General features: G+C 41.9%; 14 protein-coding genes, 11 non-coding genes and 1 pseudogene across 33 annotated transcripts; 17 read left to right on the top strand and 9 right to left on the bottom strand.

The window, feature by feature from the left end:
• Positions 1-14,443: 14,443 nt before the first annotated feature.
• On the bottom strand, positions 14,444-15,577 carry htr1b (5-hydroxytryptamine (serotonin) receptor 1B). The gene has a single exon (XM_041954273.1). The coding sequence runs from the start codon at positions 15,575-15,577 to the stop codon at positions 14,444-14,446; it is 1,134 nt and encodes a 377-aa protein (XP_041810207.1).
• Positions 15,578-27,172: 11,595 nt separating this feature from the next.
• Positions 27,173-34,733, top strand: LOC121618960 (snake venom 5'-nucleotidase-like). Its single transcript, XM_041954617.1, has 9 exons — positions 27,173-27,535; positions 27,651-27,873; positions 28,132-28,320; positions 28,528-28,725; positions 29,173-29,327; positions 29,583-29,691; positions 29,793-29,942; positions 30,503-30,703; positions 31,984-34,733. Exons 1-9 carry the CDS (start codon positions 27,191-27,193, stop codon positions 32,139-32,141), a joined length of 1,728 nt encoding a protein of 575 aa, XP_041810551.1. The 5' UTR covers positions 27,173-27,190; the 3' UTR covers positions 32,142-34,733.
• Positions 34,275-52,340, bottom strand: LOC121618959 (sorting nexin-14-like). 5 transcript variants are annotated; one of them, XM_041954611.1, is made up of 31 exons: positions 52,073-52,340; positions 51,723-51,905; positions 51,483-51,603; positions 51,087-51,160; positions 50,540-50,618; positions 50,394-50,437; positions 50,208-50,295; positions 50,039-50,123; positions 49,789-49,945; positions 49,514-49,589; positions 49,262-49,306; positions 49,047-49,127; positions 48,739-48,853; positions 48,214-48,369; positions 47,594-47,718; positions 46,900-46,958; positions 46,343-46,369; positions 45,082-45,228; positions 44,262-44,394; positions 42,835-43,021; positions 41,373-41,456; positions 40,977-41,077; positions 39,151-39,262; positions 38,944-38,984; positions 38,582-38,701; positions 37,502-37,625; positions 36,963-37,127; positions 36,709-36,804; positions 36,464-36,555; positions 35,343-35,399; positions 34,275-34,563 (listed from the first exon to the last, which is right to left on the bottom strand). In XM_041954611.1, exons 2-31 carry the CDS (start codon positions 51,857-51,859, stop codon positions 34,522-34,524), a joined length of 2,970 nt encoding a protein of 989 aa, XP_041810545.1. In that variant the 5' UTR covers positions 51,860-51,905; positions 52,073-52,340; the 3' UTR covers positions 34,275-34,521. The 5 variants fall into 5 exon arrangements, with proteins under 5 accessions (XP_041810545.1, XP_041810547.1, XP_041810549.1 ...); XM_041954613.1 differs by having other exon boundaries at positions 34,275-34,560; XM_041954615.1 differs by lacking the exon at positions 45,082-45,228.
• Positions 52,341-53,578: 1,238 nt separating this feature from the next.
• On the bottom strand, positions 53,579-62,265 carry LOC121618177 (heterogeneous nuclear ribonucleoprotein Q-like). Of its 2 annotated transcripts, XM_041953516.1 has the most exons (12): positions 62,136-62,265; positions 60,188-60,347; positions 59,100-59,218; positions 58,693-58,800; positions 58,309-58,422; positions 57,818-57,994; positions 57,430-57,565; positions 56,674-56,879; positions 56,404-56,553; positions 56,171-56,292; positions 55,734-56,059; positions 53,579-55,090 (listed from the first exon to the last, which is right to left on the bottom strand). In XM_041953516.1, exons 2-12 carry the CDS (start codon positions 60,333-60,335, stop codon positions 55,062-55,064), a joined length of 1,635 nt encoding a protein of 544 aa, XP_041809450.1. In that variant the 5' UTR covers positions 60,336-60,347; positions 62,136-62,265; the 3' UTR covers positions 53,579-55,061. The 2 variants fall into 2 exon arrangements, with proteins under 2 accessions (XP_041809450.1, XP_041809451.1); XM_041953517.1 differs by lacking the exon at positions 60,188-60,347 and having other exon boundaries at positions 62,136-62,247.
• A 4,952-nt stretch (positions 62,266-67,217) lies between these two features.
• cga (glycoprotein hormones, alpha polypeptide) lies at positions 67,218-69,180 on the top strand. Its single transcript, XM_041953323.1, has 4 exons — positions 67,218-67,244; positions 67,333-67,444; positions 67,701-67,885; positions 69,106-69,180. Exons 1-4 carry the CDS (start codon positions 67,218-67,220, stop codon positions 69,178-69,180), a joined length of 399 nt encoding a protein of 132 aa, XP_041809257.1.
• A 3,885-nt stretch (positions 69,181-73,065) lies between these two features.
• On the top strand, positions 73,066-85,689 carry znf292a (zinc finger protein 292a). The gene is made up of 8 exons (XM_041954408.1): positions 73,066-73,248; positions 75,249-75,403; positions 76,238-76,316; positions 76,664-76,799; positions 76,965-77,167; positions 78,097-78,233; positions 78,876-79,017; positions 79,161-85,689. The coding sequence occupies exons 1-8, from the start codon at positions 73,099-73,101 to the stop codon at positions 85,296-85,298; spliced, it is 7,140 nt and encodes a 2,379-aa protein (XP_041810342.1). The 5' UTR covers positions 73,066-73,098; the 3' UTR covers positions 85,299-85,689.
• A 2,373-nt stretch (positions 85,690-88,062) lies between these two features.
• Positions 88,063-94,672, top strand: orc3 (origin recognition complex, subunit 3). 2 transcript variants are annotated; one of them, XM_041953228.1, is made up of 20 exons: positions 88,063-88,203; positions 88,368-88,419; positions 88,527-88,624; positions 89,283-89,421; positions 89,569-89,673; positions 89,761-89,924; positions 90,017-90,156; positions 90,413-90,572; positions 91,316-91,429; positions 91,532-91,665; positions 91,790-91,853; positions 91,952-92,068; positions 92,166-92,245; positions 92,614-92,747; positions 92,944-93,035; positions 93,155-93,252; positions 93,351-93,492; positions 93,664-93,780; positions 94,004-94,083; positions 94,209-94,672. In XM_041953228.1, the coding sequence occupies exons 1-20, from the start codon at positions 88,180-88,182 to the stop codon at positions 94,312-94,314; spliced, it is 2,160 nt and encodes a 719-aa protein (XP_041809162.1). In that variant the 5' UTR covers positions 88,063-88,179; the 3' UTR covers positions 94,315-94,672. The 2 variants fall into 2 exon arrangements, with proteins under 2 accessions (XP_041809162.1, XP_041809161.1); XM_041953227.1 differs by having other exon boundaries at positions 92,941-93,035.
• Positions 94,673-94,858: 186 nt separating this feature from the next.
• Positions 94,859-97,649, bottom strand: LOC121617998 (akirin-2-like). Its single transcript, XM_041953230.1, has 6 exons — positions 97,505-97,649; positions 96,990-97,169; positions 96,631-96,774; positions 96,346-96,495; positions 95,643-95,714; positions 94,859-95,486 (listed from the first exon to the last, which is right to left on the bottom strand). The coding sequence occupies exons 2-6, from the start codon at positions 97,165-97,167 to the stop codon at positions 95,476-95,478; spliced, it is 555 nt and encodes a 184-aa protein (XP_041809164.1). The 5' UTR covers positions 97,168-97,169; positions 97,505-97,649; the 3' UTR covers positions 94,859-95,475.
• A 1,554-nt stretch (positions 97,650-99,203) lies between these two features.
• On the bottom strand, positions 99,204-100,736 carry LOC121618861 (cannabinoid receptor type 1B). Its single transcript, XM_041954490.1, has one exon. It carries the CDS (start codon positions 100,734-100,736, stop codon positions 99,306-99,308), a length of 1,431 nt encoding a protein of 476 aa, XP_041810424.1. The 3' UTR covers positions 99,204-99,305.
• A 26,851-nt stretch (positions 100,737-127,587) lies between these two features.
• Positions 127,588-132,468, top strand: LOC121618725 (peptidase M20 domain-containing protein 2-like). Its single transcript, XM_041954291.1, has 7 exons — positions 127,588-128,023; positions 128,907-129,055; positions 129,179-129,321; positions 130,540-130,694; positions 131,031-131,157; positions 131,298-131,405; positions 131,575-132,468. Exons 1-7 carry the CDS (start codon positions 127,619-127,621, stop codon positions 131,712-131,714), a joined length of 1,227 nt encoding a protein of 408 aa, XP_041810225.1. The 5' UTR covers positions 127,588-127,618; the 3' UTR covers positions 131,715-132,468.
• Positions 132,469-135,254: 2,786 nt separating this feature from the next.
• On the bottom strand, positions 135,255-148,180 carry LOC121618334 (annotated as a pseudogene).
• Positions 148,181-151,173: 2,993 nt separating this feature from the next.
• On the top strand, positions 151,174-175,495 carry tonsl (tonsoku-like, DNA repair protein). Its single transcript, XM_041953967.1, has 28 exons — positions 151,174-151,421; positions 151,524-151,619; positions 151,934-152,076; positions 152,176-152,359; positions 152,464-152,593; positions 152,703-152,874; positions 153,018-153,132; positions 153,245-153,396; positions 153,531-153,683; positions 153,867-153,992; positions 154,116-154,314; positions 154,426-154,481; positions 154,584-154,673; positions 168,029-168,101; positions 168,192-168,355; positions 168,994-169,117; positions 169,214-169,455; positions 169,601-170,084; positions 170,168-170,370; positions 170,962-171,068; positions 171,172-171,328; positions 171,424-171,502; positions 171,590-171,897; positions 172,857-173,028; positions 173,231-173,406; positions 173,520-173,593; positions 174,018-174,151; positions 174,713-175,495. The coding sequence occupies exons 1-28, from the start codon at positions 151,397-151,399 to the stop codon at positions 174,910-174,912; spliced, it is 4,338 nt and encodes a 1,445-aa protein (XP_041809901.1). The 5' UTR covers positions 151,174-151,396; the 3' UTR covers positions 174,913-175,495.
• trnam-cau lies at positions 155,264-155,336 on the top strand. Its single transcript has one exon. It is a non-coding gene; the product is annotated as a tRNA-Met (tRNA).
• trnam-cau lies at positions 158,522-158,594 on the top strand. Its single transcript has one exon. It is a non-coding gene; the product is annotated as a tRNA-Met (tRNA).
• trnam-cau lies at positions 159,290-159,362 on the top strand. Its single transcript has one exon. It is a non-coding gene; the product is annotated as a tRNA-Met (tRNA).
• On the top strand, positions 160,751-160,823 carry trnam-cau. The gene has a single exon. It is a non-coding gene; the product is annotated as a tRNA-Met (tRNA).
• trnam-cau lies at positions 161,519-161,591 on the top strand. The gene has a single exon. It is a non-coding gene; the product is annotated as a tRNA-Met (tRNA).
• On the top strand, positions 162,914-162,986 carry trnam-cau. Its single transcript has one exon. It is a non-coding gene; the product is annotated as a tRNA-Met (tRNA).
• On the top strand, positions 163,703-163,775 carry trnam-cau. Its single transcript has one exon. It is a non-coding gene; the product is annotated as a tRNA-Met (tRNA).
• Positions 164,224-164,296, top strand: trnam-cau. The gene has a single exon. It is a non-coding gene; the product is annotated as a tRNA-Met (tRNA).
• trnam-cau lies at positions 165,286-165,358 on the top strand. Its single transcript has one exon. It is a non-coding gene; the product is annotated as a tRNA-Met (tRNA).
• trnam-cau lies at positions 165,807-165,879 on the top strand. The gene has a single exon. It is a non-coding gene; the product is annotated as a tRNA-Met (tRNA).
• Positions 166,869-166,941, top strand: trnam-cau. The gene has a single exon. It is a non-coding gene; the product is annotated as a tRNA-Met (tRNA).
• A 2,799-nt stretch (positions 175,496-178,294) lies between the features above and the next one.
• On the bottom strand, positions 178,295-181,741 carry LOC121618656 (antimicrobial peptide NK-lysin). 2 transcript variants are annotated; one of them, XM_041954191.1, is made up of 7 exons: positions 181,603-181,741; positions 181,439-181,527; positions 180,139-180,319; positions 179,967-180,052; positions 179,362-179,439; positions 179,131-179,285; positions 178,295-178,601 (listed from the first exon to the last, which is right to left on the bottom strand). In XM_041954191.1, exons 3-7 carry the CDS (start codon positions 180,185-180,187, stop codon positions 178,526-178,528), a joined length of 444 nt encoding a protein of 147 aa, XP_041810125.1. In that variant the 5' UTR covers positions 180,188-180,319; positions 181,439-181,527; positions 181,603-181,741; the 3' UTR covers positions 178,295-178,525. The 2 variants fall into 2 exon arrangements, with proteins under 2 accessions (XP_041810125.1, XP_041810124.1); XM_041954190.1 differs by having other exon boundaries at positions 181,439-181,668.
• A 4,200-nt stretch (positions 181,742-185,941) lies between these two features.
• Positions 185,942-218,187, bottom strand: stac (SH3 and cysteine rich domain). 2 transcript variants are annotated; one of them, XM_041954244.1, is made up of 13 exons: positions 218,074-218,187; positions 216,779-216,811; positions 214,726-215,059; positions 205,103-205,236; positions 199,397-199,478; positions 199,079-199,185; positions 198,148-198,229; positions 197,132-197,199; positions 194,273-194,374; positions 193,707-193,804; positions 189,884-189,935; positions 189,062-189,199; positions 185,942-186,882 (listed from the first exon to the last, which is right to left on the bottom strand). In XM_041954244.1, exons 1-13 carry the CDS (start codon positions 218,185-218,187, stop codon positions 186,784-186,786), a joined length of 1,443 nt encoding a protein of 480 aa, XP_041810178.1. In that variant the 3' UTR covers positions 185,942-186,783. The 2 variants fall into 2 exon arrangements, with proteins under 2 accessions (XP_041810178.1, XP_041810179.1); XM_041954245.1 differs by lacking the exon at positions 216,779-216,811.
• Positions 218,188-232,107: 13,920 nt separating this feature from the next.
• On the bottom strand, positions 232,108-238,528 carry mtfr1l (mitochondrial fission regulator 1-like). The gene is made up of 8 exons (XM_041953928.1): positions 238,419-238,528; positions 237,366-237,529; positions 237,101-237,208; positions 236,846-236,955; positions 236,189-236,400; positions 234,861-235,251; positions 234,220-234,381; positions 232,108-234,045 (listed from the first exon to the last, which is right to left on the bottom strand). Exons 2-7 carry the CDS (start codon positions 237,378-237,380, stop codon positions 234,264-234,266), a joined length of 954 nt encoding a protein of 317 aa, XP_041809862.1. The 5' UTR covers positions 237,381-237,529; positions 238,419-238,528; the 3' UTR covers positions 232,108-234,045; positions 234,220-234,263.
• Positions 238,529-238,884: the final 356 nt, after the last annotated feature.

Below are 238,884 nucleotides of genomic sequence, written 5' to 3'. Positions count from 1 at the left end.
TCTTGTATCTGAGTCTTGTAGATTAATAATGTATTTTAAGTTTCACTGTATATTCATGAGTCACTTTGCTGTTTCTCCCAAGACAAACAAATCTCTGTCAGTCTCAACCAGGATTTTATTCAGACAAGCTTGACCTTCTCTCACTGGCTGATGACTTGAATCATTGTCCAATTAGAGGGGTCAGTTTAAATTATACAACACAGGGAAAGTGGTACTTGCCATCTGTCGGAAGGGGTTATTTCATTAGGGACGAAGCCGAGGTGTCTCTGGCTGGCAGGATCTGGCACAGCAAAAGACACCTTTGCTGTTACATCGATCTTCTGTTGCTATTACAGTGTGTACGTGTGCTTGTGAATGTGAATGTCTGTATGTGTGTATGATGTATTGCTGCCATTACACCGTCAAACACTTGTCTGAGCAAACACTCCAGCAACAGAAGAGCCACAGAAAGGTCATCAGATTAGCTGCAATGTCTGATTGTCACCAGATGACTGGTTGAAACAACCACAGTTATCACCGTTTATTGAATCAGATGCGTAAATAAAAAAGCGATAACTACTTTATAATAGTATTCTGCAAATAGATCAACATAAATCTAAGATTCCCTGCAAAGCCATGTAGTACATTTATTGGTCTCTTTCACCATATAGAAATTTAATTGAATATAAACATAATTAATAATAAATTAATTTTCGATAATATAGCATGTAAAATTGCCATATAGAGACAGACAACTCAACAGATTATGGAGCGATGTATCAAGGAAAAGCTAGCTGGGGAGATAGCCACAGCTACTGCTAGTTTTGGCTAACGTTAAAGATAAAAACAAAATCTACTCTCCTATTTTTTCTTATCTGTGATTGAAAAGATTCATTTTGATGAAGAAATATCTTGGTAATTATCCAAATGAGGAAGTAGGACTAGCTAAATCAAGACACGATGGAAAAAAACACAAGCCAAACTCTTGCTAACAGTAGCTAGCTAGCAAAGTAGAAGTAACTGCCACCTTACCTTTTTAGTCTAGTGAAATTCATGCAGGTTGGTGTGGTTAATGGTCTACAACCCTTAAATCACATGTGTGAATAGATTGAATAGCTTATTGATTTTACTGTATTGTAAATATTATTAGTAGACAGGCATACAAAACAAAGCTAGGCCACAATCCTTACAACTAAGCTAGCTTATATAGAGTGTAGTATCCACATTTAGGTGTTACTGTATGTAGGTTCAATGGTTGTTAAATAGGTTTCTAAACCCAAACTTTAAGCATTTTATCTCCATTTTACTGCTTGTGCTGTGTTCTGTAGAGCAGTGAAGCACAATAAAACCTGAAAAGATTTCCGTCCAACATACAAAAACCTGTTTGATTCATTTCCAGTGAGGTTTCGGCTTGTAACCTTCCTTTTTACAGCTGAGAAAGACGAGTGCCTCAGGGCTACAGTCTAATATTAGTCATGTTTGTCGTAATGCTCCTCTTTGGGAAAATCTACTCTGGGCTTATTATCAGTGTGATCCACTCTACTAAACCTGCAGCAGTTAAAGTGCCATTGGCAGTGTGAAGTCTTAGTACCTGTGCCAGCATCAACTCTGTGACCTGGTACCAGGGTTCATATGTGAGCTTGTTCTTAGTCTCCTAATCTGTAATGAAGACCTGTGCATACGTGTAGTAGCCTTGAGAAGCTGAACTTGTCACACTCACAGACACGTATTAAGTGCTGCATGGACATGTGAATGCTGAAGGTCAGTTCTGGCGAAATTTACTCATGGGTAATTATCGAGACGTGCAGTATGTGCACTGGCAGTAACATATCTGAGATGAGGAGGCTGAGACGCTCTTTTGTTCTGCATTCAAGGGCTCAAAAGAGTGGAAATTAAATTAATGAGTTTGAGGCCTGTAGGACAAATTTCTACTATCTTGACCTGTCCTCAAGGAAGGCCAAGGTCAAGCAGAAGAGGAGGATTGCAGGGACAGAATGATTTGCTCAAGGAAACTTCACAAGAGCAGATGTTTTTTGGCCTCTGTGTATTTTTTTCTGGTTATTTGGTTTAGTGACCTGGGGGGAGTTTAGATTTTACAATCTAATACTTTTACTGCATTTTACAGGCTAATTACTGTAGGCCTATGTTTAAACGCATATGCCTGAATTTGACTACTGTTGGGCAAACATAAAAAAATAAATAAAGGACCAGTCGGGGTATTAATATCAATATAATGCTTAAAGCTAGACTAGGTAGCGTATTTTAGAAACGTTTTCTCTTGCATTTTTTGAAATCCCCTTTACATCCCAACAGCAACCAATAAATCAAATGCTCTGTCAAAAATTGGAATAAAAATCTAAACTTAATCATTTTATATTATTCTTGGTTTTAAACAATGTAAAAACACCAAAAACATGTTTTTGCATGTGTATTGAACATTTTATTTGTATTGAACTTTGTTTTCAGTATCAAATTCAGAATTGGATTTATTGGCCAAGTATGTGTGCACATACCAGGAATTAGACTCCAGTTTTGTACGCTGATGACCAGTTCAACATACAGAAGTCTCACAATGCTTGGGTCTTGCTGTTAATGCCAAAGTGAGATGTTTCTGGAACACATACGTTATAGGATCATCCAATTATTTCATCTTGTATTCATTAAAAAAACAGGAGCCGGCTCATAGAGGGGACTTGTTCACGAATGACACATCTCTCATGGACTTATCCTCCAGCAGTACTCAGACAGTGCATGGTCATTTGTTTTAGAAGAGTGACATTGAAAGGAGGCATGAATGGGCAAGATGGGATTTTTCGATTTTATAAATATATATAGCGTATAAAATCTTACATTACATGATGCATATAAAGTTACGTTTCCGGGTTTGAATCGGGAAGTATTCGATCAAAGAATAAATAAATAAGCCTTTGAAACTCATTACTTATCGACACTGGGGTCTAATTTCAGACAGTACTCAAAAAGTGAATGATGAATCGGGGTAATTCATGACCTCAGTACTTCTAAAATCCTGGCTACAGTCCAGCTCACACTAAGAGATTCATACTAGATATCCAGTGTTAAAGTGTATTACAGGGGGTTTAACTGCTTCCCATCCATGACGCTGTTCACCAGTGTGTCCCAGTTTGCAGACGGCAGCATGTTGAACTGTCCTGGTTGGAGGCAAACCTACAACAAAGGCAGTGAGGAGGAAATTCTGATACACAAATAACTTCTTTAGAAATAACTTATTTTATTTCTCAAGCTACTTTTGCCTAAAACTCATAATTCCATTTGACTTGACTTGCCTTGTTAAAGGACATACTTTAAGAAAATGTGGAAATAACCTATTTCTGTTGAATAAATGAATTGAGAAGTTTTCGGCGGATGGATTATGTTGTCAGGAACTGAGAGCAGTGCATTTCAGTGTTTCCTTCCCTCAGTACAGTAGATTTCTTCTGAAAATCTGGTGGTTAATGATGCACACATGAGTGTGTCTGTGTGTGTGCAATATGAAATCCATCAGTCCTGTTTTTCTTATGATAGAGAGCATTTAGAATGTAAAATGTCTTTTTCCCACCCTCAGGCAGCCACAAGCTTCCGTTTATTTTGCTGAGGTGTTAAAAACCATCTGTTTGAGACTTGAAACATGCTAAAGTTTCAAGAGAATATTTTCTCAGTGTTACATTACTGTTGGGAAAGCAATGCAACGTCGGCTTTTCAAGACAGTCTGCACTTAAGACAGCGATTGCATGACTTGAAATGTGTGGAATGCTGACATGACGGTGATAGTGATGGATTAGCAAGTGTGTAACTTTGAAGTCTGATTCTCATAATATACATAAATTAATGGAAGCCAAGTATTCTCCAGGATGTGTAAAACACACCATGCTTTGAGTTGGACAACGATCAAAAGTAACATTAGAATATTTATTTTGCCATAAACATGCTAAAAGCTGCCCTTTAAATTACTGCCTGACTCAGTTAATAGTCACTTCCCTCATAAAATGGGCTCTAAATGCTCAGATTTAAATGGAAAGTGGCTGAAAATGACTCTGGATGGAGGAAGTCACAGTGTAAATTATGAGCGCAGTATATTCTGTCCTGCTGGGAGCTAACAACCTCAAACTGTGACAGCTATGAGAGTCCTGCCATTCACCACACTTTTTCTTCCATAGTTTGTTCACAGTTCCACACAGAGTTGTATGTACAGAAGCATAGAATAGAATAGAATCGTATAGAATAGAATAGGGTGTCTTTATAAACTAGTGGTCTACCATGCCAACCTTTGGAAGTGCAATGTCAAACTTGCCAACTTGAAATCAACACCCACTGATTTACAAGTTGGAAAACAACATACATACAAAGACATTTCTCCAGTAGTGATCTCCACAAAACCTAACGGAGCTGGTCTTTGGTGCATTAAGCTCTATTAAATGGAGGACATGTTGTCATTAAAACTCACATGTAAGCAAACTGAAGTTTTGCTGTTTGTTGCTCAGGCCCATAGACTGTATAATAAATAGTGGACAGAGGTGCCATGATTTCACCTGATGGATTGTGGACATTTTGAAGCCTTGAGTTTGGCATTGTGGTTTTTTGAAGCCACAAGAGGCCATATTTGGACCAGATGGCGGAGCTGCCATAGACACACATTGCTCTGCTCTATCGTGATTGGATCTGACTGCGAACCTGAGGACATGCCGTTATAGTGACTTGTCAATCACATGGCAGCCATCCTAAAGCACAACCTGCTTTATTGCCTGTTTTGCTCTAAATGAGACCACATTTTGCAAAATGAACTTCCTGCTGTATTGAAAAAGACCTGGCCATGATCAGAAGGCACTGATCATGATGAGAGCAGAGGTCAGATTCGTTCAGAGAGTGCAGATGATGGTAAATTAGCAATGCTAACGTTCGAAGCTGTGGCAATTATTAGAGTTCAAAAGGGCAAACAGTTGAAGTTATCTTTATTATGCAACAAAACTGCAAAGATGAGTATAAACCAGTCACATTTGTCATCCATCACATGACAGCGAGTGGACTTTTAAGATGAAATAAGGAGTGGGTTGTTCATGTTGTTTCAATCAGCAGGAGAGGAATAACAGAAATCCTGGACACTACTAACATTACATCTGATAAGACACAAAGTTTTGTTTTGACGACTTGTAACATAACGTTAACTTGTGTGGAATCAGTACAGATCTGGTCAGGGTCTCCCAACGGGGTTCAGGTGTGATATTTTTTGGTTCGGGTTCGGGTCCCAGCTTTGAAATAATCAACGGATCTGGTTTGCTTCCAGGTAGTACATTTCTTTTTGATTTCAGTTGCAAATATTTACAGCTGTGAAGGTGTCTCATACAATATCAGCTTTACAAAACCTATTCAAAACAACAGGGAAGACCGAACCTCCACACACCCAGAAGATAAGAGCTAGTACGACAATGTTGCAAGGACTAATCATATTCAAGGGAGACACTTCAATCACACGGGTACAAAATATCAATCATTAATTAAATTAAAAATTCATAGGACAGTGATGACATCAAGTCGTCCATCATCTCTCTCCTGAAAAGAAAATTATTGAGTCATCTGCATATCACACATGTGACAGAATATCATATTGAGCTAGCTTTAAGATCAGTTTTAAATTACCTACTAAGAATGTCACATGCAATGTGAGCTTAAAAAGGCTCACGGCTTTGTGAGGAATTATATCCAAAGAGCTCCACAGTTGACAGGTGGAAGTCGAGAGATTAATCGCTCATGTCTTTGTTCTCCGTAACAAGTGGCAGTGTAGATGCCCAGGAGGGTTTCCTCCAGCTGTCCGAGCTGAAGAGGAGTTAAAAGGATGCGTTCCCATGCCGGTAGGAAGAAGATGGAACCATGACTCCTGTGAAATGGAGCCTTTTTATCATGTTCCCTATGGACGAGTTTCATTTTATGTAGCAGGAAGGGAATGAAGTAGCAGGATGTAGAGTGATAGTGGGTGGGTGGGAAGGAGGCACTGGAAGGCGGGTGAAATAAAGAAAGTAAAGGGGAAGGGGAAGACACAAGAGGGAGGGAGGATGAGGAGGAAAACAGTAAAGTGATGGAGGCAGAGAAACGGCGCTGTATGGCCGGGGAACAAAGGGGAAAAAGAGTGAGAAGCGGAGAAGGAGGTCAGGTCAATTGACAGCCCCAGCAGTGATGCACTTCTGTCCCGGTGTATTAATCCACACCTGCTTTACAGCCCAGCAGCACGACAGAGGCAGCAGCATGACTAAATCCACTGCAGAACACAAACCTGTCAAAACTGCATCAGCCTCAGACCGGCATGTGCTTTACTGTGGTGTGGCGTTTGGTTTTTGACAAGCTCGATCACAGCGACCACGAAAAGCCGAAAATATCATGGTTATGTGAGCTCTTGTTCATGTGTGCTTCTGCCTGTTTGTGTGTTTACGTTGAGATTAAGTGGATCAGACATTTTTAATCATGTCCGTGTGGCTTTGCTGAGAGCAGAGAGCTCTCGCTTTGCCTGAAGATGCTCAGCTTTCTCACAGCACATGATTTCTGAATAGTTAAATGGCCTCATTCATGGATATTTTCAGATCAGTAAGAAAACACGGGTACGTGTCAAAGTACAAAAGTAAGGGTGCCCTATATCCTAACCTCTGGCTTGGTCAATGACCAGAACCACTCAATGAGGCGTTACTGAAGGAGAAACATGCTAACCTCCAACTTTTCTCACTTCTCATTGGCCTATGTGTTCCACCTTCCTTTAAAATCAGGAACCTACTTCCAGCCATAGCCAGAAAATGTTATGAAGGAGCGCCAGGGTTGGCCTGTTAAGATTCCAGTGAGGCTGGTAACACGTTATCACATTTGTGTCCCCGTAATCAAACAAAACTTCTTAAATACCAAACACAAAATAAGAATTTTGACAGAGAATGAAACTCACTGCAGCAACATGGGACTGATGCTCAAACTTTACTTTTTTCTTTCTTTGACTTGACTTGCCTTGTTAAAGGACATACTTTAAGAAAATGTGGAAATAAACTATTTCTGTTGAATAAATGAATTGAGAAGTTTTCGGCGGATGGATTATGTTGTCAGGAACTGAGAGCAGGAACTGAGTCAATTTTCTCTTTCTTTCTGTGTGCTTTTATCTCAAATTCTTATTTTAGTTTGATGTACACAACTTTTGTTTGGTTGTATGGATACAAATCGGATTACATCACTCTAATCAGGGAGGCGCGTCTAAAATGATCAAGACGGATGAACGTGTAGATGAGGGGAATTTGACCTGGATAAGCAGCTGCAGACGGATGGATGGATGGATGGATGGATGGATGCACTGATGGATGGATGGCTGGATGGATGGTTGGATGGGCAGTTGATAAATAAAAAAAATGGCATTTTATCCACACTCACCTAAGACACTGAGATTGTGATTTTTATCTATTACAGTGGAGAACACTTGGAGGTGGTGGTACAGTTGCTGGGTGTGTGGTGGGGGTGCTTGAACTCCACTTTAACGGGCCCGTGAGTCCATGCAGCTGCACTTGCCTCAGTAGACATAATATTTTCCATATGATCTCACGCTGACAAATATACAGTAATTCACGCTTCATTTAATGATTTCCCTAGAGTCAGTTCTATTTTTATGGCAGTAAACCAATTAATTCATATGATTTGATTGAGGGCTAAAGAAATAGAACGTACCAGTCAGAAAAGGTTTGTCAGACTGTTGTGTTGAAAAGCTTGATCTATTCTTCAGGCTAATTTGGTGAACTGGATCAGAATAAACTAATTTAACAACAATTATACAGTTAAATAATATACACTTCAATATATTTAAATGCGTTTAATTGTAGATTAAAAGTAGCAGCGGCTGTCTAAGCTAGGCTAATTATTTTTGTTAGCAGAACTATTTTAGCTGGTTTTAGCTGCTGCCTTGTTTATGTCCGATAAAAAACTAAATCACCAAGATGGTAGTTAACCAAAATTGATATATTTCAGTTTCAGGAAACAGTTAAGTAAGGTGTAAAGTGAGAAATTTAGCTTTTGTCAGTGCTAGCTGCAGCTATCTCTATCTAGCTAGCTTTAAATGGATTTAGCTCTGTCGCTTTGGCTAAATGACAAGTTTGGTGTTTAGCTGTGTCATTTTGGCTTTGCAGGACAGTACAGATGATTTCTGCCACAGTTGGTGGAGAATTGGCCAAACAATTTCTGAAAATTCTTCCATAACGTCTTATCTCATATGTTAATTTGCATGTCAGCAGGCGATGGACATGGAGACTGTGTAGATTGCAGATGTAGATCTACCTGAAGGGGATGCTTGGCCCCCTTCCATCCAGGAGACTGTGTGACGACTCTATAGCTTTCTGTCCCAACCTGTCCTGTGAGGGAAGCTGAGGAAGAAACTCAAAGGTTTAAGGTTAAGGTAAAACCCTGAGTTAAAGTGCATGACAGGAGCAGGAAGCTCATTTTAAAGCGAGGTCAGGGCAGAGGGAGGGGGTCGGCCTGCGTGAGGAGAAAGTTGCTTATTAGAGTGACAAGAAGCTCGGGGGTTTGCAGACGAGGAAGAGGGGCTGAATTAGGTGGTGTCAGGCAAATTTCATGCTAATAGCTTGTGTGACATTTTGTGTTGTTATTGCTTGTGAAAATGGGAAATTACAAACATGCTAGTCAAGTTTCCATCTCGATGCACCTTCTTATGCTTAATGTGAAAAGGTTAATAGACAATATGTAAATCATCCCCGAGGTGATGGAAAACCCTCATTTATATTCTCCAAGGCTCCTGATGAAACAGAAATCCATCTATGTGTGATGTTTTTAGAAATTAATATATTGCTCTACTATTGCGGAAATTGTACCTCTTACAAAATGGCCCATTGGTAGAGGCGAATAGTTTTAACACGAAAAACTATTTGTGTGACTGTTATCGCCAGGAACTGTGATCACTTAGAAAACTCCTTTTATACCAGACTAATGTATCACCGGATGCAAATATGTTTGAGACTCAGTGCTGGAGAAGGGGAAGGAGAGAAAAACAGAGAAATAAAATGACCTCTTGTGATGAACTGCCATCTTCTCTGCTGTAACAGTCTCTGCCTTTTAACAAGGACTGAATAAAGTTTAGTGTGCTTGACCTCTGAGCAGAGGCAACTCGAGTTCGGCATGCCAGACAGGAACAAGACAATGGACTCCCACCAACTCTTTCTGAAATACTTTTCTCTCTTACTTGAAAGAGAGTCTTTGAAAGTCTCGTAATGGAGAGATTACTATTTACTATCTTCACCTGTTATGCTACATGAGAGTGGTGCCAGTTTTCTCATCTGGGAAAAAAGAGACTGAATACGCGTATTTCTCAAAATGTTGAACTGTTCCTTTAATATATCTTAATTAAAAGCATTCAGTATATGCATTTTGATATCAAACAATTAAATACATATTACACTAGAAGTCCCCTGGAGTATATGCACATGTGTATTGCATCCAGAGTAATAAAGATACAGTATTATACAACACGTTTGGCACAATCTGTCTCAGGATCTCCACCATCACAAAAATAGGATTTCTGATACTTCATGCTAAAATCGAACCACTCTTAACTGCCGCCAAGTAAAAAGCTTGCATCTCCAGAATGCCACCTTATTAGAAAATAGTGTAAAACTCAGTTGATAGCTTTTAATGGTGTTCATGGGGGTCAATGGGGATCGTTTAATCTGTCGCCACGTGGTTAAACACGAAAACGACACCGCAATCAGAGTTATGAGGTTTTTGCATGACCACATGCAGGTAAACAGAGGATACCCTTCTTACACCCGTGCCCATTACCAGTGATGCATATATAGTATAAGTGGATGGATTACAACCTCAGCAGTATGCACACCTCCCGTGCCACCGCTATAACTGCCTAATTTGGTGATGCATTGCTTGTCGGGCCAGAGTTGATGTTAAGTGTGATAGATTCCCCAAACTCCACGAGTGGCGGTCTCCCACATGTGTAAATACAGCCAGTCGATCACTGTAGGGTCAGATTTTTCTCCTCAGTTAGGATGATTTTGTAGCTAAAGGCGGCCCAACGCAGTGCCGTCTTGTTTTGTCTGCAGGAAAACCCCGTCTTATGATGCAGAACGGCAGAGGAACATACTATTAAACATACATGTAGGTGAGCTGGAGGAGAAGCTAATGCAAAGTGCTGTGAGCCTTTAAACTAACCCACTTTTGTTGAAAGGCACAGAGACTGCTTGTGGCAATGGATCTGCTGTGAAGCACGGAAAGAACACGGATGACTGAAGGCTGTGATTGAACACACACACACACACACACACACACACACACATCCACAGCAACACACAGTGTTAAACCTTCATCCACACATGAGCTGAGGCGCGTTGAGTGTTTGCGGGTGCAAATAAGGCAGCGAACTGCTCCACTCTTGACTCTGCTGTCCAATTTTTAGCTCCTTATCTCTTGTTATCGCTGGTATTGATCACAGTGGAGTATGCAAAACTTTATGCAAGCGGAAGAATCGCAAAAAACATTTGAAAATAGGTATAAATTATGAAAATCCACATTGTGGCGCATCAGCCAGTGTGCTGCATATAAGAGGATTTCTTAAACAAAGGTAACTGCTGCGGTCAGAGTGAGTATCGTCGAAAACTAACCTGCCTCTAATTGTTTTTCACCCTCCATCTTTTAACCAATTAGATGACCTGCTGACTCGCTTTCTTCTTGTCAAGGTCAATTGTTGTCACCTTAGTAAGGTAATTTATTAATACCAGATGCGCCCTCGTGCCTCCATCTTCCAGGTGATGAATGCTGCGAACCTTCTTCAACCAGAAAGGGTGAAACAATAAACCTGTTTACCCAAAGTCCATTCGGCGAAAGAATATTTTATAGGTTCATTATCCATGTGTTCAGCCTCACTAGTTGTTTGCGACGTCAGCAACGTCCTTCACTCCACGGCAGACCCGTGGCAAAGCAGTAATGCAACACATTCAGCGAACAGAAAACAAAGCGGTTGTATAATTTATGTATTTGTTTGCACAACGCAATCATCCCGTGTCAACAAAATGATAGCGTGTGCTGTTCTGCAGCCGGAGGTACGGCAGCGTTTCCTACATGAGCCGTGCGATGCTTCTTTGGATACATAAACCCTGTTTGTTAAACATCAACAGTCTCTCTGCATGAAATGTTCATCTGGCCCATTATGGATTGGCTCTATATGATCATCTGCATGCACTGTGTGACATCTCCAGCACGATCTATACTGGGAATGTTCAGGCTACCAAAATCTGAAAAGGGGACTCCACTGATTTCACACATCAGGGTCTGTTCAGGGAAGAACTGCTGCACATCTGAAAAAAAGACGTTTGTCTTGCCTCAAGTGATGTCACATGAGTCGTCACTGGTTGGGTCTGAAGGCTGCAAGTTTGAAAATGGAGGAAATCTGAGTGTGTGGATGTAGAAAGAAGTGAATTTACCAAACCTCTGCAGCCTGCTCCTCTCTCCTTGAGACAAACAGCTTGAGGACACATTAGCCGCTACTAGCATGAGACCCCAAAAACTCTATTGCATTGTGGGTAATGTAGGCAACAGAAGGAAGAAGACTGTCTCATTCTGCTGTTTCAATTTTGACCTTTTCAAACTCGATTGTGACTCTGACCCTGTTACAGAAGTGTAAAGTTTAACCAGTAGAGTACATCTACCCAATGTTCAGACCTACAAAGTCTTTGTCTGGCAAGCATCCATCCAAAAACAGGCTCATTGTCAGACAGAAATTAACAGCTCCACCTGCCACTAAAGGTGGGGTGAGTGTTCTGGAGAAAGGTCGCTGATATGGCCACCTCTTCTTCCTCACACGGCGATGACAGGTGAGCATGAGCCTGATGTACCGTCTGTCTCACCTTTCTCCAGATGACTGACCCCACCTTGAAGACATCACATGACACCACCCATTACCGCCAAGCAATTTACGATATCATATCCTAAAGAAACGTTCGTGATACAAATTTCGTTTAACATTTTTCCCTTTTTGCAATACACATTTGGCAACCTCCCCTTCATAGCAATCATAAATGGTTTATAATACATTATAATATAGCTATAGGCAGCTATAAGTGTTTATTAATGTTTTTGGCAGAAACTTTAACTCCCCCCTGAGCATTTTATTCTTTTTTTTTTTTAATTATAGCGACCAAAAAATGTGAAAATGTAAAAAACTGTGTATTACATGTAGCCTGTGTGGACTGCAGTCAGCTCTTCAGCACATGATGTGTTGTGAGCCTGTTTTTCATTCAGATGGATGTTTGTAGGTCAAAACATTAAATTACGATTTTGGCAGCTTGAAAATTTTTCCCTTTGTTCCCTGTTTTTGCTTGTTTTGTCCTGCACCTTGATGTGAACACTATTCACCTTCTTTGAATGGAAAAAAATGAAAAAATGAAATGAAAAAATTATCACCTTCTCACGAAGGTCAACCGCAGCTATAAATTATCTTTTCGGCCTCAGGCGACGGTAGCTTGAAGTGTTTTGCATGTTCAAATCAAACGCCACATTTAATCATTATGTTGTTGTTGATACGCTTTATGGTGGATGTTCTGCAAGGAGTGTGAACCTGTCACTCACTTCAGAAGTTTCTTTGTGTAGGTCCAGCAGCCCTGAGGGAGGATATATGTATATATGTATGTATATGTATATGTCTTTCAACTGTAACTGCCAGAGAAAATCCTGGAAATGCTGTGCTTTGATTGCGTGTCTGCCCAGGTGCACTCATCTTTCATGCATGATGAGCCATATGAAAATACACATTTGGAAAGCCAAAGGGGGTGTGTGTGCATGTGTGTGTGCGCGTGTGTGTGTTTGCATGTGTGCTGATAACATTAGTGGCCTTTTTGTGTGTGTGAAGTACACTGTAAGAGCGTCGCCAACTGCCAGCCTCATGACTTATTGAACTGTGACAGCCGTTGACTGCACAGATCATGTCCTGCTCTGCCTGCAGGAAGGCAGCGGAGAGACTGGAAGGGCAGGAAGAGTTCAAGCCAGCCACAACAGAACCTCATCCTGTCGTTGGAAACGTCAGGACGAGCTGGACTGCTTGTCTGGATTGATCCATACTGCTTAATGCTCTGCCACGTCTGTGAGTGCCTCAGGAGGTTGCTGGATTTCTTTTAGACATCATCGTGATACTCTGGGCCCATTAACGCGATCTCTCGTTAGATTTCAAGGTAACACCGAACAACAGTGATAAAACATGTTGTTGCCTGTCAGAGGAGCTGTGCTGCTCTCATCATGTCAGAGAAAATGTTAATTTACTTCTGATTTGGAGGAAATTTTGACAGTTATCTTGATTTGAAACTGCATTGAAACTCTGACTCACAGAACAATTGTGCCCAACAAATATTTAAAAGCCTTTATTGCACCGCATCTCTGAATGGGAACAGATAAACTCCTAGAACATCGTTCCTTTATTTCACATTATGCTGACAAGCCCTCAGTTATTTTTACAGCTCTGCAGGCCAGACTCTGCTCTTCAAGCCATAACCGTTTCACACATGAACATCACATACTGTAGATACAGATTTAATGTAGCAGCAAACAGACCCACTGCACACAGTAAAAATAAGGTGGTGTTTGTTCTGCAAAATTGAGCTTATGATCAGCTTTCAGCTCTGCTGGGTAAATATCAGCTACAGTTTCTTTGTTTGACACTGATATGAATCTTTTCCTTTTTTTCAGCAGCATGAGTGCGCCTTTCTAAATAAAAAAAAAAGATAACCACACAGGGTAGCAGCAAGCAGTCCATGGCTGTGATAAAAATATATATACCACTGTTTCATTTCTCAGAATAGATAGAGGTCCTGACGATCTGTGAGTTTTAAAAATAAAACCAATGTATTTGTACACATACAGCCGGAAGCAGAAAGGAGCCTGGGTGTAGCCGTATTTAGAGATTTTTGACTGATCGTGTCAGATGTGCGTGATCGCTTCTGCTTACTCACATTAATGGGTCACTCGCCGCATGGGAACAACACGCTGCGCATTACTTTAGTGTACTGTACCACCCAAAAACGGCTCCATGCAGAACACTAACAAGCCATCGCTCAATTTCTGCGACAGCAAGCAGATTTGCCCATCGAGAGGAGCTGAGGTGGTTTTGGGTGGTGCGTAAAGTTGCTGTTCTCCACCATCTTCTCTTATGTTCAGTATCAAATCTCGGTTCTTGTGTGAGGATTTTTTGCTTTGCAGTGGTCTGAGCTCTGAATCCAGGGGAAATTATGTGGAGCAATTTCACTCCAGGTTATAAAAGCTGGAATTTTTAAATCTTCATTACGCACCGAATGAATGGAGATGGGTGTTTTTGCTTATGCATGCACAACTTAAAATGTCCGTATTTGACGGTATTCTTACTGTTCGAAATCGATATCCGAAAATAAATACATAAATAAATCTCATTGGAGACTGAAGCGACATTCGTTCACGACCTGCAGCATCTGAAGCGCAGAAGTTTATGGAAAGCTTTCTTGAAGTCCTCGTTGGACATCGTGTAAATGATCGGGTTGATGAGGGAGTTCAGGTATCCCAACCAGGTGAAAAAGTCAAATAACTCGGGGTTAAAACACGTGTCGCATGTGGCCACCAGCAGTGTGTAAATGAAAAACGGCAGCCAGCAAACGATGTACGCGCCGAGGATTATCCCCAAAGTCTTGGTGGCTTTTCTCTCTCTGGCTGCTGAAATGCGCTTCTTCTCCAGAAGCGCGTCCGACACCGTCACTTTCACCTGGTTCTCGCTTGTTGAGGAGCCGGTGTCGCTGGACGGAGTGTCGTGCCTCCCGTACTGCAGGGAGGACGTGGAAGCCACGGATCCAGGGGAGTTGGTGACCAGGTGCGCCGAGGTGAGCCTCTTCCCCACCTTCTTGGGGGACTGCTTCAGGATCCGTTTCCGAGCCTCGACGTATATCCGTCCGTAGAGGACAATAAGCAGCAGGGTGGGGATGTAGAAAGCCCCAAAGGTGGAGTAGATGGTGTAGAAAATATGATCCGTGTTGACGCTGCAGCTGGTCATCTCCTCCGCCTTCACCTGCCTCCAGAAGAGAGGCGGCAGGGAGATGGAGATGGCGATGACCCAGGCTGTGGCCACCATGCCGGCCGCGCGTCCCGGCGTGCGCTTTTTGGAGTACTCCACCGCGTCCGTGATGGCCCAGTACCTATCCAAAGCGATTACGCACAGGTGGAGGATGGACGCCGTGCAGCACGTTATGTCCGAGGAGAGCCAGATGTCGCACACGATCTGCCCCAGCGTCCAGGTGTGGATGACGGTGTACAGGACGCAGATGGGCATCACCAGGATGGACACCAGCAGATCAGTGATGGCCAGAGAGGCGATCAGAAAGTTGGCAGGAGTTTGTAGTTTCTTGGACTGGGAGATTGTTGCGATGACGAACGCGTTGGACAAAGTGGTGGCGAGCGTGATGACAGAGAGGATCACCGCCAGACTGATCTGATAGACGAGACTCTCTGCGCTGACATCCCCGGTGGAGGACTCCGCGATCAGGCTGTCGTTTGTGGCGTTCACCGGCTGAGTTAGCTCGACTTGACCGGAGCGCTCCATAACTTTCACTCACTTCTTGTCATATTTCATGTCACCCTCTGAGATGTCTGACGTTTAAGGCGCCCCCTCTCTTGGTGAGCGTCGACTTATCCGTGCCATGCGGTCAGATAAATGGCACAATAAGTCTGAAATATAAAAAAATAATTATTTACTCCCTCATTTTCTACTCTTAAATTTAACAAGCAGATGCCAAATTGTGGAAGATCCATTCCCCGCTGATCAAACTTTCCAGTTCTGTAGCCTTAAAATAAAACTTCTCAGCTGTTGTGCACAACATATAAGCGAGAAAAAGGCTGGTGTGTAAATGATGCGCAGCGCGGCCTGAAGTCCCAACATCTGTAAGGATGTCACAGATAATCCGCATGTAGGGCAGAAGTTCTCCAGAGCCGCGTCTCCTCAGGCCCCCTGTGGCTGAATGGTAGAGCCCACCCAAACTCTCACATTTATACAGACTCTGACATCAAACAAGCACCACTGATCACAGTCTTGTTTCTTCTCCCTCTCTCTCTTTCTATGAAGAGTGGATCTGCTGGGTCATAGTGCCCAGTGTTTCCCATTTGTCACATACACACCTTAAAGGTCCTGATTTGAATTGGAAAAATGCCTTCTTTTATATCACAGAATGCAAAATCTTACTGTGTCACCTGTCTATTCTCTTTACTTTAAGTCCCCCTGTCCAGCATTTGTAAGCAGAATATGCACTTAAAAAAAAATAGTTTACACTATAATGTAGTCGTATGCAGCACCAAGGACATTTTAGGTGTTTATTAATGTACAGCATTTGCCAACACTTATAACTTGTCCAATGAGGCAATATTCATAATCTGTTTATGCTGCAGCCTCCACCTATGAATGCTAACAGTTACAGCTGTTGGCAAATGCATTAATAGACACTTATATATGTGCTTACGATTGAGTGTTATAATCAATTTTATTGCATGTTTATATGCAGCTTAGGAACGCCACATGAAAGGACTGAAAGCCTTGCCCTATTTTTCCAGAAGCTCACACAGTTTTTACGGTCGTACGCCTCAGTTTTCCGCAAATTCACGTCAGAACAACACAGCTTTCCGAGACATTTCACATGAATAGATATTGGATGTATCTCATTTTTGTCCCTTCAGCACAAACCTGATTCTGTGTTATCTTGCCATAAAGAATGAACTGTCATCATTGTTTGGTCTGGTCCAAAGCTGCGTTTACGTGAATTAAGTCATTAATAAAGGGTGAAATGTTTCTCAGTTTCAATAAGACAACAGCAAATGTCATTGATAAAGGGTTCTTACAATAATCTAAGTCTGCAGCTGACAATGTCAGTAAGTTGTTATTTATAAGAAATGGTTGTGGTGCACATGCTCTGCACCACTTTTCCAGAAGATGCATGATGCACTAAAAAGCCAAGCAGATGAATATAAACACCAGCAACAACCTGGCAACCCAAAAGTTGTTATTAATAATGGTTAATACCTGCACTGTGAAGCATCTGTAAATTATTAATAAAGCTGTTCGGTACACTTATAAACCCTGTACAATGTGTGGATTGTTATAAAGTGGTACCACTCTACCTCACACCTTAACATCATAGCACTGGAGTTCACACGCGTCGGATCCTGTCAGTCCTGGCACGTCTGATGTGTGAAAACGGCTGTCGCTGATATTGACTTTGGGTCAGTGGCGGTTCCACACGAGGCTGTGAATCTGTCTCTCATTCAGTGTTTGATGCCAGCTCGCAAGTTCACACACGGCCTTCACCGAGGCTGCAATGGGCCAATAATCTCCTCAAGTGCCACGATGATATTTGTGAAATGAATTTTCAGTCTGGTCAGGAAATATATGAATCATGCAATCAGACTCTCAATTCCCCCCAGACACACACACACACACACACACACACACACACACACACACACACACACACACAGTGTCTCAAGAAGCTGCACTAATCATATCTCCTCTCTCTCCTCCCTTTACTTCTCATCATTTCCTCATCAGAAACTGTTAATTGAACTTTACTTGTCGCTCAAATTATGCTCAGTATTCTTCTGCCTCACACTTTGTTGCCCGTGGTAACATCTGAAATTTATAACTTTGAAGTTTTAGAGAACACCTTTTTCCTCACGAGCCGTGGGCTTGAACCTCTCAGCTGTAAAACACCATCTCACTTTGGTCCTTATGTTCGTGATTCAAACACAACTTTAAACACAGACAGTGGTGATGTGTTAATGCAACAGAGGTGTTGTCATTGGGAGACAACGACATGTGCTTAAACTACACATCAGATTTCAAAGAATATTTATGACCACATTCCGCTATATATATGTCATATTTTATCCTATGTTTATATTTTACATTTTACTCTAGTGTATTTTACTTTTTATATATTCAGTTGAGCTACTTTAACTTCTTTTGTTATTTATTGTGTTCATTTTTCTGTATATTCCTCTCTGCTTTATATTTCCCTTGGCTTATGTATTCCTGCCTGCTAGTGTTAATACATGTATTTACTTATGTATCACTGTCCCCATGCGATGTCTGGATAACCTGCTGGTGCTAAACCACCATCCATCCATCCTGATTATTTTTAAGTCTTTGATGCTTCTACAACAACTCAGTCCAAATGTTCTTCTTTTGAAAGCTTTTACCCCAAAAAGCTGATGAATTTCAGTAGTTTTTACACACATTCTTGACCTTTCAACAACTCCTGCTGGATCAGCACCACGGACAGCTCCTACCTTTTTTTCTTACCTGTTTTCTGAACGTAATACCTCTTCTCCCACATGCACTCATGTAAGTACTGTACATTTGAGTCTTTGATTTGGAAAACTTCTATTGTTTTGGTTTTCTATTGATCTAAAAGAGCAAATCTGTTTTGTTGACTATCTGCAGAGACTTTCCAGAACAGCAGCTGATCAAATTTCCAAAACAAACAATGCAAAGTAATGTAATGTATTTTCAGCTGCATGAGACACTTTGGTGTTTGCAGGCTGTATAATAAGTCTTTCTGAGGCTTCTGCTGGAAACATCCTTTTGGACGAAACACATAATTCTTGCATTGCAAAGTTGAGGTCATTTGCATAATGTTTATATAGCGGTGGCTCACATCATGGCCCAGTCATATGTCATAGCCACGTGAGTCTTGTGTGGATGTATTTGAACATACAGAATGTATATTACAAACAGGTCACGGTCATCTCATGGTGATAGATTGAACATCTACACATTATGAAGATATTTTAAGATGATGGACAAGGTGAGGTTTTCTGTGAGGTGAGTGTAGATGTCTGCATGAGTCTGCTCTAATCACACCCCCACTTGCTTTTATACGAGATGATAGAGGTGATATTTTTCTAATGTAAAGATACGGAAACATGAACATGAACTGAAAATAACAAGCCACCGCTGGTTGTTGAAGTGTTGCACTTTGAGACAGTTGCTCATACTGAGGTCATAAGTTATAGGTCACCAACCCAGGACACCAAAACAAAAGTTATTGATTAAACATATTGTAACTTATATTTTCAACATTAACATCTGGATGTTTTTTTAAAGCCCTCTACACACTATCAGGAAGTTGATTATAAAAGTAGTAACATTAAATACTGGAGAAATACTGGATTTATCCCTATGAAATGTATAAAGTGTTTTTAAAGATAATGTTAAAAGAAATGTTGTAATGTTGTAAAGTGTCACGATTGATGTGCAGAGGAGCACAGAGGAAGGACTGAACACAGACGTCTGAGGCGGAGCTGACGCAGCTCAAAAGTCAAAACACAAAAGGCTTTTGGAAGTGAGGCAGGCAAGGGTCAGAAACACCAGCCATCAGTCCAACTGTCCAATACAGGCAAACAAATCCAGAAGGAGCAGGTCCAGAGTCCAGTAAAGAAAGAAAATGTCAAACTGCAGGTCAGGCAGGCAGAAACAGGTTTCAGAGAACAGGTCACCGTTAAAACTGAAAGGCCAGAAAGCAACAAGAGAAAGCGCATGAGAACTGGTGAGTGTTGTAGGGCTGATGAGGGAATGTGGTGCAGGTGAGGAGATGGGCAGGGCTGATGAGAAGTGGAAACAGGTGTGTGGGTGGATGGGAGGGGCTTCCTGGGGAAGATCATTTTCATTTTATGCTTGCAGTTGTACATAAAAGAAAATACATTTAGAAGATGAGAAAACCTTTCACATCTAAATGAGCAAGCAATATCACGTTACTCAAACACTGAAATATTCCATAAGGCATACATACAGTAAATACCTTTGAAAATTACATTAGCAATGTGCCTTGTCTCCAATTCCAGGTAACAGCTTTTGTTGTTAATTTATTCTGTCTGTGCAGACAAAACTTGGTGATAACATACATTTTCCTCCAGTTGGACATCCCAAAATGCATGTTGCTAAAGTCACTGCATGTCCTCAGTGACTTCTATGACTGATATTTCACCTTGAATTCCCCTGCAGACTGTGACAGACAAGTCATTCCTCTGTATCTGAGCTCAGCAGAGTGTCATCAGACTGAAGCAGAACAGGCCCTCCTGTGAGCTCACGATCGCACCCCTTGACTGGCCGTGACTGTCTGCCGCTGCTAATGCACGAGCACTGGGCACAACACAGCCACCATTACCACCATTTACACAAAAGCACACACTCCTTTCTGTTTTCACACCCTCTCTTTCACTCACAAACATGCAGAAACACATAACAGCGGGCTGAGGTGAGTCCATTCTGCTCCAGAGTCAGTTTTCCGGTGCTGTGGGCCATGGTTACAAACACTGATGCCTTGTCAACATTTAAATCTCTGAAAATGCCCTCCAAAAAAATTCCATCCACACAAGCATTGTTTTAAAAGTTTGAAAACCGAAAAACACAATTGAACTGCTGTCATGAGCTTGCCAAACCAACAGGCGCTGATATAACCCTGGCCCTAAAGCCACGTTAACCAGTCAGAAGCCAGAAAGAGAAGTAGACTACGTGCAACTAAAGATCCAACCAGGCCTCGTCCAAAACCACATAGGCAACATAGGCGGCGAGGTCTGTGACCTTCAAAACGCATTCTGAGGTCTCTGTTCCTCGATAAGATTGGAAGAATAACTGTCCATTTCTGTTTAAACATGTAAAAAGTCCTGTTTTTGCTCAATTTTCAGTTACCGGAAGCTGTTTCTTTGTGGACGAAAGACCAAAATGCACAGAAAAAGCCGCATTTTGAAAAATACCCACGTGTGTGTGGACTAGGCACAAGAGATGCGGTGAAAGTTGCACGCTGGAGTTGAAAGAGTGCGGCTAAATTAGAGGAAAACACAACACTTACTTCAAATAGCATGAAATGCTCCATCTAATTATGCTAACCTATAATGGTAATTTGTTTTGTTTTTCGGATATTTCTGTGTGAAAAGGCTTCAGTGTGAGTGACCCAGTTCAGCAGTCGCAGCAGCAGCAGCAGCAGCAGAGGGCGATTTCTGTGACTCTGTTATCTCCCTCATCTCTAAACACATTGCAGCGCAGCACAGTCGCCAGTTTCATCCAATCTCACACGGGCCCTGAAAGTCCTATTTTTAGTCAGATAATAAGGTATCCAGCAGGCCTTCAAGTCGGTACATTATACCACATACAAGCACAGGAGGATGTGGATTTTTCTTTTTATAGCCTCTTTCTTCACTATGTGAGGAATGGTGCATGAATATAAAATAAATCATTAGGGTTAGTATTTTTGTGTCTTGCAGTGAGATCTTCCTTTCACACAAAGTTCTATGAGTAACATAAATTAGAAATGATGATGATGATTTTGTTAGCTCACTTGCATTTTAATTCCCCCTCTTGAGCTGATTTCAATGATTAATTATTAATCAAAACAATAAGTTAGTTGTGTCTGCACAGTTTTTGTCTGAAACGCTGGATGTCTGGTCTGGCAGGCCATGTGGATTCTGACATGTGTTCAGATGTGTTTTCAGAAACGCAGTTGAGTTGAAACCTGAATAGGTTGTGAAGTAAACAGATCGAGTTCTCGCCAAGAGGATTTCACAGGAGAATTAAAAGCGGAATATCAGCTGTAGTAGGTTTACAGCACAAGTTCTCACTGTAGAGCTGAGGGATGATAGACGGATGATAATTCTCATCAAAAATGGATTAAAGCTGTTTTAACGTGGCAGTAACAAATCACAAAGGTGAGTTACATTAGCAAGAATTCAGAGCAAATGCTGTTAAACTTTCTCTCACTGAAGTTCACTTTCAACACATTTTTTGGGGTGACCTTTTAGTTATTGTGGTCATCTATTTCTATCCGTGATAACTGACAGCTGTAGAGACTGAGAGCAAATAGGGCAACCCCAAATCAGGGCAGATCCCTTGTTGTTATGAGATTAAAACCCTCCCTCTCCACCCACCCAGAACTCCTTCTTATCCAAGTGTTCGTGAGACGAGACGCGGGAGAAACGGCCGAGCCGAGCAGCTGGGTCACCCGTGTGTGGAACCTGGATGCTCAAAGTATCTCATGTGTACATCTGTGTAGGAAGTTTCAACAGGGAGGGCAGGCTGGGTTCGTTTGTGCAGCATCAGTTTCATGTCTGCCATAGTGAGAGCTGACATGCGCCTGAAGGCTGTTTTCTTCTCCGCTGCACTGACGTCATGTCAAACATCCCTCTGCTGGTCTCTTCCATTTGGTTTGAGGTTACTTACAATAAAAGAAAGAGCTAAACATGCTTCCTTATACAATATTTACAAATTGGAGAATCATCCAAAACATATCACCAACTATAGAATATAATATATTATTATAGATTAAACCACCCTTCAGTACAAACTAGCTCCAGCTCAATCAGCTACGTTCAAAGGGGAAGTGCACTAATTCTATACAGTCACTTTATAAGTCTCGGGGAGTACTGCTGCAAATGTGAAAAAAGTTGCATAAAGCCTTTTTTTGTGTGAAATCTTTGCCTTGAGTGATGTCACTTGAGTCTTTATCGGCTGGATCTGAAGACTACCAGTTTGAAATGACAAAAATCTGGGGGTGTGGGGTTAGCTCAAGGGCACATCAGCCACGACTAGCATAACGCACCCGAATCTTGAACTGAAAAATATTGCTTGCAACCTGCCTGCCCTGCTGGTTGACTGACAAGAAAAGATGATGCTTTCAGGACATTAAACAAAATCGGTGCCATTAGGGTAAGGGGATAAACTGGGGCATAAAGTAACAGTATACCCACTTCACCACTGGTCGTATGACTACTATTACTTACAGTACAGGATCTGAATTCTTCCTCCACCACTGTGTTTAATCTGAAGGCTGCATTAAAGTACAATGAAAGGATCAAATATAGGACAGGATGTTGAGCTGCAGAACCCGTCCCCCTGCAGTATGCCCCAGCCTCGTCTGATGGCATATGGTGCCTCTGCTCCGCCAGTCAGCTCTCGAAGGCCTCCGGCTAAAAATGTATCAGGAGTGATATGGGCTTCTATTTACAACTGGAGGTTTTTTGGGTTCTAACTTTCCAAATCTGAAGCTCATATGAAGGAGCTGGTGTCACCATGCAGGGGACTGAAACACTTCTTGGAGGTCCTTGTGCCCCATTTTTGGGGAGACCCTCACTCTGAATATCGTGTCAATTAGTAAAAGGGCTGCTCACTTGCGGAGTATTTCAGCACACAGCTATAAGGAAGGAGAGGAGGGGGAGTGAATACTGAATGCAGAGTATAGGGCAGACTTTTACTCCCTGGAGGGAAACATGTGACAGGAAATGAGCTAAGTGGTGATGATGAGTGCTGATTGATAGCTGGCCCTGTGTCACTGCGGTCACATTCATTCTGGCTTGAGTGGAAATGGCCGGCTCCATTTAGAGACTGAACGGTCAGATGGGAAATCGGCTGCGGGCAGTCACGAGTCTTATCAGCACTTTTGAGAGCTGGAACTGGTCCACACTTTGGGGAGTAAAAAGCAAGCGTGGAACTGATTTATTAAGCCGAGGCAATGATGCTGCAGCGATACCATTGTGTCAGTCACTGGGATTTTGTTGCATAATGCATATCATTCTCTGTCTAAATATTCACAGCATGCAACAACAGCATCACAGATGGCCTCATTCTAACAATTAAAGGGAGATTACCCAGCGGTATAGATTGCAAACATTGTAATTGACATGCTGCTCTGAGGTATGAGGAAAAGACGAGGACTTTATTATGTGAGATGAGGCTTGATTTACCGCCTCCTGGAGGTATAAGCTGCCTGATTCTGCGTGAACGTGTTTGCTTACATACTGTATGTGTGAGGTCGTGTGCTGAAAGAGTGAGAGGAGGCGACCGGCCTAATCTTTTGTGGGCAGACAAGTGATGATAGCACACATCAGCGCTGGTGGAGTGTGAATAGGAGAGGTTATCGAGCAGGCACAGGGTTGATGTTAGAGAACAAGCATCACTGACATTCATCACCCTGTCAGCAATGTCTGAAAATCAAGGCTGTGGATAATCCTGGAGAAACGTAATACCGCTATATGTGTAAATGTTAGAAATGTAGTCGCAGCTGCTGCTTCATTTCAAGAACTGCGCGCAAGAGAGCACAAGAACAGATGATTTATTGCGCAAACACGGCCCACATGGACTCGCTCCCATCAAGGGTAGCAGAGAGTTAGCCCACTTTAACACAGCTGCATTTGCTCAAAGTTTCTTCTTCTTCTTGACATAAAAGATTATGTTATCACAGCAAGCGTCTGTACAAGAAAGTGCTTTTAGCCCCCCAACGGAGCGCTAAACAGGAGGAAGCAGAGGACAAGGGGATTCAGTGTTCCTCAAAGGCTGCAGAAACCCAGTATCACTGTGCGACGAGTGTTTACGCTTTAGCCTCACAAGTACAACGCCATCTGTCTAACTGTGTCAACTCCCGTGTCACACTGCACCAGATGCAACCTTTAGCAGTTTTGTGGGCATTTATGCACCGAACACTGCGAGCTGTAGCATGTCAAGACTACCCACTTAGTGAGCCGCTGGCGTCCTGACGGTGGCTCAGAGATTCCTGTCTGTGCTCACATGAAACACTGTAAAGGTGATCCAGTGTGCTGTTTGATCCAGTTGATCCACTTAGTGGTGGAAAGTAACTGAGTACACTGACTCAAATACAACTTTGAGGCACTTGTACTTTATTTGTATACTTCCATTTTATGTTAAACTGCTTTGCAGATTCAGATAATTTGTACAAAATAGATTCAACGTGTAAACTATGATGTATTGTCATAGATTAACATACCTGGTAATATATAAAATAGTCAAGATAAAGTATTTCAAGTAATGCTTCACTTTTGGTACTCTGACTTTAACTTGTAACATAGTTTTTCTACATTGTGGTATTGCTATTTTTACTTAAGTAATCTCATGAGTAATGCTCCACAAGCATGCACAATATTTGAAAAGCTGCTAGTGGTTATAAACCAAGAGACGATGTGGCAGCAAAAAGGCTGGGATACATAGACACAGCAAACATGGATATTCAATGAAATCTATAGAATATGCAGCGAAGCACAGACATACACACACAAGCACAAATATTATGATAAAAACACATGGGATAAGATTGCTCAAGAAATAGTTTAAATGCTAAAAAAAAAAAAACATCAGGCAGCACCAGGAAGTATGCATGGTTTGATTGCCCAAAGGGAGATGTCAGAGTTCAGCTGGCCTCACTTAGAAAGCTTGTCCTTCTCCTATTGGCCTGAGGGGAGCCACTTTCCTGGAATGCGTGTGAGGGATTTTATTGGCCATGTGTTTGTATATGGTGACCTGAACTGGAGGCCCATGATCTTGGAAGATCTTGTGTTTTTCTGGATGGGAAAAGACTGGTTCCAGCAGATCACTTACAAAACAATAACACTCTCTGAGCTATTGTGTTGCTAAAAAACAAAAGTACGTTAGAAAAAGTCAACAGCAACGTCTCTTTCCAGAAACCGTGGCCTGATTACTCAATATAGCCACAGGCGTCATTGTGAGCAGCTCCACGTAGGAACTATTTTCTAGTAACTTTTCAAAATCATGGCATAAACATACAGAACTAAAATAAGCAAGACCAAAAAATACAAAATAAGGCGTTATTTATTAAGACTTAAAAAACTCTAATCCTCTTCAGCAGGACTGTGTATATGTGGTTTGATCAGATGTGACTGACTGTGATCAAACAATCCTCCAACTGTCATCAGATTTTCATCTCATCTGCAGCCTCTCACCTAACGCTGGAGGATGCAGTTCATCATTGCTGCAAAGGCCAATGCGATTAATGAATGAATTAAAGCACAAACCTCTGTGCAGTGATGCATCCCACTTCCGATCATGCTCAGGTGTTTCTATCATTGAGTTGTTTTCAGTTATTATTGTGTTCTTTCATGCTTGTGTCGAGTCTATTGATGTCGGCTTCCCTCCCTGATGGCTGAGATCTGTCTCTTTTTGTTTCTCACGCTGTAATATAACACACAAGATGAAATTAAACAATTGGTAAAATGCGACAGAAAACATTTGTTTACAAGGGAAAATTTTTGTTAAACTGCTTTGTTTGTTTTTCTGCAGGCTGCCGCAAAGTCTTCAAAGGATAATCTCACCTATTTTTTCAAAGGAAGAGTTCTTCAGTGACAATAAATCCTTGTTGTTCTGTATTTGCCATTATTGAATTAGTGGCCTATAGTGGTTATACATCTTTTAAACACAGTATTTGATCTCATGAGGAACACATGTTTGAGAGTCACATGCTTCTCTTTGGCTGACCTTTGATTAACCTTTAGTGTTTGTTCTTTAGTTCTGGTCTCTCCACTAAGGGGTGCTGCTGGCTGAGGAGCACTGTACTCGCAGAACTGATCAGTGCAGCGCCTCTTTATACAGACTGTAGAGTGTGGTGATTCATTCATTCATTAAAAAGGGGAAACTTTCCTGCCTGAGAGTAAAAGTCTAAATTATGACCTGCTAAATTAGAATTATCAAATACTAAATCAAAGTTCATGTTTTGACTTTTAAAATTTTAAATTCTAAGGTCTCAGTCAGTGTTATTCTTTAAAGGACCAGTGTGTAAGATTTAGGCAGAGTGCGGTAGAAATAGAAAATATCACTCATAAGCATGTTTTCATTAGTGTATAATCACCTGAATATAAGAATCGTTGTGTTTTACCATAAAATTAGCTCTTTATATTCACACTGAGATGTCTGGTTCGTTCACTTTTCAACTGCTACTAAGACAAAAGTGTGACAATTTTGACTTAGTAAGTCAACATTCTGACTCCCACTGTTTAAAGGAGGAAGAAGCCTTCATAAAGTTCAGTTATGAGCCATAAAAGGACGCTTAATTTTCTAGTGGCTTGGCCAGCAGGCTCAATTATGATCCCATTAACACATTAAGATTGAAATCAGGGTAGAACATTGATTTTAAAACGGATATTTAACATAATAAGTACATTTAGAAACATGTATTTACAATTTACAAACTCATCAGTTACAGCTAATATGAAATCTTTAGAAAAACTTTTAGTCTATTTCTCTAATTTTACAGGAGGAAATCATCCCACACAGCATCCTGCTCTGCGCTTTACCACATCCTACAGGGAAAGCCCACGCCTTCTTCATGCGCTATACATTCTCCGTCTTCGGTGCGCTTTTACGCACAGCAACAGGATGAGCGTCTGGACGCGTCGGTGCGTTCTCTCCACCTCACTCTGCCTCTTTCTGCTTTTAAACTGCCCGGGCACAGTGTCGACTTTCGAGGTGACCCTGCTTCACACCAACGACAACCATGCGCGGATCGAGGAGACGAGCGAGGACTCGGGGAAGTGCCCAGCAAGGGGTCCTTGCTTCGCGGGGGTCGCCAGGAGGTTCACGAAGGTGACGGAGATCAGGAAAAAGGAGAGGAACGTGTTGTTTCTGGATGCTGGAGACCAGTTTCAGGGAACTATCTGGTTCAACTACTACAAAGGCGCAGAAGCAGCGCACTTCATGAACAAACTCGGCTATGATGTTATGGTAAATACTCTTTTCATTGTGATTTTCTGAAAATGAAAAAAAACAAGAGAAATTTTAAATGTTGAAATTACTGGAGTTCATCAGCTAATGAAGACCATAATCTTTTGTATTTAAGGCTTTGGGAAACCATGAGTTTGACAATGGGGTGGAGGGTCTGATCCAGCCCTTCCTAAAGAATGTAAATTGCTCTGTGGTGAGTGCCAACATACATCCAGACCAGACCCTGGCTGCAAAACTCAGTGGCTACTACCAGCCCTACAAAGTCTTAAACGTGGGCTCAGAGAAAGTGGCGGTGGTGGGCTTCACCACTGCGGAGACCCCCTTCTTATCCATGCCAGGTAAAAGCATAACCACTTGTTTGATTGATGAAGGTTTTAATCGCAGCATGCTAATAATACCTTAGCGTAAAATACTCTCTAGAGGTTTTTCCAGTGTGGTTCTTCCGTCTGTTTTCTGATGCACTAAAGAGGTTTCACTTACTTTCACATCTTACTCATCTTGTCAGCTGATCGTGATCTGGTTTTATTCATGAGTGCTTTGGCTACTGGAAATTTTGCGACAAAGTGAAATAACCAGTTTCTCCCCCGGTGTGTTAGGCCAACACCTAAAGTTTGAGGACGAGGTGGAGGCACTTCAGGTTCAGGTTGATAAACTGGAAACCTTGGGCTACAATAAGATCATCGCCCTGGGTCACTCTGGCTTTGACATGGATCAACACATTGCCAAGAGTGTGAGAGGGGTTGACGTCGTCATCGGAGGACACACCAACACATTCCTCTACACTGGTATTTTATATTTCATTCCATTCAGATCTATCCAAGAGGCTGAGGTTTACAAATGCCCGACCGTCTTTGTATCTTTTAGCTGAACTGAACTAAATTCTCAGATAGCAGTAAGTTCAAAACCTGCAAGAGCAAAGCCACCTTTTACCTTCACTTTAACAGGAAGTGAGAAACAACACTCTACAAACCTCAAAATGTCGTTCTCTGCAGGAAACCCCCCATCCACTGAAGTGCCGGCAGGCCCCTACCCTTTTATGGTGAGGTCTAACGACGGGAGAAATGTGCCGGTGGTCCAGGCGTTTGCCTTTGGGAAATACCTTGGATATCTGAAAGTGACCTTTGATGGAGCTGGAAATGTGATAAAAGCTGTTGGAAACCCAATCCTGATGGACAGCAGCATACCTCAAGGTGGGCTGCAGTGACGATCTGAATGTCAGCAATTACACATGACCCATGTTTGACTTTACAGCTGTTGTTTAATTGGTCGAAAGGTTGAAACAATTATTTGAACCAAATGAGATTTTCTCATGTGGAAATGACTTGATGAATCGCTGCATCTCTCATCGTTTAATCCTAATTAGTGTACATCTTGGAATAATGTTGGTAATAACTGTTTTCACAGCTGTTCAGTCAAATGATGTTGAAAAGAAATGTTTGGATCGCTACTTGGAGATTATTCATAAAAAGATCTAAATCTGGATTACTTTTGATTATGGTCGAAACTGTTTATGGAATACAGGCTCTGTTTAAATTATAGCAACACTAAAAACACAAGATAACACAAGAGTTCATTCAAAGTACAAGACGCCTGTCTCCTTTCTTTACATAAGCTCTGCTCTTGTGTAACTCTCTCAGACCCAGATGTCCTTGCTGACATCGAGAAGTGGAAGAAAAACTTGGCTCAGTACTCCTCGCAGTATGTCGGACAAACCTTGGTCTACCTCAACGGGACGTTTGAAGAGTGTCGGTTCCGGGAGTGCAACCTGGGAAACCTGATCTGTGATGCGATGGTAATAATAGCAGTCAGCATTTGGTTCGTTCATTCACTCAGTTTCATTTCATGTTTGTTACATATGAACCCCAACTGTAATGTAATCCAGATCTCGCCTGTGCATGTTCTCTTTTATGTGGGTATTTGTGGAATTCAAAGGGGTTTGGAGGAGTTTGACATAAGTACCACTAACCGCCTCTATATGTTGTACACAGTGTAAACAATTCCTTTCAAGAAGTAGAGCTTGACTGCTTTTTCCTTTTCACATTGCCAGATTTATCACAATTTAAAGTCTTCCAGCGAGCTGCGCTGGAATCACGTGGGCATTTGCATGCTGAATAGCGGGGCCATACGGACAGCTATAGACGAGCGTTACAAAAATGGTACTTTGGTGGTGTTTCTCCAGAATGACTGAGTGCTTCATCACAGAAGTAGTTGTAACTTCTTATTTTATAATGTATTGGTATTTGCCTTTACTTTGAAGGTTCTATAACTATGGAGGAGATCCTCACCGTCTTACCATTTGGAGGAACCTTCGACTTGGTCCAGATAAAAGGATCAACAGTGAAAAAGGCATTTGAACACTCCATTCACAGATATGGAAGCATGTCCGGAGAATTTCTTCAGGTCTCAGGTTCGTCCGCTGGGCCCTGCGCTCCTCCACCAGCACTGTTTCATCCAGGGTCTCCTAGAATAATATGAGCTATTCTCTTCCAGGTTTGGTATTTAAGGAATAATTCAGCACTACGGTAAATCTGCGGCAACTCACAAGGCAAACTTTCAATTTCCATGTAGGACTTCACAGCTGTGAGACCTAATAGACAGATTATAGGACAACATGAAAAGGATATTCTGTGTGACTTCATACTCAAAATGCATCACGTTTTGAAAGTCTGTATTAAGTCTAGTTGGCCTAATTTTAAAATAGCCCATACCCACCCCTCAGTGCAGCTGCAGCTGAGACGGTCAAGAAACTTTAGCCACTGGTAAGCTAATTTCATTAGCTTTGGACAGAGCCAGGCTAGCTGTTTCTCCCTGTCTCCAGTCTCTTTCCAGGCCAAGCTGCTGCCTGAAAGCCATCAGAGCATCAACAAGAATTCATATTTCCCAAAATGTCACATTGTCCCTGTTTGTGTTTGACTTGTTACTCACTGAAGCAAACTTGACATTTCCTCATTTTCGGTCGGCATTCAGGCATTCACGTCGAGTACGACCTCTCCAAACCCGTGAACCAGCGTGTGGCGTCTGTGTCCGTGCTCTGCACGGAGTGCCGCGTGCCCCGGTACAAACCGTTAGCCCTGGACAGGAAGTACACTGTGGCCATGCCTTCATACATGGTGGCCGGAGGTGATGGCTTCACCATGATTAAGGAGGAACTGCTGAAGCATAACACAGGTGGGCAGCAGAGGCGTTCACTGTGTGAGATAAGGAGCTTTTACGTGTGTCAGGCTGGGACTCGATAGAGGACTCAGATGCAGAGATTTCACAGCACTCAAGTTTATTAGCACGAAGACCAGCTCTCTTCAATGAGTGACAAACAGGCTATGGAATTAATCTGATTTCGTTTCTCAGGAAGTGAGTAGCAGAAATTACTCACTAAATAAAGCAAAGAAATAAGAACCAAAAAAATGCTCCTAATGAAGAATGAAACTCAAAAGGCTATCAAACACAAAACACTCCAAAAGGGAGGAATTTAGACTGGAGAACTAGAAAACTTAAATACACTTGGATTAAACAAAAGAGGATCTACAACAGACTATAGGACAATGGCTATGAAACAAAACAAGTGGCCAGCCTGCTCAAAAGCTCACTCAGGTTTAATGTCTCAAACTCCTCTTTCAGTATCCTGTGAAACATCTTGAAAACCTATAGAACGTAAGCTTTAGGGCATTCAGTCGTTCGCAACTGGACCTCGTCTCTTTGTCTTGGAAGATGTTTCGCCTCTCATCCGAGCAGGCTTCATCAGTTCATGCGCACCAGACTAGATAGGACAGCTCTAGTCCAATGAAATGGTGTTAGGTTCAAGTATTTATCCTCTGAGTGAGGCCAACCCCCAAAACCAAGGATGGTATCACTCTATTGTGAGGCAAACGATCCCCCATTAAGGCGGGGTAGAACGTAAGCCGTCAGCCCTCTTTCACCTCTGATTTTACACTATTTTACTGCAATAAGATGGTTTTCTGTCCCAGATTCCACAAACCTCATGTCACATTCAAATGTCCATGCGAAAAGAGCGTCAGTTTCAAAAATAGGCCAGCGTACAGAAGAAAGAGAGGAAGCCGCACTGCACAAAACATCATGAAAGCCAGGATGTTTCCTTGGGAGGAGTGCCAAACTTGAAAGGTGTTGCACCCAGACAATTGAGATAATGGTCAATCAGCATGCTGTAATTTAGCATTAGTGACGGTCCTAGGGACGAGTCCCTGTCCGTTCATTTAAGAGGCTCACCTAAACACTAAATATTCGAAGTATACTTTCTGGACTCTTGAGGAATTTGTTTGAACTGAGTTATCTGAAGCAGATGCATCGTTTTAACATGGCTCTGCAGCTGTGTCTGATGCTCACGCAGCTTCTTTCACTGTAAAAATTGAGCATGGGCAGCCAGGAAATGTACTTTAACTTGGGAAAACACCAACCAAATACTAACCAGGCTGTCATTTTTCCACCTCTTGCAGGTGATATGGACATTTCTGTTTTATCCAAATACATCTCGGACATGAGGCGTGTGTACCCCGCGGTGGAAGGCCGGATCACGTTCAGGAGCTCGGCGGTCTTTGCAGCCCACAGCCTTGGTTTGTTGCTGCTGGGTTTATGTCTGTCCCTGACCCTCTGATTGTCTCTGTACGCTCTGGGAAACTGTGATAAACTCAAGGGTAAATACCTCTGGGACTTTCCGTCTCGCTGCCTGCAAGGATATCTAGAAGACAACAGGATTGCAGGTTCAGCCTCAGGGTAGATTCGATATCCAGGCAGGAACTAACTTCATCCCAGAGGTCGGTTGATTTTAAGGATGAGAGACGACACAAGTGCTGAATTGTATAATTTTACCCTCAAGTTTGCAAGATGAACAATTCAAATATGAAAACACAAAATATGTATTAGGTATTATGTTATGGACCTAAAGGTACATGTAAGTCATTTTTAGAGTGATTGTGTAATTTTTTTTCTTGTAAATCTGAAGGAACTGAAGAAGCGCCATGTTGCGAATGTCTCTAATCCAAGGCAGTGTTTCACTAAGTCACATGGAAGAGTCTGAAGACTGCAAGACAGCATCCGACTTCAGAGTATTCATGCAGCTGATTGTCTTTGTTTTGTTGAACTGCAGTTTGCTCAAGCCCATTTCCTTTAAAGCTTCTTCAGATAAAGAGCAAAGGACAAAGCTATTTGCATACGTTCATCAAGTGCATCACGTTTCAGACACAGATTTATTGGTGCAGCAGTGTGTCATAGATCTGATGTGTAAAAACTTTTTTTGTTTGTTCTTATTAATTTTTGCTTTTGTTGGCATATTTGTCCACACAGAGAAAAGCACCCACAGCTGATCGAGTATAACACTTTTGAGATAAAAGATCTTACAGCAGTTCTGCTTTTGTTATCACATCTGCTATCTGCCTTTGTTTACTCTGTAGCTGTCTTCATAGAGTACTCCTACGAGCCTCTTAGAATAAATTAAAAGTGAAAGTCACAGAAACCATTACTTTCTTTAACAGACTGAAAAATAAATATCAGATCATCAACATGAGGCATGAATTGTGACATTGTGACACACCTTTCTTTAGCATAGAACCAATAATCCTGCAGTTATTGATTATTTCCATTATTCATTTAATCTTAGTTGACACATAGGCATGCTTTTTAAATGATGTTTTTTGATTGTTTCAATTAAAAATTTAGAAAAGTCCCTCAGGAATATTTCAGTTGGAGGAGTCCTGTAGGAACGATGCAAGTACTGTGCAGGACAATTATTTTATTTTTCTACCTCTTAAATTACCAAGCCTGGGGTGATATCATCAAATTAAACTGTCACATATCCCATTTATTTACAAAGACACAACACAAATCAAAGCAAAAAAAAAATTCCAAAATTAAGAGTAACCACCAAATGTTTGGTGTGATTACTTATGAAAGAAACAAATAATAGGTTAATAATATGTTAGTAGCTAGCTATTAACTGTTATTCACAAATGTTTTTGAACTGCATTTTGCAGTTACTCCTAAATGTTAAGTTTATACCATGACCACCTGCAACAAAGTGTCAATGATACCAAGTCTTTCATTTAGTTATACAACTCATTTTTGAACTTGTTTGTTCATTTTACATGAAAAATATCACCTTCACCATAGATTTCCTCCCGGTTAGCCACAGCCAGGTGTTCTTGCAAATTGAAAATACTGATTAAAAAAAAAATGATTGCTCTAAATCAGTTTGGTTTGGACGTCTGCATTCTCATAAATATCAAACAAGTCTGAGATTACATTCTCCCATAATGTAACCATGACAACCTCAAAGCTCTTTAGCTAAACCACTGAAACGTGTTCTCAGAAGTGTTTGGTTACCATAAACTGACACCAGCCAGCAAATCGGAATAGAGTATTCTCAGAGGTTAGATTGATAGGTTACGAAACAATTAGATCAACTTTATTAATCCCTGGATGGGGAAATTTGGTAAGCACTACATGTGCTGGATGCTTTTCTTCCTTCCTTTCAAATAAAAATAATAATCAGAAACAGTTACTGGAACAGTTTTTCCATTATGATTGTGTAAAACTGGTTCCATTTTTCAAAGGCTTTAATATGAGGTGACAGTTTTACAGCAGCTGAGGTGCTCACATCTGTGGCAACAACACAGTGTGCTCAGCAGAATCACAGTGTGAAAAAGTCATTTCATTTCAACTTTTACTACAGCTGCAATTGACTGCAGCTGTCAAAGAGATGCACTCTTTTACAGTTTGCTTTTATAATTAAGAATAATTACACAAGGATCACTGTTTTATAGTTTATTTATATAATTTATTTTACAAAGTAAATGACACATGCAGCAGGAGAAGCCGTGGGTTTGCCCCTCCTGCCGTGGCAGGTATCTGATACTGTACCTGTGACTACATGGGTTAGTTAGTTTCAGGTAATGGGACCAACAAACAACCCCGCAGTAGTGAAGGTTTGGTGAAATGCCTTGTCAGCATGTCAGCTCATGTTCATCGAACTGTTCATTTTACATCCATGGAGCCATCACAGAGGTCTCCTTCTGTACCTGCTGAGGAAACAAATACAGGTTCTGTGGTGGATGTAATTGTGTTATGTTATGTAATTATTCACATTTGATTCACGATTTAAGTACAAAACAATGCATGTTAACATTACTGCTAAAGTGATCTGTGAAAATCTTAATAAATCTGATAAAAATATTTATACTGTACATTAAAAAAGTGCTGCATACATCTTGAACGATCTTAATGAGAACCCTCCGCTCTTTCTTTATGCTACACTTAAAATCCCATGCATCTATCTATGGAACCACAAACAATTTGAACTGCCTGTTAGGCAAGCTTTCATTTCTTGCTGATTTGCAGTTAAACAGCTGAACCAGCTGTAAACCATTCTGTCTGGAAGAAAAAAAACTCACTACAGCTACTCTGGAAAAACAATATGCAGAAATACTTTTCACACAGTATTCAAGAAGGCATCGCTACAGCCAAAATCTTTCTCTGACCACTGAAATGTTGAATTAGGATATTACATAACATAAAACACAACATGAAGTTCTCTACAGGATCATTACAGGCACATTTCACAGCGTATATTACAAATGATTACCTGCAGTGATTAAATCAATCAGTGCTTTTTAACATTATTATGTATTTTCCGAAAGAAAGTACAGTGATTTAAAGATTTAGCCTCATCATATAGTATGAGGTTTCACTCGTTAATTAATACCAGGTGTAATAATAATGACCCCCACACACAGACACACACACACACCATGATTCTGCAAAGGATAAACCGGTATAGAAACTAAGGCTAGCATCTGTTTACCTTGTTTAGCTCCGGGAAAAGTTCTTGAATGGCGATGTCCAACAGCACATACGTCAGCTGAGAGGAGGGATGAGATGAAAAGCATTAAGGCCAGTGACCTTTAAATACAAACAGCAAACACATTTTCAAACAATCTCCAGACGCTGAGTTGCAGGGGACTTTGACATTGCAATCACACAACACAAATGATGCTGGATTACGGTGTGCCACGTGCCACGTTAAACTGTGTACCTACACCACACTCAGGGTGAGTGAGGCTCAAGTTCACTTTCATTAGTTCATTACCTGTCACATCTTCTCTCAGGTCATTTTTTTGTCTCGATGAGATGCATGTTCCAGCAGATAAGCACAGACATGCTAAGAAAATGAGGAAAGCTCTCTAAATGTTGTGTGTGTGTGTGTGTGTGTGTGTGTGTGTGTGTGTGTGTAACCACATTTACACCTGCTATTAAAATTGGATCTGTATCCATTTCTTATCCGAATAATAAACGTTCTGATCTCGCCTTTGTGCTTCGACCTGGTATTTCCAATTCATTCTTGTTCTCCTCACTGAAATCGAGCTCTGTCCTCTAGAGCAAAACCTCCAGACTCCCTTTAAAAAAAAAATCTAAGAATTTTATGAGTTGTTGAAACATTACAAACTTTGTGAAATGACGTCTATTTCTAATTCTTACTTGCTTGACCCCCCCTGTAAATTCAGCAAATGTAAAACAACAAGATATTGCTTTCTTTGTAAAACACTTGTCAGTTTGCTCCAGTGTGTTGCAGTAACGGTGAGTACGCTTCTCTGTGACTAAATAAATGATATGCCTTGTTAACAGCAGATCAGCTGCAACACACACCACCGCACACGCAGTTATTTTTTACAGTGTTTCACTCACTTCCCACTGGCACTGCTTTTATTTTTCACACAGTTCTGTTGAATAATGCATCTTGTGGCACTTTCATGGAACAGAAAAGATGTATAATCAGTAATTAGAGGTGTGCCTCTTTCAGCCTTCTTGCTTCCTAGCTGTCTGAATTCCAACAACAGCCTATATTTTTGTTAGCTAAAGCAAACATCTGTGCTATTATTGCACTTTAATACCAGGTGTAAATGGTGTGTGCGTGTGTGGCTGTACCTGTTTGTTGAGAACTGGCTGTTGTAGTCCATCGAAGAGGAGACGCACTCCTTCATACTTGGCCTCTTCTCCGATACATTTCCCCAAGAAATCTAAAGACAAATGGTTTGTGAATTTTCCTGCCGACACATGAAACGGACCACTTGTCTTCACGTCTGCGCATTTGTCTCGTGGAAAAGTGGACATGTCGGCAGCGAGGTGGCGCGTAAACTGCAAAACACTAGCTGGAGGAAGTGAATGAATACCTGGAATATAGGTCATCATCTCCTCAAATGTCTTCTTCGCCCTCCTCTGCTTGTCTTGAGCCGAGCGGGGCAGACTGCTCTCGCAGAAAACTGTGTCTGGAAGGGCAAAGATTAAGTACATCAGCTCACCTACTTAAATCAGCCCGTCTAACTGAACAGTCCAACATTTTGGGAAACGCGCTTCTCTTTTTTTCTGTGACTTGGATGAAAACATAAACAGCGCTCTCTTTATCTCTGAACTAAGGGCATCGTACCTCTGAGCAGGGTGATAAGTGAGACTAGCCGGTGCTCCTGGACCACCTGGTTCAGTTTGTACTGAAGATAGTAATCGGTGTAGGCTTCCAGCGTGTTTTTGAACAGGATCCTGCCAGTCATTAGCAGGTGGTGCAGCCAGTCAGGAATGTGGAAGATGACTCGGCCTGACACCATGAAGAAGGAGAGAATGACAAAGAAAAAGAAAATGTGTGAGTAAATAACAGGCAGGAGCCCAGGGGTGTACTTGTCATGGTGGTGAGTCACGAGGGAACACCAACCTCTGCTTCTACTAGTATAATTCTGCAGCAATGCCTTGTTGCTGCATTGTCTTTAATACCTTCTATGTTCTGAAATACAATAATCATCATGCAGATGTCCCTCAAAGTTACTGGTGTTAGTATAGCTGCTGTTCATATCGTAATCTAAGATGTTATCATTTTTCAAACTGAGAAAATCTGTTGGAAATGTTATATATATATATATGTATATATATACATTGTTGTGATGAACATATTGCAATAAAGGAGATCAAACTTACCCACATACATTAAGTAGTCATACACCCCTTCAACAGTGATCATTTCCATGAAGTAATTCTGATTGTGTCTCTTCTCGCTCATCTCTGATCGGTTGGCGTTGTTTTTGAAGAGGTCATTGAAGAGCTGGGAGAAGAGGATTTATAACCAGTTTTAAGTATGAAGCCCATTTAAGAGCACAAATGTACAAACAGTCTGATCAGCCGCACATGAGAGCATCAAACTGATCCTTAAACCAGACGTCCCATTCTTTCCAAGTCTGTTTGGGCGAAACAAAGTGGGAACAATATCACTACTGCAAAAAAAGCCATTTTAAACAGTATGACAGAAGGTTGATTGTGTTCATCCCTGCATTTCGAGGCGACGGCACATTTGTTACAGGACTATAGTCAAGCAGGTATTAATACTTATGACCACACATGGGTTACATTGTATTTAAACAGGTCAAGGCTTGTAAAAAAGAATGATCTTGCCAATTCAGCCTCTGGCAAGTTGTCAAGTTAAATGCTCAAAGCCCCTTTTGGACAACAAGGGGGAAAACAATATCACAACATGTCAGAGCAGATAAGAATTTTGTGAACTATTTAAAAAAAAGATCTCACATAGTGTAAAAGTGTAAATAAGATCGAACGCCATGTGCATTCAGCTCAAGTGGCAAGAAAATTAAAACAAGCACTGGCTTTTGAAATGTCTCTCTTTACTTCTTTAAAGTCTGGTTAAACTTCTTTTTATTTAAAGACAGTTGAACCTATAGAGTACATTTCAAAGCAACTGAAATTATCATAACAACACAGAAACATAATAACAGTGTAAACAGTTCCTGCAATGATGTCTTGGCAGAGGCAAACCATGACTTAGCTCTGAAAGCTGTCTCTAAATCATTCCACTGCAAATCTCAGTTGGATTGAGGGTTTTTGTCCAGAAAGCGATAAAATGGCAACCCACCAGTGTAAACAACTATTAAACTAAACTTGAGCGTCAGGGAGGACTCCAACTGTGCTCCTTTGAGTACAAAGGATAACGTCCCTGGGGCTTAGTCTTGCAGGAAGAGACTAAAAAGACTTTTTTTAAAGATCCCCAACCTTTTTATCGTTTTCCGAGGTGGGGCTCAGGATGGTGAGTTCAGGGCGGCTGGGTTTGGGTTTGGGAGATTCACAGGAGTTGAAGAAGGACTGGATGAAAGGCTCCAGGTGCTGCCCTTTCTGAAAGCACAAGACACAAGTTACAATGACAGTATGATTTCTCTAACAGGTGTATTTGTCTTATGTGAACTTGTGTAATGGACTGCTGTGGGTCGAGGAAACACACAAGCTGACAGTTGTGTGAAGCTGAGCGATGTGACGGGAAACATTTGGATTGTAGAACGGTGAGATAGAGAGAAATGGAGCATTCCCAGACCACACACAAACACTCGCACACACCCCACTAGGAGTGCATTTCTTACCTCTTTTATCAGCTTGCTGGGAACTGACTTAATGATTTTCCCTGTGAAACATAAATACTTTATCTCAGTGATGTATTATTCTGTCACATTTTGCCTCTGAAACACGAGCCAAGGTCAGGCTGCCCAAACATTTTCACAGTGTGTTTGACATGTTCTGCTGTTCAAACACAATCCATCACACTGCTCTTTGTCACAGTCATACTGTACCCAGATTCACGTCAGGTAACATCTTGTCCAGGAACTGAGACTCCATGCTATGAGGGGACAGGAAGTCGGCGAGGAGCTGACTGTTACTTAGTTCCGGATGCTGCAGAAGTTTCTGCAAAGAAAGCAAATGTGAATTTGTTTTGTGTTCTTCTGTAACGGAACATTACTCAGAGAACCTTAAACCAAAGCTGGGACTATAAATACATCAGACCTGGGCTGATCTGAGTGAGGCCAGCAGAGTGACACACAGGAAGTCGGTCAATTAAAGGACCACTGTGTAGGATGTAGTAACATCTAGTGGTGAGGTTGCAGTTTGCCACCAACTGAACACCCCTCAGTCTTTCCGAGCACCTTTGTAGAAGTTCAGGGAATGTAAGAAAGGAAAAGGTCCTCTCTACAGCCAGTGTTTGGTTTGTCCACTCTGGGCTGCTGTGGAATCATGGCGGGCTCAGTGGAAGAGCCACTCCCTGTGTAGATATAAAGAGCTAATTCTAGGGTAATGAAAATACAACAATAAATAATTAATCTATTTTACACTAATTAAAAGAGAATTATGAATATTAAATTCCATTTCTGCCAACTGATCCAGCTATATTCTCCACACTGGTCCTTTAAGGGAACTTGGGAGCCATGTAGCATTTTGCAACAACAATACAATACAATACAATATAATAGGTGTTGGTTTTTGGCCAACAATTAACTTTCAGTTTTGGTCCTTCAAGGGGAAAAGTCAGACCAGCCCTGTATGAGGCATTAGAAGCAAGTACTGTTTATTACTCGGGTTGCTATGTGGAAACATTCAATCACAGATGTTTTACTCATTGACACAGCCTCTAGTTTTTCAATAACAATACCTGTGGTTTTATATGTTTTATAGTCTAGAAAACAGAGTTTATATTATTGCTGACCGTTTTGTACAAAACATCAGGTCAGACTTTAATCATGCAAGACTTTGGTTTATGACCAAATTGCTACAAAATTGAGTCCCATTAACCTCAGCAATTGCAAATCTTAGCATGCTAACACACATGTTAGCATTTTACTCAAAGCACCACTGTGCTACTGAAGTGCAGCCTCACAGAGCTGCTGGCACAGCTGTCCACTCTGTGGAAAAGCACTTTCAAACTGGGACCACATAAAATCTTTCCAACACATCTGGTTTTTGTGAGTGAGTTGCTGATAACTCTATGAATTCACAAGCAAGGTTGCAAGAAATAAATCTCAGCAGACGAACAATGTGCAGGTCCTAATCACAACTGCAGAGTCTGAAGTGTGTTTTGAAAAGTTGCAGCTGCTCTCGCAACAGCCAAATAAGACAGAGAGGTCATTTCTTCTCTATCTGAAACAGTGTTTTAACCTGTTGATGGTCCTGACATACAGTACCCTACGTTCTTCACAATTCTTTAACAATCACTTTAAAAGGTCATTTTCTGAAACTGGACGTGCTGTGTTCCTGGAACAAATGCTCAACAACTGAAACCAGATTAAACAGTTTTAGTTTAATCTTGATGTCTGGACACTTGAGTGCTGCCTGTTCAGCCAGATGGAAAGATTTCGGATCGGAGGACTGTGTGTATGTATGGGTGTGAATACAGTGAGTGTGTGTGTGTGTGTAAGAGTGTCCATATGAGTCCACTTTCATTGTACAGAGATTGAGTTTACAGCTGTGTGTTTGAATAATCTTCAGCTCTCTGCAAAATTACATAATCAGAGGTTTCATGTTGCCATATCCTGGCTCCTTTTGAGACCCATCAAAGTATACTCTGCCTCTGTCTGATAAAATCCAGAGGCCAAGACTTGAATGGCCTATCTTCTCAGACATCTACCTGTAGATACTCCTGAAACTCCTCCCGCTTTGATGTGAGGAACTCGTAATTCTTGGGACCAATGATTCTTTTTGAAGGCAACTGCGCGTCTGGGAATGAGCCTACAGAGGGTGAAAGATTTCACAGAAGGGATCACTGAGAAAATGATTCAAAGAACAAGCTTTCACTTATTTTGACAGAAAAATAACTGTATTGTAGTTTCCAAAAAGAATCCCTGACTGATGCAATGTGGCCATTTCTTTGACTCCTAATATGAAGGTCTACTTGGAAGTAATGTTTTGTGGATCCTCTGGAATCTATAAGAACATTTTTGGTGGGTAATTCCTTCCTGACAACAGTGAATGAAAAACAGCTCACAGGCCTGCAAACAAGAGCGATAATCTGCAGAAACCTTACCATGAAATTCAGTGAGCTTTGATTCAAGGACATAGAACTCCAGATATCTTCTGTACACAGACCAGTGTTCAGTCTCATGTCCCACTACAGACAAACACAAACAGGGAAAACATGCAGGAAGTTTGATAACTTATAATAACATAGATCTGCTCTCAGTTAGCATCACTGCCATCCGAGGGAACTATGAATGCTGGAAGCTCCAACATGATGTCAGAGGTAACTGTTTCAGGTTCAGCCTCGATGACCCTCAGCCTCATGTTACATAACTGTCAGTAAGCTGCAGACACAATGCTCATATCAGACAACTTTTAAACAAAAAGGTAGAAAGAGTAAAAAAATAACAAGTTGTGTTGTTTTCAGTGACTTCCTGAGTCTTGTCATCGCTGCGAGGCAAATGCAGGAGTCTTTAGGGAGTTACTGCACCTGGCCAAGAAATAGTCTGACATATAACCCCACAATAAACACACAACTTGTCATTTTTACACTTCATACTTTGTACAGATTAAACATGACACAAGTTAATTCATGGAGGAGCAGGTAGGTCTGTCCAAAAGTAACCAGTCCAGCTGTTTCAACCTGTGCCCAGTCTTTGTGCTAAGCTAAGTTAACTTGGTGCCTGTTTTACCTCTTTTCTTACTACAAAGTTACCAGAAAGTTGGTGGTTTGTTTGGCAGACTGCTGAGAGTCAAATCTGATCAAACAGCCCATACAGTCCTGATCAATTTCTGTTTATAAAGACGGACAACATGAGAGCTCCTCAAAAGCGAGGCTAAAACATCTTGATTGCCCCCTGGTGGCTGGCTGCAGTATAGGTCATAAACCCTGCCCCCCTCAATGTAAACGGATGGGAAAATGGCCAAACTAAAAAAATCAAAGCACATATCAAACACATTTGTCCCAAAAATGGTTTCTGTCTTTTTAGGTAGTTCTTATTACACTTGTGTATGTTCAATTTGTTGCTGTATGATTTTCTGATAAGTTTTGGTTTTTATTAGTTATTAGTTATTTTACGCTACAAAAAGTTGGTGTGATGTCCTGACTGACAGCTCGTCCCAACCCATGAGTTGGGCTGGTGTATGGATGGGAGCGATACAGGTGGCGTTGCTTGTATCTGGGATATTTTGGCTTCATTTTTGTACAGAAGGAGGAAGTGAAGACAACCATCTTTATGTACTGACAACGGGGTCCTGATAAGGCAGATTAGCTGAGCTAAGTCTTTTCCCAAACTTTACTTTCGACTGGCACTTATTTACACATATATTTTTAATGTTACTGAGAAATACTTAAAATCTGACACCAAGTTTTCAGGAGCTTTTAACATTTCTGTGAACAAGAGTAATATCACACATCATTGGTCAAAGTTTTACTGTGAATGCAAAATTATATCCTACAGAAAAAAAGCAGAATGACCTCTCTCAGATGACAATAATTGAGACAGAAGGACGCGTCAGCTGAGTCTTACCTGCCTTCCGGTCGTTGCGCTCCACATCGATACAGAACACAGGAATCCTCTCCCTCTTCACATCGTCGTCATAGAAATCAATGTAAGGGATCGTGATGTTCCAGGCTGAGAGGTTTCGGGGGGTGCTGGGGGTGGAGGCTGCCTCCATGGGAGAGTCATCCTCCAGCACCATCATGGCTTCCTCCACCTTGAATGGGATAAAACGAGAGAGGTTAAGGTCAAGTTAAGTAAATGTCTTCAGAAGAAATAGGTCGTGGTCAAAGACAATTAAAATGCAAACCACTGCGTACAATCTTAAGATTTTTTGACTGTTTTTTGTACCAGGCCGTAAACGTGTTTCTTTCTGCTGTAAAGTTGGCCATTCTAATATGAGGGTCTATGGGGATTGACTCGCTTTTGGAGCCAGTTCTGCATTAGCTTCATATTTCAGCCCCTAAGGTTGTTGATTGAGCAAAACATTAAATATATTGTCTTTGTCCTGTTTCCAATTGAGTATATGTTAAAATCCCATTCTGTTCTGTGAACTTCTTTAGAATCAGGGTTGCACACTGTCCACCTATCAAACTTACTATGAAGGAAAAGTCTTGGCTAGGATGGCCAGCATGATCTGTTTAAATTAAGTACAGGAAGGGGAATTAAATGAATGCTTCGAGACACTCAGCTAACAGGTCATGTTTTACTGCACTAGCTGGAAGCTAGTCATCATATCTATACTTATACCTTACATATACAGTGTGTATATTTTCCTATGTAAAGTGTTTGTAAAGTAATCCTAAAGTAGGCATTTTCTGTAAAAAATAATTAGTCATGAGGTCAGAATTGTAATGACTAAACGCATTGGTTACAGCACTCTCAATCAAAGCAGAGGTTTGTTCATCTCAGAGTCTCACGTGTGTTTTCGAAGGGAAACCCTCAAGGAAACAACGATGAACAAAACACAGGGAGGCGGTGGGAACTTTAAAGTTCAGCTGGTTCCTCAGAACAGCACTATCTCGTTATGGAATCATGTGAACTTCTTAGGAAGCCAGACAGCAGTGATCCAAGATCGAAACCATCCAAACGGAAAACTCTGGAGTTAACACGTGGGAGGCAGATCTGGTGAAGGGACTGGCTTTCTTTAATTTACTCACCATCGCCCCCAAGTGGCATCTACAGTGACAGTGTAGAGGAGTGCTCCAGTTAGAATTTTACTTTGCGCAGCAGCTTAATTTGTTCAGAGAGAACCAAAACATAGATTTTGCAATTACTTTCTCTAATTCTGAAGAATTGCATTAAAGTTCACATGCAGCATGAATCAGACTGTAGAATGAGGACCACACTGACTATTTTTGTGTTTAAATCTAGAAAAGACTGCTCTGTTAGCATCACATCAAACACGATAAATCATCTAAAAATGAGTGTTTGGAACAGTTTTAGATCAGCCCCACCATGTCGTCTTCTCCCTCCACCAGCCCATAGGATGGCAGCATGGCTCCCTCCATGGTTGTACTCTTGAACACTCCTTTGATCTTGCTGCCAATGCGGCTGATCCCAAAGGACTCGCCCCTCTTTGACGTGTTCCTGAAGGCCAGACAGGGAGATTTTCAAACAATGCGCGATGGAGGAGATGCGCATGGCTTCAGCAAAGCGCATGCAGCCTGAGAGAAGGAGCACAGACAGAACCATAGAGGAGGGGAGGGGAAGCAGCGGACTGAGCACCGGTATCATGACAGTACAATGGGGAGAAAAAGCTAAGGTAGCCAAACCCACATCACAGCCATCTCACAACGAAATGCCTGGGTTCTTGTTCAAAGGCCAAAAGCAAACACAGCACGCAGCAGTGAGCAGTGATTTCATGAACAGATGTCTAGTTTAAAGGGGATCTCAAATTTAAATTATTGCAAAAATGTTGTATAATCAGTTACCAGCCAACCAGAGCAGGCACAAAACATCAAGGGTGCTCTGTGTGAGTGCCTGCTAGATTAAGTGAAACACAGAGCGATGCATAAGTGACACAGAGCGACATACCCAATACAGGAGAAACTGAACATTGAAAAGTCACTGCATTGTCAGAAACAACAAACGAGTCTTTAGCCTAAACCACACAACAAACTCAGAGGAAGGACACATGGAAAATAAAAACAGGATCCCATGCATCGGTCCCACCATGCAGGCGTCTGGTTGGGACTGGGGTCACGTAGGGGAGAAAAGTGGACAGCATGACATCACACTGAGCGACCTGTGGCACACGGATGGACCCTGACTTACTTGGGTGATGAGTGGCGGTGGGATAGCGAGCCGTATGGGAAGGTTGTGAACGTGGACTGGGCATGGAGGGAGTTAAAAGATGCAGGTGAAGAGCTGCCAGAGGCGGTGAACAGTGAGGATGGGGACTCGGGGCTCCAGTCCCAGGAACTATAAGCAGAACAGGGTCGCGTCCCCATGGGCAAGAGGAGGGAGAGGGCCGTGGATCATACCAGGGCAGGCAGAATGGTGGTTACAGAATCAGAGTGGACATACAGTCACAGATGCAGCACGGTGGTAGCATTACACAGATGGAGTAAAGGGCGGACAGACGGGCAGAGTGGAAGGGGGGTTACTGGATTGCAGACACGGAGGGAGCTGAGGCTCGTAGTTGGTCAGTGTTTACGAAATGGAGTGCCAGTAAGAGCCATTATCTGCTATCTCTTCTGTCTCCTCTGAGGGACATAAATGAATTACGCTGCTTTGAAACTGCTTTGATTGTTTTCTTAACCAGAAACTGAAACAAAGTCCTTCCTGAAGTTCCCCTGACTCCTGGCTTGTGCACGGCTGAGCCTTTCCAGGATTTTCCTTTCATGCCCAATCATGATACTATCACCTGTTACCAATCAACCTGTGGAATGATCCAAACAGGACAGCAGTCTTTCAGTCTCTCCCTAAAAGACTTTCCCAGTCTTTTGTTACTCCTGTCCCAACTTGTTTTCATTCAGAATAAGCAGATATTTACAAAACTTGATGAAGTAGATGAGGTCAAACATTTAATATATTGTCTTTGTACTGTTTTCACTTGAGTATATGTTAAAAAAGGTTAGCAAACTACCACATTTGGTTTTATTTACGTTTTACCCAGCGCCCCAGCTTTTTTGAAAACGGTCGTAAGATTTTATATTGCACATGTTTGGCAGCACGATTCTTGATTAGCTCGACTACCATATGATTAATGATGACTCATGCTATGATTAACACAATTAGCTGATTAAGGTCACTTTACTCTCATTTGCATTTACAGCACAGGCACCAAACAAAACATGTATTTAGGGGTGAAATTAGATTAGCGGCAAAATTCTATATTATTATCACATTATCAGCTAGTGCTCTTTGAACAGAAGCCCTGATTGCTGCGGGCTCAGAGCACAGTGAATTTGTTATGAAAAGGCAGCACTTGTTCCTCTGTCGACCAGTCAGGATGTGTTGTTTGTATCTTGCGTGCAGCAGCACTGCTCAGCCAGCCACTGGTTTGATCAGCACACTGATGCCTTATACTCACCGAATGTCATCCAAACTGAGGCTATTTCTGGAACAATATGCACAAGGAGTTAGTGGCAGGGCCCCGTGGCCACATACACACCACACCCCGTGACAGAAACATGACAGTCACTGCGCTTACTTCACTTCTAAATTAAGTTTCATTATACTGCAAAGTAAAACCTCCTGTTTTTATTGCGAATTAACTGCCTTTTATAAACTGTTTTAATGCAAAACATAAAGTGAAATCATATCTGTATTTGATGTAGCTGGCACATACTATATTCTGCCGTTTTACTGCACTCCCTAATGGGATACAGTGGGTTGTGAACATTAAAAATGCATAATTATCATTGAAATTCAGAAGGATTAAGGGAACTTGGGTTGCATGTGAGTGCAGACACAGCAATCAATTTTCTGACTACAAAAATATTCACTCTGTGTTTTACTTGCTTTCTATGTCTAGATGATCAAAAGTCAGTCAAATGCTTACTGATAAATCAAGATACGAGTAAACTTTATGGGTCAAGCCCTGATTTTGTTGCACACAAACACAACAACTGGTAAAGTGAAACCTACCTGCTCATCCTGGAATTCCTGGCAGGGGACTCGGCCCCTCTCAGAAGCTGGCGGAAGTACTGAAGAATGACATGGAAAGAGCAAATAAAGGTGTGTAAATTTCAGGTCCATCAAACACAGCATGTGTACATTCTGGCCAAGTATAAAAGCGACAGCGTAGAAACATATCACTGCATCTATCGAGCCTCTTTACGCCTTCATAATAATCATGACTGCACTGTTTATTGCGGAGCAGGAACAGGGGTGGCAACAAAACATCAAATAATATCATTATTTTCCAGACACACTATTCATGCAGGGCAGTGGCCTGCTGTGGACAATGGCCGAGCACTGGTCCACCCAGCTGCATTCAATGAAACGGCCTCTGAGGGGTGAAATTCGGCTTGGCAGCTTGGCATAATGCCAGCGTCGGCTCATTGGCCAGTTGCGCGTCTGGTATTGATGACACGGCCGATAGTGGTTGGTGCCTGAGAGATCGGAAGAGGATAGCGTAAGGGAGTCAATAAATTCCAATCCGTCTCTAATTCCAGCATTTGGCAGATATGGTTTTGCTGTAGACGATTGTGTTTAGAAATCAGAGCATGGCAGACAGATATGAAAGAGGTGATTCAAAAATGAAGCTGAGTCTCAGGCATGTGCCGTCAGGCTGGGTGACAGTGAATTGAGTGATGTATTTCACAGTGTTGATGCTAACCTCATCACTGTGACAAAACATGGGGGTGAAAACATTCTCCAGGAGGGACAGGACGTGCTCATATGCTTCAAACAAACACCTCATGGTCTGCAGTTTCACCACCTCTGGATACGGCCCCTCTGCAACTGGGAAGTTAAACAAGAACCACATACATGTTAATAGCAAACAAATACAATGCAACCACGACTCCAAAAAACCTGGGCGGCTGTGGAAAACATAAATAAAAGCAGAATGCAATCATTTTGAAAGGAAACTTCATACAATAACGTGTTAACAAAGTGGTGAGCCTTCCTCCATCCTCGAATGTGAGCGACTGAGCCTTTCCAGGATGCTCCTTTCATACCCAATCTTGATACTATCACCTGTGTTTACCTGTGGTTTTTTTTGGAGCGTTCCACAACTTTCCCAGTCTTTTGTTGCTCCTGTCCCAACTTGTTAGACGCATGTTGATGCATCAAATTCAGAATAAGCAGATATTTAAAAATCAATGAAGGTCATGAGGTCAAACATTAAATCTGTTGTCTTTGTGTTATCACATTCTGTTTTATTTCTGTTTTACTCAGCGTCCTTCTTTGAGAAATTATAATTCCAGTGAGTCTGGGAAGATCCCTGTCACATACTGTTGCGTATTTCTTCCACTATAAAAGGGTCGAAGCGGATCTTGTCAACGCTCTCGTCCAAACAGTAGGTCTCATAGATCTTCTTCACCTCCTCATGAAGCATCATCTTCTCTGAGTCAGACAGCTCTGGGCGCAGTATCCGATCGTTGAATTCCTCTGCGAAGTTAAAAGAGTCAGACATCTCAGTCTCACTGTGTCAGGACCTTTATGAATGCATCACTGTGGTGTCCATGAGTGTCAAGATAATGGACTTTATCTAAAGTGAGTTTGCTTATGATTTCAGACTGACTGTGTGTGGCTCAGAGAAGGGCTAGAGTAGGGGTGCTTCTGTTGAATTTCTCCGCAATAGAGTAAATGGTTAGCATTACAGCTACTACAAATTAAAAGTAATTAAACCAAAAAATGAGAACTAGTATACATAATATACCTAAGCTGTAAAACTTATTTTGAAGAGCATTTCGTACTTTAATTTTACAATTAAATTTTTCATGCAAGCCAAAGCAGTATCTTTTTCGAAGAGCTTACCGACTGCAAGGCAGAACTGGAGCACGTGGACAGCCCCTTCTTGCTTCAGGAAGTTCATGAAGCGGAAGAGCAGGTCTTGCTGTTCTCTGATTTCCTTCAACTCCAGCTTCAGCACCTGATGAGAGAGAGAGAGCACGCAGAGAAAGACGGAACAGGAATCACAGTTTACAAAGGTAGTCATCTATAAACAAAATCAGTGATATGTTCTCACTTCTTGTTAAGCTCAGTGACGCCTGACATAGAGGGATAAAACAATGAGCCTGCATATTGTGATTACAGGATATACATGATGCTATTACAACACTTACAGAGGGCTTTTTGTTGCGAGTATCAGAGTACTTTTGCAGAAAAGGAACCAACATTGAAGTGGGCTCTGTGGCTTCTTCAGGCTGAAGGGACAAAATCAGACAGAAGACATGTTAATCTTATTTACCCATGAATTACATACACTCTGCAGTAGTATGTTTAAACACACAGAATATAAGTGGAACTGCCTGTGCACATCAGTTCAACACATACTTACAGGGGAGTTGTCGATGAATATCAAAAGCAAATGATTCACAGTGTCCTGAAATAAAAAAAAACAGCAGGCAGTGAGCTCACAAGACTCGTGTACAACATACTTTTGATGTTCTGGAAAAGACACATCTTTGTCTTCAATATGCATGATTGACAGGCTTACTGAATACGAATCAAATACAGTCTCAGACTGTATCAGCAGAAGGTTTCAATGCTTTGCATTCAGAAAATTGGCCCTTAAAGTGTCTACACTCACAGGATCAGCCAAGTAGTCCATTGAAGGAAGGAAGACAGAACCAGCCAAGACTTCTCTTATCAGGAGAGTAAGAGATCTGAGAGGAGCGAAGAGATAAGGCAGCAGGAAATAAGAGAATGAGAGAGTAAAGCGTGATCCTTATCTACTTCTTCTGTATAGTGTCAACGCTGTTAGACTTTGTCCTTGGGGGACACTGATGCTGTGATGGTTTGTGACAGACTTTGACAAATCTATAAAGGCACTGCAGAGCCTTTGATGAAGAAGAACTGGCCTACCTGCAGTCTGTGGCCTTGGGGGGCAGGATGTAGGGAAAGAGCATCTCAGTCAGCTTCCTGAGGTAGAGGAGCTCATCTCTGCGACTGCGAAGGGCGACATGGAGGTCAGGACCGTATTCCTCCAGGGCAGCTTGTTGAAGATACTCTGTGTTCTTTACTACAGAGGAGAGCAAGAGAGCAGAGTGGTGTGTTACTTTGCTGACATTTTAGGATGAACACACAGAAAAGACTGAAAAGTGCATGATGATACCTTTCTGTCTTGCTTTGCTAATTATTTCAATGTGCTTCATGGAAACTTTAAGAAGTTTCCGTGTGATGAGTGATGCCACATCCACCTGAGAGAGAGAGAAAAAAAAATTAACAAATGTTCAGTCAGTCAGCATCCCGAGACTTTAACTCCACACAGTCCAATTTGTCACCTTCTGGGTTCGACGGACCAACACAGCTGCAAAGAAGCGCAAAGTCACCCTCAGCTCGTCCACAAAAGCCTCATCATCTGTGATGTCTCTGAAAAGAAATACTGCACAGTCACATCTGTCACTATAACACATTATACTGCCTCATTCTACATCATATGAGCAAGAAATACAGGAAAAATGGCTCACCTATACCAAGGATACACAAAATTTTCCAGAACCAGCTCCAGAATCTTGGGGAAAAAAAATAAAACAGAACTGCATTATGAGATAACTTGCTCCATTCATTTCATAATATTCTTTTAGAAAATATGTTTAATCCATGCATGTATTACCTCTGAAAGGGAAGCGTCCACCTTGGATGGAACTTTCAGTTCAAGCCATGGTTGATAGTTTTCCAGTAACAAAGTCGGTCTATCATTAAGTTGCAAAAAACAAAACAAAATTCACACTATTACACCTAAAGGAAGGCGTTACAATTCCTTCTGTCCACCAGAGGGCAGTAGATCTTCCATGACTCAGTGATAAACAACAGTATAGGATTAAGCACATTTAATGCATGTTGACAAACCAAACGCAATAAGATTAAGGCAGATTAATGTGAGGAGTCTCTTTGATTAATCCAGACATCTCTTTTTCCAGTTTATCTTATTTTGATTTTTGTCTTTTACTGACACAAGTAAACCCAGGATATGCAGTCACATGGTAATAAATACAGTCACAGGGAATATTCAGGTCTATGGCTTGCCCTCTTGTGTCTGTGGGCATTAAGCGTTAATCTTAAATCAATATAAAAATAAAATAAATATTTTTGACTCATATGATAAGGTCACAAAACAGCCACTTCCTACCACTGCATCACAACATAAACAGGTATCTCACCTGTGCCTTTTGCATTTGATTTTTCCACAAACGGCACAGCTGTGGCCCAGTGGAAACAGCTCCTGTTGGTACGACTGCAAGACAAAGTTAACATGCTGTACAGGCATCCTGCCCATCATTCTCTGCAGCTGCGAAACAGCCAGTAATTTATGTTCAATTTATCTGTCATGTCATGAGCTGGGAAACGCTGAATATCAGGATAACATCACAAGTGTGAACATGCTCACATCAGCAGAGATTTAGTTTCTTCAGAAATGACAAAATATGTTACGCAAACTAATCAGAAGACACACAAAGATGTTGTTAAACGTTATGAGCAAGGCACAGAGTCACAACTACTGTGAATTTTTTTAGGATCAGACAGTAGTATTCAGTAATACCTGTTCTCTGACCTACCTTGGTCTTTGGTTTGATGGAGACAAATATGTTGGGAAGCAGAGACTCGGGCCCCAGAGAGCAGTAGAAAGTGACGACCCCAGCCAGGAAGGACCAAAACACCATTATAATGTGTATATATCTGTCAAAACAGAGGACGCACACTGCTATTAGCTGAGTAAAAACATTTAGCATGTAAGGGGACGAGATGAGGGTGTCGGGGTTGCCACATATGAAGTAGCACTGATGCATTGTACTCACCTGTTTAACAGCACAGTGGACAGCAGCAGGACCAGCAGCAGAAAGCAGAAGACTGGATACTGTCGGCCCAGCTCTCTGAACCGGTCGAGCTTCATCCTGCGTCTTATTTTCTGCAGACAAGCCCTGATGCATCCCATCTTCGTCGCTTCGGGAGCCTGTCCGCATGTAGCCTATTGCATATTACTGCAAAATAAAGAAGACACCATGGAACGGCTGTCTAAAAATAAATAAGGGCGTGTAGCAGCGACACATGACAGCGTCACCTGAAAATCGTGTCATTTTATGCTGCTTCTCTGCATCGCAAACCAAGCAGGTTGCGGCGATTTCTGTTTAGCCACTCCGGCACTTACTGTAAGTGAACGGTGGTTGTTATGGGCCATTTTTTCACTGTAGTCCAGCAGCGACACCATCATGAAATTTGCTGAATGATGATACGCAGGCTGCCTTGTTTGTAGGATCAGGGCAGGAGATGCGAGGTGCCGTACGCAGCTGTAAACCACGGCAGGATTAGAGGTAATTACGCGGCATCATCTGCGTCTAGAAACTCTGTAGAAACTGCTCGGCTAATGGCTGCGGTGCTCCAGCTGTCAGTTGTGCCCGCTGAGGGGCGACGGTTGCTGCCCGGTTGTCAGCGCTGGAGACGCGTGATGTCACCTCCGCTGCGCTCACAGCGGCGGCTCGGGACATTAACACACTGGCTGGTAGTTGACAGTCAAAGAAGTAGCTATATCAGCTACATTCGCCCTCAAATAAATAATAAATTACACGAGGTGTCCCGGTTTGAGAGACAGCGGCGAGGTGTGGCGAGGAGTGGCGCTCCTCCGCCATTACTATTCTCCTGAATAACGGAGCAGTTGTGTTAATTGTAGTTCATTAGTGTTAATATTACTTTATAGTTAATGACTTACCGCGTTAATTTACTCAGCAAAACTACACACGGAAACTGAATATCGGTTTTACATTTTTTGGCTGGCTAACGTAGACAGAATCTTATTGTTAGCATAACCGCTAATTAATTAGTTCCGCTGTAGTAGCCGCCGCAGATTGAACTGGAACTGATGAGTAACGGCTGAGCGGGACTGTTGGAGTCGGCCAGCTAACGCCACAGTAACACTTATTTACAAATCAGCTCAGCCTTAAACGTGACTATAGACCTGTTGTGATTAAGACAAACGTTACACTCATTGTCTGGTCGGGAGTGTACTTTGGCCAGCTGGAAATTAATAGTGAAGGAAATCAACGGCCCGTGTTGCTCTCCGTTCCCTGGACGGTTGGAGATCAATACATTTGATGGCCCAAACGGTACTATTTTACAACCACACTTCCTGGCTCAAGTTAAAGTGAAAGCTCGATTCACCAACGATACATTTGTGTCCCCAGTTTTTTTAAAAACACAATTTTACCTGTCATGACAGGAAAAGCACAGGTGGAATAGTGATACTCCTTATAGTTTTCAGTTTTCAAGCTCCAGTATTTTGCATTATGGCTCACTTGCAATTGTTAATGATGTACTCACTTCCATGTTTTTCCTCTTTCATCCATTACAATTTAGAAATTTAAGAATAAACTGCATACTGGTGTTTGTTAAAACCTGCATTACTTTATATTTTATGTATGTATTGTATGTCCTATGCCCCTTTTCTTCCACCTACTTCACAGCTTGATCCTCAAAGTGTGTCATTTTAACCAATGAGCTGCACATTTTAAACTAATTTCTCAACATCAGACAGAGAAGTTTGAGAAAGACATCCACAGGTACAAGAGCACTTTCAAAAGCACAGGCCTGTTGCTAAACTGAATCAAACACCAGGCAAGTTGCATCTTATTAAGATTTTATCCAAAGAGTAAGACACAGATAGAAATCAAAAACTTTATTACAAAAATAAGTTACACTCACCTCCATTTTACAGTATAAAACAATTTATTTGCAGGAATGCAAAAAACGTTGTTGGCCACCAACAATAGTTTAAAACTGCTAACATCTTTTTTTCAAAAGGTGGTTGTTATGATTTTATTGAGGGAGTTAACTGTATAGAAAACTGGGATTGAAGAGCAGTTTCCTCTTTGCTAGACCCGGAAATAGAAATCATTCGCTGCAGTATCCCTTCTACCACTATGTGACTATGACCCTCACCAAATCGTGGCAGCTAACATTAGGCACACATGCTCACTGGCTGGGCAATATGGCAATTCACTCATCCATCAAGATTAACTCGAAAGATCTCTTACATAGTCGCTGTCTGTGGGAGCTGGGAAGGGATCATTCAAGATTAACATGATTTTATTTGATGACGGGTTGGCTTACGTCGTTTTACATTATTCTGATGTTGTTTGAAAATGTACTGTATCAATATAAAAAACTGGAATAATACAGTGGCACAAAAAGGGACGCTGCAGGGCATTATTTATGTTTTTCATTTTTTTTAATCAAAGGCAGTTGGATGCCTGTGATGTTGAAGCCTTTACAAAAGTAACATTTTATCCGAAAAACTATACAACCAGTAACTACATACTCTGAAGAAGCAAGGCGGCTAATTCAGTTCAAAATAGGATAAAAGCAGGGCTTGTTCAGACTCATCATATGAGATTGTTTTGCATGCCCAGTTTGACTGTTTGCAGTGTCAGAGCTGCAGCTGAAATGACTATATTACATTAAGTACATCGTTTTTGTACTGCAGCTCTTGTGCATATTTTGTATGAAAACAAGCCCTGCTTTCATCAATATAGTTTCCCTATTTACAGTACAGGCCGGGTAGTTTAGTCCTCTGTACTGAGGTAGTCAACCAACCCTTTAAAGACAAGTTCTGAAAAGAACCACTTTCCTGGAATGCCTGACTTATCCATGCCAGGTGGGTACACCCTAAAAACCTGCAAATGTTCTCTGTCAAACATCCAGATCAAACGATTAAGATTAACATGGATATTCCGACAATAAAAATTGCGATTAGCACAAAAATATACAATAGCATCAAGCTCCTTTGAGCCACTTCAAACCTAAGAACTTAAAAAGTGCAAATTCTTCAATAATTATTTAAAAAATGGCATGTTCAGGGACAGGGAAGGGGTAGATTGTAAGGGCAATACATAAAGCCCTGCATATCAGGGCTGGGTACAAGGGCTCGGGGCAAAGAGGCTGTGGCGAGTATTCAGAATCCTCCGGTCATCTTTTTAAGGTGGCAGTTTCAGAAATAAATGAAAACAAAAAATGGGGAGAGGGGAGATGCTTCTTCTGTAAGGCTGGAATATCATTGGACCTTTTTGTCGTGCTCTTTTTTTCTTTACGTCCATTGCAGCTTACGGTGTAACCCCACACATCAAGTCAGTATCCACTGTGACAGGTCAGGACCGCCCTCGGCCCCGTTTCCCTGCTGGACAATTGAAAGGAGAGATTAATTTAGTACAGAATTTTGCAGGGAAAACAACCCGGACCCCTATGGTGCACACATTCCCATCAATCTGCACAGCGACAAACTTGATTAAATGGTATGAAATTTAGATTGAAGACCGTTTTGCCTCTACGGTGAGACTCAGCCGGCCTCCTTAAAAATACGGTATGCTGTGAATGACCTTTGTCTGCTGGTAAACAAGCTGTGCGCTCTGAAAGATGACACCTGTCAGGGGTTTGTTATGAAGCCAATAAGCAGGTGTCATTTGTTTTGTGCAGCCCTTATAATTATTCCCAACAACTAACTACAGCTGCTTTCATCTGCAAATCTACTATAACGCTTACATTCACGTCATTCCTCTGAGCGGTGTGCTTTGATAATTGGACCACAACATATGCCAAGACCGAGACAGAGCCACGTAGAAATGTTTTTCTGTGATTTCTACACTTCTTTAAAAAAAAAAACATTGACTTAAAATGAACTGAGCCACGTAGCAAGTTCTTTTGACACTAGTGAGCAGTAATGATGTAGAACATAAAAACAAAGCTTCATTAGTCACCACAGTGTGACTCATTTGATTTTACCCAATTTAAAACTAACAATATCACACAAACTGTTCATTTACCTCTGCTTGTTCCAGGGCCTCCTCGTTGGGAGAAGCCCAATCGGCCCCTCGGTGTAATGGACCCACGGCCCCTGGTCTGACTGGCACCGCCACGGATCCCTCCCCTCCCTCCTCGTCCTCTCCCAGACCCCTGGAAGTCATCGTAGCCAAAGTATGGGTCGTCGTAGCCACCCCGATAGTTGTGGTAGTCATATCCGTAGTAATCGTAATAGTCTTCATAGCCGTAATAGTCAGGAGGGTAAGAATAACCTCCCCGGCTGCCTCGGCCTCTGCCTCTCGTGGGTGGTGGCATGTGGGGAGGTCCGTAATAATAGTATTCATCATACCTGAAGGAGGATACACAGACTCAACATTAACATGGCATCCTGCCATTTATTAAAATTTAAACCTGATAACAGCATAGCTAAAAGTTCATACGTTGCATTGTTCTCTCTTACATTTGTGTTTTAGCGGCTTGTCTCTGGGCTTTGCGCTCTTTCCTCTTCTGGTCAGGGGGCTTGGCAAAGACGATTTCAATGTGCTCTCCCTCGAGGTCTTTGCCATTGAGATCAGCTAAAGCCTGAAAAATATATCAGGATTATAAAATTCTGTTTTCACTGCAAGTACAACAACTTGAGGTTGATGATGTATATCTTGTATGTCTGTGCGGTGATGTTTTGTTTGTTTATACCTTCACAGCACCATCTCTTTCCTCAAAGTGGATGAAGGCATAGTCTTTCAGTTTCTTCACCCGCTCCAGCTTGCCAAACTGACTGAAGGCCTTTTCAAGTATCTCCTCTGTGACAGTGCTTGCTAAGTTCCTCACAAACAGCACCTTGACCTGGTAATGGAAACAAAAGGTTCAAGGTTCTTGCAGAAAGAAGAACAAATACAACTGCAGGTGAGTGCCATGACGAAAACATGTTTTGGTCTGACATACACCTCTGGCCTTGTGCCTTACCTTGGCCATGACCTCTGGGTCTGGGTCCTCGATGGGATCAGCCCACTCCACAGTGACCACATTTCCCCACACCTTCACCTTGCCGCTCATCAGCCGGCGGCGGGCTTGAGCTGCCGTCTTGTGGTCCTCATACTCCAGAAAGCAAAAGCCCCGATTCTTCTTCTTGTCGTCTGGCTGGTGGTACAATATGACATCATTTAGACCCTCTGTAAAGACAGGACACGGGGGAGAGGTCGAGAAAAAACAGCAAGTGATTAACTGGTTTTATTCAACAGAAATCATCAATAACGACAGTTATTGACAGTGACATAAAATCTGCCTTTAGAAACAGCGACAATCACGATACAATAATTTAAGATAAAGAATTCTACAATTTAAAGGCTTGATTTAAAAATAGAAACAATTCATTTCAGCAGCAAGTAGCTGTAAACTTTACATTGATTTTCTTTTTCCCCGTCACTCATGAGACACCTAACCCCTGATGTCAAAAAACTGAGTTTATTACATTTAGTGTCCAGTCAGATCTTAGCGGTAAACCATCATAGTAACATGAGTCACTCCAGTATAGTAATGAGGTCATCATTTGGACACAAGCAGGAAATGCTTGTCAAAGCTTCACCCACTGATTCTTTCATAACAAATCTTTGCAGAGTTAAATCTCATCAACATTTTCTAACAGGCAAAAAGTATTAAAATGCAGGAATGAACGACAGAATATCATATGGAATGAAACAAGAAAGGATGGTGCTGACTCACCTGTGACTTTTGCAAATTCTTCAACAATCTGCTCTTTTGTTTTACTCTTGGGGATGGAGCCAACAAACAGTCTATTATTGGCCACAGAGATGCATACACCGATGTGTTTACCTGGTCGAATTTCATTGTTGTTGCACTGTGAAAAGATGGAGGGTAGTGTAAGTAAGAAAACCAAAAAAAAAAAAGACAGCAGAATCAACACAATAGAGTGTATGGCAGCTAGTTAAGATTACTGTCTCCTTAATAAGCAATGTTTAACAAATCTTAAGAAGATTGTACACTACATGAGCTTGTTTAGTTATCTTGCCTAAATCCTACTGTTGTTTTAACTAAAACTTCCATCAGAGCCTCTTTCTTTCTGATCATGCATGCAGTGGAGTAGGCATACCAATTTGACAGCCTGCTGTGCAGCTTCTTTAGTGCAGAAAGTGACAAAGGCATAGCCTCTGTTCAGGCCACTGAGAGGATCCATCATCAGGCGCAAGTCCCAGATGGGGCCAGCTTTCTCAAACAGCGGAACCAGCTCATCCTCAAAAAGGTCTCTGGGAATTTTACCTACAAATATCTGCCAGGTTGAGAGGAAAGGGAAATATGGTGCATGAGAGCAACTCTTCAATTTGACAAGTAAGATAAAGACAAGGGATTGATGGCATTTCAGCAAAAAAAGTGTCCAGTCAGCTCTTAGCGGTAAACTATCAGTGTAACCATGGTTACTACAGAGGATAATAAGTGTTTCATCATTTGGACACCATATGAAAACCTAAATGCACCTGGCCCAAAACTTGCAACTAACCCACCAACCACAAACAGAAAGTAAACTAAGGTGCATCATTGTTGCATTAGTATGCTTAATGAATGGTACAACTTAAAGTTTTGTACCTCTGTACCGATGGTTGGCTGTGCCCCTGAGTGGGCTGACTCTGGTGGGGGACCTCCATACTTCCTCTGGCCTGTTGTCACATCAAGTGTGTAGCCAGTCCTCTCCAGCAAAGCCTGATTATAAGAGCATGGAGAAGAAATAAGGATGTTGTTAAACAGCCATGAATTAAATAAATCAAAGTCTTCTTACAGAAAAGCACATTAAAACCATGTAAGAAAAAGACGGCATTTCTTATTTGAATGTGTCTTGTTGTCAAACGGCATTCTGGCTATAGAGATGAACTATATATTTACAATCAAAAGCACTGGTTCAGTGCTCACACATGTTGTCCTAAGCATTCAATCTGGTACAACTCCATTTTTAAACATAAAATTAGTTCTCACTTTGATTTTGGCTTCATCTGGTCCTTTATTGGTGTCTGACACTTTGGTCCCTTGTTTCTCTCTCTGTCTGTACGTCTTCATCACGCCACAAAGAAAGGCACTTTTGTTCTGAAAGAAAAAAGTTTTTGAGTACTATCGAACAATCATTAAACATGTCAATGTCATTGGGACAACATCTGATTCCTGGCCCTGCGAAAAAGAAAAAGCTGTTACACAAGACAGAGAGAACATGTCTTGAAGGTAAGATCAATGATAGCTAAAAGCGATTGCGCCACCACCAACCCAAATACATAATGACATTATATATTACACTACGCGGAAGACAATCATCCACTTTGTATGAAGGCATCAGAAATGTACAGTCCATGTTTTATCTAAACAATACACCAACAGTGCCACACTCATACCTGAACATGTGAGAGGTCACTGTCCTTAAATTGTAAAAGGACTTGCAGAGCACCTTCCTCGTTGAACTCTTTCAGAGCCTCAATTGCTCGATCATCTAAGTCACTGTGTGACACCAAACCTGGAGGATGGAGAGAGAGAAATGATAAGCTACTAATAAGAAAGACAGAGAAGGTTTTCATGACTACTCAAACACAGAAACTAAAGGTCAGAAAGGACTTAAGAGATGCATATACATGCGAGTCACTCTGCATAACAAACAACTTTTAAACTATAAAATGGAAAAATTATGATAGCTACAATTAGGAGTGAGGGGCGGGAGCAGTCCAATCTAATGGAGCTGTATTCAGTAGTCAGGCTGCACTTTACGCCACAACCAGCACGTTTTTGCAGAACTAATCACAACAGATGTGACAGTGCAACTCGATATGCCAGTGCCCCTCTATATTGTGGCTGGGAGTTTCTAATGAGCCGGTCTGCATTCTCCTCTATGGAGGGGCCATCACCTGTCCCAGGCAGCCACACACTAGACAGCTGCTGCCATTGTTTCTTTCTGCCTCGGCCCCATCTGGCTGAAAAAGCCAGACCAGTACTTTTCGAGATCTGACCGACCAAACAAGTCCTAAAATGACCCCTATACTTTGTCACTGCAGCTCACCCCACACAAACTTGTAATGATCTGACCAAAGCAACAGACACTTGAGCTGTAGCTGACATCATACTTACACCTATTCATCCCGCCACAATTATTTCAGGGGATGCAGAAACGTCATAGAAATGAATGGAGAGACTGGACAGGCTCACCAAGACACTCCCAGGGAGAGGACTATTCATTCGCCCTGACACCAGTGATCATGCAACCATGTTGGGAATGCAAATGCTGCAATCATTTACACATTTTCACACTAGTAATGTGTAATTTAATATTTTGTAGCACTGCAGTACCCATTTTGGTAGGAAACCACAAAAAGTTGCTTCAGGATCCCAATTCCCCCATTCAAAAAGGTGATAAAAAAACAATACATGCAAGAAATTGTTAAACATAGAAAATTGCATATTTGAATATGCAAGTATATTCATTGTGCCTTACCTGCTATGTAAATTTCATCTAGTTTTTCAGCAACTTTCTGTGGTAAACCAGCTTCTAATAAAGTCTGGAAGTGCTCAGAATGGGTAACTGCAGCAGAGGTGTCCATTGGTTCTTCTGGACCATTTCCATTAATATGTTCTGTGGCCATGTCTCCAGAAATCTGTGTAAATGCAATGAGCCAAATTAATCCTGGGTCAAGGGCAAGACTTGGGATGTGTTCAGGAGAGTGCAAAGTCTCAGACTTGTCAAGAAAATCATTAAAAAAAGACAATAAATAGTGTGACCATTTATAATCTTGGCTATAGTGAAACTTTAATATTAAGCATGAATTATAATAAAAAGGGCAATTTGCCATGTTCAAAACAAGTTATCATGGTTATGTGGTCCATCACAGTCTGGAGACTTTTAACTATCCCAAGTTAACACTTGCAGCTCTCAGCTTGCATGACGTAGAAGCCCAGAAACCTGTATATAGGCAGTTGACAGATGTTTCAACATTGCGCTCAAGACAGACAATGCACACACCAAATTCCCCACAGAAATCATTTGAATGACATACTGTAAAACAGTGAAAACAACAGGGTTTGTGTCCATGTGGCAATATTTTCCATTCTGGTTTGTTCTGGGCTAAGAAGTTTGTGCAAATGGGGCCAAGTTCACTTGCTAACGCCTGTATCACAGCCCTCTTGGTCGCCGCTGGTGCAGAAGCCTGTTCTGCTTTGGTCTCTAAATTACATGTTAGCTTACCTTCTCACTGCTGACTTCAGCACAGGCTAGATAGCTGATACACGTGTTCCATCAGAGAGTGAGCCCTGGTTTCCGGTGGCTGACCAAGTATGCACCCTTTAGCATTTAGTCTCTTGACACTTTGACAGCACATATTGTGACACTAACGTAAATACCCTCACTATCACGTTAACTACTAACCTACCAATAACTTCCCATGTGTTTGTATCGAAAGAAACTGAGGCATGAACTTGTGCAAAGCAGCAATCTACTGTTAGTTCACATTACTGAATCCGGCAACGCTAGCAAAACGTGGATGGTAATCTGCTTTGGCCTAACGTTAACTTCGCTGTCGTTACCCTAAATATATCCTGCAACCATTCTCTTGTAATGTCTGCAAATCAATTTCATATCGGTAAGCACGTGCTTTCTCTGTTATAACATTTCTGCACCGTTAAAAGTAACCGTAAACCCCTCGTGCAAAACAACATTGAATTTCAAATCTGTATACTAGCATTAACAAATCTCTGGGAATAGATTGTTTTTATCCAATGTTAACGTTAATGATAACGTTAGATTTAGCGGGGAGGGACTGACTCGCACACGTTGAGGCTAGCTAGCTAGCGGGCTAGTTTGCACAGCTAATGTTAACGTTACGGCAATCGAGCTAACTAGAGACCTTCATCAGGACAATAACATAACGCTTTAGTGTGCACTTTCTACGAATGCATCTGCATTTCATATTTTACTGGGCAGTAAGCATGTCAGTAAGTACAATAGTATCACAGGATCGAAAATTCTTACCAAGATAAGTGGCTTTTGCCAGCTAGCTGCTCTTAGCATACGATGACAATGAGCATGTCAATTCCATGATCTGTCAAAATAGGCTAGCTTAAGCTAGCATGCTAATTCGAACGGAATTTAAGTGAGGCCATTGTTACAACGTCATTTGTCGGTACGGACTTCACCGGTTGCCTAAGTATGGCTTTGAAATGTAATTAGATATAACGAGGCCTTGAAAGCTAGAGGTTTAGCCTGCTAGATGCGTGGTTTGTCAACGTGCCGCCATATAGGAAGAGTCCATTTTCAAAAAGCCGGTCTGGAGAACTCGCTCCCAACCACCACCAGTTTCCACATTGTTTGAAACAGCACCACACGATTCAGAGTTTTTAGCAATCAATTAAGCAACAATCACGTGACCAATTAATAGCATTCGCCCTACCTGCCGCTGGATCACCAACGTGTATGGTGTTGATTATTTAGGAAGATAAATGTGATATTTAAAAGACAGAAAAAGTGTAAAACTCCCGGCACTGATCCGGCTTCAGTCATTCACTCTTGATGATGTAAAATGGCTGCCACGTTCACGCCTCGAGTTTTGTCTCGTCGATGGGGTTTCTTGGACAGCCCTGCACGGGCTTGCCTTGTATGCATTTTACAGAGGAGCAGCAGGTCATCCACAGCATCCATCAGAATTACTACAATTTCACGACAACAGCACCATTTATTCTAGGATAAAAGTGTGAGATAACGGAACAATTAGAAGTGTAGTAAGAGAAACAAAACGTTGAGAATAAAAGCAAGAAATGATATTGAAAGCAAAAGTAAATACTGGAATAAAACAAAGAATTACAGCAATGAAATTAATCAATTAGCCTATCATTAATAATTTAGCCTACTAATAATATACTACTACTAATAATGATAATACTAAAATATATCTTCAATGTGGTCTGTATTCTCAGACAAAATGTTATCAAATACCAGTCAACATATATTTAAATAAAAAAACTCCATAACTGTAGGTGGGACCTTGCCAGTCCAGTACTGGTAGTGTATACCCCACTACAGTATGGAGTGAGTGCTTGACTGGAAGTGGTGAGGTAGATACCACTTTCCACCACACGGTGTCACCCTGCTCATAGATTTCACACTCATCTACATGAACAAAAGAACATGTCAGAGTGTGTGTGTATGGAACACAGTAGGATTATTTCTTTGATACAACAGATACAAGGTGAGGGGCAACAATAAGTTCTTTGATTATGTAATTCAAAATTACATAACAGTTTTTACTGATTTTGCACATGTGAAGTTCTGCATCATCATCATTGGTCGGAAAAAAGTTGTATTTTGCCATCATGCATGCGTCACAAATTGATCAGAATAAAAGAAATGTTGCTTGTGTCTATTGTTGCAGAAAATCAAAGTTTGTAAACGTTTTTGTGTGTTTGTTTTCCCCAGTATCACACTGTGGGCTGACAGTGAATGTCGGTTGCAAAACTACAGATCCAACTTGCTGTTTTCCTAAGTTTCAGTTTCTGGGTTCACATATTTGGGCAGTTCAACTGATATATGAGTTAATTTAAAGTTAAGTTTTGAGTTACTATTAGTAATTGTTACTTGGAAATTACTTTTTGTACTAAAATACTTCGCAGGGACAATACAATGCAGATTATGAATTTGGGATTGGGTTATCTGCTATCTTCATCACAACCAGGGTGAATTATGGGCCTAATGTTTGGCTCATGGCTGCAATAATAAAACTTTAGCAGGTAACTGACTCCAACAGCCCCCACAGGTACAAAGTGTTAACAGCTGGATGATGACTGGTGGACGAGCTGGTGGAATAACTTACACAGCTGTTTGGGAATGGAGCTACAGAATGATTTCCTGGCACATTTTCTCAATCAGTAACACGGCTTCATGTACAGACAGAAACTAAGGTGTGCTGCAAGTTGTTTCACAAAGAAATGCAACTTGCTTAACAAATGCAAACATTTTGAATGACACAAGACAAAAAAGAACAATGGCAACTGCTCATAATACCTATTTCTGATTTATGGGAGCACAGTACATTTATTTCTCATGCCTCTGAAGACTCCTCCTCACCTTTGACATAACTCGGCAGATATTCTAGTACAAAACAATTGGTTTGATATGTTTTGCATTAAGCTGTAAAACTAATAGGCAGCAGACTGTAGAAGAGGTCCTCTGTGAGTTTTCAGGTATATTAACCAAAACTCTCTCTGCAAAATATGTGACCCTGAAGTGCTGGAACTATAAAAGAAGCCTTGTTTTACCATAAAAAGTCAAGTGAAGATCCAGTTTCTGAAGTCAGTGTTATATTAACTGAGAAGCAGCTCCTTCCGATAGAAATAACTGAAAAGGGGAAATGTATCATTGGTTTTGATTCTAAATTGGAAACTAAGTATCTAAAATAACAGCAGCACTGTTCCTTGTTCCAAAAGGCCAAAAACTTTATTTGAGGAGATGATGATCGCCCAGACTAAATGCAGTATTACATAGACAACATTTTACAGTGTTGTGTTTTTGTTGATTTTTAAGTATCAATACAACGATCTTCAATTTTCATTCTTACGAAAAAAATATGACTGTTTGTCTGCCACTGACGGTGCCTGCTTTGTTTTATATATAATAAAAACTACATAAACTAAAACTTACATAAACTACAGTATGAAACAGTGTGATGTCCAGCAGCGCCACTATTTTGGAGCTTCACTACGAACTCTTGACTGAGAGGGCTATAATTGTTCCTGTATTACGGATCTCTCATGCCACCGTGTGGAGAGAGTGTCTCTGTGTACTCATCAAGCAAAGCAAAATAATCTGGCTCCTTAACAATTTAGCAAACCCTCTTTTCATCACTTGCAGTCTTTTGTGTTCCGTTTTGCTATTCTTGTACTGATGTCTCTGATACAAGAGAATAAGAGGGTATGAGATAATATAATCCTTTATTGATCCTCCAGATGGGAACTATGGGTGTTACAGCAGCAAAAGGACAGAATACGTACAGATAAATAGAGACACTGGAAGAAAATAGATAATTAAAGGTGTTAAAATAAGAATAAATATAAACAGTTTGACCCAAAATGCAAAACTACAGGCAACAGCAGGATGCACACAGCACCCACGAGTACTGCACTTCAATCAATAGTGCAATACCTTCTCAAGCAAAGTGACATGTGATCAGTGGCAGCAAAGTCAGCAAAGTGTAGAACATGCAAGAGTAATATGACACTGTCAGCTTTAACATTGTACACCAGAATATCATATAATATACGATTTTGTAATTAAACTCGGAGTTGTCTGTATTAAAACCTTTGTACTGTATCATGTACTACATAATGCAATAAACAACATATTGTATAGGTTATTTAATGTATCTGTCAATTAATATTAGAGTGCAAAGGCCAAGCATGCATGGCATCATCAGCCAAGAAAAGTACAGATATCAGCTAATTACTTGTTGTCTGGTGTCACTGACTTGTTGATGGTTGCCTTGGTGATGGCGTCCAGGGCACCTTGGCTTTGAGCTGTGCAGAGGCTGCCTGAGAACAGACATGACCTGCTAACCTTAGTACATCTCCTGTGCTCGTATGTCAATGAACCGCTGCTGCGCTTTAAATGTACAACAGCTATCTCAAATATCTCACAATAGCTCATCTCCAGTATTTTAAACATACTCACCCGGCTCAGGTACAGCAGCGCACTCATCGGTACGCTCCGCCCTGGTTTCAAGCAGATATTTAAGACACTGCTGCAAAGAGCCAAGTCTGGTGTTATATAAGAGTCCCAGACAAATGAGCACAATATGATTAAAAAGATTTGAGATCGTCAGAGATGTGGTGTTTCTCTTTTTTATCAGAATATGTTTTTATGCTTAGAAATACAGGAAGAATGAGACATTTTGTTTGATACAGCACACAATGCAACAGCCATTGATATCAGTCTTATCAGCATGAATCACATTTATGAGTTTAGAGTTTTGGGAAGAATGATAAAAATGCAATGATACGAGCCAAAAAAAACTGTCTGTGATTGGAACATCTCATCTTCCACACTTTGATTTACGAGTCTTAGGCCGAGGATTTATCACCAGCACAACCAAGGACACAGGACGTGGGTCCTTAAGTAAACACACAGATGAAATACAAAATAAATTCATATTCATCCTTGACATTTTGGATGTTGGAGGTGGACAGATGGATGCTCCTTAACAACTATCAGGTATCTTTCCATTTATTCACAATTTCTTTCATCCATCAATTCCTCCGGTTATGAAGGAGCCTGAAATATATATACATCAATATAAAGTGTCAAATTCTGGGCAAAGAAATTAGTACACTAAAAAAAATCATTTCTCTACTATGTATATTATTTATATGTATGATGATGATGATTAAATAGATAACATGGCATATGGCAGCATTTCAGTATAGAGTTAAAAAAATCACTGGTTTGATACACAGCACCAATATGCATTACAAGACTGTAATTCTATTAAGATATGTACAATAACCAGCATGAAACTTCATCATGATTTCTTTATGATTAGTGAGCAGATTCTTCTCCTCAGTTGAGTTGTTGTTGTTGTTGTTTAGTCTGTGAAATATCAAACAATTGAGAAACAGCGACTTCAGATGTCTTCTTTTGTCCGACTGAGAGCCCCAAACCCAACAATATAAATTAATTTACATTTGACTGAATTTGACAAAGAAAAAAAACAAATTCATCAATTATTGAAATATGTGTCTATCAACAAATCAATTAACTGACATATTTTCAGCTCTAGACTGATGTAACGATTTTAATGTGGGATTGTTTTCTATTGGGAAACTTAAGGAAGTTGTCACATCTTTAATTTCCTTACTGTGTGTCAGCCACTCACACTGGTCTCCAGTGTCTGGAGAGCAATAAAAATATTATTTCTACACATTTTATTAGATTGCACATTTTGCACATTTTTTGTGGGGAAATACATGTCATTGTCATGAGAAAACATGTAAAGTCTGTAAATGTAAATGTAGATTTACATTTACATGTCACAGCAAGTTTGTGGCTCCCAGAGTGAGGACACTGCGTCATTATTCAAGAACACATTCAGGCCACACACACAGCCTGCAAATGGTCTTTCTGCAGCAAAGCAGAATGTCCAAGAAAAGCCCAAACTATAGACCCTTCCATTGCTGTGACATGACAAATAATAACAACCCCCAGTTACTAAGTAACAAAAACCCAGGGATTAAATGTATCATCCATAGTCAGGATGGAAGGATAATGGAAGTATGTTTTGACTTTCCTCTGCTTGTTCTTATCATTTTGTGCTTTAAAGGGATTATGAGAAAGGTTGCAGAGTGGCCAGTGATTCAGTGAGATCATTGATAAGGTTGGTAGGTTTCACTTAATCCAGGAAGTCGTCACAGACGGAGGGACGCGGGTATAAATCGACCCGGGGTGAAGCTGAATTCCTCAATACACAGCCATCCTGCACCGAGGTACGATGAAGGGGCAACTTCCTCTCAACATGGTAACACTCTGCCTCTCTCTCTGGCTTACTTGTGCTTTGATTGAGCAGATTTTTGATTGACCGTCTTCATTTGTCTCTGTTTGATCAGGTAACTGCTGCAACCACGATGAGCTCAGTGAAATCAGCTGGACTGTCTCTTCTTCTGTTGTCTTTTCTTCTACACGTAGCCGATTCTTACCCCAACATTGACTTATCAAACAGTAAGACCTGCTTAGAAAACAAGCACGACTCTGTGAAGTGCTCTCCTCCCAAATCTTACCTCTTACTGTAATTAATTAATTGTTGAAATTAATTAATGAGATGTCAATGTAATGTGAGGTTTTCCTTCAATAAATATCTCCAAAAAGATTGTACACTGTGCCTTTAAGCTCAGCTCTCAAATGTTACTGTATCACAAACTAGCCATGATCGATGGGTTTTTATTCTGGCTTTAAAGGCTGTATCATCTTTCTGCAGTGGGCTGCGAGGAGTGCACGCTGAGAAAGAACACTGTTTTCTCCAGGGACCGCCCGATCTATCAGTGCATGGGCTGCTGCTTCTCCAGAGCGTACCCAACACCTCTCAAGGCCATGAAGACGATGACGATCCCGAAGAACATCACCTCGGAGGCAACGTGCTGTGTCGCTAAGCACAGCTACGAGGTACAGGAGCAGACCAAATACCCGTCAGGCAGCCCTTTCTTTAAATGCTGTGAATCTTTGGTAAACACTGTAGAGGTTACAGCAAGATTGAAATGAGAGGATGTCCTGATAATCTCAAGATGCACATCCCCGGTTTAAATCTAGCTGGGCTCTCTTGTTGCATCCCCTTCTCTCTCTCACAGTGTGCCCCATCTGTCACTACTACTGCTAACATTAAAGGATGAAAAGGGGAAAAAAGATGGTGTCATTCTCGGATGCACAGCCGGCTCCTTTGGGCTGAACTGTGGATGGTTCTGCTTAAACCACAGTTGCCCACCGACAGTAGAGGTAGTCGGGTGGTGTTGAAAGCACTGGAGAAGCAAGAAAACTTGACACTTGCAGTGCTGCGGGTAGATGCGGGTCAGCTGGTAAGGGGTCGAAGAGTTACCTGACCATGGGCTGCAGCTGCTCCAGCACAAGTCCCTCCAGGGTCTCCAGGGTTAAAGCCACTGGTCTGTAGTCCTTGGGGCCACTGGGAGACAGCGTCTTTGGCACAGGAATAAGGCACTTCCAAATCAGAGTGACCCTCAAACATAGTGAGCTGTAAAGCACACTGTAGAGGTTACAGGTGGGGGCTGGAGGCATCTGTTTGGAGAGAGCAGTTCATCTGGGAAGCAGAGGAGGGGTGATTGGGACTCTCACAGGAGGATGGGGGCAGTGGAGTAGGTGGTGGTTGGAGGCAGACAACAGATGACTCAAGGGGGGTTGAGCAGGGGCAAACGTCTCTAATCTATTGAAGAGCAGATTAAGTTTGTTGGCCTCATGCAAGCTGCCTTCAGATCCTCCGTTGCCAGTGGGTCTGAAAGCAGTGACGGTCTTCATGCCACTCCAGACCTCTCCTGCGTTCTTCTGCTCTAAGAGCCCTCTTCCTATCGTTCAGAAAAGCCTTTATGTCCTTTGTTGCGCATGGCGTGTTATGTGAATAACACAAATAACATAGACGGGGACAGTTCAGTCCACACAGAACTTGATCCAGTCTGTGATGCACACCACATCAATGTCCTCTCCATGCAGCACAGAGTCTCTCACCTGAAAACAGCCAGAGGCTCATAGCAGAGTCCTTAATACAGTGACCCAGGTTCCAATCCAGCCTGGGCCCTTTGCTGCATGTCATCCCCTCTCTCCCCCACTCTTCTCCTTCAGACGTCCCTATTTAACAAAGGCCTCTGTTTCTCTTGCAGACAGAGGTGGCTGGGATAAGGGTGAGAAACCACACAGACTGCCACTGCAGCACCTGCTATTTTCATAAAATATGATGGACGGGAACTGGAGACCATTCTGCACCACTCAGCTTGGCAACAAGTAGTTTCTTTTAATATGCACAAGCTCTTCTCTGTTTTAAAATGCACGTTCTGATGTTGCTAGATAATATTTTTGTAGCGATTTAGCATCTGTGATGTGTAAGTAGCCTACATTTTTGCATTTATAGACGTATATGATTAATTGTAGATTGAAAAGCAATTAAAATGTGAATCCTGACACAGCATTTTCATGAATGTGTCTTACACTGAAATGCATGGGATTGTGGTGTGGTGTGTGTTGGGAGAAACGTTTTGGGTGTGTTGGTAAGTTGCTTTGGACAAAATTTGATGTGTCTGTTAATGTAATGTAAAGAGTAACATCAGTGAAAATTGACTTTGAGGTCGATTACTAGCTTTTGCCATTAAAAAAAGGACTTAAGTCAAGTTGCCAATAACTGAAGTGACATTGAAGCCGACATCAGGGAGAAGTCATGAAAGTGCTCAAAAAGGAAGAATTATGGTCATTTTATCCTCTACAACTCCATGACATTTGAGCAAACTCCTTCCACTGATGAAGATTGTGTGATATGATCAAAAACTTATTTCTTATTAAATGCTTATGAAATGTCCATTTCTAGTGTGTGTAGATTGTGATGTGAGGTAAACCCATCCCTTCATTTATTGAAATGAATTTAGTCTCACTCTTGACGATAATATAAAACTTCCAGAAGTCTACATATACTGTAACACACATCATACTGCAGTAAGTACGATACAGTAACCAGTAAGCTCGTCATTCAAATCTAAAATGGCAGCTTTTAGCTAACTATCAAAATGCTGTTTGCTAAAAATGAACTAACTTGTGTGTAGCTGCAGTGGTTGTGTATTAGCCAGCATTGCTCACCTTTTTTCCACTTTACCTTCTGGCTGTAGGCAGTCAGGCATGAGCTGCAGGCCTGATCAGAAGTGCTGAATTCCCAGTAGGTTTACTGAAATGGAAAAATCATCCCCAGTAAGCAGCACTGTATGTCCCTGCGACGTCTGCACAGGACCACGACATCTACACTTTGCCTCGCTCAACTTCGAAGCGTCTTCTGTTTAACGTCTGAACGTGTGTGACTTAGTTGACAGTTCATGTAATCTATTGTCTAATTATTGTGTAATAAGTTAGAAATATGTGTAATTGTGGCTAAAATTCAGAGTCCACAAATACTAAAACCTCCTGCGAGCGGTTCACTCACCACTGCACTTATAATGCGGTTGATTTCAGGCTTTTTGCAGGTGAGGAAACTTGAACTGTCATAAAGTACCCTTCTGCCATCTAGTGAATCCTCCTTTTTGTTTCTGTGCTTCACAGTTCACTGGTGAAGTAAGCAGTTAAGTTAACACAATCCTGAAAAGTGAGAGGATGCCTGAGGGAAGGAGTGTGCTGCTCTCGATATCCAAGAACAGGGGAGATGCGCAGAGCTGTAGTAACTACAGAGGGATGACACTGGTCAGCCACAGCATGAAGTTGAAGAGTAGTGGTGGCTAGGTTAAGAGAAGAGGTGATGATGAGTGAGCAGCAGTATAGTTTCACGGCAGGAAAAAGCACTTCAGATGAAACGTTTGCTTTGAGAATTTTGATGGAGAAGTACGGAGTTGCATTGTCTTCGTGGATCTGGAGAACGTATTTGACAGGGTGCTGTGAGAGGAGCAGAGTAGTATGTAAGGCCAGTGTGACAGTGGTAAGGTGTGCGGGTGGAGTGACAGATGGGTGCAAGGTGAAGGTGGGATTACATCAAGGATCAGCTCCGAGCCCTTTCTCGTTTGCAACGGTGATGGACAGCTTGACGGACAGGATCAGGCAGGAGTCTCCGCCGACTATGATGTTTGCGGATGACATTGTGATCTGTGGCGAGAGCAGAGAGCAGGTTGAGGGGAGCCTGGAGGGAAGTGGAACGAAAATCTGCAGGAGCGGAATACATGTGCGCGGATGAGAAGGAGGACAGCGGAACGGGGAGGATGCAAAGTGGTAGAGGTGGCAAAGGTGGGTGAGGTTAAACACTTGGGGTCAACTGTTCAAAGTAACGGGAAGTGCGGATGAGAGAGTGCAGGCAGGGTGGAGGGGTGGAGAAGAGTGGAGGTAGCAAGGTTGAAGATGCTAAGGGAGTGAGGATAGGCTGGATTAGGAATCAGTAAACTAAAGGGACAGCTCAGGTCAGGCAGTGTGGAGACAAAGCAATGATTGAGATGGTTTGGACATGTGCAGAGGAGGAGCGATGGGTATGTTGGGAGAAGGATGGTGAAGATGAAGCTGCCAGGCAAAAGAGGAAGGCCAAAGAGTAGGTTGGCGTGACAGAGGAAGATGCCGAGGACAGAAGGAGATGGAAACAGATGATCTGCCGTGGCGACAGACTAACACTAGCAGCTGGGCGGAGGAGTTTGCAGTTTACATTCTGGTTTCTGTTAGTTCGAAGGTGTTCAGAAGTGCAGACATTTCAATTCCTCACGCTGCTAAAAAGAGCACTTGATCTCACCTGTCTGCTGCTGCCGTAGATCGATTTGACTCTCTATATACACTCTTGTTTCTTCCTCCTCGTCTGTTCCTTTTGCAGAGGTTTTGGCATTAGGCTGAGAAACAACACAGATTGCCAGCGCAGCACCTGCTATTCGCACAGCAGAGGACAGATGGGAACGGGAGACCATTATGCAGCACTCAGCTCGGCAGCAAATTGGTTCTTTTAATATGCTCAAGCTTTTCAATTAAAACGTGCACCCAGATGCTGAATTTCATGAATGTGTCTTACACTGAAATGCATGGGAATGTGGCGTGTGTGTGTGTGTGTGTGTGTGTCTTGGTAAGTTGCTTTGGACAAATGTGTCTGTAAATGTAATGGAAGGAATAATAGCATAAGTGAAAACTGACTTTGAGGTTGATTAGTGGCCCGCGACATTAAAAAAAACAGATGCTCCAATCAGAACTGGCAGCCGAAATATATGTCAAGAAGCCAACAAACAGCTGAAATGAATCTGAAGCTGATGTCAGAGAGAAGTAATTAAAGGGCTCAAAGAAAGACAGAATTATGGTAATTTCTAACCTCTATAAGTCCACGATCAAACGCCTTCTGCTGATGAAGATGGTGTGATATGATCAAGAACTCCAGAATGGATGCAGAACTTAAAGCATTTTGAAATAAATGCCCGTTTCCTGTCCATTTCGTAAGAGTGCAGATTGTGGAGAAATGTGGGGTAAACTCATTAATTTATGGAAATTAGTATTAATATATAATCTAAAGCTTCAAGAAGTCAACATATAATGTAGCAAATGTCGCAGCTTCACGCTGATGTTTTTTACCCTCTTCATAATCTTTAAACACGATGGTTTTACACCACTTAGGCCCACAGAGTAACATGCTTACTTACATGATGCCTTTCAGGTCTGGTGATTAATCAGCTGTTAGTGAACATCTGCCCTGCTGTGTTGTCCCTGAGACCCACTGAATCAGGGATGTTGTTGGCGCTGACCCTGGCTGCACTCCGCTGGAAGAAGAAAGACAAGAATAACTTGCCTTGGCCGTGCTGGGGGTTGACTAAAACCTGAGTGAAAATACCAGATTTTGCTTCATGTTGGAGGTTGTTTGTCTGCTCTGCGCCTGGAGGTCATAGCTAACCTGCAGCATCTGTGCATGGCTGCTACAGCGTGCTGTGTTCAGGGGAGATCCAGTCATCCTGAGACCGGCTCATGAGCAAACATCCCACGTCCAGCCTCAGTGCAGAGTGTGATTTTATGTCACTGTAAGGTCATGGATGCTTTGTTGACATCGGGGGTATGTGTATGTGGGGCACACTGTGTGCTCTCCCTCCCCCTCTCCTCTCCCACCCCCCTCCTGCGTGCGTGTGCGAGCCTGGCAGCGTAACATCTGTGCGTACGCGGTCGTGATTGTTGTGAAGATGGCGGAGGGGGAGACAGAGAAGGAATATGACACACGGAAAGCTATCGAGGAGCTCCGAGAGCGGTTCCAGGGTTTGACCACAGCTTTGAAAGAGAGCTCGCAGTCTTCGTTGGAAGCCTCCCTGCATTTCTGCCAGGAGTTTTGCCAGGTTAGCCCGCTCTCCTGCTGCTCATCCCGGGCAGCCTGCAGCCCCTCTGGCTTCCTGGCCGAGGATGCGCGTCTACGTTTGCTACAACAATGTAGCTAAGGAGCTAGCTGCTTAGCTAGCTGCCTGGCGTTTCAAGATGGGGAAAAAAACTCCTCCGTGCTTTTCAGCCATCCTCTCAATGATGTTTGTCCGTGGCTTTAACTTATTTGCCAAGTCTGACAATCCACGCGGCGAGAGGTCACGCCAATGTGCGCGCACTGTGCACGTATTGCTCGTATTTTCCAGGCCAGATAGCTATTAGCAGATGGATGTTGCTAGCTGTTATGCAGGGTCCCCCTGTCCTGTGCAGTGGTCATGCTGTGCAAAAAATGGATAGCTACGTTAGCGAGATTTTACAGGGCGATTGCATTGATGTGCACTGAATGAGATGATCGTAACCAACGTAGAAAATATCATTCAGATGCTATAAGGCTGCGTGTCCGCGCTTGTTGAGTTTTAGCTTGGTGTAAAAAGGGGTTACTTTTGTGGAGCTCTTTTTATCGTACGGAAAGATCAATGATTTTTCCAAGGTGCTAGCCCAGGCCTTGTGCACTAATTAATGCAGCTAACCACATCAGCGTGGATGTTTATTACAGCCTTATAGCGAGCCCCAGCGAATGATGCTAACCTGATGTCAACGTTATTACGAACGATGTGCCCGCAGCTGGCAGAGACCGATATTTAAAAAGGGAAAGTGTGGCAGTGGTCACTGACTCCATTACACATCCTCCTCATTAATTTGCCCTGACCACGTAAATATCACGAGAGGTCTCCGCTCACCTGATTGCCCTGATGCTGCACGGATTACTGCCGTTGCAGCAAATTAGTGCGAGATTGTTAGTTTTGCGTGTATAAGACATTAGCCCGCAGGAAGGAGCTGAAAAGTTATTAGAGGAAAAAGGGGACGAGCCTCGGACGGCATGCCGTGGCTGTGTGCAGTGAAGACATGATGGAGATCCATCAAGTAATAGTACAAATGTAGGAATAAAAATGCCATTCAGGGTGATATTGATCTGCAGGAATATTGTGAATGTGTGTGTGTGTGTGTGTGTTTGGAAGAAATGGATGGACTTTTCAGAGATGAAGGTGAGGCGTTTCTTGAGCTGAGCGAAAAGGAGAAAAAAAGAGGGAGGATTAAAAAAAAGGCGTTTTTGCGGAGCTACACAGAACTTTGGTGCTTTGTTTGGTTTCCACATTTCGCCTGAATTTTGTCAGCCAGTAAATGTTGATCAATTTTATTTTTGGCATCCTTGGTAGTTTGTGAGAGTATGAGTTTTTTTTTTCTTAATCTAAAGGTTAGCTGCAGCCCTTTTCCAACCAAAGTGAACCACAAAGCTTAAAGATCGAATATTTACACTGATCCTAAAGCTTTGCACAAAGGAATGAGATCTTTATTTAATCACATTTTCACAGTCAGCCTCCATCATTAGAAAGCCTAAATTTTGTCTTTTACTCCCAAGGCGAGCATTTGCTTTGCTTGTATTATTGATAAAAGTGGCTTCACTAGGCATACTCTGGCAATATATAATTGCACATATACATCTGTTTTGGTACACTGAGCTAAAGAGAGTATAAATTGGTCTTTAACTAGAACACAAATAGTTTACAAATAAGGAAAAGTGGAAAAAGTCAAACCAGAGATTACTTTTATTATTGATTAAGCTGTTAGTTAGTTTTGAGTCTCCAAATTGGTCCAAAAACCCAAAGAAATTCAGTTTGCAATGATATAAAATAGAGAAGAGCAAATTGCTCACATTTGAGAAGCTACAAACTGATAATCTTTTGCATTTTTGCAGCTTGAGGAAAGACTTCAGGACTAAAGATATTTACATTTATGCATACAAATTTAGGTTTTTATTTTTTTCCACAGCAGCCAGTCATCCTTTAGCATCAGCTTCAACTTTTTCATTTAAAAAACACACTGTGTGTTTATTCTAGTTGTGGTCGGTTTATGTCTCCAGGTGCTCGTGGAACATGCTGGACGTTGGAAAACTGACGAGGATCCGCTGCCTTTGCTGGAGGTCTACACTGTGGCCATCCTCAGCTTTGCTAAGGCCGTCTCTTGTCTCTCCTCCGAATGTGAAAACGTGCCACTCCTACTTGAAAAGTTAGCACTGTGAGTAGAACCTCTGACACAACTGTATTATTTTTCTTATTTGTTCAGACAGCCTCTTTATTGTGAATTGACCTGTAGTAACATTACACTTTAACGACAGCAATGAAATGCTCAAATTGGGAAAAGCATCTTCAGTAAGTATCAGCTTTCCTGAGTTAGTGTCTAAGTCAAAGATGTGCACATGACATCAGACCAAACATGAGTTTGCTTGCAGTTCCACTGGTGTAGTTTACTCTTTGGCCAACAGAGATATCACATGAAACATGCACAATATTTGACAATAAGAATAAAACAAAACACATCCAAATCCCAAAGGAAATTTAGATATGGAAAGTTTGCAAACAGTATTCAGGAGCTATTCAGCTATTTGTACAATGTGCACTTGAAGTAGTTGTGGAGGCCTCGAGGCTGTAATACTGAATAGAAATGCAGGCTACCTCTTGGGGAGCTTCAACATATTTGGGATGAGCTATGGAGTGTAATTTGCACTAGGGGGTACAGTGCATACACAAAATGAAGAGAATCAGAGGCGCCAGGTGTTGGTGTCAAGGATGTAACTTAATTATCAACCACAGTTACGGATCTGACCATTTTGAGCTTTTTTTTTATTACATATGACAAACAACTGACTATTTAATAACACCTACACTTAACTCCTGTATTGATCCATGTAACTTAAGTGTCCCTGCTGCTGATTTACACCCCTATCACGCTGACGTTCCAACGCCACACTTTATGAATAGCTACCCGTGTGTGGTTACCCTTAATTTGTGAAGTGTGTGCACATCCTTGACCTAAATGTGGCTTAAACAAATGGCTGTGCTGGATTTGCAGGAGCTGTGCGGAGCTGCTGCTCTTACTGCCCCAGCATGTCCCTGGTGCCTTATGGGAGGAGTTTCAGTCCTCCATGAAGGTCAGTATCCCCACGGCTGTTAGGACACGTTCTCTGAGGCTTATTTTTGCAGTGATAAGCAATGAAAAGTTGTTTGGTAATTAGAATGCATTCAGTTTAGCTCATCGTCGAAAAGTAGTAAAAGCAAATTGACCGAGTGTTTTGATCTGTTGGTTCTCCTCACAAGAAGAACATTTTAGGAAATGTTCAGTTCAGTGCTGCTTTTGAGGAAATGTAAACAGTTGACACAGATTCACTGAAGTTACTTTGTTAGAACAATTTCGACTCTCGACTGTCTAACATTTTAAGTATGATTCAGCAAGGTTTTTACTCATTTATTTACTACATATTTATTCGTCTTGTTGCAGTTGGCACACAGCCTTTTGCAAGAAAGTGGGAGCACACAGCTTTGCCTGCTCTCAGTTCTGGCGCAGCAGGATGGCGTCTGGTCCAACACCACACTAAGCAGCATCCTGTCCAATCAAATCCCTCAGACTGAGCAAGGTTAGTTCTCACTTGTTGAAGACGCACCATGGTAACTTATACAGTTGTAATTGCGTGAAATACTATTTGTTCAGTGTGTGTATTGCAGTTGGCTGAATTTCTCTCCTGCAGTTTCTTACCTTTTCGTGTCTGTCTTCTGTTTTTTTTTTACTATTCGTTTCTTAGTCCATGCGTATCTGGAGTTGGAAGGTCCCACACTTCTGAACATGAGGATAAAGCACCTAATCAAAATGGACAGCGTTGATAAAGCTGCTGTCCTTGCAAAGATATGCTCAGAGTATCCGGGATATGAAGGAAAAGGAAACTTCAAACAAACCTATTTGCTTTGCATCTGCATGACAAAAAGCCAGGAGCAGCTAATGGAAGAGGTTAGAAATGACACGCAAGTCATTGATTGATTGATTCCTTTATTTCGAACATGTAAAAAAACAAAGAAAGACAGAGCAAACAGACAAAAAGTGATAATAATAAAGAAGAAAAAAAATGTCACCTTCTTCAGTGCATGCTGATCTCAGATTACATGAGCGAAAGGGAGTAGGAAGAAGTGTAAACTTATTAAACCCTACCCCTAAAGTTCTATTACATTTTTATCAAAAAAAAACAAAAAACAAAAAAAAACTCATGACTGAAACATTATGATTCATCCTCAACTTGTACATGATCCATATATTCAGCAATTACGATAAATAACTTGCACAATATGCAGACATTGACAGTTTCATTATGTATAGAAAAATAGTGTTGTGATTCACAGAACATACCCAATTACCTATTAGTCATTACTATATCTCGCGAGAATCAATTCTTTATACCTTTTTTTAAACTTTGTTTTATCTCTACACACAATTTGTTCCATAATTTTATTCCACAGATAGTAACACAAAAACGTTTCAATGTAGTGCACACTTTAAGAATCTTTAAATTTAACTCACCCCTTAATTTATAACATCCCTCTCTATCACAAAACCGTTTCTGAACATTACCTGGCAGTTAGTTATTCCTTGCTTTATATATTGAACATGTCTTATGTGAGGCTTTCCAGCAAATTTTGTCATCAATTGTCACTCCGAGAATTTAATTTAAAACTTTAACAAGTACTCTGCAAAGTTCTCATACGTCTTTGCGTAACATACCCAAAACGAATTGACTATTGAACTGAAAATCTAACAATATTTTAATAATGAACAACGTTTTAATGATAAAATGTCCAAACAGTGATGTCAAATGTGACAGATAGGTATTTGAGTTCATTTAAATTGACCATTTCACTGATTGTTTCTCTCTTGTTCCTCAATAGATTGCATCAATAGACTGTAAAGATGCTCTTGAAATGATCTGCAACTTGGAGTCAGATGGAGATGAGAAAGGAGCTCTCTGCTTATGTTCTGCCTTTCTCAAGCGACAGCTTCTCCAAGGAGATGTTTACTGTGCCTGGTGCGTGTTGCTGTTTCTTTCAGATAAATACTCTTACAACACTTAAAGAGTAACCCTCAGGAATACAGTGGTCATGGAACAAATTTATTAAGCAGTGGACTTTTAGCCTACCTGAAGCAACGTCTGTAATAAACATGCTCAAAGATATCATCAGTGCTGTGCAGTATTGCAGATGCTGATGCGTGTGTTTTTGAAAGTCTCTAATAGCGTAATACTTGAGGGACGATAGGCCTACTGTGAATGAATGAGTAAGAATATAAATGAGTTACTCTCTTTAATCCATGACTGCTTTGCAAAAGCAACAGTCTAGTTAAAACTGTGCAAGCACACTTTTAGATTTGTGGTTATCTGTAATCCTAATATATGTACTTTTTAATTTCAAGTAAGGCTGCAGAAGTCAACTAGGTTATTGATTTGTCATCTATTTTAAGAATAGATTAATCATTTATGTACTTTTTCAAACAAAAATGCCAAACATGTTATGGTTTCATGATGTCATGTGGAAGAATCACCTGCTTTTTCTTGTCTCATAGTAATATATTTATTTATATTTTTGGGTTTTGTCACTATGACGTGATATCACCATGGGATCTGGGGGATTGTGATGGTAATGAAAATACTTGTGTTTGTGATGTTTTCCAGGGAACTCACACTGTTCTGGAGTAAGCTACTCATGCGTTTAGAGTCGTCAGCTGATGCATTTCTTGGACACAGCAAAGAGATGGCTCTTCTCTGTAGGAGCGTCTGTCATATTCTGTTTCTAATCAAAGTAATCCAAAATGAGGTAAGAAAAATAGTCTGCAGATTTGTAGCTGATGGAATTAACAATTTGACCATTCGCACCAACAATGACTCAGGATGCTGCATCTGTTAAGGGGACCTAAAAATCAAATCCTTGGCATTGATGTTGCTTTTTTATTTCTGCAGGTTGGAGAGGTGGGGCTTCCGGTGTGCGTGGAAATGTGCATTCAAGCTCTGAAAATGACCTCCAGTGACCATAAGGATAGCAAGTCTACCATTTGCAAGACTATTTCCTGCCTCTTACCAACTGATCTAGAGGTGAAGCGTGCATGCCAGCTGACCGAGTTCCTCCTACAGCCTACCATTGACTCGTATTATGCTGTGGAATCACTGTACAACGAACCTGACCAAAAGCCTGAGGAGGATGGGAGTTTACCAGTGCCCAATTCTTTACGCTGCGAGTTACTGCTGGCCTTGAAGACACAGTGGCCTTTTGATCCAGAGTTCTGGGACTGGAAAACACTGAAACGCAACTGCTTGGCACTGATGGGCGAGGAGGCAGCTATTGTGTCATCTATTGACACACTCAATGACACAGACGAACAAGAGGTGGAAAGTGCACTTGGCAAACTCCCCGAATACAGAGACCTGGAGGATTTTCTGTTAACCACTACAAATGAACTCAATGAAATCACGGATGAAAGAGAAAAAAACAGAGAGGCTAAAAAACTTCGGGAGCAGGGTTTTGTGTCTGCTCGGTTCAGAAATTGGCGAGCCTACATGCAGTATTGTGTTTTGTGTGACAAGGAGTTCCTGGGGCACAGGATTGTTCGCCACGCGCAGAAGCATTTCAAAGATGGAGTGTATCTTTGTCCAATTTGTGCTGACAGTTTTGAAAGTAGGGAGGTTTTAGAGCCACATGTAGCATCACATGTCAAGCAATCTTGCAAAGAGAGACTAGCTGCAATGAAAGCTGCAAGGAAGGTAACCAAACCACCTCAGTCCCCTAAAAGTCCATTAAAAATTTCAAAAGTTGCTGCCAAGATGAGCATTAGTCCTGTTAAGGTTGACTCTCAAATTGGCGACCAATTGGCATCTCCTGTTAAGATAGAACAAACTACGTCTGACACACACATTAGTCAAGACTGTTTCTGTCCTGTGAAAAACTGTTCCAAGGCTTTTAAGTTTTTCCGTAACCTCATGGCTCATGTCAGATCTCACAAGGACGACGAAGAGGCCATGAGGTTTTTGGAGATACAAAAACAGAAGGTGGTGTGCCAGTATTGCAGACGGCAGTTTGTTAATGTCAGACATCTTAATGATCATTTGCAGATGCACTGTGGCAGCAAACCATACATCTGCATACAGCTGGATTGCAAGGCCAACTTTAACTCCAATTCTGAGCTCCTCATGCATAGAAAAACACACCCTGAATTTAAGGCCCAATGCATGTTCCCTAACTGTGGCAAAGTTTTCAGTGAGGCCTACCTGTTGTATGATCACGAGGCTCAGCATTACCTCACCTACACCTGCCAAACGGATAACTGTGGCAAAATATTCTACTCACAGTCTCAATTCTTGTCTCACCAAGAGAATCATAGTACAAATGATACAGTAAACAGTTTGCCCATCACAAATCAAAACCCTCCTGTTACTCCAAAAGAGCAACCACCAGTCGAGAGCACCCCAAGCCTTGAAAGGATTAACACAGATGCATATATGAAGGAGGCGTCTAATGCAAACGCATCACCATGCGCATTACCAGAGGTTGCTAAAGAAATTGCTCCTGTGAGAGTCAAACACTCGATTGAAAGCATGCTGAATTCTGCGGCAGGTCATGATCATGAAATAGAAGAACCAGAGAAATGCTACACTCCTCTGACAAACCCCACTCCAGCACCAGCTGATATGAAACCAGCACCTGAGGCTCCTCATGTACCCCCAAATGTGGCTGAGCAAGGTGAGATCCCACCAGTATATCCTGTACCCAGTGCTGCAAATCCTGTGTCACAACAGGCAGAGGGGATTAATAATGTCCAAGTCAACCAAGTTCCAAAAGTGATTCCACAAATAATTTCTCCAAGTCAAATCAAAACAGAAATTCCATCTTCGATGCAAGGATATCCTTCCAGCACGCCTGCAGTAACTGCTGGCAATGACGAGAACCTGCATTGCTGCCCATATAATGACTGTACAAGGGCATACAGTACAAACAAAAGTCTGTCTAGGCATGTGAAGAAGCAACACCCTGAAATATTTGAGGACTGGAAATTGGCAAAGAAATATAACAAAGTGGCCAAAATTACAGCAAAAAAGGCACCAAGTGGGCCAGCTTTACCTTATCAGCCTCAGAACCAGGGGAACAGACCTTCAAATCAGCCAGGAATACTATGCAACAAACTTGGGATGCAGCAAATGGATTACCCAACGGGATGTTCAACCTCACCTGCCCAGTGTTATCCTGGATCAATGGAGCCCGTACCCATCACTCCAATGGTAAACCCCACAGTGTATCCTACATGGGGAAGCCAAAATAATCTCAGTGGGATGATGCAGTCAGACATGTCCCAGTCATGGTCTTCACCTCCCATGAATAACTGCTATCCAGATGCCTTCAACATGAATGAGTACCCTTCTCGGAGCTATCCTCAGTGGCAGGCAGACCCTTATCAAACCACAGCGTCTCTCCCAGCTGATAGAGATAATTCAATGGCAGCTATGCATGGTCCAACTACGTCACAAGCTCCTTCAGATTCAAGTTTGATGTCCCAGTATGTGTCCAGTTCTCTGATGCTTGACAATGGAGGGCAAATACATAATGGAGGGCATCAGTATGGACTAATTAATCCGGAGGGCAGTGGAGACAGCATAGATGTGAGAAAAAGCAGTGCAAGTATGACAAGCCAGTTGGATAATGGAAACAGTATCTCAACAATTGACAGCCTCCCTGAAGGAAGTTATCACACTCCATATGCTCAGAGTGAAAACCCCTGCCATACTCAAAGCTCATCAGTTGATATCCCCATGAAATGTCTGAGCCCAGAGGAACAAATTGCATTAAAGGCTACAAATGAAATCATTAAAACAGAGAATATCTCCACTCCTGGTTATGAACCGATGGACAACTCCGTGGATGGCATGCTCAGTCCACACAGTGTCACTCAAACAGATTTCCTTTATGAAGAGGACTGTGCTAATGCTGACTGTGAGGCTAACCCTTCAGATGAAAAGCCTGGTGACCCTGACATACAGAAAGCAAGACGCAGCAGGTTGAGCAAGCGAACCAAATGGCCAGCCATCATAAAGGATGGCAAGGTCATCTGCAGGAGATGCTTCAGAGAGTTCACAAGCACCAAGTCTCTCGGGGGTCATTTGTCTAAACGCTCACAGTGCAGGCCTGTAGATGAAATCGACTTAACGGCTGATCTGCCAACATCTTTTCTCGATTTTCTCAATGACCCCCATGTCCCAGACACTAACGGAGCAATATACAACATGTCAAATGGTGATTTCTCACAGGAATCTTGTAGCTTGACCACTTTGACTTCACCCATGGTGTTGAAACAAGAGCCCCAGAATACAAATATAACGGACTATTCAAACTCCTTGTCCGTTTCCCCTGAAACCCAGCAAGACAAGACAGTAGAGCTGGCTAATCCAGCCCTCGCTGTACCTTATCAAGAGGATCACTTGATGGAAATTTCACATGCCTTTCAAAGGCTGGATTTGATTGAGGCTGCACAAGAGAAGATGCGGAGTGCTCTGTCATTGGAGCAAAATGTCAGTCATTGTGAAACAGCCCCTGACACTGAAAAAAGTAAAGTGCTGAGCAAAAGTGATGACAGGCCCCCTGAAAAGGTACCCAAACCTTTTAAATGTGACCAGGATGACTGTGAGTACTCATTCATGACAAAGGAGGCATTATTCAGACACTTGAGTAAGATGCACGATTACACTTATGAAATGATAGAAGAACTAAAACGAACCCCATCCAAGCTGTCTCCTTATCCTTGTCAGATTTGCCCCAAAACATTTACAAGAACAACAGGTTTGAGAATTCACTATGAAAAAGTCCATCGATTGTCTAAGGCAGAAATGCAGAAGCTAAGGATCAGTGCTCGAAACAGGCGTGTATTTAGGCTTGACAAAGATGACGCGTCGATTAGCCGTGCAGCCACTGATGCCAATAACAGTCGCACGATGCAGTCTGCGGTCGTATTACCTGCTATAAAGCAAGAACCGCTTGACATTGCAATTGTACCTCAAACAGACAATGAGAACAATCCAGAAGTTTCTCAGATCACCTCACCAGGAGATGCAGTTCCACAGGGCTTCACTCCTGAGGTATCAACTGTTACACAACTACCATCACCTCACAGTTATTTGACTGATAGGTCGTTTGGTGAGGCAGCACCATCAGCTCATGAAGAAGCCCCAGAGCAACCCAACGTGGCTGCTGTAAACAAGAGTCCGGATGTGAAACTGAAATCCAAAAATAAAAAAACAGAAACACAAGAGAAACTGAGTCCGATTGGCAGAGCAAAGGATGTGCAAGGACGACCAGATGCATCATTAAGCAAAGAAAAAGAGCCAAAGTCCAGTCCTCCGACCGCATCTGCTTCATCCTCCCCAGAGAAACCGAGCAGCTCTAAAAACACGCCGACGAAGGATGAACCCCAGAGGAAAGACAAAACTCAGAAAAGGTTGAGCCTCAAAATGTGTGACACAGACAATGCCTACAGTCCCTATAGACCATATCGCTGTGTTCATGAAGGATGCACTGCAGCATTCACCATCCAGCACAATTTGATTCTCCATTACAGGGCCATGCATCAGGCATCCCTGCCCCCCAGCAAACCTGAAGCTGAGACTGAAAAAACGAGTGTGACAAATGGACAGGAGACCAATCAAAGCATAGGAAAAGATAATGAAGTCAGGTGTCAAGTGAAAAACTGTTCAAGGGTGTTCATGGGAATCACTAGGTTAGTGCAGCATTACCTCTTACTCCACAAGTTTACCCGTGACAAAGCCACCGCCATGATGTCCAGCATGACCATAGGGACTTTCAACTGTGACCGGCAGGAGTGCGCTCTCCCCTTCAACTCTGTGGAAAAGTACATCGAGCACATAAAGAATTTCCACAAGGAAATCGCCATCTCTGAAAGTGGCTCAGTTGATCCAACTTTCAAGTGCGAGTATGAGGCATGTGATCGGGTTTACACTACGAAATCGAACCTCCTCCGTCATCTGATAAAAAAGCACGATTATGTTTATGACCCTAAAACAAGTGACGGGAGAAGGACTAAATCAGTAGGGCTCTTCCCAGGTGTTAACAACGGGAAAGAGAATGTGGAAAGCAAATTCAAAGTGAAGAAGAAAAACACTAAAAAGAAAGAGGGAAAGTCCATTGAACACTGGACTAGTTTTGGAAAGCCTACACTAAAAACCCACGAGGAGGCATCAGCCATGTGCACCAAGAAGTCCGCCCTTCAGTACCCATGCATGATAATAGGCTGTGACGCAGTGGAGAGGGCTGAAAGAAGTATATTTAAGCATTACACCACTCATGGCCTCACAGAAAGATACATTGAAGACCAGAGGAGCCAGTTCATTTTCTGTAAAAAGTACTCACGTGCCAGATTTAAGGATTCAAACAAATCAGAGGGCGCATCAAGCTCTTCTTCTGAGGAGACGGAGCCAGAAGACAGCGAAAAGCCCAGTGACCAGAAAACAGATGAGCTGGTGGATAGAATAGGCCAAGAAGACAGCAAGCTGTCCAACGACGATAGTGCAGAATCTCAAGCTTCCACTGGGACTGAAGGAGGAACTAAAAGAGGCCGCCCCAGAAAACCTGCACAACCTACACCAGCTTGTCCAGAGAGGATGCAGACCCTGAGGAATCGTTCGACTTTTAACAGTTCAAGAGAGAACTCAAATCCGGGTACCCCTACAGCCCAAGAACAACGTGATGACGGGGTTACTCCAGGGTCTTTCAAGCCTTTAGGCCTTGAGGACTCTTTTCTTAAATTCTTGGAAACCTCAGAGTCAACAAACTCTTCCAAACGCAAATTAAATGACAAATCTAGTGCTGAACTGCCGTCCAAAAGACAACAAACTCAAAAACAGAAATCTGCAATGAAAAGTAAAATAACTGGCTGTGAAAATCTTGTAGACTTCAGAAACCCCCTTAATCTCAAATCAGTGAGCAATGTCAAGATTGTAATGGATAAAACATTTTCAGATGGTGCTGATCTTTTGCTAAAGCAGCTGCAAGACATGAGGCCCATAGTCATAATAAAAAAGTGGCTTTATAGCGGATCATAGCCCGATATTTTGTTTTCAACTCGATCTCACTCAGGATTTGAGAAGTTATGCTGCAGAATGGTTTGTTATTGCATCAGATTTCCAACTGATAACAGTCATGGTCACAGTTAACGATGAAATGGCCTATTTTGTACTTAATGAAAAAATGTCTTGGATGATTTTAAGTATGTATGTTAGTTATAATAACCAGGTAATCTATAGGGCATAGATTTTAGAAACATGTTTGTATTTATGCTTAGTACTGAAGATGTTTTTTTTTTTTTTTTGCTAAATGGAGACTTTTAAAGAAAAACAATGTTTTTATATATCCCTATGGGATTTCAAGTTCTGTTTGTATTTATTTCATCCTTTTTCAACACTAGTAGACCTATCTGTAATATTTACATGTCTTCCACAAAGTGTTCAATAAAATGTTACTGGTTCTTTTTATAAAGTATTGTCTGTTGATCTTTTTTTGTTGCAGTGTTTTTTTTCTGATATCTTAAGAGTTTATTTCACAGTAAAGTTATATACATTGTCCTACTGTGACATGATACAATTACAAATAAATGACAGACACATCAATTTGTGAATGGAAAATACATTCATAATGGCCACCTTATCACCATGCCATCGCTAAATTCCTGTCAAAATATTACAGCAAGATTACCTAAATTTATCTACTTGGCTGCTGAGTTTCCAACACACCAATTACACATTTACAGTACTAACTCTGCATGAAAATAAAACACTTTTGTGTAACTTCATGCAGCAGACAGTAAATCGTAGAAAGTCCAGGCCATGTCCCTGTGTTTGTGAGACCTATACTGTAATATTCATTAACACTGAAGAGATAAAGCTTGATATTAAAAACACCATTTAAATAACTACAGTACATGCAAATTAAACATTACATACTGAAGTAAAGGTTCAAAGTTTAGGGTGACCAGATCCCAATTTGCCACATGTGGGACAGGGACTACATCTGAGTGGGACAATGTGGGACACCAAGATGTCGTGGTTGTCTTCAATAATTAATTTTTAAAAATCTACCTGTATTCTGCTCAAGTATATGATATTTTATTTTAATGCAACTTTCCCAGGTTCATGTAAGATAACAACAAAACCTTAGCTCAACTCCAAACACCACAACATGAAAGTGTTTGTTCTGAACAATACTGAACCACCTATTTCAAGTACAAGATGTAGGCTACTGAAGCAGGCTCCATTTGCCTATAGGCTCAACAAATCAAATCCAACAATCTGAAAAAAAAAAATGCTGTAAGGAGCTTACCTCACTCATGCAGTTCAGAATAACAGACTAATCAGACCTACACCAAATGCATTTTAAATTATGTATTGACCTGTTATTTACCATGCAATGCCACATTGTGGTACTGGAGGCACAAAAAGATATAAAAGATAAACACCACACAATTAAAGTGTGTTCTAATAGAACAATACCGAAGCACATATTCAAGTAAGATGTACTGTATGCTACCGAAGTAGGCTCCATTCGCCTATAGCCTCTACAAATCAAATCAAACAATCTGAACAAAAACAATGGTGCAGAAGGAGCTCACCTCACGCATTCAGTTCACAAACAGTCATAGACTAATTAGGCATACACAAAAAATGCATTTTAAATTATCTGTATTAACCTGTTATTTACTGAACAATGCCACCTTGTGGTGATAAGGTACCACAAGGTAAAAGATTTGGCCCTACATAAAACAATAGATAAATAAATAAAATCTGATATACATATATAGACGCTCGTTAGTTCAGCTGCTGTCACCTTATATGTGTTGAAGTCTTGTTTGGGCTTCAGCAGGAACGTATTCATGGAGTGGGAACTGTTCTTTTGAGCCACACGTTTTTTGTAAGTCTCGGACTGTTGGTGTCGTCTCACATCATGTTCACCTCCATGTGAAACGGAAAACTTGCTCTGGCAAACAGCACCAAAAAACTTTGGTGCAGTCACCCTGCACTGGTCTTACCCAGGAGGAATAAATGGTTTGTAGCTGCATTTCCTTTTTTACGAGTCGTGCCTTCATCTTTTTCCTCCATGTCTCCTGCTACATGCCGAAGCGATGCTGTTGCGCCGGGCGCGCGCACCTGCGTCTAGCTTGATTGACAGCCCACCCCGCCCCCTGATGAACGCTCTCCCGCCTCCCGACCACATTGATAAACGCCAGATTATAGCCTACGGTGAGACTGCATTTCAAAAATCAAGTGCTACTGTCAATAAATGCGGGACATTATCTCAATTTGCGGGACGTGTTAAAAGTATTTAAAATGCGGGACTGTCCCGATCTGGTCACCCTAGTTCAAAGTGAATAAACTTCCGTTATTCATTAGTACCTCTGTATCAGAACGTATTTGAACTCGTTAGTATTGGAGAGCGTCATCCTTAAATGCTTGACATCTAGAAATATGAATATTAAAACACCGCAACAGGAAACTGATTCGGGCATGAAGGGAGGCCACAACGGGGAAAAGCAGTGATGTTCAAGATCAAATGTTCAAAAAAATACCCCCACAGTTGGAGCTGGAGAGAAGAACAATGTAACTAAACTTAATTTAGGCTTAAAACGTTACCATTTTGACTTTTTAAGTTTGGTTAACAGTCAATGCTTTTTGTCATAGCCAGTATCTTAAAACAAAGATTCTGAACGTCCCTTTTTAAAACTTAAACCAAGCTATGAACACACCCGCGTGATCGTTCACGAGCTGTGAACACAACCTTTTCCGTAAACGTCACACTGGCGGGAAACGGCAGTCACTTCGTAAGCACAGTGGAAATAACATTTTAAACGAGTGTCTTACATTTAAACAGACGCAAGTCAGTGACTGAACTGTCCGAAATATAAAATTGTCGTTAGTTGCAGCTAATGCTGAGATGTCTACTTCATCTGTGTCAAAGGTATGTTAATACTCTGCCGTTATGTGGTACTTTTAACGGTATGCTTCATAAAATTCATGAAACTACATTGGAAGTCTTCAAACAACATGGCCACCTCGGCTCTAGTGTTCGTATTTACAGTTAAGTGCCACTGTTTGTAACTTGTCGTTCCGTTAATATTGCAGGGCTGCTTTGTTTTTAAGCCTAGTTCTAAGAGGAAAAAGACCCTCAGTTTGGGTGAGTTATGTTAACGTTTATAGGAGAGTGTCCTTACTTAGCCAATGAGCTGTCAGATGACTCTAGATCTTCCGAGTTATGCTCACCTTGATGGATTTTCTCCACAGAGGATCATTTCACCCATGGCTGTGAAGGATCTGAGAACAGTGAAACGCGATTTAAACTTTGTAAAGATCTGTGGGACAAAATTAAAACAGATACAGAGGTAAGAACAGGTGTTCAACATGTTATCTTTCTGTCAATATGCTGGTGTCATGATTTGGTACATTTGTAAACATTATAAGCATTAAACTCAATATATCTGAAATGGTTTGGAGCTTTGAAAGGCACATTAGTACAATATCACAAAAACATCCAGATGTGACAAATACAAAACCATGTGTAGGACTGTTTGATTTAGGGCTGTAACTCACCATTGTTTTCATTGTTGATTAATCTGTCGCTTATTTTCTCCATTAATTGACTAGTTTTTTGTCGCCTGTCATCACTGTTTCCTAAAACCCAAGATGATGTCCTGAAATGTCTTGTTTTGTCTATAACTAAAAAGATATTCAGTGTACTGTCACAGAGGAGTAAGGACATCACATTCAAATGTAACATGCTGGAATTGCAATTTTGCCTAAATTAGTCAAACCAATGAATTGAATATCAATATAGTTGACAACTAACTGATTAATCGATTAACTGTTGCAGCTGTAGTTTGATTTGTCATTCAGTTGGGGAAAAAATATTTAAAAATGTGATTTTTGCTACACTCCTTTGAAAGCACTTTATAGTCAGGTCCCAGCAAACATATCCTTAAAATATTAGCCCAAAACAGGGATTTGAATTAAATATATATATATATTGTGCTGGCTGTAAAGGTTTTACAGGATGAACTCAACAGGAAAATCCTGGACAGCTTGCTGGACTTCACGAGGAAGTGCTCCTCCACCCGACAACACAGTGACTGGGCTTCACAGATGAGGGCCAGTGAGATTCCCACAGCTGCTCTTGTCCTTGGTATGTTTGTAGCACTTGCTGATTGGCTGTCCGAATCACAGCCAGTTTCAAATATAGTATATCATATGATATATATATCAGTCTTGTGGTATGCCTGTGAGGGTTTCTTGAGGCCTAATCTGACATAGTGTCATGCATTCTCCATAGGTGTGAATGTCCCAGACCATGACATGACCTTCCAGAGCCTGTCTGACCTGCTCCAGAACTCTGTCACTCCCCATGTGGCCTCTGTACAGGCCAAAGAGTGCGGAGGTGTGGGACTCCTTACATTGCCTTTTTGAACACTTGTCTCTTTGTATCTTTATATAGATCTCTATACTGTCTACTTTATCATTTCAGCTTTGAAGCACTTGATGAAGAGGGTCCTGGAGAGGTTGATGGACACTGTTGTGACTGTGGATGATGAGGAAGAGGAGGAGGCTGAGCAGACCAGTACGCAGCTTCACAAGAGTGTGCACTGCTCTCTCAGTACACTCTGTGATTGGTACAATACAAAAACAAAGGTGGGACCATAAAACATAGTTAGTGTACAAGATTTAACATTTGCAGGAGTTTGATCACCCAAAAGCACTTTTATTTTTCTTCTGTATTTCAGAAATCCAACACTGGCACTCCTGGAAAAAAGCGTTCTTCTCCTGGCAGAGATGATCTGCAGCAGCCTCCTGTTGTAATTATCTTCAAAGATTTGGAGGCTTTCAACCCAAGAGTTCTTCAGGACTTCATACTTATCTGCAGGTTACTAGAAACTCTGAGTTGAACAATTTAACTCTTTAATTGTAATTGTATTATCAGCCTCCTCCTGTTTATGGAATTACAATAAAATCATAATTTGTAAGGATCTGAACAAGTCTGCTATTGTCACCACCTTCACTGAGAAACATTTAATCCATCACCTTGTTAAGAATATTTGGTCTAAACAGCTAAATTCGGACAGTTTAGTAAGTTCAGATGTTTAAACAGTATCTCTGTGTATATTTCCTCTGTTCCACAGCCGGTATATTGAACGTCTTCCACTGATGTTCATCTTTGGTATTGCCACATCACCCAGCACCATCCAACACATGCTGCCCCACTCTGTGTCCTCCCTGCTGTGTATAGAGCTCTTCCAGTCCCTGTCCTGCACACAGCACCTGGCCACAGTCATAGACAAGGTAGTTTCACTCTCATGCATAGTACACACCTCATTGTCAATCTTCTATACAACTTTGTCGTGTTAAAATATTGGTGGTACTCATGCGAACACTGCATTGTAACTTACGGGGTATTGCACTGCATTTAATCATGAAGATGCTGTAATAAGTAAAGCTGTTTCAATACAGATTTTAAATAAAGTTTTTCTTACTTCTGCCTTTTTGAAAATGAGTTCTTTAACGTTTTTACTCCATGAAGCACAAAACCTACATCTATGCTGCTGTTTTTCATTATTTTGATTTTATTAGGTGGTTAAACAGCTAAATTCAAAACAATGCAGCCTGTATAGAATGTGCTGAAATGAATTCTAGTGTGTATTATTGATCATGGAAGCTTATGTTTTGCAGTATGTCACCTGTAAACATGTGAGTGACAGATTTACCTATCCAGGTAAATTCAGGCGATAAACAGAATAACAGAATCACTTGTACCATGTAATGTAACCAGTAACAGTAACCCTTATTAACTTTGTGAAGCTGATCCTTGTACGGCATGGGTTCAACACTGTTGAGACTGAAATTTGTAGTGTTTATTGAAATTTAATTGCAATTTTTTCGGAATGTGTGTAAATTTTTCACTTTTTGTATATACAGATAAAAAATGATGATGAGAAACATTATTTTTCGTTTACTCGGCTATTCTATTGTTTGTAAATGCAATCCCAAGAAGTTAATTGTATTTTTTGTGTTGCCTGTGTTCCCAGCTGATCCTGACACCTCAGTTCCCTTTTAAGCTCAACGGCAAAGTGATGCAGGTGCTCATCAGCATCTTCCTCTACCACGATTTCTCAGTGAGAAACTTCATCAAGGGCGTTCAGGTACAGCACAGCCTCTGAACACTTTGTCCGCGATGTGTCTCTTTGTCTGTAGATCTTGTTCAGATATGTGGTAAACAAACGCTCCTCTTTATCTTGCTGCAGCTGGCCCTGCTGGAGCACTTTCACTCTCAGCCTCTCAGTGTTCTGTGCTGTAAGAAGAAGGAGGCTCTGCTTAATGTGATGCAGCTCAGCCACAGCGACTTAGAGGGCATCAGGCATCTGCCGTCCTTCAAAAGGTTCACACACAATTAAAGTTAAATCACTTTGCAGACAAAACAGGTTTGTTTTGTTGTGATGTCCTGTTACCTTTTAGATGTAAAAGCGAGTCTTTAAATCCAGCCTAACCTGTGTTTTTCACAGGTATGTGGAGAAGCAGGAACCTCAGGAACAAATGAATCTGTTGACGGATGACACTCGTTTAAAGGTGCATTCTTTGTTTTTATCTCGACACCTGAGGCTTTAGCCAATAATGAATGCAAATACCTGAGCAGAATCCAATTCTTCAAGTTGTTTTTTCTGTAGACTGTGTGTCAGAAGCTGATAAACGACCTTCGCAAATACCACAAGAACTATTATCCGGTCCTGAGGTGTGTCCACACTCTGACCTCGTCTTTACCTCGGTACCCCCTCGGAAAACAGGCAAGAAATGACTGCTTTGAAACTGTACAAAATATGCTTTCTTTTAGCGTTGAAGCAGTTTTTTCAGGCTGTTTTCACCAGACAATCTGTGTTTCAGGTCAGAGAGCTCCATTTGATATGTCTGGAGAAGAATGTATGGGAGAATGAGGATTACCAGACAGCCATGAAGCTCCTCAAGTAAGTCTGGATATGTAACCTGTGTGTCAGCAAGAGGGACCAACAAATGGATGACATCATCTGTCTTAAAATATCTGAATGTTACTCTTCCAAGTATGTACTTGAGTCAACTTTACTTACACATTTTACCACCAGATGGCAACATATCCAGGGATATTAAGAGGACTGTTGCTCCTCCTGGTGGACAAATATCCAATAATACTCAGTAAAATAGTATTGTGCCTTTGTGTTTTGACACTGGGCTTTTATTATGCAGAAGCTCCCCTGAACAGACCAGACTTTAGTCCAACACCAACCCTGTTTGAAAATAGCCACTTGGGGTGCCACTGTACAAATTCAGTAACAAAGCTCCTGTGGTTTCCCTCCAGGATGCTGGCTAAAGACGAGCTGATCGCTTTGCTGCAGCGGTGTGTTGAGATTCTGCAGCCTGTCAAGTCAAAGAAGATGAAAGCTGCTCTTGTCCAGCTGAAAGACCTGCTCACCAAATTCAAGCAGTTGGACAGTAAGTAGTGAAAATGTAGGTAGAGCACCCACATAACATTATTCTCGGTTTGTACGTCCTTTCCCACATTTTGCCCGGGGACAGTCTCTTTTCTAAAATAACTATTGCTATAGGTGGAATAAGCAGTAGAAATGTCATGCATATGCATCACTACTTGAAATTCTTGTCTTGTTCTTGTTCTTGTTCTTGACAGCAGTAGTTGCTGAAACTCCCCCCTGTGTGGAAGACTGCATCACCTCTCCAGTGAAGGATCTTCAAAAGAAAACAGATCTGTTCCACCTTCAGAAGGTTCTCATGGTTTCATGAAGAGTGTTATCCTCACAGCATTTTCTGTGCAGAGACTCTCCTCTCTGATATGTTGTAATACTTTGATTCAGACATTGTCATGTTATTGTCATGTCTTATAGACACTGCTGGAGATGAACGAGTCTAGAAGAGCCAAGAAACTGAGTCCGTTTGAGGTTCTCCGAAATGAAGCTCTAGAGTTTATCGACAGCTTAGTGAAGTAAAACATCTTCTTGCTCTGCTGAAAATGTGCTGCAATGCTAAATGACTTGAATATGGGAGAAATTCTTGTTGGGCTAACAGCTCTCTCCCACCCAGGAGCCACCTGTCTCCCCCTGAGGCTCAGACACTCAATGAAGTTTGCTACTACAGTTCCTCTGCCACAGTGAGACGCCACCTCAACGCAACACCTCGCACTTCCATCCAGGCTGCACTCAGCAGTCCCTACTATTATCTCCAGGTACAATCTGCCTAATATCATCACCTGTGTATCCTTCTTCACACGAGGAGAAACTGAGAGCTGAAAGTATAGAAATATAGTGTGTATATGTTAAACCTTTGGAAAAATATGCGAGACATTGAAAAAGCTTGTAAGCGTGCAAAGACCTCTTCCCTCTGACTCTTCTTGTAGAATGAGAGCCTGAAGACTGAGGATGGCACCGTGTCTAATGCTGCTCCTGATATCTGCATCGTGTACAAACTCCATCTGGAGTGCGGCAGGCTGATTAACCTTTACGACTGGCTCGAAGTGAGTTAATATACTGTACGAGTTTGATATTTGGCTAATGGTGTAAAGCGCCTTTGAACTTTTCCCTACAAACTTTGATGGTAGGAGTCTGTTGTTGTCATTCTCTCGTGCAGGCTTTATTGATTCTGAGGATCAGTGTATCACATTATTGATCTGAAAATCAAATATTGGCTCAGACTGGACTGGATACTGACATGAATGAAAACCTGTGTTTGTTTTTCAGGCCTACGCCACAGTGGTTTCTGCTGCTGAGGGTAACAATCCTGATTCTGACAGTTTTGGCAAAGTGGAGGACGTCAAACAGTATCCTTCTGCAACTTTGTCTACCAACGTGTTTTTCCCATAACGCTCTTCCATCTTTTTAAGACTTGCTTTATGTTGTGATGAGTCCACAATCATGAAACGTTGTTCCTCAGCTTGCTCTCTAGTGCCCGTTTCATCCAAGCCGTGTCAGAACTCGAATTTCTGGGCTTCATCAAGTCCACCAAGCAGAAGACTGACCACGTGGCTCGACTCACCTGGGGAGGCTGCTGACCAGTCAGAAAGAAAACACGCACACACACGTATTTACATACATCTGTGGCTGCTGTCTTCCTACATGTAAACTCTTATCAAGTTTCTCTTGGATTTATATTGTACTGTATTTTTCCCTCTAATAAACTACAGGTGAGCAGTGTCTGATAATCATGTTTATTTTTAGTCATAAGTGTGTAAAAACATTAAACCTCAATCATGTCAAGTGTATCTGTAGTGACAAGATCTGTGGTTGAGCCAATATGTTTCTCTACTGAAGGCACAGCTTAAATACAGATGCATAGTAAAGATAATTGAAAGACAAACCAATACTCATGTTTTGTTTTCTTTAATAAAATGCAAAGATTACAGCAGTGGTCAAGCTTTGCAAGACTCATCGTTGACTTCTGGTTTTGGGCAAGAACTATCTTTAGGGAAAAGCCTGTGATCGCAGTCAGGACTTCCTGGTGAAATTTACTTCACTATTTTAAAAATATTTGCTTACATGAACAATATCAGTTCATTTAACATACATGTACCATAGAAACGCACCAAAACAATTCTCAACTCTTAAAAGATTTTTTATTGTTTTGTCCAATAAGTACATTGGTTTCAAAGTGATACCAGCAAAACAAAAGTCAAAATAAATAAAACACTGGAAGGGAGAACCAAAAAAAAAAAAAATCAAATTAGCACACTTTATGCTCAATTTTAAAAAATGAACAGAGGACAAACGGCAAACATTCTCTCTGTTCCACTGTTTTTTCCCCACTTTCCTCTCAGATTGACCAGCAAACCTTCAGTAAAACTCTGCGCTGCTTTATCATATTTACATGTACAAAGAAAACAAGTGACAAAGCCTGGAATGCTGGGACTCGTTACAAAAGTGAGATAACTGTAGATACACGTACAGCAGGAGGAACATAGGCCACTGGTAGAGATAGGGTCCATTAATTTACATTAGGAAGCACCTAGTTGCTTACAACAGAGTGGTAACAACTGACAACAGCTCCATATAAACCTTTGCCCAAAGACAGAAATATGGCACAGTAAGAAAAGTTCCATTTAAACTAGCTAAACTGAATCTCTTACAATGATGAGCTTTTTTTTTTTCTTTCTTGAGATATCGCATGATAGCTTGCAGCAAGAGAAGGCCGTCTTGCAAAGATTTCTGTGCCACACTCAGGAAACATCTGGAGAGGAGGGAGATGAAACAAAATACAGAAACCAGACTTGTTACTTTAAACTTCAAAGGCAGAGCTCAAACTAAGATCCAAGACTTTCTCACATACAGAACGCCAGAGAGACAGGAATGTGGACATAATTTAGGATGAAATGAAAGCACTCACAGCTTGCAGGTTGCTCCCCGAATCGTCGCATTAACTGATCGTGTGTGAACTTCACAAAGGTGTCATATTGTTCTGGAACACACAGGACAGGAAATCTCAGTTACTCTTGATGTACAACTTAATGTCAAGCCTGTAGGACAATGTGCATTATTGGCATTAGTCATCTGTCATTCCCCCAGAGACGTGACTTTTAACTGTGATACAGATCACACACACTTCTGACAAATTTTACTGATATTATTTACTGGAGTCAATCCATTCCCATATTTAAATCTGGCTCTGGGAGGTAAAAACCAGCACCCGTTCAGCACAGCTCATAAGAACAGGTTCTCCAACTGAACTAGTTCACACCAAACAATCATATGAATGCATATTAGTGCTGGAAAAATTAAGCTCCATCAATTCATTACACAAGAAAAACACCAAACATTGGCCTCCTACAGCATTGCAATTCATAGGATTTTGCTTGCTTGCAATTAAATGACAACTGTTCATTTTGGCCAAACAAAAACAAAACTTTTGTAGAGCTGGGATGATAAGTCAATTTATCAATTGCAAGAAAAACTGGGAAATTCTGCTAATCAGCTATCAGTGAGAATTTGCTGCTGCTGTTGTGAATATCTTTCGGTTTTGGCCTGTGAAATGATTTGTGTTGTTCTGAGGCAATACAAAAAAAAAAAATTCTTGCTCCGTGTGTACCGACCTGCCAGTTTTGAAGTCATGGTCTCCTCGTATTCCTCCCGCACCTTCTCTTCCCTTTCTTTCAGCAGGCGTTCACAGATCATTCCAACTTGTCTGAGGGTGAATAATGGCTGTTCTCTTCTGCTGGGAGAAACGCCTCCAGAGGACGTTCCTGTACAAATCATTAAAAAAAAAGGAACAAAAATCAAGGACTCGTGTTATATGTGGTATTACTGATGCTGCCTGAAAACGTGCCACAGTAATTCTGGAGCAGTCTCTCCTGTAGGCAGCGTGTTCCTCAACCAACCTGGCATGCTGGAAACATTCATAGTAGACGACTGGGATGGGGACTCTGGGGAATAGCAGCACTCTGACTGTTGGTAGCCTCCATCTAGATGCTTCCTCTTTTGAATGCGTTTGTACTCCTGTTTGATGCTGTTGAGGATTTGTTCTAGTGGGACAAAAGAAAGCAACAAAAAAAGACAAAGAGTTCCATTAGTTAAGACAAAAACAGCTGCCATGTTAGGAGTCCACAACTTAACTTTCTCACAGAGAAGCATGTTTGTTTTCTGGTGTATTGTAGTGTGGTTCAACGTGTTGCTAATGCATCCCAAGCCCCTTGCTGGCCCCAAAGCAGGCCAACTTAGCCAACATAAGTAACATTACCTGCACTAAGTGTGGATGAAGATTCGCCGAATGGCGAGGGCTCCATGCTAAGATACTTCCTAGGGGATGAGGATGAGGTCGATGGTGACACGGGGACGCATCTTCGTCTTTTAGGGGACGTAGGACTCATCAGCGGATCGAAATCCATGGTCCTCTTCAGGGTGGCTCCACACGCCATGACTTCAGTTTGTTAAAGGGGGGGGGGGGGGCAAAATACCGAAACAAGACAATAATGAAGCCAGTAATAATTTATTTCAGATAACTGCTAACAATGGCTATTCTTTAACAAGACTTGCTAATTACAGTATGAATTGTTTCGATGAGACGAGTCTACTTCGCATAGGAGTACAGGCTGAGCTTACTGCGCAGCTGAGGCTTTAAATATTTGCTAGCAAGCTAACGTTAGCTGGGCTTGCTAGCTAATAATCAAAAAGAAAACAAAGCTAACGTTAGCTTTGGCTACCGTTGGTAGAACAGTGCGCTCTGGTCTACACTTGAATAAAGCTGTTTCTTACCTTTTGGAGGGGATGTTGGAACGTACGACTTAGTTAAACACTCGTGTTGTTCTAAAAGTTGCTTCCCAAAAGTTGAAGTGACGATCCGCCGGCTGCGGGCCAACTGTCTGCTCTTTAGGGGAGCTAGCTAACGCAACTTAGCTGCTTGTTTTTGATATGAGGCTGTCGGCTTCTCCGGCTCCTGACGTCATATGTGAATTACGCTGCAATGCATTCTGGGTTATGTAGTGAAGCTCCTAAACGAGAAAAGAAAGGTTGATGTCGTCCTAATTTGAATCTAAAGCTTTGAATCAATCATACATTACCTTTAAAAATTTTATTTGTTTACAATATAGCCTTATTATACTATTCGATGAACTAAAACTCAATTCATCAGTCTGATCACTCCATAAGAAATAATAGACAATAGAAGGATGATGTCTCTTTTATATCCACAGGAGGGCAGTGTTACACAAAAAAATAGACCTGAACAGTTGATGTCACTTCGAGGTCATAAGGTAATTAAAGCAGTAACAAATGCATTTTTGTATATTTATGTGTATCTATATGGATGTTTATTTCTAACATTTTTTTTGTTATGAAAAATATTTTCATCAAAGTCCTTAAAAGTCCTCACGTTAAACAGTTAAAAAATTCATCTGGTTGAACCGCTCATTATTCATGTCCACATAAAGACCAACAGCCTGGGTCTAGGGTCACAGGAAGACTTAGCTTCAGGCTAACAAGCCAAAAAAGGTTAAGCCCATGGCTGCAAACAGTCACACACACTCACACTTTTTTCTTTTTTTTTTTTTTTTGAAAGAAAATATCTCATATATAGTAAATTAGCCTGTTGACGGAATGGTTTTAGCTGGGATTTCATTGTTTTGTTTAAAAAAAACCCAGATATGTTGACAAAATTATGATAAAAATAGACATATTTTATATATTTATTGAATTCTTGTCCTTGCTTACACACTGTTATGGGACACAATGGCACAATGGATGCTTCACAAGCGTAGCTTCTCACAAAATGCTTTAACTGTTTCATAAGCACGTGTGTGGTAAACAGCTATATTACATTTCCGAATAACTTTAGTCCAAAGGTTTTTGATTTGACCAAAAAAAGTTCATATTTGCAAAGTACATGTTTAAAAAATAAAACAATAAATAAGTACAATAACATTAAAATGTCAAATTTCACGCTATCATGGTCTTACAAAAGTATCAATAGTTGATTTCAAATCACTACTTTGATGCAAATTTTACAAGCAGTGTGATGCCATTCAAAACTGACATGTTGCATGAAGGTAGACACAGTTTCACCTTGTATTACTGCCACAATATTGCTATGATATCATGTGAAAATAGAAAGACCAAAGGGAACGCCATATTTTTCTTCCCTAAAACTGAAATCTGTAACTTTATGCACATTCAAACAGCAAAGATGACAGAGCAGAGTGTTGCGTTTGTAGCAGTTGTTGCAGAAAAATATGCCCTGAGCCAACTGGATCTCGCCAATGTGGCTGTTATTTACTGAATGAAATGAGATCAAAGTGGCATCTTCAACGAGACTTGTGCAACCTTACAAACCTTTTCACAAGAAGAGAGTAAAGAAACATGTTCATCATGGCATTCCGCCATGGATATAACAATATATAAATATTACAGATTTCAGCTTCAAAGCAACAAAAACTTGTTTTTCAGTCCTGTATCTGGGTCATTTTTTTGGCACATGTCACAGTAACAGAGCAGTGCACAAGGAGGACTATTTTACAATATCTGCACGTCACAGCTGGACCACAGCAGGGCAGCTTGTCTCTTAGACCGGCTCTGCAGTAGAAGTCTCAGTCACCCCAGAAACGGTAACCTGGGCTACCTTTACTCGAGTCTTTCCACAGGCGGCTCCATCTTTCCCCGCCCCGCCCGCTGTGCATCTCACACTCCTGCTGTTCCAGTCACTCTCAGCGCTGTTGTCCAGAGGCTGCGTTCCTCCCCGGCACATATGGCAGATGTTGACGAAGGCCCTGCGCAGGTCCTTGCTCCTCATGGCGTAGATCACAGGGTTCACGGTGGAGTTGAGCAGGCAGAGCATGCTGCAAAAGGCAAACACAGTCTTTATGAAGTCGTTAACCTTCCCAAATAGGTCGTAAACCATGATGGCTAGAAGTGGGCCCCAGCAGATGATGAGGGCCACCAGGATCAGAACCAGGGTTTTAGCCAGACGGAGGTCCATCCGTGCCTGCTCGGGCCTCACTGTCTGAACTTTAGTCCCCTCCGCGGTGTAGACAATCACACTCCTTTGGGAGCTGCGGCTCAGCATGCGGACAGCATGGTGGTGGGACTTCCAGAGGATGAACATGTAGGCGTAGATGATGAACAGGACCAAGATAGTCGTCATGCCGATCCAGAACATCAGGTACTTCTGGTCGATTAGAGGGAAAATGTCCGAGCAGACAGAGTTGAGACGTTTGCAGTTCCACCCAAGCAGCGGCAGCAGCGAGAAGACGATGGAGATGGTCCACATCACACTGAAGGCGATGACCGCTTTGGTCTTTGTGACGATGCGTTTGTACGCCAGGGGCCTGTGGATGGAGATGTAGCGGTCGATCGCAGTGAGAAACAGACTGCCAACAGAGGCAGTGAAGGAGGCGATGACCCCGGCCAGCTTGAAGAGGAAAATATTGGGGCTGTCCTTCCTATGGAGGACATGGAAATCCAGGAAGCTGTACACAAAAATGATGCTGCCTATGAGATCAGCCACAGCCAGGCTCCCTATGAAGTGGTAGGAAGGCCGAGACCGAAGCGTCTGGGAGTGCAGGATCACACACAGCACCATGAGGTTCTCCAGCACTGTAAACGTACCCAGGGTGAGCGCCAAGATGGCGATCGCAAGCTGCTGACCTGGAGTGAGGATCATGAAACACTCCATGTTGTCCACAAGGTCCTCCCCGCACTGTGCTGCCCCTCCGCCCCCCACAGACGTGCCATTACTCAGCAGAAGGTCTGATACGTTGGTGGGGAAAACGGGAGCGAGGCCACTGTAGATGGCCTCTTTATTTCCAGGGACGAGTCCGGGGAAGGCGTGACTAACGGAGGCAGAGTGAGGTTTCTCAAAGTGGAATCTGCTCTTGATTAGAGTCGAATCGACGGAGGGGTCGTCGTAGCTGGCGTCGTTGGAGCCGAGATACTGCACACCTGTCGTTAAGGTGCTCATTGTGGTGCCCGCTATCCTGTGCAAAGCCAACTTCATGGCTGGTTTGTGGCTGTGTGGATGCTCGGTGCAGAGGGTGTGTGGTGTAACAGCATTAGACCCATGCAAAAGGACACCTATGAAGAAAAAAAATATTTTTTTTTCATTAAGAAAAGCACTAAATATATCTTGTTACATTTAATTATTAAAATATCTAAATGCATGAAGCAGCATCGATATTTATTAATGATTAATATGGCGGAAAATGAATTTGTTGCTGGGAGATATGGGGGAATCTGTGTATCAGCCAGCTGACTCCAGAGCAGATGCATCCCAGACAATAGTGGGAAACTGAACAGTTGATGACAAACCTGTCCAGCCTCAGGGGAAATCATTGCATTAAGTATGTAGGACAGCCCAGCTTTCTTATTAATTAAAGGAGGTCATTAAGCATTAAGCTGCTTTTACTCTGTAATCATTGGATTAATTAGCCATCAAGGGAGGGACTAGATAAAGAGTGCACATAACTGTCCAATGAACCATTTAACATTTTTGATGTCAGTAATGATGATGTCAGTTATTAACAGTCAAGTTTACGTGAAGATTTTTGAATAAGACATTACTGAAGGAAAAAAACAGCAACAATTAAACATGACATGACCCCTTGTGCATGAGATTAGTTTGAGAGAACAAAAGCAGTCTGGATCAAAGCTGTGGTCGTACACTTGGAAAAAATAACACCCCAAGAACAAATTAACGGAAATAAAATAGCACAGAAATCCAAAATTATCACGAGGAAAAATGATTTAATATAATAAAAGCTTTAAAAAAAAAACAACCAAAACCTACCTTGATTTTCTCAGAGCAAACATTTCACTTTGATCCATGCTGGGGACAAAAAAAAAAAAAAATCAGCTGAACTGGGAGTAAACCAGTCTGTTGTTGTTGTCTTCACTCTCACCAACAGTTAAAGCAACTCCACAGAGGAGCCGGAAGCCGTTGTGAAATGCTTGATGTTGTTTTGTTGATTTGCCGTGGGACCGGTGGTGCGTTCACGCTCCGTGTACTGTCAGTGTCAGAGCCAGTACAGCCGGACCCGCAGCCGCCGAGGAGCGTTTGCGGCGCGGGCGGTTATAAGGCTGCCTTTGTGCGCCTGCTGGTCACGTGGTCTGAGGTGTTGGAGCGCAGTCGGAAGCGCATCCCTGAGCAGCATCCACACCTATTTCTACAGACAGACGACGCATGAGAAGCAGGCTGGCTTCACTTCTGTAACTGTTTAAGGACACCCCCCCCCCCTCTTTAAATGTTTTTTATTTTATTTTTTTTGCTTGTCTTCTGACTTGATTAAAAACCAGCGTGTAGAAAAAGCATTGAAATGGTGACCCTTAAATTTTCCACTAACTGGGCAATTATCATAAATCACTGTTTTTATACCAAATAAGGAAATATTTCAAGGTTCAGCTTCAACATAGAACTGCACAACGCTCCCCTCCACACCACACACACACACACACACACACACACACACACATATCAGATTAGAATTAAAAACAATAAATAGAGGCAATGCAATTAAATAAAGTGCAAAGGTAGCAATAATGGAAGGAATAAAAAGGAAAATTGAATTATATTAACAAGGAAGTGTACAGTATGCTATCTTACACAGTCACTATTGTTTTGGGAAATAGATGTCTAATTTCATTTAATTTATTTATAAGGCCAACTCGCATTAATTAACATTTATGTATGCAGTCCTTTGGTGAGATGTTCTATAGACAACGAAGTGACAGATTATGAAATGCAGTTTAGACGTCTTATGGACAAACTGTTATGGTGTTGCACTGTCATCACCCATCACAGATATGGAGCGTTTGAAAATTCATTGTATTTAACCATGTGTTGCAGCTGGGATATCTGATACCCCAGACAGTATTAATATCAGTGTTTTGTAGTGGTTAAAATCATGTTCAGAAGTGGTTAGAAAATTTACTCAGGTACTGTTCTGAAGTATAATTATGAGGTACTTGTGTTCTACTGGATAATTTCAATTGTATGCTGCTTTATACTTCTACTCCATTACATCTCAGAGGGAGATATTGCACTTCCTGCTCCATAACATCTATGTGATAGCTATAGAAGAATTTACGACTCACATGATAAGTGAGTTCATTATACATTAAGCCAAGAGCATATTTAAAATGAGCTCTAATTTGACAAGCTACAACATCAACAACCTGCTTACATATTAATGCACCAGTAATAATCTAGTAATATGAAATGTGTGATAATACCACTGTGAACAGGGACATTCTGCATCATCAGTACTTTTACTTTTGATATCTAAAGAGTCTTTTGTTGCTAAAAGTTCTATTTAAAATTTTGCATGCATGACTTTTACTTGTAACACAGTAGGTATTCATAATATTGCTAATTATACTGAAGCGAAATATGTGGATTCTTCCTCCACCGCTGTTTTTCAAATTAATGTTACCTCATGCTGACAGTGTAACTAAAACAGACACCATACAGTGTCATTTTAGTGCAAATTTTAAAGTGACAGTGCTGCTGGAAGTCCATTCTGAATATCCTCCACTATTTATCTATTTATTTACTGCAGTTGGGGGTCACATGCACACACTATTTAGAGTCCCTTTCCTGTCCTGCGCAGCTGCGCAATTATTTCCACTATGCACTCCCAGCAGAGCTATCTCCCAAATTACATGTATCTTGTTGTGGAAAATACATGACATTTGGCGATGCAACATCATGAGAAAACAATGAAAGGCACTGCACATGATGCCAGTGCCTCCAGTTTTGGCAGAACAGAAGAGGCTGAGGAGTCATCCAACTAATTACTGAACACTTGTTATGCTGCGCTTGAAGCAGATTCAAGCAACCATTGATCACTTGTGGTAGAAGAGTACATCCAATATGTACATTTTATGAATAGTTTACTCACACAGTGTAAGTGAAATCTTATGACTGCGGATTGTGTAATCCTTCTATAATTAATTCAGATGTACATAAAGTGACATTGCTCTTTGATGTTTCCCTTTTGATCAGGATAAAGTTTTACTGTGACTTTGGCATCTATCATCTCTCAAAGCAGGGGGCAGAGTAATCCACAATCCATCATAGTAATTATCATCAATATTTCAGTGTCATTCTCACCAAAGCATCAGTGAGAGAGACAAAGCTGTCTGCCATGACAAAAGGCTTCTATACCACTGTGACAGCGACTCGTCAATTTTTCTAAATCCTCTTCCACCATGTGGGCCATGCAGTTATGGGAGGCTGCTGCTATTGTTTCACGTCCATCTGCCTTTGGTGGTGAACATTTCAAGTGATTCACAGTGATTGATTCTTAGCAGGATTCCTCACGAAAAAGCACCATAATGCATCTCATTTACTTTCGATCCTTCTCCGTTTACAGTCAGTTGCTATATGAGTGGCCGCCTGCATTATGAAATCATTGCTTTCAGTCCACGCAGGCTTCATATGCTCCAAAATAGACACATTTGAGCAGTGCACAGAAGAAATGTGTGATTTCTGTAAGCTGTGATGCAGATACAAGACTATTCTGAGGGAAATGTTACTTGTTTAGTGAAATCAGAGAGGAAGAAACACTTTAGTGGTTACACACAGAGCACGCTGTAAGAGGAGACTCTAAAGCCGGCTGTCTGCCTCTGATGTGTTTGTGTCGAGAGGTTGGAAGATGGGAGAGAGTGGGGAGGGAAGGAGGGAGGGCGGGTGAGGAGGAAAAGATGCATAAATAGGGAAGGGGAGGAGGTTGTGGCTGAACACTGACGGCTCTTAACAGTTTCCTAATCTGCCACTTCTATATTCTGTTCCTCCCCAGCTGGAGACACTTCATGTTGTGGCCAAGGTGGCACGGCAGAATGAGACGGAGCTCAGTTCAGATCTGCTCAGCAACGAGAAAAAGCCCAAACACACTGTTCGCTAAATTTATCCAGTATCGTTTCGTGTGTTTCTCCAATCTCGTGCGCAGGAGGGTGACGCGCATCCTCGCCGATCATCAGCCATCAGCCGCCTGCATCCTCATCAAACAATTAGATGCAGCAACCTGCCTTCATTAAGCAAATCAGGAGGTGTTTGTTGATGCGTTTTCCAGAGACTTTTAATTGAGCAAACATCTCAAACATCTCAAACATCTCCAGGAAACAGCACCAGAGAGATAAACAGGCAGAAGTGAAGTGCGGAAGTTCCCCATCACATTTTTGTCCCGCCTCACATTTTCAGGACAGATCTTCCTCGCAGCGAGTAACAGCACAGCAGAGAGGATGAAAAAGTTGTGACTTGGAGCCTTCTGTGACTGAATTTCTTCCTGGATGAAAAAAAAAGAGATCAACTTTCTCTCCACCAAAAAACACCAGCTCAAAAAGACGTGATTCATTTCTTTCAGCTGACCAAATAAATAAAATTATAGTGCACGAATTTCTGTAGCAGAAACGGTGGCTTCTGCTGCAGAACCGACAGAATAACAGCATAATGGTCAGTGGGTAGAGTCCCCTTCATGCACCATTTAGTCATATAAAGACCTTTTTTATCTCAGCAGAACACAGTGGTAATCACAAAGACTTAGCGGGTGGTTCAGTGAATGCTCACTTGTGCAAACACTATGCAAATGAACGCTACAGGCACAGATGAATTACTCAGGCAGCAGCGCAGAGCTTCAGATCACAGCTCAGCTGAGCTGCTTCTCTTGGTGTTTGTCCTCGTGGTTTTCAGGTGATTCTGTGCCTGCAGCAGGAGCCCTGCGGCCTCAGAGGAAACCGCAACCCAGAACAGCCATGATCTGGAGTGGCCTTGGCTGATTCAGAGCCAGATCGTTATTCATTTGCCCTGCACCCAGCTGCAGACCTGCAGAGACTGACGAGAACCCAGAATGGTCCTGACTGCCATGAGACCAGCAGTCTCCTGTAATCACATGGCCCTTTTCTGTCAGGAAGAGGAGCAGCTGTGAAATTCTGTTTATTTTTAGCTGTTCACCTCCTCTTATACATGTCATGTTCGGTGTAGTGTAAAGTAAGTCGTGTAAAAAGTATTTAAACCTGCATTAGCTGATGTTTTGGCCACTTGGGGGCTTCGGAAACAAGATGTGGACACAGCATTGACATATTTTAAAGTTTTAAGTTGATATAATGAGTTTAGCATTAGCTTTCTTTGGAGTCATGTTTCTGGCCACTTGATGCATGTTCTCCTTTTAGTCCGGCCTCCGCAAACACCTGAGGGAAATCTTGTCATAGTCTGGCTTTATATCCCTTCCTCCTGCTGCAATCCCACCTTCCCCAGGCCCCTTAGCTGCTATTCTCCACCACCAGATTCCCTCAGACTTTTCTGGTCGCTCTCCAGATCCACTCCTGTCTGCCCTGCGGCTCTTCAATCAGCTCATTCCCCTCACCTGAGTTTTCTTCTCACCTGCACCTCGTTCCCTCAGCAGCCTCTTGTTTCATGTACCAGCCCAGATCCTTTTGATTCCACGTCAGACTGTTGTAGTTGACCAAATCTGTACCTGTTTGCCTGCCTGTCTGGACTTTTCCCTGTCTCATCCCTGCCCTGGACTAAAAACAACTGCTGTTTGGACTGTTTGGACCTGCCACCCATTGCCTTTGAGCTTTTCTGTCTTCCCTTTTGATGCACACTCCCTGCCTTCCTCTATAATCTGCATTTGGTTCCTTCCCCTGCTGCCTCGTACACACCACCCATGTCAAACGTCTGGCTCTGGCTCCTAAATGCTCCACTATGTTCACCTGCTGGTCGCTAGCTGTGCCTGTCAGCCAGTTGTAGCTGGACAGGCTTTCAGAGCTGAAAACAGCTGCAGCTGAATGAGGTACTTTAAACTGACATCAGTGACCAATCCAGCAATGATAAAACAATATGAATCCATTAGATAAAGATTTATTGCTCAAAAATTGGAATATAGCTGAAGTTACACAGCAGCATACTTCATTTTTAGAGAAGTGTGGAGTCTTACAACCTCAAAAATGTAGTAATTATAATAAATCTAATCAGAAATAAATACAGCACTTGAGTAAACGTATGTTGTGACGTTTCACCACTGCGGTTTGTAAAAGTGTCACAGTTTGAGCTTGATTCCTGCAAAGTTTTTCCATGGAAACATTTCATACCCACCACTGCACTTATCCATCCGCATTCTGCTCACTGCATCATGTTTATTTACCCATTACCGGCAAATGCATCGAGCAAACAAATTCAGAGTGCTCTCACATCCCGGAAGACTTTGTTTCATCGCAGAAGACCTCTGTGTCTCAGCTTTTAGCTTAATCACCAGATGAAGAGACTCCATCACAAATGAGTTGACATTAAAGAACAAACAGCTGAAACATTTTCTTGTCTGTCTTGCCCACAGAGTTATAACATTAGTAGCCGCACTTTGCATTTGTTTTAACTCCTCTCGCTGCTTTCAGCCCCCTGAGAGGAATTAAAATTCACCATGAAGTCACAAAAAATGCTGCAACATATGCCTCTGCACTGGTGCAAGATGCATTTGCTTGCAGGACAAACAAACTAATTCCAGTCTAGCACATAGTGTCCATTAGCCTAAATGCATTTGTGGTGAGCAGCAAAGAGTGGGTTGATGCAGCTCGACTTTGTCTTTCTTGATGGATGTTTTGCCATCAATTGCACATGAATCATTACTACTGACTGATGTTGGATGTGTGTGAACTCACCAGCGTTAAGAGAACAAAACCAAAATTGATTAATTGAATGAAAAAAGGCTTCATCTGATGCTGATAAGCTTTTAATAGTTGGTTTTTATACAGTATTTTGGTATTGGTGCCTTCCCACTTTTGTGCATAAAAATGTCTGGCAAACAGATATTTAGACTTACTGAGCAAAACTTTATTGTAATGCATCTATTAAATGTAACGTATCTATGAATATTTCATTCAAGCACTGTCCTCTGGGTAATACAGCGAGCCACTGGGGGTTGAAAAAAGTCTGAGGGTTACGATGCCAATATCGCATATACTGTATGCCATGGCCTTCTTAATGAAAGGTTGAGGTCAAAGATGAACATGTGGCAGATGACATTTCAACTCCCACTGGTTTGTTTAAATGACATTTCAACTGCTGTCATACTCCGAAACCAGGCTACTGTAATGTGGAGCACTGGGTCTGTGTACAATGTGTGAATAATGTGAGCTTTAAACCAGAATAAGACTCTGTAAATACATCACAGGAGTAAAGTGTAATGTGCACATTGTTCCTTTATTTCCTAAAAGATTTCTGAGAAATGTCTTGAAAGTTTCATGGATTAATATTGAGGAAAAACTGCTGATTTAGGTTTAATTGTGTGGATTTTAAAAGTTGTTGATTTCCAGAGAAAAGACCTGCTCATTTACAACCAACAACAATATGTATTCATCATCATTTACAAACTAAAAACTTGAGTCTCCGTACAGTGTATGTTGAATTTCATCCTTGGCTGCTCAACATTCAGCTGACCTTAAAGGATAACTTTCGTTTTTTACAACCTGGACCTTATTTGTAGCATTAAATATGCCCATTTACTCACCCAGACAACTTTGGTGGCATTTGGGGTCGTTTTGAAGAAATTAGCCCCAGAGGAGCGCGCGTATATCCGTATGATACAAGTACTCGGGGCACCCATGCGCAGCCTCTATATAACACATGATCTGTGGCGAAACTCGTTCATATTCCAATATTTTGTTCTGATATGCTGGTGCTATTCCCCTCTGAGCCCGTGGTGGCATGTTATCAACATCCGGCGTCTCTAGACAACTACCTCTGACGTGGATGATGTCATTGTCGAACGCCGGGCACTGCGAGCAGCCGGCCACTGCGAGCAGCCGGCCACAACACAGCTAACTCTGCGACGGTCGGCTACGAATACGCAAATACGAATTATAGCTGTGCCAAACTACAGCTAAACTGGCCGACCGCCGGCTCAGAGGGGAATAGCACCAGCATATCATAACAACACAGGTTGTAAAAAACGAAAGTTATCCTTTAAAGACTGTAGCTTGTGCTAGCTTAGCATTTCAGTGTAAGAAGTAGCTTTGAGTACTTTGCCAGGTGTGGAAGATCCAGTCCTGAAACTTCACAGGTAAGGGCACCTGAAGTAGGAGGCGAGGAAGTAGGGAAGGGACCATCAGCACCCCACTTCACACCCCTGGCCCACATTTGTATTAAGTCTCGGATCACTGTATCCCAGTTTCGCTCATTCCCGTCTTCTCGAAGAGCTGAGGTGGAACCACAGACCATGTTGTTATGGATCACACCAGCTGTGATGCCAAATCGGTGTCTATGCTGCAATGGACCACATGACATGCGAGACGTGAGTTTGGCAACACGGGTGAACTGTGCCAGATTTATTATATATGCCAAACCATCGTCGCATGATCAACTTTAACATGTTAGCATTTACATATATGTGTGCTTTGTTTTAACATTTCCTCGTTTGATAAGAGGAACGTCCAACGGCAGTTCATCTGTTCTGCAAGACGGCCTCGAGTTTGTTGCGTCTTTATTGCAGCATCGCATCAAATGTGACATCAAAAGGCAATTTTTCATGTTCGCACATCCTGGTGTATTCGAGGGTCAACACTTGGACGTGAGCTGACAGCGATCACAGTGTGATATCTGTATCAGCGCGCAAAGACGGATTCGATAAGAATCCTTGTCAGGTAAAGCTCATGTCTGCTCCTCCTACAGCTATCACAGCCATCTGGGCTGGAAAATAGATTGATGGCTACAGAGCATAAACAGCCCTGCTGGCAGCCAGCCATCGCGCTGAACTTGGCGAATGGAGATGAGTCCTTCACTTTATACCTAAACCCCCCCCACCCACCCCTCGCTTCTTATCACCTCACAGCTTGTGGCCTGATTGACTTCAGGCCTACACGTATGTGGACTAAACTTCAAATCATCTGAGGATATGAGACAGCACTATATTACACAACCAGTGTCAGTATATGAAATAAAGTAAAGGAACTACTCCTGGGTTGTTTGCGGTGACTTTTGTCAAGTCTTCACATGTAATTTAAATAGAATAAATATTTTTCAAACTGCCTGAAAATCTCAGTTTTTCCACTGATTTGTTTTCCACCGCTCTGCTTGTATTACTTTAAGTAATAACACTGAAGCCCTGCAGCAAATTAAGACAATTATCAGTCTCATGTCTGACTTGCAAGCTGAGCGGGCTGAAAGAGCTGCCCACAAAAAGCTGTCTTTCTTAGCATTTCAGGTGCATCACCATGGAGACGCCGCCGCACCACAACTGCACAAGGTCACCTGGTTTATACTATTGTGCTTCGGTGTGTGCTCCTGTGCGTTTCACTCTGCAGAGTATTGGAGACGGCACAAAAGAAGTGCTCCACAGTTGGTTGGATGATAGTGGATTTGAAAGGCAGTGGATGAGAGTGTCGTGATCAGTCTCTGTTATTATTTGGGCCTATCACCATGCCAGGATTGTCGTCGTCCTTCAAGATAGATTGCTTTTTCTTTGCTTAGTAATAGTGCGCGCCGGCACACGCCCTCCACTACCTCCCCTTAACGCTGCACAGCAGTACTGAAAATCATTTCTCATCAACATGGCAGCCGTCAGTAACGATTGATCATTATACGTTTTTTGAGCATAAAGAGGTTCACCTCCTATATCTTGAATTATTTATTTGCAACATGTTATTGTATTTCTGTCAGTGGCTCCTTTCTTGGCTCTCAAGAGCTTGAATTCTTTTTTTTTTTTTTTTGGGATTCATCACAGCAACAGATTAAATTATCGTGCTTGCTGTTCAAGGTCAAGCAGACCCACTGCTTTAAGAGCTTGCTCGCATTGAAATTTATCCTAGTATGCCAGTATAAACATCTCTGAACAAGATCAGATCAAAACCTAGTATATGGCTGTGTTGTATGTTTCGGGCTGGCCCCTGCTTTTCGGCAAAATGGTCATAAATCTAGAGATAAGAGGATAATTCTGGTGATATTCTTTTTGTTTTTGTCAAGAACTGGTCATGAACATAGACTTTGATTTTTTAAAAAGCTGTTGTGAATCTATATTCTTAAGCTGACATGGCTCAGATGATTTTGTGTAATGTGAACGGGGTCGCTCATGGTGACGAACCCACAGGGAACTCAGCTCTGTTTTGATTCACTCTCACCATTATAATAGTGCCATTTTTAGCTGCAGCTAAACAACGTATTTCCTGTTTCGAGGGTCTTGTTGCGGCTATTGATTGGTGGTTACAATAGCCAATAGCATTGAATGTGCATTACACCGCCCCCTGCCATGCAGCTAACTTTAGCGGTCCTACTAGCAAGTTTGATGACAATTAATATACAATTTTGAGGTGGTTTTCTTGCCAGGTTTGGCTCCTGGCAGCCAGGGTCAGCTAACAAGAGCACTAGCAGTACTACTAACCCAGCTAACAGCAGCTACACTTAGCAGCAGTTAGCAGTTCTAGCAGTTAGCAGTTACTTGGCCAACAAGTAAAGCTATTTGTCCAGAGATGAAGACATCAGAGGGGACATCAAAAAATATTTGGGGCCACCACCCCCCAAGTGGCCACAGAAACTTTGGAAACAGGGTAAATTGCGTACTCGGTGGGGACTAGTTTTAACAGACTGGTGCTCTAGTGAGTATTTCTGAGTATTTATGGCTTCAGGAGGTGTATGTATCATCCAATTAAACTAAACTGTAGCACCCATGTCGACCAACAATGGAGCTTTATTAGCATATGAGGAACAAGCTAAATCACAGACAGTTCTTGCTTGTAGGATGAATTCATTGTTGGTCTTTTCATGGTATCACACATGTAAAATATCACATTGCTTATCCTCTAATTTTTGTTGGAAATCACAACACAAAGCCATTTTTGTGTGTTTATTGTATCTGCAGGTTATCCGGTTTGCTTTAGCCTCTTTTCAGAATACGAGTAATGTTTGGAGACATGTTTTATCAGTTTCAGTTTAACACAGTTTTGGGTTCACACGGGTTCAACCCCCATCAGTCTCTCTCAAATAATGTTCATGGATGAGGTTAGAGGTCACGACCACCAGAGTCAAGAGTTCATTGTTAAGTTGCGATTGATTAATGACGTGTCACGCAGCGACACCTGTTCCTACAGCGAAATCAGCGTTTTATCCGTTTTATCTTCTGACGATCTCCAAACTCAGATTCACCGAATGCGAGGCTTTCTGTGCAAATCACAGCTTGTTTCGCCAAGTGTGTGTTTCTGTGTGTTAATGTGTGAGCGAGTTAGTGTTCGGAGGTCTGTGGCATCAGAGAAGGTGTCTAAATTACTGCTTTGATGTACGAGCTCTGGGAGCTGGGGACAGACAGCCAAATATTACATTATGAAAGGCGGCAGGTTTCGGCTATAATCATTAGAAAATGGCATTCATGTGAACTCTTAATGCTTGCTATAAACACATTGGAAATGATTTTTTTTTTCATCTTTTCACTTTAACACTGTTCACAAAATGAAGGTTAAAGTGTGTCTTTCATTTTCATAGATAGAGAGACAAAACAATTTTATCTGCAAAAAAGCTTCAAAAGTTTCCTGTCCTGGTGATGTTTTTATTGTTTTTTATTTGTGTGCTTGTGTGGCTTTGCATGATGCTCCTACTAACATCATAAGTGCCTCTCTTTGTAAGAAATTTGAATTTTAGTCATTCCCACAGAGCTTTTTTGTGTGTGTTTATAGAAATCAAACCCAAATGGATGGCAACAGTAGGGATGTTGGTAAGATAAATAGAGGATAAGAAATGGTGTGGCAGGAGGTTGGTCCTATAAGCAGAATAAAAGGTAGAGTTTGAAAACATCACCATTTTCTCTTTTGTTTTGGAAGCTGTTTTACCTGGAAGCTGAAAGCAAACAAAGAAAGCGAGACCTGAAAATGCAAAAATGCGGGTAATTGTCAGAAAAACAAGACAAAACAAGCAACACAAGGCGGCTTCTTCCATACCGTACTACAAAGAATGTAATTTTTCTCTCCTACAAGTTGTGACAAGTTTATCCTGAAGGTGTTGCCAGACTGTGGGATCATTAAAATCAAAAGGTTTCATCTCGTTGTCAGCCTGAATGTGTTCTGTAAATTTAGTATGTATCTGTTATTTAGTATGAGATGAGATGCACATGTTTTACTAAGGGTGGCACTAGAGGAAATGTAATGCAGTGTCAGCCATGTCAATGGTTCATCCATGGGGACCATGAACGTTCTTGGTTAATTTCATGGCGATTTGTCCTCCATAGGTTGATATTTCTTGTGTCTAAACTTTGGCCTGTTTGTAGCACTAAAGAGGAAAAGTTAGAAGGCCTAAACATCATTAAGAGTCAAACTTTAGGAAGCACAAGTGTTCAGAAGTTGTGGGCGATGTTGTGTCCTGAACCAAAATGCTGAACCAGCTGACTAACTGGAACCTCAAGGCCATTTGATTCGGCCCACAAGGCAATTAATAAAGACAAAAAAACACTACTTTTTTCAAACATAAAGATAATAACACAAAATAGTAGACTAACATGTTCTTCCCAGTGGTCCCTGAATGCAACAGGCATGTAGCAGCTGGAGATATGGTGCAGATATGGAGTGTCGTGCATCCAAGTAAAATGGACAAACGATTATTTTTCTGTTGATTTTTTTTAAAAGGTAAGCCAGGGTGCCTGAGTTGGCTTGTGGGGACGAGCGATGAAAAAGGCTAATCTCAAGTTATTACAGCTACAAACATGCTAAACTGGATGAGCTGTGAGGACAAATGCGCTTGGATGAAGTTAACGCTCTTTAGGGAGTTTGCTTTGGCCAACAAGCAGCTTTCACAAGACCACGTCTTCTAACAGAGACAGTTTTATGCAGGTGCATGCATGAAAGTTTTGTGGCGGGCGAGCTAGTAGCCAAGAAGCTGAAACCTCATTCAGAAGGAGAATTTGTGAAGGAGAGCCTTGTTGCTGCTGTGGACCTGCGAGCACCGGACAAAGTAAAATTGTTGTCAGTTTGCCTGGAATAATTCAAAGAGATGAAGAAAAACCTGACGTGTGATAGCAAGTGTCTGTGTGATGTGGCCTTTATGGTGGACATCACCGATTACCTCACAGAGCTGAACCTCAAGCTCCAGCAGCTTCTCAGCTCTCTGCTTTCAAATGTGAAATCAATTGAAGTGAAATTAATGCTGCGGCAAGTGTAGCTGAAAAGAGGAAACACTGCATGTTCCTGCTCTGCAGGAACAAAAGATGACATCTGAATATGCTGCTGAGTGTGAAAACTCCTTCAGAGGTTTCAGGACATGAAAAGTAAACAAGAGGAACTGAACACATTTGCTGTTTAATGTGGAACCAGCTGATGTGCCTGTAGCATGAAATCATTCAAAGCAATGAGCTACTGCTGTGAGCAGATCCTTTCAAAACTGACTCTTGCAACTCAGCTCTGGTTAAGACTGACTGACCGAGACCTAGAGAGCAGCTACGAGTAGCATCATCATCATCATCATCATCATCACTACCATCTGACATCAGACCCCTCGCCCAAACGAAGTAGTTCCAGCCATTGCAATTTAGAGGTTAGAGTGATATATGTCTTCAATAATTTAGTATGGCCCTCAAAGGATGTTATAAAATCTGAAATAGTCCTTGATAGGAAACAGGTTCTCTGCCCCTGCTGAAGGCCTTTCTGCTCAGAGTATAACATCAGATTTTCTTTTATTTACTGGGTACAAATGCAAATTTGGATTTTAAAATCTGATGGTGGCTGTTGTCACCAAATATATTAGGATTCACCGTCTGAGGTCCATGAGTTTCCACGTACATTTCATTGAAATCTGGCCACTAGTTTTGTTGCAGAAATATACCCTCAAAGTGGGGCCACACTAAAATTTGTGTAGCCACTAAAATAAGTGCAAATCACTGCTGACATTCACGACTATCCATGCCAGGTTTTACGTGAATCTGACCAATAGTTGCTGAGATATTTGCTGTGCAACAAAGTGCTACACAGATGGCTGTATGAAGCATGCAAGGCTTCTGTAAATAATAGACAATTAACACAATAACACAAACAGCAATGACTCAAATACTGATCGTCTACAGTACACACACACACACACACACACACACACACACTCACACAAAACATGCATCACAACACAGATGATGGCTTTGCAATAAAAATACTATTAGACCAAAGCAGACATAGATAAAACAGAATGTAAGAGAAAGGCCCAACATCATGACCACTCACGATCAAACAGATACGGAGCTGAGGGTCTTCACTGGACACATTTGGTGCTTTTCTTAAATCAAGCTGTTATTCTGCCTTTTTTTTTTTTTTTTTTTGAGAAATAATCAGTGACTACCCAAAACCAGGAAACATTTTTTCACAACAGACTCCACATCTGACACTGCTGCTTCCCATTTTAATCAGGCTGTGAACGGCGTCCTGTGGAGAGTAACTCTGTCTTCACATCCTGTATGATGATTGTCTGATTGTTTAAGGCTGAGTCTGTGATGGTGGCTGTTGAGTGAGTCTCCGTGTAACGTACAGCTGCAGTAACTTGTATTTAAATCATTATCTTATTCCTCTTTATTACTGTTAAACATTAATTGGGACTGAGAGATGAAATTATCTGACCGTGTACAATTCCATGCTGTGTTGGGACTGTGTTGTCCCTGTGATTCTAGCAAGAGTCTAAATCTATACATTCAATTTATCAATTATATATGGGCATCTGAATAAGTTATCTTATTGATTCATACGGTTTGAATACACAACATGCTGTGGAATAATAATTTAATTTATATCTATGTTGAGACACTATTTCACGCAGACATATATAGGAAAATAGGAAATTCTTCTGAGAACCATTAGCTTCTTGTGACAAAACCTAATTAGGCAAAAGTAATTTCATGACCGCACATTATCTCACTTAAGCTTTTTCACATGTGCAAAGATTTAATATCTAGGCAGCATGGCAGGAGCAGGATGTATGATAAATTAGGCTTAAGCCACAGATGTTATCCTCCTTGAAACATCTCCTGTCAAACTGGCAGAGGGTCAAAAACAAAGCAGTAAGTCCAAAGACAAACAAAATCCAAAGAAACGGGGGGGCAGAGTCCATAAATCCAAACAGTCCAATCCAGGGAAGCCTAAGGAGGGACAGGTGAAAGAAATCTAACAATCAGGTGGGAGGGCGGGAAAACACAGGAAGTAAATAGAAGATGCCACATGAGGTAAACTTTCAACATAAAACAGGAAATAACTAAACTAACACTCGAAACCATGACATCCAGAGGGTTTATGAATTACTAATTATTGCCCACAATGTGAAAATTCGCCTTCAGTTTAACCATAGGCCATACCATAAAAACATACACAAAAACATGCACATACACAATAAAAATGCAGAATTTCTTGCACATTTCAGAGGAAGGCATGCATCAGAACTGTCTTTGTTAACAGTTTGACTTTTTAGGAAATATGCTTAATTACTTTCTGATGGAAAGTTGGATGAGAAGATTGATACCGTCTCATGTTTGTAAAGTATGAAGCTACAGCCGGTTAGCTCACCTTATCATAAAGGCAGGAAACTGGGAGAGACAGCCAGCTAGTCTCCGTGCTAAGCTAAGCTAGCATCTTATATTTACTGCGCGTGCATGAGCGTCTATCAACCCTCTTTTGCAACTGTTGGCAAGAGAGCAAAAAAGCGTATTTACCAAGGCTGAAGCATTCCTGTAGCCCAGCGTTGAATGTAAGTTCTGCCAGAAAGGATTCTTTGAAAACATGAATATGCTTTAAGCGTCAGAAGAGGGCATGCATCAAAGCTGGCTTCATTTAACCCCACAACACACCGCTGTGTCTGTTGTCATACAATAAATGCAGTTGTGTCAGCTGGGGTTTCATTTTTTTTTAATTCTCGAGTATCATTCATGCACAACAGGTCACATGCGTCTGAAAGGAATATTAAGTGTGTTCATTATTCGGGAGTAGCTCTGAATCCGAGAGAGCCGTGGCAATCACATTAGCAGATAAACGCAGAGGACAAGGAAGACGCCTACGAGTTCCCGTGGGAGAGCTTCCAATTAACACTCAAGCTTTCTCCCTGACATGTTGGCTGGCTCAAGAATGTGAAGACATGGAGAGACAGAAAGGCAGCGCGCTCAGGCACACACACACACACACACACACACACACACACACACACACAATAGGAATGCACTATTTTTTTAAGTTGAAATGTATGGACTCATTATGGGATTTAGGTGCAAAATTAACACACCGGGACTCTGTGAATTTAATCTTTTCTTTGGAATAAACACAGACTATTTACGTGGTCTGATTAAGGTTCTCTCTCTCTCTCTTTCTCTCTTTAGTCTCTCCATCTAAGACTGAGATATCTGAGCAACTGTTGGATGGATTGCCATGAAAGTTTGTACAAACGTTCATGGTGCTCAAAGGATACATCTTAATTACCTGCTTGACCCTAGCGTTTTCCTAGAGCTCCACCACAAGGCTGACATCTGTGGTTCTAAGTGACAACTGTTTGGAGGATAGCTATTAAACATGTTCAACACATTAATGAGCCCCTCAGGAGGAATTGTTATAACTGTTTTGATCCCTTAGCTCGTCCTCTAGCGCCACCATCAGGTTATAATTTCAGCTTCACTTTGCTTTCTGACCAAATGCCTGCAACACCAAAGCCGTCAGATGTTCTTTGTGTTTCATGCTTATTAGCAAACGTTAGTATGCTAACACTCAACTAAAGAGGTCAACATTACCTGCTAAATAAGTAATGTTAGCATGGTCATGAGCATGTTAGCATGCTGACGTTAGCATTAGCTCAACCGCTGTGCTTTGAGCAGCCTCACAGAGCCGCGAGCTGTAGACAGTTAGACATGAATTAAGCCTGAATACTAATAAAGATGTTTTTTGTAATTTAGACCATTATTATGGATAAGTGTGACATATTATATAGATATATGTATGTCTATATGTGTATATATGTATACACATACAGTATATATGTATTTGTATCTTTCACAGAAAAAAGCATGATAAATTGTACTTTCAGTCCTTTTGTACCTGCAGTCTTGTTTTTTCTCTTGAAAAACTGCGTAGTGAGGCTCTTCTCTATCTGTCTGTGTCTAACAGCAGCTCCGCTTGCGTTCTGCTTCCTAACCCGACTGTAGGCAGGTCCACTATTCTGACGCAGCACTTTCCCTGCTGCCCCTTTGAAAGAGCTGAAAAAAACTGACATTTCTCCTGTGTTGTCTCTGGCCTTTTCACTGTAAGAGAGAAACGTTGATCCCTGTTTGATCTCTCCGTCATGCCTGCAGACTTTTGGCCCCACAGTTGCCTGGCATCACCAGAGTCTATGTTTTATTTAAACGCTTTCTGCTCGTGGCAATTATCGGAGCTGGGGATCCTCTGAAGAGGAGAGAGGGAGACGTCTCTTCCCTCCTGTGGAGCAGAAAACTGAAAATAATCCTGCCCCTCAGGAACTCACAGACTAAATTGTGGAGACTACAAATTAAGCTTACAGTGTACAAAGGAGACCTTCAACCTCTCGAATGCAGTACACGAGGGTCGTAGGAAAACCAGGCTAAGCTGTTGGTCACTGTGCCAACTGTCTCTGGGCTTAGCAATGGTTTTTAACAAGTCTCCTCCTTGGACGTGCTGCCTTTTCAGCTCCAGCTTCCTGATGTAAAACATGAAATTAAAACTTTCATATACATTTATCAGCTTCATCATCACTGGTGAACATGGGGTGGAATACATGTGAGTGCTTTTCTTACCAAAGCTGCCTTTTGTGATCATGCACTGATTTATTTGCAGTTATTCTAAAAGACCATCCAGCACAGCAACGCACTGAGATAACATTTTCGAGTCCACACTTCAGCTCCACTTTGCACACACTGTGCTGATTGCGGCTCTTCTGTGGTTCGAGGGACAACTTGTACACTTCCCACTGTTCAACACGCTGCCCACAAAGGCTGATGTTATTGAGGCAGACAGCAGCCTTTTCAGCGCTGTCAAACAAAGAAAGGGCACCGCTACGGCAGTGCTGCCTCTGAAGCGGCGAGGGCAGCTGTGTGGACACGCTATAAAATATTTGACCCCACCTGAAGAAAGGAAAAATGTGCTCTGTTCAAACAGAAACCAGGTTTTTGGATTTCGGTGAGACGGCTTACCTCACTGCTGTGATGTTTTTGCACTGTGTGGATGGTGCGATGGCGTCTCCTTCCCCAGTGGCTTTCCCTGCCAATACAGACTATCAGGTTCTGCTTCTGTGCATTAGCAACAAATTACTTCATGTCTGTTGTAACTGGAGCTGAGAAAATGTGCCACTATCTGTGTGCCAGAGGATTTCTTACAAGGGTGTCAAAAGCAGAAAATGTAAAAGCTTTTATTAGCTTAAAATGACTTGAAGCAGCAATAAACTGTTTCATTTTAATATGAGGCCTGACAGTGTAAAAAAAAAGTCACTTTTTAGGGGTTTCCATTACTTAGAGACCAGGATGAAGCTGCGTTCAATCATAAAAACAAGAACAAATGTTGCACAGTGTAATCCCTCCCCCACTCCACCCCCTGAAGATGCAGGATGACTTGATAAACTGAGGTGTTAATGTATTCCAGCTTGGAGAACGCCGAGGCACACTGTGTGCACTGATGTGACATTAATGACAGAAACGGGACTGTCAAGTTGCACATTCACCCACACATGCACACTCACATTTCTGAGGCCCGCGGGTGACATTTTCCAACTACCAAAGCAGCTTGCTGTGTGTTATTGAAACGCTGCTGGCTGGGTTTCTGGGGGGGGGTCTCCTCTAAGGGTGCATTTTGTTTGATGGCGATGCTGACAGGACAGAGCAAGCACGGCTGACACATTGTCAGTTTCCTTCAGTCAGCTGGAACCTCATGTTTAAGAATTAGGCTCATCGACAACTTGTCAGGGCTCATCTGTGTCTGTTGGAAAGAAAACGAAATGGTAGTTAATACGGAAGCCCAAAAAAACAAGAAAAAATAGATGCAAACTTGTTCCTTAAAAAACTTAAAAGTTCGTGTGTCAGAATTTTGACTTACTAAGTCAAACTCGTGAGGCAGAAAGTCAAAACTGTGATATAACATGATACAGTTTGTCTGCCAATCATATATTGGCAGAACGGAAATCAACAGATGGGAACTGTAAAAAGAAAAATACATTCAAAGTTCTGCAACACAGCAGCATGTTTTGGAAAATGGTTTGGCTGTGATCAAGGATGGAGGGGAACACATTTTCTGCAGAGGGTTTTGGGGTCGTCCGCCATGAAATTTGGAGCGTCGAACACATCATTTCCTGCATTCTGGTGATTTTTTATGCACCAATTTGTGCCTTTTCTGCAAGTAATGGTGGAAATGTGTTTATTTATGTAAAGGGATTCCAAAAATGCAGGTGCCAGGTGGCGATTGAAAACATGATGGAATATAAAGCAGTAAAAGTAGAGCTTTTTAGCATTTTTTTTTTTTGCACTGGTAGATATGGGCTTCCATGGGCTGAGTCTGGAGCAAAGGCACAAACACATTACTAAGGACCACAGTCTAGCTGTGACCACACGAACACACACCCAAGCAAAGTCTGTTGTTTGTTTCATCTCCAATTTCAGAGACATGCTGTCATCAGGAGCCCATCAATTCATCATAACTGTGAAGCCAGCCTTCCTTTGGGGCACCCTGCTGCTGCGATGTCTGCTTGCATACATCATAAGTCATGCATCACTCCGTCTCGGTGTGACAACCAGTGGCTCAAGCTAAAATATCCATGCTGCTTGAAATATTGACTAAAATGCATGTGTCATGTGCTCGTATCAAACCAAACAGAGCTTTTATATGTGGATGCAATCACATATCACTTTTGTTTGACCCCCTCCAATGAAAAACAAACGTGTTGGAAAGTTTATTTCTCGCATGTTTTATCCGTTGACTGTGTCCAAACAGACCTGCAGTGTTAATGCTAATGCGAGAAAACTTTAGCCTGCTAAGCTACATGATGATTCATGTCAGATGCTAGCAGGACATTTTATATGGCTTCAACAAAGAAAGTTACGGCAAACGTTCCAGTTTGTCAGACGGTTACAACTGAATTAGATGATGGTGATGTTCATTACAATAATTCTGAGAGAAAACTTCACGACTTTGGGTTCTTCATTTTCTGAATTCGTTTCCAGGTCGTATGCGTATGGTTGATTTACTGCTGTATTACCAGCTGTCATTGTGTAGTGTACAGTTGAAGCTTCAGGCGAGCTGCAGAGGGGTAGGTGGAGATAGAGGCGTGGACTATTTAAATCTGTGCATACTAAAACAAAAAGGTTCAGTCACATTTAAGCCATTTAAGTTTTTTTTCATGGAAAACCCTTTTAAATATGCACCTTTGATGAACAGAGATGAGATTTTAGAGGTCAAATCAATACCAGGAAATGAACTTTAAACCACTGTTCATTTTTAAAAATCCCAATTTCTTTGTGGAAGCAGAACACAAGGCCAAAAACATGTAATAATGGGAAATTAAACACATGCTCGCAGGGCAAATCCCCGAATAAGACAATGAAGTGACACATGGCTGCCTCCCTTCGATGTCACTTAATTGGTGCACAATGGAGAGTGTCAGCGTCACCGGCGGGGCGTAAAGTAAGCTGACAGACAGGCCGTGTCAGGAGGCAGTCTTAGTGTCAGCTTGCTGAGTCCTGTTCAACATGTCTCCTCCTGTGACTGACAACCGCCCCCAATTAACCTACAACTCAAATACAGACAGAAAACACATACATGTACACCTGCTCTCTCTCTCTCTCTCTCTCTCTCTCTCACACACACACACACACACACACACACACACACACACACACTTGCTGTGTGTGACAGCTGTGGAGCTTTGTATTTATTCATTCAGCGCTAATTGACCTTGTTTTTACGGGGCCAGATCCCAGTTGAAGGGAAAGCATTGTTTGCTTGCCACATGTGTACAATCATCCAAGTAGCCACAGGCAATAAGTAGAAAAGAAATAAATAAAATACCCTCCAGTCTGGCTAAATATGCTACCGTTCTCTTTTTTACAGTCACCAACACTTCATAAAATACAATTTTTGAGATCACATTTCTACAATGTCATTAAAGTCATTCCAACCTCATCCACGTGTTTCGCGAAGTTTCTCTTCAAACACCTCTCTTACTTTAGTGGTTTTTACAGCAACCATTGTTTTTGATCTGGCCAACCCTAGATTCATGTTAGTCCTCTTGTTTACAATTATTAACAGTTATTATTACTGTTTTTTTTTCCAAACCTGCTTCTAAGTGACCAATTACAATTATTCAATACTTAATACTTGAAAACCTAGTCAACATAGTAAACATATTAGCGTAGCATCAACATAGTCTTATCATTGTGATAATACTGGCATGTGTTGTAGCAATGGTTTCCATATTCGATTTTTTTCTCTTTTTTTGCGCCAATGTGTGATTTATCATACACCTATTACCTTCCAATATTGCTTTTTCTGTCCTCATACATAATGGTATTCTACTGTGACATATACATATTTATTACTGTGCAATAGCATTAATGCTGTAGTCACTTTATCCACCATGTGCAATCTGTGTAAAGTGAAATGAAATTCTACAGCATCTTTGGCAGTATATTTTTATGGGAACTTTTCTTATAGTTCTTTGCGGCAATATACTTTTTTTTTTTTTTACATATTTAAAATGTACATTTATATATAGTGAGCTTTCATTTTGTATTTCTGTATTTCTGTTGCTATTTTTTGCCATTACCTGCTGCCTGTAATACCTGAATTTTCCCAGGTGGGGATTAATAAATCTTATCTTGTCTTATCGTATTTCATGCTGACAACATGTGCTTCAAAGTACAGCTGTGTGTATGCACATCGCCACTAGCATAGCTCTAGACTCTTAGTCCTGTAAAATAAAATAAATACATTGTATGTCCCTCTTAGCCAGGATAATCCACAGACCTGGTTGACCACGTGCAAAAACTGAAATGCCTTTGAAGGGCTCCTCAGTTACCATTTACCGAACAGCAGGTTGGCTAGCTGCTTACTGGTATGTCTATAGGGTGAAATATGTGATGTGATCAGTCACCAGTAAAAATGTTGCTGGAAGTGACTGGATCTCAAAAAACCTGAGATTAGAATCTTTACAAATGACACGCTGTGTGATTTTGAGCACCAGCGGACCCACACTGGAACAGAACATTGGTTCTTCTCCCTCTCCTCCTGGGGCTCAGCGGTCCACCTCTGCTGGCATAGTGTATATGTCAGTTGCAGCTCCTCACAGTGTTTCTGAAGGAGGTTCTTCTGCTCCAGCTCCTTCTCCAGCTCACACTGAAGGGTCTCAGTCTGCTGTCTCACTGTGGTGAGATCAGCTTCATATCTTTGGCTCATCTTCTGGTGTGAAACCTTGGTCCTGACCAGGTTGTCTTGGAGAAGCCTGTTCTTGTCTCTCTCCTCTTGGAGTTTGGCTGCTGACCTCTGCTGGCTGAGAGTATACGCCACGTGCAGCTCCTCACAGTGTAAGACTCCTCTGCTCGAGCTCCTTCTCAAGCTCACACTGAAGGGTCTCAGCCTGCTGTCTGACACTGTTGTCAGTGTTCACACTCAGGCTGACCTCTTGGTGTGAAGCCCTGATTCTCTCCAGTTCTTCTCAGAGAGCCTGGTTCTTCTTCTTCTCCACCTGAAGCTCAGCTGCTAATTTCTCCTCTTGACTATGTGAGCCACCTGCAGCTCCTCATAATCTACTTGGAGGTCTCGCTTCTTCTTCCTCTTGGCAGTTTCTCTCGCCTGAGTGGCAATCTTTGCGTGTCAGGAGTTTCTGGGTTGCTGTACTTTATCCGCCTCTCCAGCTCTTTGTTTCTTTTCCCCTGTTGATGTACATTTCTTTCAGGGTTTTCTGTCTCTGCCACTCACTTGCGGTCCTGTCTAGCTCTTTGGTAAGAGCCGTTGTCGCACTTGCCTCGCTGGAACTGTTGGCCATCTCTGCGTCCAACTGCTGATTGAATTTGGGAATATCTTCGAGATGACGGCGGCGCCCCCTCTCTGGGCCCTGCCTGCGCCCGCCGCTCTCTCCTCGCCTCTTTGTCTCCTGCTCGCCATCAGTCTCAAATTAATGCTGTTGTGTGTAGTTGAAGTTTGCCTCTGATGAACAGATGTTGTCTGTATCAGTGTATCATCCCAGTAATATAATTACAATTGACATTTCATGTAAGGCGTTACCAGATGATATCAAGAGTTGAGCTGCTAAAAACAATGTCGTCCCGTTTATAACATTCAGCGGAGGGGACAAGAACCCGAAGACTTTGTTCAATGAAGCAGGAGCGAAGAAACGTAGCAGACACCTCACTCATAGTTAAAACTATAAACCAGCACAAAGGTGACACACACGTTACAAACACGACTGTCCAAACACTTATGTGATCCGACTAGTTTGCAAAATTTAGATGAATGAGTTTAGAAGACGACACTTGTAAATGCGCTGTGTGATAAATTTGAGCGGTGTTTATTTGTCGATAGACGAGCGGCTGCTCAGGAATTCCTAACAGTCATAGACTAAAGGGGCAATCTAGTTAAAATATGGAGCATTTTCCGTACATTACTTTTCATTTGTTTGGAGAGGATAAAACACTTGATGTGTGGCTGGAGAATGGCATGTCCCCAGCAAAAAAGACAAGAAAAGTAAAGGACAACGCTGGATCGCCGGAGGAGTGACATTAAGGCACAAGCGACTTGAGGACAGAGAGATTGACCAGATTGAAAGATTGAAATACACCAAGAAAAACACAGCACATTTGACATGATTAGGCTGAATAACTGTAAAGAAATAAGTTATCCTGCCTGCCAGCCTGCGCACAGTGAGAGACAGGCCAGCAAGCTATTGCTGTTCCTCCATAGGAACCTGCTCACTATACATCATCCCTTACTTATTCAATGCATTTCATTGTGCATCAACGTCGCGTTTGTGCATGCATTGTAGACAAAATAGATTTGAAGTGTAAAGAAATGAACCAGGACATGTGTTTGATCACCAAACTAGAAATATGTTTGCATTAAATGAATTTACTGTGTTCATGTTCATGAAACGATTCATTCTTGTTTGTTGTACATGAATAAAAAAAAAATCTGATGAATTAACTTCAATCATGTCACTCCCATGAGAATGAGGTCTCTCCGGATAATTGTCAAGGTTTTCTTCCTAAAAGCTTTTTCCTATTCACTCTCTGAACTGTTCAAGGTAAAACATGAAACGCAGCAGAATACTGATTTCTTTTCACTGCAGATGTAATGAATGCTGAACCCTGTGCAAGAGGAGCCTTTTACCAAAGCGTGTCACTCTGGGTCCCTCTTGTGTGCAGACAGACAGATCGGTGAAGGCTTTTAGTCCCAGCTTCCATTTACTGTCATTCAGTACAGATCAACACAAAAGCCTGAAAGAAGCCATGGGATTCATCTTGTCAAGGCACATCACAGTGGAGAAGCATCATTCTGATATATGCATGTGACTAACATGCAAAAACGTGCGTTAGTTTGTGTGGGATTATGTTTCTGGAGCTTTGTGACGTTATGAACAAACACCCACATATTGTTCCAGATTGTAATTGAGCAGCAGCTAATATTTAAATGCAGTTAGATGGAAGCTGTGTTAAATGCTGCTTGTTCAAACAGAGAAAGAGAAAACGAAGAGTGCGATTCTGGCCAACAGATGGCGATGCAGCTTCAAAGAGGCTCATTTAGAGTCTAACAGGAGGTTATTTCTGCATATATTTTCACAATATGGCATTAACGAGGAGGCAAGCAGTGTTGCATGAATATTTATGAAAGCACAGGCCAACATATTTTCTGTATAAGTCACAAAATGTAAAGAAAAATATTGCTTTGATATTGATATTGATATTGCTTATCAGCCAGTAAAAGATTAGAGCAGCCATCAGAGTGATCTTCAGAAGAGAAGGTCATTTTGTAATGCTTATTCCATTTATTACCCAAAGGAGGGTTCAGATGGATTGAATGAATATTTGGTTGCTTACAAGTCAAGGAACTCCCTTTCAAAATGGAAGCAAAAGAAATACCACATATTCAGGGTTGTTGTAAGACTTTCATTTTCTACACTTTAAACCGTTTTTATGGCTTCAACAAGAACAACGTGGGGTACATTAACACATAACTTACACATTTTTTTGTGCGCTTTCTCACATTTTAAGAAGAATGAAAGGAGCCGTAGCCAAACAGGGCTACAAATTCACCAAACATTACACGATTCATCATGGCTAAGTGTGTTCCTCAAGTAATTCCTTGTACAGTGGTGAAATGTGTGTGTGTCCTGCAGAGGACGTGAGTTTGGGAATGAGGTGTGAACGTGGTAACTGCGGCTGCTGAGACCACCGAATGCTGAGCAACACATTCAAAGCTGTGACGCTGTAAACTCCCCTTAAAACTCCTGTGGATTACAGGTCACATGCACTCAGATTATTAGTTTGCTACAACAACTATGCAGCCTTGCTATAATGTTCGGTCTGTTGTTGAGCTTTCCCTCGCTGATATAAATGAGGTGGACAAAATAATAGAAACACCTGTCAGAATAACACAATACATTTCAACAACAACAACACGAACCTTCATGGTGTTAGTACATTTAGTGAAGTACTCTACTGGGATCTAAGTTTGTGGTACTTGCTCTTTAGTTTAGTATTTCTATTCTATGCAACTTTATACTTCTGCTCCACTACATCTCAGAAGCAAATATTGCACTTTTTATTCCACTACATTTGTCTGATAGCTTTAGTTACCTTTCAGGTTACAATTTTTCATACCCTTCCTGTTGAGTGAAAACCATGTATCTCCACAGGGTGTGAATTTAAGTTTTCCTGATAAACTGAAGTGTTCCTTCATGGGCTGAGAAAATTCTCCTGGGTCTCAAGCTAAATATGCTATTTAAATACACTCTTTTATGCATTCTATGTAATGTATTTTTCCACTTTATTTTATTACTATTATTCAGTGGTTTTATTTTCCATCTTTTGTCATGTATTTTCTTTATTTTCATCCTTATTCTATAATATTTTTACCGTTTTTACCAAGTGGATTTTATTCTCCATCTTATTTTGCATTAATTTTCTACCCCTGTTTTTATGTTCATTTTATGTCTTTTTTTTACGTGAAGCACTTGGTGCATGTGATTTCTTCGTTGTGAAGCACTTTGTTACACACTGAAAGGTGCTATACAAATAAAGTTTATTATGATGATTATCATATTACTATTATTATCTTAGATTAGCTGGAAAATGCATTATCATGAAGCTGAAAACAGGGCTGAGTCACCTTTTTAGAGATTTTTGGCTCTCACAGGACAGCGACGCCACAAACATATGATGAGCTTACAGATTATAACGCATTTCTGGAATTTAAACTACCCAACAGTATATGAAGTAGTTCAAATTAATGCAAACAACTACAGCACTAAAATACAAACATATTAGAACAGAAATATCATATATAAAAGGAAAACAATGACAAGGACCATTTTAATGCACAATGAGCACTTTACATTTGATACTTTAAGCATTTTGTTCATGATATTGACAAACTTTTACAAAAGGAAGGTTTTGAATGCAGTATTTTCACAGTGTGGTGTTAGTACTTTGACATATTTAAGTAAAGAATCTCAGTACTTCTTCCACCACTGTGTGTAGGTAGGATTTATTCCAGGACTGTAGTATTAGACTGCATTACTTTCAGTTAAGTGTGGGAAGTTTTACTGCCCACTGACATCAGAACTTGGCAGCACAACGGTAAAACTACTTCCGGCTAAAAGCGGCGGCTCCGCCCACTTCCTGCGTGTTCTGATTGGTTGAAATTTGACAACAATATGACTGATATGACTCTCAGTAGATCCTGGCACAGCAACACATGCCCATGGATTTAGGACAGCAGATGAAAGACGCCCTCCAGCGGCGTATAGACGCGCGTAAAGACGAGCTGCACAGTTTGAGTCGGGACATCTGGAGCCGACCAGAACTCGCCGGAAACGAAACGTTCGCGCACAACCGGCTGGTCCGCTTCTTCTCTGAGGACCGGACATGGACGGTCCAGAGTCACTACAAACTGCCGACCGCGTTCCGGGCCACCTGGGGTCCGGTCGGTGGCGGGGAGGGGGATCCGGGGCTGAACGTGGCCTTCCTGTGCGAGTACGACGCGCTCCCAGGTATTGGGCACGCGTGCGGCCACAACCTGATCGCTGAGGTGGGCGCTGCCGCCGCCGTGGGGCTCAAAGCTGCGTTAGAAAACCAGACTGACCTCCCTGTCCCAGTGAAGGTAACAGGGGCCTGTCGGCTTACTGATTTACTCATGAACAAGTTAACAATCACGAGTTAATAATCACTCAATCAACTCATAAAAATCTCCATAAATCCTTCAGCCAGCTCCTCTGATGACTCTGACCCCTTTTCAAAACATGTCAGTCAGTTTCTTCAATTGTTTCTTTATAGCCTAGAAAATCAGAGAAACTAATGTTACTATATTTATATATACTTTCATGTATTATTGTCAAAGTAATGTCACAATCCCAGAATTTTAAACTCTAGAATCAGAATCAGCTTTTTTGGACAGGTATGTGTGCACATACAAGCAATCGGACTCTAGTTTAAACACTGCACTCAATGCACTTGGATAGAAAAAAGGACATTCGGGCAACAAAGACCAAAAAAAGACGGAAAAATATACAAAATAAACAATAAAAACAAAGACTGATGTGGCAATAAACAATATATAGTGAAGAAAAATCCATGTCCAATCCAGAAAGTATTACAGATGCTGCAAAACCTGTTTTATTCCTGTTAATACCTGTTTTTTTTTTTTTTTAAAAAAAAACCCAAGCTTTTCCTGGAGCCTTCAGTTGCATCTTCCTCAGTTGTCATGGAGATGGTCGAGGTATGGTAACTTGACATACAGTCCAATATGGGAGAGAGACATTCATTTAAACATGGCCACCTCTCGGTACGATCAGAGCATCTTTTAAGGAAGTCTGTAATGTTGAAAGCCCTGAAAAAGCTAGTAAGTGGACCTTGAGTTACAACCACTGTTTCCAAGGTCAAGATTTAACTTTCATCTTCAAGCCAAACACAGTTCACTTATTTCAGAATGACTGACACACAAGAGCTCACTGTCAAATGACCAAAAGTAACACTTTTTACACCAGATAACTGTTCTGGGAACGCCTGCAGAGGAGGATATCGGAGGAAAGATTGACCTGATCCAGGCCGGGGCGTTCGCTGACGTCGACCTCGTCTTCATGGCTCACCCAGCTCAGCAAGATGCCTCATTCCTGTCCACTGTTGCAATCCTTGAGCAAGTTCCTGTTAAGAGCATAATATGTGGATGTGTTTCCTCTCTGCTTTCTCCCTCATAACGAACCCACTAACCTCTACTTACTGCTAATAGCCTGTAACCTGCTGTGTTGCCAATTCTCAGGGTGTCAGTGAAGTACCATGGGAAGGCTTCTCATGCTTCTGCATACCCTTGGGAGGGAGTGAACGCCCTGGATGCTGCTGTGCTGGCCTATAACAACCTCTCTGTGCTCAGACAGCAAATCAAACCAGAGTGGAGGATTCACGGTGAGGACCAGGCATAAAGGTGGCCCTGAAATCTGATTGGCCACATAAAGTGCCACCCCATTTTGGTTAAGTATGATTGGTCTTCCCAGGGAGAGGCGGGACTTTAGTTTGAAGCAAGCAAGCATTTTCATTTTTGGTATGTAGCCTACTTTTGGAGGTGCTGTGTCTTTTTTTGGACTTAAAGAAAAAAGGTCAGAAGCTTCGTATTATACATGTTGTGCTGGGATTGGTCAGTCTGTTTAACTCTTAAATTAAATTTTAAACAGGAATGTAAGAAAATTAAAGATAATGTAATTTCAGTAATTTAGGTAGATATGAGAAATGATACATTTAATATCTGAAGGCTTTGAACTGTTGGTCGGACAAAACAAGCAAAGCACTCATGAGCAGCGCTCAGAAATACATGTCCATCAAACATGAAACATGTTTGCCTACCCTTGTCAGGAACAGGAACTTTTTGGGAAAAATTCTAAATTTATTTAAGAGATTGAGTGTTAAAGTCAAACACAGGTTGACCTTTAAGATTTTTTTAGGTGTATTCAGGGTTAGGCCCTGTGGTGGAGTTCAGGTGCTGACCGTGAACCACAACACTCCTGCTGGGAGTCCAGCTGAGGACCCCTCTCCTGTCAACCCTATGTCAGTGCCCACATGTGTACCGAGACAGAAAGAGATTGCTGTGTTTTGAAAAATGTTCTGAAAAGATTGTTGGAAAATTATGTTTGTGTTCAGGGTCACTTATATTTCACTAAGACTAATGGTATTTTTATTGGATTCCTCAAGACGGGATGACGTTAATGTTCTTTTGTATACTTAGCAGACGAGTGAACTGTATATAAAAGGAGACCAGATTAACCTCAGATGTCACCCTGAAGAAGGCAAGACAGCTGAACATGTTCATAAAGCACAAATAAAGTGTAATGTAGTGAATAACGCATGAAGTGCTGCAGAGGAGTCGTGCAATGTGTTTTCATTTTGATGGACTTTAAGCAAAGCGCAGACTGGTCTGCACCTTGCTCTGTGTGTGTGTGTGTGTGTGTGTGTGTGTGTGTGTGTGTGTGTGTGTGTGTGTGTGTGTGTGTGTGCCTGTGCCTTTTAAATGTAGAAGCTTTCTAATTTAAAACAGAAACAGCACACAATGTTGGCATTTAAACCCATACACGTTATGACTGCATCCCTTCTCATCCTCCACTGTGCACGTTGTGTTCTTCTCCACGCCAGGCATCATCAAACATGGAGGGGTGAAGCCCAATATTATCCCAGCCTACACTGAGTTACAGTTTGACATCCGCACGCCGCTGGTTCAGGATCTTTGCATCCTGAAGGCCAAAGCCGAGGCTTGCTTCAGGGCGGCTGCTGTTGCCACCGGCTGCAGAGTAAGCTCACCTAGAAATGTTGTCTTCTAGCTGCTTCCCTCCAGGCTGGACACACATTATATCCCTGATGCTGAAGTTGACGGTGCTCTTATGTAACATTGCCCTGTTTAACATATTCCTGTAATTATGCTTTGAGTGCTGCACTGTTACATCATTCACTGTTGTCTTCAGGCTGCTTTTCTCCTACGTCTGCACTTGGCTCAGGTTTAACTCACATTGCGGCGCATGTATGGAGTCTCATACTATTAATATATGAGAAGAATCTCTTTCTGTGTGGTGGTCTTACATTTTTGTACCTCATGTTTTATGAATGGGGGTGTACCTGCGTTTCCTCAGGTGGAGATCACTTACCCGAGCCATGACTACCATAACATTCTGCCTAATGCTACACTGGCGAGCCTGTATGAAAATAATGGAAAAGCCTTGGGGATTGAGTTTCCAGAGCAGCCGGCCAACTTCTCTGGTAGGTGAAAATAAACATTTCATAGAAACTGACATTATTATTTCAGTTTTTGCCTGGTTTGTGCAAAAGAAATGCAGCAGATCTCACTGCAATGAAACATCAAAGAATGCTTATCAGTGATTTTTTTAATGATCTGGCAGGTTCCACAGACTTTGGCAACGTATCATTCGTCGTCCCTGGTATCCATCCTTTCTTCTACATATGCACCGACGCGTTGAACCACACTGAGGAATACACCGCAGCAGCAGGTAAGGCAGCACGCGTCTGCTGGGAAAAGATGCTGTTTCATCTCACGAAACTGCATTGCATCAGGCGATCAGACAATCTCAGCCGATTTCCAGGTCACTTGGTTTGCCTGTTAAGTTTCTATTTACTCGATGCTTCATTTTTCCTCCTCTGCTCTTCTTCCTGCGCCAGGAGCTGAAAAGGCCCAGTTGTTCACCCTGAGGACAGCCAAAGCTCTGGCTATGACAGCTGTGGATGTAGTGTGCTGCCCTGCTCTGCTGAGGCAAGTGAGAGAGGACTTCAGGCTGGCCAAACTCAAACAGGAGAAATGACTGGACGGCAGCGATGCAGCCGTCACAGCGCTGTCAAAACAATGACTTTAATAACAGTAGTAAAATAATTAGGTATTTTAATGGGTCGTTTAATGGCTAATTTCACATCTGGTCAATGGACAGCAGTTAAAAATTTGCCTTTTGACTTTACTCTGACACCTTTACATTATGTTGATCGATGTTTATTACTTTAAATGAAGCCATATAAAACAATAAGTATATTAACGGACATTTTATAGGGTTAGAGTTAGACAGGGTTGACGATAGAAACTACAGCTCAGTGTAGTGCTTCATTTTTATGACAACAAATCCTCTGAATATCTCCACTGTCGTTGTCTTAGCTGGACAAACTCCGACATGGGCGCACCAACATGGGTACCTGTTCTTTTCGTTTGTCTGGCTCCAGGAACTGGAATAAGTTAACTCTGCACATTAGAAATTTGGTTTAGGCATGAATGTTCCCTGCGGTTGATGTGGTGATCTTTTAACTTTTCCTGGTCAAAATGTTATTTTTGTTCTTGTGAATTGATGTCCTCCCTCTTGTAATGGCAAAACTGAACTTAACTAGATCTGATTGGCCGCGTAAATTACCACCCCATTTTAAAAAGTATGATTGGCTGTCTTCCCAGTGAGAGGCGGGACTTTAGTACGAAGCAAGAAAGCATTGTCGTCTCTGGTATGTAGCCTACTTTTGGAGGCGCTGTGTCTTTTTGAGGACCTAATGAATAAAGTGCAGAAGCTTTATATTATATATGCTGGGATTGGTCTGTTTATCTTTTAAATGAGATTTTAAGCAGGAATGTAAGAAAATGTAAGATAACATAATTTCAGTAATTCAGACAGATATGGGAAATGGTAAATTAATGCTCTTCTTGTGCATGTGTGTGTTTGTGTGTGTGTGTGTCAAATATATCCTTGACAGAAACTTAATGAGCAACTATATTGATAATTGATGAATTGTTTAATTTTTCAAGCAAAAGTGCCGACTTCTGTGGTTCCAGGTTGTGTGTGTGTGTGTTTGCTGCTATGTCATGTCATGCAAACAGAAGACATCGCCGCGGGCAATTAACGCTTGTTCCTAAATAACTCATGAGCAGTGCTCAAAAATGAATGTCCTGTAACTAAATAATCCTACTAACAATATTAATACAAAAAGCAGTTTCCACTCTTGACCATATTTCCAACATGACGTGATCAGAAAGAGGTATCGCTCTGAGTTCCCATTAGCCTGTTCACTCATTTGGATTTCTGGCCATGCTTTCACCAGCACGCTGTATGACTGAAGACCCAGGCTTCCCTCGAGAGGTCACAGATGTGGAAAAGTCAGGTTGTGGACATCTCTTTGATGCTTCTGATCCTTTCATGTCTTTCTGCTGGAATGATGCCTTTGTTCATGTTTTTTGAATGGTGAAGGTGCACTAAGTTTGAATTGTCACCACACAAAAGGTGTGGTGACAATGTGTATATATATATATATATATATATATATATATATATATATCCCTTAATGCTACAGACACAGTTTATATGATTTGGTATGAATGTTCATCAGCAATCAGACCTGTGCCAGAGAGAGAAGAGAGACCCTGCAGCTGGTCGCGATCCAATGTCTAATAACTGTGAAAGCTTATCCTCAAGCAGTGTTTAAATATACTGTATCAGAGGGCAGGAAAATAGGATAGAATTTGGGACCAAGACTTAAGAGGCTGTACCAGAAAAATGTCGCCAAATGCTTCAACTGACATCAAGTGTCTGTTGTTTGTGGTTTTAGTTCTTTTTAATTGACGTCTGCAGAAGCAATATTAAGAAAAAAAAAAAACATTATTATTCAGCCATGCATCTCAATCCGTTTCCATTTGTACAAACTAAGTATATTACATGGAGATTTAAAATGTACAGTATTGTGATTGTGTTGTTTAGCACCTAAGCTCTGCCCAAATCATTTTCACATTTTCAGAAAACAAAACATTTATTAAACATTTTCCCATATATAACATTTTTTTTCCAGAGTTTAATTTAATATCTGCACGTTTGGTTGTTAAATTGTCATAAAACACCAAAAGATATCTTTTGTGTATCTTTTGCATAACAAAGTATAAAGTTGTTTTAAGCTGAAAAAGACGATAAAACTAGCAACTAACAGTTCACAGCGAACCTCAAAGCCTCACAACACCAGACAGAGGAGATGAGCTTCAGTTGTATCAAAAAACAGAAGAAATAAGGACATTAAAAAAAAAAAAAAAGTCAATACCATAATCATTGTTTGGGATTTACTAAACATATATTTTTACATTTGTGATTTTAATACACTGCATTATTTTGCCTTTTTACTAAACTTTGTCAAATCGCACAAATGCAGGAAGTAGCTTGACAGCAAAATGATGGATCACAAGAAAATGTAACATACTGAATCATGTCAACGTGCCACAAAAGAAAAAAAAACTTTATAAATAAGAATAATCAGATTATCAGGTTTTTGAAGGATTAGTTCCATATTTATGGGAAATGGCACTTATTCACTTGCTCGCCAAGAGTCACATAAGAAGACTGAAGATTGATACCACTCTAATGTCTGTGCTGTAAATATGAAGCTACAGCCAGGGGTCAGTTAGCTAAGCTTAGCATAGCGACGGGAAAACAGTCCGAGGATAACAAAGTCTGTCTGCCAACACCTTTAAAGCTCACTGATTTTTAGATTTTGTTTGTTCATTCAAAATCTGAAGCGTAAAACCAAAAGTTGCCACTGTACAAGGGGTTATTTCTTGCCTTTGAACAGTTGCCACAACCAGTGCAGACTTGAGGAGGTTATTGGTCCCAGCAAAGAAAGAGCTCGGCATGTAACTCCCCTGTAAAACGCAGAATTGTTGTCTTTGCACATCAGTCTTGGTCAGTTTTAATGGTGCTGGTAGGCCAGGCTAGCCATTTCCCTTTGTTTACAGTGTTGTGCTAAGCTAAGCTAACTGGCTGCAGCTTCATACTCAAGGGACAGGCGTAAGAGTGGTATCAATCTTCTTATCTAACTTTCCACCAGAAAGCAAATAAGCGAAACTATTCCTTTAAAGTTTTTTTAATTTGTCGTTGGTTGTGGAGTCTAGATCGTGAGCAAAGGAGAAGGAATCTGTCTGTATGCTGGCGATGTCAGGAATCTGTTTCCAGTTCACATCTTCACTTTTGAAAATGTGGTCAAAGAGTCACTGCATGGAGAACTGAAATGAAGCTGAAGTCCGTGTTTGTGCGTCTGTCTGTGCAGCAAGTCCTCCATCGACGGCACAACATGAAACCACATGGATCTGACGGAGTGACAAAACCAGCGACCACGACTGTCCTGTTCGTCATTTTGAAACTCTTCAGCTTAAGTGGCTGGGTCAAGAAGGCAGTGGTCACCTAAGTGTCATTGGTCCCCATGCATCTCATGAGCAGTTTCTATGTATGAAAAGCATCAAATGCAAAAGTTATTTTCCTGCTCTTCCAGGAATGAGTTGAGCTCCTGGAGTCTTATTGCGGAGGACTCTCGCAGAGGATCTCCTTCTGCATCGCGGGTTACGAGTAGATGGACCAGTAGATGATGTTAAAGAGGATGTACGCCCCGGGAAACACAACCCGTGAGTACTTGTCTATGGCGTGGGTGTCTATCCAAATGTTCACGTAGCCTCTGGACGGCTTCACCTGGCTTGCGATCTGCGGGTCATTCAGCGCCACCTGGGCCATCATTCGCTCCTGGCGGCCGCCGTTCTCCGGCATCCCATAATTCCCTGTGGTGTTGATATCCATAGACCCGTAGCCAGTGATCTGGGGGTCGATCATCATCTCATCGGGGTTGCCGATGCCGCATGTACACGGCAGCTAGGAGAGGTAAGAAGGAAACGCAAAGTCATTTTGACATTTTGAAACTTGCTTATTGTGAACACTACTTTCTGTAAAGTCCTAAAACAAACTAAAACGAGAATTGAAAATGCGTTTATTGCGTTATTTTTCTGCACACTCAGGGCATTTCAACAACTTTGGCATGAAACATTTATAGAAAGATGTTTATGCTGGAAATGTTCCCCGGGGTATGTGGGCAATTTGGCTCCATATGCTGCAGCATTTGGCAGATGAAGAATAGCAGTATAGTACACAAGCTGTAGTCCCAGAAATAATTTGCCATAGCCCCGAGAGCTTAAAGAGAGCCAATTTTGAAAATATGTATCTGTTTATTGGCAAGGCAGATAAATTATTAATTGATGTTTCTACCAGTTTAGAAATATTTTAGTGTGTAAAATATTTCATGTAAAATCAGGTCAGCCTGTTGAGGGAGAGTAACTGAAGTGTCCCCTTCCTTGCTTTTAATGAGAGAGTCTCTTATTTGCAGCTTAAACACGATGCAAAAACTAGAATTTTAGCCACTTTGACCATTTTTTATAACACATTATCAAAGTCTTTATTTTAAATTTCATTTTGGCTATTTTTAATGGCAGTTATTTATGTATAACATCAATATTGACATTTTTGGTCATGGTGGTAAAGTTGGAACTGTAAAGGATATGCTGTCCTCTGCACAGCAGAGAGGGTTAAAGACAGGGAAAAACTGCATCAAAGAAGACAGATGATGCACTGTTTCATTTCATCATTTATGAGAAACATCAGAGCAACATTTGCTTCTTTAATTTTACTCTGAAAACTGAAAAAAAAGAAAGAACGAGTCACACATTTATTATTTACTCCCTGCATGAAAAGAAATGTGATTTCATCACTCAATGAAAGCAAAGTTGTATTTACTGTTAAAACATCCAGAATCAAACTGACTCAGACTGAAGGTAAAAAGGATCCATCGTCTTTGGAACGTTTTGGCCACATCTTTAATGTTGCACTCTAGTGTTTAATTTTTAAGCACTTTATTGCTTTCGGTGCAGTAAAGCAGCTGGATGATTACACTGCTTTGGTGATGTTTGACTGTCCATGTGAATCATTCAAAGATCAACATGTAGAGAAGAATCACAACACTTACTCTTTCCCTCAGTTTCCTCTCTTTCCTCTCCTGTACGGTGGAGAGGTAGTTGACCGCCGCGTACTCTATCACCGACAGGAAGACAAAGACAAAACTGACCCAGAGGTAAATGTCCACTGCCTTGATGTAGGAGACCCGCGGCATGGAGGCGTTGACCCCGGTGATGATAGTGGACATGGTCAACACTGTGGTGATGCCTGGAGTAAAACACACAAACAGTTTAGTCACATTCTCCTATCTTCGGGGTTGGAAAGCTAAAACCAAACACTGCAGACCGTAGACAGGGCTGCACATGTATATTTTGTGCCGCTGGGATAAATTTTCATTCCTAATATTTGTGTATTTGTCTACTCAGCTCTGAAAAATAAGAAAAAAGCAAAAGAATTGAGGAAATATTATTTAAAGGGACAGTTCAGCTGAAAATCAAAAATACATTAATTTCCTCTTATCCAGTCTGGAGTTGTGGAGATGTTAACAGAGATAATAGAGATTCTCTCGAACATGATGGAACCAGGTGGCGCTCGGTTTGTGATGTTCAAAGCACCAAAAAAAAAAAAGACCAAAAAACTCCACATCAGTGCCTCTTTCTGAACACGGTTCACAGACCTTGTTGTGAGCAGGTCCCCGCAGGAACGTTAGGAGCTCATGTAGGAACTGTACCCTTCCTTCTGGCTGGCAGGTGTAATTTGGCAAAAAGTGAATAGTTCCTACATGAAACTGCTCACATCAAGGTGGATTATCTTGAGTAACCGAGTCATGATTTCTGGAAAGAGACATTGCTGTTGAGTTTTTCAAATGAATTGTTTGTTTTTTTTCTGGCACTTTGAACAACACAAGCCGAGTGCCATCTCGTTCCATTATATTCGATGGAGGGCAGAAATCTCTGGAGTCAGTGTCTCCAAACTCTGCAACTCACACCAAAACATGGTAAGGGGAAAGAGGAAAACATTTAATTCTGATTTTGGGGTGAACTGCCCCTTTAAAATAAGATAAATTATCTGCCAACAGAACAGGGACATTTCCCTTGCCAAGATTTTTAAAAGAAGCAAAAATATCTAGTCTCAAAGGAACCACAGTTAGTAGAGCAGCCAGACTAAAAAAGAGCACATTCTTCTGGATACGAAGAAATTCTGACTTCAACAAAGCAGCTTTGTACTGAGTCAGTGTTCATCTAACAGCTTTATCATGCTGAATATTCTAGTTGAGGTAACACAATCTGCCCACCATCACCTCTAAAGCTCACAAACACTTTATATGTTGTTTGTGTGGTCCGTTCAATAACCTGGAGTGTAAAAACAACAATTTACAGTTTTACGGGTTTTGTGCGAGGCTATTCCTTTGCCCGGGACCAGTGACTTCCTGGAATCTTAGCTGGCCACCTCACGACTAAAACATGCTCGTTAATGAGCTCCTTTGTACAGAGCTAGGCTAGTTGTTTCCCCCTTTTTGCAGTCATTATGCTAAGCTAAGCTAACTGGCTGCTACCTGCAGCTTCATACTCACAGATACTCACAATCATAACAGATGTGAGAGTGGTGTTGTTCTTCTCATCTAACTCCCGTCAAGAAAACAAATAAGCATATTTCCCCAAATTGTGTTTCACAAAGAGGTTGGGAACCACCGCATGAGGCCATCCACCTTTTTTTTAAGAATAATTCATTTCTCAAACAAAATCATCTATTTTTAGCGCTCGGGGCCTGAGAAGGAGACTCTGCCCTACCCAGTGGCACTCTGGCGGGTACGGCCCTGCGGTCGATCCAGAAGGACACCCAGGACAGCATGACCATCAGAGTGGCAGGGAAGTAGGTCTGCAGCAGGAAGAAGAAGATGTGGCGCCGCAGGGTGAAGTGGATGTACAAACGATTGTACCAGCCTGGGAAGAAGAAATGTCACCGTTACACACCCATTGTCGCATGCCGGCTGCCGATGCGCATGCGCTGCACGAACACTTGGAGCAGACGTTCCCAGCTATTGTGGCAGGAAGAGATAGGACACTAAATCCCTTTAATGCTTCAGGTTGCTCCTCTGAGCTAGAAGGTGACATGTGGTTATGAGAAGGCTGCACAGCTCCCACAGTGGCTTTCCAGCAGCATACAAGTGGTTGGCAGTAGTTTGATTCATTTCGTTCCGCAGTGGGGATTAAATATTCGTACAGTCTTCTTGGTGGGACACCAGTGTCATGTAAGGAAGGTTGAATCCTTTAGTTGGAAAAGGTGTATGAAGTAAAATGAGATGCACTGAAGTTGTAATTCATCTGTGATCTAGTTATTACAGGCATGATGCACACATTTGGCTCATTTGCATAATCTGTTCAGTTTAGTGCATGCTGTGTATTACAGGTATTTGCGTTGTGGATTACAGCACCTGTGCTGCTGTAGAAAGCCAGCTTGGTGGTGGTGTGAAATTTCTGGATGAGGAACTGGGACAGAGATATTCTGTCGTCTGTGTTCAGGGATTCGTTGCCTTTCTTCCAGTACAACATCAGGTCGTCATCTGTGTACGCATCTGGAGGGGAAAGGAGTCGAAGTGAGTTCATCTGTATGAATTCTGGATGTTAATGTGAACAAAATGTGTGACAAAGACGATTTAAAAAGACAAGGCTACGATCCTGAAGCCCTCCCCACAGGCAGTATTCCCCAGTGTCCATTACGCCCTCTGACTTTGCGAGTCTCAGAGCCTCACTAGTGGAGGAGCTGAGGGGGCGATGCCAGAGGAGAAGGTCTTAACACTAAGGCAGCATATTCTCTTTGAAGCATGAATGTGCTCAGAGACTTTCCCGGCATGATATAGCTGAGATTGCCTGACATATCTGGTGAGCGAGGAGTGTGCAAGAGGAATGGCGTGCAAAGTGGGAATGAAAAATGTGCTCAGTAAATGTTGATATTTCAGGTATACACACGTCAAATGTTTGGCACGCTAGGTATATAGAGTTGGATGGCTTTGTCATGGGCTAAATGTCGGTCAAGAGGAAAATCTGACCCGATGGTCGTGCTAAACAAAGCATTTGATGGATGGATGGATGAATCAACATGTAAGCAGCCGTCTTGCTCTAGTATTAGTCGATATTTTTTAAAATTTCCACTCACAGCTCTCGATCTCCAGCGAGCAGGTTTGGGTGTCCAGAGGGAAGCGGCTGAGGTCCATGTTGCACATGGCGGTGACTGTGACTCTGCGGAGGCAAACAGCAGAGACACAAAGAAAACCACACGCTGTGATTCACCTACTGCAAGTAGCAGCAAGGGTGGAGGATAAATTCATTTTCGTGTATAGGCTGCTTTCTTATTGACCAAAACCAAAACAAATAGAAGGAATGGAGACTGGCTGTGCGTTTTGTTTTGTTTTGTTTGTGTGTGTGTGTGTGTGTGTGCGTGTGCTGGGGTGCTGGTTTGCATTATTTCTTATGTCACTAATGTCTTTGAATGCTTAAATGTCTTTCTGAGTATTTTTAAAATGTTTTCCAGTCTCCTGTTGTATTTTCTTCCTGCAGCGTTTCCCTCTTCTCCGCCTTTCGCCCAGTTTCCCATCAAGCGGCCTGATTCCAGACTGTCTTTCTAAATATGAATATGTTTGGAAATGACTTGCCTGATTAAATAACAGTTGAAAGGACCCTGCAGTAAACTGACAAAAGTCTCAAGCATTGGGCATCGTCCTCCGACTAACAGTGTCACATTAGTCTGACACGCTCATTAGAATTATCAAATGATACAGACCTGTTTTTCCACCTGCTGTGAAAATCATCAAACTAAATTAGTAAAAAAACAGAATGCAACCATTTTAATTTTCCCGTCTTTTGTTGCTCCTGTCCCAACTTGTTTGAAACGTGTTGCTGCATCGAATCCAGAATGAGCAGATATTTACAATAACCCTAACTCTTTTGGAACAGGGGCTGCGGATAAACTGGCTGCAGACGTGTTCACCTGAGGCTGTAGAGGACGTTGCCGTCAGGGTAAACCCTCAGCATGACGTTGTCGGTCGTGGTGTCGTGGATGAAGGAGCGCTTGGAGTGGACGAAGAACATGTCGGGAACCCAGATCTTCTTCACCAGGCGACTGTCGAAGGTCATGCTCTGGTTGTTGGTGCTCGGGAACGACAGCCGCTCGTCCTTCCAGTAGTGACGCAGGTACAGCGTCATGGTGAAGTCCTACAGGAGGGAACGAGAGTGGAGGAAGTACTCAGATATGTTAAAAGTCGTGGTTATGCAGTAAAATGGCCTCTGTGACTGATATATTATTGTATATGACATTATTAGTTTGTTATTACTGATGCATCCACACATAAACAGCATTTTACTGTTGTAGCTGGTCAGGGTGGAGCTAGTCTATTTACTTTATACACAAACAGGTCCTTTAGTCCAGTGGTTGCCATCCTAGGGGTCAGGCCCCTCCCAAGGGTCACAAGATAAATCTGAGGAGTCATGAGATGATTAAAGAACAAATACAGTCCCCTTCTCTAATCCCTTTCTGTTCTTTTTATGAAATGTTGGACAATTCAAAACCATCTGAGACGTTTGGAGGGGAAATGTCTCTTTTTCTCTCCGGCGGAACGGCTAACTCACAGGCATCTGAAATGTGACAATGATGGTTTTTTTTCACAAGGCAAAAAGACAGATGAGGAGATGAGTAGGCAGCAGTGGCTTAATCTTAAAACAGTACAATGTATTTTCTAATCCTATCATATGCTTTTGATGTGAAATCTTACAAATCTTAATACCTCCTTGATGTCACATGAATGAAGTAAAAAGTACAATATTTCCCTCTGTACTGCAAGATTGCAGTACAGTACTTGAGTTCATGTACTTGTGCATGTTACTTTCCACCACTGGTGTTTTATGGTGTAACCTGCGATATATCCTTTTAAAAAATATACCAAAAAGCTATTTCATACTCACCATGTCCACCTCGGAGATGGTGTCCAGACTTTCAACCTGAACATCCACTCCGACAGGAATCGGAGGACCTGAAAGAAGAACAAAAGCTTGCTGATGGTGCTTCTCCGCCTGATTCTGGACGTGACATGGGCTAAAATGAGCATCACGGGGACTGCTTGAACCTTTTTGTTTCGGAAATCACGTTTGCAAAAAGAACAATGAATCACACAAATGCAGAGCAACTGCTTGCGCCACGACTGTGCTCTACTTTTGACCCCGAGTATTTCAGCCTTTCTGCTCTGCATCATCATCCTCCAATAGTACACAAATGCAATTAGGTCACAATAAGTTGATGCAGCCGTGGATGCGATCCAGCTCTGTTTTCCACTTGCAGCTGAGACGCATTTGGTGGTGGAAATCAGACGCAGCAAAAGGATTCTGTGAGGGTCACTTGCTGTGTTTTGAGCAGCAGATTGTTGCGTGATTAGAATTAAAAAAAAAAAAAAAAGCACGTTTCTCTCTCCAAAGTGAAATCCCTATTTTTTTGGGTTATATATAGTTCTCGTGTTTGTAATTATTTGCCTTAAAAGACAAATAAAAAGATAAAGACAACAAAAAACGGTTCTGAAAATATATTCCAATATTGTCTTCTGGTCATAACAAAAGCCTGTGTGCCTTTATCGCAGCATAATCCTGCAGTCCAAAAAGCTGACATCAAATCCCTCTAATATACTGTGATGCAAAAGACATGTACTAACACTTCTGTGATGTAAAGAACTGAGCTGCTGTCGGAAACTCCAGCACAGCTTGCATGGATGGTGTCATTAAGATCCCCGAGAGCTTAATGCTTATAGGACTGTTTGTCCCAAACCAGTGATCACTGCACACACATCTTATCCGACTACACTGGATGACTGAACATGCAGCCTCTGCAGCAATCGTGCACCCAGCATGTCTGGGCTGCATAAATAAAAACACTTTTAAACACTCAAATCCGAAGAAGAGTTTGTTTTCTGACCTCCAAACGCCGGCCTCATGGTGAAATCGTGGTCATCTATTCTCAGGAGCTGCTCAGATTTGGTCATCGGAGATTTGGTCATGTCTGGACTTCGTTTGTAAATTGGGCTGTAAAACAAAAAAAAAGGGGAAAACACGTGAGCCGGCGTCGCAGTGAATTGGCGAAATTACTTTGATAATGATTTAATGAAGGATTTATTAAACTCACCCTCCGGATTTGTGACCTCCACCCCCATCCATCCTGGTTTCTCTTCGTAACCTGATAGTCAACAGTAAGAGATAAATAAATAAATGAAAACATCTGTCACATATGGCAGCAGCTCTAAATATATGATATATTTTGTCTAGAGTGAAAGCTTTTTTTTTATTTTTATAGTATTTTTTAAGCCAAAAAGAAAGAAAGAAAGAAACACTTGCTGGTTCAGCACCTGAATGTTTAGAGGTGATGCTTTTCTATGTCAATTGTAAAGTAAATATCTTTGGGTTTGGGCCTGTTGGTTGGAAAAAAGAAGAAATTTAAATGTAACCTTGATTTCGGTGAAATCATATTAGGTATTGATCACTATTTTATGAGATTTAATGGACTAAAACAACTGACTCAAATAACTGTTTGCTGCAGCTTTTAAAATAAATGATTATTTGAAGGTATTTTCAAGCCTACATGGGTTTAGAGTAGGAGCAACGATTTAGCCTTTTTGTTTTGTTTTGATGCTTATCAACTCTCTCTAAGAAGACGTAGTATATTGTGTTACATCACATGCATTTTATCCATATATCAGACAAAGGGCAAAAGAGCATGTCCTCAACACATCCACCGCTACAGAGGAAGCCAGCTCCTCTCTGGTGTCACTTTTCACGAGGTCTGCCTCTGCACAGCCACTTGTGCTTTAAGCAGCCTTTTCAGGCCACGAGCAGAGGGAGAGAAAAAAAGAATACCAAAACCCCTGAAATGGATTATTAGAGTAGAGCATGCTGTGACAGCCAGTGCCAAATCCCTGTGACAACCACAGACATGCATGAAGGAACCACCACAGAGGAAGAGAGAAGGAAGAAGCAAAGACGGCGGCACAAAAACAGAAAAAAACACAACAAGAGTAACATGAAGCAGTAAGAAGAGTGTTTCTCTGGATGATAGCTGCAGTGCTCTGATGGCCAATAGGTGCTACTCCTCTACGTCCATCCAGCAGCTGGTTCCTAATCCTCTTGGCAGAAATGCCTCTCCAATCCCCCTCTCTGCCTGCCTACGCCACACAGCAGACCGCCGCCTGTCTGCACGCCGCTGTGCTCTGCGTGGCCCGGTGCTGTTTCCGCTCTGCAGCCATGGACCTGCATGCATGCGTCTCAGCAGGAGCTGCATCAGGGTTAATGGGTCAGATTCACGCAGAAGTCATTCTGGACACATTAATGTATGCTGCCTCACAAAGACAGAGGTTGGCCAAGTCACCAGAGAAAAACTGAATGAGGCGTTTGAAGTTTAAGCTGACTGGGTATCCTGTTCCAGAGGGATGGGATGTAATGTCTTCATTTGATGTGTTTTTAGACTTACAACAAAAATCACTCACATAGGCCTTTGGAAAGAGTTTAGGGTCTTACCATAAAGCATTCTCTCCACAGAATATTTACTAGTACCTACTTTGAAATGAAGATAAAAAAAAATGATTTACAATTTAATAAGTTTGAATATGTCAGTTAAATTTAGCTTCCATGCCAAATTGTTCATTCCACCAGTCAAAGAAAGCTGACATGGCAGTTACTGGTACTCTGCTAAGATAGGCTAGCTACTCTTTTAGCAGGATATTTTACATTTTTCTCCTCCATAACTGGCTTCTGCTACTGACTTCGAGTTAACGAACTAATTTACAGAGATCCAGTTAATTAAAATGTATATTTTAACCACAGTGAACAGTTAGGGGTTAGAAAGTAAGTCACTGTAGCTTTAGTCAAGGCTAGCAAACGGCTATCTCACCAGCTAGCTTGGCTTAGCTCTCTTTCTTTAGCTGTGTAGCTTGGTTTGGTTTTTAGCTGCACATTTAACATTCAGTTTACACTGAAAGTATACATTTCTTTTGAAAAAATATGCTAAAAAATCATTATTCTGATTCTGTCAGACTCTAATTTCCGACTACACATCTAGCTAGCTAGCTACCTTATTTTGGCTTGTACAGCAGAATGCATCCATGATACTGTGGGGTGATGGTGAGGTGAAAATTAGATTTAATATTATGTGATAGGTGGAAGCTTGTAAAAAAGCAGACGATCTGCAACTATTTTGATGATCAAATAATCTTTTTAGTCATTTAAATCCAAACATTAGCTGATTCCATCTTCCCAAATGAGATGATTTAATGCTTCTCTCTGTCGTACATGATAGTAAACTGAACATCGACATATGAAGACATCGGTTTGGACTGTGGGAAATTATAATTGGCGTTTTTCACTGTTTTCTGATATTTTGTTGACAAATTGATAGATCAGTTAATCAAGAAAATAACCAGCCGATAATCTGATAATGAAAATAACAGCTTGATTTGGCTCTCTTGCTTTAGCTGTGTAGCTGACCATTTGGTTTGTTTTTCTGTTACTGAACATTTATGTGTTTTTATTGAAATCATACATTTCTCTATTCAAACAAAAAAAAGTTAAATAAAAATCAACAAATGAGATTGTGGTCGTAGCGAACTAATTACTGCATTTTGGATTTATGCAGCAGTATGCAGCCATGGTACTGCGAGGTGCTTTAAATGCAGATGAGTTACTTTCACTGTTTGTGTGCTTTAGATGTTTATGTGTGTGGAAAAAAAAAGCAAAAGAGGGAATTTGGGAAAGAAAACAAGCAGAACTGAGCAGAAAAGCAAACTGAATCACGCCGCGACTACTGGAAATTATCCCTCAGTCCTCACATAGGTTTTCTCCTCAGATGTTTTCTTGTGTGGGACGCTGTCCTACACAAATCCCCCTCCCGGCTCTTCCTCCTCAAGGCAGCGTTTGCAAAAAACATCTAAGTAACATAGTGAAAAACTCCCACAACCCACGCCAGCAGCATCTAGCCGCTTCTGCAATTTCACACTCAGGAGAGGAGGAGTGGAGTGATGAGAAACAGGGGGAAGAAGAGTTTGACTCCTGCATGAGTATATTTAGATTTCCCCCCCTCCTAAAAGAGGGAGGAGAGATTTACATTCGATTTGTATTCTCAGACTGTGTGTGTCAGCAGAGACAAGACTGATGTGAGATGACTTTTAACTAGTTGGGGGTGGGGGGGGGGACAAAACAGTGAAGCACAGATTTGATAACAAGGCGACACTGGTGTTTAGAGATTACAGCGCAGCTTTGAGCCACCAGTGCTGTCTGTCTTTTGAAGATTTTCCACAGATGATTCTCCTCTTACATACTTAATGATCATCCTAATCACCTTAAGGCTGAGATGATCACTTCAAATGACTGTAATTTCATGAAGGATTGTTTCGATCTAAAAAGACAGCTTCAACCTCGAACTGTTGGACAAAGCGCCCCTTCAGTTAAATCACTCCTGCATTGTCATGCACTCTGAGAGTTTGTCTCATATATGAACCAGCAGACGCGTGATTGGCATTCGACGTCCCCTATGATCTATAAATAACAACGGTTATAGCGTGAAAAGTGATAGTGTATCTAAAGGCAGAGGGATTATGATTTGACAGGGTTTGTTGAATATATTAAGTGGATGCAAATCACTCACCGCTGATAGCATTGTGAGGCGCATGGCGCTGTACTCCGCCTGCTTGGGAAAATCTTATCATCTTCACCAGAGATTAATGCAAGAGCGGTTTGTGACTTGAGGGCTTCGGGCTAACAGTTGAACCCTGTGATGATTATTTCTACAAGAGAATAGCTGTATTTGTAGATATACTGTAAATAGTCCAATCTGAGCTGGTCATTTAGGACAAATAAAATAAAAAGATTAAAGCAAATGTTTAATTTGGTCTTTTCTGAGTGAAGTCTTGAATGGAGCATTGTTTCTCCGCTCATAGGGCTCACGTGGTCAGAGCCCTCTGACGGTGTTGAACTTGTACTAGATCTGAAGAGATTAGTCGATTAATCACTTAGTCGAATTGACACAATTGATCAGAAACTTAAAAGCAAATTAATGTTTTAAGTAATATTTCAGCAAAACATTTGCTTGCTCCATCGTCTCAACTATCAGGATTTGCTGCTTTTCTTTGCCTTTTGTGATGGTAAATTGAGTATCTTTGGGTTTTGGACTGTTGGTTGGATAAAGCACTTTATCAACCAATCAATAAACCGATTGATTAATAATGAAAATAATAATAACACGCATTTGTTTTATGTTTCAATACGAGCTCCAAATGCCACTGAATCACTGAACTAACACATTTGCATTTCTGATTATGCATCTATCTTATTAGGGCTGAAACAATTAGTTGCAAAAATTGGGGGAAAAAAATCCTGGATCCATCTTAAATGTAAATATTTGCTGGTTTTCTTTGTCTTATGTGGCATTAAACTGAAATCTTTGGGTTTTGGACTGTTGGTCAGACTAAATAAGGCATTTTAAGCTGTTATCATTGGCTCTGGGAACATATGATTTTCAATTTTTTTGCTATTTGCACTTGCTCACAGGTATTGAATGTAACACCCTTCAGTTATTCCTTCTGACAAATTTGCCGCATGTGTTAACATTCAGCTTCTCATTATCAATAATTGTCATCATTCATTTACTTGAACCCACACGTCCTCCTCTTTATGCTTTATGAAGTGCTCCAAGTAAACTGAATTGTTACAAATAATCCGCATTTCTAACATAAGTCAACCCCCCCATGATGCTAAGTTCTTTCACTTCTTCAAACTGAATTTAAAGTTTTGTAGGATAAATGTCACAATTCTTGAAATCTAAAACATCTAATATTCTACCAAAAAAACAAATACAGTCCTTCCTATTTAAATCACACCTCATATCACAGTTAATTCAAGCAATAAAATGTAGAATTGAGGACGCTTTAACGATTCCCTGATCTAGTTCAGTCCTGACTAAAACATTTAATCCAATGGACGCATTAACAAGGCAGCAATTAGCCTAAATAATCACCTGAAAATGACATTGACTACAACTGCTGCCAGTGGGGAAAACAGTCATTAACTGGCCTGCAGCAGTTGTGGGGCAACAGAACACAGCATTCACCAGTAGTACATAAATAGATGTAGGGATTTAGGTCTCCCTCTCTCTCCGCTCTCCAATCTGCTGTCTGAATAAGTCTGTTTTCAGAGGGGGAGGGAGCAGCGCAGGTGACACAGGAAACACTGGACAACATCGTGTAAACCTAAAAAACCCATCTATAAAAACACAATGAAGCCCTGATGGGGAAAAGCTTTAACAATTATGATGCAGATATTGCAATTAAAAGCTTAACTAAGTCACACATCCTGTTGACACAATGAAAAACATATCATTTTTGGTACACTGGTGACTCCTTTGTGACATTACCTGCTCTGTTTGTAGGTCTCCAGCTTGTGACCCCTCGACTGGACAATCTTCCCAGCTGCACCCGCGAGCCAAACACAGAAGAGCACAAGAACAGCATCCACCTGCATGGTTCACATTCCCCAGAGGACGCACCTCTCCTGTCAGTCAGAATCTACTCCCCTCCAGGCTTTGGAGCACTCTGCCTTCCTGAGACATGCCTTTCTCCAGCACCGGAGCCGTGAAGAGGGGGGAAAAACGGCAGCGGCGGCAGCTACACTGGGCTATTCTACGGCCTGAGTAGAAAACATCCTACGGTGCTTAATCTCCACAGTGGGAAAAGCAATTTTGACTAAACCCATAAATCCTTGAGCGTCAGATGGTACAGATTTGATCCCTCCAGCGGCGGATGTGCCTGCCTCTCCGTGCTCTGCTCAGATATCCTGCACTCTGATGTGCTCTACTCCACTTTGCACCGCCCAGAAACACCAATTCTCACAATGATGCAGCGTGCTCATTTGTAAGGTCAACGCTTTAGAGCTACAGACTCGCAGAGGCTGAGGGGAAGCTGTGTGTGTGTGTCTGATGCAAAAGGCTCCTCAGCTCCTTCTAATGCTGCACTCTCATATCTGGCATATTAAAATACATTTTCACGCTCAAATCTGCATTTCTGCTTGTTGGTGTTTGCAGGATTTCAGGTTTGCTTAATGCAAACCTGGACACTGAATGTAGGTTTTCATGATTATGAGAGGGTTTTTTCCTGCTGCCTGCAGTGGTGTTTTTCTCTGTTTTGTCTCTGAGGACTCAGATTTGGGAATATTTTTAGATGCTCCAAAAAATGATACACAGGTTGATGCATTGGCAAATCCAGTAGAAATAAGGCCAGCAGAGTTTTTAAACAAGAGACCTGCAGATCTACAGCATTTAGAGGATACAGTGTAATATGGAATATTAAGCCAATAAAGCAACTGACTTCATAATATTTTCAGCATTTTTCAACAATGATTTCGTCCTCTGTGAAAAACACTAAATGCATTTGGTTCCAATCGACAAAACCAGTCTTCAGAAAATACCTTCAGAAAACTCAGAGGATAAATAATGGCTGTATTTGTTTTTTAATTTAGCAAGGCACTAGAGGCTGCAACACTATTTGTCTGTCAAGGCATGCCACCCGTGTGAATAAGCCAATCAAAAACCGTCTTGGCGCTGACGTCACCGTCATCCAGGCCATGTGTCAGCCTTTTTTTTTGGCAGGCTGAACAGTTGGATTATAAGATCATGAATTTGGGTTAGCTCCATGGACGTCAATCTGAAAATTGGTGTAAGTAATGTTAGGTATTGTTTGTCTTTCAGATTTGTGGATCCTTCTTTACAGTCATCCAGCTGATCGGGCAAATATAGCAGCTACCAAATGCACAAACAGCAAGCAATCAGGCGAATGCCATCTTTCTTATTATAATATTAATGATTTATCTCTTCTTATTTTAGTTATTAAACACAATTACAGTGAGTTTACTATGGAGGTGTTCAGATATAATTCAAGAATCACATTAGTGCCAATGCAAGAAAATATGAGATTTTATTAGAATTAAAACAAAAAAAGAAATAATACTAAATAAATACTAAATTTCTGTCTGTTAGACAGGTGTAGTCTTTCGTACTTGTGACAACAGCTTTTATGTGACATCACAGCTTTACTGGGTGTTGAAAAAGAAAGCACGGTGTCATCAACAGTAGTTTGCAGGGAAACCCAGATTATTAGACTGGTTGCAGATACTCTTTGGCCGATCGATGTTTCAGAGGAAAAATGTCTTAGAAGGACATATTAGCTGATATACATTTACCAATGTAAACATGCAGCAAGCTGAAATGTTTGCCCACCTTGACTTCTGTGGAAAATAATATTTACTTATTAATTAGAATTTGCATTATTTAATGGTATAAGTCACATTTTCTGCAGAAGATGTCGTGTGCAGGTGTTTCAGTTTATCTTATGTGTTGGTTTTCAAGTTCGAGCAACTGTGCATAGAAAAAGGAGAGAGGGGATCTGTATGGATCTTTACAGTCATTAACATTAACACACAATATACACAAATAATTTGATTTGAATCCGTGAAATTTGGTTTTACAGCTGTGACTGAGATGCACACCGAGCAGGACTTTTTCCCTGGCGGCCACTCGCTGTTTCTGCTGGTGCTGCAATACTACTACTACTAACACCACACCACCACAAGTATATCTGTGATAAGCAAAATAACAATAACATCATCCATGACAATACATCTAATAATCATGAGATACTACATCATGATTTTGACTTCCTACTCTGTCATTTTTTCCCCTATCAATTCATTTTTTTATTTACCTGGCATGAATGGGCTCCCAACTATTGCCTTTCAGTATTTTAAAAATTACTTCAAAACAAAAGTTTTCCGTTTTCCTCAACACTGAGTTAATGTGACAAAGGGTTTAGATGTGACATTTTTGTTCAGAACTCACTTATTGAAGTGGATCCACCTCTTCTTCCCATCCCTTGACTTGGCCAGGCGACAGGTCAAACAAGCTACTCTTTGTCACTTCTGTATCTGTTGTCAAGTATCACAGTTTTGTGTTATTGCTTCATGTGTGGGATTTAACAGCACAAGAGACCATTGGTTAAAACTGTGTGTAAAGCACGAGCTTCTCCTGTGCTATAAATCCCCATATTGAGCCTCTATGTGGAAATACGACATGCTCAGGCGTGAGCCAATGAACGTTCGGCATTAGTGTATGTGCCCTTTGACGCCCTGAATTTCGCCTGTCAGACAGACAGGATTCCTCTCTTTTAGAGCCACAGTTAAACGAAACGTCAACAAAACGTATGCGTCATGTTTACGTACTAGGTTTTAGCAGATGATCAGGGTTGAGGGCAGGGTTGGATACACGAGTCAGGACCCTTATTAACGGCGAGTGAGGCGGAGTTTGTGCCTGCGAGCTTCAGATCAGGGTAAATTTAGCCAATGCTTCAACAGTGAAGCCATTGGTTTACGCATTAGTGGCGGGGCATGTAAAGTTTACAGAGAACTAATAGCTAAAGAAAAAGGATGTTGACTGAAATGTTTACTGTGTAGTGCTATTTGATGAGACACCGAACCCGATCGGATGAATTAATGACAGCGGGGACACTAATGGACACGCAAAGACGTGTATCAGTGGGAATGAACTGAGAAGGCGGTTTATTTTGTTCATTTAGTATTTGGCAGTTTAGCTAGCGTTTAGCTAGCGCGAAGCTAAAGCGGAGCGCGCTGCGTTGCCATTTACTCCCAGCTGTGAGTTGTAGCTACCTGTTAGCTAGCGCCGGTCAGACCTGAGGCAACATGAGCTCCTCACGGGAGATAAAACGTAAGTGTCGATCTTACTGCTTTGCAAGTTGGAAGTCGTTTTTTAACTCACGTTTTTTACACTGTTGCTACGTAAAGGTTTAATGTGTTACTCACTCTGTAGAGTTGCAGAAAGCAAAGAGCAAAGCGCAGAACAGCAGCAACTTAAAAGAGGAGGCCAGCATCTGCAATCAGCTGGGAGAGCTGCTGTCCAGGAATGGTGAGTGCTTCATATGGCACAGGATCACAACATTTAATCTACTGTTCAATGAGGAAATGTTTCAGTAATAGGAATCTGCATATATCATATTCAATATAGGGATAAGGACATAAAATGTACATATACAAGGACACTGATCAGAGGTTTTCAAACTGAATAGACAGCAGTAACATGTCCAGATCATGCAGAATATACAGAGTTACTCATCATAATTTTTAAAATGTACAGATGGAGGTGATGTAGACACAGCTCATAGCTTTTAAACTCAGCCTGTATGCGTTTACAAACTACACATGAATTTATGTGTATCCCAGGTGATTATGAGGCTGCCATCACGGAGCACCAGCAGGAGTTGGCGCTCTCTGAGGTGCTAAACGATGTGATTGGGCGAGCTGTGGCCAATCGTAAGATAGGAGAGTGCTACGCAGAGATGGGCAACATTGAGGCTGCTTTGAAAGTGAGTAGATAGTAGTAGGTCTGTTTTATCAAAAATGCACCATCTTAACATCAGTACAGTCGGGATACAAATGCAGGGGTTTATATTTTTCTTCTTCAGCACCAGCGGCGTCACCTGGACCTGGCTCGTTCTGTCAGGGATCATGCTGAGGAGCAAAGGGCGCTGGCCACCATTGGTCGAACTTACCTCTTCCGTTATGAGTCGGACCAATCAAGAAACAGTTTAGAGCAGGCAGAGGACGCATTCAGGAAGAGCCTGGGCATTGTGGATGACTGTCTGGAAGGTCTGCTTGTTTTCATCCTCTTGTGGAGTGTATGAAATTATGTAGTGCCTGTAGTTTTTGTATTATGTGTTTGTTGTGACATTTTTAATTTTTCTCACCTCCAGGGACTGTGTCAAGGCGAGAGATTAGTGAGATGAAGGCACGTCTCTTCCTCAATCTTGGTCTGGTCTGTGATCATCTGGGGGAGCCCAAACGTTGCAGCGACTTTATCCGACGGAGTGTCTTTATTGCAGAGTAAGAACATCCTAAACTATACTTAACAAATACAGCAAGTGTACTTTATCACAAAAGGGCTTACCTTAAAGTATTGCTTTGTGCTTTCTCCATTCTTATCCCATTAAAGGAAGAGTGAGCTGCTGGAGGATCTCTACCGTGCAAACTTAAACCTGGGCAACATCTACTTCCGTAATGATCAAAAGTCTAATGCTGTGCGCTGCCTTGAACAGGCCAAAGAGTGTGCAAGGAAGATCAAAGATAAGTTCAGCGAGAGCGAGTGCTTTCACTGTATTGGCAAGGTATGATCTCACACCTGATACAATGAAAAACATGAACTCACACCGCAAAAATAGTCCAATCGCATTCAACCCAACGAACCCATTTTCTATTGTCACGGCTGTATATTTAGTAACATGTGCGTTTCCATGACATTCGTCCACAGGTGCAGCTGTCTCTGGGTGATTTCGTAGCGGCCAGACGGTCTCTGAAAAAAGCCCTCCAGCTAGGTTCCCAGCAGCCACTGGACAGGCAGGCAGTAAAGAAAGCTTTCAAATATGGTGAAATAGCTTTTTTTTATTCACCTACTCAGTCTTGTCGATTATTTTACTTTAAAAGATTTTTGGACTACGACAACTGAAGTTGGTGTCCTGATTTGTTTGAATTTCACAGCGGACCAGGGCTGTAAATTAGAGGAAGAGATGGGGGAGGATCAGGGAAAAAGACTGAGCTCCCATCAGGCCGTGGGGCTGGCAGAGCAGCTGGGGGACCTTTACTGTAAGGTTGGCTGCTACAGCAAAGCTCTGGATGCATATCAAACTCAGGTAAATAATGTTTTAATCTTTACTTTAGCCCCCAATAATCACTGTGCTTCAACTCCTCTCCAAACTGAGTTTTTCCACATAGCGGAACGTCACCGCAATTAATTATGTTACGCTGTGTTGTCTGTGTGGTGTAGCTAAAGGGCGCTGTGGCTTTGGGAAAGCCTGCCAGGGAGCTGGCTGTCATCCACGTGTCCCTGGCTGCGACCTACACAGACCTGAGACAGCACAGCAAAGCAGTGGAGCACTACAGACAGGAGCTGGCTTTACGGCAGGGCAGCTCGACGGAGGTATCAATGTATCTTCACTCAACATCGCTCTCTTTATAAATTATATTGGAGGAGAAGACCTGAATTAATGATTGAAACATAATTGCAATATACTACAATAGTATCATTATGATATATAATAAACCTTGATGGGCTGCTCATACTTCTGCATGTAATTTAATCACTTGCATGTGTCTAAATCAGGAGTGTAGCACTTGGCTGAACATCGCAGCAGCTCAGGAGGAGAGCGGCTGTGCCTTCGAGGACGTAGACGGCAGCTACAGTAAAGCCTCACACTGCGCTCAGAGGTCTGGGCAGGCCAGACTTCAGGTGAGCTGGACTGAGCAGCTGAAAGTTGAAAAAAAACAGCCTATTAAGTTAAAGAATAGTACTTTGAACACTTTGCAAAGATTTAAGTTGTCTGGGAATGACAGCTGGCTTTGCCTCCACCAGAAACGCGCGTTGAGGCTCTGGCTGGCGTCCCAGAGACGATGCGGCTCATCAATGGTAGACGACACAGAGGCGAGGCTGCAGGAGGTGTGTGCTGCTGAGGGCTGGAGTGCAGACGGGAGCGATGGTGAGGAGGATGAAGAGGAGGAGATGGACAACAGTGAACCTCTGGATGACAGCGATGTTGTTCTCTCAGACTCAGGTAGACTGTGCATTGTCGACTTGCTGGCATTCTGCCCCCCTGACATCTCAAGACCAATTTTTCACAGTTAAGTCGTTTTATATTTGTCTTGCATGACTTTTCATATGATAGACGAAGATCTGGAGGGTTATGACAAGATGGTATCAGGAAGGAGAAAGGCAGGAAGGGTGAGTCATATATCACTTCATACAAGCAGTCGTCTCATCTTTGTATTCCACATGTTGAGAGTTTCACCCTTGGCCATTTTTGTATCTGTTTTCCTGTTTTAGTGGAACAAGAGGAATGAGAAGGGCGAGACGTCCTTGCACAGAGCGTGTATAGATGGAAACCTGAAGCAGGTCCAGTATCTGGTAGAGCAGGTGAGATCAAGGAGATTCATCAGTTTTTTTTAAAAAATAAGCAGCATTTTTGTGGCTGAACTCGTGTTTGGAAAGACCACACATACATCGCCATTCTGTCAGTCACATTTCACTGTTGCTTGTGCATCCGTAATTGTCTCAACTGAACTGCTCTCAGGCCAGCATCTCTTCCACTGGTCGTTGCTTGTTTAACACTGTGCTGCGTAAGTCTCTGACACCATACCTCGCGCTCATCCATGCATACACATTTACCACTGACTAAACTGACTGCCGCATGCGCTGTGGTATAATTTCTTTGTTACATTTAGATTGGTAGTCTCATGTTCCTTTCAACTTGTGCTCGGCCTGTTTTGTCGACAGTCAACTCTATAGACAACATGCACAAGTTTTACAAATAAAGCCAGTAAGCATTTGATGTTTCCAACGTGATGAATGAACCACCAAGTTTAATTGTTATTGCTCACCCTTTAAGATGTGGCCAGAGCCCTAACTGCCTTGTTTGTACAGCAGGCAGACATCTAGAAAAAAAAAAATCAATATACGCCAGTCACGGTGACAATTATCTCGATCATAATTTTTCATGTTTTTGAGCCTCGTTGGCGCAGTAGGCAGCGCGTCAGTCTCATAATCTGAAGGTCGTGAGTTCAACCCTCACACGGGGCAGGTGTTTTGTGGTCACGTGAAAACACAATGTAGTGCATTCAGGTAACAATGCATGAAAAACATACAATTGGTGACAACAATCAAAGGATCCGAGCGTACCCTAATGTCAGACGGTCTGCACAATAATGCAGACACAAGCTACATACTGTCAAAAGTAATGTAGCACGTATGTGGTGTAGGAAGGGTCAGTTAGTGTCTCCATGGCTGAACTTGTATTTGGAAACATGCAAATACCACCGTTCATTCAGTGGTGTTTTATTACTGACTGTGCATCTGCAAGAGTCTGAGGGCTGTTCTCAGGTCAGCATCTAAGCTGCTCCTTTTGGTTCTACACAATGCAACGTTAATATCTGCCAACATACCTCAGGCTCATCCATGCAGACACATTCACCACTGACTGACCTGAGTAGCGCATGCACTGCAATATTATCAACCTGCGCTTGCCCTCTTTTGTCAGCATTCAACTCTGAAGCCGACATGGACGAGAAGCTTTGCAAATGAAAAAGCGAACACAGAGACATGTTCAGATCGTTCTCCTCAATTGTTGTCTCCAACATGATGGATGAACTGTCGAGATTAATTGTTGTTGCTCACTTTTTAAGATGTGACCAGAGCCCTGACTTCCTTGTTTGTACAGTAGGCGGACTTTTAGAACAAATCACGTTACGCCACAGTCGCAACAGTGACAAGTCGTCTCAATCACAATTTTCATGTTTTCGAGCCTCGTTGGCGCAGTAGGCAGCGCGTCAGTCTCATAATCTGAAGGTCGTGAGTTCAGGTAACAATGCATGAAAAACAAACAATTGATGACAACAATCAAAGGATCCGACTGTACCCTAATGTGAGACAGTCTGCACAATAATGGAGACACAAACAACATACTTTCAAGATCGTGTTTATTGTCACTGAGCATAACATGTCAATGAAATTTACATTGCAACCCCCATGTTAGAAACAATAAGAAAGATACGAAAGACGATAAAATAAAATAAAGATACTAGAATAAAATAAACTAACATGCAGATACAAATATACGTAAATGCAATGAAAATATACCAGAAATGAAGATATACTAAGACAATAAGAATATACTAAAACAATAAACAATAAAATATACCAACAGCTGCTGAAATATACTAAAATGTATATACTGAGTGTAAATGGCTGACCATTTAGTTAAGCGTGTGTGTACTTAAATGTTAAGTACACAGAAGGTGCAGGTGGAGGTGTAGGTGTAAAAGTGCAGTGTGTAGTGGCTTATAGTTCTCACAGTCTCTCACTGCAGTGAGGGGCTGCTGGGGGTAATAGCTCTGACAGCTCTGGGGAAGAAGCTGTCCCTCAGTCTGTTGGTGGTGGTGCGGATGTTCCTGTACCACTTTCCTGATGGAAGCGGTACAAACAGTCTGTGGCCCGGATGGCTGGGGTCTGTGGCGATGGATCTTGCCCTCTTCCTGACCCGGCCTTCATATATAGAGTCTAAGTGAGGAAGGGGGCAGCCCATGATGCCCTGTGCAGTTTTAACCACCCGTGCCAGTTTTTTCCTCTCCTGTGCCGTGCAGCTGCCATACCACACTGTCACACTAAGGCAGAGGATCCTTTCAATTGTGGCCCTGTAAAAGTCGACGAGCAGCCGAGAGGAGAGTCCAGTCTGTTTCAGTTTGCTGAGGAAAAAGATCCAGTCCACACACTCCACCACTTCTGGAGGGGGGCGTGATCTGTCTTTCTGGACCTCCTGAAATCAACATTGACCTCCTTGGTCTTCCCTGTATTCAGCACCAGGTTGTTGGCTGAACACCACTGCGTGAGCTGGTGTATCTCCTCTCTGTAGTGGGTCTCGTTGTTATCTGATATTAGACCCACTACTATAGTGTCGTCCGCAAATTTCACGACTGTGTTGGTGGGGTGGATGGCAGCAAAGTCATGAGTAAAAAGGGTAAAGAGGGCTGGGCTGAGCACACAACCCTGTGGTGTGCCGTGCTGAGGACCAGAGGGGATGATGTTGTGTTCCCTTTTCTCACCACTTGAGGCCTGTTGGTGAGAAAGTCTCTGATCCAGTGGCACAGAGACGCAGGCAGACCCACTGCGTGTAGCTTCAGCACCAGCTTGCCTGGGATGACGGTGTTGAAAGCTGAGCTAAAGTCTACAAATAGCATCCTGGCGTAGGTGTTGGGCTGCTGCAGGTGGGTCAGGGCTGTGTGCAGGGTGATGGAGACAGCATCCTCTGTGGACAGATTCCCTCTGTAGGCGAACTGAAGGCTGTGTAGGTCCGAGGGGATGAAGCTTCTGATGTGCTTGAGAATAATCCGCTCAAAACACTTCATGATTACCAGGGTCAGAGCAACAGGCCGGTAATCATTCAGGCAGATGATGGATGTCTTCTTTGGTACCGGTATGATGGTGGAGGACTTGAGGCACTCAGGAACCATAGACAGCTGCAGGGACAGATTGAAGATGTCCAGGAACACTCCTGCTAGCTGGTCAGCCCATGTTCTCGAAGTCTTGCCTGACACCTTTTCCGGTCCTGTAGCTCTGCTGGTGTTGATCCTCCTCAGGGTGGATGTCACCTGGTGCTGCTGCAGGACGAGGGGCTGGTGCTGCTCCTCCAGCCGGGGTAGGTGTATGGCTTCTCTGCTGCCTGATGTGTGGAAGCGGGCAAAGAAGCTGTTTAAGGTGTCAGGCAGGGTGGAGTCGTGGCTGGCGAGCTGAGTTTTAGGCTTGTAGTCCGTCATGGTTCTGATGCCTCTCCACATGTTCTGGGCGTTGTTGTTGTTGTTGTTGAAGTGATCTTCAATTTTGTTTTTTTCCGGAGCTTGGCCTGCTCAATTCCTTTCTTCAGCTCTGCTCGAGCCCTGCTATAAGCCAGCCTGTCACCAGTTCTGTGGGCAGTATCCCGGGCTTTCAGCAGGGACCGCACTGTGCTGTCCAGCCACGGTTTCTGGTTGGGAGACACTGTGATGGTCTTAACAGGGAGGACAGCGTCAGTGCAGAACTGAACATAGGACAATACGGAGATCTCCAACATGATGGATGAACTGTCAAGTTTAATTGTTGTTGCTCACGTTTTAAGATGTGACCAGAGCCCTGACTTCCTTGTTTGTTCAGTTGGCGGACATTTAGAACAAATGGCGTTACTCCACAGTTGCAACAGTGACAGCTTCTGTTGATCACAATTTTCATGTTTTTGAGCCTCGTTGGCGCAGTAGGCAGCGCGTCAGTCTCATAATCTGAAGGTCGTGAGTTCAACCCTCACACGGGGCAGGCGTTTTGTGGTCACGTGAAAACAATGTAGTACATTCAGGTAACAATGCATGAAAAACATACAATTGGTGACAACAATCAAAGGATCTGACCGTACCCTAATGTTAGACAGTCTGCACAATAATGGAGACACAACCTACATACTGTCAAAAGTAATGTAGCATGTATGTGGCGTAAGAAGGCTCAGATGGTGTCTCCATGGCTGAACTTGTATTTTGAAACATGCAAATACCACCGTTCATTCAGTGGTGTTTCATTACTGACTGTGCATCTGTGAAAGTCCAAGGGCTGTTCTCAGGTCAGCATCTAAGCTGCTCCTTTTGGTTCTACACAATGCAACGTTAATATCTGCCAACATACCTCAGGCTCATCCATGCAGACACATTCACCACTGACTGACCTGAGTAGCGCATGCACTGCAATATTATCAACCTGCGCTTGCCCTCTTTTGTCAGCGGTCAACTCTGAAGCCAACATGGACGAGAAGCTTTGCAAATGAAAAAGCGAACACAGAGACATGTTCAGATCGTTCTCCTCAATTGTTGTCTCCAACATGATGGATGAACTGTCGAGTTTAATTGTTGTTGCTCATGTTTTAAGATGTGACCAGAGCCCTGACTTCCTTGTTTGTACGGTAAGAAGACATTTAGAACAAATTGCGTTACTCGTCTCGATCACAATACTTGTGTTTTTGAGCCTCGTTGGCGCAGTAGGCAGCGCGTCAGTCTCATAATCTGAAGGTCGTGAGTTCAACCCTCACACGGGGCAGGTGTTTTGTGGTCACGTGAAAACACAATGTAGCATGCTCAGGTAAGAATGCATGAAAAGCATACAAGTGATGACAACAATCGGACCAATTCCCTCTGTAGGCGAACTGTGGCGTGCCGTGCTGAGGACCAGAGGGGGTGATGTTGTGTTCCCTATTCTCACCACTTGAGGCCTGTTGGTGAAAAAGTCTCTGATCCAGTGGCACAGTGACGCAGGCAGACCCACTGCGTGTAGCTTCAGCACCAGCTTTCCTGGAATGACAGTGTTGAAAGCTGAGCTAAAGTCTACAAATAGCATCCTGACGTAGGTGTTGGGTTGCTGCAGGTGGGTCAGGGCTGTGTGCAGGGTGATGGAGACAGCATCCTCTGTGGACCGATTCCCTCTGTAGGCAAACTGAAGGCTGTGTAGGTCCGAGGGGATGAAGCCTCTGATGTGCTTGAGAATAATCCGCTCAAAACACTTCATGATTACCAGGGTCAGAGCAACAGGCCGGTAATCATTCAGGCAGATGATGGATGTCTTCTTTGGTACCGGTATGATGGTGGAGGACTTGAGGCACTCAGGAACCATAGACAGCTGCAGGGACAAATTGAAGATGTCCAGGAACACTCCTGCTAGCTGGTCAGCGCATGTTCTCAAAGTCTGGCCTGACACCTTATCCGGTCCTGTAGCTCTGTGGGTGTTGATCCTCCTCAGGGTGGATGTCACCTGGTGCTGCTGCAGGACGAGGGGCTGGTGCTGCTCCTCCAGCCGGGGTGGGTGTATGGCTTCTCTGCTGCCTGATGTGTTGCAGCGGGCAAAGAAGCTGTTTAAGGTGTCAGGCAGGGTGGGGTCGTGGCTGGCGAACTGAGTTTTAGGCTTGTAGTCCGTTATGGTTCTGATGCCTCTGCGCATGTTCTGGGCATTGTTGTTGAAGTGATCTTCAATTTAGTTTTTTTTTTTCATGGCTTGGCCTGCTTAATTCCTTTCTTCCCGTGAGCTGGTGTATCTCCTCTCTGTAGTGGGTCTCGTTGTGGGCCTGCTCAATTCCTTTCTTCAGCTCTGCTCGAGCCCTGCTATAAGCCAGCCTGTCACCAGTTCTGTGGGCAGTATCCCGGGCTTTCAGCAGGGACCGCACTGTGCTGTCCAGCCACGGTTTCTGGTTGGGAGACACTGTGATGGTCTTAACAGGGAGGACAGCGTCAGTGCAGAACTGAACATAGGACAATACGGAGATCTCCAACATGATGGATGAACTGTCAAGTTTAATTGTTGTTGCTCACGTTTTAAGATGTGACCAGAGCCCTGACTTCCTTGTTTGTTCAGTAGGCGGACATTTAGAACAAATGGCGTTACTCCACAGTCGCAACAGTGACAGCTTCTGTTGATCACAATCTTCATGTTTTTGAGCCTCGTTGGCGCAGTAGGCAGCGCGTCAGTCTCATAATCTGAAGGTCGTGAGTTCAACCCTCACACGGGGCAGGCGTTTTGTGGTCACGTGAAAACAATGTAGTACATTCAGGTAACAATGCATGAAAAACATACAATTGGTGACAACAATCAAAGGATCTGACCGTACCCTAATGTTAGACAGTCTGCACAATAATGGAGACACAACCTACATACTGTCAAAAGTAATGTAGCATGTATGTGGCGTAAGAAGGCTCAGATGGTGTCTCCATGGCTGAACTTGTATTTTGAAACATGCAAATACCACCGTTCATTCAGTGGTGTTTCATTACTGACTGTGCATCTGTGAAAGTCCAAGGGCTGTTCTCAGGTCAGCATCTAAGCTGCTCCTTTTGGTTCTACACAATGCAACGTTAATATCTGCCAACATACCTCAGGCTCATCCATGCAGACACATTCACCACTGACTGACCTGAGTAGCGCATGCACTGCAATATTATCAACCTGCGCTTGCCCTCTTTTGTCAGCGGTCAACTCTGAAGCCAACATGGACGAGAAGCTTTGCAAATGAAAAAGCAAACACAGAGACATGTTCAGATCGTTCTCCTCAATTGTTGTCTCCAACATGATGGATGAACTGTCGAGTTTAATTGTTGTTGCTCATGTTTTAAGATGTGACCAGAGCCCTGACTTCCTTGTTTGTACGGTAAGAAGACATTTAGAACAAATTGCGTTACTCGTCTCGATCACAATACTTGTGTTTTTGAGCCTCGTTGGCGCAGTAGGCAGCGCGTCAGTCTCATAATCTGAAGGTCGTGAGTTCAACCCTCACACGGGGCAGGTGTTTTGTGGTCACGTGAAAACACAATGTAGCATGCTCAGGTAAGAATGCATGAAAAGCATACAAGTGATGACAACAATCGGACCAATTCCCTCTGTAGGCGAACTGTGGCGTGCCGTGCTGAGGACCAGAGGGGGTGATGTTGTGTTCCCTATTCTCACCACTTGAGGCCTGTTGGTGAAAAAGTCTCTGATCCAGTGGCACAGTGACGCAGGCAGACCCACTGCGTGTAGCTTCAGCACCAGCTTTCCTGGAATGACAGTGTTGAAAGCTGAGCTAAAGTCTACAAATAGCATCCTGACGTAGGTGTTGGGTTGCTGCAGGTGGGTCAGGGCTGTGTGCAGGGTGATGGAGACAGCATCCTCTGTGGACCGATTCCCTCTGTAGGCAAACTGAAGGCTGTGTAGGTCCGAGGGGATGAAGCCTCTGATGTGCTTGAGAATAATCCGCTCAAAACACTTCATGATTACCAGGGTCAGAGCAACAGGCCGGTAATCATTCAGGCAGATGATGGATGTCTTCTTTGGTACCAGTATGATGGTGGAGGACTTGAGGCACTCAGGAACCATAGACAGCTGCAGGGACAAATTGAAGATGTCCAGGAACACTCCTGCTAGCTGGTCAGCGCATGTTCTCAAAGTCTTGCCTGACACCTTTTCCGGTCCTGTAGCTCTGCCGGTGTTGATCCTCCTCAGGGTGGATGTCACCTGGTGCTGCTGCAGGACGAGGAGCTGGTGCTGCTCCTCCAGCCGGGGTAGGTGTATGGCTTCTCTGCTGCCTGATGTGTCGAAGCGGGCAGGGAAGCTGTTTAAGGTGTCAGGCAGGGTGGAGTCGTGGCTGGTGAGCTGAGTTTTAGGCTTGTAGTCCGTCATGGTTCTGATGCCTCTCCACATGTTCTGGGCGTTGTTGTTGTTGAAGTGATCTTCAATTTTGTTTTTTTCTGGAGCTTGACCTGCTTAATTCCTTTCTTCAGCTCTGCTCGAGCCCTGCTATAAGCCAGCCTGTCACCAGTTCTGTAGGCAGTGTCCCGGGCTTTCAGCAGGGACCGCACTGTGCTGTCCAGCCACGGTTTCTGGTTGGGGGACACTGTGATGGTCTTAACAGGGAGGACAGCGTCAGTGCAGAACTGAACATAGGACAATACGGAGGTCTCCAACGTGATGGATGAACTGTCAAGTTTAATTGTTGTTGCTCACGTTTTAAGATGTGACCAGAGCCCTGACTTCCTTGTTTGTCAGTTGGTGGGCATTTAGAACAAATGGCGTTACTCCACAGTCGCAACAGTGACAACTCGTCTCGATCACAATTTTCATGTTTCCATGCCTCGTTGGCGCAGTAGGCAGCGCGTCAGTCTCATAATCTGAAGGTCGTGAGTTCAACCTTCACAGGGGGCAGGTGTTTTGTGGTCACGTGAAAACACAATGTAGTATGCTCAGGTAACAATGCATGAGAAGCATACAATTGGTGACAACAATCAAAGGATCCGACCGTACCATAATGTTAGACAGTCTGCACAATAATGGAGACACAAACTACATACTGTCAAACGTAATGTAGCATGTATGTGGTGTAGGAAGGGTCAATTAGTGTCTCCATGGCCAAACTTGTATTTTGAAACATGCAAATACCACCGTTCATTCAGTGGTGTTTCATTACTGACTGTGCATCTGCAAGAGTCTGAGGGCTGTTCTCAGGTCAGCATCTAAGCTGCTCGTTTTGGTTCTACATAATGCAACGTTAATATCTGCCAACATACCTCAGGCTCATCCATGCAGACACATTCACCACTGACTGACCTGAGTAGCGCATGCACTGCAATATTATCAACCTGCGCTTGCCCTCTTTTGTCAGCATTCAACTCTGAAGCCAACATGGACGAGAAGCTTTGCAAATGAAAAAGCGAACACGAGACATGTTCAGATCGTTGTCAATTGTTGTCTCCAACATGATGGATGAACTGTCGAGATTAATTGTTGTTGCTCACTTTTTAAGATGTGACCAGAGCCCTGACTTCCTTGTTTGTACAGTAGGCGGACTTTTAGAACAAATCCCGTTACGCCACAGTCACAACAGTGACAAGTCGTCTCAATCATAATTTTCATGTTTTTGAGCCTCGTTGGCGCAGTAGGCAGCGCGTCAGTCTCATAATCTGAAGGTCGTGAGTTCAACCCTCACACGGGGCAGGTGTTTTGTGGTCATGTGATGACACAATGTAGTATGCTCAGGTAACAATGCATGAGAAGCATACAATTGGTGACAACAATCAAAGGATCCGACCGTACCATAATGTTAGACAGTCTGCACAATAATGGAGACACAAACTACATACTGTCAAACGTAATGTAGCATGTATGTGGTGTAGGAAGGGTCAATTAGTGTCTCCATGGCCAAACTTGTATTTTGAAACATGCAAATACCACCGTTCATTCAGTGGTGTTTCATTACTGACTGTGCATCTGCAAGAGTCTGAGGGCTGTTCTCAGGTCAGCATCTAAGCTGCTCGTTTTGGTTCTACATAATGCAACGTTAATATCTGCCAACATACCTCAGGCTCATCCATGCAGACACATTCACCACTGACTGACCTGAGTAGCGACTCGATCGTCTCGATCACAATTTTCACGTTTCCATGCCTCGTTGGCGCAGTAGGCAGCGCGTCAGTCTCATAATCTGAAGGTCGTGAGTTCAACCCTCACACGGGGCAGGTGTTTTGTGGTCATGTGATGACACAATGTAGTATGCTCAGGTAACAATGCATGAGAAGCATACAATTGGTGACAACAATCAAAGGATCCGACCGTACCATAATGTTAGACAGTCTGCACAATAATGGAGACACAAACTACATACTGTCAATGTAATGTAGCATGTATGTGACGTAGGAAGGGTCAATTAGTGTCTCCCTGGCTGAACTTGTATTTTGAAACATGCAAATACCACCGTTCATTCAGTGGTGTTTCATTACTGACTGTGCATCTGCAAGAGTCTGAGGGCTGTTCTCTGTTCAGCATCTAAGCTGCTCGTTTTGGTTCTACACGATGCAACTTTAATATCTGACAACACACCTCATGTCAACGGCCAACTCTGAAGCCAACATGGACGAGAAGCTTTGAAAATGAAAAAGCAGACACAGAGACATGTTCAGATCGTTCTCCTCAATTGTTGTCTCCAACATGATGGATGAACTGTCGAGTTTAATTGTTGTTGCTCACGTTTTAAGATGTGACCAGAGCCCTGACTTCCTTGTTTGTACAGTAGGCGGACGTTACTGTTACGCCACATGATGCAACGTAAATGGTTCTACATGATGCAACGTAAATATCTGCCAACATAACTCAGGCTCATCCATGCAGACACATTCACCACTGACTGACCTGAGTAGCGCATGCACTGCAATATTATCAACCTGCGCTTGCCCTCTTTTGTCAGCATTCAACTCTGAAGCCAACATGGACGAGAAGCTTTGCAAATGAAAAAGCAAACACAGAGACATGTTCAGATCGTTCTCCTCAATTGTTGTCTCCAACATGATGGATGAACTGTCGAGATTAATTGTTGTTGCTCATGTTTTAAGATGTGACCAGAGCCCTAACTTCCTTGTTTGTACAGTAGGCGGACATTTAGAACAAATTGCCTTACTCCACAGTCGCAACAGTGACAAGTCGTCTCGATCACAATATTTCATGTTTTGGAGCCTCGTTGGCGCAGTAGGCAGCGCGTCAGTCTCATAATCTGAAGGTCGTGAGTTCAACCCTCACACGGGGCAGGTGTTTTGTGGTCACATGAAAACACAATGTCGTACATTCAGGTTACAATGCATGAAAAGCATACAATTAATGACAACAGTCAAAGGATCCGACCGTACCATAATGTTAGACAGTCTGCACAATAATGGAGACACAAACTACATACTGTCAAACGTAATGTAGCATGTATGTGGTGTAGGAAGGGTCAATTAGTGTCTCCATGGCCAAACTTGTATTTTGAAACATGCAAATACCACCGTTCATTCAGTGGTGTTTCATTACTGACTGTGCATCTGCAAGAGTCTGAGGGCTGTTCTCAGGTCAGCATCTAAGCTGCTCGTTTTGGTTCTACATAATGCAACGTTAATATCTGCCAACATACCTCAGGCTCATCCATGCAGACACATTCACCACTGACTGACCTGAGTAGCGACTCGATCGTCTCGATCACAATTTTCACGTTTCCATGCCTCGTTGGCGCAGTAGGCAGCGCGTCAGTCTCATAATCTGAAGGTCGTGAGTTCAACCCTCACACGGGGCAGGTGTTTTGTGGTCATGTGATGACACAATGTAGTATGCTCAGGTAACAATGCATGAGAAGCATACAATTGGTGACAACAATCAAAGGATCCGACCGTACCATAATGTTAGACAGTCTGCACAATAATGGAGACACAAACTACATACTGTCAATGTAATGTAGCATGTATGTGACGTAGGAAGGGTCAATTAGTGTCTCCCTGGCTGAACTTGTATTTTGAAACATGCAAATACCACCGTTCATTCAGTGGTGTTTCATTACTGACTGTGCATCTGCAAGAGTCTGAGGGCTGTTCTCTGTTCAGCATCTAAGCTGCTCGTTTTGGTTCTACACGATGCAACTTTAATATCTGACAACACACCTCATGTCAACGGCCAACTCTGAAGCCAACATGGACGAGAAGCTTTGAAAATGAAAAAGCAGACACAGAGACATGTTCAGATCGTTCTCCTCAATTGTTGTCTCCAACATGATGGATGAACTGTCGAGTTTAATTGTTGTTGCTCACGTTTTAAGATGTGACCAGAGCCCTGACTTCCTTGTTTGTACAGTAGGCGGACGTTACTGTTACGCCACATGATGCAACGTAAATGGTTCTACATGATGCAACGTAAATATCTGCCAACATAACTCAGGCTCATCCATGCAGACACATTCACCACTGACTGACCTGAGTAGCGCATGCACTGCAATATTATCAACCTGCGCTTGCCCTCTTTTGTCAGCATTCAACTCTGAAGCCAACATGGACGAGAAGCTTTGCAAATGAAAAAGCAAACACAGAGACATGTTCAGATCGTTCTCCTCAATTGTTGTCTCCAACATGATGGATGAACTGTCGAGATTAATTGTTGTTGCTCATGTTTTAAGATGTGACCAGAGCCCTAACTTCCTTGTTTGTACAGTAGGCGGACATTTAGAACAAATTGCCTTACTCCACAGTCGCAACAGTGACAAGTCGTCTCGATCACAATATTTCATGTTTTGGAGCCTCGTTGGCGCAGTAGGCAGCGCGTCAGTCTCATAATCTGAAGGTCGTGAGTTCAACCCTCACACGGGGCAGGTGTTTTGTGGTCACATGAAAACACAATGTCGTACATTCAGGTTACAATGCATGAAAAGCATACAATTAATGACAACAATCAAAGGATCCGACCGTACCCTAATGTTAGACAGTCTGCACAATAATGCAGACACAAACTACATACTTTCAAGATCGTCTTTATTGTCACTGAGCATAACATGTCAATGAAATTAGCATTGCAACCCCCATGTTAGAAACAATAAGAAAGATACGAAAGATGATAAAATAAAGGGTAAAGAGGGCTGGGCTGAGCACACAACCCTGTGGTGTGCCGTGCTGAGGACCAGAGGGGGTGATGGTGGTCACGTGATGACACAATGTAGTACCTTCAGGTAACAATGCATGAAAAGCATACAATGATGACAACAATCAAGGGATCCGACTGCACCCTAATGTTAGACGGTCTGCACAATAATGGAGACACAAACTACATACTGTCAAACGTAATGTAGCACGTATGTGGCGTAGGTAGGCTCAGATGGTGTCTCCATGGCTGAACTTGTACTTTGAAAATAATCACCGTTCATTCAGTGGTGTTTCATTTATGTTTAAACTCTGAAGCAAACATGGACGAGAAGCTTTAAAAACACAGAGACATGTTTGGATTGTTCTCCTTAATTTTTGTCTCCAACATGATGAATGAACAATGAACTGTCAAGTTTAATTGTTGTTTCTTACGTTTTAAGATGTGACCAGAGCCCTAACTGCCTTGTCTGTGCAGTCGGTGGATATTTTTTAAAAAAAAAAGTCACTCCACAGTCCCATCATTGGAAATGTGGCCCAAACAACAGCAGAATCAAAACACACACATAATGAAAGTCAGACAGATGAGAGTACAATCCTCAGTTAACTGAAAAATATCTTAACTGTACTCAGCAGAAGTCAAATAATGAGCTTCTTGGACTGAAAAGAGCTTCAGGCCTCAGCCTGTTAAATATTGACTACACAGAAAACATGCCTTTTCTTTTAATGTCTCTGTTTGAAACATTCATAAAGATCTTACAAGCAAATTATAACATCAGTCAACCTGGATTGTGTGATAATTAATGATTTTCTGTATGTCAGGGTCACCCAGTGAACCCAAGAGACTACTGTGGCTGGACTCCCCTTCATGAGGCCTGCAACCACGGTCACTATGGTAACTAATTTAAGATGAGTGCTGTATAATGTTGTTTAAAAGCTGAAAAAAAAAATCCTCTCTCATCTTTTCTCTCTTCCTGTCACCCAGAGGTTGTGGCCGTGCTGCTGGAACGCGGTGCTAACATCAGCGATCCTGGCGGTCCCTTGTGTGAGGGGGTGACCCCTCTCCACGATGCCCTCGCTTGTGGCAATTTTAAAGTGGCAAGGCTCCTGGTGGAACGAGGGGCTTCTGTCACCTTACGCAACTCGAAGGTGTGTGTGCGTGGCATTTGAGCCAGTTCTCTGATAGAAAATGATGCTGTGGGAAAACCATGTGACCCTCATCAACAATGTGCTTGGACCAGTAATTATTTAACTGCGATTTAATTATTACAGACTAGGGGGTGTTTGAAAAGTTGTCCAAGTTGCCTTACTGAGGTCAGACATATTCACCACAGATGAGGAGCACTTTATATGAAGGTACACATATTCACCATTAACTTGCTCCTTATTAGCATGCATATTAGTAGCATATTGGCTCTTTATTAGTCATTATAAAGCACTTATTAATGATGTATTCTGCATCACCATCTTCTACTACTAGGCCATTAACTAGGTTTTTCCTCAATAACCTCCTATTAACTACTTGTTGACAGTCAGTTAGGAAGCTGTTGTACATGAATTATGATCTTAATAACACTAACCCCCAGAATAAACAAGTGCTTTATAATGACTAATACGGAGCTAGTGTATTACTGATTTGCATGCTAATAGTTAATGCGTGCCTTAATATAAAGTGCTCCTGTTAAAATCACTGACATGGAATATTGAAATCACCCCACCTATCAGAGAAAGATGAATCCCATCCGATTGGGGCTAATCTGTCTCATGCTGTCACCATCCTCTGTCAGGGGGACACCGCCATGGACACCCTGCGTCAGTGGCAGAGGACGTACAGCAAAGAGTTGGACCAGGACACCAAGCAGGAGTGCATGGAAACAGAGAGACTGCTGAGGAAGGCACTCGCAGGGGGAGGTGAGGCCTTTGCGTCGTCATACCAGTTTAGCCTCGGTTTGCCTGTTAAACATCCTTTTAAACGCTGTTTTGCCCACTTATCTCTGTCTACCACAGTGCCTGCTGCTCCGGCCCCAGCCAAACCTTTCGATGCCCTGCAGGACAGCCAGCTGTTTGATGCCGAGAACTCAGAGCCGCTGTCGTCCTCTGGGGGGTGCTGCTCTTCCAGCCAAGACTGGCCTCGGACCAACAGGAACTCAGAGGTGAAGGCAGCACCTGCCAGCCCCAAACGGTGGCAGAGCAAAGGCTCGACGCAGCGCCACAGAGCCAGAGGAACAGAGGCTGCTGTCCTGTATGGGGTAAGCTCTGGCTGATTTATAGAAAAATACTTCACACTGCATAATTTCTTCTTACAAATGTTTTGGATTCATTGGAATTAGACAACTCTTTATTCTTCAGATTTGCAATTACGGTACATGATTGGTGCGTATATGTCTTCCTCAGAATAACAGCAGCTCCTCAGATGACAGCGACTCTGAATACCCGATCAGTCCACTCCGACCCGTCCGTCCCAGACACGGTTTCCCAGCAGCCTCGAATCAAAAGGAGGTCCCCCCAAACAAAGAAACCAAGTCGATCCCCAACTCAGATGGAGAAAGTGTCAGGGAGGCGCCTGCGCTGTCTGTCTCTGCACGAGAGCAGTACCAAAGCGCCATCCGAGGCTTAGGCAGCGCCAAAAGCCGTTTCCAGGCTCTGTCACAGCCTCAGTTCTCCAGCACACCTGCTGTGTCATCCGGCAGCAAATCAGCCCTGGTTCCAGAGGAGGAGTATCTGGCTGATGACTGGCTGGAGGATGATTTGGAGGACATCCAGCCCAAGAAGAAGAGGTTTCGAGTGGAACAGAATGGGATTAGAGGGGACGACATCGTAATGTCTTCAGCCACCAGAAGTCAAAACAAGCACCTTAACTCTGACACGACCTCCAGAAGTAACAATTTCATTATTTTCATCCATTTTATGTCACTCCACATCTCTTTGTTTTACCTTTATTGTGCTCTTCTCTCCCCTTAGGTTCTGCAGTTTCTTCCTCGTCCAGCAGGAGTCTCTCTCTGAAAAAGAACAGCTCTCTGAAGCCTCACCAGGTCAAAATGACTCAGATGCCCGGGATGGTCAGGCTGGCTCGTCGAGAGGTCAACAGGTCACACAGCCCCACAGTTACAGATGACGACGACATGAGGCCACAGACGCCCCCGCCACCACAAATACACATGCATGTGAGGACTAGTCTCTGTTTCCTGCCCTTTATGTGATGGAGTCACATCTAGAAAAATACACACAACACAGTTTTATTTGACTTGACTAATGGTATCTATAAAATGACTCATTTCGAGTTCAAAACAGTCAAAGTGAAAATTCAGAAAACGTTGACGTCAGCTAGACCATTACTCATGTTTCGGCATCACCAGGAGCCGTAACTGGAACATCGTTTGTCAGGAATCTGTCTTCTGTCTTGATTAACTTTGGACAGTGATGAATGTGGTGGGAAATGAGACAGACGATCAGGAAGGCTGCGTCATTTTTAGACGCTGCTGCAGCTCTAGCAGCTTTATCTTCGATCTTGACTGCCTTTTGTGTATTTCACATTTCACCTCATGACTTTGCAAGGGTCACATCACACAGTTTCGGTTTCAGCCTTTGCAGATCTTAGTGTTGATTTAATTTCAAGATTTGGGTTCAACAGTACAACCCCGATTCCCAAAACGCTGGAACGCTGTTTAGAACAAAAAAATATTATTCTTGACAAATACTCAATTGAAAACAGTACATCTCATGAGCTGTATGTTTGTTTAATTTGCCAATTTCAGCCTCCAGCTCAAACCTTGGCTGCTCCCATGCCCGCATCACTGCCTCCACCAATCAGAATGAGGGTCAGAGTCCAGGAAGATGTTTTCCTCATCCCAGTTCCACAAAGGTTGGTATATATGTCATATGTCATTACGTGTTTTCTTCAAAACCGCGCTGCTTTTTGCATGTTGTTATCAGCGTACTCTCACGCTCAATGCACTGTGCTCCAGCGAGGCCGACTCCTGCACTGTGTTGTGGCTGTGCGAGCAGGCCGCTCAGCGCTACTACCAGAAATGTGGCCTCCTGCCTCGCCTCTCCCTGCAGAAGGAAGGCGCTCTGCTCTCCCCGCAGGACCTGCTGCTGGCTGTCCTGCACACCAATGAGGAGGTGAGGCCAGACATAGAGGAAAAAGTGCCTCACATGTTGTAAGATGACTTATTCACAGCAGAACAGAAGTATAATTGTGTTTTTTTTTGTTGCAGGTTCTGGCTGAAGTTTGCTCCTGGGATCTCCCTCCTCTTCCTGAGCGCTACAAGAAGGCCTGTCACAGCCTGGCAGTGGGTGAGCAACACACACAAACGCACACAAACGCAGACACACACATTTTGACAGCCCATCCTGGAGCATGGCCCCTCTGTCTCCCTGCAGACGAGAACAAGCGTGTGACCCGGCTGTGTGAGGTGCAGGACGGGAGCTCCTCTGTGTCGGTGTGTGGCCTCAGCTTGGCCCCCTCTTCCCTCAACCCGCTCCTTCGTGCCCTAAAACTGCAGACCAGCCTCACCGAGCTGCGCATTTCTGGCAACCGTCTCCACGATAACCTCATCCCCGAGCTGGTTGCCACAACAGTTACCATGCCTCGGCTTCGTCTGCTGGACATTTCTGCCTGTCAGGTTACAGGAGAAGGGCTGGAGAAGGCTGTCAACGCTTTGAAGGGGCAGAGCCATCCTGCGTTTCCGGTAAAGAGCCCAGCTGGGCGAGTCTGTTTTCATTCCACCTGCTGCCATCAGCGTTTCCTCTGTGATTGCATGCAGCTGGGCAGCTTTCGGAGATAATTGGATTGGATAAATGTGACTGCTTGGATCCAGATTGTGTTGAAGATCAACACTAGTTAAGGCTGTACCAAATATTTCATTCTATTTTGTATGATTTTTTTAATATATATTTTTTAAGGTTTGAAGCTTCATTCATAACATTGACATTCAAATTCTAAATCAGCATTCAAATAAAGCACAGCTTTTTTTTCCATGCCTATTCATACTGTTTAAACACAGTACTTCTGCACAACACTAATACGATGAGTATTATGCCATTTGTAGAGTTAGATTCCAGTGGTGGCTACCTGTGTTGTTTCTGACTAAAAGTTCAATAGAGGCTTTGAATGTAAAAAACATGAAATTCTGTACAGTGATTGTAGTTTCGAATATTTTTTATGTACTCTCTCACTGTTTTCTCACTACTCTTAGCTGTGCAGATAGTGTCTGCTGTATGAAAAAACACGATGCAAGATTCTTAGAGTCTGTCATCTCAGAAACTCAAGTCCATCTGTGTGACTAAGCCAAGGAGTGTGTAAGAATATGTTTTCTTGTTATTGCTCTTTGGGTGAACTGACTTTCAGTGTCTAGTTTCAGGTTTATATTTAACAGTTGCTGATTCACGCAGTTGATAGTTTTGGTTATGATGACCTGCTGCTAAGGGGGATGCCTTTTTATTGCCCTTGCATTTCGAGTTCACTCATGAATGCAGTTTTAGTGTGACAGCATTTGTCAAAGTTTGTATTTGCACTTCAGGGTGAAAACTGAAATCGCAACCCCTCCCAGTGTGCTGTGCTGGAAGTGTCACAAACCAGTGTCCAAACACGGCGTCCTCTCAAACAACACGCACTTCTGAGAATGCTGTTTGTGGCTTCCTCTCGCAGTGCCTGGAGGAGCTGGACCTCAGCATGAACCCGCTTGGGGACGGTGTGTCTGAGTCCCTGTCCTGTCTGCTGTCCTGCTGCCCTCTGTTAGCCAAGCTGTCCCTGCAGGCCTGCGGCCTCACTGCTCGCTTCCTGCAGCAGCATCGACTGCTGCTAGCCAGCGCTCTGACAGGTGAGTCGCCACTAGAGTCAGTGTTCAGCTTGACTGAAAACACTGCAGGATGTTTACAAAAGGGATGAGTTAACAGGTTGGATTGGCTAAAAAGGATATTGAGCACAAATATAGAATTTATGGAATCTATTTCAGCTTGGGAAAATGTTTTGTAGGGTTTAAAATGAGTAAATTAATTATTTAATTTCCTTTGGCCTTTCAGGCACGGGCCACCTGAAATCGGTGTGTCTATCCCACAATGCACTGGGCTCCACCGGCTTTGAGCTGGTGTTAAAGACTCTGCCCCTCCACTGTCTCACACACCTGGACCTGTCTGCCGTCGGCAGGGTTCCTGCTGATTACCTGCCGCTGGAACACCTCACCAACGTCCTGTCACAGGTAAGTCATGTGCTGCACCGTGCACACAAACAGTTGAAGAAGAGTTTCACTCTTCTTCGCCAATTCTGATTCTCAAAGGGTGCAAATAAATCAAAGCATTTACCTCCTCATAGGACGAGTGTTCGCTGACCCACCTGAGTCTGGCAGCAAACGGGTTGACGGACAGCAGTGTTGCCACCTTGGCCAGGTTTGTGTGTGTGTGTGTGTGTGTGTGTGTGTGTGTGTGTGTGTGTGTGTGTGTGTGTGTGTGTGTGTGTGTGTGTGTGTGTGTGTGTGTGTGTGTGTGTGTGTGTGTGTGTTTATGCTGCCCCATTTTTCTGTGAGAGCACACATGGCTCATAATGATGGTGTAATGATTTCTTCTAAGCAGGCTGCCAAAGGTCTTTATGTTAATCTGTGAACACGTGTGCAGAGTCATGCTGTTAGTGATGACATTTCATTTGCCTTATTTTAGTTGATTGGATTAATGTCACGCTGTCTGCATTAGCACTGAATCAAGAGCTCTTTTTCACAGTAAAAGAAAATTCTTTAGTTTGAGATTCCAGTGGTTTGATCTGCCATCCTATTATTTGCAATTATCAGTTTCTTTGTTTAACTCGTTGGACTTCCAGGTGCCTGCCTTCTTGTCCCACTCTGGTGAGTCTGAACCTGTCAGGAAACCCGTCTGTTACCTCAGCGGGACTTCACAACATCCTGTCCTCGCTCAGAGAGGCTCATCGACCCTTGACCGTTCTAAATCTTCAAGGTGAGTATGTGAAATTTGTGTGCGTATGTGTTACCCTGTGGAGTTTGAACATTAGTTTGGTTTGTATTCACTGTTTCTCACCTTATGTTTCCTGGAGGCTCAATAAACGTGTTGAATGTGTTGTTTTTCACATTAAAAATTTATGGTGCCAATTTATTTGGAAGGATTTAAAACTTGCATCGCTTACCCGTCGTGTTTTTCTGCTAGCAGTCTTCTTCTTTGCCTTTGGTGACCCATTACTATAATGTATGTTAGAAATATGTTAAGCATAATTTGCCTTGAAGTAAGATGTGGAACATAGACAGTACATATTGATACTGGACAAAACAGAGGGATTAAAGAATGTGACTATTGGAGAGGGAATGAATACACTGATAAGTTATGTCTGAATGATTTGATGATGGCTTGTAAAGATAGTGGTCAAAAGCTCTGTGGGGTACCTTTAATAGGGGCCTATTAAATTATACAAAATTCAGAGGGTGAGCTGAAATAAGCCATAGCTGGAATTTCATTAATTCATTTATAGAGTAAACACTTTTCTGCTCATCGCTTCGCACGCAGGCTGTCAGGTGTCCGGCCCCTGGGACAGTGCAGGTCTGGATGGTTTGTCAGAGCTGGTCCAGGATCTCCTTCTTTGCTCTCAGGGACTCAACAAGCTGGACCGGCAGGCCTTAAAGCAGAGCTGGGACAGCACTCAGTCACAAGGACACTTCATCGACCGAAAAAGCAAGTGCCTGCTCTCTGCTGCAGCCTCCTCGTGAGGAGGGAAAAACAAAACTTGCTTCAGAGATGACGGCAGATCTTTTTCACTGACGCTGAATTTCGAGCCACGAGAAATCAGAAGCAACCTTTATAGTGATAGTTTGAGGCTGCACACTCAAATCTTCAAAAAGAGAAAACTGCACTGAGAAGATAACCAGTGACATCCACAGACATTCTGTGTAAATAGCTTGTTTCATGTGTTTTGTAGCCTTATTTATGTGTAGCTGTGAACGTGCATAAAGACAGTTTATGTTAGCAGTGTGCACGATGCACATTTCCTCCTCAACCCACTGAATTATTAAAACGAAAAACAAAAAATTGACTTATGATGGCCTATTTTTCATCTTCTCTCTGGGAAGAGAATTCTTCCCAGTTGAACAACTAAACCTTTCACTTCGTTCGACAGTCTATATCGAGCACGTTCGACATAAGACCTGCGGCACATTCACACAAGTCGCTGCTGAGTGCGTCAGCTTGTGGTTATTGCAAAGTATCAAGATTGACTGTGGTGATAGGCGTGGGTGGGTGCGGGTTCATCTTATTCGACAAACGAGCCGTGCACACTCCCGTGTTCAAGAATAAGACGGAATAAAATTAAATTGTTTAATGTGATTGATTCTGTTTGATGAATGTTACGTTCTGTATGTTTGTGCTTAAATTAATTAAAATTAAAATTTGAATAATCCTCAATGGCAACAAAATGAAATGTGAAAAGTAACATTTGTTTCAATATACGAATATGTTAGCCTTTATAGATTTTATTTTGTATGGTTTTTTTTGTCTATTTGTTCTACTTGTTCTTTTTTCTACCTGACCTTTTCATTCCCTCCATGGGATCAATGTTTCTCTTAATGTTGGCAGACAATATGCAACCTAAACTTTAAAATGAAACCTCAAACTATTTAAAGCCTTTAAATTTCAAGTATGTCCCCAGTTTCTCAAATTGTCCCACATCTCTTTTGTAAAGTGAACCTTCAAAACCCACTGGGAGGGATTTAATATCCAGTCAGCTGAAACAGAGCAATCAGAGGAAAGATTTCCATTGCCCTGTAAGATGCCCAATGTCTGCTGAGTATGAGCAAATTTGGGCCTCACTTGAAAATAGAGTGTTTTTTCTTTTCATACATCACGAACAAATGAATCAAAATGTTACATTTTAATATTGGCACCTCTGGGTTGCCATATAGTAAACTCTGGGGTCTCATCAAGCTGTTAAAGAATAAAAGTAGGATATACCTGTTTTCTATTTTTAACAAATCTTGTCAAAAGTCCAAAAGCAGCAGTGTGTTAGTCCATCTGCCAATACTTCACGACTTCTGAAGTCAGTCAGGGCTTGCATAGCTTCTTCTGAGACGGGCTCATTAACCTTCACTGATGATGTAACACACGGTGGCAGCAGCAAAATGAACTCAGAAGTCTACAGAAACATTTTCTCTGCCAATTGAAAGAAAGATGCAACCAAAGCAATTAGGAGATCCTTCATCGTGCAGCACGGTGATGAAACAAAGCACACTGCCCAAGCAACAAAGAAGGGCAAGAAGTGGTAGGTTTTAGACCTGCCAGGTCAATCTCCAGACTGCAGATGTTCATAGAGCATGCATTTTACCTGCTAAAGAGGAGACTGAAGGGAAAACAACCGACAACTGAAAGGCTGCGGTGAAAGCATCACAAAAGAAGAAAGCAAAAGTTTGGTGATGTCAGTGGGTCACAGGCTTGATGCAGTTATAGCAAGGATTTCCAACTAAATATTAAGTCTTTTTCACTTTAGTCTATTTTATATTTAATACTTTTTCTCCCCTAAAAATTGAAGTTCTGTTGCAAACAATGCTAAGTACTAGTCTACTAAGTTGTGCATCAGATCCAGATGTAAATACCTGGAAATAACAGCTGAAATGTTGATCTCTTGTCTCATATTCACCTTTTGATGTCAACCCCAAAGTATCTGAGTGCAGGACTTTGAATGTGACTAAGTGTTTTCACAGTGTGATGTTGCCACTTTTACTTAACTTAAAGATCTTAACACCTCCACCACTGCTGCCAGCATACTACACCAGCCAGTGTGACCCATTTCACACGTACTACAGATAATGGTGTTATCTTTAACCTTTCTTTTGTGAGAAGTGTGTGTAAAGAGTACCTGACATCCTGTCAGCAGTGCATGCATTCTGCAGTTGTCATTGTTCTCGGTGAAAGTGGAACTCAAGAGTCAGAATCAACCAACACTTCTCAGAAGCGTCGTCAGAAAAAATGGTAGTAATCATATGTGTGATTTGGCTCAGCAGCAGCTGTGTGTCACTTTTTTTAAAGTCAGTGAACTGGGAGCTTCTTTTTGACCAATCAGCTTTTTTTTTTTAAGAGGACATATTGTGCTAATTTTAAGGTTCATACTTTTATTCAACTAGCATAGAATAGAATAGGTTGATATGCTTTGATGTTAAAAAAAAAAAAAACACATGATTTTTCTCATACTGTCTGTGGCTGCAGCACTAGTTTTCTCTCAGTTTTACCTCCAGTCCTCCTCGAGGCCTCTGGCCCTCAAATAGTCCGGTCTGCTCTGACTGGTCAGTTCACACACATGTGTTTCTGCCAGATCTGCTGGTGTTTTGTTTCTACTGTGAATATCGCCATGATAACTGCTTCTAGAATAGAAATGCTGCACATGTTCGAGCATGAATTTGAGCCCCATCAGCCTCAGCCTCACTACCCTGCGGGCCAATAATGTTCCAGCTCTTTATCGTCTGAGCAAGTTAGCTGCTGGGTGCTAATCAAAAGGTACAAAATGTTGCCAAGCAGATGAATTCCTGCAGTTTCGCATACGGCAATATCGTTACCATCAGAGCTTCAAGGTAATTTACAAACACACACAGAGTTTTCTTGTTAGTCCGCGTGGGGAGATTTCTGTCATATTTCCATAGAAATTAAGCTAATCCTCTGCGTCTGTGCTCAGATGATGGGAGAAGATGGAGACTTGAAGAAGAAAGAAGAAACTGGCTGCTTTGCTCATAACTTTATCTTTCATAGGTGCGTGGAAGTGGTGAGGTGTTACTTAGCAACAAATAACAGAGGGGAAGGCTGGACTACTGCAGGCGTGTCAGGCAGTTCAGGATCGGTGTTTTCTGTGCAACAGAATGACTCCCTTTGCATGGACTTTGTAACACTGACAATTCACATGCACAGAAAAGCTAAATAGCACACTACAGGAAAGGGAAAACGGAAATGGTATGATATGGTTAAATATGGTCTCTGGTTTGTAAAAAAAAAGCGTTTAAAAGCACAGTATTTCCTCTGTGAGTTATGAAGAGTCATGCATTTCTAATGGTGGTGGAGATGTGATTTGTGTCCTGTCAGACAAAAGATATTCATGAAATTTTAAATGCGCATATTTATTGATATCATCAGCACAGATAGAGAAACAGAAATTAACCCTACAGCAACGTGAATAAAGGTACAAGACAGAACTGCAACACAAAGTAAATGCAGTGAAAAAAAAACAGCTGATTATATACTTTTCACAAGCTGACAGTGTGGTAAGTCTCTCACCACCACAAACACTTGAGTTTCTAGCTTTTATTGCAAATTAAAGCTTTTTTCATGATATCCATGCACACAGCTTCAGGCATATTCATTAACTTCAATTTGTGGATCCTCGTCACTTTGATCAAAGAGAAGGTCCAACAGCTCCTTTGGCCTAAAGAGAGCACACCAGAAAAACAGGGAAAGATCAAAATGATTGTAATGTAATGGAGCATCAGGGGTGGAGGAAGTATTAAAGAATGGAGGTACAAAAATTCAAGTACAAGCACTTAAAATGCAGAAGTCCCTGACAGGGTTACAGTAATATAACATTGAATTATCATTATTGATGTGTTAATATTTAAGCAGTTTAATTGGTCGAGGTGATTCATATAATGCTGGGTAGTTTAATCTATAGCAGTGCATCATGTGTAATAAACTGATCGTGTGCTTTGTATCTGAAAAGTGGGGTATTATACTCTGAAATGTATGCATTTGGAGTTTGAAATACTCAAGTAAAGCACAAGTAAAGGAGTTAATGTACTCAGTTAATTTCCTGCACTGTGCAGTGTGTGCTGAAAGAAAGAACATTTATTTCTGAAGAGGTGTCATCATGACTAATTAAAATCTTAGAACTAGGCTTAATCAAGATATTATAGGCCATATTGTTAGTGGTGCAGCATGACGGCGGTCTGGTGACTCACTTGCAGGCTCCAGTGTTGACACAGATCGTCCTCACGTCGTCCGTGGTAGTGAGCTCCTCGATCAACTCTCCGAGGTGCATCTTCACAAATTTGCGGCACAGCGATTTCAAGAGGCCAATTTGGTCGCAGACGGACTTCAGCTTCGATGTCAAATTCTGGAAGAGTGAGAATGACGTTAGTGCTCCCTCCACAATGCACCGTCGAGATCATCCATCCATCTGTTTAATTTACCTCTGCAGTGGCGTTGGGTCCAATGACTTTCTTCACCTTGTTTAAAGCCCACTTGCAGGCCCAGCACACACCTGGAAGCTGCAGATGAAAGTACTTTAAATACAGAGCATATTCCCAAATAACACTTATGTGATGGGAACTCTGTATGTGATGGAAAACTGTTAAATAACTAGCATTTCAGCAACCCATAAATGTGTTATAACACATTAAAATGTAGTTGTAAGCTTATATATTTGCTGCTTCATGCTTTTCAGAGGGAAATATGGTGTTTTTAACCCCACTACACTTATCTGACAAATGTAGTTGCCGGTTACTTTTAGATAGAGATTTTCCAGCAAAGGAAAATATGCTTATAAAATACAATATATTGCTAAAGATGAAACCAGTTTAAATACTTTTGATACTTTAAGCACATTCTGCTTCTGTGAGTTCAGGCCGGAAGAAGAACTACAGTCAGAGTTAAAGTTTTGATTGGTGTCATGCCCAAAGTCAAGTTGAGGGTTACATCATCTACAGTAAACCAATGAAGCTTTATTGACCATCTAACATTTCCTCAGTTGATATTCGCAGATGAATTTGGACAATCATTAATGCAGCCACGTTACCCTGCCGGCTTCCACGGAGATTTCCACTTCCACCTGCTCCTGATCATCAGTATTGACCCTCAAGTTTCTCCCGTGGACAGTCCAGACTGTGAAAACACAAAACAAAAACTGTTTAAGCATAATCTACTTGATAAAGACAGTGTTATAGAATGAAAAGCAATCAGCAGCCCACCGGAACATGTCACCAGGATGCACACAAGGAGGACTGAGGAGGTTTCCATTGCAGGCAGTGAGCGGTGATCTCTGAGTGTGTGTACCCTGTGATAACACACCTTTTATACACAGCAGAGGTGAGGGGCTACAAAGCAACGCTGCAAGCCTCCATGGACGGAAATCCAGACCACAAGCAGCATCTGGTCACAGTGCAGAAACTCTCAGGTGGTTTGTGGGGGCAACCCTCACGCAAAGCTATCTTCAGAGGACACACTCATCTAGACTCTCCTCTATTCTGGTTAATTCTGGTCTATTCTGGTTAATGCACAGGAAACACAAAGCTTCACATATCAGTGCTTTACAGGTACTTGTCAGGACTCAGGGGCCCAGCTTGAAACCAGGACAATCATGGACACAGAGAACATTTTTTGTTTTTTAGTTTGGTATTTCAACATTTTAAAAGCTATTCCAATATTTCATTTTTGTATCTTTTGTGTGGCCTTAAGTTGTGAACTTTGAGCCTGAAGTTCAGATCTGACTTTAACAATAGTAGCAGACATGCTCACCTCCATGCTAGCAGCTCTGTGAGGCTGTAGTCAGCCCCGTGCTTTGAACTAAATGCTAATCAACATGCTAACAGTGTCAATGCTAACATTTGCCTACTAGAGCTGAATACAAAGGACAGCTGAGGCTGAGGAGAATGGCATTATTGTTTGCTGATTTTTAGTCAGAAACCAAAGTATTGTGGGGTGACCCTGCAGCCTGATGGCTCAGGCTCATACTACAGTATATTGGCATCGCCCAGTTCGACTGCAGCTGAAGACCTTTGTCGCATGTCATACACCTCTCTCTCTGCCACCACAGCTGCAGCCAATCCACACTAATCAGCCACAGGATAAAAAGCCGGTTCTCCACACCAGTCTTCACCAGATTGTCCGTACTCTCTTGTCTGGTGACGTGTCTCGGCCACTCAGCTCTCCCTGTGCTTTGTTATGCACTCTAGAGTTTTGTATGTTTCACTGAGTAACTAAATCTCCTTGTGTCTCAAACCTGGACTTACAGGCACCACAGAGACCAAGAAAACTTGACCCTGCAATATCTGATATAAAAGACATGACAGCAAAAAGGATTCACTTCATATATAGTAAATGGAGATTTGACAATATGTCTTGCTCATGGAAAAGTCAGCTCATATGTTGTTGAGTTAGTCATGTAGTAGCATGCTGACACAGCATGTCTAAATAAAAGAAGATGGCTGAAGTTTAGCTTGAAATTCATCAGGTTTTGTGTGTGTGTGTGCGTGTGTGTCAGTTTCTCACCTCCTCTGCACAACTGTCTGTTCTCTCCTGTTTCAGCTGGGATGGAAAATTCTCCTCTTCAGTTTGCTCCTCCAGAGACTTAACAACAGCTGGGAAAAAAAATTAAAACTTAGAAAAATACTTTTGTAATCGGGAACATCTGGGAAATGATGTTTCTGTCTTACTTGCGGGGAAAAGCAAGGCTGAAGGCAGGACTCATGGGTGCTGTTGCTGTTTCATCCGCCCTGACCTCAGCTTCTCCCACTGTGGCTTTTTCACTGGTTTATAGCTTCTGCTCTTTGCTGCTCAAACGCATGTATCAGCACTTCATCGACCACAAGATTGGTGCTTGCAGGAGTCAAACGTTGTGTTTTTCAATGCTGTACCCAGTGCACAGCATAAAGTATTGAAAAAAACACTTCTTAAAGAGAGAATTATATTCATGTTGTTATATAGTCCCATCCCATAAGAGTCATCGAACACAATACGCATCATTTAATGGAGCTTTTCGAAGCAAAACTCTTATTTACTCAGGAACTTAAAACTGTAATAGACCACAATGTACTATTGATCTCGCACAGGGCTGCTCGTTATCACTCCATGTGAAGTGTGACATTGTTTATGCATAGGAGGTGCAAAATGCAAATTTGAGTCGTTAGCTGAGGACAAAAGTACAAGGGTATGTGTGAAGGACTTCTCACATAATTTACACCAAAATAAAAAGTAAGTTAATGTAATGTTTTGTGTTTTGTTAGGTCCGAGGAGGTTCTCTGATGTAGCAGAACTTTAAGACTGTCTCCACTTCAGACTGTGGACCGTTGGTCATAATGGGGCAAAGTGCAGCGCAGCCAGTGGGCCGGAGCAGGCTGCATGTGAGGCACCTTGATAATCACACAGTTTTTTTGTTCTTGTGGTGGGCGGCGTCGATCGCTCAGATCAAGTCTTCTCTCCCCCTTATTTTTTTGTATTTGTACGGCTGTCACTTATAAGGAATCAGGGGTGTGGAGGATGTGGTGACCTGATGAGTGTCCTGTGGTGTTTAAAGCAGCCCCCTGGTCTGCTCTCGTTATGATGACATGAAATCAACTTTCAAGGACTTGAATCTTGCCTCAAAGAGGTTAATATAAAACATTTTTATCAAAGTTGCTTACATTACATTTGTGGTAGTGCAATCACATGCTGCTGGGAAGCTGTGATCAAATTGCACTGCAGCTGCATTTGATTGTTGTTGAGCGACCGCCTGATGCACCACAAGAACTCCAATATGGGACAGTTAAGTGTTCAGCCGTCCTGCACCACCACCCTGATGAAGCACAAATCGAGCATTGTAGAACAGAGTTAATTCTGCTTTGTGTTTGCAGTTTCTCTGAATATACTGGTTTTCCGTTCAGAGTGTGTATTATACGTCTGTTGTCTTCTTCCTGCTTTACACCTCCTGAAACCACTTTTAACACTCACAGTTCATATGTGCACTCTTTAACATGCACAAATTATGAGCAGATGCATTTGTTGGAATAGTCTCTTTGAGCAATCTGGAGTGAAAGAGTAAAAATGTGTCATTAGCAATGTGACACAACAGATGGTCATTTTAATCTATATATATATATATATAATAATAATATATATATATAAAGACACAATAAACATAAAAACAGGGATAAAAAATGAATGAAAAATAAGATGGAGAATAAAAGCTACTACTAATTGTAAAATAAGATGAAAATGAGGATGAAAATAGACACATCAATGGTCTCCAAACTCTTTTATTCCTTTAACACAATGGCAGTAAGCAATTGGAGACTTAAGAGAACACCTGTGTTCTCTTAAGTCCTGTGTCTCTGCTCCCTGTTATAGATGTAGGTGTTATAGCTCCCTGTTGTTGGGGGCAGCACAACAAGCTGTATTCAAAATATTAAAATATTATCTCCACATGTTAGCGAACAAAATAGGTTATTTCCTATTTATTAGCTCTGTTTATGGTCTCCACCTGCTCCTGAGGGAAATATCTGGCTCCTTGGCTGCTTAATGTTCCTTTATGTGGGTTCACCAATACAAACCTGCAAATTAATATTATTATTAGTTATTTGATCCATTTTTCATATGAACATATTGATTGGTGCTGCTTCAAGTTGAGTTAAGTTTACACAGAGTGATAGATTCTACTACTAGTCCTGCTGTTGGAAGAAGAAATCCAACTGGATTTGAAAGGTAGACCAAGACAAAGATGCCAGCCTGTGCTGTTCAGTCTGTTTATAGTTTATAAAATTATTTGATAAATTGTTCCGAGTCTGACTTTGATATTGATTGATATTTATTTGATACTTGTCTGGAACCAAACAGCTGTGCATAAAAACAGTTTACACAAACTGAAGCTTTGTATCACACAGAGTTTTCTCACTGGTTCATCGGTTGCTGCACTGGGCTGTTTCAGGATCAGCTCTTCTGTAACCGGATGTTGTTGTTATACTAATAAACCAACAGGTGGAGCCAGAGTCAAGTGTCTGAGAGCAGCTGGGGACTGCAGCGATGGCCTGGTGTGTCACTGCACAGACACAGAGCAGTAAAGTGGACAGACACTGAAATAGCAGTGTTTGTGATTGTCTCAGCTTCTATAGATAGCCTACGCCTCCAGCAGCAATTCAAGCATGTGAGCAGTTGCTTAATGGGGCTGCAGAAACCTGTGAGTCTGCAGTGAAAGCGCCTCTCTCATGGTGGACTGCAGGGTGTGCAGATTGTCTGCTCACAGGGAGATCAAATGTGGGGAAAACAGTATTGAACTGTGTGATGAAAACAACAACAAAGACTAAATTTAAGATTCAAAAAGGGATGTGTTGATGCATAAAACACATTCGTTACACCATACTAACTCAACATGTATTTACAGTCATGTATTTTCTTACTTACAATGACCCTGCAAAGCACCTGATCGCACCTTTATGACAGGCTGCAACAATACATGAAGTTTGCTTGGTTGTCACTGAACTGATTGAAGGTTGATTAACCTCATACTTTCTTCAAACTATCAAAAACATTTAAGACAATCATAGTCCCAACAAGCCAGACAGACAATATCAAGTCTCATCATTTGAGATTATTCATTATTTTCAGCTTTCAGCTTGAAGACAAGACAGTAAAACCTCAAATACAGCAGTTATTTGGTGGACATTACTGTCTGGAGTGAACTGGAATTTAGGAATAAATTGTGTTTTTACAGCTTTTGCATTAAAGTATCTTTTGGATGATACTATCACCTGTTACCAGTCAACCTGTTTACCTGTGAAATGATCCAAACAGGTGTTTTTGGAGCGTTCCACATCTTTCCCAGTCTTTTGTTGCTCCTGTTCCAACTTGTTTGAAACATGTCGCTGCATCAAATTCAGAATAAGCAGATATTTACAAAAATCAGTGAAGCTGATGAGGTCAAACATTAAATATATTGTCTTTGTACGGTTTTAGTTGGGTCTGTGTCAAAAATGATGAGCAAGTTATCACATTCTGTTCGATTTGTTTACACAGTGTTCAGACTTTTTTGAAATCAGGATTTAGCACGAAGAGTTTGTGACTGATATGAAAACCGAAGCATCAAACTTTAAACTTCCTCTGTGCTTTATGACAAAATGTTTTCCACTCCCCCCATCCAACTTCAGTCTTTACCGCTGTCTTGCTGTGCAAACGGATTTGGTTCTCTGAGCAACCGAGTCACAATCCAGTTGTTTTCACTGGCAACTAAATCAAATCATAATAAGCATAATTTCATGATGCATAATCTTCTTGGGGCCCACTTGAGCGAATGATGAGCTTATTATCGATGGCTAATGAGAGAGCATGAGAGGAAAGAGAGCCATGATAGAAATTCAGGCATCATTCAGTCAGAAGGAAGAATCAGTTGCATTTAGGATGAGATAGATGAAGTTGATGAGTTTCATAGAATTAATTGCAATAACTCTGCATTACAGATAGAAGACACGTGAGACGCCAAAGAACTCTTCATAGCACACTTTTGTTTTGTTGTGATAAAGAAGACGTTTTATTCTTGTATGTACAGTATGTACAATATAGAATTCTTGGACATTCAATAAAGACAACCTTCAAGAGATATATATCTACTATGATGCAACACCTTTCCATAAATGCTCTTGACCACAATCTGAACGCGAAGTGCTGCTCAGAACCGTCTGTGTACTGAGGAAGAGGAAAACCACACGAGAGTGCTAACGTTTAACACGCTAACCAGAAATATGTCATTTTCTTACATTTCATCATGTTCACATCCCCAGCAGGTCACATGAGCTCCGATCATGAAGTCATTAACGTCCTGATAATATCACAGCCGCACCTCCTCCTTCACCTCACTTAATAGTAATTAAACTGTGAAATCTCTGAAAACAACCAAAAAGAGAGAAAATTAAATCGTTTAATAAACCAACCAAAAAACAAAAAGACTTTTAAAGCCTTTAAAGATAAATCTAACAGACTCTGCAGCATGGAGACAATGCAAAAAAAAAAAAAAAGCATCATCATTCTTTAAAATCCTGGTTTGCAAAGAAGCTGCTATAAACCTGGTGAGTGTGTCGGCGATACTGAGGACCACTGAGAATTTCTGACTTCTTTGATCACGTCAAACTCCTTTGATGATACTCACCAACATCTCTTTGCTGCATCTGATGTGCTGTTTCTCACCTGTGTTTCGTTTCTGTCACAGGACTGTAGCTGCATGCTAGAGGTCATACAGGAAGTGGTTTTTGATTATGATTGTGCAGCTTATTTCGTTTTCCCATCAACTTCTGACATCAGGGATTTTGATTTTGAGCCTGTTCTTGGCGACTCTGCATTAAAAGCTCACCTTTTGCTTGGAATATAATGTAAAAGCATGAGAGACTAAACTATTTCTAGGAGGAAAACCATCGTATGTAGTGAAACCTTGAAAAATAATCATCGTAATAACTGTTTGTTTCATTTTCTTTGGCTTAAACAGCCAGCCGGCAGATCCACTTTCAAAAAATAAACAGCTCGTAGCGGAATAAAACTAACGGGGAGAAAAAAAACACACACATCGGCTCTATGAACCAAATCCAGTGAAACGGAGATCTCCTGTCTCCCTGCGAACAACAAACAGTCTGTCGTCTCAGCATCTCTCTCTGTGTTGACAGTGAGTGAGGAAGGTACAGAGACTCTGACCCGCAACAAGGTCCTCACTGACAAAACCAGCAGCACTTAGAAGTCCAAACTCCAAATTCCTGATGAGGCGAACTCCCTCACTGGTTTCTTGTGGCCATTCTGTGGGTGCAGCGTCCCCCTCCTCTGACCTCCAGGCGGCGGATCCTCCCTTCCCTCTCCCCCTCTCTTCATTTCTCTGAGCGTTCATCTCAGATGATTTCCAGGACGTCGCAGGGCACGAAGCCTCTCTTCTTTCCGCTCGCCACTCTGATGAAGCCGCTGCGCTCGCCTTCGCTGCTCACACAAATCTGAGGGGAAATGTGAAAACAATTAACAGCAGAACATACAGCTGACAAGTGAAGTCGTAAAAGTCGACCAAATATTTCCATATATAGATGGTGGGTGTGTTGAAAGTCTATGAATGTGTCATTACTTGCACAGGATAAAAACATACTGAGAAATTAGCTTTTCCAATAGACATGCACTTCACGGCCAAAAGTATATGGACACTCCTTTGAGCATACTTTTAGTCATATACTTGTGGCACGGGGCTGTTTTATATGGTTTAGGTTAGACCCTAGTTCCAATTAAGGGAAATCTACAATGATGCTTTAGACAATCATGTTTGACAACAGTTAAGACCAGTCAGGACCCTCTCTGAGGCCAAACCCAGCACACCCAACACCTCTGACAGGAAGTGGAACGTTGACTTGTCAGTTCTGGACCTCACTACCGCTCTTGTGTCTATTCGGAGCAAATCTGTGCAGCCAAAATCTTGTGGAAAGCCTTCCCAGAAGAATCAGAGGTTTTGAAATGAGATGTTCAACAATCAAACATGGGTGTTATTCAAATGAGTTATCAGATATTTTTGGCTTTATTTGATAGTATGGAGCAGAGAAGCAGATAATGTGGAGAACTAGAAAGGGGATTACATGAGCACAAGCTGCACAGCTTAAACCTGGGACATCACTGTTGCATGGCCTGCATCATAGACCACTGTGTGACGATGGCTTTTCAGAAAACCTGTTGATCCAAACTCTGCTGGCAGGACCGGCCACTTTTCATACTGATCTTAAATTTCTTTTTTCTCATTTATGAAACCCTACATGGTCATGTGCCAATATAATGGTCAGAAAAGCTTTATGTATGATTATGTACATTATTATGTGAAATAACTTGCATGAAATGAGCTATACATATACAGTCTCACATCCCAATACTGTATCATGTGACTGTATTGCCGAGCTGGGGTGTAGAAAATTGCTCCATTTTTTATTATAATAACTTCTAAAGGTGGTGATAATGATGCTGTAGTTGCAGTTAAGACTGTTAATAATATTGCTGTGGTTATGAGAGGAGTGCTGAGATCAAACCATCTCTTTCCTTTCAGCTCCTAATGTCACTCATTGACCCTCATAATGGACCAGAACACATCGTGTTTGCATGTTTACTTTAAGTACTCTACAACATCTTCCCCTGGGTTTGTGCGACTGGAAAAGAAAGGCAGCGGGTCACGGACTCATCATGTTTTCGGTGGTTTCATCTCCACTGGGGGTTGCTTACTTTAAACCTCCTCTGAGTCCCAACATGCCCTGGAAAGCATTGTGGGAAAAAAGGGGCCTGATCTAAGTACAGCTATTATACCAAAATGCAAATTTAATGGTAACTCTTGAGAAGGATTCTCTGTCAGCCAAATCCACTCGAGCTTTTCTGAGTCGCTGGAGGTAAGAGGTAATGTGGGAGCTGCAGGAGAGTAATAGTATGGCTAAAGAGCTGCTGGATAATGTGAAGCTGATGTGCTCTAATGGCTGGGGTGTGATCATGAATTAGACACAGGTCTAATGTGGAAATTTTGACGTCCATGATAAAGGTCATTGCTTGCCCAACTCACGAGGACGACGATGTTCACGGGATCGACCCTGCTAATGTTCGGTTGAAATGAATCCTTCATGTGCTCTGTCTCTGTGTCTCTCTGATGTCTGATGAACGGTTTTCATCTTTGAACAGTGACTTTATCTTAAACTAAGAAAACTATTAGCTTCTTATTAGCTTGATTGCCAGGCGTATCTGTCAAGCTTTGAAAGGTCTTTATTTACAAAAGGGAACAGTTCCCTTGCAGACATTTTTTGAAGCCTCAATGTGAACAATTAGAAATTTCACTCAAACTGTGCCCCTCACTGTGGTCTGGGGTCGGGATGGACTTAGGAAGACCTCCTCAATACACGAATGAGCAACAACTTTGGCCAGCATTTCTGTATAAACGAACATTTTTGCCGTTGCAGCACTTTGAAAGAAGCTATAATGACATAAAATCTACACACACACACACACAGTCTACACAAATTGGCTTGAATTTGAATGTTTACTGGGTGGCACTCTGCTGCTTACATCTTGCATTGTGTTAATCGTCTCATAAGATGCTCACACACCTGCTGGCAAAAGGTCAATACCTCATCATCCTCATCATCATCATGGTTTATACAGTACCTGTCCCTCCTTCAGGGTGATCTGGCCTTGTTCCTTACAGCCGATGAATGTCCTGTTGCACCTGAACACTTGGTCCCCAGCCCGCACCAGATGAGCGAAGGCTGCTGGGAAGAAACCGATCCTGTCCTCAATTACCCCCTGAAAATAAATAAAAAATCATCAAACATGAAAACAGCTGACACGTGGAAGGGCTGCACAGTACATAAGAGGATTACAAAAACAGTGTTTTCATAAATGACTAGATTAAATCCTTGAAAAAACAGCAGGGGCTCTGCTGGTTACAGCACATAATACCTGTATAACATCTATTTTACATCACACTACCTGTTGTAAAGAAGGTACACTGTACACGTCTTCATATACAGCACCTATACATTGAATGCAGGTGTTAGATCAGGTGCTAATGTTTGCCTCTTAACTTGTTAAAGAATCCATTGTTCAAAGACCAAACAGGCCAGATGTCTGTGTTTATCTACAGCCTGTAGAGAACAACAACAGTGTTAAAATGCGTGATGAGTTTCTTCATGGTCTGGTGGCAGCCGGCTGCCTCTATACAGTCACGTTTTGGCCCTTTGGACTCCGTAATTTATCTGTCATGCATTTGTGTCCTCAGGCGGCCTGTTGCCTTGTTCCTACATTTTACAGCTCGACTTCCTGTAATTTAACAATCCATTTCTGATATTGGCATTTTACAGGCTTTGTGGAAAACACGCTGTATTTAAACTGAACGACAACAAACATTATCTTTGAAATCAGCACCTTGGAAGGTTAATTATATTTCTAAAAGTTTTCAATGGTGTAATGTGTTGGCGTCATACCTACCTTCCACCAATCATCATTGGAGTCATCAGCCAATAAGATTCTGTCTCCAGCTCTGCAATATGGAGCAAAACAACAAAGAAGAGAAATTAGTACAATAGGTGAGTCTTTTCCACACGCTGGGATAAATCCAGTAGGGGCCTTGCTGAAAAAAATGAGCTTGACTGTCTGTTTGTGGTTATTTGCTTAAACAGGTTATTGAGGAATAATGCAAAACCAAAAACACCAAAGCAGAAGTGCACAGTACAGATAATTTGTAGAATCTAACGCAAGCTGCAAACATTAGCATGCCCTGCTAACTAGCTTACTACCAACAGTAGTAACCTAGTGTCACCTTCGAAGCCAAGGACCATATCATGTAAGAGATTCCAGGTCATATTCGAAAAAGCATGATGCACATCCACTGTGTGAGAGCCAAGATGCTACTATATCAGAATTTAGTTAGCAACTATTTCTGTATTTATGTACGACACTATGATTGACTATCCTACAATACAAAGACGCGGCTGCTCCTGACTGTGAGCACTGTTGATGGGGAGAGAAGCTTCACCTCTCCATTTGATCTCCTCTGTGTGCTGTTTAATCAAGCACAAGAGAAGGTGTTTGCAAGTTTCTCTGTTTTAAATGAGATTAAATGCACCTTAATCCTATTTGCTGTTAGTAATTGTCCTTCATCCAGGAAACGCATGAATCATTTCACCCCATCGCCGCATGCGCCATAATTACTAGCATCTGTTCAAAGCCGTCGGCTGAATTTGACCAATAAAAATCAAAAAGACCAGCACAGTTGAGCCAAATGTTGGTTTACGTAATTTCCCTTTTTCTTCCTCTTGTGGTTCGGTTACAAGGCTGCTGTCCTTTGCGTGGTAATACTCACCATGACTCAGAAAACACTGTTTATTGTAGGTGAGAAACTGCACAGCACAGACGTTGTAAAATCTTCTAAGGTGACGAAAACAAAGTAAATGCACGTTGTTCCACAGTCACGCTGTCCATTAAACAACAAAGGAGAGTTTTCTGGCTTTTCTGAGTTTGTATCTTAAACCTGCGGAACTCATCATCATTACAATCACCACAGTCAAAGGTAATCATGTAATCAGAGCATGTGGCGGCAAGTGAAACTAATCACAAACCTGATTTTCTCACTTAAAATGAAAATGGAAATTGAACCTTTTGATTAAAGATTCCATTTTCCCCCCATTTGTGCTTCATGTGTTAGTGTTTGATGTATTGATTACCGTGTGCAGTGAAGCCCTGGGGAGAAAAACATTGATGTAGGCTTTCATAAGAGAAGTGAACTTTGTGCCGTCTAGCAGGTATCGGTGGACAGCGAGAGAGAGAAGAAGTCAATGAATTATACATCAAGCCTGGCAATTGAAGTTTTTTCTCGACCAAAGAGAGAGGAAGGACCCATGAGTGTTTGTGTGTGTGTGCGCAAGAGAGAGAGTCAGAGAACAAGTGCACCCTCATATCCTTAAATCCTCGCAGGATTTCTGTGAGAAGCAGGAGCAAATGGGTACTTAGGCTGAAGGACTGCTCATGATGAATGCTCTCTTTCCTTGGGGCCTATTTCAAGTATGTTGCAGATGATGCCCCATCAATCATGATTAAGACGTGGGATAAAATCTGGAGCGTTTCAGATTGCATTGGATGTAATAAAACAGGCTACACATTGACAGCTGAGTCTACTTTGGACACGTTGAAGTCGTGTTTCTGGCCACCTTGCTCTTTGGCTGCTAAATGCTCCACTATGTTCACCGGCTAATTGCTAAATGTGTCTGTGTGCTGTTTGGTGCTAAGCAGGTCGTTTGGGTTTTTAGGTCTTGACCACACATGCAAACAGTGTTTCATGTATAAATAAATAGCTACAATTGTTTGTGCCTTAAATTCATTGTTCCATTGTTGGTTTTGCATGCATGAAAACACATTTTTTGGGTCAAGGTGTAGGTGGACGTGGTCAAGTACTTAATAACAAATGTACAAAACCTGATTCTTTGAGAAAATTCTCAAAATACAATTTTGCTAAAACTCTGTCTAAAGGAGTGAATGGCAGAAGACAGAAAAATGCAGCTGCACCAATCTCAACAGCTGAAAATGCTTCAGCAGTTGGGCCACAACAGGTGTTTTCAATTAACTGCCAAAGCCAAAACACTGAGTGTGACATAAATAATTGGGGTGTGTTCAGAAGCGCCACATGTTTGAATGTAGAGAGCAGTGCAGCAGCAGCTCAGCATCACTGTTTCACAAGTCCATAGTATGTACAGTATGTACAGTACTGTGTACAATGTTTGCACACTTGGAAGAACAGGTTACCCTCACTGCTATCCAGACCAGATATACTCCATAGGCTAAATTAACCTCTTTCATAGTGTTGCGTATTTGGAGAGGTTCATTAACAAGTGAAGTAGGATACAAACAAACTGTGTGCACCTCCTTTAAATTACCTGAATAGACTGGTATTTGTGCTAATGTTGTGTTTTATTTACATGTAAATGCCAGTGATGATGCATTTCCAGCTATTTTGCTAGCAGCCTGTTGATATTTCTGTCGTCATTTTCACGTTCAAGTGGGAGACATCGCTGCTGTAAGAAATTGAAGATATTCCAAAATCGCTTCACATCTTTTTTTCATCAGTTTGCCTGAAAGGCTAAAGAACTTCCTGTTGTTTTCTGTCCATATTCCTACATCCGAATCTCATAATTATGACCAAAATAAAATTATTTCTTTTATTAGCATTCAAAAATAATGTTTATCTGGAGGCTATAAACGGACCGTCCAAAGATTGTGTTTCTCACAGGATAAATCCAAGCAAGGGTGAGACTGACTGATATTAATAGACCATTGTGGCGCACACACAGGTACTATTAATGAGGCCACTCCAGAGAAATAAATCTTTGAGGACCATTACCTGAACGAGGGAGCTAATTAGTTCCTTTTGTAAATCTATTCTTGTGTACTTTGACGTCTAGTGCTCTGAATACAGTGATTATGTAAGATAAGCGAAAGAAACACAGACGCACTAATTAACAGACAACTGAGTGTCCTGGCGTGAAAAAGCTGATGAATATTGACAAGGAGCAGACAGCTCTTCACCAGCAAACACTGACACCTGTCATCTTATTTCCAAACGTAAATTAAACTTGGTGTGTGATTGTGTGCCTTGGGCTCGGTGTATCGTATGAATGTATACGAACAAAAAGTACCGAATGATTGCGTTTCTTTTGTTTGATTTGTTCAGCACGTGTGCTGCAGAGCACACAAGACATGTTTAGAGCCACTGAATGCGTGAAGCTTGTTATTGTTAAAACTTATTCACAGGTCGCAGAGATTCTGTTGCTGACGTTGCTGCTGTGTGTGCACGGCAGGTCTGTGCAATCAATCAATATATTATGATTATAGTGTTAATTAAAAATAAGAGAATACACACTGCCTGATAATGATCATTAAAAAGTGCTGTTCAAAGTTGAAATGAGCAGCGTAGCCTCTTTGTGTTTTACATCTTGCCAGGCAGGTGACCCTCAGGGAAATAAGTGTGTGTATGAATTAATCAGCACTGGATTCAATCTACTGGACCTTGTTCTGAAGGATTACATCAAGTTTCACAGTAAGATTGACTTGCGCTTCCGTAAAGATTTGCAGTTTCATCATTTACTTTGTTTTCCTCTTTCCTTCGGGACATTTTGAACAGCAAAAAGATGAATAAAAAGAAATCACTGTAAGCATGGCAGAGTCAGTCAGCTTGACAGCTGCTAAGTAACAACTGCGAGTGCAGTCATGGGACTTCTTGATTAGAGCGACCAGTGTGTGCAAGTGCGAGTCAGCTAACCTCATCTCCAGGTCATGGCTGTCTTGGGGAGTAAAGCTGTGCAAGGCCACATAGGTGTTGAGCTTGAGGACGTCTTTCTGCAGCTGGCTCTGCTCCAACTAGACGGCGAACACACACAGAAGTACATGAACAAAGCACATTTGGTTCTCAAGAAGTGTCGGGAGAAAGGAAAATGTGGCTGACGAAGTGAAACAAAGCTCACAGAGACACAAACACAATACAACACCATATTCTCTATTGTCACTTTTCTCGCAGTCGTATCTGAAAATAGTCTTTTGGCATTCACATAGGCAGGAGAAGCCCTTGTTTACAGTGCACTGATAGACCGCGGAGATGCTTAAGTTGTTCTGCAATCTGTTCCATCTAATCCTCCGTCAACATGAGTGGGAGAAGCAGGATCAGGCTTTCGTGAACGCTCAGGAAGTTAAAACAGGACAGGGTTGTGGGCGGAGAGGAAGTTGTTGGGGAAGTGTTAGCACAATCAGCAGGGAGATGCGCCGCCGCTCTGGCGCTCTTCACACCTGCCACGAAAACCAGTGGGCGTTTCCTTGTTTCCTCACCAATACCTTGAGCATGAATCCTGCCTGCTGTGTTCCTCCAATCCCTCCAAAAGATAGCTGCTCCTGCTCCTGCTCCTGCTCCTGCGCAATGCCTGGAGGGGTATTTTCCTAAAAGATATGAGAATGGCATTTTAAGGCACACTAATGGCTGTTTTTGCCAGACAGCAGGAGAATGTTCCATCTTTGTGGCGCTGTATAGTAATGAAGAGAAGTGTTTCTGATCTGTCGTGGCTCCCCGAGCGTCACCCATGTGGACTAGCAATGTGGCTGATGGATGAGTTGAGTTAACTGAAGCCACAAGGCAAACTGCCTCTGTGGCCTCGGGGTGAGAACAATAACATCAAGCAGTGGCAATCCATTACAGAGAACTAAGAGCTGCTCGCTGGCCTTGAGAGACTCTTGATGCTGTGGGAGCCTGGAACACTGAATGAGAGGTAAGGCCAAGATAACAGCTTCCTTTGTAACTGAGTCATCGGAAAATAAGGCAGTATTTGAGGTGAGGGACAATGTGGTGAGAAGGGAAAATGGACAAAAGAAAATGGAAGAGCGCTGTTCATTCCTTTAAATCTGCAGACCCAGATTTTTTCAGCCTCTTGGGGTAAGCAAAACAACCTGTTAACTGGCATATTCTCACCTTATAGGTACTTATGGTAAATGTGTTTGCCAGCAGCTGCCTACTCAGAAATGTAGCTGACACAGAGCAATATTAGCTTTAATTTGGAGGTGTGTTTCTGGCCAATTGGTCTTATGGTGTTGGGCATTTGGCTTATGCTGTTTTTCAGAAATTCCTCTCTGAAACAGCTGCCTGCTGCAGCTGAAAGTCGAACCAAAACAGTAAAGTTGCAGGTCGTAAAACCAAAAGAACGAGCTTAAAGATGCTAAAACGCTCCATAAAGCAGTGAAGAGCTGCAGAGTCTGGTCATAACTCTCAAGTCCGTCACTGTGAGCGACACCTTTCACATCACACACAGTGCATTCGTTTGTTCCAGTAACAGTCATTTGACTATTGGAAGTAACAAATTTTATACTTCCAGCAACAAAAAAGGCACCAGAAGACCAGAAAGAAATCACAGAATCAGCCAGACAATTTTACTGTCAATTGATCTCGGCTGGTTTAACACTAAACCTGAAAAGTGTGAACAGATGGGCATCCTGTGTGTGACGGCGCGTGTTCCCATTTGTGCATGTGATCCTCTCATCTCGAACTGGAGGCTCCGTCTCTGGTGAAGAAGCAGTTTTCGAGCGTTTTTCTCTGCTCATTACCCCGCAGAGCCTCCATCTGTCTGTCCGACAGCCCGAGCTAATGGACCTGTCGGCTGACAGACGAACAGCCCGCTGCCAGCTGTGCTCGGTCCAGCCTGATAACACGGCACAATGCAGACGCTTGCCCGAAATGAGCGGCTGGACTGCTAGATTGTATTGCAGAGGCTGTGTGTGCATGTGCGTGTTTTTTGCCTTGTATGGCTATTTGTTCATTTTTGTGTTTGTCCAAGTATCTGTGGTCTTTTTCCACTGTTGACAACGGAGATAAACATGTTAAACTATAAAAGTAAACAGGATAGATGGCTGCACATAGAAAATATGTACAAAGAACATTGATACTGAAAGCACCTCTCCCACAAATCCCACCATGGGAGTTGAAAAGATAGAAAGGAAAAAGAACAGTTTTGAAATCTGGCCATGAAATATTCATCGTTGCTCTGCAGGAGGTGGCAAGATATTCACAGAGGTTGAACCTTTTTCTTTTTAGCATGAATTTTTGCACCATCAGCACTCTGTCCACACTGTAGAGAATAAAGACAGCAGCACAGATCCCAGAGCTGCAGATCCAAACATTACTGTAAGGTCAAGCCATCTCTCTATCAGCGCAGGCCAGTGGTCGCGTCGGCTCGGGGATGATTTGTTAGAGCAGGAAGAGAAGTTTTCCATCAAAGTCCTGGGAAATTCAGCAGCGATGATGGGGGCGGGGGGCCAAGTGCACAATGGTGCAAAATGGACACAGGACGTGCTGGCTGGGTATCAGCTCACAGAGAAACCACGCAGAGTTCAGGGAGAGGTTTGAAGACTGGACCAATAATACAAACACTGTACGAATCTGAGCTGCAGAATAACAATCACTGAGAAAACTGAGGAGGAAAATAAAACTGGAAAGTTGACTGGCAGAGTTGATGACTTCTGATGGAAATTGGTGCAAAGACTGTTTAAGCTTCACATTCCTCCAAAGTAGTACGATCAGTTTACTTTCTCTTTTTCCCCCTTATATAATTACCAGTTCATTTACAAAAGTGACAGCAAATTGTCTTCGTCTACATTTGCTTTCGTGTTGTGTTTGAATCTCACATGTTTTGTTGGTTTTTTGGCTGGAACGCCTTATAAACTCAAAATTCTGTCCCTGACTTACTGAGTGACTAAGTTGGTTTGTTGAATATTAGAGTTTCCCCATTGGCCATTGCTGTTTTAAAATAAAAAGGTGTGAACAGCCTTCAGGTATGTCCTCAGGAGCACATTGACCATACATTGTCCAGCCACATGTTGTAGGCAAAAACTGCACGGCCATGTAATGTATGTACCTTGATGTAAAGGGCCCATTACAGAGCTTGTTGGCTAATAAAAACGAAGTTAAATATGTTAATAATTTCCTGCAAATACGAAATTCTTAAATATCACTGAAGAAAAGAAGAAAAAAGAGCTTTGACGTTATTTTTCCACTTGGTTCAAATCAGCCTGATTTGTTGGCACTACTGAAATGCAGGTGTATGTCAGAGGAACAGTACTGCTCAGGCAGCTATCGTGTGCTCACCACACTCACTTGTCAGCATGAAGTGTATGTATTATGTAAAACAATCAAGTGGTTTAGTTTCTCACCGGCAAATGGTCAGGTTTTCTCTCGGGCTGGTGGTAAAGCTCCGTTCCGTTCTCAATGACAGTGAAAACTGAAAAAATATTAAAGAATAAACAAATTATTAAATGAAATGAACAACCATTTCAGTAAACAAGAAGAAAGCCTAAATCCCTGCTTGCAGTGCCGAAACGCTGCAATGTTTGTTAGATTACATGTTGGTTATCTTGACTATTTTAGAAGCTTAACAGCAAAGAAGCAAAAGAGATCAATATTAACTGGAAACATCGAGGGATAATGACTGTTACCGCTCCCTCGAAGAGTAGAAATGTGCTCTGCAGATTTAATGTCAACCAGTTTGATTTTGAGATTGCTTTAGAAACAATTGGAAACAATGACCGTGGCCCTAAATCAAAGGTGTCATCAGAAACCGTCTTATGTGTGTCATAAATATCCGAATTGCACCAGATTTGAAGACTTCACTGACTGTAGTTTTTTGCATTACCCCAACAGACAAGCAGTTTTGTGGCTGACACACAGCACAGGTTAAGAACGTATTCATCTCTTCTTTTGTTGGTCAGATGCCATACTCTGAGGGAAGCAGTGCAGCGGCATTGTAGCCATGCTTCAAATAGCATTTTCAAACACCAAGGACGACCTTTGTATCTTTGTAGCTCTGCCTTTGTGGCTCAAAGTGAATCAACCAGATTGTATAGGGTCAGTGCCTTGGCCTTACCCCTCACTACAGAGACTATTGTGCAGATTTTCAAGAAAGGTCAAAACGTTTTGTTTTTTTTTCAGCTTTTTTCTACGAGATATTCTATAGCAGAGTCAGGGTGAGCACGGCAACACAGAAAAAAGAGCAAGTTCAGTTCAGTGGAAAACAGCGACGGATTTTATCTGCTGGTTCATAGGAGGAGAATTCGATGTTGCAACCTTCTCAGACTCTCTTGTGGGAAGAGCAACAGTGGTGTGGTTTTTTCCCTGTGTCACTACATGGCTTTGATCCAGATGCACACAGTGTACCGCACCGGATACTCACCATCATCGCTTTGCTTTCTCGACAGCTCCTGCCTGCTGCTGTGAGCCACCACTTCCTCTGGAACTTTATCCAAGTCACTGGTCTGCATGGATGGATGGATGGATGGATAGACAGATTTATGAATGATACATTGATTTATAGACAGATAAAAAATAAAGAGACATAGATTCTTTTGGATTTCTGGGCACAAAACTAGCTAAAATCCATCTGCCTCCACAGACTAACCAGCTATTTTGGAGAAAACAGTAGTGTAGCAACCATGCTGTTTCTAAGTCTGCATTTGGAAACTATTATCATAACCCCTGTTGAGATCACATTGTCTCTGTGAGCCTCCACCGACACACACACACACACACCCATTCACCAACAGCTGCACAAGACAGGACAGGATGGCCCAAACCCAACAGCTTTCAGATGTCATCATAGGGAGGCACGTATCCAGCCTGCACATAGAGCTTAGCTTACATTAGAAGTGATAAGCTATGAAAGACAGATTTCCTCGTGTACTACACACACACACAGATGGAAAAGAGGCCGGAGAGTGTGGCTGCACAATCAGTCCATCTTCAGAGCTGTAACATGAGTGTTTGCACCAACATTTCCCTTCATCACTGCCTGGACCAGACTGCCTTTATTGGTAGTGTTTACAGCCCGGCAGTGGCAGTATCTATTTAGACCATCAGCTACACTATGTGTGTTGCAGGGGGACAAAACATAACAAGTATAATACTGAACTGTGATAATCAACAACTTCATAAGTGTATGCATATCATGGTGTACCAAAGAGATGTGAAGCAGGACAAATAAAACTGAAAACAACTTTCTGTGTGTGCAATTTATCTGTGTTTGGGCTTACACAAAGACAGTGACAGTATTTATTGTGAACAGGGTGAAAACAAACACTGCTCGACATGATTAATGCCTTTCTTACCGAGTTTCTGTGTGGAGACTCAGAGCCGCTGGCCCTCTTGGCCTTCTGTGCCAGCGACGTACCAAACCTCAAGGCCTCATACACAGGGTCCACCTTATTGCCACAGGCTTTCGACAAGAATTAAAGACACGATAAAAGCTGATGGTAAACAAATGTTAAGCTTTCAGGACAGCCATGTGGTGATTTACAATACTATAAAACCAGGTAGGTAAATCTTATAAAACAGCTCAAGTGGAAAAGTGGATGAGTGTAGTTTTCTCTTTAGAGCGTGCAATCCCACACAGAACTTGAATTATCATGGAGGTTTAAGCTGCTCACCGATGGGCATGACTTCTTTGATGCAGCCATACTGTTCCTGGATCAGTAATGGAGAGCTGTAGTACCGCCGAAAGCCTTTTGGCTGAGGAGAGACAGAGAGGGAAACAAGAGAGAGGTGTCAGACGTCAGAGACAAATCGACATGCAGCACCACAGGCAGCAGCCTGGCGCTGACATACAGCACCGAACTCTGTCCGGTCGCAACTGACTTTGCAGAGAGAAAGTTCTGCCTGGATGTCGGACATCACTGTTCGGTAACTATACCTCACACTGCAGACTGAGGAGACTGAACAGTGTCAGATAAATACTTCAGATAGAAAGAAAGTAAATGTTTGCTGGTCAAAACAGTCTAATGTGCAAGATCAACCTTCACTTTCATGGTCAAATGATCAGTATGGATGAAAAGTCATTCAATTTGATTTACTGTGTGGAACACATATGCATCCATGGATTGAAGCATCAAGCTTTGTTGCATTGTTCACTGTGGAGGTAATGTATTAAAGCTTTAGTCACGGTCTGTTTAGTCACGTTCGCCCACTTCCCTTCTCACCCCACTGTTCTGACTAAGTCAATGACAGGGGATACGTCACTGACAGGTGACCCAGTGAAACACACTGTTACCTTGGATAAAATTGCAGATTTTCTCTCATTTGGGGTAATGTAAGGACAATGTAAGTGACAGAATACCAGACAAAAACCATAAAACCACTCAGGAACTTATCCACATGTATTTTTCTACAATGAACCAAATGATTCGATTTTGGCAAGATGGGAGAAAAATGCTGACAACATGCATTATGGAATGTAATGCAAGAAACACTAACTTATAGCCTAAAAAAGAGGTGGCGGCATGAAAAACAATGGCAAGACCAGTACGAAGCTGAAGAGTTGAAGAGTAAGAACAGACAGAGGGTGGGAGTGGACACAGACGCCGAAGGGGCTGTTTCTGTTTACAAAATGACGTCAGACCCGGTGCAGACACAGTACTGCACCACCCACAAGGCGCAACATCAGCCCCACTAAACTCAAATGACTTTCAGCACATTATTCTTTGAATGAAAGAGCATGCTTGACGACACCTGTAAATCATAAATGAGTAGCTGTTCCTTGCAGTTAAAATCCCAACATGCAGGAGTGTGGTTGAGGTGGTCCACCGCCACAAACCTGATCTTAATTTACCTGCTAGTCATGTCCACCGCCCGTCTCCCAAGGCCCTCAAACATTTATCATTTATATATCCATTTCATACCTGCGTCCTATCCAATCAATATTTGGTCATTACTTTTGAATCCTTCTTAAGGACAGAAGAAAGATTGAAAGTCTCCTCAATCGCTGCAGCCATGATTTAGTATATATATCTTCAGTTTTTTTGCATTTTCCCTCTGTGTTCTATGTCTGGAAGAAGACCCATTGAATAATAGCGTGCTGTGTTTTTTTGACAAGATTAATGTTCCTTGATTACAACAACCTCTATTCTTTACAGAATGTGAGGATCAGGCCTTAATCTCATAGGACTGCATCTTTTTTCCTGTTTGTTTACATTTCATGTAGTCAAGTGGCAGGTGGTGAAATCTGCATCACAAATCAGTGCTGATTAATTCTTCATTTGACACTTTTCGTGATGAGGCGGCTAAAAAAAGCAGCCCTTGAGCTCTTCAGGCCCATCTCAATAACTGAGATGTCAGAGTTTCAAGGGGCAAACTCATTAAGGGAAAAGGTTGAAAAGACACCTCTCAGTCAGTGAGCCAGCTGTCACTGACTTCATTCTCACTACACTGATGCCGAGACAGAAGTAAACGAAGCATGTGTCTTTAAGTCATAACTGCTATATATGAATATATAAAGACAGAGTCATAAAGTGGGCAGCTCTGTCTAAATGAATTATTCATTCATGGACAGGTGTTTCGACACAAACAAAGTGCAGGTGAGATTTAAAACCAAACCCACTTTTATCAAAAATAAATAAATATATCAGGGAAGTCTGAAACAGCTGTTATCAGCCTGAAACACCCATAAATAATTTATTTTGAGAGAGAGGGATGGCCCCTTCATGGGGATTCAGTACCCATCCACACATAGCGGAGCTGAGGAGGCTCATTTAGTCATACATTCCTCTTCATCTGTCATGATTATTGCCACATCAGTCTTTGTTAACGGGGAAATAAGTAACTATTAATACTCTACAAAAATAACAGCATTTAGACACAACCACTTTGAGCTACAAATCAAACTTCGTAAACATCGGGGCAGAACATATGTTCGGTGAATGTTGTCAGTGATCTCGATCTGTCGATCACTGAATAAACGTCAACACACTGTAATGCGATGAAAGAGTCACTCAGAAACTAAAGGAACACCAACAGATAGGGAGAATAAGTCTGGATGAAGCTGAACGCAGGTCTACATGCTGTGACCTGGACCAACTGCAGTTTTGCTAGTGAGATGCAGGACAAATGTTATTCTTGAAAAACTAAGTAATGACTCATGTCATTTATCACAAGTAGCCCTCTGAATCAGTAAAACTACCTTCTGAATTGTGTCACAGCAGCAGATTTAGTGTAATATGCTTTACATGCACTGTAGTGCGGCTCAGCTCTCACTGGTTACTGACCGAGAGCTGAGTTTCGAGCAGTGACTCACACGTTAACTGACGCATATTGATTTTTAATCTTGTTTGATCCAGATTGGCAGATCTCCCAGAAACAGCCAATCAGACTAGAGCTGTCGAGATTGAATCTAAACAAAAACTGTGTGTGTCAGGAGAGGCCAAGTCAAGTCTTTTCTTGTGAGTGGGCAGCCTTTGTTAGCTTCGTGATCAGCATACTGTATCTGCAAACTGTATACACCAGCATAAAAAAGAAAAGTGTGTGTGACTCTGGATAACTAAAAAATGAATGAAATGACACCCCAGTATACTAATCTGCAAGCTCATGTTTTCTTTGGTCTGGCAGATGCATCTGGTGACACTCCTGTTCAGACAGATTCCCATCCGTCCTGGTCCGAGTTGGACCAATCACAGCCATTAGTGCATTGACAAGGCAGGTTCCCCCAAAGGATTACGATGCTACCGGCTCCGTGGCTGCCGGCTGAGGCCATCAACTGGACCAATTCCAAAACGTTTATTAGTCATTTATACACCAAAATCTGGATGCTTGTATGTTGACAGACGTATTGATGTTACACCATCACAGCTCATCTCTGCACGCTATAGTCTGTTTACATTTTCCAGTTGCCCAGCACTATGTGGCACGTTTCATCGCTCTGATAGGTTGTAGGTCTATCCAATTGTGTCCAGAGGCATTTTGGTCTGCATCCAGTGATGAGTCCCTTTGGAAACGGAATATGAACTCAGACGTTCCAGACATATTCGCATTTGTGGCATATTGCCCTAGCATTGCCAAGCTAATTCCTTTATATAGTCTCTGAAAACATAAAAACAGTATAATTACCTGATTATTGCTGATAATCATAGATTTAAGTTTCTTCTTAGAGTGCAGCTTTTCTATCTGAAGTAAGACATACAAGCAAAGTCATGCTATGTAACTACATAGATGAATCAGGGCCTGTTAGTTCAATACCAGTATTTTTATTGTCACTGTTTCAGTGAGTTCTGATGAAGAGATGGTGATAAACTGGTTTCATGGTTTATAAAGATTCAGAGCATGAGGTAACTTGATTTCTTTGCTAAAAGGTTCTCAAGCCAAGAGAAACAAGCATGGCCGCAGAAGTGTCCAAGTTTAGAGTAAGTTGAATTTAGAGCTGTACTCCACTGGGGAAACTTCCCTTTTTATGCTTGACCTCTCCACCTCATTTTCCACTCCTGAGAGCCGATCATATCGCCAAGCCTCATCCCTCGGGCCTCCCGTGGAAACACGTCACAACAGCCTGCCTGTACTGTCAGTCTGACTTCCATATCATCTCCACATGGCCTATACTCACTTTATTCTTGCTGATTAACAACTCAGCTTATTCCAAATTTCTTCACGATTCCAGCCAAATGTTCAAAAGGGAGGGTGTAGTGAAATACTGTGGAGGAACAAGGTAGGAAAGGTAGAAAATCACACATAAAATGACCTGACACAGCTACAGTCTCTCTCTGTTCAGTGTGGGATGTGTGTGAATGACTAAAGAGTACCGGTTCAGTGCTGACTGCCAGTTTGCTTCGCTCTGGAGTGGAAGCGATGAACGTTTTCTTGGCGCTGGCTTTCACTGGTGCAACTGAACCCTCCCCGTTAAAAACACTCAGCCCACCCCAACTCCACAGCCAAATGGTTCCGTTGTAATGCAGGTCCACAGATGATAAGGGGCGATGATGACTGCGAATCACATCATAGACCCTGATCTCAATTATCGTCACCCAATAACAAGTAGAAAGAAAGTGTGCTGCCAGGAGGGAAACGATGCACAATGACAATAACAAGGCTTGATCTCTCAGTCTAGTTGGGGGTTTATTACAGTACAGCGTCATTACCTCTGACGTGTGAGGTAATAACACTTAAAATCTGATTTACTGACTATAAAATAAATTGTCCTACTCAGTAATGTAGTTTTGATGCAGTTTTATTATGTCGATAAGTAGAACCTGAATTTGAAATAGACTAATCAGCTCTAGCTTAAAGTTTTGGCTCAGTTAGGGCTCCAATTTAGAGCTTTTGATTAGCAGAAAAACAGCTTGTTTGAAACAACGTAGGGAAGTAAACTGCTGAATTCAAAGCATCTTATGGATCTGTTGTCAAAACTTACCTCACAGATGCATTTCATAGACTTCAGATAATTAGATAAAATGAAAGAAAAACTGAATAAAGTCTTAAAAACCTTGTATCTTTTCACGAACTAAGAAAAACAGCTTATTTTAAGGTTGACCAAGGTTTTCCAGTGAGGTTTTCCAAAGCGTTAATAAGCCCAAAAAAAGTTGAAGAATTTCCTTAACTTTTAAGTGTTAAACATGCTTCAAATAAAACTAGTTCATATGAAGCATCACTCAACCACATCCAAATACAAAAGTGTGTGTAGCTGTACGGCAGAAACCAAAGTTAAATGATGGCTGCTATTAACGGCGGCATATTGGGGCCTGAGTATTATTTATTCAGTATAATTATCATTCATCAACATTGCCAACTTTTTTGTGATCACAATCTCATTTCCTCTGCCAGTGATATAAAAGCTCAAAATTGAATAATTAAGGAAGGTGATAATTCTTCCAAATATTATTTTACACGACCGAATTTGACCAGTGAGCAAGGCTTGACTTACTTAAAAAAAAACACACATCATAAAACTATTACGTGCGACATCTTCAATAGTTGATATGAAGCTGCCTCTGGCTGATTGTATTGATCCTGATGTAATGGTTTATGCTGATGGCAGCTTGACGGAGATGAGGAGGGGCCAATATTTTTGCATTACTATTACCTAACACACAGACAGACAGAGTGATGATATAACGATGGTGAGGACGATGACGAGGATGGATGGTGGTCACAGATGTACCAGCACACTCACACATAGAGTGTGATTTCTGAATAAGCACATTCTGGTGGGAAACGGTCAGACAGCCAATTCTAATATGTCTGTTTTGGTTGCTAATGACATCAGTGATTATATTCCTGAAGCTCAGAATCTCCCCCGAACTGTGGACAGCAAAGAGACGAACGTCCTGTCTGCATCATGTCTCATGTCTTGTTTTATTCTGTGTCATGCATCTTACCAGTTTGCCCATGCAGCGCTGCTGTCCCACTCCATTCTCACATTTGTGGTGGAGGCTCATCTTGCAGGCTTTGCAGCGGAGGCCGTGCTTTGCCGTGTTTCCCGCCAGGAACACCACATGCTTGGCTGTTGTACCTGATATGCACACAGAAAAGAGGCAACAGGCTCAGATCTGTCATGTCAGGAACTGGACTCGAATGCAGTAAGCTCAGGAGCGAACAACAAATTACACACAAAAAGGCAGAGGTAATGGAAAGTGTTGCTCAGAGCAACATCTCATTCATTTATTCATTGTCTTTACACACTTATTCCTAGCAAGAGTTCCTGGAGTCTTTCCCAGCATGCAATGGGAGAAACCTGCAAAGTGACATGTGGAACATTTTAACAGGGACAAAATTTAGCAAATGCGACACATGATATGCACTCCTGCAAAACCATTTAAACTGAAGTGGCTGTAACTGAACTAGTGCTATCTCCACCATGTGAAACCATTTCAAACTGCTGCCTGTGTGCAGCTCATCCACACTTATTAATGTGTGACTCACAGTTGCTGGAATAAATTAAGACTAATCTGACTTATTTGTGAACCAAAGTTACGCAACATTGCAACCACAAACATTCAGCATGTATGTGAGCATTTGTGCATAAAGGTGTGTGAAAGAGTAACAAATGAATATGGAGAGAGAGATATCTGAGGAAACAAAAAGGAGAGAGATAGCCTTGTTTAGGGTGGAGATGTGAGATTGTGAAGACAAAGGTGTTGGCAGAGAATTAAGATCACATGGCAACAACAGATTGTATCATTGCAGCTCAGCCTTTAATGTAGATCAAAGAGCTTGGGCTCTGTCACTGTCTGTCTGTTAGTAAGACAGACAGAAATATAATGACAAAGCAAGAGATGAATAGGCAGGTATGCATGAATGTGCAGTAAGGAGGTAATATGCGTATGTTTGGGGAGTGAAAGGGGAAATCCAATTTAAGGTCGTCACTGGATTAAACAGGTAAATAGCTCAAGCTCACCTGTTTGTCAAAAGCTTCCTAACTTTTAAAGATTTAAAGGATTACTGTCTAGACCCTGAAGCATCATGGGCTGTTTTCCTGCTCAGGGAAGAAAAATTAACTTCATATACCTTTTCATGAGCATTTCCAGCATCCACCTGTAGGGTTTGAGACTCAGGGAGGAAGCTTTCATCACGCCCCAGTCTCTGCTCTGCGTGTCCAGATCTTAACATCAAATATTAACTCTGTAAATAGTCATTATTAAAATGTTAATAAGTTTGGCCGACTGAGCTAAACTTTGACTTAGCAGTTAAGCTACGAGACAGCTGCTACTTCACTGTCAGAGCTCGACGGTAACGGTTGCCAAGTTGCCACTGGCAACCATTTAGAGAAATTTTTGGCCTTCGGTCGCCAGCCTGGAAACTACTTTTAAAAGTTAGTGCTGAGCCCTGCAGTGTTGAGCCCTGCACTGTGGAAGCATGTGGCATAAAATCACATGAAAATGTGAACTCATCATCTTTTGGTTGTAAGTGGAGACTGTATAACTTTTAAGTGTTTTACATAAAAGTGTCATCTGACAGCCATTGCACATAAACAAGAGAGGAGAGTATCACAACGCCTCTGTGCTGTTATTAGTTGTAGTCTGGCAGCTGTGCACTTCTGGCTCTTTATTGATTAATCAATAAGCACGTGCCCAGCTCTGGCTCACACCCTGCATGTGAAAATATGGACATTCAGAGGATTCATTGATCAGCAGTACTTCAGTGGGCTTTGAGAGTGCAGGGAGAATATGAGACCAATCCAGCTTTGATCTCTGAAAGATTGTCAAGTTAGCTCAAGGTTGTCATGTTGTGTATGTTTGTTTTTTTGTGTATGTGTGTGTGTGCATTGTGGCGAGCAAATAAAGTCAGGATTTCAGTCTGTATTATCCTCAAAAATATTCAGTTTGATGAGCAGGGTGAAGAGGTTCAGCGAGCAGGGGTAACATTACTGTAAATGTGAAACCAAGCGGAACACTTGATCCCCGAACAAGACAGCAAACACAGGTTACTGTGTACTTGAGGTACAAAGCCCCTCATGTGTAGTTTACTTAGCCAAAAGGGGGGGTGGAATCTCTGCTCGCTCTTCACGTGCTGTAATCTGAACTGGTGTATAGGCTGTCTGGAGCTGGGCAGTGGTGACAGGCACTTGAATCTCAATAATGGGTGGAAAACTGGAACTCTATTCCCCATTTAAAGCTCTTGTGTTGCTTGGCTGAGCCTCACCGACACAGAGCTGGAGGAGACTAAGTTAACCTGAGATGGAAACCAAGAGAAATGTGATCCCGGCCTGAACCCTCATCGGTGAGCCACAGATCACCACAACAACAGCAGCAGCAGCAGAGGCAATGAGCACAACCTGTACCAATTTTTAGGTCGCTCTAAATCAGGTCAACTCATGATGTTGTTTAATGAGCACTTGGCGTTTCATCCTCCTTCAGGTCAGCAAACAATTTCTCTTAAAACAGCCTGTCCAAAGTTCTTGTCCGTATCTCCCAACGCACGGGGGAAGGAAAGCTGCTTGTCTGAGCGGACTCAGTCCATCCATGGTAAATGTAACAGTGAAGAAGGGGAGGAAGCACTGTGCTTCAGCAGGCTGACACAAGAAACAGACATTGTTGTCTTCCTTCAGTGATTTTCTTTCCTGCAGGCTCAGAGAAAAGTACAGGTTCTCTACCCGATGCCAGGATTTCCCCTTTGCAAGGGGGAGCTTGATGAATATGTGGGGCAGTAAGAATAAGTTCTTGTTTTTTACTAAAAATAGATATTGCACACAGCACATTAGAAACAAATGTAGTTTTTCATTGAGCTTGGCCAAAGAATATTCAACAAAACAGTGGACCGAACAAGTACAAGTGACCACGAGGCAATGACAAAATTGTCTTTCACGTGCAAAGGTGAGAGACTTCAGCACAAGGTAGCACCCAAAGAGGCCACAATTAATGACAACACAACACATTCAAAATGTGTCAAGAAGTGCAGACTCTGCATTGGTAATAATGTTTCGTAAGAAATAGCATCACAACCTAAGAAATCAAATTACTGATATCCAAAGTGCAGCCACAATGAGAAGTGCAGCGCATTTAGCCTACAGCTGAACTGGCTACAATCACAATCTCATGGATTACATTTCAGTTGCAAACAATAATAACTTGTAGGCTAATGATAAACGTGCACCCTGTTCTGCACTGGTTCTAATGTTACGTAATAAATGTTTGTCACAAGGTCAGAAATAGAAGGAATAACAGCCACAATGCAGCCAACATGAGCTGCTATCATCACAATCTTAGCGATGACATCTCTATTGCAAAAATGTGTGTAGGCTGGGGCTCAGCAGATTTGTGACATGGCTGTAAGACCCCCTAGCCCCTGTATAATGCCGTGCCTGACGGGGCCCAAAGACTTCACAGCTGTGAGGAGACTGAGTGACAGTGCTGCTCTCTCTGGCATTTGAGCTTTCTTGTCTACTCTGGCCTGAAAGCCCACTATTCATTCACACTACACTAACACACTAAGACTCCTTCAACTCGCCTCTTATTTTTTTCCCACACACTCTTTCTCCCGCAATTTCCCACTCTTCCTCCCTACAGTATCTCTCATGCTGCACACTCTCCACACAATAGCCACACATTGATCCATTAAGCTGTTCTCACTTCACGCCTCCTGATTTCCTGTGCAAATAACCTTCATCGTGACAATAACTCCTCCACCTTCTCTTCCTCGTAAGCTCCTCCAAAACACTGACCTGAGCGCCATTCTTTGGTTTATTTGCAGGCGTTAATTAGTTTCTCCCACAGCCATTTGATTTGTGTTACCACTGAAAAATCCATTTCCCCATCTTGAGAATTAAGTAAATACGTTTTTTTATGCATGCATTTGCAATCTGTTTGGGAGGTGTGTGTTTATCTGACAATCTCTGGCCCAAATGAGAGGGTTTAGAGGCCCAACTATTTCTATCGAGTTATCTTTCAGAGGTACCATATGTGTATGGTTCTCTCGCGGTGCAGATTTAAATTTTCCTTAAAACAGGTTAAATCTGAACAAGACAAGAACCTACAGCCATGCTTGTGTCTTCGTGAGGCTGTACTTAGGTACAGCTGTGCTTTGCGCTAAAGTTAACATTAGCTTGCTAACATTTTCGCAATGAAAACAACCAGATGTTTTGCAAGTATAATGTTCATTATGTTTACCATCTTAGGCTAACCTTTAAGCATGTTAACATGTGCTAATTAGCAATAAACACAAAGTACAGCTCAGACTGTTGGGAATGTCATTAGATTTTAAATAAAATTTTAAATTTAAATGTACCAAATTCCATGACAATCCATTGAGACATTTCGCACAAGACCTCATGGTGGAAGTGGAGGAAAAGTCTCTGGGGACCATGAATGTCTGCACAAAATTTCATGGCAATCCATAAAGTATTTGTGGAGATATTTCAGTCTCGACTTAAGTGGTGGACCAACAGACTCTGCCATCAATAAATGTCGCTAGCACGGCTAAAAGTAGCTATATGTAGTTTGAGTCAAGGTTTAAACTCGAATATGTCAGCACCTCCATAAATAGCACTTTCTTTAAACTTTTCATGATCTGACTTTTTTTTCAGATGGCATTTTCCCCGTTGGCACCCGTCCAGTTTGACATTTTATAATGCTTTTTTTTTTCTTTTAATGGAGTACTGGCGTGAGAGACATTTTCAAGACATGGCAGACAATGTCATCCATCGACTGTGATGCTGGAACGGATAAGTCCTCACAACACGTGGCTGTTGCATCTTGTTGACAGAAAGAGAGAAAACACATCTGACACCCGCTTGTATACGCCTCTTACACACTGAGAGTGTGTGTTTCTGACACTTTTGTGCATCGTGTGTGTGTTAACGCAGGGAGGGAATAGTAAAGCCTCAGTTAGCACCACAGCGGTGCTTGTATAGTACCCAATCTTGACCTCTAACCCCGGATTAACTTCTCTCTGAGGGCAACCAAACCTGTCATGCATATCTCAGGGATTTCATAGCACAGACTTGTGGATGTTAATCAAGCGAGATTACTGCATCATTGGTGATGAACATCATATTCATAATCCAGGAATTTGGATGCCTTGATTTGACGTGTTGAAGAGATCATGAAAGTAAATTACTGTCCAACCCCTAAAGATTGTTGCAGGATGTTAGTGATTACTGACTGACAGTGATATTTTGTAATATTATCTTAAATGACTGCATTTGTCATCTGCATACAGTATATCTGTCATACAAGATCCTTTAAGTTTTTTTTTTTTTTGCTGTGCAAAGTATATTCCTTGAAGCTCTTTGTGTTTTGCATAAATTCACAACCTAACAGCTGTGAATATTTTAGTAAGTCTGTCCTGCAAATTATATTTCACCTTCTACCACCCGCAAATAACCCTCCCATACACTCACATAGACGTTTATTTAATAAGCCATTTGCAGGAGGGACCTGCGATCAATACCTCAGCATTAGCGTTCACAACATTTTTATGCACCAGTGAAGCTAATTCACTGTGAGTTTCACAACAAGCACGCTTGCTTTCATGAGCTGCATGCTGCATATTGCATTTAGCCAATGTAATGAATGAGAAAAAAAACATGAAACACAACAGGAGCAAGAGTAACCTTGGAATAAATAAAGGTTAAACATGCATGCTAAATGCGCTTCTTAGTAAACTGGGAATGTAATGCTTATTAACATCCCTCTTCCTTGAGGTTCTGCCCAGCATCCACACAGGTGTTCTCAATCATCGCCATCACCTGTTCACAGTCGTGTCAAATCAGAGTCAGACACATGAGGTGTTGACTCATTATTCAATGAGTGTTAACAGAAATTCTTGGTTCTATTGCGAAAGCGTTTGATGATGTTAAACAATTCATGTGTGGTGGTCAATATGTTGCAAAAGCTGAACAGGAGGTCTGTGGATAAATTGGTACTGGGCTGCACAAGAAATAATTAATTATTTCCGTTTTATTTATTATCTGAGTCTAAGCGATCTCATATTTTGAAAAATGACTGAATTCTCACGGTTACATCACGGTCAAATTTAACCCACAAGCTAGCAAAATGAGTAAAAAACAGACGTGTTTGGAAAGTTTCTTTGTTGTTGGCGCAATGTTACGAGGAATATGCTAATAAAGTTGCATACGAATACACAGTGTATTTACGTTTATTATTATATTTACAATATAAACAATCTTGACCGGTTCGCGGTGATAAAATGGTTAAATGTTATTGTCAATCATTCCTGAACTCTGGCCTTGAATAAAAATCATATCAGACCTTTAATTAGTAAGTTTGAGAACCCCAGGTATAAAACACAAGATAATATATATTCCATAACATTGCTGTACTTTAATACAAACCCCCCACAGACTTTGCAATACTAATAACATTTACAACATTTGAATTACAAAAAGAAAAGGTATTTCATTACCTATTTAGAGGAAACTGTACATAGTAACAAAATCCTTAATGACAGGCTTTACTAATAAGCATAACTCCAGACACTGCATTAAAATAGCATCAAGAACAGTGTAACATTGAATTAAAATAGCATGAAGAGCAGTGTAACAGAACAGTTTAGCTTGTAAACAAGTCTTTTGCACATGTAGATGTGAACAGTAACAGTGAAAGTGGAGAAAGAGAAGAGAAGGAGAAAGACAGAGCGAACAGTGAGAGTACTTGACTGCAGCATCTGGCTGGTATCCTCCATCACCGATGACGAGCGCCTGTAAAACAAACAAACAAAAGTTTAGCAACACAACGTCACTGATAAAATATAAAAATGTGAAACAGACTAATGGAGGGAGGTACTGGTACCTGATGTACTGTTAATAGGCTGGCCTATATTTGTAAGAACTCTTAAGATGAAATGAAATGAGAAAGTGATAAGATGCTAACACACCTTACAAAGGTCAGAAACACCAGTTTGCTAACATTAGCTAACTGAGTTCAGACTTGCTAAGATACAGAGCTAGCTTTGCTAATTTTAGCAGCCTGACCAGGTGAAACAGACCTAATGAAATAGGCTATTATTCATAAAGTCAACTGTGCAATAATCATGCAGACAAAACAATGCTGGACAGTGACAGTTTTTGGAGATAAAAATAACTTTACCTCTTTGGTTGAAGTCCACATGGACTGCTCGGAATGATGAAGAAGCTGTGCTGTCCAAAGTCAGGTTCAGGAATATCCTGTCACATGTTGTCACTCAAAAATGACTTGAGTAATGTGAAAAGTTTGATTAATAGAGAAGTGTTATCATCAAAACAGAAACACAAGTCCACAATTATCAGTAAGATGCTGATGGATCATGACAAGACTTGTGAGGAATGTGGTGCCTCTCCACCGCTTGACAGAAAATACTGTTTTATACTGTTAAATTACAGTTTGTTATTCTTAACTAAGCATTAACTGTTAATTTACATTATGTGAATGAATATTTAACAGTATTTTACAATTATTATAAAAAAAACAGTAAGATACTGTTGTAAATTCACCGTAGATTTACAGAAATTCGCTACAGTGTACTCTTTGCTCTAGCTACTTTGGCTGAATCTACTAAGTGGTATTCTAAGTGGTCTAAGTGGTATCTTTCTAAAGATCTTATACAAAGATCTGTGTGTCTGATTGGATATGCATCCACAGGATGAGACTGATAAATGCATGAATGAAAATCTGTACTGACAACACTTTTTGTGGATTTGAGAGAACCAACATTATGATTTTGTGCACAGAAATGTACAAATGTGGATTTAGTTTAGTGGAGTTTGCTGTGCACTCATATACATTCAATTCCAAGTATTTTCCACCCCACAGAACCTTGTCCACCACTTTGACAATAATTACTTAAATAAATGATGATGCACTATTTGTCATAAATGGGCATTAGCATTTGATAATCAACGTATGCTTGTACTCTCATTTTGAGTCCCCCCCCCCCCACCACTATGTCTCTCTCTCTCTCTCTCTCTTGTGTGCTGCTCTTTGACTCCGGGACACTGAGTCAGACTTTGACAGCACCATCACAGCTTGTTATGCACGCACACACACACACACAAACAGAGAGAGGCAGCCATGCTCCACTCTCTCTCTCTCTCTGCTGCTGACCATGCTGTGTTCTCATTAAAGCAGGACAAATGAAGAAGAGGCCAGTATCTTTTTTCACGAGTGCACCAGAGGGCCCACCACCTATCACAGGGCCAGGCAGGCCTGACATCACACTTTCATTATTAACAGACCACCAGAGGCCAATTCAAAGCTTTGGCCACATTAAACAGACCAGTGTGAGCAGCAGTGGTTGTAAACATGTAGAAGTATGTTTTATGGTGGAATGAGTTTTACTGAAGTGGTCATACATTCAAAGCCAGCTTGGATTTTTGATGACCAGTACAATTTGTTGATAGCAAGTCGATTTGTTGGTGTCCTCCATCCTAATGTGACCATGTTGATGCCAGAAATTACAAGAAATCTGAGTTTCTAAAGAAGATAATGCTATGGTGCACTTATTCAACACAGCACATTAAACCTGATTGAACCATTTCTTTGTCCACTTGGGGGAATCATAAATCAGCTGTTAAACACACTGTTGACATGTTATCATTATTTTAGCGATATGATGAATTTGTTAGCAAACATTTACTTACGTACACATCCAGCAGATACAGAGTGACATTATTATTCATTTAGAGTTGAGACTCTATGTCTAATATTTACTCGGCTTTGCTCTTCACCACCTCCTGTGGGAAATATCTGGCTCTTTAGCTGCTCAGCTACGTCCACCTGCTAGTCGCTAACTTTGTCTGCTGTTTGGTGCTGATGAGAGCAGCAAGGGTGAACACAATTACGCAAGACTGTTTGTAATTGATAAAATATTGGTGTTACATGTGCACATTCATATGCACGTCTTTGAACTGCCTACATTCCCACCAGTCTGACATTTCTTACCTGCTACCAAACGTTTGTCAGGGGCTTGCTGAGCAGATGGCACAGGCAGCCCTTGTCATTATCATGCTGCAGAGGCCCAGAGATACAAAGACTTAGTGGTCTCTCAGTACTGATGGCTAACAAGGGGGAGCAACCGCAACATCTGGTAAGGGGAGAACAGGTAGAGGAGCTGGCATGGCTGTTGTTGGCTATCTGACATCCCAGCGGACAGATGGAGGGATTTGGCTCAGCGTGCGAAAAAGGGGGATGGAGATACTTTGGTCACATGTCAGCAGGTCAAGTTGAATGCTCAGTGTCGGGTGGTGAACTGTCTGAGGTGCTTTAGGAGACTATAACCTCTTACATTCTGCTGTCTCCATACCAAATGTGCATATTATTGCATATTTATTACTCTCTAATTTTAAGTCTGATGACGGAAAAGGTTTACTTATACCTTCATCGGTTTATCTTGAAAGATAAGCTGATGAAGGACTCATTATGAAAAGGTTATGCTCAATGCTGTGATTGCAAAGTTCATTAGATGATGTGCATGATTTTTTTTAATCTTGCTTTCTGTTGCGATCCTGTCACCGTGCTTTCTTTCATATTCTCATCACACTAATGAGGGGGGGGGGGTGTAACCATACCTACGATCATGTGGTTGCAGACGTCACAGAACGTGGGTTTCTTGAAGATGTGCTCCATGAAGCAGTGTCCCGCTGAGTCTACCTGCAGCGGGTTGCGTGACTGTGAGCGTGATGTGGGAGGAGGAGCGCTGGGAATGGCTGGCGGGACCGGAGGGATGGGGAGGTTGGTGGTGTGCGGCGGGGCCATCCCGATGTTGCAGAGATGGCCCGTGCTGCTGCTCACATCAGAGAGCAGCTCCGTCTTGTTGTCGCTGCTGGTTCGGAAGAAGTTGTCTGCGCTCTTGCTGCGGATGCTCTTGGTCTTGAAGGACAAAGAGCGCTTGAGTCTCTGCAGCTGAAAAGAGAGAAAAAGAGTTGAAAAATGGAGCGAGGGAGAGAAAAAGAATAGGATAAATGAGGACAGAGGAGAGAGAGGAAAATTCAGAGCAACAGAGAGAGATGGGAGGTAAATCAATTCCTGTTATAGCCAAAATAAATTACAAGCTTAGTCTCTAAAACCTTCGGGCAAATGTCTCAGTGGCCGATAAAAGACCACTGCTCGGGGCAACTTATCACTGCTCAGTGGAAAACCTTCGAGGTTCCCTACCTGGAAGGTAATGTGATTTCCTGTTTAGGGCGATGCATCACGTCAACACTATTTCTCACACGCTGTGCTGCCGTTTCTGGCCACAGCTTCTATCAATCTCATTAGTCTCCTCTTTTACAGTAATGCTATTCATAACACTCGATACTGACAGCTCCTCATTTAACCTCTCAGTGTGTACTTCCTCCTCTGTGTAACCACTTAATTCTGGACTCAAACACGTAATAAAGAATCTCTAAGCTACTATAATGTGATTTTATGGGTCTGGTTTCTGGCTGGTGTGTTGCTGCAGGTCTCTGATTGAAGAAATGGATTCGGTTTTAAGTAATTGATGAGTAGGGAAGGAGTCCTAATGATCCCTTATATACTAACACACACTGCACAGCTGAATGTGTAACTGTAAACAGGTAAACACCTGTGGGTAGTTACTGTTTCTGCTGGGTGCTCAAGGTTGATCCGTCCTCTTCGAAGTTTATTACTGTATTAGCTATGCACACAGAGACGCAGTTTACATCAACAGATTCTGAGGCGGCATATTATTATTAAATCCCAGACTTAAACTACAAAACAATAAGGTTAATAAACATACATGCATTGTTAGCTGCTGGTATTTTTGGCTAACATGCCTGAGCAAATTGTTTAGAGAGCTTATCACTGCAGCTTTGGTGTGGCGAAGATCAATCAGTTCTCTGGGGTCACTCTGGAAACAATCAATTTGGACCCTTTCTCTACCATTACCACCCACACACACATTCACACACTAACAGACATGAACATACAGCACACACATTCTACTGCAACCTCTTCCAGTTCTTCGCTTGCATGGCTTTCGTACACCCTGAAAAGAAAAACGATGGTAAAACACAACAAGCATGTTGATGCAGCTGGTTCGAGATAACTACAACTAATTGATTGAGCAATTTTTTTCTGTAAATTCTACATGTGTTCTACTGTATTTACAAAAGCTGTGATAGTAAAGGATACTACACTTCGTTCCTGTGAGGTGGTTTGATATGTTTAAAATAGAAGACAGTCGTAATAAATAAAGATCTCTCCAATCATCAAAGTGAGGGAACGTGTGCATGCATCGAGGAGCTCATGCTGTGTTTGATGGCACCAAATGTACAAGAGCTGTGTTCTACCATGAAGCAGGGAGGGTTACTGGGGGCTGGACTGGGTAATGCAAAACAAACTAAAAAAGTCAGTGATCACATAAGATTATATATCAAACCACTATAAATAAATACATTCCCTGATGCAGCCTCAGAACAAAGAGTGTGCTCTACAAATATGGGTGATGATGAGTTAAACCTTTTGTGGCATTGACTCCACTAAGTGATCAACCTTAAAAAGCAGTAAAAGTTGTAATGTGAAACAACTTTTACCTCCATATACATGCAGGTATGCTGTTATGTTATGATGGACTAAAATCAGCAGTAGGCTACAGTTTGCACAAGAGTGGAGGCTCACCTTGCGCTTGTGATGTTCAGGCCTCACAGTATTCTTAAAGGAGGAATAAAAACACAAACACAGCTTTACTTAGTGATTGTAAACTTATTCTACTTATCCTGTCTGTGCGAAAGATTAAACACTTTCTTTAATCACTTTTTTGTCTTTCTGAGGTGTTCGGGGACAATGAGATATTGGGAATGAGTGACGTTGCTTGGCAGAAGCTTTAACATTAAGTGAGAAGTCAGCCAGGAGTCTCTTGAAATACCCAGTGACAAAACGTGCCAAAGTAAGAGCCCACATGCCTTAAAAAAATACAATGCAACAGAGTCAACCCAGATGAAAGAGAAAACTGGCCGAGGTCTTATCATACAAATGCGAAAAGCCTTATATAAAAAAAAACAGATAAAATAAGAGAAAGTCTCCTGTCCTGTACAGGAGCATTGGAGACAGGACATGAGAGCTGCTGTGACTAGTGCAATGTTTTACTGCTAATTGTAGTAGTCTGGGCAACATGTGGCCCACATAGATGGCAAAACGCCTGAGGCAGCTGTGGATCTCTATCACACAGCCTACTTTCCTACATCAGCCGCAAGTAGAAAGCACAAACCCATATGCCACTTACTCTCTATGGATATACGCATAATAACCATATCACTATCTTTTCCACTACAGCACACCATGAACCTGTTTGTAAGCAATCCGAGAGCTTCATACAGCCTTTTCATCCTCATTGATCTAGCAACAATGATTTTAAATGCCATGATCCCTGTTAGATATTAGTAGACTCTTACCTAAAGGAAAAAAAAGTCATAAGGATCTAAGTGTATTTCCGTTGCTCTATAGCAAGCTAAAACTCATCTCTTCTTCATCTAAAGGTTGTTTTCTTGCATGGTAAGGTATCATGATGTTATTCTAATGGTATTCCGACCTACTGCACTAAAAATGAGCCTGTAGGGACTCTTTGTTGCACTTGAAACATTATGTTAGTGTTTCCTGTCCTATTTGTACAGCTGATGACATCTCTCAAGTATTCTGTTGTATGGTATCCTCCTAATTTTTAATAAGGATCAGACTGTTTAAGCTGTTATAAAAGGCTAAACAGTGTGTGAGTCAGTGTTAAAAAAGTGACAGTTTAAAACATGTTGCTCTTCTTGGGAGCTGATCCCTGTTGAGTCTTTTTTATGGTCATGTTGATAGAAGTTTGTTTATCCTGCTCTATTAATAAGAGTTGGAGTGATGTACGGAGCTATCCCACTGTATATCTGTCTTTCCGCGGTGATGGTAAAAACTAAATAATAACAGGACAATCCTACCTTGGTTTCCTGCTGGCTGGCGTTCGCCGTCGGGGATTTGGGTGTCTCATTGTGGTCCCGTTCGTCCTGTTTGCCCCCACTTTCGTCCTGAATCATGTTGGCCGGCGGGATCATCCTCTCTTTTTGGGATCTCTAAAAAAAAACGGCTGCTCTGTAGAGTTTGTTGTCTCCCCGAGCTGCTTATATCGGTCCCATTCCTATATAGTCACCGTGACCCGAGGAAAAAAGGAGGAGAAGTCATCCAGACCCGCTGCTGCCGCTGCTCCTAAGAGGTGGTCTGAGTCTCATCCGCCGACAGGAGGAGATAAGACAAATATCTTGAGGAGGCTGCGAAAGAAGTGCTATCCGAATTAAAAGTTTAAAGTCAGTCCGGTTGAGCTTCAGAGTGTGCTCTCCTTCTGCTGGAGGCTTCGGCGTTTATCGTGTCGTCGTGCGTAACGCTGCCAAGACATCTCCAAGTCCACGCCGTGCGCCGTGCGCCGCGCACTGCCAATACTCTGATGGGCGGAGAGCTGTGGACGACCAGTAGAGGGAAGGATGGGGAAGGAGGAGAAATATGACACAACGACTCTGTCCTGCCAAAACTCAGATGGAGGATACACTCAGAGAAAAACACCCATATGGTCAGCTTGAATCACTGCTAAAGAAAGTAAAAAGATGTTTCACAGGATGGCCACTTGCTTCTTATTTCCAGGGCAAATCCACTTGCTTTTAGCCTTAGAGGTTTTTCTGGAACCAGGTTTTTTCAGTAACCTTCAGACTAATTGACATGGAAGCAGGTGATAATGCTTTGGACAGCAAGAGTCAGGATTGAAGACTAAATTATTAGTTACAATTAGGATTAGAAAAGCAGCATTTTGACCAAAATAATCCTAAATTGTTAAATTAATAATCAGCATTTTGATCATCACTCTTACTTTATTGCTGTGAGTTATCTAATAAGATGAGAAGTTTGATTGCTTTTCAGTTATTTTATGTTAAATAAGAAGCGCTTAGGTTAGCATTAGCTGCGATTAGTTCAGCACAAGGATCCAAAATTAACAAATTACACCTACCAGCTCATGTAAAACTCACTAATTAAAATGTTATATGTTGTTTGTTTAATCCATATGAAAATGTGTGAAAGTGTAAAAAAGATTAACCTTTTAGGTTGATGTTAAGTATGTGCTGGACTGTCTCTGAGGGAAAATTAGCTAATGTTAGGAAGCTAATTGTTTGTACTCTTCGGATTTTGACTACGTTTGAAGACTAAATTATTAGGCTACACAAAGAAGCATTATTTTGAGCAAAATGATACTGAATTGTCTTGCTGTGAATTAGCTAGCTAGAAGACGCCTGCCGGGCGGCCATTACGTTAGCATGAGCTCAGATTAGTTTAGCATAATGGGAAAACAGCTAGCATGGCTCTGTCCAAAAGTAACAAATTACACCTACCAGTTAATGTAAAGCTCACTAATTAAGACGTTACATCTCATTTGTTTAATTCACACAAAAATATGTAAAAGAAAATTACATTTGACTGAGGAGTAACATTAATTATGTCAGACTTTTTCTTGGAGGGGAAATAAGGTATGCTAAGTGTTTTTACACAATAAACAGTATTTTTTTTACTTTTTTACTTTCACTTTTTGTACAAATAAAACAACCAATATATAACATTAATAAATAGCATTCAGAGGTGCTGGGAGGTGGATTTTGTTGCCCAAAACCGGGCCCTGTTTCCAGTCTTTATGCTTCGCTAACTTTTGACAAGAAAGCATACATTTTAACTTGTTGACCTTCTCACCTTTCCTCCGAGAGCCTTTTGATTTTCTATCATTCTCCTTTCTTGTTTTTCTTCTCTTCTTTCAGCCACAGTATATATGAGAAGCTAACTGGCTGGTAGCTAGTATATAGCTTAAATGAGAGTGCTAAAGTGCCCACTGGGGTACCCGAATTCAAGTGTAGATAAATATAATGAATTGTCTTCAAGGGTGGCACATTGTCAAGAAAACATGATAAAGTAACCTCTAAGGAGGCCTTCAAGTGGAGAAAACACAGTGCAGTGCCATATAGGTTTCCCTACACATGCTTGAAAATAGGTTGGCCTATATGTGCCTCTAAATGCATTAATAGTCCATAGTTTCTTGTGTGTTTTCATTACAGAGGTGTAGTGGTTATACTTTAAATTTGAGTCACATAATGAAACAATTTTAATCTCACCAGTTTGGAACTGTTTCACCTTAAATGCATCACAACCTTCTTGCATACTGGTGCCCTTTTCATTGTTTCTGCCTCTGGCCCTAAGACAGTCTGAGTCCAGCCCTGCAGTCTATTATTCAGTTAATAAAAAACACTGGAAGGTGTCTGTTGAAATTCACTTTTCTGAGAGAATAGTAAGAATATGACTCAAGAGTCAGACAAGAAAGCAATGACACTATCATATATGTACACATCGATAAGCCATTATATAGGAAATAAACAACATTACGACAGTTTAGGTTTTGAAGTGAAATATGAGGCGTCTCACCCACCTCAGATGGGATAGGCGGGATGCCCGCTGTAGTGATACATCACGCTGCCTCCCTTCAGGCTCCCCTGTGATGCGATGTCCTTGAAGTTATATCGTGGGACGAAGGAGGCAGGCACCAGACTACAGCCTCCTCGCTCTGACAGGAATGCAAACACCAGCACAGGACTGAATCTGCATCCAGCTCAGTTTCTGCTAGAGATCAAAGGGGATTCCCTCCCCAAAAACTCACCTACATCCACTGAAATAAGACCCACATCCAAGCAGGGTTCAGGAATAACTGGCGTATTTTTGAGAAAAAATCACTTCAGCTTTTTCGTTTTGTCGGCAGCTATCATTTTGTCAGACTGCAGTTTACCAAAAAACTGTGGATGTGTTATTTTGACACTCCTCAGCCACTTGTGATAAACAAGCTCTCCACAATTTACAGCATCATCAAAAAGCATCATCAGAATGACAAGTACTCCAGGGCTGAGGACACATCTAGTGTTAAAGAGCCATACATCAGAGAAAACACTGCAGAATGACTGAAACACAGAGATTCACTCCCAGTCAGTCTGGATGAATTCTGGGATGCAAAACAGAAAAGAAAACCCGTACATCCAGGTGACCCCAAGACTAGGTAAGTGAAGATCTGACTTTGGAAATAATTTCACAGATATCTATGGACAGATGGAACCTGAATATACCAAAACAAACAAAACAGCTGTTGTGCAGTTTGACGATCCTAAGTCAAGGTCAACTTCGTCTCTTCTCCTGCAGCTCTTACTGTAACAATATCACACAGGCGTCATGAGCAAATGGAGTTTGTTCTCATGGAGATGGATCTGTTGACAGACGAGCTCTGCAGCTGGTGGGAATCTCCTGTCCAAGCACTGTTTAAGTCAAGAACGATAAGATGTCTTTCAAAATCAGTTGCTTGAAGGAATAGTTTGACATTCTGGGAAAAATACGCTTATTCGCATTCATGCTGAGAATCAGATAAAAAGATCAATGCCACTCTACTAAGAGTGAGCTGTCATGCTTCCCAGTAGACATTCTGGTCAAAACTATTCTTACCAGTTTCTAAGGTCGGCCCTGGAAACAGCTTAACTTGAGACCAGAAATGAGCTGAGGTTGTACACTTTCACACAATAGCCCGCCACCTGGTAAGTGCACAAGATCATCCCCCGAGTCAGTCAGAGAGCCAGACAGCCAGAGCGTGAGTCAATGTTACATTTGTGCATGTACTGTATGTCCATGTGGTGTGTGGTCGCTGTGAATCATGTCAGCAGAAAAAGCCAAATGCACGACCAGGAGCCAGAAGAGAGAACTAAGTGTGACAGACGGGGTTGAGAGAAAGAGGAAGAACGTTATAATTTCCCCTCTCAGCTGCTGGACCGTCGCAGTGGAAGGAGGGCGTGAAAAGATGAGAGGAAGACTGAGCGATGGAGGAGGATAGGACGGAGGATTGGAGCGATACGCAGGGGTTAATTATTCCAAATGAAAGGTTTCATCGAGGCAATGAGAAAAGCCAAGTTGTGCAATTTCATGGCTCACAGTCTGGTTCTCTCTTTTCTTTCTTTCTCTCTTTCTTAAAATTATTATTCTTGTTTATAAGCAATGTTAGAGCTGTCCTCTTCAATCACCAGTTATATGACTATCAAAGACAGCAGCGTGACCTGTTCCATACTTGTTCTAACTTTATCTACCCTTTCCGTATTTTGTCTTGTTTACCAGCCACCAGATTAGACAACCTGAAAGAATATATTTGAATTGTTCAGATTATATCAGAAAGCACATTTCCTCCATGCAGATGTTTCCCTTTGGAGGCTTGTGGCCAAATTTCCCAGAAACTATTTTCAGTTTTGTTTTCATAACCTGCTCTGGTCATTTTCACTCATTCCTTTGAAATCCACTCACTTTCACGTGGAATATGATTCAACATGTAAATCCAGCAGATCTGCTTTAAAGTCACGCATGAATATGTGGTTTGACTGCCACCAGACTTTATTATGACTGGATTTCTTCATCAATACAATTCAGTGCAAACTGTGGAGAAGCAGTCTGTCATATCTATATTATTCATTTGAAACATTCTTTTGCTTTCTTATTAATGCAGAAACTGAAGTTGATGATCAATAATAATAATAATGTAGGAATGTCACACTGTACAAATACAAAATTAAACCACGTCTATTTCCTGCAATAAGCCATTTCTTTGTCAGGATCACACTTGTGCGATTAACATGATTTACAAGTGTGTGGCTGACGCGCTGATGAGGAGGTGTATTTAAGGATGTGCTGAAATGTGTTATCTTGTGTGAATAATGCTGCGAGTTACTGTGCTTCACTAGCTGTTTGCAGGTTTCTACCACAGAGTTGTAAATGGTTGTTATACTGTTTGAGTACCTCGCTGCATATGTAATGATTTCACACGTTAATGTGTTGTATTGGTTAAAAAAAAACATGTCACTGCAGCTAATTTCTGCCTTTGGAATATTAGAAGGATCTCCAGCTGCCCCAGCTGTTGATGGTTGGATTTAATGAACCTTAAATCAGCATATTACATCTAACATCCAAGCCAGACTAACTTAATAATTTACATGAAATCAAGCCCCCTTTTTCTAAGGTAGCCATTTTTATGTGCACTATGCAGAGCTACATTCAAGGTCTAAGAAATTAATGCAATCTTATGGATTATATATCGATAAATATGGTTATTTGGTAAAAAGGGAAAGACTGTTTTAGGATTAAGGTTATACTATCTGATAATTTACAGACACATTTCGTAAGGAGAGTCTACAGCCATTGCAGCTCTGTGATGCTCTGCCATTGCACTTTGAGCTAAATGCGAATGCAGGAATCCTAACATGCTTGCACCGTCAAAATTAACTCTGATATTTAGGTGGTATGTTGCATGTTCACCATATTGCTTTTGTGTTTTAGCATGCTAGCATTAGCTTATTAGCCCCAAGGTTAAGGCTGATGGGAATGTAGTTTTGAAAGTATTTGATCAGAGCATTAAATACTTTGATATTATGATCACCAATCAAATAAAATCACTGGACAACTTAACATTTTGACATGGAATATGTTGGTATGAATGCACATAAATTAAAAAGTTGCTAAAAAGCAAAAGTGTCATCAGACGATAGCCAGCAGGTTCCAAGATTGTATTTCGGCCAATGCGTTCCACCTTCACTGCTCTTCACACAGACAATTTACCTGCATGCAATCAAAGCCCACTCTAGAGTGATTAGTCAGTGCTACTCGGACTGCAAATGGACTACAAACAGAAACAACATTACACATAACGACCCACCTAACAACCACAACCCCTACATCTACAGCCTGTTCCATTAATGACATTTGTGTTCACTGCGTCTCGTTTACCACGAGGTTCTGAAATCCCATCTCAACCTTTGTCACACCTGCGTGTCCATCTCCACATTTTGCCCTTTTCTGGTTGGTTCTCAGCCACTCTGACAGACTCAACATGTCAGCCAGCTATTCTTGGAGTGACACATGGTGTTCGCATCAGTCTCTGGTGCCAAGAAGACATGATCGGTGTTGAATCCCGTCATCAGTGCGTTCGCATTCAGCACATTACAAGAGTGACTTTTTAAAAACTGATGGGAAGGCGAATTTCTAGTTTGGGAAGATTATTATTACATCATTATCATTGCATCAGTGCAGCTTTCATGTCATGAATGGTCTTGAATTTAACAAGGCAGCAGTTCTTTAATTTATAAGGCATTGCATTTCCGTAGAGGTCTGTGAATTGAATAAATTCAGAGCAAACAGAAAATATGTGTAGCATAACAATAAAAACTGATTTGATTGCATTCACTCAGAATGAATGGAGACATATAGAGAATAAAAGGATAATAAACATTGAAATGGCCCTTTAATGCCTGTCATCGAGAAGTGTACACCTTCAATTTATTCCCTCTATCCTCAGCTCAAAGCAAAACTGAAAATGTTAGCAATTACCAATGACCCAGACTGACATTATACACACATACACACACCCACCCACCCACACGCACACACACACACACACACACACACACACACACACACACACACACACACACATACATCCCAGCATGTGTTACAGTAATGGGCAAATGGATTCCCTTAGAACCAAGGCTAATTAGCTCATCTTATTATGGGCCAGAATAGTCTCTGCAGGGTACACGACAAAGTAATGAGAGCTAGGAGTATAAAGGCCTATGTGTGTGTGTGTGTGAGAGAGAGAGCCAGGCACCTGTGTTGCATGATATATCATATATATCATATATCGTCACATTTCTTAAGTTAAATTACTCACGACCCAGACTTTTGTGTTTCAAAATGACAACACGTTCTTTAATTAAACCATGTAAGCTGGTTTGGTGTATTTAATGGAATAGCTTGACATTTTGGAAAACACACTTATTTGCTTTCTTACCGAGCATTAAACAAGAAGAGCAGTAGCGCTCTCATGCTTGCTTGTTAAATGTAAGGCTCCAGCCAGCAGCCTGTTAGCTTAGCTTAGCAGAGTCAGGCTAGCTGTTAGGCCAGCACCACTCTCACCTTTGTACCTGTCAGCCATGAGCTATAGCAGCAGGTGATTAGCTTAGCTTAGCATAAAGATGGGAAAGAGGGGAAATTGTTATCCTTTGTCTTTTGTTAAAAGACTTCCTGCAGACTCTGCTGGTTGCCTGGCAACCCCACAGTGATGACATGACTCTGGTATCGATCTTCTCATCAAACCCTCAGAAGGCATGTGGATGATTGTATTTCCCGAAATGTCAAACCATTCCATGAATCACCATCACTGGAATGTTTCAGTCTGTGTGTGTATGTGCTTGCAAGCAAACATACATATGTCTATTTGTGAACATGGCAGGTTGATATTAACACTCTAAAGGTTTTAAGATGCTAGCTATGTCTCAGTATGTCTCTCATGATTCACGAATGTTCAGCAGCTCTTGGGATCTCACACTTTAAAGGTGTAAAACTGAGATGCTGAACATTCTGTCCGTTTTCCTCAATGCACGCTGGTGGAAGTGAGAGTGCTGCCGTTCAGATTGAAGCATCATTCTTTCATCATTTTATTTGACCCAGTGACGCACCGCTGACCCCCTCTGACCATGGAGCCGGTCTCCAGCTGGTCATTTCTTAGTCCTGGTGTGCGCCAGTTGGAGCAAATGAGACAGCAGAGGCTAAAAACAGCACAGAGCTGATCTTCAGCCTGGCTGAGAGCATCACATCAGCAGTGAGGCAGGGTGACCGACTGTCAGAGTTACACAGGGTTTGCTTTCAATAGTTTTATTATTGACCATGCTGCATATTTGTTTTTTCACAAATGATTTAATCCTTCAGTTCCAGATGAACCTGTTGCAGGAATCAGGTTTATCTTTATAACTTTGCTGAATAAAACAGTCAGAATGCAAAATCCACCCTTAGTTTTCAGTCAATCAGTCAAATAATTGACGCCAGAGAAACACCACACAATACTGAAAATAAGAATATCTTCAAATTTATCCCGAAGGATCCTCCAAAGATGAGGCTGACAAATTTCAACATTTTTGTCATTGTTCAGAAATCCCATTAAATGAATAAAATTGACTATGTGTTAATCCAACTCATTGTTTTTTGTCAAACTCATAGTTTTGGGACGACAGATCTTTCTATCTACATCAGGCGCATGAATTACTTTACATAAAGCATACTGGACTGTAAGCCGTCACCTGACTGTTGTCTTGGTGCACGCGTCATCATCCATGCAATAAATGTAGAATAACCAGTCTTTTATTCACACAGTTGGCCTGAAGTGAGATGTTTTATTTATACCATGGGTTGGTTCAGCCAAGCAATCTGATTTATTAAAGACAGGTTCCAACTGTGCTGTTAATCCCCATAAAACATGGCTAGCAAGGTTTTGCTGGTTGCTATGCCAATTCTTGTGGTAACGAGGGAGCTAGTTAGCAGTCTCTCTGTTTCTCTTCCGTCTTTGGTTCATATGTATTTACACTATTCTAAAGATAGTTATTATACACTTGAGGACAGTCCTCGCTGTATTTATGAGCACTTGCCAGTTGGATGCAATAAGAATGCAATACCCATAACCGCAGCCTTTAAAGTCATTTTTGTTTTACCTACATTTTAAGTAGAAATCCTGATCAAATACCACCTGTGGCAGTGGAAGTCCACTGTGTAATTCAACTTCTATAAATGCATATATTTTATCACAAAGTACAGTATTTGAGACCAGATTGAATTAAATGATTTTTTTTTTCTTCAAAAACTGCATTATTTATGAATGGCTGCCACACAGGCCGTGATACTGGGGTACCATCTGGGACTCTGGGACTCACAAACCGACTCTTATCAATTTCTTATCAAAACTGAGACTCTGAGCCGAGGGGAAAAGAGAGTGAGGAGGCAAGAAAGATGGCCATATTCTCTGCATCTTCATCTGCTTGGGTGAATTTCTTTAATCACTCATAAACCTACGAACAAATTTCTTGCTTTGATTTGCAGAATTGTCTTTTAAAGAGGCTGTTCAGGACTTTATTTTAGCTGACCATTTTCAACCATTTCCTGAAGAGACTTTTGAGATTTTTCTGATTAAGGTAAGAAGGAGGGATGAGGAGGTGGCAGGCTAAAACAAGGCCACGATGATGACTTGCTCCAATTAACAGAGTAAAATGATGGATATGAACAAGCCACAGATATCTGGCTGCTGTGCTGTCCTTAAAACAGATCCCATCAGCCTCATCTGTAATCCCTCCTCATTACGCCCTCACCTCGTTTTCTCCATTTATCAATTCCTCTATCCAACTTGTACTCTTTGGAGGCCACAGTTAAAGGAACATTTTGACATTTTTGGACTCCACTCTCGCTGCTGTCCGTTAAATATTAGGCTACAGACAACAGCCTATTAGCATATATTAGCATAAAGACTGGAAACAGGCAGACACACAAGTCATTGCTCTTGGCAAAGAAATTGTCTCGCACATAAGTACAATATGTCATTTTAACACTTTGACTTCCAAGCAAAATATTTCATATTAATTTCTGAACTTTAAAGGTGCTGCCTGGTGGATTTTCTTACTTCGGGTCAAGAGGACTTTAGCACGAAATCAAAGGCAGCATAAGGAACATTCAAGAGTTCATTTCATGTCTGATAGACGTTCAAGATATTCTGATCTGCCTAACAGGGTCCGGTTTGAGCTTAAACACAGCACTGAAAAGCAGCAACAGGTTCAGCACAGTGTTACAGTGAGAGGCAGCGCAACACCTAAGTGCTATCAACAATTCCATTTATGGGCACAATTTACTTTGCATCACAAAGCAATCACTTTAGTTTAGAGGGCAAACCCACTAATAAGACAGAAACACTACAAAGGTCCAAAAATAGAAACAACAGCGTGAATTCTATGGCGCCGCAGCCACAGAGCTGTTCCTGTTGTGAGTCATAAGTGTTAGTTTTGTGTCTTGGTGACGTTGGCGGATGCGTGGGTGACACCGGGGGAGGGTGGGTGGGAGCAGCAGATGCGTTGCTTGTGTTCCCCCAGACCCTTGTCATCCACTCAGTCTCAGCTTCATTCAGCTGGTTGTTGCTACGATACAACATGGGAGATGACACTCGAACCGAACGCGCAGACAAACACACAAAAGCTGTTACTTTCTCACACATTGTGGGAAATCTTTTCCATTTCTGAAACAATTGAAATGTCTTGCCCACAAAGTTGGAGTCAAATCATTTAGCTGTGAATGCTTAACATATTGCTGCAGTGGTTCGCATTATTCACATAAACTGTGTTTGACATGTTTAGTACTGTGGCTTTTTCCTGTCAAATGAAAAGGATGCTGAGACTGACAATATTTGGGTGATTTCGGCGGCTGTTGGCTCTCAGGTTTAATTCCTCTTGTGTGGATAATGAGGAGGACAGAGTTTGGGAGCTGTTTTGATCATCATGAAGCTTAGTGCACTATGTCTCTGGTATTTCCTCTGGTATTTCCAAAGTTGAGGGCCATTCAGCCCAGAAAACTATCCAAAAAAAAGGAGAAGGGGGGAGGCAGAGGCAGGGATACAACTGCAGAACAGCATTCAGGAAAGTGTTCGAAACTCACTTGTGTTAATTGTTCTTGCACCTTGATAGCAAAATGTGTTAATTAAAAGTCCAGTTATGTTCAGAAAGGTTGTGGCGGAGGTTGAAAAATCTACTTTGAGTCAGTAGTGGTACCCTAGAGCAAACGTATGAACATTGACTAGCATTAAATTGATATTGTCTCAGTGCACAGGGCTGCCAACTTTCCTGCAAATTCAATTTCTTTTCAATTCATTTTAGGGGTGTGCAGACATATTTATTTGACATAAAGCACTCCTTCACTGTGATGCATGCAACTTGTATATATACATATAATATAAATGTAATGAGGAGAACAAATTAAAAGTTGGTGTCTGTATACATCCATGGCGTTTGCTAAGCATGATTTCATGTTTATTCAATTGTATTTTCCTATCTGTGTAGCTTCAAGGGTTGTCTTGGGAAAACAAAGTTGTATTTCCAAGCTAACACTTTCTACAGTTGCCTGTTTTTGATGACAAAACCATTTCCCTGGACTTCCAGCACAAGTATTAATTTGAATTTGGGGTTGCTAATGCAGCATTTTAAGATGTGAACCGTGAGTTCCTGTCACTCCCAGAAGGATGCAAATGGGCCAAGAAATAATGGCAACTGTGACATGTTTTCTGTAACACCTGCTCTGTGAGAGTGATGGCTCCCGGGGCGATCTGTGCCCCCCCAGTTTCGCTTCAGCTCAGCTGTAGCTCAGAATGCAGCAGTGCTCGACACATTTGTCAGGCCGATTCATCAACACCAAAAGCCCCGACAATGTTTCTGTCCAAAGTAAAACTTCATCTATTTAGACGACACAAAAGAAATCGTCCACCGTGAAGGGAAACCAAAAAGCAATTCCTTTGATCACATTGTGCATGAAAGTAACAAATGGGTTTGAAACCTGACAGCCTCTGGGCAGCATCAGGAAACATGTAGGACATTGGGGGAAGTTTCTGTGTCCAACGACAGGTCTCCTTATGAGGGCTTCCAGCTACATAAGGAGACATTGATGAAAAGCACTGGGCTCAGGGAGATGGAGGAGCCCTGCTGACCAGTCAGTATGACAGATACTCTACCTGTTGGCGTGTTTGCTGCTTCACTGCTGCTCATCACAGAGCAGGAACTTGGCTGGTGTTACTGCCTCATGTGGGGCGAATGGAGCTGGCCAAACTACAGGAGTACTGCTGAAGAGACAGATCTCCAGGTGGGACAAAGTCATTGTCTTGCAAGACACAAACTAAGCCTCAAATGTTGGTGTGCCAGGTCTCGAGGCAAGACCAACATGTCCAAAGTCAAATCCAAGTCCTAAAGTCCTAACGTAGGACACCCCTCACTCAGTGTAATGCCAAACGTTCAAACACAGTCATACCTATAGCAAACTTACAGAAATAATTAATCCTTTCCAGCTATGATAGTGGTGTGGCACTGTGGCAATGCTGGTCTGCCGGTCAGTCCACCACTTTGATCCAGACTGAAATATCTTGACAATTATTGGATAGATTGCCAAGAATTTTACGCAGAGGATGAATCCTGTTGACTTTGGTGATCTGGCGTCTCCTCTAAGAATCGTCATGAGGAGGACATTCTTGGCTCAACAACTATTGGATGTATTTGGTCCAGACATTGCTGTGTCCCTGTACTGCAGTAACTTTGTTTATGCTAACTTAAATTATCCAGCACTATCATTAGACCGACATTTTTTATCCAGTACTTTGGTTTATGATCAAATACCTGAAATATTAATGAATATTTATTCCCCACAGCACCTGTGTGAAAATGGTAGTAGAGCTATATGTAGGGTACAAACATGTGAATACGTGAGCATGCTAATAAACTAGGATGGTAAACACGATAAGTATATCCGCTAACATCAGTATTTTAGCATTGTCACTAAGCATGCTAGCATGCTAACAAACTAAGATGGTAAACACATCTAATGGTATATCAGCTAACATCAGCATTTTAATATTGTCGTTGTGACTATGTTGATGCTAATAAACTAAGATGGTAAACACAGTAGATAAGTCAAGTAAGTCCAGCATTTTAGCATTGTCACGTTAGCATGCCAACAAGCTACAATGGTACACACTGTAAACAGGACATCTGCTAACATCAGTATTTTAGCATCATCGCTGTGAGCATGTTAGCGGACTAACAATAGCATTTAGTCCGCTAACATGCAATAGTAATAGCTCAAAGCACCGCTGTTAACGCTAGCATGGTTGTAGGCTGTTAAACAAAGCAACAGATTTTTTACTTAAACTTCAGCAGTGTGAAATGTGCCTTGGTATGTTAATTCTGCGACCCATTCGTAGTTTCCGTGCTGAATGTTTTCACGTTGCTTTCTGTTTTTTGGTCACTGGACATTGGACAATTTCAAGGGTCAGAAAACCAGACAAAAATTATTATTCAAAGTGTTTTATATACATCTGAAAATACATCTGGAGAGGATCTTTAACATTTACTTCATAGAAAAACAATATAGTCAACAATATCGAACCTGTTGTGAAAAGGCCACTCAAATATGTATTAACCTGCTTTGAAATTCTTTTCTCGAGTCACGTAGAGATGAAAATGTGTCAATGTCACTTTGAACTAAAGGACTGTATTTATAGGTTTAACAGAGCCTAATTTTGACACTGAGCCCTATTAATTGAGCTCTCCACAGACATCTCCCTGTATCTAAAATAGGTAGGAAGTCCATCGTGGAGGTGAAGAGGGACAAAGTAGGCCAAGGACTCTCACAGAAAATAGACTGTGGCGCACTGAGGGGCCGGATCATCTTGGGAAAGAACAGGAAATGGGAAAGAATGTGGGTTAACAAAGATCTTTGAAATTACAAGTGTACGAGTACAGGCCCCCCATGGTGTGATGAAGTGAGGAGGTGCTACATATTTATGACTGTCTGCCAGACTTCTTACAGCTAGAAGGTGTAGAGGGTGTGTTTAATATTACAAACGCATAAACTTTATTTAGCAACATCTCTATGAGGGCTAAATGGTCAAATATGGAATGTCTGTATCAGTGTTGGAATATAACTAAGTACATTTACTTTCAATTTATGCTACAACATTTTTTTTACTTCTTTGCGGGTACTTTGTAGATAAGGATTTAAAATATATGTTCATTTTGTCTTCTTACACCACTGGTTGACATTACAATCAACATAAAAGTAAGCCTATATCCCCATCCCACTTTCGCTACAACTCCAGTAGCCATTTACAGTACACACCTCTTTTGTTTAATTGGTGGAATTAGATCTATATACTAAATTCTGTTTTTTAGGGTGGAAATTATGTTGCTCAGTACTCTTTACAGCAAAAATGCATTTAACAAATGATTTTTGTTCACCTGCACTGCCCCCATGTGGTGCGTATTGACTCTGCATGGTGAAGCCAAAAACAAACTTTTCCCACAGACCAAACATAGTTTCAAAACATCAGCCAATCTTTATTTACAAGTCCTCACATGACAAAAAACACACAGCTCGTGGTGTGGGCTCAATCCTACACAGAAATACAATGGCAAAAAAACATTAAACAAGACAAGAGAAAACAATGTCTGTGGAAAATCCTGATCAGCTAAATTATCCTCTCAATTTATGATCTGGACTAGTGATGCAGTTTGTAGAGTATCTCAAGTACAGACACACGATTAACATATTTAAATTCGCATATAATAGTTTTCTCAGCTTGTTGGCTTGTTTGTGATCACTTTGACCAAAGAGAAAATTGAGAAGATCACCAAGGACAAGTTGAGGGCCAAGTCTAGCAAGACAAAACATACTTGTAACTTGACTGCTTACAGCAACACACACGGGCACATTCTTGTTCAATCCAAACAGATCACTTAGCAGAAACTTTTCACACCGCAAAACTACACTAAAGGATTCCCAGTCATGTGGGCATAAACATGACAAATGAAAAACAGAGTAGGAGTGACACATGTGGAGGTAAAAACGACATAACAGCTTTTCTTTTGAAGGGTTATTTTGAAACAAACATTCAGCAATATCACACAAACAAAACTGGTCCTTAACATCACTGTTCACTACATGTTTGTCAGATGAAAACATGGAAATCTTAGTAAAGATGAGGATGGAAGTTGCATTCAGGAAAGGGCAGGCAATGAGGGGTGGGCTGATTAAAACAAACCCATGGCACTTGAACTAATATGGGAATAAAATCAGGCATTGGAACAGGCAAAACATCTGTGGTAAGGCGATAACGAGAATATTGATTGCTATCATCATGACTCACACAAGCATTCTACCCAAACTCTGCATACAGAATGATTCAAAACCACTTTTACACATAGCTTAATCGCTTCTGCCCAAACTGAAATCACCTCTTTAATGGAATTTAGAAACATCATAAAGGTGGTTTCAGTTACCAATTAGCACATTCTACACACATTTGTGTCTAAACAGACCTGTATACACTTGTCTCTGTTGCTTTTACTGGGAACATAAACAGTTGCAAACAATGATGGGTGCATATTTCACTCACACACTGCATTGAGTATTCCTTGGATTTGTACACCTCAAACTTCAAACTATATCATCTGCATAAGATTACTCCTTTCAGTTTGGGTTTTAAAAATCAGTGTCCTGTGGTTCAGTGACTATCAATCTATGTATTAATCACAAGCAAGAGGACAGGCATAAGAGGTGCAGTGGAGCAAGCAACATTTTAAGTACACTGCCGTGCACATCTGCAAACTCAGTACTGTAATGCAAATATCAATCAGCAAAGATCTCAAGTTATTTTCCCAACACACTCTGTGATAGGCTACATACCATCTCTGCATGTACACTAGACCCCTTTCATTTGTACATAAAACATTTTCAAGTATGTTAAAAGACTTCTTTACATAACTGAAAAAAAGCTTATTTGCATCTCTTCTGTGGAAAATTCAAAAGGAAACTCTTTTAATAGCAGGATGGATTGAAGGCTTTTTAAGTCCAAAAACTTTGTTTTAACTGTCTGCATGTCAGCTGCTCCACGGTGTGCTATAACATAATCAAAAAAATGCATCTAAAATCAAAACAGCCCACAAACAGAGCATGTTTCTGGACAGCAGTGGAACCAGTCTGCTGAGTCTTCATTAAAGATGAATTCATACATAAAGGCCTTCTTTATAGAGAAATAAACTGGATGCAATATGTGATGCCGTGCTGAAACTGATTATAGGTATGGAGACTTGGCTGTTCCCCTTCTCACTGTACCAGCGCTGTGAAGTTCACATTTGGTTCTGAATGTCTGGGACAAAGTGTTTTTTGTTCTAACTGTGGCAGACAGCTATTGCCTCGGGTCTGAGGAGCAAGGTTGTGGATCCATGGGTACATATTCCACAGGCAAAGGCCTAAAAATAATCAGGAGAAAAAACAACAACAGCTAAGAACCCGCAAATGAGCTAAAACCTTATGTCACTGAATACATGACCAATGATAACCTACCACATGCCTTCAACTGTTCGTTATACAAAATATATAAAAAAAACAAACACACTACTATCCACTATCCTGTCCCGACTTACATGGAGCAGCAGGATCGGGTATTGACGATAAACACGGGATCAGGCTACTTCCGTTTCACAGAGGCAGTATCTTCTTCCTTCAGGACAAACTTTTTCCTCAGAGCTTCTGAAATCAAAGTGGCGGAGTCCTCCTCTCTGAGGGACGTACAGCCTCTGTTGTACCTGCAGTGGCACCCACCAAAAAATACAAACCAAATGTTGCAAAAATCGCTCAGGGTCCCAGAAGAACAACAATTATCAAATTATGCATTGGAGGGAATACAATGTACAATGTAAACATCATTTAGAAGACTGATGCCACTCTCATTTCTGTACGGTAAATATGACACTATAGCCAGCAGCTGGCTAGCTTTGCGTAAAGACTGGGAGCATAGGCAAACAGCTAGCCTGGCTCTATGCAAAAGTTTAAAAATGTATCTACTAGAACCTGCAAAACTAGCAAATTAACACGCCATATCATTTAATCTCTGCAAAAAACTTAATAGACTCTCTGCTCATGCTGACAACAAGGCTCCAGAAGATATGTTGCAACATGTTAATTAGTGAGGTTTAGAGGTGCTGCTTCAACAATCCTCCAAAGACCAACACATATCAAATAAGCAAACTCAGACTGAGATTTGTAGTGTCTGGCCCACTCTTACCTGTCTTTGCTCATCTTCATGCGGTTCATGTCCTTCAGGATGTCCATAACATCAGCAAAGCTGGTGGACTTTGATAGTGACACTGTATCCTCCTCTGCCTCCCGGAAGTCCATGCTAGGTCTGTCCAGATCAAAGGTCGCCGATGCCGTCATGGAAACAGGTGGCAGAGGGTCAGGGACGAGCTCTGACACCACAGAGACCACATCTTTGTCATCCTCCTCTTCCTCCTCCTCCTCCTCCTCCTCTTCTTCCTCCTCTGTGACATCGCTGATGACAAAGGAAGCGGAAGCCGTGGCAGCCGGCTGGTAGGGCGCTGTCTCGAAAGGCGCCATGGAGAAGCTCATACTTGTGTCGTCAGGGGAGAGCAGGTCAGGGGTCAGGGGGTTGGAGCCTGGAAGACAAGAAAAGGAGTGGAAAAGAGTTTAAGTTTGTGTTGAGAGAAACAGACAGCTGAAAATATCAAAAGCACAGAGTCGCAATGCCATTTCTATTTTTATCTGTCATTTGTGAATGTGAATTTGAGGCCTGCAAATCAGTACGCTATTGTTGGCACAATTATAATTTAAACTGAGTGCTATGGGAGAGTCTGCTCTACAATCACTCCCAATTAAAATAATGTTCTCTTAGCAGTATGTGACGTCTTCAGGAGATAAGCATTCATTATTGTATACCGCCCGTGAAAAGCCCAGACACTTCTAGGATCACATTGCCGACCTCATGGCTGAGCTGCATGATTGTGTAGAGAACACAAAATGCCATCACTTAGCATGAAATCCTGGTCTGTATGAGGTCCTTCCCCTGTTCACAGACCATCTCACGGCACAAAATTTACAGAATTTCGGCAGCAGTAGCAATCGGCAGCAATAGTGTTTATAACTGGCAGATCCTTGTGTTCCTCTTTTACACAACTTCCGAAAACATGTTCAAAATCAGTGGCAGTACATTACATGTGACATCATGACATTGTTGAAATGTTCAAAGAGTGACACCCAGCTGCCACTGAACCAGAGATTATGCTTTGCCACTGACCTAGAAACTGATGCCAAGACATCTTAGTACCAAAGAGCTTTAGGAGAATCAGGGCAGCTGACTTGGCAACAAAAGGATCAGTCACATGAAGATAGTAACTCAGTGGTTAAACATGATCAATAAAGCAGTTGTAACTCTCCACTGCTCTAAGCATCATTAGGAATTATAGACTGTAGTATCAGTGAGGATAGTGTCATATTTGATGTGTGACCATCTCTCAGATGATGTCCCTGTGTTTTTATTACTAGTCAAATCTGGAATGGACACGTTCACACTGTGTTCTTGATTTTGTTACCTACCAGAATCACTTGCCACAATCTTGGCAATCTGTGCTCGGAGTCTGCTGAGCTCATCCTGCAGGGCGGTTGTACGGTTCAGCGCCGTCACCCCAGGCTTCCTAAGCCCCTCCATCCTTTTGCCCTCGCGGCGGAAGTTGGGCACAGATGAGTTCCTGTGGAGCACCAGGAGGGGTGTAGGCCGCCATTCATGCTTCAGTGGACGAGTGTCACTCCTGAAAATGGAAGAGTGGGTGATCACTATGACTGAACAGTGACTTTTAGTACCATAAAAACTCATAGGGTTGAGTCCATCTTTTTAGCCATACTGCAGGTCAGCAGATGCATTTATTTCCCTCTGCCTACTCCTCCCAAAATGCCCGACTCCATATTTTACAGGTACAGCCCAATCCAATAGCACTACCATTGTCTTTTTCAAGTTTATTATGTTCAGTTTTCATCAGTACCTAAGGCTGCAAAATATTAGCATAGAGCTGAATCAGTGCCTCTCTGACACAAAAACAAGACACTGTAACCTTGCGCTGAATTTCTGTCGGCTGCATCTGTGCACCTAATAAGTTAGAAGCTTAGACAGTCTGGGATAATGGAGTTATGGTGTAGTGACTTGGCACTTGTCCATAACCTTAGTGGCTGTCTCTTTGGACTTGACTGGATACTTACCGCACTCTGGCATATGTCTCCTCTTCATCTGCAACAATCCAGGCTATGTCTGCCAAGGTAGGAACCATAGGGCCATCCATAGGCCGAAGAGGTGGAAGGCCTGGTAGTTCCTAACACACAAGGTAAAGTTGTATGCACAAGCATTTCTATTACAATAATAATGGGATATAGATTAGATTAAATTTTATTGATCTCACAAAGGAGAAATTCACTATATATATATTTATTTATTTATTTGGGGGCTCACATACTTACCTGGAAACATGCCCTTTGTGGAGGTCTGAGTGGAAGAGTGGAACCTATTCTTCTCACAACACTACGGGTGGATCCATGAGGCTTATTCTGCCAGATAGGAATAACTTCCTGCAATGCATGTTTTAAAAAACACATAAGGTATAATACTTCAATATCTGGGCTTAGTCTATAATTTGCATTCCTGCACAATCACGCGGAAGACAGGCAGTGTTAAGTTAAACACTGTTAAGTGAAGACATCACTATTAGCTATGAAGCAAACTTACTGTTTCTGTTTCCATGGTGATGGTGGGTCAGTCTCATTCGCTGGGAGGTTGCACACCAATGCTTGGTGCTAGCTGTGGCTGAAGATGGAGCAGTTCAGTGAACAGATGCCATGTCAGTACGACTGCCAACTCTTGGGATATAAATTATAGAGTAGTTAGAGCATCTGTTGAGAGAAACAGGCAGGGGGGGAACATTGAATTAGTTCACCCACAAACATAAAACAAATAGTTTAGAAATGATTAGATAAGTGGCATAAGGTCAACTAATGATAACTTTGATGACTGATTAACATGGCATGAAACATTTTTATATGATGCATGCGGCTGACACAGCTACTGAATTTGACAAATTTGCTTTGTTTAAGCTATTTTGTGTCATTCGAAAATCTGTAGTATTCATAGACGATTATTTGAGTAACATTAGAGCTGTTGGCATTGCTAGCAATTTTTAATATAACTTATATTTAGTAGACAGTGTCACTGGAATCATCTTTTTGACAAGATACACAGAAGAAACATCAGAAACTATCAGGTATCGTTTTCAAGCACTCAGCATTTTTGACTTTACAAGCTGTGCAATCAAAAAAAAAAAGAAATGATGAATTATTGAAAATTGAAAACTGTAGTTCTAAATGGTTTGACGAGCTAACTAATGTTGGCTCAAAATGTGCATCTCACTGTGATTAGACGAACACATGAAGGAGCAGGGTAAAAATCATCAGTGCTGACACAGCTAACGTTAGCTAACTCATATTCCGCTCTTTCACACAGCTAATGGTGTTAGAGGTAGCACTACTGCCTGCTTTGAGTATCGTTAGCGTTGATACAACACGATGAACGGCAGAAAGATAGCTTTAGTGCACTTATTTGTGAATCGCTTATCGTTAGCCGGTACCTATAGACTTCAAAAGCACACAGAGATCACCAGTTAGCTTTAGCAACACCAACTACGACCCCCTGTTTGACCCTCAGCTATACACCGATACCACCACTTTTAGGTGTGTTTCGCTTTTCTTCATAAAATGCAATCAACGCTGCAGGGGCGGAACTTACGGTAGTTTACAGCTTTATAAAGGAAAGCTAAACCGTTCAATTCCTAGCGAGAAGCAGCGTCTCCTCTTCGCCTTTCACGACTACAGTTGTGTTGTCGTTCATTAGGCCGGAAACCTGTGCCTTCCGTCCCGATGTTTTGATTGGCTGGAGCGCCATGAGCTTCCTCTATCAGAACCTATGCAAGAGCGACCCCCAAAGGTGGAGGTGAACAGTGCAGAATATAATATATATGTATATAATGCGGATCCACTGATCAAAATGACATAAATTCAGGCACTCAGTCGATTAAAAAAGAAAAAAAAAGTAATTTAACCTAATTTTATATTCAGAAATCAAAATTTACAAGGACTTGCAGCCATATTTTCCTTAGCAATATATTTCACTCATGAATGAGTGTAACAAAAACAAAGTTGATATAAGATAAGACAAGATTTTCTTTTATTGTAGCCTTCCTTACATGTTTATT

This window comes from Chelmon rostratus, chromosome 15 (genome assembly GCF_017976325.1).
Source record: "Chelmon rostratus isolate fCheRos1 chromosome 15, fCheRos1.pri, whole genome shotgun sequence".
NCBI classification, from domain to species: domain Eukaryota; kingdom Metazoa; phylum Chordata; class Actinopteri; order Chaetodontiformes; family Chaetodontidae; genus Chelmon; species Chelmon rostratus.
This window is presented reverse-complemented; position numbering and strand designations above follow the sequence as displayed.

Excerpts from the sequence above, each read along its gene's own strand:
- htr1b (XM_041954273.1), bottom strand. The coding sequence starts at position 15,577 with ATGGAGCGCTCCGGTCAAGTCGAGCTAACTCAGCCGGTGAACGCCACA.
- LOC121618960 (XM_041954617.1), top strand. The coding sequence starts at position 27,191 with ATGAGCGTCTGGACGCGTCGGTGCGTTCTCTCCACCTCACTCTGCCTC. Across the intron at positions 29,328-29,582 it reads ACCTGATCTGTGATGCGATG|ATTTATCACAATTTAAAGTC; the intron begins GTAATAATAGCA and ends TCACATTGCCAG. Across the intron at positions 29,692-29,792 it reads AGACGAGCGTTACAAAAATG|GTTCTATAACTATGGAGGAG; the intron begins GTACTTTGGTGG and ends TTTACTTTGAAG.
- LOC121618959 (XM_041954611.1), bottom strand. The coding sequence starts at position 51,859 with ATGGGATGCATCAGGGCTTGTCTGCAGAAAATAAGACGCAGGATGAAG. Across the intron at positions 46,959-47,593 it reads TGTTTTGTCACAGTGATGAG|TACTTCCGCCAGCTTCTGAG; the intron begins GTTAGCATCAAC and ends GTCATTCTTCAG. Across the intron at positions 45,229-46,342 it reads CTCAGTTTGGATGACATTCG|TTCCTGGGACTGGAGCCCCG; the intron begins GTGAGTATAAGG and ends TTCTGCTTATAG.
- LOC121618177 (XM_041953516.1), bottom strand. The coding sequence starts at position 60,335 with ATGGCCACAGAACATATTAATGGAAATGGTCCAGAAGAACCAATGGAC. Across the intron at positions 57,995-58,308 it reads AGCCAACCATCGGTACAGAG|ATATTTGTAGGTAAAATTCC; the intron begins GTACAAAACTTT and ends TCAACCTGGCAG. Across the intron at positions 56,880-57,429 it reads AGAATTTGCAAAAGTCACAG|AGGGTCTAAATGATGTCATA; the intron begins GTGAGTCAGCAC and ends CTGTCTTTACAG.
- cga (XM_041953323.1), top strand. The coding sequence starts at position 67,218 with ATGAAGGGGCAACTTCCTCTCAACATG. Across the intron at positions 67,445-67,700 it reads CAACATTGACTTATCAAACA|TGGGCTGCGAGGAGTGCACG; the intron begins GTAAGACCTGCT and ends ATCTTTCTGCAG. Across the intron at positions 67,886-69,105 it reads TCGCTAAGCACAGCTACGAG|ACAGAGGTGGCTGGGATAAG; the intron begins GTACAGGAGCAG and ends TTTCTCTTGCAG.
- znf292a (XM_041954408.1), top strand. The coding sequence starts at position 73,099 with ATGGCGGAGGGGGAGACAGAGAAGGAATATGACACACGGAAAGCTATC. Across the intron at positions 76,317-76,663 it reads AGTTTCAGTCCTCCATGAAG|TTGGCACACAGCCTTTTGCA; the intron begins GTCAGTATCCCC and ends GTCTTGTTGCAG. Across the intron at positions 77,168-78,096 it reads AGGAGCAGCTAATGGAAGAG|ATTGCATCAATAGACTGTAA; the intron begins GTTAGAAATGAC and ends GTTCCTCAATAG.
- orc3 (XM_041953227.1), top strand. The coding sequence starts at position 88,180 with ATGTCTACTTCATCTGTGTCAAAG. Across the intron at positions 91,854-91,951 it reads CGGATGACACTCGTTTAAAG|ACTGTGTGTCAGAAGCTGAT; the intron begins GTGCATTCTTTG and ends TTTTTTCTGTAG. Across the intron at positions 92,069-92,165 it reads GGTACCCCCTCGGAAAACAG|GTCAGAGAGCTCCATTTGAT; the intron begins GCAAGAAATGAC and ends TCTGTGTTTCAG.
- LOC121617998 (XM_041953230.1), bottom strand. The coding sequence starts at position 97,167 with ATGGCGTGTGGAGCCACCCTGAAGAGGACCATGGATTTCGATCCGCTG. Across the intron at positions 96,775-96,989 it reads TTCATCCACACTTAGTGCAG|AACAAATCCTCAACAGCATC; the intron begins GTAATGTTACTT and ends TTGTCCCACTAG. Across the intron at positions 96,496-96,630 it reads GAATGTTTCCAGCATGCCAG|GAACGTCCTCTGGAGGCGTT; the intron begins GTTGGTTGAGGA and ends TGATTTGTACAG.
- LOC121618861 (XM_041954490.1), bottom strand. The coding sequence starts at position 100,736 with ATGAAGTTGGCTTTGCACAGGATAGCGGGCACCACAATGAGCACCTTA.
- LOC121618725 (XM_041954291.1), top strand. The coding sequence starts at position 127,619 with ATGCCCATGGATTTAGGACAGCAGATGAAAGACGCCCTCCAGCGGCGT. Across the intron at positions 128,024-128,906 it reads ACCTCCCTGTCCCAGTGAAG|ATAACTGTTCTGGGAACGCC; the intron begins GTAACAGGGGCC and ends TTTTTACACCAG. Across the intron at positions 131,158-131,297 it reads GCAGCCGGCCAACTTCTCTG|GTTCCACAGACTTTGGCAAC; the intron begins GTAGGTGAAAAT and ends ATGATCTGGCAG.
- tonsl (XM_041953967.1), top strand. The coding sequence starts at position 151,397 with ATGAGCTCCTCACGGGAGATAAAAC. Across the intron at positions 173,029-173,230 it reads GCTAGCCAGCGCTCTGACAG|GCACGGGCCACCTGAAATCG; the intron begins GTGAGTCGCCAC and ends TTGGCCTTTCAG. Across the intron at positions 173,407-173,519 it reads TCACCAACGTCCTGTCACAG|GACGAGTGTTCGCTGACCCA; the intron begins GTAAGTCATGTG and ends ACCTCCTCATAG.
- LOC121618656 (XM_041954191.1), bottom strand. The coding sequence starts at position 180,187 with ATGGAAACCTCCTCAGTCCTCCTTGTGTGCATCCTGGTGACATGTTCC. Across the intron at positions 180,053-180,138 it reads CATCCTGGTGACATGTTCCG|TCTGGACTGTCCACGGGAGA; the intron begins GTGGGCTGCTGA and ends GTGTTTTCACAG. Across the intron at positions 178,602-179,130 it reads GTCAACACTGGAGCCTGCAA|GCCAAAGGAGCTGTTGGACC; the intron begins GTGAGTCACCAG and ends TGCTCTCTTTAG.
- stac (XM_041954244.1), bottom strand. The coding sequence starts at position 218,187 with ATGATCCCGCCGGCCAACATGATTCAGGACGAAAGTGGGGGCAAACAG. Across the intron at positions 199,479-205,102 it reads AGCGCTGCATGGGCAAACTG|CCAAAAGGCTTTCGGCGGTA; the intron begins GTAAGATGCATG and ends GTCTCTCCTCAG. Across the intron at positions 198,230-199,078 it reads AGTCTCCACACAGAAACTCG|ACCAGTGACTTGGATAAAGT; the intron begins GTAAGAAAGGCA and ends CCATCCATGCAG.
- mtfr1l (XM_041953928.1), bottom strand. Across the intron at positions 236,401-236,845 it reads GAGACATATGCCAGAGTGCG|GAGTGACACTCGTCCACTGA; the intron begins GTAAGTATCCAG and ends TTCCATTTTCAG. Across the intron at positions 234,382-234,860 it reads ATGAAGATGAGCAAAGACAG|GTACAACAGAGGCTGTACGT; the intron begins GTAAGAGTGGGC and ends GTGCCACTGCAG.